The sequence below is a fragment of the Crocodylus siamensis genome, chromosome 6 (assembly GCF_052110815.1).
Source record: "Crocodylus siamensis isolate JL-2025a chromosome 6, ASM5211081v1, whole genome shotgun sequence".
Classification (NCBI taxonomy): domain Eukaryota; kingdom Metazoa; phylum Chordata; order Crocodylia; family Crocodylidae; genus Crocodylus; species Crocodylus siamensis.
Window position 1 is genome coordinate 78,427,467 of NC_143400.1, and position 288,358 is coordinate 78,715,824.

General features: G+C 42.0%; 1 long non-coding RNA gene and 1 pseudogene across 1 annotated transcript; both read left to right on the forward strand.

Moving 5' to 3' along the window:
- Positions 1-15,989: 15,989 nt before the first annotated feature.
- On the forward strand, positions 15,990-16,096 carry LOC149863053 (U5 spliceosomal RNA; annotated as a pseudogene).
- A 31,217-nt stretch (positions 16,097-47,313) lies between these two features.
- LOC149863054 (uncharacterized) lies at positions 47,314-180,820 on the forward strand. Its single transcript, XR_016443294.1, has 3 exons — positions 47,314-47,362; positions 176,494-176,556; positions 179,948-180,820. It is a non-coding gene; the product is annotated as an uncharacterized LOC149863054 (long non-coding RNA).
- Positions 180,821-288,358: the final 107,538 nt, after the last annotated feature.

The window sequence follows — 288,358 nt, forward strand, 5'->3', positions numbered from 1 at the left end:
TGCCTGTGGAACCTGTGCCCATTGCAGGGTCATGCAGGCAGAAGACTGCCTCAGCCCTGGGCCCCAGCCCCACAATGTCAATGCCCCAAGATCATGGGTTATTCCTGGCCCTACCCACCTTTCTCACAACCAGATGGAATGCCCTCCCAGCCTATGGCCCCATCCCAGTTGCCTAGCCACATGCCTTGCCTATGCAGGTCCTGCCACTGGCAGTGTACAAGGTGGTGGACCAGGGTGTCTGGGCAGTGGAGCTGGGGTTGGCAGCTGGAAGGAGCCACTGCCACGGGCTGCTGGAAAATAGAGTCCGGCCACTGCACTGTTCCAGCCCTGCTGCCCACTTAGCGGGACCAGGTGCACGTGCCATGGCTCAGGCTGCCTCTCATGCCTGGGCTGGATGGACCCATAAAACTTGCCATGGAGTGGATAAAATCCATCAGTGGGCCAGATCCAGCCCACGAGCCACACTTTACATCCCTGTTCTAGGATGAATGGAGTCCGGTGGGGGGCAATAAAAATGGTTAGAGGCCTGAGGAACATGACCTATGAGAAGAGTCTAAGGCTGAGTGCATCCTTAGCAAGTTTGCAGATGACACCAATTGGGGGGAGGGGGGCAGGGGAAGGAGTAGTAGATATTGTAGATGGTAGGGCTAGCATTCATAGACACCTAAACAAACTAGAGGACTGGACCAAAAGAAATCTCATGAGGTTCAGAAAGATGAAGTGCAAAGCCCTGAACTTAGGACAGAAAAATCCCATGCACAAGAACAGGCTGGGGACTGACTGGCTAATCAGCAGTTCTACAATAAAGGACCTGGGGTTACAGTGGACCATAAGATGACTAGAAGCCAGCAGTGTTGCAAAGAAGGCTAATGGTATACTGGGCTGCATTGGTAGGAGTGTTGCCAGCAGATTAAGGGAAGTAAATATTCCTCTCTACTCAGCACTGGTGAGGCCATATCTAGAATACTATGTCCAGTTTTAGCCCCTCCCCCCCCGAAAGATGTGGACAAATTGGAGAGTGTCCAGCAGAGGGCAATGAAAATGGTTACGGGGCTGAGGCACATGACTTCTGAAGAGTGACTGTGGGAACTTGGCTTGTTTAGTCTAGACAAGAGAAGACAGGGGGGATTTTATTTCAGTCATCAGCTACCTAAAGGGTGGTTACAAAGAGGATGGAGCTATACTCTTCTTAGCGGTGGCTGATGACAGAAGAAGAAGCAATGGTCTAAAATTGCAGCCAGATAAGTTGTGTTTAGATATTAAGAAAAAAAGGTCTCCATCCTTGGTGGTTTTTAAGAGCTGGCTAGACAAAGCCCAGGCTGGGATAATCTAGTTGGAGATGGTTCTGCTTTGAGCCAGGGGGTTGGACTAGATGACCTCCTGAGGTCCTGTCCTACCCTAATTTTCTATGATTCTGTGATATGATGTCCATGTCTAAATTATCAAAAGTACAGATTTACCAATTCACAATGTTGTCCCAAACAGGCTTAACTACTTTAGATGGTCTCTCAGGTTCCTGGTGGCTTCTCCCTAGTGTATCTTTTAATTCTCCCAAGTTTCTAGGAGTCAGCTTTACCTTTTGTATGCTGGGAGACCAGACTAGTGTCATCAGAGCTAATAGTTTAGGCATTGTCCCTTAACCTTTACAGTTTTAAGTGGAAACTGTAAAGTGCTGCTCATTAGCCATCACTTCCTTCTTTCCAGGAATGTCCCAGCAGTCTCCCAAGTAGAAATAATTGAAACTATTCATACTGAAAACGCAATGCCACTATCAGAGCAAGATATAGTGTTAACAGATTCATGAGTACAGCCTGTGCTTGTTACAGTTATATACAGCAAAAATCATCCACCTTTTCCCTTACCCATTGTCTATCACTGCCTTTTGTTGTTTAATGCAGAATTTGGGTTATAAGATCATTTACACAAGCCATCCTTTTCATTGCCTACATGGTACCATACACACATGAGCAGGTATATTACTAAATAATATCACCAATAAACAACGTAATCAAGCCATAATTAAAACAAGACATTTCTGTAAAGCCTCCATGGAAGACATTAGGGAAAAAAAATCAATGCTTGTCAAATGGAAAAACAACACTATTGGCTAGAAAATAAATACTATGAGTTGACTTCTAAGAGAGTATAACAAATAGGTTAAAGTAAAAAATTTAAAACAATAAACATATACTTGACAGAATCTTGTTACTCTAATCAGTATTACATTTTATTACTGACTGTTGGCTCCAAAAAACTTCCATAATTTTTATTTTGCTTAAGCCCTAAACTCTCTAAATTAAATGCAATTCAAAAATCAGTTTGCTTGCTTTGCTTTTTTACTTTTGCTATCTCAGCATTATTTGAGCTTTATTTGAGTTTTTCAGTTACAGGGGTTTTCTTTTTCTTTACTATTCGCTAGGGTAAAGATGCAAAAGTTCTTTTTCTTAAGCCAAACATTAATTTCACATCTGTTCTCTTTGTACATTCACTCTTTGTTGTAGGCTCACTGGTTATCAACCAGCACCAAAATTCTTTACAAAAATGACTTCCCAGTGACAGAGAATGATACTCTGGTTTCTTTTTCGCAAAGCTACTAGTTTTCATGTTATTAAAACTGAAATGTTATATTAAGTAACAAATTACAATAAAAACTATATTGAGATTCATGTGATGAACTACACTTTTTGTCATTTAAAGAAAAGAATCGAAACTTGTCACAAAACTGGCTTTGAGGGAAGTTTCTCAAAGGAAAGACGTTTTACATTTAAAATTTACTCTGTAGCATTGGGTTTGTGTTATTAGGTCAAGGGTTTTCAACCTTTTTTGTACCTCCACCGACCAATCAAGAAGCAGGGAGTGTCCCGGCCAGTCAAAGAGTGTGTGTGGGGGGCGTCCCCCTGCCAAAACCAAAACTGCTGACAGTGAAATCTGAAATGCTGCTGGCAAAACAGAAGTGCCCCTGCTTCTCTGTGCCACTGCTGCATACCCCCTGGGGTCTTCCCAAGTAGATTCCATAGACATTTGGGCTGGAAGGGAACCCAGAGGATCATCGAGTCCAGGGGAAGCAAGTAAGCAGGGATCATAGGATCCCAGCAAGACAAGCATCCAAATGTGTCTTGAAGGTGTTCAAAGTGGGTGCTTGAACTGCCCCCGGTGTCAGTCTATTCCAAACCTTGGGGACTCGGACAGTAAAGAAGTTCTTCCTGGCTTTCAGCCTCTCATCATAAGGTCTGTTTTCCTGACCTCTGATAATGTATGTGGCTCTCCTCTGCATTCTCTCAAGCTTCTCCACATCCTTTCAGACTTAGAGAGGAGTTTTACCATCTGAAACTCGCTCTCTCCCCCATAGCTCATGAACTAGGAACAGCCTGCCTCCAGAGGGAATCTCCAACAGCCTCTGGATGATGCTTGTGAGTAAGCTACTCGAGATCTGGTTAGCTATATAGCTGGCAGTAACTCAGATGCATGATCAAAAGGCTACCTCGGCCAGACTGTTTTGCTCTATGGGACTTCTATGATATTGCTCTATCTTGTACCCTATTTTCACCCTATGCCTGTAATCAATAAAGTTCTCCTTTGTGACTGGTGTAGGATACTTATTGAGGGGTGGGTTTAAATTATGCCTAAGAGGCCCCTTAGGTCTGCAGACTAAGGGAGACTTGCTTTTTTGGCCTCCGATTTGGGGAAATGCCCCAAGTGCCTGTACTGGGTCGAGTACCCATAGGACTATTAGGCCTGTGTTTTCCCAAGGACACAGGGCTGAGAGAGTCCTTTCTTGGGATGGTGGCAGTTTATGTTACCCCCAGGCTAGCGAGTGTGCTCCAGGAAGGGATACAACCAGACGTGAGGCGCCCCCAGGGAGGCACTCGGAGCCTGGAAGGTGGCTGGGCGCAGGGAGGTGGGTGGCTCAATGCAGGAGCGCCCCCTACTGGCCCTCCACACCTGCAACAAACCCATGCTGGGTATCCCTCAGGATATTGCTATCAGCTAGTCTGTTAAGGATGGCCTCTTTGATAGTCTTTTCCAAGATCTTCCCCAGGATAGAGGTTAGGCTGATGGGCCTGTAGTTTCCTAGATCCACTTTCCTCCCTTTCTTGAAGACAGGCATGACATTAGCGAAGTATCCCCAGGTATACGTGTACCCCTGGTTGACAACTCTTGTATTAGGTCATTCAGAATCTGTAGCAAACAGTTAATTCAGCAGAAGTTTTGAACCTAAATATATGCAGTTAAGAAAAAAAGGTTTGTGAAAAAAAGGAAATGATGCTAATTTATAATCATCTCCATTTCTTCTCCTTTTCTTCAGCCATAATGTTCTTCCTGGCTAGGAATATTACATTAAATATTTTAAATATTATGAAGTAACAACAATAGTCTTTCAATTATCTCTGAATATGCAGGGAACTGGTTAAAAAGAGCTCTGCATGTTTATATTCAGAGTCAAAATATCTTCAGAATCAATATTCTGCGGGGTAATTTAGCCACAGATCTATGCTGGGGAACTGTAAATGAATTTTGAATGAAATGATTCTATAGCCCATAACATTAGTTCCAATTAATACATATCTTCAGGAAGAGAAAACACTCTTTATACAATCAGAACACTAAGTGAATTCCAAAACATGGGAACAAGCCAAATATGAACACTGATAAGGAAGCTTTCCTGAAAAAAGGGAAAACAAATGTGGATGCTCCACACCTCTCAGTCTGTTTCCAGAGGCTGAGTGTTGAAAAACCAGATCTTCCCTCCTTATACTCAGAGACATTTTATAGGAAATCTTAGTCCTGATAGTGCAGTCCTGCACTCATACAATTACCTGCAGAGTGCTCTAATTCTGGTTAATATACTGATAAAAATAATAAATAAAGTCACAGGACTAGCATTTCATTTGCCTTTTCATCCATTTGTCCCAATCTCCAGTTAGTTACCTTGGGTTTCCTTTTCGTGCTCCATCTGGCTTAATAATAGGTAAATAGACCATGATTCATATAATTTTATTCATAATTTAACATTTAAATTTGGAAGTCTTCACGGTAGGGGCTCTGGGTAAAAACTGGTCCACTGAAGCTAGTGGTAAAAATCATACTGGTTTCAGTGAGATAAATATTTGCCTTGTCCATCTGTCTTTCTGTATGTTACTGCAGTAAATAGCCTAGTAGACTTCTTGTCCTTGCCTATTGCTGCAGTTGCATTGTAAAAATATGAATAACAATAAGTAATAATAAGAAATAAGTCACATCTCTGCATTTTCATTATATTTCTTATAAATCACAGCAACACCACCAAAATCAGGGAGAACAGTTTTGGATTTGTAACAGGGTGACAATATCCCTAAGAAAATGCAGCCAGCCCTGTTAAGGATGTTCAGTTGTGGGGGATTCTGCTAATGACCCAGTGTCCCACTGGGAGCTTAAAACACCAGAAGATAGAACAGAAAGAAGCAAGCTGTGAGAGAACAACTTGCCAGGAGAAGCCAGGCTGCTGTCCTTGTCAAAAGCCAGCATGGAAAGTGGCTCTTCTCCCATTGTCTGGAGAGGATGGAGGATTTTGGTTTGTTCCGTTTGTCTTGTTAGACACTGAAGTTTGTTTGGGAATTGAACTGCCTGAGGAACTAATAGCAGAGCTAACTGGCCTGCACAAGGGAGCAGAAGAAGGATGCACTTACAGATTTGTACTGGCATCTGAATCTGGATCATAAAGAGCTCTTAGAGTTTTCATTATCTGATAAGGTTCGCATTTGTAAAAACTTGCTCTGACTTAACAACCTCAGCTGATCCTAAATTTGGAAAGGTTCAATTAAATTGCTCAACAGACAAGCTGCATTTAACTGGGATTCTTCTCTTGTAGAAATTTATCCCTGCTACTAAATACAGGCTTTGTCTTCAGACTGAAATACTTCTGATCTCAGTTAGATAATGCATATTGCATTCAGTCACATGATGGGAAATCACTACTGCTAACATCAGGAGAGAAACTTAATATGGATTCCCCCACTGTGGAACTCCAATAAGGATTTCCAGGTACCTTCCTAGGACTTTCCTGACTGGTGGATACTTTGTTCAGGTTGTTGAACAGCAGAAGTAATGTGCTAAGTATGATTAAGGCACTTCCTATCCTTCCATTTCATAGGAAAGGATCTAACCATCCTAGCTAATGCTAGGAAAAGCTGCCCTGATTCAATAGACTGAAGTCATGGTGCTTTTTCATGGTGCTATTTACTGGTGCTTTTTCAAACTCCTTTTGGGTATCAAATTATAAGAACTTACTTTCTCTACAGGAGAGGGGAGCTGGGGAGGAGAAACCCAAATGTACTAGTTACTAAAGCTCCAACACTGACTTCAGTATTTCCTACTTCTTCTTTTCTGTTTTATTAACTGTTTGCCAAATAAGGGTCTCTATATATTGTTATTGTGCTATTTTGATCATTGATATGTTACCAGCCATCTCACCATGCTAACATGCAACGAGAACATTAAAATGCTATTTTCATTGTGGATGAGTATATCTTAGAATGAATCTTATGGAATGGGAAGCAGCTACAATGAAATTTTCATAGATAGAAGTGACATAGTCTTCATCTTACAGTATTATATTTGGAATAGACTGGTTCAAGCTTTTTCACAGAACCTAGCACAGCCACTTTTTTGTTGATTGAAGTCAATGGGACTAAGACTTTGTTTAATACTGAGCAAGTGCTCAAGGGCTTTGCTGGGTTCATACCTAACATTACAAGTCTTTAGTCACTGAGTTCTTCCTACACTGGAATCAATTAAAACTGTGCCAAAGGATAGCTAAGCAGTCAGTCACCCTCATTGGAAGGATAACACTGGAAATCCAGGTGATGACATTACCTGGAATGGACCCATTCAGTGCTAGAAATGAATATTTATTAACATGGATTGTTTCGTTTAAAAAAGAAAAAGAAAAAAAGAGACTATTTTTGACTGCTACAAAGTATTGTACACAGTAATGAGGATGCTTGGGCTGAGAATTAGTCCCTTGGGGCATTTTGACTAATTCAGAGTGAAAACTCCAGGCATTGTTTCAAAGAGTTAAGCAAGCATTCACTTCCCTAGCACATACTCTCTCTTCCTGGCCCTGAAAATGTCCTGTGCTTCTACTGGTGATACCTATCCCTTCTCCTTGTACTTCAGACATGCAAATAGCAGGACTGCAGCTATTCCTTGCACACTTTCCTTCTTCTTATACATAAAATTAGGACTTGCAGAATGCCATGTAGTCCCAAGCAATTTAGAAAATGCCTTTTATTTTTTGCTTCTCGGGAAAGAAACTGTGGGTGGCTTGAAACAGGATGACTGAATACTTTTCATTTCTAGATTCAACTATAGAAGAGGGTATAGTTATAATAGTCCTTTTTATTATTATTAAGGTTACAAGCAACTGAAGGACTCTCATTTTTTTCCTGCACTTTTAGTTATCATAAGTTAATTTTCTTCCAAACATTTTGCTTACTAAAGTTCTTATCATCATGATTTCTGAGCTTGATATTTAAGCATTCAATCCTTGGTTTATCTAGCTATATCCATTTAATTATACAATAGTTCCCATATTAATAAATGGAGTGAAGAAAGCCAAGCCACATGCAGGTTCTGAGAAGGCATTAAAAAAAAAAGAGATTAGCATCATTTGACTGTTGCCTTTTTCAGTTCATTATGGGTAGATAAATTGCAGAAATGCTGAGTAATGGCAGAATACGCTGAGTTCAGTAATTCTCTGTTTACGAAAAAGTTTTAAGTATGAAAACATCCATTTTGCTTTGCCAATTGCTACTTATTTCTTTTGTTGTCATTAAATGATGATTCTTCAAAATGCTGATCCAAAGCATTTGAGGGCATGCTGTGGGGCTTGGTTGACAGCTCTCCCATCCTGCTAGTGTGACAGTAGTCTGGTGAAGTCCTTCATGGAGTCCACCATGGTTTTCAGGGTGTCAGGTTGAGAGGGGTTCATCAACTGGGCCAGGGTATCAAGTCACGGGAACCCCTGGGACTCCCTGCAACCCAGCAGGTTGACTGCCTTGCCCCATAGCTCCCAGGGAGCTGCAGAGCAAGATACTTGACACATTCCAGCAATGCGAACGTTGGGATTGGGGAAAGGTTTCCTGATCTTGGAGTACCTGTGCACTGTGACCCTTAAAAATAGTGTGTGCAGCTTGGTTGCACATGTGGTTTTCTGACATAGCTGGCACGTGGGACCCTAGGATCAGAGAGCCTCCTCTAGATCCTGGGGCTGCAGCACACTGGGATCTTGAAAAACTGTGTGTGCAGAGGTTTTCTGATATGCACAGGGCTCTGGGACTGGCCCTAGTGAGTTCCCTGATTGTTGGTCCTAGCTCTGGTACTGCACTGACTCATGTGGGGCTGTGAGCAGCTAGCTTTCAACTTGGTGAGCCCAGGATCATGATCTCCAATAATAGCATGATTGGGATCTGATCTCCAATCCTAAAATCGTATGTCCTGTCATGTACTTAGGGCATAGCAGGAGGCTTAATTGTTGGGACTGGGGAACAGTTCTCATTGTGCCATGAAATGAATGTGTAGTAGGGGCCTAGCTTAAAGAGGACACCACAATGTATGAGTAGTTTATGTGAAGAATCTTTTTTTAGGCAAATACTGCATTTACTAAGATGAGGTTTTCCCCCTAATTAGAATGGGGTCGGGGAGGGGATCTCATCTTGGATTTGAGCACCAGCCCAGGGAAGGTGGTATCTTGGGTCTGGCATTGGGCCCTCAACCCTGGGCTGAAGCCAGCACTTGCCCTGTGCTGGAATAGTATGTCTGGCAGTGGAGGGGCCCCTTGGATGAGGGGAACATGGCAAGGTGGGATGAAACCTGCAGTCTGTCCCCACTCTGACCCCTGTGCCTGTGCCTGCCCTTCCACCCCCTCCTTCCTCAGCTGCCACCTGCCCCTGACCCCTTGCTCTGACTCTGGTCCCTCTAGCCCTGCTGCTGTCTGGCCAGGAGCTTCTGCCATTTGTCCCTGGCCAAGCTAGGGTTGGGCTGGAGCTGCCACTGCTGCTGACTTCCCTGGAGCTAGAGAAGAGCTGCAGCAAAGGGGAATGGGAAGGGGGCAGGGGGCAGGGGAAGCAGACACAACAAGGGGTGGAGAGGCAGGCTGCAGGAAGGAGCACAGGATTGGGGAGGCTGGGGCAGAGCTGGGCTGGAGCTGCTGCTGCTGACTGCCATAGAGTAACCAAGCTTCAGCAGAAGGTTAGGGCAGGGGCAGGGAGTTGTGGGGACAGGCACAGGCTGGGGATACAAGAGGGGCCATGCATAGGGGACAAGGGGCAGGGGGTGGTGATAGGCCATGGAGGCAGGCATAGGCATGGAGGGGCAAGTGGCACAGTGACAGTGCAGGCCAGACCCTCGGCCGCCTGCTGCTGCGTTCCCTGCCACAGCAGTGGTGGGGAGAGCAAATTTAAGATGGCCTCTCAGTAATTAGATTCTATACATGGAAAATTATAAGGAACGTATAGTTTTCCATGTATAGAATCTAATTATTTTGGGGGGGTCATTTTAACCTCAAAATTTTCTTGGATTCGGGTAAATATGATATATAGTTCCTTTAACTTAAAAGGTCAGTTTTCTAAGCAAGATAAGTCATATATGCAATGAAGTCTTTTCCCCTTATCTGAGTCTGCTAGGACCTCTTGCAGCTATTAAAAAAAATCATAGAAGAAAATCACAACCTATAACCAGTGTTAGTATAGTGACAAAACTAGAATAGACCTTGAAGTTACTGGTTTTATTTAAAATCAAATAACTTTTTATATGCCAAATAGTAGGTTATCCAGTGGGCATAGTTGGTAGGTGTTAAGCCGGTCCTTCTAGGTTAGGGACAGACATTAAAAAAGATGGAGCTTGAATTGATTCAATCTTTGCAGGTTAGTCTTACCTGTGTAGATTGAACCAATTTCCAAGTGAATAGATGTTCACTTTTGACTCGGGAAATGCAGGTACATGCCTACAGTGGCTCAGGCCAGAAGCCGGGGTGTGCTAGAGCATGGCCTTGGCTGCAGAGAAGTTATGCTGAGTGGGGGGAGGAGGGGCATGGCCAGCCCTGGCAGTAGCCTCAAGCAAACTGGCTAGGGAGGGGGTTTAATTCCCCCCATCCCTGTCCCAGTGGCATGAACACAAACTGGGGCCTACCTGCTCCTTCCTCCCTCCTTCACCTAAGGGGGCCATACTACCTGGCTTGTAGCCATACCCCCACCCCTGCTATGGGAATGGTGAGGGGAGAGGGACCCTTCCATACTAGGGGATTTGGGGAGCTATGGCTACCCCTCCAAGCCCCGGTGCCATTGCTCACTCTTTGCTGTCTGCAGCAGCTCTGCCCACCCCGCTTCCAAGTGCAGCACAGCCACCATGCTGGGAAGAGGCTTACACTCCTGGGACACCATCACAGGGGCTACTGCCCCATCAGGGTCCCTCCCCCTTGCTGCTCCAGCAGCAAGGGTGGGGGCATGGCCAGAAGATGGCTGGCATGGCCGCCTTAGCTGAAGGGAGCAAGGAGGGGATTTATTTCTCCCTTCCCTCCAGCATCTGATGAAGGGGGAAGGGACGGGGCATATCCCACCACTTGCCCTGTGCAAGGAGTGATCAGAGGTGGCAATCAGGGCTAGCAGAGCCCATCTATGGTCCCTCAGGGGCAGAGGGGGTAGATGAGAGAATAATCCCCCTTCCTGCCCCTTTTGCCTCAGGCAACCATGCTGCCTGGCATCTGACCAGGCCCTGCCCCTGCCACTGTAGCAGCAAAGGGGGAGCACCAGGCACACCCTGGCTCAGGTCCATGCCAGTGGGAGAGGGAGCGAGGAATTAAACCCCCTCCCTGGCCAGTTCACTTGAGACTACTACAGGAGCTGGCCACACCCTCTGTCATTCCAGTGGAGCTGGGCACGTGTGTGAAATGCCTGAAAGGGGCTGTTCTGCCCTGGGCAGGCAGGACCTGGCTGAGGTACTGGGAAGAGGTGAGGGGAATAAATCCCCTCCCTACACCCTGTCTCATTGGGCCATGCCAGCCAGCAACTGGCCACACCCCTGCCCTTGCAGCAGCAGGGGAGGGAAATCCTGATACAGGCTGCTGCACCCTGGCCAGGCAGTTCCTGGCTGGGAACTGGGCTACTGGGACAGAGGATGAAGAGGGCAATTAAACTCCTGTGTCTGTTCACTTCATGATGCTGTCAAGGCTGGCCATGCCCCCCGCTGCTGAAATAGCCAGCAGAGAAGTGCCTGGCAGGGGCTGTTGTGCATCTGCCTGACAGACCCTGGCTGGGGTCCATGCTGGTGGTGGGGGAGAGGAAGAGGGGCAATAAACCTCTTCCCTGCTCCCTTGACCTTAGGGAGGGCAGCATCTGGCCATGCCTCGGCTCTGGCTAGGTGGGACCACCCCAGCTCTCTGGAAGAGATGGCATAGCTCGGCCTAGGACTTCAGAGAATGCTGGGATGCTGGGGGACTCTGGTTTAACTTAAACCAGGAAGGGGTCTGGGAAGAAGTTCCATACACTGGTTTGACCTCAATCAGTTAAGTCCGATACTACATTCAACCAGGTTTATCTCAGACTGGTTTTGGCCATTTTGAAACTGGTTTATGCGCATTGAGCTTATATTCTATTACAGGTTTAAATCAGTTTCTGCTCACTTAAATGGGTTTACATGTAACTTGTGTCCCCAGCCTTAAGGACATTAGATAGTGGTTGTATGCTCTTTTCAGTTAGGTCATCATAAGGAACTGAAGTCATGAGGAACTGTGAGGAAGAAATGAGGCAAAGAACCCAACTTTTTCCTGACCAGAAAGACTTATGTCTCCATCAGTTTTCTAATATGGGTTGACTCAAAATGAAAGTCAACATGAAGGAAACGTGAATCTAGATCTAGCCTTCGCAGGTAAGATCCACCCGTTGGATGGATTTAAATCATCTATTGCAAGAAAGACTATCAGAACTGGATTTTAACTTAAAAATTTAGACCATCTCCAAATGTGCCTTAACTTGTTGCGGCACCACCAGCTGTTAAATCATTTATTTTCTGGGGATATAACAAAAGGAAGTTATAGTCGTAGGTGATCAATCAGGTTACATAAAAAAAGTATCCTTTTCTTTCCTTGCTTTGTATCACAGGGTTAACATTCAATTTCAATTTATTTATTAAGGATTCTGGCTAAATGCCATGCTCCCTAAAATGACATAAACACACATACACGCATAACGTAAATACGTTTGAACAAAATAACCAAACTACAAATATTATACTAAAAATAGAGCCCACCAACATAAAAACATTATTAATATAACTCTAGTAGTAAATCAAGACATGAATCTATAATAGTGTTGTACATAGATCCACAACGGAGACAATCAAATCAAGTCTAATGTTAAAATGTATCACTCATATCGGTAATAAAGGATATTTAACTTTAACCGCCTCAGCAGTGAAAATTGTGAGATGGTTTATTACATTTGGATCTGTTTGCTGTAAAAGCCAGATTAATTTCTCTGTGTTTGAGAAGTATAAGAAGTATATCAGTTTCTGCAAGTACGGTAATAAATAGTTTCTCCTTGTGTCATTATATAAAAAACATTCTAATACATAGTGGATGGTATCTTCCACAACTCCTAGACAGACTGGGTAACATCTTTTAGCCCTTGGGATAGAAAACCTACGTCCGGCCAGAACAGCTGCAGGCATCTCTTCGGTCCTGAGTCTAGTCAAAGAGGATAGCCGTTTATTATCGAGATCCAACTGTGGATACCTTTCTCCCCGTAAATCTAATTTCCAAAGAGTATATAAAGGGGCAATGCAAGTAGCCCTAGCCACTGAAAAATCATTCTGCTTGGCAATATCTCATATCCTCTGGAAAACCTGAACCTTTTCTATGGAGAGAAATTTTTTAAATTATCTTTGAGATACTATCCCATCCCAGAAAGTGTGAAAGTGTGGGAAAGAAAAGCTAATGAGGATGATTGGAGAGGAGGGGGATTATTAATATCTTCTTTGTAGCATTAAGCGGATGAGATGGTAAAAGGGGCAGGATTTTAAACCAAAATCCCACCATTCTAATAATAATATTAGTTATAATAGAATCCATTGTCATCTCTAGTCTCAGAAGAGATGCAGGAGTTCAGGGAGGAAGAGCCAGAAGAGCCCTAAGAAACTTGTTTTGAGGTATGTCTACATCACTCCTAGCAGGATAACCCCATACTTCAGTGCCATATAAGATCCAAGAGGTAACTTTGGCTTTGTATGCTGATATAGGAGCTTGGACTGATTGCCCTGCTGTGGTTTCATAAAATTTCTTTATAGCCACAGCCAGTTGGGATGCTTTAATTTTAACTGACTGAATACGATGTTTCTATGATGGAGAAGCTGTGAATAAGACACCCAAATATCTATAGGTTTTGACAACTTCAAGTTTGGTTCCCCACCATATTCCATGGATATTTCCTCACATGGCTTCCCCAATACATTATTGTGGATTTATCATAATTTATCATTAAGTTATTTTGCCCACAAAGATGCTCAAAAGTTGTAATTGCTCTCTGTAATCCAACAAGAGTTCTTGACACTATAACAGTATCTTCTAAGTACATTAAAATAGGAATCAGGGTTGCTAATAATTTTTGGGGATGAAAATGTGTATCCTGCATATTTCCAATAATATAATTCAAGGAAAGATTAAATAATAAAACGGCCAAAATACATCCTTGTCTAACTCCTTTTTCTATGTGAAATTTTTTATATAAGTTCATCCTTCAAGCCCCACCTAACTTGGGCCCATGTATCTTTATAATATTTTATCAACAAATGCAAAAGGGAAGGGTCAATACCACAATTTATCAGTTTCTCCCAAAATGTACTTCCATCTATACTATCAAAGGTTCTTGTCAAATCTACAAATGCAATATACAGTGCTGATTTGTGAGGTAGAGAGGAGGTGGAGCCTCGCAGAAGATCATCATCCAGCAGTCCCATGCACGAGAGATGCTGATAGTTTATCCCCACCACTGGGATAAAGATCAAAGTCGTAGCAGGCAAGACTGGGGAGAAACTATCCAGGTCAAAGACACCGACTTGGCGGGACCACAGGAATGGACAGGCGGACAACCCCAAACATCTGGGGATGCGTAGCACGTGACAGGATGTTCGAGTCCAGATGGGTACAGTCACTCAAATACCAGAGGAGATTTTAAAGCATTGCCAGCAAAATTAAAGATCTTCTCCATCCACTCCTCTCAGTACCTCCAACCTCCCATCTTATACAGACATTTAAAGAACAACGTGCTTCCTGGTTCAATAAAGAATATGTAGAACAGAAAAAAAATCATTAAATAGGAAAGCCAGGGAATTAAGGAAAAATGGGTACACTGGAACAACTTTTTGGAGTGAGATTTGGAATTTATGGAAAACATATAAACTGCTTCTCCTTACACCCCACCTTGTTGACTCCTGACGATCTTCGGCCAAGCCCCTCCGATGGCTAAGGTTTCGCACCCTTTTCCTAGTAGGCTATAGGAAAGTCAAGCTAAAGGCCCACTTTGCCCCCTTCCTCCTCACAGCCAACTGGCCCTGCCTGTGGTTACACCCTTTCTGGGCTCCACACCTCACAACCCCTCCAAAAGTGGGCAACAAAAAGAAAACACAAAAGAATATCATCGATGAAGAAATACCAATTACTAAGGGATGGCCTTCATCCCCTTAATGACTACTCCTGCAGACTGCCCTACTCCAACCGGCTGCAGCCCCTAAGACCCTTGACAAGCCTGGACTGGGTCTGGGTCACCCTATTGTCCTCCATGTTCTCCCCTTCATTCTCTATCAAGCCTGTGGGTTCACTGTATCCCCAATGACCCCTCTCGGCGCGTCTCTCCCATGTCTCCTGGTGAGGCAGCTCTATATGGCTATTGCCCGTCTTCCGTCACCCTTCCCGTTGACTGTGCCCTTCAGCCTCTGCTTGGAATACCTTCTTAAGGCTGTCCGAGCCCTCTACGGTCCCACTTGGTCTGATGTTCTGGCTTCTGCCAACTCTTCTGACCCTATGTGGGCAGCTCCGGGTGTCAAACCTCTCCTGTTCTCTTCTGCCTCCGGGTCTCTGCTCAGCACTCTCATCTCTTGCCTCGTTGCTGGCAGTGCTCTCCTCCTGAAGGGTCTTGCTCTCTCTCCCTGGGCTGCAGGATGCAAAGCTCCACACTCCTCCCCTTCACAGGGACTCCAGGAGAGATTCCCTCTCTGGCACTCCAGCTGTTCTTTGCCCCGTCTCCTTCCCTGTGGTTCCTTTTATCTACCTCGGCCGGCTCCCACAGCTGATGTTATCAGCTGGCCGTAACTTTATAAAAACGTAGCTAACGAGCTGCTCGGGTCCTGCCGCCATTTTCGGCTTTGCCGCAGTTCCAGCTAGAGGTAAGAGTTTTTCTGTTTGCTTCTTTTTTTTTTTTCTTTTTCTTCCCCAACCAGTCCTGCTCCCAGGATTCCCCCAGGCTCCTTGGGGTTTTCCACCTGGTTTCTCCCCATGACAGTGACTATTACTGAATTTCTTAAGGTAGTTAAATCATCCACATGGAGTTTATCAGTCACCTTTTCAGCTAAGTGGGTGTCCTATTTCATTTTTTTAAAACAGATATAGGTATACTTCTATCTCTATTAAGGACTGGAATGGTATTAGGCTCTTATTTAAGGTTGAGGACTAAGGGAAGACAATTACTTTCTAAATGAAATGGTATCTCAAAATCAATTATCTCCCACATATGTTCAATCAACATATAATTGTTGGTGCTTCATCCTCTAACAGAGGTATAGGTTAAGTTCTTTGAAGTAATACTAGGGTATGATCCATTAATTGATCTTAAATTCAGGATTAATAATAGCTTCTGTAATCTGTAACTTACGTTATTCGTCCCTGTATCATGAAATGAGGGAAGGGCAATCCCTCAAATCTCATTAATTAATAGATAATCCTCATCTTCCCATTTCAGGCCACTCTGGTTTCTCTTCAGATTGCATAGATCTTTTGCCTTTTACTAAAGATTTCCATTGAGGGCTAACATTATTTCAATATATATTTTGTGTGTGAATTCAAAAATTTGCTATTATACATAATATAGATTAATGATCAGAGATGAGCCACCATTTGATTAGCTGCTAAATTCTAGCAGGCACAGCTGATCCATTTAATGGAGTAAAACAGATGTCACCCATTTTCCCACAGGATTAGGCCACTGCCACTCCTGGAATTTCAGGGACCTGATCCTGTGGGACAACACTTGGGTGTGCCTCTATAAACAGGGAAAGCCAGGGTTTTCCCATTTGCAGAGGTATATCCAGATGGGAGTACACAAGTGATTCTGACTTGGGGAGCACCTCTGCAAACAGGGAAACTCAGGCAGGAACTCTAGGGCTTCAGGTGCCTGATCCTGCCTGCCGTGGGAATTCCAATATCTAGGCTGTCCATGCTTTTTTGTTAGGGGGCCACAAATTTGTAGTATGACACTTTTTTTCTTACATAGGTGCAAAAATAACATTACTTGCAGTTAATTTTTTCCCTGTATTTTTTAAGAAGCTTCAGACATCAATGTGCTTGACTTAAATCTTGTCAGATGTTATGGCAAATAATAATAAAAACTGTATGACACCATTGTGATTTCTGCAATTAGCTCCTGAATCTTTTCTCTCAATTTTTACTGAACATAGGAGTGTTTTTGTGTCCAATTGTTCTAGATACTGAAAGTGTCTTTCTAAAACCTAGTGGAGTTATCTCTGAGGAGCTGCTCTGAGAGAAGTGGGAAAAGACTACCCAGATCCTTTTTAAAGGAAATGATGATTGGGACTGTTGAAGTATAAATATATCAATGCTTATTCATAGATCAGTGGCTGGATACAGTCTGATTTTTAGCTTCTTGTGCATTGCTGAGACTAATAATACTGAAATGCATTATATGCTGTGCTTGCAATACAGGATGCTCACAAGCATTGCCCATTTTAAATAATTGTGATTTATTACTTATATTATAGCATATTCCAAGTAATACAAACAAATATAAAAAAAAATGTTTCTGTTTTCAGCATGAGCAGTCTTCCACTCAGTAAATTGTCCTATCAGGAAATAGATTATGACCTTCAAAGTTACTTTAATTGGCAGCCTGGTGTACTTTAATAAGAAGAAAAAAAGTTAGCTTTCTTGTTATCCCAGGCATAAAGCCAGTTTTTTTATTACTATTGCAAGGGTGAAGGAGGATTACTTTTGGATATAAAGATGCACCAAAATGAGAATTAAAAATATGTTTTCCATATGAAAATTAATCTTTGACATTGTATATTGATGCTACCATCTGGGAGAACTGGATTTAATCCTAGCCCCAGTGTCCCAGCCGCCTGTGGAGGGTTTGGGATTGAGAGTATGGTCGGGGGTAGAAAGGTAAGAAAGGTTTATTGACTTAACAAAAACACAACTAAGCATAGTAACAAGACAAACAATGACAGACAAGAATAATTCACGTTGGCAACTTATCAACAGTCCCTTCTGATGCCTGATGTACGACAAGTTTCTCTTTCCAAAAAGCTCGGCGAAGTCAGGCATCCCCGATCAGCGCTATCCAAGAGGCACTGTGGAGGACCCTGATATTCAGTCCTTGAGCTCCTCGAGATCCATGGGCCCACTGATCCAGGTCAACAGCTAATTAATCCTTTTCACAGAGCTGTATCTTCCTTCTGAATGATTTCCAGATGTTTTAGCCAATTTATAACTTCTGAACTGTGCTGATAACTTATAGCCACTCAGATTCTTTTTACTTCAACTGTCCTTAGACTGACCAATAGCAGTACAAGCCTTGCATTCTTCTGATAAGGTTAATTTTAATTACAGCACAGGGCCTTACTACTTCAAGACTTTGCTAAATATACTAGGCCTTACTTTATACAAGGCCTTACTACATTTTAAACTTTAATTAGGGTCTTAGCAACAACATAGAGCTTAATGTTTAAACAAATGACAGAAAAACACTTGGTCTAATCTTTATAGAGCCTTCAGCAAGCACCTTTATCACACAGACATAATTTTTAGGTGTCACAGCCCAGCATAGACTATAGCCTGGCAGTTAAGGTATTCTTAGGGATGGAAGAGATAGGTTTAAATCCTGAGAAGCACAGCGGAAAATTTAAACTTTGTCTCTCACATCCTGAGTGAAATACATTCAGTCACTGACCTATTGTATACAATGGAGCAGAAGCACTCTTTCCTATGGTTCTCTTTCAGAAGAGAAGAGTAATAAAATTTTTGTTATTGGCAGAAAGGCTGTAAAGGATAAGCCTCTGTTCCCTGGTCTAACAAGCTAAGATACTCCAGCTGTGTTCAAAGATGCTCTTTGTCTTGCAAAGGGTGTTTTAGTCCCTTTTTAAAGGCATTGTCCTACCTCTTGGTGTTTGCAAAGCCATGCACTAGTTTGTGGGCATATAGTTTGTGAGCAGACCCTGATCTCCTAGAAAAGTCCCTTGCTCCTTTTCTGGTTCTTTGCAGTTGTTGCTTGAACCTCAGGCTCTAGATCCTTACTTCCTAGTTCCAAGTTTCAGCCTTCTGACTCTAGTTTCTGAACTTGGCTTTTGTTGTGGCTCTCTGGCTCCTGTTACCTTGACATTACCCATGAAGACTTTTGGCACCCAACTTGGTGCTGGCATATATCTACCTTGGATCTAGTTTCACTCCTATACACTGAAATAACTGAAAAGAAACATTTAAAAGTAGAAATAAGGGTTAAAAGACTTGTGCATGCCTTTGTTTTTTTGGACAAGTTCCCTATTGTTTAGACAATCATCTCTTATCTGAGCTGTAGGTTTTGTCAGCATCTAACTGAGATGCAAGACAAAAGATGAGAAAAGTGGAAAATTTAAGCTATTGCTTCCCCTCAACCCTCTGGGGAAATCCTGTTTTCTTCCTGCACTGTGTTCTAACTAACTCCTCATAAAATTTACCTTTTTGTCTTGCTTGAACATTTGGAGATTAAATAGAGATGGAAATGACTTTTATTTTTTGCATCCTGTGGTCAAAATAAACTTGTCCTAATAGTATATTATCTATTTTTTAAAGGGGATGTATTTTAAAATAATTGAAAAACGGATCTCCCCACTGACATTAGTAGACTTCAGAATAGGACTCTTTTAGTCCCCTAGTTCTTCAAAGCTAAAGACTGATATGTGGTCCTATTGTTGAGCATAGCCATTACTTGAATTTCTGGGGGGCAAAGGGGGACTAGTCAGTCTCTCCCACCCACCCCCAGCCCATGCATCTTCCCCACCACACCCTGCAGCACCACTGCTTCCCAGGCATGGGGGAGGGGGGAAGCTTACATGCAGCAGCTGCTGCCCAGTTCCCTATTCTGCTGCCACTGTACATCCAACTGCACACAATCCCCTCCCCCCCAGCTCTCTTCCTTCCCTCCCAGCTGTTTTCAGGGCCCAGTGGCAACATGCCACTTCTGTGGTCCCCTGTTCCCTCCCCCCACATCCCCATCGGAGCCCAGCAGCAGTGGTGGTGGAACAGCCGGAGTGGTGGGGGGCAGGCCAGCTCTGCACTGCTGGCATCCCATGCTGCCATGGCTTCCAAGCAGAATGTCCAGGGACAGGAACAAGGCCAGCGATGTTGGCCTCATCCTCTGCTCTGTCCATTTCATCACTGCCACCATGGTGGCACTCTGCCATGCTGCCACTACTGTCTCCTTTCTCTTGGAGGACTCTGGTTGTTTCAGACAACCAATCAGAGCATGAATAAAGCATTATGGACAGACAGACAGACAGACAGACTAAGGCTTGTATATACAGAGCATTTGGAAATGGAATTTTCCTGCAAAAAACAAATCCATTTCTATTTATTGGCCCCTTCTATCAAAAATCATTTTGCTGAAAAATTCTCATCCAGCACCAATTAGGAATAGCAGGGATGCCAAGTCTCAATATATGTGCAATCTTGAAATGAAATCTTTTCTACAACAGAAGTACAAAGAGCTTTCTTTTTTTCCCACACAGATTCTTTGCATTGCATACAGGAAAAAATATTTAAAAAGAAAATTGTACAGTTATGTTTTGTCAGAGCTATCTGTTTAAAATTGTAATTTGATGGTCCAGATGAAGATCAGCTATTTGTTCAAGGTTGGGGCAAACTTCTCAGATGCTGTCTATGTGGCAGTGTCATTTATACTATGACAGTATTTCAAAATTTCCAAACTACTCCTGACTTTGAGATGTAGTAGTAAGCCAGAGCACTCTAAGACCAAGTTAACACATCTGAACTTGGGTGTCATTTAGCAGTGCTTATATATACTATAAAAAACTTGCAGATGTGATTTCTGGCCTTTAGGAGCAGGAAGGGGAAAATCGTAAGTCTCTAAATTATAGAATCAGGGAAGACTTAGCATAATCTATCAAAATGAGTTTGCAGTCTGATGTTAAACTTGTAGCCTGCAGGCTAGATCCAGCTTTGAAATATTAATTTGGCCTCCTTTGCAGCAAGATGAATTTTGTGAACTTGTCCCAGTCTCTGTGGTCTACAGAGAGATTTCGTGTGGTGGCCGAAAGGCTTTAACTTAATAACGAGGCTGACCAGAGGTGGCCAAGTTTTCTCTTCCCCTGGGGTGGTTGCCCAGCCTGAATTCTGAATCATGAAAAGGGAAAGGATAAGAACAGGGTAAACAAACAACATAAAATGCACAAAATAAGTTACCAAACATAGTAAGCACACATGAACTGTTGCATAGGATTTTAACAGATGAACAGATGCAAGTCAAATAAATTCAGATGCAAATCCAATAAATAGGTCCAATAGTCAGCAATCCATGTAGTCAAAAGTACTGAAGTCACCAAGGATCAAAAGACTGGGTCTTCTGTGGAGCAGCTCCTTCCTCTCCATGTGGAGAGCACATTCTCCACTCACCATGGTTCCAATTGCGGAGTATAGCTCACATACAGTCACGCTAACCACACAAAGCAAACATCGGTTCACACCACAAGCTCACATACTGGCCAATGCCAAGAGACACAAGAATACATACAAACCAGACTTTTCAAAATAACCCTCTTCTCCCCACACACATACTCAGAGCACCAGTGCAGGTATTTAAAATCAATAGTAGACAATTCCCACTAATCAATCATCTGAGGCAAAGTTATTGTCAATACAAGTCATTCATACAGTGACCAATCACCTATATTCATATCTAATATACTCCTCTCACTCAAAAACTGTCGCTTACCTTTATCTCAAAACCACTCATATTCTCCCACTACTCACACAGACCTTGCTGCATATGCCTAATTTGTTAACTGGGGTAGTGGTTCAAAAGGTCAGGATTTCCAGAGGCTTCTACAGCAACGTATTGGGCGGCATCCATTCCAACTATATACAATGACAACATATTTAACTATTTACAGACTGGCTCAAAGTGAAACTCAAAACTCTTAGACAACACCTTGACATATTTGGATTGTGCAAAGAATAAGATTGGATATGTTTTCAAAGTTATGTTTGCATCTTTTTGGGTTCAAAAGGGAGACATCTGAAAGTTGATTTTACTCTGTGTTACTAAGCTTCCAGGAAGTTAAAATGTTTGCCCAGAGAATGACTTGAGTTCTCTCCTGTTCATATCACTGTGATGCTGACTCTAAAGCCTAACAATGGTAATGTCAATGACACTACTAACTGTCTTGTTGGCTGAAGTATTAGATTGGCGCAGTGAGAGACTAATGTTAACCTGCACCAATCAGTTGAAATTCTTCAGAGTTGTTCTTTTCTCCTTGACTTTCTGCCTTTGATGGAATCTCATCAAAGAAGTAGAGTAATCCTTTACTAGAGGTTTCAGTCCCATCAGAAAAGTCATGGTGCTCATCCTGGAATGGGGGATGATGAAAAATATCTTCTGAGGCTTATAATTTCTAAGGTGGCTGAGATCTGCTCTAAGGTAAGGGTGAGGATATATGTGGTGACTAGGCACTGGACAAATGTGAAGTATGGTGGAAGGAAATTGTGGACCATTAGTGGAAAACCTAGCCGAGGGTGGAAGTAGAGACAGGACCAAACGGGGATCCATAATCATAGAACTTCAGGACATGTCATTAAAAACCAAACCAAACCAGAGTATTATAAAACTTGCAATAATATTGTTAGAATTAGCAATGCACTTCATTAACTCTGGATAAGGTTTCATATCTTCTCTGCGCAGGTTTAAAGATTGCTCAAGGTACCAGATACTGAAAAACCAGTCTAATAATCATTACATCGCTGTTTGTAAGTAACACATCTGCTATAAAGAAACTGCAAAGCTTAATGTGAATAAAATTATGAATTTACAATTTTTAAATGATGGGAAATAAGTATACTGTTACATTTCTCACAAATATGTTACAATTAGCACATGCTAACTCTCAGGAATATTAAGCTGTGTTAAAGATAGCACATGCTGTGAACAGTTGCACATTAAGCATTAATACCTCCCTGCCTTTTCTCTTAAACTCCATGCAGCCTGCGCTATCCCCATACACCCTTGCTGGGCCTTGCAGCTGCCAACGTACTCTCTAGGCCTCCCAGCAACTGCCTGGCAGCTCCAATGGAGGAAGTGGGAGCAGAAGAAGTGGGAGGGGGGTGGGAGAGGGGGAGTTGCATGGGCTGGTGGACAGGCAGCTGCAGGGCCTGGCAGGGGGTGTTGCAGTCCCAATCTGGGTGCACAGGGAGCTAGGGGGCCCACCCATGGCTGCCAAAAAGCTTCTTGCCCACCCCTACTCCCCTTGGAGAACAGCTGGGCAGCCATGGGGCCTGAAGTGGCATAACTTTAAGATGTCTAGAAGGCACTTAGCACTTGCTAATGTGTTTTTGTGTGTGGACAGTCATGTTTTTAGTGCCCTTAATGTGGTCTAATTGTAACATGTGACCTCACCTAATCCTTTCCCATCATGTTAGCACAGAATAGCATTTTGCTGAGGGAATTCCCTATTATTGTTTCAGGGAGCAGGTGGACTGCAATTTTTTTGTGTGTGTCTATAGATTTACATCAATGTAACAGAGAGGAATTTGCCCCACTGTTGGAAGTTCTTTAAAACCCTGTTGAAATACCAAATGTTTGAAACCATTTGTATGGTTTTCATTGCAACCATTGTTACTTACCTTGTTTCTGATCATTACTCAATGTTGAGAATATCAATTAAATAAAAACCTAAAATTTAAAGTTTTTATTATTAAAGAACAGTTTGGGGAAAAATTAATAGAGCAGGAACAGACTTTCAAGGGTTAATAACATCTTTAAGTTTTACATTTTTTTTTTTTATTAAAAGGAATACCACAAGGGCTTAGTTCATTTTCTGTACTATTTTATTTTAAAAAATCAATATCTTCTTGAGTTATAGAGGTACAAAATACATCTAAAACCAATGAACTCCTTTAAGTTAAAAATGCCTCCAAATTTCTTTAATATTTCTTTAAAATTGCTTCGGAGCTGAGAATGTTACAAGATACAGCTGAAGGAAAACTTTATGGGTGAGTTATAACCCTTTGCCCTAAAAATAGGAAGACCATAAAAGTTGGAATTGAAATAATCTAGGAACAAAGAGATTTTAAGGCATAGATAAGAAGATTTCATCAAAGCAAGGTCAAGATAAGGATGAACTCTAGAAATATTCTGGAAATAATGATAATTTATGTTATAAGCTAATTATGAAAATAATTGCACAAATGGTCAATCCTCAGTATAGACAGAGATATGTCTGTATGTGTGCACATTCGTGCCAGATTTCCTTGTTCTTCATTTCTACATTTCTTGGCCAGCAGATGCAGATATAAGGAAATGGGTACAATAGAATAGAACTTGATTCCTGGAAGTTTTAGTGGAAATGTCATATTTTTAATAATTAAACTTAAAAGACTCTTTGTATTTCGTTACAGGTGAGCTTTAGCAAATTTTTGGTTCGGGTTCGTTTCAAATACTAGTGAGCACCCAACTAGTAAGCAGTTGCTCTTTCCACGGCTATCCAAATATCTTGAAACTACAAAATTATGCAAGTAGACTCTGAGAACTGCCTTTCTTACAACATTGTTACAGCACTGCAGTTTCCAGTACTAAAAATATCTGTCATTATGTTATTTTGGCTAATTTTATTTTGATCTGGATTAGAATGTGTAAAGACACATAAAAAAATAATGGCCTCATCCATTGTTTTCAGACCTTAAAAAAGGAGTCGTTCAGAATTAGGTTTAAATAAAGGAAGGCATGAAGATGGAACCTGGAAGTTTCATGGTAGTGACTTAATTCAAGTTTTAATGGCTGTGAAGGTGTTGGCTCTGGATTTAGGACCCAGAAGCCTTGTTCCAGGGGTGACCCACCCTCTGGCTGACCATGACATTTCCATTTGAAAATAGGCAAATGTATTGATACACAGTGATAACAGAAAAGAAACAATACAAACAATCAAGCAGTTCTATATACTATCAATCCTAGGGCTGTCATCAGGGTCAGGGTGCATCTGGCCAGGATTCAGGCTTCTCTCTGAAGCTTTCTCTTGGGTGTCAGATGTCAGCATGTGAGCAATCTGGAGGTGAAATGCCAATGTCCACACCCCCCTCCCCTCCAGTGGGGACCCTTTCTGGGAAGGAGGCATGGGGAGGGAGGGACTCGGGTGGAGGACCCTTTGCTACTCTCAAGTCTTTGCTTTTGTATTCTCCTTCCCTCCTGATGACCCTTGATCTATGGCTATCACTGGTTGTTCTCTCTGTGTTTGTCACATGTCCATGTAGCTCATCACATGCACACATAATAATTTGGTCTTTCTAGGCCTTCTCCTAATTTGGTTTATTCCCCCAAAACTGGGGCTCAGGGCCCCCTGCTGTTGGGCCGTGTTATCTGGTGCTAGCCTTATGTTATGGAACAGTGTGGTACATGCCCCCTCTTTCTCAGAGTGTGTGTGTGTGCCCATTGGCCTTTTTGTGTTAGATAGCTTGTCTGCTTCAAAGCCTGTGTGAAACTGTTCATGTGTGACCCAGGCTCTTAAAAATCAGTTAACCCCTGCTTCCCATCTTGAACCATTCTAATACAGATATAGATTCATAGATGCTAGGGTCAGAAGGGACCTCAACAGATCATTGAGTCTGACCCCCTGCTTAGGCAGGAAAGAGTGCTGGGGTCAGATGACCCCAGCCAGATGTCTATCCAGCCTTCTCTTAAAGAGCCCCAAGGTAGGGGAGAGCACTACCTCCCTTGGAAACCCATTCCAAATTTTGGCCACCCTTACCATGAAGATGTTTTTCCTGATATCTAGCCTAAATCTGCTCTCTGTTGGTTGTGACCATTGTTCCTTGTTACCCCAAGAGGCACCCGGTGAACAGAGCAGCTCCAATCCCTTGCTGTGACCCCTTAATGAATTTGTAAGCAGCCACAAGATCACCTCAGTGTTCTCTTGTGGAGGCTGAAGAGGTCCAGGTCCCTCAGTCTCTTCTCACAGGACTTGTTTTATAACCCTCTAACGATACAAGTGGCCCTCCTCTGGACCCTCTTGAGTCTATCAACATTTTTCTTGCAGTGCTGGATGCAGTACTCCAAAACTGGATGCAGTACTCCAACTGCAGTCTGACCAATGCCACACAGAGAGGAACTATCACCTCTTTGGATCTATTTGTCATGCATCTGCTGATGCAATAAAGTGCGGTTAGCTTTGCTGATGATTTCATGACACTAATGACTCATGTTCATCTTGGAGTCCACTATGACACCGAGATCCGTTTCCGCTTCTGTGCTGCTGAGAGGATCACTTTCCAGCCAGTAGGTATGCTGGATATTTTTGCGCCCTAGGTGCAACACTCTGCACTTGTCCCTGTTGTACTGCATCCTATGGTGTACTGCCCACTTTTCTAACCTGTCCAGGTCTGCCTGCAATTGTTCCTTACCCTCCAGAGTGTGCACTTCATTGCACAATGTAGTATCATGCAGAAACTTGGAAAGCGTACACTTCACACCCACATCCAAATCACTGATGAAGATATTGAAGAACAGGTCCAAGGACTGAACCTTGTGGGACCCCACTACCCACATCCTTCCAGGTCAATACCGACCCATCTATTACCACTCTCTGGGTGCAACTCTTAAGCCAATTTGCCACACACCAGACTGCGTAAACATCTATGTCACAGCTTCTTAATTTATTTATGAGAATAGGATGAGATGCCGTATCAAAGGCCTCACTAAAGTCCAAGAAAATGACATGCACCTCTACTCCTGCATTTAAGTATTTGTGACCCTGTCATAAAATGAAACCAGATTGGTCAGGCATGATCTACCTACAAGTCCATGCTGGTTTCCCTGATGCATTATTTTTGCCACTGGATTCCCAGAAATATCGTCCTTCATAATATTTTCAAAGACCTTTCCAAGAATGGAGATGAGACTGACTGGTGTTTTGTTACTCGGATCCTCCTTCCTCCCCTTCTTGAAAATAGGGACAAAACTGGCTCTTTTCCAGTACTCCAGGACACGACCCAAGTGCCACGAGTGCTCAAACAGCCGTGCCAGTGGTTCTGCTATGACATTGGCCAATTCCTTCAGTACCCACATACAGCTCATCCAGGCCTGCTGACTTGAATACATCCAGTCCATCTAAGTAACTCTGCACCAAGTCAGTGTCAACAGTTGGTAGGCTGGTGTCCCTCTGTTGCCCATCTAAGAACTCATTAGGAGACTTATCTTGAGACCTGTTCAGGAACACAGAGGCAAAAAACTCATTGAATAACTCAGCCTTGTCCCTCCTTTCTGTCATTAATTGCTCCTCCTTGTTCAGTAGGGGTTCTATGGTTGCCCCATGCCTTCCTTTTACTCCCCACATACCTAAAAATACTTTTTATTGTCTTTAATTTGTGTTGCCAGCCTCATCTCTGTAGTTGGTTTGGTCTTTCTAACTGCCTCCCTGGAAGTGAGGGCCAAGTATGTATACTTCTCCTTGGTAGCTTCTCCCTACTTCCACTGCCTATATGCCTTCTTTTTTGCCCTTAGGCTCTCCTGGATTTTCCTGTTTAGTCAAAGTTTTTTGGCTCCTTTCTCCCTTTTCCCTTGTACAGGGATAGTCTCCTTCTTTGCCCAAAGGATTGCTTCCTTTAGGAACAACCACCCTTCCTGGACTCCCATCTTGTTAATTCTCTTCTCCCACAGGGAATCATTGACTAGACTCCTAAGCACACTGGACTTAGGCTTCCTAAAGTCAAGCACTTCCACCCTACTAGTTATCTTACCCACACTATGCCGTATAGTGAATTCGATTGATTGGTAGTCACTGTCCCCAAGGTGACCACGAAGCTACAGCTCCCCTATCAGGTCCTCCCCCATAGCCAATACCAATTCCAGTAAGGCATTCCCCCTAGTGGGACCTCCTGCATTAGGTGAAGGTCCTGCACGCAGGTTAAGAACCTACGTGAATGGTTGGATTTGGCTGACTGCTCCTCCCAGCAGATGTCAGGGTAGTTTTGGTCCCCCATGACAACCACCTCTCTAGACTGTATGGCCTCTGAGAGCTGCCTCAAGAATTCCAAGTCTAGTTTTTCCTCTTAGTGTGGTGGTCTGTAGCAGACCCCCATAACCAAGTCCCTTTCCCCATGACCTCCATGTATCCTAACCCACAATGCCTCAACTTTCTACTCCTCTAATCCCATTTTGATTAGGATAGATGTATAATGCTCCTGTACATAGAAAGCAACTCCCCTGCCCTTTCCTCCCTACTCTGTCCCAGTAGCCCTCAATGTATACCACCCAGTCATGGGTAGGGCCCCACCAGGTTTCTGTTAGCCTCACTAAATCAAAGTTATTATTTGCAAACAGAAGTAAAAGTTTTTCCTGCTTGTAGGTGTGTGTGTGTGTATTATATGTGTGTGTGTGTGTGTATATGTATGTATGTATATGTGTGTGTATGTATACCCCCCACAAGCCAATTCCCAAAAAAGCAAATCTTTAACTACCATTCTTAAGCCAACAAAGGTAGCCTGATAATATTGCCTGTTTTTATGCTCACATTTTAATAAATGACTCTTGTATGTAAATGATATGAGGAAATAATATGCAGAAGATAGCTAATTGGCCTGCAGCATTCGCACAGGGCTTAATTTTGAAGGGTGCTGAGAGCCTTGCTGCTATCAACAAAGTGTATAGACACATACATTGTTCCACTGTTTTCAAAGGAATTTCATATGTGCTTAAATATAGAAGCCTGCTTAAATGCTCTGCTGAACTGGGACTAGAGTATGCAGTATCTTGAAGGATCAAGTTGATAGCCCTTAATTCTTAAAGTATGTATTCATTTGAATACACCTTGAATGAAAATCACCATCTTGTGGAGAAAGAGAGAGAATCTAGAACAGTTGGAAAGTAAAATGATGTTTTTAGTAAAATGATGTTGAGCACAACAAGGCCCAAACCTTTAAAGTTGGACCTCTTCTCTGATCTAAAGTTTTAAGAACTTGGATAAAAACTTGCTGAGTAAAGTAAAATAGGCCTCAGGCAACTTTTAACTTGCATGACCAGCATTTACTGACCTTGGCGGTATTACAAGGGTCACATTTTACTTTTCTCACAGATGAACTGTTGAACGATGTCTGTTATGTATTAGAAATAAAAAGGATTTTCTTCAGCAACCCTTATGAAGGTCATATCTTTTCATCCATTCTTTCTTTTAAAAAATATAGTGAAACAAAGTCTCTTTTTCAAGGTTGAATAAAGAATCTTGTTCTAAATCAATGTCATTTTTTAAAGAAATAGTCCACTACTCATAAAATGTAAGTGTTATAGGGAAGCTGGCAATTTTGGGTGGACTGTTTGCTTCAGTTAAAAAATATTTTTGCAGAATTAATTTATTTCTAGGTAAAATATTGAAATGGTAACCTTGCTTCTTCCCCCTGCATTTGCTAAGTCCCAGCAAACACTTCACTAGGAAATAGGTTATGTTAGACTATGGCATTAGGAGTAAACACTATTGTAATCAATGCAGACATCAATTCATGTTTAACATAACAACAGATTGTGGTAACCCAACAGGAGCCATGGCTGACCAGCTGACACAATGTAGAACACTGTTCCTGTGGATACAGACTGAAAAATCAGAATTACCAACATATTAATTTAACATGACTCCCTGAAGTCATGTTCTATCACAATCTCATTTTCTAATAATGAGCAGCTGTCAGGAAAGATGGCCTGTAGAACAGGTCTTCTCTGGACTGATGGGATAATAGTCATATAGGAACACCTGAAGGGCAAATATCCAAAAGTATGTGCTTTACTCTGTGAAGGCAGCTTGTTTTGGCCAGTTTTACATCTGTGCCTAGTTTTTGGTTAGCTCTTGAATTGAATTAAACTTATATTTTACCTCTCCTTTTACTCTGTCCTTTATGTCTTTATTTTAATTTTGTTTATTTTTTGTTATCAAGAAATACAGGTCCCTAGGTGCATATACAAAGTGAAACAAATTTAGCATTACACTCCCAAAAATGACTGAAGAAGAAACAAGCAAAATTTACAATGACCCTCTGCCATCTAAATTATGTCACATTCTCAGTATGTTATCTGAATAATTCTAAAACCAAATAGCTTTCTTACGTGCCTTGGCTCTAGCAGCCATCTGACTGAATAGCTGGGCTTTGTTTTGTGTTTTCAAGGTCCATGATCCAAGGTCCAGATATTCATATTCATTCCTTGTAAGATCAACTGAAGAAGCTGCACTGCTAGGAAAGGCATCCCTTTATAAGAAAAGCAAGACTATTTGAAGTGTAGAAGACAAGGAACAGCAAAGTGGAATTTTAGTGGAAAGGGAAGTGGGGTTGTAGTTCGAGCTCATCACTTCCAGTGTGAGAAATTGGTACAGGCAGTCCTCGACTTATAATGTCTCAAGTTACAACGTTTTGCACTTACAACATTTATAAATTGATACCCTGTGTCAACTTTCTGGCATCAGGTTTGACTTTACAACACTTGATCCGACACGATGCCACGCCAGCAAACAAGTTTGCTGTGTCAACCATCTCCCTGGAGAACATCTGTCCAAACTTCCTTGGACACTTTCTTTAAGAAAGCAAACAAGACTTCAGAAAAGCCTGCAGCCAAGACTCCTGAAAAGACTCCAGCCAAGAACCTTTCAAAAAGTCCAACCAAGAGCCCAGCAAAGTCATCTCAAAGAAGTCCTTCCAAATCAATATGACTGCTATTTACAATATAAATACATTAATGTAGCTATATTGCTCATCTATAATTAATTGAGTACAAAATTCTGGGTTATTTTTGGTGAAAATAGGGTATTGGGTCTTGGTTCAGGAACCAATCCCCCATTTATAACATTGTTTCCTATGGGAAAATCAGTTCCGAGTTGCAATGTTTTGACTTAAGACGTGGTTTTCAGGAACCAATTGTGTTGTAAGTCTGAGGACTGCCTGTATTGTGTTTTTGCTTGGGACTTTAACTTCCTACTTTAAGTGGGTGAAAGCAGCAGAGAGGAGGAAGTAGCAACTTGAGGTCTCTGCTGCTTATTCTACAGCAGTTCTCAGGAATCTCTGCATTTCTCTCTACTGATCAGCCACTGAGTTGATCAGGTGAGCAGGAATGAGGTGGCTTCCATCTTTTGGCATGAGATACTACACTACTTCTCAGGTATGGTGGAGCCAGCTTAACTCCTTACCTGCCTGCCTCTTTTCCCCAAACTGGTACTAGGAGGAGCCTAGCTGGATAGGTAGAGGCTAAGGGAGAGTAAATTTTCAGCCCTTTTGCTCCAGCTCATCTCCACCTTTCCTCCAGCTGGTTCATATATGTAGAATGAGAGATGGTAGCAACCTCATAAGGAAGCTGAAGGGGTGATTTAGGATCTTAAGGGGCATGTTTAGGAGCATAGGAGCTAGGAGCAGGAACCAGTTTTAGCAGTTATTTGGAGCTGCTGAACTTTACCACTTTTCACTAGCTTTATTTGGAATTGTGAAGGGACTTTGATTTTGAACAACCCCACTGGCTATTGTAGCCTTAGTCTTGACCTAATTGGCTTTGGCAACCATGATCTTAGGGTTTTGAGGTTCCTAGCCCCAGCACACATGCTTGGCAGGTACGGGGTAGGGGACAGATTTTGCTTATGGACCGGTAGGTTTTGGAGAAAATGCACTTTTTTCCTCTTACCTTCTTTGTTAATGTCCCCAGTACCCCTGTTTGAAGGCTGCTTTCTGTGAACAAAACCTAAAGCAGTTTAGTGCAGAACACAGATTTTGGAAGTGTTTGAAAGAGAATATTCAGAAAAAGGGAAAAAGTATACCGTTTAACTAGCAAATTCAGAAGAAGGTGCCATGCATATTTGTTTTTAAGGCCAAGGAAATAAATCTTAATATACAACACCACCTGTATGCTTGGCTACCACAGTGGCCAAAGTGTAGTCTATAGAGTTACACAACGTGGGGTGAGGGAGATGGCAGCGATACAGAGGTGCGGTCTAGGCAGTGCCTTATATTAATGTGATTACTTAGTACTAAAGAGACGGGATGTAAAAATTAGGTGCAGCTCATGGTCTCTTGCCAAGTTGCCAGCATGCCCTTTCAGGGAAAGTTTAGAAGCCTGTGATTTTTCTGTTGGTTCAGTTCATCAATCCTTAAACAACTAAGGGAAGCTGGTCCAGATCCTCTGTTGTACCTTGTTTTACCTCAGCTGGCAATGGGCTTTACCTACTTCTTCTCCCCTTCTGTACCCTGCAATACAATCCAGCCCTGTAGTAGGGACTAAGAAAAAGGAGTGCCTTGGCATGTCGGGAAGCACGATACATTGTGGGGAGTTCCAGGAACCTTTTTTCAAGGTGTTACCAAGAAGAGCTAGAATCTCAGGTGCACTGATCTTGCACACTCATAATTTCTATTGGAGACCAGCATGAGGTGGTACTCTGCTATTATACAGCAGAGATATAGCCTTACTATCTGCTATTTCTTGTTCTATACAAAGAAATCCATATGGTTATAAAATAGATTTTATTAATGCCAATAATCTTGTATGAAGATAGAAACAGGAATTATATGTCCTTTCTAATTAAAAAATAAACACTTTAATGTACTCATGTTCAGAACTGAGCACAAATTTTGTATAACTCAGTAGGCAGGATTCTGCTAACCTTCTGTTTAACCTCTAGCCTTTGATGACTGTAACTGCCTTAACTGCACTGGAGTGACTTACGCTGAACATCAGAATGAATGTGAGCAGAAACAGACTCAATGTGAATAGTTTCAGGAGAAACAAACTGTGAGTTCGCCACATGTAATACTGATATGGCATAGACCACATATGAGACAATTTTTAAAGGAAATCCTAGTCAGTGCAATGCCCTGCCATGAAAGGGCACGTGGATGGATGGACATATGGATGAATATTTTCAGTGGATGCTATACCAGCCACCTGGGATTTTTTGAAAGGCAGCTGATGATTAGCGCACAAAGAGCAATTTGGATGGTAAATAACATTCTGACTTATTGAGGAGGTGTCTTGTTCCAGCCTTGGTCAGTATCTGGACAGCTAAACACAAGTGTTGCCTGAATGAACTCACAGCTAACAGTGCTTTCTTACAGGAATGAAATAAAGGTGGGAGGTAGTGGAAAGGAAGTCATGCTGTTGGTATAAAGACTCTCAGCAGGCTTGAAACATGCACTGCTGTGAGGATGCTTGCAGCAGGGTTTCAAAGTAGCAGGGGGAAACCAGAGCCATTAGACCTTTTAAAGGCATTTTAATCCTTGTATTTTACTATGTTTTAACCTAAATGAGATTTTATTGAAAAAAAACCCTAGGCACAAGCTATGGCATGTGCATTATTTTAGTATCAATCTGCAGAACAACAATATGCGATCAGGTCTGTTGACACTATTAAAAAGCATCAGTACAGATGATGTTTTTCTCTGCTTAATCAAAATGTTCAGGGATTTTGCATTTTGCAAGGATGACTTGCCAAAGGCTTCCTTGAGCTGCACATACTGCTGCTTTGTCTTTTTTTTATGCCTTATTGAATTCCATTAAAAGACAAACAAATCTTTCAGTCATTAGGCACCTTGCTGACAACACCTGTCAGTCTGTCACTCCTAGTCAGAGACAGATACCGTAGTGCTTCATTTGGCAGAATTATAAAGAAAATAGAAAGAAACGTATCTGGGGCACCTGTTCTCAGAAAAGCAATGATAGGATTATTATTGCTCAAAATGAGCTCAATGTGCTTCTTACAGAGTAGGGATAAAAAATAATGTTGTGAGCCAATCATGCTAATCACCAGTGTTCAACATGTCTATTAAATTGTGCTCTCACATTCTTATTAGTTGGAGAGGGGATCAATGTATGCATGTATATGTAAATCATAGCCTTTAAATAATTGATTATTATTATTGTTGCTGGCTAATTTGCACTGTGAACAAATGTCAGTTTATAATACACATAAGTAATATAAGATAAGATGTTCTACTGTTTCCCACACCCTCCCCAGGTAATTAAGTTAATGTCACTGTCAGGTCACAGTGGCAACCAGGTTCATGGTTGCCAAATGTCACTGTCAGGTCACAGGTAATTTACAGTAGAGGGTACCACCAACATCTGCTAATGCTGAGTGTTGGGTAGCAGTTAAATAACTTTTAGGGTTTTGGCTTTGGGCTGAAGAGCATTTTAGAGGAGGTTACTAGTCTTACCCCGGCAGAGGAAATGCCACTGAAAGGTTGTGGAACTGAGGTCCACTACATGATAGGGTAGACTGGGCTCTTCAACCTTGTTTCAGAAGTCAGTCTAGGAATGGACCCCTGATAGACAGACAAATGGATGCTTCCCTTTGTTCCGGCTGCACCCTCAGTCAAACCAGTTCCAAACATGCTGGCACCTGCCTTTCCTTTGAACTAAACCAGTAAGATTGAGAGGGGGACACTACCCAGGCTTTTGTGCCCTGGAGAGGTCACTCCATCTTCACAGACAAGCAGACTGCACCACTGCACCAGATAACAAGAAAAGGAGAAATTCAGTACACATTTCATCATGGAATGTCAGGGCCATGTACCGGCCTGACTGACAGTCTTGTGAATATCTTCAATGCTCTTAAGGCAAGCATGGAGTGGAGGCTTTTGAAGAAGGCAGTAACCCCTGGAAGAACCCTGCACCACATTTGGGACCGTTAGATAGGAGCTTCACATGTGATAACTGCAGGTGACTGTCATTCAAGAACTGGGCTCTACAGTCACACTCACAGATCCTCAAGAAGTGGATACCTCATGCCACGCAAATCTGTTCTCTTGTGAGACAGACATTCGCCTATACTTAAGTTTAGATACATTGCTGCAAAATAGCATTGTAAACCTTAGCAATTTGCAAAATCAAACTTTTTAAAAAGGTTTTTGATATTGGTATCCTATATGTAGAATCATAGAAAATTAGGGTTGGAAGGGACCTGAGAGAGTCATTTAGTCCAACCCTCTGCTCAAGGCAGGGCCATCCCCTACTGTTTCATTCCAGCCATGGTTTTGTCTAGTGAGGTCTTCAAAATGTCCAAGGATGGAGATTCCACAATCTCTCTGGGTAACCTGTTCCAGTGCTTTAGTTTTTAATATCTAACCTAAACTTCCCTTGTTGCAACTTGAGATCATTGCCCCTTGTTCTGTCATCTGCCACCACTGAGAACAGTCCAGCTCTATCCTCTTTGGAACCCCTTCAGGTAGTTGAAGGCTGCTATTAAATCCCGCCTCAGTCTTCTTTTCTTCAGACTAAATAAGCCCAGTTCCCCCAGCCTTTCCTCATAAGGCATGTGCCCCATTTTTGTTGTCCTCCTCTGGACTCTTTCCAATTTTTCTACAACCTTTCACAATACTCCAGATATGGCCTCACTGGTGTAGAATAGAGGGGAAGAACCAAGTCCCTTAATGTGCTGATGACACTCCTACTAATGCAACTGTTGGCCTTTTTTTACAAAAAGAATAGACCGTTAGCTCCTGTTTAGCTTATTGTCCTCTATGGCCCCCAGGTTCTTTTCTGCAGAGCTGCTGCTTATCCAGTTGGTCCCCAGCCTGTACCGGTGCATGGGATTGTTCCGTCTTAAGTGCAGGACTTTGAACTGGTCCTTATTGAACTTCATGGGATTTCTTTTAGTCCCATCCTCCAATCTGTGGAGGTCTCTCTGAATCCTGGCCCTACCTACCAGTGTATCTACTACTCTTGTGACCTTTTGTTATATATTGGACATGTTTTTGTTTTTGTTTTTTTAGGGTGTGATTTTATTATGAGCCACCTAAACCTAAATTGGGAAGGGTGCATGCAGGTATTTGCTGCTGGTGTGAGCGGTGGACAGCACAAGATAAGTAACTCTAAGTGTGGAGAGGGGCTGGTAAGATTGTGGGGTGGAGGATTGTGCAGTTTAAGGGGGCTAGAAATAGCTCAGTCAGGCTCAGGAGGTAGGAACAACACATCTCCAAGGCTGAGATGAGTAGCTGGCCTTTCCCAGGCCCAAGGCTGTGCTTTGAATGTGTACCCATAAATGGGGTTAACCATTTGTAGATTGGGTGAACTCTTTATCAATCTATAGTTAGTTTACTTCCTGAGATGAACTAACTTAGGTTGGGCATGACAGGGTTTGGGTGATTCAAGCCCTGCAAATGCTTGCATAACTAGGCATTTAGACTGACCTAACCTTAATTAAGTTGATCTAAATGTAATGCTTGTACATATACTTATATTATATTTGGGTTTTAATATTTGTCATGTATTGAAATGCATATTCAGTTAAACTTAATGTGAAGGACACATTGCAGTTATCTATCTTAATCACTTGAAAGTACCCTTTGTTTGTAGTTCAGTTTTATTCAACTTCTATTTAAACTGCAATTGGAGAATCTATCATTATGGGCTCAAATCTGTTTTAATCAATTTTATGAATCAGATTTTGAAATGAAATGGGGCATTGAATGAACAAGAATCTATCAATTAGAGTTCACTGTGAATCAGGGCATCCTGATCATTCTGATGCAGCTAAAATTCTGGGACGGCTAAAATAATGCGTTTTATCTGTTGGTTGAAGAAACATCTGTCAGAATCATAAATGGGTGGAATGAAGGAGATCCATAATACACTAATTAAAATTATGAAAAGTAGTGTACAGATCTTAGTATGAAATAGTAATAATGTTCAGGTTAAACAGGAAGCAGACAGATTTTTTAAAAAAAAGTTACTGATTTAACTAGCCCCCAATTTTTCATTGCTATTTTCCCCACCTTCTGTTCAGCTAACTGGAACAAACAAGGTTTCAGGATCACAACACTCTATCTGCTTAGTTTGTGCGGTGGTGCACCTTTGGGTGCTTGCCACTTTAAGGGCCTGAGCAGGCCGTGACGCAGCCAAGTGACTGCAGAGCTGATCAGGTGGTAACATGTCAGCCAAGAGGCTGCCTGATTGGAGCAGGGCAGAGCAGCCTCAGAATAAGAGCAGGCCCAAAGGAGTAGAGACAGCAGCTGAAACTGGGGAGCTGAAGAGCGAAGATCTCCTGGCTGGAGTACTGCTGCTTCCAGAACACCTGGAGGTCAAGGGTAGGAGCTAAGGGGATGGCAGAGATTCCTGGTCCTGGGGAATGAGCTAAACCTACACCCTGCTGGGTTTGGACAGTGTGATGGGGCTGCTTGTGGCATGGCAGCCTCCAGGAAATTCCACACCTGTGACTCCCCACTACCTCATGGGTGACCTTATGGAGGGGAAAGATTAAGTGGGCACACACCCTGAGAGAAAAGCACAGGGCCCAAGCCCAACTGAGTGGAGCTTGAGGCAGGGCCCAGGCACATTGACAGACATCTGAGGCCTGAGTGGGCTGTAGGCCAAGTTGGGGGCCCAGGTATGTCAATAGACTTCTGAGGCCGAAGGGGTGTAAGGCCCAGAAGCCCTAGTGAGGGGGAAGAGTGTGAGCCAGTGGCCGCGTGGAGTAGGGCCTTAAGGACTGCACATGGGCCAGCCAGATTAGCCAAAGTTGAGGCCATAGTGAGGGGGCATGAGGCCCAGGTACCTCGAAGGACACCTGAGGCTAAGTTGGGCCAGAGGCCGAGTGTGGCCCAGTTAAGGGCCCAGGGCAGTGATAGTGGGTAGTGATTTGGATGCCATCGGTGAGGCATTGGGACACAGTAAAGGTGAGGTTGGAGCTGTGTATTATGTCCTTGGCATTAGGGCATTAAATGGGCAGCCTCCCACATTTTTCCCATTGATTTATTTAATAAATCAAGGCATGGCAGGTGAATCAGGGTGGACTTCCTTGGACAGGTGGGCAGGCCAACATTTTGAAGGACCCCTGGGACAGTCCTCTGTCAGTTTGTAAATGGAAAGATCCAGTAAAGATTATACTTAATTAATATTTTCATTTTATAATATAAAAATTATCCTTCAGAATCTTTGTGAAGGTACATCTGCGCACTAAATCAAAGTGGATAGAAACCAAGGTATTTCAATTTGGTAAGTTTTAAGAAACCAAATTCTAATTCTAATCCCAGGAAAGCTATGTTAGTTAGTTTTGCATTCAATAAAACTTAAATATGACTCTGTATTTGTATAGATTTGACAAGGTATCTTAGGGCCCTTGAAGAAAATTGTTCATATGCCATGGCAAGTGTAAGCTAAATTATTTAAAAAATATTATGTAAAGAACTGCATTTTCTTACAAAGGTCTTTCTTTATATTAGATCATTATGCATGAGTTGACTCCATAGATTTGTTCTCTTACATGTAATTTATGCAAACTTAATTCATAGTTACCTTCTATCTCTTGACTCCCAGCCATTTGTTTTTGCTTGGGAAATGATCTCTATGGAAGTTTTCATTACAACAAAAATCTCTTCTGCTAATGTTATTTTTTATGTTGAAAAAGAAATTGGAAATTGATTTCTCTGTTTCTTTCGGGAAGTTGGAGTTTGTGTATCCTCATCATCATGGTTGTCAAACTACAGTTCACCCACAGAACCATGAGATACAGTAGTTGACTCAGTGCATTCTCTTAAGAGAGAAGGAATTATTTGGCAGGCCAGCTGTACTGCTACAATTCAGTTTGAAAACTGCACTATTACTAGTTCTCCAAACAGGGGTTGCATTGGAGTCACCTATCCCTCTTCCATTCTCTAGGTTACAGTTTCCCCATAACCATTCTAATACAGCTAAATCTGGCCCCCCATTACTTTGAATATGGAATAGTTCTAATAACACTGTCATAGCATTGTTAATATATATAGGCCATGGAGCCAGTTTTTGATTTACAACCTGATTTAGATTTAGATTTTTTCTCGGGCTTCAGGCCCAGGATTGGGTTTAGATTAAACAGCACCAAAATCCCACTGCTCACATGAGATTTGGTACTATGTAGCAGAAACCCATGTGCAGTCAGATGTTTTATTGTCTGATTTCAGCTGTTTTTCCGAAAACTCGTATGAGAACATGCAAAAGTCTAAAATTCTTGTTCAGAGATGAGCCATATGAGAACACGTATTCTCATGATGTTTTGTGGGACTGATGGTGTCACCGTTTTTTGGAATGAAAACCAAAGTTTGAGTGGACTCATAGAACTGTTTCATATAATGCAAGAAGTATTCTATAGATTGGCTTCTTTCTGTACTTTGTCCATTATGGATCAATGTTCCAAACAATGGAATTTCTATATTTTTTCAGACTATTCCATGACATTGTAGTTGTGTGCATGTTGTATATGTATTTATAAGGACTGCTCAAAAAGTATTGAGAGTGATGCTAGAGGAAACAAAATATTTTATTTACAGGGGTTTGGGGTTAATCTTCTTCGAAGTATGCTCCTTCTGGAGCTACGCAATTCTCCCAACATTTTTGCCATTGTTGGAAAAACCTCTGATAAGCAATTTGTGGAATTGCTAAAAGCTGCTCGGTCACATTTTGTTTTATAGTTTCCACGTCACAAAATCTTCTTTTCAAGGTTTTCTTCAGTTGAGAGAAGAGGAAAAAGGTTTCATGGGGCCATATCAGGTGAATATAGAGGCTGCAGCACTTGTGGGATACAGTGTTTGGCTAAAATTTGGCTAAAAATTGCTTCACAAGCTTTGCTGAGTGGGCAGGTATGTTGTTGTGGGGAAGCATCCAAGAGTTGGACACCCATTTTTCTGGTTACTTTTCTGGTCATTTCATTCCCAAATCTCTGGTTAAAATTGAATGACATGAACCAACAGAAATTCCAACTTCTTCTACTATCTCTTGGGCAGTCAGTCGCCTATCATGTCAAACCAAACTGCGAACTGCTGCCACATTTTCATCATTTTGTGGTTTTAAAGGACGTCTGGAATGCTCATCACTTTCAACCGATGATTGTCCTTCTTTAAACTGACGATACCATTAAAAAACTCTTGCACAGCTCATAGTGTCATCACCAAATGATATTTTAAGTAATTCAAATATTTCACTTGCTGTTTTCTGGATTTTCATGCAAAATTTAATGCACACAGGCTGTTCTGGACACTCTGACACAATGAAAGGAGACGTAAGACACAAACGAATTTACTTCAACTACTGGCCCCAGAAAAGTGGGGAAACACCATGAGATGCAAACCTGTTCAGAAGAGTCCTAACATGCCCAGACACGTTCAGCAAAGCCATGCCCCACCCAATACCTTGTACCACAAATACCCATTCACTCTCTATACCTTTTGAACAGACCTTGTAAATGCATGTGTATTAATATATGTCAGATGACTGCCACCCTCTATATGAACATTAACCAGCGCACTGTCATCTCTCATAAAGAAATAGCTTTTTGTCCTCTACCATACCATTGGCCACATCACCAGAATCAGCCAGAACTACCCTCTGGCAAAAAGAATGGGAGAAACTAGGCAACAAAGCTGCTGAATGGAGCCAGCAAGGAGTTATTCCAAGTGAGGTGTTAGCATCTGGCTCCAAATACAAATACCACACATAGCAGAGCCTGAATAGATTGAGAGTGGGTCCTGGCAAATGCAACTTTCTCATGAAATCATGGGGCCTCTATGCGACTGACCAATGTGTTTGTCTGGAGAGGCAAACCGTGGATCGCCTCATGAGATGTCCTGTAACACCCCAGTGCACCCACAAGATTTGGCAACACCAACACCAGAAGCAGTAGCCTGTGCAAAATATTGGGAGCAGACCATATAGAAAGGTTAGACTTAGAGACGCAATGACGAAGAAGAATAAGTATGTGTGTATATATATGAATCTTTCTAATATGTGTGGTACAAATCAGTGGAGTGTGGGTTAATTTTATGTTTTAACTGCTTAACTCTAGTATAACATCTGACACATGTATAGAAACATCAAGAGTACATTTCCTAATCTTTAAAAGAGAGCGTGACAGGATTGGCACCTGAGGACTGCTGTGTTATACCCTAGTGGCTGTTCTGATCTTGTCAGGCCCTTGCTCCTTCCTCCCAGGGTCTACCCTGCTTCTTCACCTGTTATACCTTGTTGTTGAAAATAATGAGGGGAGGCTGCCCTTGGAGGCTGGTGAACCTTGATGCTCTCCCTCTCTTTTTTTCAGAATTCACTCCTTCAGGCCCTATGAGCCTTAAGGCCTAAATTCATGGCTTTCCTCCATCCCTACAACCATGCCCATTCCTTTCAGGTGTTAGTCAACCCAGTTCTTTTGTAGAGGTCTCAGCCCTCTGGGTTTTAGCTCCTCTTTTCTCTAGCTGCAGGCTTCCAGTCTTAGCTCACTGATTTGGACCCAGACCTCTTAACCTCAGGGCCTCTCTAATTTTCTGGGCTCTGGGCCCCTCGGCCCTGTCTTGCCCCTATCTCCACCTCTGTTAGCATCTCTGCCTAGGGCAAAGCTGCTCTTGGTTCAACCCAGCCCTCCTTGCTGTCTGTTGCCTGGGGCAAGGCAGTTCTCAGCTCTGCCTCCTCCTACAGCTTTTGGGGTTCAGCCCCTATGCAGCTCACTGAGTCTCAGACTCTGGTATGTTGCATGCCCCTATCGAACCCCTGTGGCCTCCAAACCACCCCTTTCAGCCACACTTGCTCCTCCGGTTATACAACAAACATAAATAAGCACAATTAAAACACATGCATCCTACATTCACAAAGCTCTCCTCTTACAGACTATAACTTCCAGGGCTAAACCTGTCTCACCCCTATAAATTTAGCCTTATTTCCTTGGATAATGCTTCTCCAAGTCAGCTTCCTTGTGTGAGCTCCTTTCCCTGCAGCCTGCAAGGCCTGACTGCCCACTCAGGCTGCAGGATGCTGCTTAGGTGCCTGGGAGCTCCAGCCCCTTTCAGTCACTTGGGTTCTCTTCCTAGCTATGGGTATGGGCGGCCTGGCTACACATAGGAGTTTCTAATCCCCCAATCAAGGATCAGCTGACATTCCTACTGCTTCATCCTCTTAAAGTGGTAGGAGTCCCAGTTCCCTGGTGCTTTCTCTTGTAAAGGGGTATGTAGACTTGCCCATGGTGGTATGGCATATATACTGTTATATTTTTGCCAAGTTGAAATGTGACTGGTAGGCTGCATAAAACTTTCAGTGTCTTTTCTTTAGTAGAAAGGTTCTTTATGTCTGAAAGAAGATATCATGTGTGCCTTTATATGGGATTCCTCATGTTAATATTGTATTATACAAAATAGAATACCTGAGCAGTAGAAGGGAGAAAGATCGTCTTTCTTTGAGTCATAAGCCTATGTTGCTTCAGGGGCCTGGGAAACCCACTGAGACCATGCACCAATTCAAAACTCACTGAAAGCAGTGGAAGTCATTCCATTGACCTCAGAGGGTTTTAACTCATACCGCGTGAAGTGATAAAACGTAATGATGTGTTCTGTGTGTTCATAATATACTGCATGAACTGTAGTTTGCTACATAAAACAAGCAAACTATTGAAGCAATTATATCACCTCATGAGCAACGAAAAGGACTCCGGATGCTTGGACCTGAAATAGAAGTTTTGCACTTGTTTAAAGATGTGATCCAGGACAAAAATAGGCAAGTACTATTTTGGTCTTCTCTTTTCATTTCTGAGGGTGCCTGTAGACATGCGGGATATCTGCTCTGATGCGCTGTAATTACCGCATGTTAGAGTAGACTTGATTAATCATGCTAATTAGCACGCTCAATTAATTGTGCTAATTAGAACACACCAGAAGCCTCGGCATCTCACGTAGTCAATGTCCCCATGCTTTGTCATATGAACTTTAGTTAAAGGGAAGCTGAATATATGTGATGGTGTGGGCTCTTTAATTTAGCCCCCCCACCCCAATCCCTGGAGCATGTGTAAGGATGCCCTGAGACTCCTTGGTCTATACTGACATCACTATATCTATAGTGCATTTTCAGCTCAGCCACTGGGTAATTGTACATTTGCAACAGACTATGGTTCTGTTGTAATATTACAGAGTTATCTGTTCTATTTCTGCTGCGTGTCTCAGCTTCCCTGAATTGCTTGTACCTGGGGAAAGAAAGGGTTAACTGTGTGTGGAAGAAGACTTTTCTAAATTCTTCATTAAGGGAGAGCAGGCCATCAAAGAAATAATGAGCCAAATCCTTGCCTCTGAAAAGACTCTTATGTTTTTGAAGACAGGAAAGCACTTCAGAAGATGATAGTGCTAACACTCCCAAAGGCAGAGATTCCCCAGACAGAGAAGAGAAAGAGAGAGAGCCATGAGGAGAGGAGCCTGAGAGGCTTGAGAGAGAACAGCCAGGGCTGTTTTTTCTGACAGAGACTGCATAGGTTTCAGGGCCCAAGGACTCTGTCTGTTGTATCATTGTGGACTGATTAGAGGCTCCAAGTACTTGGAGGCCCAAGGGAAGAGGGCTGTCACCTGAAATGCATAAAACTTTCCACATGTACATCATTTTAGACACTCCCCCTGGGGAGTTTAAGAAGAGCAGCCTGCCTTGTTGTATGTGATATTGGGTGCACTCCATCCCTTTGAAGAGGTGGAGTCCTCCTCTAGGAGTTAAGCGAGAAGGTAGCTTTTCAGGGTAGGGAAGGGACACAAAAAGTTGGTCTTGGAGTCAATGGGCATTTGTACACATGCTCTGGGAGGTTGGGGTGGGGAGGAAGGTTTTCTTACTTAAAGTGGCTCTCAGAGCGGCTTTAATTAAAGCACCCAGAGCATCACGTGTATCAGTTTCTTTGTACTGAAAAATTGTCGGGATGCTTTAGCTAAAGCTTGCTGAATAAGCTTTAGTTAAAGTGCCCCTGCCATGATTTTTCAAAGGAGCTAGGAGCTCACTCTCCCCACGTCTAGGCTGGCTTCAGAGTTTACTCCAAGAGACTACTTAGGGCTGGGAGGGGGCAACCAAGCGCTCCTCTGGAGAATATGTAATATCATCCATTTTTTACAGTTTTTTTGTATACAGTTTGTGTTGGATAGGTCTAAGCCCGAGGTATCATATTCATCAGGCCCTGCTGTCCAGAAGACTGGTATGGGGAGGGTCTGCAGACCAGCCATGTGCACTGGATTCAGTGTGTGAAGCTGGTCTGTTGTGGGTACCATATGCAGCAGGCGTGCAGGACTAGGGCAGGAGTCAGTGCATACTGCATTGGCATGCCACGTGTAGTTTGTGGGTCCAGTCTGAGACCCACAGGCGGTACCATGGACTAGATCTAACCCATTACCTCTGGCCTAAGCCTTCCTTGCAAAACAGCTGTGAAATTTTAGTAGCTCAGATAAAATATCTCCCCTGTTTCCTTTACTGTGATGGCTGCTGTCAAGGACAAGATTGCTTTTAAAAACATACTCATTCTGTTTAGAGCATATGTGTATAATTTTGCAGTTACTGTAGGTATACTGAACATGGCGTGCCTGTTATACCATAGCAGCTATTCTTGTATGTGTTAAAGGATTTTTCATTCTTCCATGAATCTGAAGTTTTCATTAATAGATTTATATGCTTTAAGACCAAAAGGGGACTACTGTGATCATCTAGTCTGACCTCCTGCTTAGTACAGGCCAAAAAATCTCATACTGTGAACTTGCCCATTAATTTCTACATCGTATTCTTCAGTTATCCACTTCATTTGTACTTCAATTTTGTGTCTGAGCTTTTTTTAATTACAGCAGAAGGAGCTGATGTAAATCTACACACACACTAGAAGCATTATGAACTTTTCAAAATTTGTAAATGCTTAAAATATTCTTAAAGCAGGTATGTGAAAATATTTGCTTCCACAATACATGAAGGTACATGCACACAAATGCCCGGTCTCTGCATATTTAAATGTTATTCCTCCAGCATTGCCTCTGTGCACTGAATTAGTGCTGTGGGATTAGTGAAGTTGTTTTTCACTTGTGTAGTCCTTGTTTGAACTCCTCAGGTTACACTAAGTACCACTAATTTTACTCACAAAGCTGAAGAAAACATGGGAAATAAGATTATTATTATTTTTTATCCTTAGTGCCATATGGATTCTGAATACAACAGAACAACTGGAGTCATTGGCCAGGTACAGGCATTACACTTTTACCTGTATAAATGACTACAAACATTTGACAGAATAGATGTTCGGCGCACATAGACTGGTTTAAAAATGGCAGAACCCAATCCAAGATACACCTGGATCAATGTGCACTGAAACTTAATTGATTTAGGCTAGACCTGTGAATCGAATTTCTATACCACATCCCCTATCAATTCATGTTAGGTTGCTGTCTACTGGCATCCCAAACTCCTTTGTGGCGTCCTGCTTGTCCCACCTTGCAGAGAGGCACACTAGTATTTGCTCCACACTTGGCTGCTCTGGGCAAGGGGTGCAGCAGGCTGCACCCCTGAGCTCTCAGAGATCCAAGTCAGCACTGACCCTTTCTAGCATAGACCCTTTCTGCAGCACCACCTCCTGCCTCCAGCCAGTTACCAGGCACAGGCAGGCAATGTGGAGAGGAAGGGTGGTATCTGTGTCCTAATCCCATCATTAAGCACCCCTGGCACTGAGCCCAGGGGAACCCTTGCAAGAGGGCACAGCACCATGGAGCCTGACTGGGCTGCTGTGCACAAGAGAGCATCCCCTACTCCCCCTGCCATGTCATCTGGGCTGACAGGCACCTGTTAGCTGCACCATGTGAGGAGGGAGGGGAAGGGAGAATGCTTGTGCATGCTCGGCAGCCCTGTTGGGCTCCATGGTGCTGCACCTGCTCATGGCGATTCTCCTGGACTCAGTGCCAGGTCTGTGTGTACATCATGGGGTGCTTTTTGATGGGGTTCATGAAGGGACACAGACACTCCCCTTTTTCCCTTGCACTGCCCGCTGCCAGCTGACAGATGCTTGTGGCTGACAGATGACGTGGCAGGGGGAGAAGGGCATACTCACCCATGTCCAGCAGCTAATCAGGGGTGGCCTGGGTGATCAGCTGTGCTTGGGAGTCTCTGGCAGCCACAGGAGCCCCAAGGGCATGTTGGAGGCATACAGGAGTGCCCCCAATCCACTGGGCTCTGCCACTGCAGGCAGTCTGCATGCCCACCCCCACCAAAGGGTGAACATGTATTCTGTTCACTACTGCTCTAGCCTATGCCACTTACAGAAAACCACATAACTTTGATTGACAACACCTTGGGCTTCTTGAATGTCTGTATTTAGCCATTGATTATACTGGCCCGGATCTACAGCTAGACTCTGGAGCTCAATGGAGCTCTGCCAGTTAATGCTAGCTGAGGATATGGCCCTGGCTGATTAGATTGCTATCTGGAATCAAATAACGTAATTCAATAAATGTGAAAGGACCAGTTTTTGTAACCCGCAGGCCAACAATGGATTGTATCTTTATTGGAATGTGCCATCACTGGCTATTTTATTTAATGCAATAATAACAATGATAGTGTGCATGTTTGCACACGCACGTGTGTATATGGGAGACAGAGGAAAAAAACATTCATTTGAATGGACCACGAAGTAGATTCCAAATTACCAACTTCATCCTACTGTAGTTGATAAAGTTGGTAAGAATTTTGCTATTGAATATAAACAGAATAAGTGTTAGAATACCCACATTAACTATAGCTGTGAGAATAAATGGATATTTTTGGTTTGATATCTCAATTTAAAAATCAAAAAGTCAACCTTAAACAATTTTTTAATGTTTTGTTTTGATGAAACATTCATTGCTATAAAATGAAACTTTAATTCTATTTTAATATTTTACCACTGTTTTTATGTTTTTGCCTTTTGGAAGTATTGAAATAAACATTTCGAGTTTTCTTATAATGGTTGTTTTTTCAGCTATAGTTATTTGCTGTATTTGGCATACATTTATGAAGTGTTTGGTTACCCCCAAACCATGTTTTCCAGCAAATCTATTACCTCCCCCCCAATCTTCCCACTGTGTATCACTTATAATGATGAAATGCAGCTAGCAATGCTGCAGCCAGGATGGCATAACCTACCAGCAATATACATATGTGTGGGACAGTACAGAGGGAATATTTTAGATAAGGGCAACTGGAATAAACCTCTCCTCGTGTCAACATATTATGGAAAGTTTAATAACCCTGAAAAGAAATGACTTAATTTAAGGCCCACTTTATGACCTCATTTACATATCGTTTGTTAAGTGAAATCATTTCAAATAGTGGGCTAGTTGGAAATAATATGGTAGCACCAGCTGGTAGTAATTTATTTGGGACAACTGGTTAAGAGCTCTGTGATAACTAACCTATTTTGTCTACACTTGTTCTGAGTAGCCCTTACTCTCTTAAGGAATCTTATGGAACTACTTGTATGATACTTAGTGTGTGCAGGTGTTACTTAACATGAACAAATGCTTCAAAATTAGACTCAAGGGATTTCAGCCATCTCCTGTGTCTTCAGTATGTATTTTGCATTGATGGTAGAAAGAATCAAACAGCAAGATTCAAGGATTTATTTTCAGGAAACTGGCAGTAAGAAGCACGTGGCTATAGGTACAAAGTGGCATTTAAATATATAATTACTCCAGTATTAAGGTGTTTTTAAATTCTACAAACACACTCATAGTGCATAGGAACAGGTGTACTGATAGAAACAGAGTGGAAAAGCACATTTGAAATTCTCCCTATAAACACAAGATGGCAGTTTATCTTCATAGATAAAACCTTAATGCAAACGGGGAGATTTCCTACATAATTGCAGCACTTTATTTATTTTTTATTGAAAAGCAGGAGAAACCATATACAGATAAGAGGCTAAAAGAAATGCTTTTGTTATGATGTATGGATTGTATTTACCTTTTAATGTATGCTATTTTTGCTCCAGGTTGGTGCACTGATTGTAAGGTTAATGAGCATGCAACTTTAAGTGTTAACACAGTGCTGTTTTTCATAACAAGCAAGGAAATGGCTATCATTTGGAACTTAGAATGTATCTGCTGTAATCAATGTCACCTCTTTTGTCACTGGTAAGATATTTTGTTCTGGATCTAATTAACTTGTTTTCTTTCATTTGGGATTTTATCTATTACTATCAGTCAGACTGCCATGTGCTCCTTCTTTCTCTGTGGTGTAGTCTTTTGATCCTAAGGGAGTCTATTCTTCCTTCATTTATATGCAGTGTAATATTTCTGAATGATTGAGCCCTATTATGGACTTTCTCCATTGTCTGGTGCTAGTTAGGCGGTCTGCTGGTAGAATAGATTTTGTTTTGTTGAGTTTAAGATGCAAAAGCCTTGTCAAAGTCATTCTGCTTTTCTGCCTACCAGACTTTTAGTGAAACTTATTTGCTTTATATTTTGTAGCCTTTGGCCAGTTGTTATTTACTTGAATTATTACAATCATGTGGCCAAGTGCTATATGAACAACCAAGTGACCCATATGTAGGATAATTTTTAATTGGCGTAAGCACTTGCTTGTTTGATATCTCTGACAAACAAACATATTTATCTTGCTCTGGTTCTGCCACCCTACTAAGTGCATTTGTATATGTGGTAGTAGTAACTGGGAAGGCATTTCTTTTTGGCAGAGAAGGTGGAAAACAAACACAGGTTTTTTTTGCATTTTCTATTATGATTATCTGGCCTATACCAGAAGAAGGTGAACAATCCGTTTCCATAATCAATAACTTTAATTACCTACAGGGTCATTCCTGATAGGATACAGAACCTCACCCTGCAGGAGGCTTTGGGATAGTTTTTGGTCCTTGTAAAGAGAGTTAGGGTTCAGTACATGCTTTTCTATTTCTCATTTCCCATTCACATCTCTAGCTAAACTTAGATGCACTCTGTTGTATCGATCCAAAGCCCTATAGTTCAGCCCTTCAGTTCAAGAATTTGAAACTTTTCAGTGCAATGAGCATCTCGCAACCCCTTCAGGCATACAAGGCACAGGCAGAAGTGTGGCTCCTGGGTCTAACTCATGGAGCTTTACAGGAAGTGCCATGAGTTAGACTGATCCTCCCAACCCAACAAACATTAGCTGTTGGGTTGGGAGGGTAGGAGATTGGGCTTCAATTTAGCGCTGATCCAGGGAGAGAGGCTGCATCTCTACAGCCTCTTCCCCTAGCTCTGCCCCACCAGTTCCTGTTCTGTCTCAGGATGGTGGGGGAGAAGGCAGGGGAGGGTCATCTATTCTGGGGTTCCTCCCCCTTAGGCACACTGGTATGCCCCCCACCTGGGAAAGGGCTCCAATCCACCCATCCTGCCCTCCAGCATCAGCTGGGCAACCCCCAGAATGAGCTTCTCCACTCTCTTCCCCCCTCCCATTCTGAAAACAGTGCCAGCTTTGCTCCCAGTGCATGCAGATAGAAATTAATGTAGGTGCTCCATTGTGGAGTACCCTCATCTGAATCCAAATGTAGTGAGGGTTCAGATTGTTGTGGGATCCAGCTCTTTTAAAACACCCTGCAGCTGTGCACTTGTGTTTTGTCATGGCTGTAGAGCACTTTCAGGGGCCAGATAGAGTAAAAATTGTCACTTCTGTCTGCACCTACAGTAGTATAAGGGAAGAGGAAGTTATAGGTTTGTTCCATAATATGTGTGGAGATTAGTGTGTGCTTCTAGAAGAATGCCAGCATCATCTCCTTCCCTTGCTCACTCTCAGCACCTGCAGCATTCAGCATGTGGGGTTTGTCCAAGACCAACAGGCTGGATCATCAGACTCCACAGGCCAGATCCATCTTTGACATCCGTGATCTACAATGTGCACCTTCCTCCTGCTTTCTGTCTGATGTCAGACTATGAACCTCTCTGCTCCTGGAAGACTTCTGTCATTGTTTGGTGCCAGTTTTTTTCAATGGAAGTCTTGGCAACCTGTTTTTTAACATATGGCTGTTGTGTTTGGCTATTAGTAATCTTCCCTCTCACCTAGTCAGGTTTCCTCAGGCTGGCCATCTCTGTCTATAGAAGGACTAGATGAGTTATTACCCTATTAGGGTCCTTGGTTCCACAATTTACCCACAGGAATGACAAGATTGCAATTCAAGGTCTGGAGACAGCACTCCTTCTGTGCCCCTTGTTTTACTAGATGCATGTTTTTATGTAAATGATGACTTGAGAACACAGAGGATTAGACTTGAAAATAATAAATAATTTAAAGCCTTAGTTTTGCTTCATTGTGGCACAATGGGCAATATTCTACACTGGAACTAAAAGGGCAGTGTATTTGGTGGTACAAGAGGTCTCGTGTAGTTCTGTGTTCCTTTAAATAACAAAAACCACAACAATGAATATCTTATGAAATCTGTTGCAATATTAAGTCTGTCTTCTAAGTCTTTCTTAGAAAGCGTAAGAATTCTCACAGTTGGGAAGATTTTGCCAGTTTTGAATCTAGTACAGCTTCCATTTCACTTAGTGGTTTCAGTGGGTGTTGGTTCAGGCGGGTGTTGGCTCATCTTCTCCACCACTATGATTATCCTTTGCAAGATCTGTATTTACCACTCTAAATTGCACCTTTCCTTTACTGGTATTTACAACAATTGAATATTTGAAAATTATTGTTGTCTCGCCTCGTTTTCTCTTCTATATATTTTTAATATTTATATGTAAGGTAGGGTTTTCTCTCTCTCATTTTACTATCCTATGAATCTGCCAGCATAAACTTGTCTCTGCACATTTTAAAAAAATAATAAATTAGTTAAGCAGGGTTTGGTGCGGCAGGCGCTTTATCAGGTTTTGTAGGGAGAAGAGACATTGCAGTGGGGAGCAGTTTGATGGATAGTTGGGGATGTGGCACAGACCAGGTTGGAAGTGGCCTGCCCTTAAAGCAGTCCTCTGCTGAAAAAAGTTTCTGATCCCTGATTTAAGTTCTTACATCTGCTTCTTATTATGTCCTGGTGGACACAATACTGGCCTGGGATCAGTTATGAGAGAACTGGACTGAATGTTGTTGTTCTCGTTGTACTGAATGATTTTGGGGGAGTCACTTTTCCCTCTCTGTGCCTTTGTTTCCAGGTCTGCAAAATGGGGGTAAGGATCTGAACTCCTTTTATAAAGCACTTTGAGAGTTATGGTTGAAAAACCTATGCAAGAGCTAAGTGTTATTTTTATTAATTATGAATGCACATCCCTGACTCTGTGTAGACTTTCAATAATGTTAGTATCTCTAGGCACAGATGCTGGAATAAATAGAAATAGATTTAGGTTTTCTATTTGAAATCTGAAATAGGTATAAATTTTGCTTAAGCAAAAAATAAAAACACTTTTTGTGTCATGTTGTTTGCTATTGTTGTCTACCTTGTTTTAAAATATTCACTGTGGACTGGTATTTTCAGAATAAATTTCATAGAAAGGTCATACACAAGACCCTAGCTTTCTAGTAAACTCGTCTCTTTTGTTACAGATACTGTGGTCATAGATTGAAACTCACATTTTTAAATTTTATAGTTTTTATCATCAACACAGCCATTCATATTACACCCACAAACACTTTCTTACAACAGGGAAAGCATAAACAGACGCACAAGTTTTAAAAGTGCATGTGGGAGCAGTGACCAGTACTGCAGGGGTAGCTACACCCTCTGCTCTCAGCTTCCCCTCCCACTGGGGTGGGCAGACCATGGTGCAGGAATAGCAAGCAAGGACTTTTTAAAGTCCCTGAACCAGGTGAAGAATCACGCCCCCGCCCCTCCCCACCAGCTCTTACCACCCCCTCTCTTCCTTCCCTAGTTCAGTGGCATCTCCTATACATTCCCATGCCACTCTATTTAGTCCTATGCCTGATGAAGGGAAGACCTGCCTGCTGTGCTGCTATCCCCACTCCAGCTGGGTTGCATGGGGAACCAGGCTGGGCCAGGGCAACAGTAGCACATAGGTCTCCCTTCCCTGTGGCTGCTCTTGAGCAGGCAGGGAACACCCAAAGAGACTGGGCAAGAAGCAGGAATCTACCTACTGCCACTGCTGCTGCTCTTGCTGCTGCTGCTACTGCTGCTGGTAACCTCAGCTGAGCCCAGGTTAGCTGGGGACAGCAACAGCAGTGGCAAACATGGTAAAGGGAGGGGAGGTATTGCTGAGCAGAAAGGGGAACTTAAAAATAATCCCTGGTTGCTGTTCCCAGGGAAAATGGAGTTTGATTGTGACACTGCACCTCCTTCCAGATCCACCCTTAAATGAAGGTGATGTACTCAAATGAGTTAATTGTGTCCACTCAAGCACATACCAGTGAAGGGCTGGATTTGTCCCTCCCATTTGTTGAAATCAAGGAACATGAAATAATGCTGTGAGTCATGGGAAAACTGAGAGTTAAAGTGTTTTCAGTTGAGGAGATCAACTCTGGAACAAACTTTCAGTTAGAATATATGAATCAGGAGTTGGACCATTTCTAGGAAGCCTGGAAAAACTAACCTCTTTACCAGGATTCTTCTATCTTGAAAGTATATTTATTGCATTAACACCCCATGTCTACTCCAAAGAAACAAAGGACAATAGAAGAGAACTCCCCACCCCCCCAAAAATCCAATAAACAATACAAATTAATATATGCTTCCCTACACCCCCATCCCCGCCCCCCCAGCCCATATATCAGAAAGAAAGGTTTTATCCTGTAAAGGAAGTGCCAAGTATGACAGATCTCATATGGCCAATGATTTTTAGTGAAAGATGTTCAAATAACATGGTGATGGGTGATAGAATGGAACTCTAAGGTGTGAAACATGTCTTTGTAAATGAAGGATTTTGCTGGGTGCATTGTTCCAGAAATATTATCTAATACAGACTTTGATTGTGTAATTACTTTAAAATAATTAGGAAAACATTTATGCATTATATTATGCATAGCTTAATATTGTGCAGAGCTTTAATATTAAGTCATTATGGAAAGGCAAGAATAAACATATGGCACAGTACTGAGTGCTTCGAAGTTCTCAATATAACAGTAAGTCATGAGTAGCATGCAATTCGATTGGTATATATTTAATAGTATCTTATTTTTCTGCAAAACCTTAGAGGACAGGTATGGCAAACTGCAGATTAACTCTTTTTGTTTTTCTGGCCAGCAACAGAAATGTTGTCCAAGAAATAAATGATTTTGTTCAGATGTTGGTGCCATATCTAATAAATAATCACAACGTCAAGGAGAAGATCCTTAGCTGGTTTAAACTGTCATGGCTCCACTGACAAATGCCAAGATGTCATTAGCTTCAGTGGAACTATAATTATCTATAGCAGATGAGGATCACTTCTCTCTTGTGTATGCTAGAATGCATTAGGCATTCATTTTATTAATTTACACTGAAATAATGCCATTGATATCAAAATTATTCCACATTTACGGCAACATTACAGCAGGACTTCACCCACATTGTAGTTTATGGCTGTTAGTTACCATTCAGAGTCATCTATGATGATTCATTTTTGGGGGGAATATGTACTTCTATGAAGTTTTCTTGTCTACTCCATCTAACTTATGGTCTCTCTCCACTGCTCAAAGTTATTGTATCTGGAAAGAATACTTGCACTTTGCTCTTGCCTTTCAGCAGACACCTGTGACGTGCAATAACTAAAATTCTGGAAGTGCTGATATTGCTATGTCTGTCCATTAGTATTTAAAAATATATGCACTTCTATAAATGAAAACACAGCTACCGTTGCTGTACTTGTATCTGCCTTTACCATTTGCTGTCCAGAGGCTCTGCCTGAAGTCGAATTACTGAGTTGTTCTTAGATCTGTAACTAGATGTGGTGCATGCTGTGAAGTTAGCTATGCATTTTTCCTGTGATCCTGAATTTTCTAGCAATGGGTCTGACTCTTCCAGTTTTCTTTACCTCAGAATCATGCTTTGTAGACTGAACGTTATCACCCAGCGTTTAGCCATCTCAGAACAAAGTGTGCTGTTGGCTAGCAAACTTTTAGTTCAGATCTTATTAGCAATCAAAATCTGTCATGTTGACTGATTTGGGATTCTTCTGCTTTTGCAATAGACAATGTTTTGATTGTTTATTATAGAAGTCAACATTTCAGTATTCATTAAGTTTCCTAATATCTACAGCTGTTCAACCTCTTGTGTTTCTGTCTGCTCCTCCACACTATGCAGGGTCAAGTTGTATCGGGTCTAAAATGGTGGATATCAAAGCAGTAATTCAGTTCTGTAATTATATGAGCAGTTCAGTGAATAGGCAGGTGTTACAAGTCTCCTAAATCAATACTGAGCTAATAGGACTAAAATCTGTGAAATGGAAAGTGGCACTGTACTACTGGCTGTGTTGGACTACTAAAGGAATTTAGATTCTTACACTTTATGGTCCATAAAGCCAGGGCATATCTTTGCAGGCAAATCCCTATTTTAAGCAGGTTTCTAACACATAATTATAACCTGTCCTCCTTAATTCACTCTGTTATTTCAAAACCTTTATTGAACCCCTTTCAGGAATTGTTGCATAACAGGAATGCAAGCAGTGATGTATGTGTATTATTTGTAAAGCACATGACAACCTTTAGGAATGAAAATCTCATTGTCTTTACAAAACCTTTTCATATTCACAAATCCTTTGACTAGATAAGAAAACTGAACTTTACAGAAAAGTAGAAAATTAAAAGATTATTAAGATTTGCTGTCCAGGTCCAAGAAGTTTGCAAAGAAGAGCCTAGCTCATTGATCATCTCCCATGATCCCATCTTCCAGGTATGAACCTATCATCCCTTCTGGACCAATTTACACAGCTGGTTTTAGAAATAATTATTCAAATATTGATAAGCCATTTTATTTCATGTGAATTTTAGAATTCTCTTGCTTTCCCCCCACCCCCCACCTTTTACTTCTTGTTTTGGTGAATTCACATACTTTGTTACACTTCTATTTGTGGATGGATGAATGGGATGCAGGAGACAATTTATTTATCTGGAGATGCGATATATTCAGATTAATCTTCATTTAGGTAAGATTACCTCTGCTGCCATGGCTGTGCATCTGCAATCAAACAACCAAATAGTAAAAAGATAATTTAATTTTAGGCCACTGACAGATGTGAAAAAAACAACCCAATGTTTTACTGTTCAACCTGGAAGTGGTCTAGTTCAACCTGGCTCCCCAGCATCTGTATAGATTGCGTACTTCAGCAGGGCTTTGTGGCACTTTTATCTAAAGTTGAATCAATGAGCTATTAGATAAAGTGCCAAAAAGCCCTGCTGAAGCACGTAGTCTATACAGATGTTGGGCAACCTGGGTCCAACCAAAGTGACGCCTCTTCTGGGCATGTGCTGTGCTCAGTGATGGGGTATGCTGAGCTGAAAGAAAAGCGCATTTTATGGTTTTCTTCCATGTCTGTAAGCAATGTTCATTCATGTTTGGTCTGAGATACTGATACTACAAACCACTGGCTGTGCTTACACAATACAATACTGTGCAGTAGTGTTGGGGGGGCCCTAACCATGATGCATACTTGTTGCTACTGCATAGTAATGCCAGAAAAAAAAAAACATGCGGGGATGCTACTGCACAGTAACACCGGTTACTGAGCAGTCATTTAGTACTGCAGCTCGTGCAGACGTGGCCACTGAGTACCAAGTGTAGTGATGATTTATTTTTATGTAGATACTTTTGCTCTGGGAACTGTACTGCATATACTAAAATCACTCGAGACCAGGATATTTCAGAAGTTTTGGCAGAACTGAGATCTAAAGTTTTGACCTCTAAATTTAATATCTATTAACAAAGTTTTAGAAACAGAGAGGAGCACAGTCATTTAGAAAAATTAAGAAACTAACTGAACTTGTGTCAAAACGTTAGATCAGTCTTAAATGAATAGTTCTGAATTTAATACAAGTTTATGATAGCACTGGGGTGATACTGTAGGCAAGATGATCCAGGAAAAATGTGAGAAACAAAGATTTTTTTTGAATATTTTTTATTGTATCTACTATATAGTTGGGAGGTACAAGTTAGGTTAATTCTTTCCTAGAATTGTTGCTGTTATTGTTCACCTTGGGCTCCTAGAGATGTGCAGCGAGGCTGCTCCAATGTGCTGTAAATCCAGGGTGTCAGAGCAGACTCCATTAATCGAGTCTGCTGGAGCGTGGAAATTAACATGCTCTGGCAGTCTCCAGTTTCACGTGTATCAGCGTTCCCGTGCTGAAAGATGGTGGCATGGTGCTTTGAACCAAAGCTTGTCAAATAAGCTTTAGTTCAAAGTGCCCCACCACCATTTTTTCAGAGCAGGGACATTGACACATGATGCTCAGGTGCTTTTAATTAGCACAGCTTGCTAATTAAAGCACCTCCCTTGCCCTGCCACCCAGAACATATCTATAAATACCCCTTTGGTGCTTTCAGACTGCAGGTGGGTTTATACATGGATTTTTAATAATGGCATTCTGGAAATTTTGCAAGTGAATCTGTTTTCCTAAGACCAAAAGCAGACTTGAAATCTAGTTATGTTTAGTCATATTTTTTCAATGAAAGCTACCAAACTTCTTGGGGTGCTACATCACTAGTTTGTAATAGTAGCCAGTAGCTTAGAAATTCATATGCTCTACTTTCCACCCAACAGCAGAAGAAATTCTGAGGTTCCCCCATGTCAGTGGCATGAGTGATTTTAAAAAGACATGGCAGAACAATGTCACTCTGAAGCAAGGGAACAAATCCCTGTAGCTAGCAGCTCAAGGTATCTGCAGTAACCTAATGGCCTGTCATGCACTCATGATGACAAAAAGAATGAAAGGACATGCGAATTGCAATTTGTTACCTCTCAGTACTTCCAAGTTTGTCAGAAAACAGGCTTTGGGCTTGATTTTATGGGGTATATGTCCTGTGAAATGGCGCACAGGGGGAAAAAAGTTGACTGGATTTGCCTGTCTTTGAAGGTATTGGATTCCTTGGAGGAAAATTAGAACAGCCCTGGGCTACTGCAGCTCTCTTTAACTGTGTCTATTTAAAAGGGGCAATTGGGGAAACAAGGTCCAGTCTATACAAGTACATCTACTGCTGTAGAAATGGGTATGATATTGTCGGGGGGGGGGTGTTATTTGCTGTAAGCAGCATTATCAGCTGCAGGTTCCAGAACTGAAGCAAGGAAAGCATTTTCTGTGTCCTTTGAGGAGCTGCATTCATCCACATATGAGCCTCCATCCTGGAGAGGAAAAGAACTATGGCAGCAGATAGAAATGGCTGGCATTAATGTTCTCAGAAAGGGTTGAAACTTGCACAACAAATAATGCTACAGGGTGGTTTGGAGTGTTAGTTACAATGATTCATCACTCTTCCAGATGAATGCAGATTGTGGCATGTGGCAATAAACATCTGCAATGTGAGCTTTATCCCTATCAAAACACATTGTAAAATGTTTGCATTACCACCTTCCAATACCACAATAACAGTGGCTTGTTTTATTTTATGGTACGTGCAAGTTCAGAATACAAACAACTCTGTTTGAAAAGTGCATGACTACAATGGGAGTTATTGGAATTAATCAATTTTACTGAGTGCTCTGTGAGACAGGCAGCCCCTCAGCCACTGTAAATCAGCATATCTCCATTGACATTGGTAGAATTATTGTCAGTATACACGAGGTGAGGACCGGTCCCTGTTTGCAAGAGACCTCACAGCCCATCAAGATAATAAGCATATACACATGATACACACAAAAATACTTATCTAATAAATTAAAAGCTGTGTGCCAGCCCTATTGTACTGTGGTAGCTGTAGGATATAGTGAGGACATTCAAATCAGGGTTAAATAATGAAATCGTTATGATATTATAATGCAGGGGTTGTCAACCGGGGTATGCGTACCCCTGGGGATACTTAGGAAGGCCCTAGGGGGTACGTGCACGCAGGCAGGGACAGAGTGCTGCCACCCAGGAGCAGGGCTGGGGGGTGGGCGAAGGCTGTGGCACCCCACCACCCTGCACTACCGCCGCTCAAAACCCCTGTTATAATGCATCAGTATAAAATGGAAAACATAAGGACTTCTCTCTGAAACAGCATGGCCACCCATGAGTTATGATTCAGTGTCTAAATAATTTTGTCAGATGATTACCTCATTTTTTTAATTTATTTAGGTCTACATCTTAATTCCGTTAACTTCAATAGCAGCATGTGTCCTTTACATCCTAACCTTGCTGGGTTTTATCAGGGATATTTTCCCTTTTAAATAAAAGTTTGGGGTTGAATTTGTTCTAAGTGTTTGCATCAATAATGAAGAAATGTATTAAGCCTGGCAGCAATTAACTTAATTGCAATTGAAAAAAAACCCTAGTAGGATGATATCTTTTTCCCCGCCTCCACTTATACTTTATTAGAGAAAGATGAGGAACCAAGAACATTAGTTAGAAAAGAGTGTGTGTAGGGGAGGGGTTTGGGTGGGGGATGGTACAGGCGATGTATAAAATGAGAGGGCAAACAAAGAAACTGGCAGAGACTTAGTTTGGTGATGTTATTTTAATCATAATTTCATTTTTTTAATTTGAGTTCAGAGTAGCTGTCAAGAGCAATTCTGATTAGTGAGAGCCTTTAGTGCCATGACAAGGAGCACTAGAGAGTCTGTGAAGAGGTCAAGTTTTGTGTGGCAGAGAAATCATACCGGACAGGCTAGACAAGGGTTTTGGTCCTGGCTGGAAAAATTGTGGCTGCTTTGAACACACAAGGTGAGAGTCTGACATTGTGCCTTTAAGTAGCTGTACCTTTTTCAATTAAACAGAATTATGATGTTCTAAAATAAAAAGTAAAACTCACCAAATATTTATTATGCATGAAGCGAAGCTCCAACCACCAAAGAAAATAATTGCAGAATGATTTGGCCACACACCGACTTTTTCAGAGCCATGTCAGCTCCAATAGAAAAGCAAATAATAGGTTGAATGTTCTAAGTTGCTTGAATTCAGACGTTAATTTAACTCAGTAATTTAGTTGTCATAGATGTCAAAAACACACTATTATATTGTAGTCATACTTAAACAAGTAGTGAGCACATTTTACTTACCAGGCAGATCTGCTTACATAGCCAAATGTATCCACAGATCTCACATCACTTACAAGAGATATGGGAATATCCAGTTGTGTAATAAGCTCTGATGATGACAGAGTCACTCCTAACTCTCTCTACAGACGGGAGAGAAATTTTGAAACAGTAATTTTCCAGGCACTGAGGATAGAAGCTGATGTTGAGCTTCCCCACCATGTTTGTGAAGAATGATCTAAAGCTGATCACATCAGAACATTTAAAATGGGCTTCCAGAGGTTTTGCTGTACACTACAGACAAGGTATTAATCCTGAGAAGTGCTTCTAGCAGCCCTCTCTAGGCAGTCAGTTGCCTCCAGGAAAATGATTCTCAGTCAGAATGATGAGCGATCCTTTTAAGTTTCAGGTAACATGCAAATGTTAGCTCTAGTAGGTGTACAAAGACCTACATATGATCTATGACATAAACCTGGTGATTCTGAATAAGAATCCATACTATCAACAATATTCTGAGTGGTTGTGGTCTTGGAGTTCTTTGCAACAGAAAAACTGTTCTCTAATTTTTCCATTGTCAAGGAGGGGTGCTTTGAGCGTAATAAGCCTGTGACCCATTGTTCTAGGGAAATCCACGCCAGTCTTCCTTAGTTATCCTTAGTTAGAATGGGAAGGCTGCAACATCATAAGTTTGAGGTGGTTTGAGAGCAAATCCCTCAAAAAATATTTTTGGCAAAAGGGCATAAAATGCAAAATTCACAAGGTGAATTTAAGTACTGTTGACTTCACCATGAGCTGAAAATTCAGTTTCAGTTGTTGTAAGTTGTGAACCCCTATTAAGTAAACACTTTTGAAAATGTTGGGCTAAATAATGGTACATAATGGCAAACAATAATTTCTCTGTGTGCTTTAGCAGAGTTACGAGATGTTACATGAAGACATGGAAAGTTAATGATGTGCAAAGTTGCTGCCACTAATGAACAGCTCAGATGATTTTTCTCAGTGTTCTCAAAGTAAGATAAAGATAACATCCCAAAACATTTTAATGGAGCAGAAGAAATGAAAGGGCAAAAGGCTTAGTCACTGCACCAGGTTAGATTGGCTGCATTCTTAGTACATCTGGTCACAATATGTTTCAATCAACAAGAGCCAGATCTGAAGCTGTTGTAAATCATCATAAATCCATTGCTTTTAATAGGATAACATCAACTTATACCTGTGGATGCTCTGATGGACTCAGGGCTAGAGTTTGTAAATAAACCTACAAAATATGTTCCCCTTTAATATCTGCAAATATCAGTAAAGACTGCAAATAGCAGCAAAGTCAGCTCATGCTTATGCATATTAGTAAATGTTGTGTATGTAATTATGAGTAATCTCTCTAACTTCCCTATAACAGGAGTATGTATGAAATGAGAATATAGACGTGGTTATTTTCACATCAGTCTCAGTAGAATTAATTCAAATTTAGGGGGTGAGTCCTGACATATTTAAAAAAAACAACTCTGTCAACTGGCTCCCTCTACCAGGATCAAAACCTGGCTTTAAATTTGCTCTTGGCTTTGGTGCAGAGTTGAAATGAAAGGTGAAGGTGAGGGGGTTTTCCAAACGAAAATGCCACAAGATGAAGAGTTCTTATGAAATGCATCTATCGTTTGGATCCAAAATCTTTTAAACATGTCTCATGAGGCTTAAGGTTTGAAAGCCATCAGTGGTTCCTGTAAGTCTTTCTAGGTTTAAACGGGGTGACCAGAATGCAGGTCTGATCACCTGAGTTAGGCTAGATCAGGTGTGAACATCCTCATAGAAAAGCCTGCTAACATCACCAGTGTTTATTATTTCTGCATGTACTTGTGTGTATATGGGGACATGTCCCATGGTTCTTTGTGATAATATGCTCTAGGAGTCTTTCACAGATTATTTGTATCAATTGTGGAGAATTTTTTTGTCTTTTCAGGGAATTGCAGGAAGGACATAAGGCAACTAAGAATGACTTTGCCAATGTCTTTGCAAAGTTGGAAGATCCAGTCTGAGTGGAACCAAAGCCTGGGTTTTAATTTATAATCCCAGCCCAGAATCTACTCTAGGTTTGAAACACATCTCTAGGTATTTGGGGTAGAACCTCAGCAAAAGCAAATGTTATGTATAACTTGAAAACTAGGGCTATGCAAAATTTCACTGGCTGTTTCATTTTGATGCTGTTTTGACTCATTTTGAGCTTGAAACAGCAAAATCAAAATGAAATGATTTTGCAGATGATCCTCATAGTGAGGGAACTTTAGAGTCGAATGGAGAGCTTCCAAGGGATTAATATTCCTGGCTGGGACAAGCCACTGTCACCAGACATGCAGGCACTGGTGTGGCGGCTGAAGGAGAGCATCAGGAAATGTCTTGATCCCTTGTGGTCCAGTACGGTCCATGTGCTGGCTGCCACATGTGATCTGAGGGTGAAGGGCAGTGTATGCAGCAACCAAAGCCTGGATCAGTGGACAGAGGTGCTGGTAAAGAGAGTCAGGGAGGCAGAATGGCAGAGGTGGGGGGGACATGAAAGATGGGGATCCACTGTCCCATGCTAGCATGCCATCCACCAGCCAGTCTCCTCCTCCACCACAGGTTCTGCCAATGTGGGCCAAGGGCATGGCTTCCATGGTGGGGTCCAGAAGCACCAGACCCTACCATCTGGCAGGTAGCACTCAGGCCTTGGTGACTGCCTATCTCACCGAGGACATGGAGCCACTGCTGTGTGACCCCTTGGCCTGCTGGGCAAGCTGCAGCCAGATGTGGCTGGATCTGGCCACCATTGCCTGGGAACACCTGTCCTGTCTGCTGAACAGTGTTTTGAGTGAGAGGTTGTTCAACATTGCTAAAGATGTAGTGACATCCCACCACACCTATTTCCTTTTTTCATTTTTTAAAAACCATTATAATAGCCCGCTCTCAGAGCTGGAGGGGGAACTCACTGCATCACCAGGCAGCAGGGGAAGAACATGTGCTGAGCTCGTTCCCCTGCCAAGACGAACTTGGAGGTATAGGATGGGACTACGGGGAAGAAGGAGGCCCCAGGTCCTGGGCATGGCCACTAAAACTGCACCCTGCCAGGGTAGGGAGGCCTGGTGGGACTGCTGGCAGCACAGTAGCCCTGTAAATGCCAGGACCAATGATCCCCTGGTGAAAGGTGGGTAGGAGGCACCATAACCTCCAGCTAACTCATGCACACAGTCCTGGCTGGGGAAAGCCCAGACCCATCATGTCTTTGAAAGCCTAAGGCTTGCTGGTTGCAGTGGAGATGTGAGGCAGATGAGCTCAGCTTAGCTGCCCAGGAAGGCAGCTTTTAGGTTGAAAAACCCTTTGTCATGCTGATGAAACATCTGTGGTTGGTGTGTGTATGCTGTTCCTGAATGGAAGGAATAGTAAAGAAGCCAGGGGATGGCATGCAATGCAGGCAAGAAAGCCAGTTAGTGAAAATGGAAATGGAGGCATCAGAGGGTGAGGGACAGGCTGGGGTGGGGGGGTGGCAAATGGGATGTAGCATCACAAGTAAAAATGGACAGGTACCTGGGGAGTCAGATGTCCGGCAGGTTGTGCTGTATCAGAATTCCAATGTCTATATTGAGTCCATGAGTTTCTGCACCTAGGGAGTTGATGAAATGCGGTTGATGAGGCTCGTCTTCTAGTCTACTGTACATATCAATAATCAGGATTCAGAAACCTGAATCTGGTCCTGGAGTTAGAATTCTGCACAAATTCTTTTACACTATACACTCCTACAAAGATAGGGACATTTATGGTGCCTCCACCACCTTTTCCCCAATAGATTAATGATAAGAACACGTCAAGTTATAGAATCAGCTAGATTAATTCCTTTCTTTTTCTTAGGAGATTTGGACTGGCAGCTCTCACCACTACGGTAAATGCTCTACTCACCAGTATATTCTTGAGTGGAATTCTCTTAATTCATTCTATTGAAGATGTTCAGTGTTGCAAGGAATACTTAAATATAGTCTAGAGGCTTACCATCCAGCTTTTACTCAGTAATTTAGTGGGTACAACTCTCACCTGGGATTTCAGACACTCCAACCCAAATCCTTCCTCTGCCTTAGCGGGATTCATAGAATCATAGACTCACAGAAGTAGGGTCGGAAGGGACCTTGTAGATCTTCAAGTCCAACCCCCTGCCTGGGCAGGAGAAACAAAAACGGGGCTCAAATGATCCCAGCTAGGTAGGCATCAAGACTCCTCTTAAAGACCCCCAGGGTAGGAGCCAGAACCACTACCCTTGGAAGTTGGTTCCAGATCCTAGCCACCCTGACCGTGAAGTAGTTCTTACAGAACAACATTTTTAGATAGTAGACATTAACTGGAGCTGGAACCAAACCCAGACCTACCATTGTTCAGACTGCTCTAACCATTAAGGCTAGAGACAGACATTTAGAAGCCTAAGTCTGAATTGATTCAATCTTTTTACATTAGTCAAACCTGCAGAGATTGAACTGATTTGCAAGCAGATAGACATTCACTTTTGATTCAGGAAATACAGGCACATGCCTGCAGTGGCAAAAGCTAGAACCTGAGAGGTGCTAAAGCAAGCCCTCCCGTCTCTTCCACACTGCTGAGCTGAGGGGGAGGAGAGTGTAAGACCAGTCTCTGGCAGGATGCTATGACTAGGGATTGCACAATCCGCAACTGGGGTGTGGCAGCCCTTACCAAGCCTCCCCCCCACCCCCCACCTCCACTCACTGCTCAAGGTGCAGGGGGGTTGTCAGAACCCCAACCCTGCCTAGCACTCTGAGGCAAAGGTGGGGGTGGAAAGGAGGATTGCTTGTGTGGAGTGCATGTATCTGTTAATGATCCTGAGCTTTTCAATCTCCCTCACCCTGCTTCTTCATACTTTCTGCAGCAAACTGATGCTGCTCATTGCAAACATGCATTGCAAACCAAGTCACTTCTCACATGTTTCTCTGTCCTGTCTTGAGCGCTGTTAGATTGAGGCTTTTGAAGCAAGTTGGCAGGGAGTGTATGAGAACACAAAAATTATGAGTCCATCAAAAAAACAAACCCCCCAGCTTTTCCTAAGGCATTGTAAGGAAGAATGTAGGGACATTACCAGCTGACCCACTGATTAATTACGAAAAGCCCTAAGTGGATACTGTTCTGTCTGCCTTTGTTCCAGTGATATTGGAGAGACATACACATAGACACCTCTCAGCAGTAGCTAGCATGGGGGTGTTATGACCATCTGGGGTCTGTGCCACTGGGGTCTGTGCTGTGGGAGGGGGGTAGAGGGGATCCCTGCTTGAGCAGTGTGTGGGGGGGGAGGGGATTCAGGGGAAGCCAGGCAGACACTGCAGTGCCTTCAGTCAGTCAGGGCTCCAGCTAGGGAGGAGAGAGGCAGGGCCAGCACTGCTCTCTGGAGCAGACAGCCCAGTCCAACCCAGCCCAGGGCTGAAAAGCATGATGGGATGCTGGGGGACTCTAATTTAACTTAAACCAGGAAGGGATTTGGGACGCAAGTTGCATAAACAAGTTTGACTCAAATCAGTTAAATCTGATACTACATTCAACCAGGTTTATCTTAAGCCAGTTTTGACCATTTTGAAACTGGTTTATATGCACTGAACTTATGTTCTGTTACAAGTTTACACCAGTTTCTGATCACTTAAAACAGTTTATGTGTAATTTCTGTCCCTAGCCTAAGACAATGTCATTCTTTCCTGTTCCCTCTCTCTTTGGCTTAATGAATATTGAGTTTTTCCATGCAATGCCAAGCAACTTCAACAAAGCAGCCTCCACTCCAGAATACCACTTAAACTTCCAAAAAAGTTAATTCACTCATTTGGGACGTGGGATATGTATGTTAAATTACTCTCAGGCATCTGTGGTTGATGTAGAAAAGGTAATGTAGAACTTTCCCAACCAGGGTCAATGCTACATCCAATAGGATATTGAGTAAAACCGGAATTGTAGCACTATCTCCCTTCGCTTTTTTTGTTGTAGTTTCGACTGTAATAGTCGGAGTCAAAACTCACAGATCAATTCCCAGAGGCAAAGCAGGATGTAACATTGTTTTTTAAATCCTGCTGGGTGTCAGGCCAAGTTGCTCAAGACTGTCAAGATTCAGGAAATTCTGTTCATGCCCAGAAAAAGAAATGTAGATGTGTAAGGGAGATTGGGTACCTAGGAACCTTACACCCTCCAGGGCTAGGTGGACATTTTGCGGATCTAAATTTTGGACTTGTGACCTAAAGTGGCTAACTTCCTTCTGGATTCTAGATCTTAGTGTCTTGCTTTGTTTTTCCTTGAGTTTCTCAGGTTGCTTCCTGTGAATTACTGAAATGTGTGCTAACATGTGCAAAGCCACAGCTAATTATGATGTACTGATTAATTTCCGTAGACAAGTGTGGCAGTTCTAATGAATACTAATTTTTCTTCCTAGGATGGGAGCTGTTAGCCAAAGATATAAGTTTTCTGCATTGGTAACAGGAGTGGAGGACTACTACAACATCAAGCCACACATTGCTGAGGCTGCACTGACTTGTGTTAGGAAACAAAAATTCTAAACAGCCGCAAATTAGATATTTATTTTTTTGTTAATTAAAATCTCCTTTTCAGTTATGTTCACATTGACATTATAACAAAAACAACAGAAATGAAGCAGATTTTATTGCCAGCATTTCTCTTTGATGTTATACTAGGTAAAATATTAGAAATAACATACTTTTTTACTGAAAGTTAACTGATAATATTTGCAATTAAACCAATTTCCAAGAGCAACAGATTTATATAGTAATATGGAACTCGTCACATATGTCATCCTCCCAAATGCAGATACTTTGGTTTCTTTGCTAAAATTTAAGTCTGGAGTTAGAATAAACATATCCAACAGATGAAATTGAGGGAAATTTTACTGTAGCCTTAAGTCATGATTTTTTACTTTATGTAATTCTGGTCCAGACTGTCAGAGAACAAAAAAACCCCTCCTGTGAACGTGTACGTACACACACACACACACACACACACACACCCCCAACCCTCCTCAGCCCTCAACTACAACTACAGATGCTGTTTCATCCATGGTTATGTGCTATACAATATCATGCTTTAATCAAATGCAATGATATTAATACAGAAAGTCTTCTCACAAATGACGGGTCAATTTCCAATAAAAAAGAACCTAAAATGAGGGAGGATGTGAGAATTTAAAACTGAAATTTCAAGGATTTTAAGATTCATTTTGTATGTAAAGAAGAGATGCATATCTCATGGTTACAGAGTACCCCTTTGATAACTTTTGGCAGTGACAGCACTCTAGGAGAAAATATTTAAATCTGCTAAAAGTCAGCAAAACTCCTCATCTCAAAGAGAGTCATAGTGCTGTCCTGACTCAAAGAAGTATGTTTGGGGCCAGTTTTCTGGAAAGGTAAGAAATAGGCTGTCTTTTAAACTGGGTAATTAAAGATCAGCAGAACTCCCTTGAGGAAAATCTATTACAAGAGAATCTAACAGTATAAAAAGAAGGAACAAAGGCAGTGAAAGTGCTATGCTGCTTTGTTGGGTGTTTTATTTAAGGAGGTGTCTGTAGTGGGTGAATCTTTTTCTGTTGGTTGTGGCATGATTGAATAAGTGAAGGTCATGTTAATGGAGTATGAAAACTTGTCTTTTTCTCACTTTTTTTTCTGCTTGGCATTGTACCTGTGCACACTAAATCTATTTTTTTTTCTGTTTCTTTTTTATACTTCCTTTTGGGAATCAAATGAGCTCTAGAGTCCTGACACCTGGGCATGCAGTGCTGTGCAGAAATATCTGACCTAGCCAAATGAGCTAGCTCAAAGCATTATAGCTGGCTTAGCTCAAGGTGCAAAACCTTGCCTTGAATCGGGGTATAGTAGCTTGAGATGATCTCTGTGCTAATGCATCTGTGATGCTTCCAGTAACTGATTGATTATCTCAGTGCTGCACTGCATTGTGTAATATAGATATATTCAGTTAGTTTGCCTTAATAACCACTGGCCATAAAAGATGGGGAAAATTGCCATAGCTCTGAATGGCTAAATAAAGCTTGTTGAGAAAAGTCGTACTGTGGAGCCAATCCAGACCAGATTTCGGGTTTCCTGGAAAGTCTCAGCCTTCTGTGTGTGAATATTGGAGGGTGAAGAGAACCCTGGAGAAATTTTGACTTTTTTTGTTTTGTTTTTGGAATATTTCCCTGATGGTGTTTTTCCAGCTTGAGGGAGGACTAATGCAAGTAATATTTCACTTTTGAGAGGGAGAGACAACTGTGACTTTCTTATTTTTTTTGTTTTTATGAAAGGTAAACTTGCTGCTAAAGACATTCCCGTGATGAATAGAAGTGGTAAGATGGAGAAGGGATAGTTCTTAGAGAATATGATGTGGAGAAGGAGACCTGGGAAAGAGGAACATGAAGTAATATACAGAAAATGTAAGATAGAAGTGAGAGAGTTAAGAGAAGAGACCACAAGCTCTTAAGGGCTAGAAATGAGAGAGAGAGAAAGAGGAAAAATAAAGAGAAAGAACAAGAGAGAAACGTAGTCTTTTTAGCACTGAATGATGGATACAGGAGATAGACAGATAGCAATTACCTTAGAAAGAGAAGCAGGGGTAAAAGAAACAACAATTACTAGCCTTAGGGCTAGAGTCCGCAATAAATCTTTGTGGCTGAACAGGATGGGATTCCTGCTGACTTCAAAGGGAGGAATAATTTAGCTTTCTCTTATATTTACAATTTGTCCACTTTGTTCTGTACAGTTAATGTAGCCTATTATATTCTATATTGAGATGAATTAGTAGAATGTATATTCAGGTCTGACCTCTGTCCATGGGGTGTTCTCATTATGATTCAAGTGGCTTTGTACCCTCTGTACCTTTTTTTCATATTGGCATGGCATCTGTATGAAATCATAAACTGGTTCAGGTCTACTTGAAGGTTGGTGGACTGGTTCAATTGCTCCTTCTAAAATAAAATAATAAATGTGTCCAGATTCAGTTCTGAAAAATTTACATTTTTCTCAGTGTCTTTGAGGCAGAGGGAGGTTTTAATATATGATAAATTAATTTGTGGTGTAGTGTAGCTAAAAGCTGGCTTTGGTATTCTTGGAAATTTCGTATTCCTAACATATGGTGGATTCTTAGTCATTCTCAATCTAATATCCTTGAAGGACACTTAAGAAGTAACCCAAGACCTTTTGCATTATTTGCCCATAGGCTTTTCATTTTTATTTCTATTTATTGAACTTTTAAAAAATTTAACCACATATTAAAGGTAAGAGAGTTTATATCTGTGACTAAGGCTTTCTTCTGAACTCAGATACATAAGGGTTTTCTTTGTGACAAAATTACATTGAACATTTTAGTAAAGTGTACACCTATGAATGTCCCACTGGAGTTGTCAGGAGGTGTGAATGCACACTTAAAGGGTGAATTCAGTCCACAGGTAATATAATAGAAAATAGTGCCAACTTAATAGACTGAAATGTCATCATTGACTTTATCTCAACCTACAACTTCTGACTCATGTGAGTAGTCCCTAATTAGAGAAAGTAACCTGAGTAAAAAAGTGTTTCAAGACTAGGTCTCTATTCTTTTCTCAATGTGGAATTTTTTTTGTGTTTATTGATAGTATTCCATTGAATTCAATGGAGCTATGCTAATTTAGATGAGAATTAGTCCAACATTACATTTAAAGTGTCTGTCCTCGTAGATGACTGCTATATGCTAAAGAAAAAAATGTTAATATTCTTCACAAAAGTTCTTTTTTCCCTAGAAAAAATGATACAATGTTAGAGAACATTGAATTAAAACATCAAAGAACCCAAATAAAATTAGAATCAGACATCTATAAGTTCACTCTTTGTAATTGTCTATAAATCTCCTCGGTAGGCTATTTTATAATTCCTCAAAGAAAAAATTAAAAAAAAAAAGAAAAGAAAGATAAAATAGGCAAAGTATTATCTTTTTACTTAGAGAAAATCTGATCATGAATATGGAGATTTCATTAACTTTGCTTAATAGTCTACCTTGACATATGAGGATTCCTACAAAGTGATAAAATTTACAAAATGTGTGTGTGGGGGGGTGGGAATTAAACCTGATTTTTGCAGTTTATATGATACGTATCATGCTCCACAGATTATATTACCTTTTACAACAGAGAAATAGAGATGACATTAATGATACTGGTATGTTACCTGAGGGATATAATTATTTTTCCCGAATATCATTTCTTGGATATAAATCAGTTGCTGTTACAGTAATTGCCACAACTAAAGTTTGGTGAGTTCTGTTAGTTGAAAGTCAGCCATGGAATTGAAATAAATATTAAGCGTTGCATAGTTGCTAGTCTTTAGAAAAATAGTCGGCTCCATTAAATGAATAAAAAGGTATTTCAGAAGTTTACAAGCAGAATCCTACATCTAGAAAATGTGCTGTTTTTCAGCGTGATGGTATGACATAACATAAAAGAACAATTTGATTGACTTTTCTTATCTCCTGCGGATTTTTTCCCCCATTTTAGCTGTACTGGAACTTCCAGCAAGAACCAGTAGTGTAGCTGGGGGTGGAGGGGGAGGGGATGAACAGGACACCAGGCCCAGGCATCAGAATTTCCTCCTGGGAGTCTTTGGTATTGCAGGGGCAGCCCTGAGCTGCCCAGCCATAGGAGTCGGGTAGTGCAGCCCCACACCTATTAGCATATCTGGAGAGTGGTGTGAGTGGAATAGTGCTTCCCACTGGAGAGTTTTTATCACAGTAGGCTACAGCAGCAGCAGTAGTGGCAGTATCAACTACCTTCAATGTGCAGAGAACTTGGGCAGGTAAGACATCACTTTTCCTCCCCACGTCTACTGTGGTCGGCATACACTCCCTGCCCCACCAACCAAGGAGCTGAATGCACTTGCTACGCCCCCTCTAAGAACACACTCATGAGTGTTTTATTCTGGTCTAGGAAACCACAGTCCCTAGATTAAAGGGTTAATACAATGGCATTTAGCACAATTTTCTTGTCTGAAAAGTGCAATGTGTTTTTATGCATAACAAATGTTAACAATTGGTGTTATGTACACAGAGTAAGGAGTACAGACCCCTGTGTGCCTCTATATGAACAATATATAGTGAGAAAAATAGTCTGTGTTCTTTTGCAGGCTTCATTTATTTAATTTATATGTCAGACAATACTGTTCTCTGCAAAATATCAGCCTACAAAAACATGCAGAATGTTTCTAAAATATTACCAATAACGAGTGCAAACAATCTGACTATCAAATATTTAATTTAGAAAAAAGCATTTTACTTCAAAGCTTCAGTGTACTTTTGACAAACACAGTTTTTAAAAATGTGCATATTATCATTACCTTTCCTGGAGAATACACATAATTAGCATCGCAGAGGCAGCTTATAGTGTCCTCTACTTCTTTTTCAGCATGTTAGCAGAAAGTATTTGGAGGGTGTTCATGCATGTAAGCAAACCATTCTAAATTTTATACTTCAGCCCTGAAAATATTGTTATGAGTTGGGCTAAACCTCATTGAAAGTAGTGGATTTAATGGCAGCCCTTTGGTACTGATAAATGTAAGAAGCAATTAAACTTCTTTATGGAAGCAGAAAGGTGAAACAGTAACAGCTTCTTTCCAAACAGTCACAGGCCACTACCCAAAACACAGGCACATGAGAGGTGTGTGTGGAGAGGTGTGTCTGAGAGAAACAGAAAAAACCTGCAGAGAAGAGGAGAGAAAAGTAGCAGAAAGCCAAGGACAGAACAAGCAGGAGGAAAGGAAGGCCTGGAGATACAACTTGTGGATTAAGCACTGGCTGGAAAGGACTAGGAACTGTGAGCAAAGAGACTGTTCTTCATTCCTTGTTCAGGCAAACAGGACTTCATACTTTCTTTGTTAATAAATGAGATTGCAACAAAGAGATACCAAACTACCACATCTATTCTTCCTCCTAACTCATATTTTGGTTCACTAAATGGGTCCAGAAACTTTTAAAAGACTGCATTTTTCAACCCCCCCCCGATTAATTTACAGTCAAAAGGATACCATTTTCTCTATTTTACTCTAACACCCAACTCCTTTTAATTGCATGAAAATCTGAGATGTGCACAAGTAAGGGGAAGATGTTTCTTTAAATCCTTCTCACTTTACTCTTAAAGAAATTTTTATAATCTGTTCTGATAGCTAGGAATGAAACGGGTACATCTGAATTTAATGAAAATGGCATTACTTGATAGAATGACTTGAAATAAAAAAATGCCCAGCAAATCCTTGAGTTATGTTCTTTATATTTTTCTTGTTTCTTATCATTAGCCAGAGGGAAGGTCTGAAATGAAATACATTCTCATCAGTCTCACTCTGACAGACCACTTTTATCAATTGCATGCTACACTTGTATGCAATAGATCAGTATGTGTGAACTTGACACTTTCATCACATTAGCTATGACTCCTGTTGAAATGGTGTCTACCCTAGACACAAAACTATATACTAAAATTACAGTGTGAGCACTGATTCTTGGAGTTCACTGAGGAGATAATTGAATAATATTCTGTTCTTTACCTTCAAAAGGAAATTCCATCACCATTTGGAAAGTAGGATAGCAAACAATAAGCATACGCCTTTGTTTATTTGGCATGCTGATAAGGATGATAAATTACTACTTTTTGTTTCTTTTTAGCTTAGAAGAATTAAAATAGCAAAGATGACATCATCCCTCTTCTATGAAATGACTCACATACAAGCAGGAACTTTTTCCCTCTCTGATTAAACTACTTTCAGGAAGATTTTCCTTCCTATGGAATGTTTTTGGGTCTTTCATTTTTATTGGGGTTTTTGCACAACCCAGGTATTAACTCAGGGGACAACTCTAACTTGGGGGCTGCTATTTTTTTTTCATTGTATCTTTTTCTGCTAGCTCCATTCTGAGATGGTGGCAAAAGCCACTCCAGTTAATATCAAGAAAACCGTGATTTTGGATTGATGCAGGTGGCTGAAATTATCTCAGAAAGCCAAGTGTTTGATTCAGTTTCTGTGAATGTCTCAAAGGCAGTTTTCCTTTTGGCTTAAACTGACTTACATTTCCAGTAACTCTAGGTGTTTTCTGTGTGTGATGTAGGACCTATTCCTTCAATGAATTATTCAGTGGTACAAGAGTTCACCACTAAAGAACTCCATACAGGAAGGAAGAGCTATGGTTTTCACCACTCTTACTCCTAACAATTCTAAATTAGGCTAATTCAGTGAAAGTCTCCAGTATTGTGCTGAATTATTTTTGGCACTATTCAGAAATTCTTTTGTTTTAGTCAGGCAAAGTTCCTGCTGGAAACAATGGAAAATTTATGAGTAAGGAATACTAAATACATAAACCAAAGCAACTTTTCATTCCAGGATGCAGCCATGTACAACTGAGATTATCAGAAATACAGAGGGGCTTATTCAAATTAAATGTCTGATAAATGAAGACTAGTTCAAATAAATAAATGCCACTAAAGCTACTTACCTTATTCTCTGCTATATTAGCTGCAGCAATGGCTTTGAAACATAGGCAACACATAGGGGAGGCATGGGGACCCCTCTGAGATTGGCCGCCACTGAAGCTGCTGCTGGCTTCTGTGGGTGGTCATCACTTCCCCCCCCCCCGCTGCCAATGTCACTGCTGACATCTGCGGGTGGTCCCTGCTCACCCCCCCCCGCCACCACCACAGACGCTATTGTCCATGGAAAGTCCCCACTCGCTGCTCGCCACACCCATGACACACACAGCAGCCGTAAGTCACACTTACCTTGAGTACCCAGCTGCCTCATATCTATTGAACACTTTTCTGCTTATCCCCAGTGGGACAGTGGAAAAATAGAATTCCCAGTTTAAAACAAGATAATAAAAATGACCAGATAAAGGGGCCGGCCTTAATCAGGAAGATATTTTCAGGTTCTTAATGACACGTCATTTTATATTAAAGTAATTATTTGATAAAACAGAGTGTATGTTTGTGTAAAGCAAGTGCATCAGTCACAACTGTAGAACCCAGGCTAGCAACCTGTCCATAACAACCTTATAACACAAAGTGCATGAATGTGTGTCATTTGCATAACAAGAGTGAAATATTTGACAGGAAGCCAAAATAGTATATTTTGCATGGTGAAACTTTCATTCTGGGTTGTGTCATTTCTAATGTTATTACTAAGGATTTATTGAAATACGTTGACAGTTTGGCATATTTCATTGACATTAATGTAGCGTGTATAAAGCAAAAGCAGTGTAGTATAGTCTACCAGTGTTTTTATTCAATAAGCCTAACTTTATTGAACAAAGTCCATCAAAGTTAGAAAAAAATTGACTCCATTTAACAGCTTCTCGGAAATATGTGGTTAATTGACAGCAAAGAAAATACAAGTGGGATGAAACCATAAAAGCTCAGAGGAAGCCAATACAGCATAGGCATTCACTTAAAACACTCTGCTCTTAAAATAAAGAGTATTTGCTATACCATGGAGCACTTGCCTGCTATGGTAGTGTGGAAGTGGACTGTTTGTACTACTGCCTGATTGAAGAAACAATGGATATCCCAGTAAATGTCAAATGTGTGCATGCTGAGTAGGTGGCATAATTAAAGGGGCAAAGAGTTTTGAAATGACCTCTTGATAAATGTCACACTTAATCACTAAGATTTTCAAAAGTTAGGCTCTTACCTCTGTACTCTGTCATATAAATAAGTTGTCTAAGAGCTATTGAGTACCTGGCATTTTTTATAATCATTCCTCATTTAGGTGCCTGTATATTAGAGCTGTTTGTGAATTTGCCATCACAATGATTTTTCAACACTAAATGTAGTTTCTGCAAACTTGGAAAACTGTCTGGGATTTTCCTACAGGAAAATCAAAACATAATAAATTTCAGCCTTGTTCAAATGGAAACATGTCATTTTGCCAAACTGAACCACAGCATTTTGTTTGAACCCAGTCAGGCATTCAGCTATGTCTGCTTGAAGTGCCATCATCCCTCACTGAAGCTGTAGTGTTTGTGTGTCATAACCCTGCTTTTGCTTATAGACAAAAGTATTTTCCTGGACTCTCTCCTGATGAGCTAGTCTCCTATCTCATTGGATGGCTTTTGTTATGTAACCATTTTTATTTTTCTCATGCTTTAGGCTAGGGAGAGACATTACACATAAACTGGATTAAGTGATCAGAAACTGTTTTAAACCTGTAGCAGAACATAAGTTCAGTGTACATAAACCAGTTTCAAAATGGCTGAAACTGGTTTAAGATAAACCTGATTGAATGTAGTATCAGACTTAGTTGATTTGGGTCAGGCTGGTTTATGCAATGTCTGTCCCAGACCCCTTCCTGGTTTAAGTTAAACCAGAGGCCCCAGATTCCAGATGTTTTGCAGCCCTGGGCTGTGCTTTCTGCTCCAGAGAACAGGACAGGAGCCACCCCTCTGCTCCCTAGCCAGACCTTCATCAGAGACTGCAGGCACAGCAAGGTTTGTCTGGTTTCCCCCTGCCTCACTCTTCTCTTGTAGCTTGCTGCTCAAGCAGAGATTCCCCCCTCCCTCCCTCCCTCCCTCCCTCCCATCTTCCACAGCATGGACCCCAGCCCCATAGACCCTAGGCATGTGGTATGCTAGCTAATGCTGAGAGATGTTTGTGTGTGTCCCCAATTTCACTGGGACAGGCAGACAGAACAACGCCCACTTAGGGCTTTTTGGAGCTAATCAACAGGACAGCTGGTAGTATCCCTGTGTTCCTTCCTGGGAAAAAGCTGTTTTAAGAAGAGCTTGAATTAATGAGAGAGGGTTTTGTTTTGTTGATGAGCTGATAAACATTGTATTATCAGTCCCCTGCTGGCTGCCTCCCCGTCAGGTTTGCAGACAGTATGAAGAAGCACAGAAAGGGAGATTATCATCAACAGATGCATGCACTGCACACCTGCCCTTTGCCTCAAAGTGCTAGCCCAGGATTGGGGTCTGGCAATACTCCTGCCCCTTGAGTAGCAAGTGGGGAAAAGCCTGGGACTGTGCAGGCCAGGGTGGGGCTTTACAACCCTCCCTAATCAGAGCGTCCTACCAGAGCCTGGCCATCCTCCCACTCCTCAGCTCAGTACTGTGCAATGGGAGGGAGGGCTGCTCCAGCACTTCATGACTTCTAACCTGAACCATTCAGTCCAGAGGGAATGTCTGTTCAGTTGCAAACTGTTTCAACCTAGGCAGGTTAGACTAACCTGCAAAGATTGAGTCAATTCAGGCTCAGGTTTTTTGACCGTCTGTCCCTAGCTCCTAAGAGTAAGTGACATTGCTTAAGAAATTACTTTGCTAATCCTGAGTTCCTTGCTTTCTGCCCATATTGTCCATGAAGGGATTAAATTAAAATTCTAAGTATCCATAGCTGGTAAATGACTAGGGTCTCATAAGGCCTGAAACATTGACTTTAGGGTTTGAAGTGGCTGGCAAGTGGAGTTCAACGTCTCATTGAAGTGCTAAGAAATGGGGAGATCTTAGTCTGGAAGCATTTGAAGACCCAAAGCTATGAACTAAATTAAGCTCAGACTCATTTGGCTTAGACAAGTATTGCTGTATTATAAAATACAGGTCCTGTAAACAAATAAAATATAGAGATGGATGAGACTAAATCAAACAATACAATAACACTAACCTTTCATTCTATGCCTCTGTTGTTCTTGTTTGTGACGGGGAACAGCGGCCCCAAGGTCACAGTGGGCTGAGGGTGGTATCAGAAACGAACAGGCGGGATTAGTGGTGAGGAGTTCTGAGTGGTACGCGGATTCATGCGTTTTCAAAGGACGGATTTTTATTTTCTTACGCTTCTGGAGCGTAGGCAGAGAAGCTTGCTTCGGTTACAGTTAGATAATGAACAACAAAGGGGTCTGTTGGCCCACGGGGTTCTCAAGCTGAGCCCTTGCTTTCTAGCTGGAGCTAGGTGTGGCTGCCCAACTCTATAGTCCCAGGGCTGGTCAACAGCTCATTAATCGGGAGACAAACGACGAACTGTAACGTGAAGAACAGTGTGACGCCAGTCCAAGGTGAACGAAACGGGTGGTCGTTAAGATGCTGAAGTCGATGTGGAGGTCGGAGTTACAATGTCATAGCCAGTGGTCGAGATGTGGGATCGTGGTCAAGTCGAAGCCAGAAATTAGTTCGTTAGCCAGAGATCGATATGGAATAATCAGATCAAGACGAATCGAATAAATCACAAAATGGTAGCTGTGAGGAGACCAGTGGGCCCAAAGTCCTCCTGAGGAGCAGTCCCTGCAGCCACAGCCTCTGCTCTCAGGATCGGGTCGATCTCTCCCTGTGAGACAGTCTCTGCTAAGGCAGTATCTGCTGAACAGGTCAAGCGTGGTCTCCCCCATGAGGAGCAGTCCCTGCGAATAGCAGCCTCTGCTCTCAGGGTTCGGACAGGAGACCAGTGGGCTTAAAGCCCTCCTGAGAAGCAGTCCCTGTCAGGCCAGCCTCTGCTCTCAGGATGAATCTTCCCTGTCAGCACCGCTGTCAGAACCAAAAACTCTCTCTCATTCTCTCTTTCACTAACTAACCAAAAAAAAACCCCTTGGGAGGGCCCCCAAGTCTTTTATGACAACCGGGTAGCCAATCAGGTTGTCTTCTCTAAAGAAATTTCTAGTCCGATTACATCATGCAGTCTGTAGACTGAGCATGCGTCTGGTCAGATTACTTCAGCTGCTGAGCAGAACTGAGCATGTGTGTTGTTACAAAACTAGGTCAGTTGTGACTGACAAGCCAAGGGTCGCACAGGGGGCACATGCTGGGCACTGTGGAATTTTCCATAGGCCTTGTCTGCTTGTCTGTGCATGATCAAACTTAACTCTTGTGTTACCAGCATGCATCCAAAATTTGGTCCGGACAGTTTGTATCATAATATCAACTGTTTTTATATTCTTGTTTATTGGTTAAGGCAACTCATGCACAAATAAACCCATTCAGGATGAACTGTGTGGGCCAAACCCATCCAGAAATAGCTCTGACATTTGTATTCCACTGGGTGTGCACGTGGGTTGAGATACTCGCTGTTTGTCTAGTGGTAGTTTATGAATTATACATCAGCTAACACCTAAATTTTAGAGAGCACTGCACGTATAGTAAGTCTAAATGAGGAAATGTCTATGTGACATGAGTCAATTAGAGGATTTTTAGGGATAAGCATTAAATTAATTATGACTGAGAAGTCAAATTTGAAGTAGAATATTTAATTTATTTCATAATTCAGAACACTTATTGTCATGTTTGAAATAGGGAAATGTAGATTATCCTAATCTGTAATTATATTAAGTGGAGTTAGACAAAAATTTTATGCATTAGAAACTTTATATCTTTTATCAGTTTTTAAAAGGTGGAAATACATCACTTTCTTCCATTAATATTTTAAAGACTTTGTATTTGGTTCTTTTAATGTTAAATAAGGCTGCCATCTGCCTTAAGACACTGACTCTAGAAATAGGGGCAGAGAAAGTAATGTCATTTAGTATCGCCTTAAAAGGGATTTACAAATATAGACTTGTTGCAGGGCTCTTAGGTGTCCTGCGACTGAGAGGAGAAAAGGCTCAGGAGAGGCCCCTAGCGGCGGGAAAGGGGAAGCACAACTTCCAGTCTCTAAGACTGTGCCAGTGCAGGTTGCTAGGGCGACCGGGGAAGCCTGGAGCCAGGAAGGGGTGGAGCTTAGCCCTTCTTAAGCCCAGGCAGAAGGCCAGGAGTTCAGTTCCCCTCTGGCAGCCACAGGAGCAGGAGCTCTGTGGGCAAGCTGAGCTGCCCGGGGCAATAGCCAAAACCTGACTACCCGGATGGGCTGCAATGATGCAGGGGTAAGGGAACTCTGACGGAGGTAAGGTAGAGCTCACGTGGAGTGGAGCAGGGTTTATGAGCTTGGGTTATAAGCCAGTAGGCTTTTGGGTTATGTTGTAGCCAGCAGGCTGATTCCTTTGTTTGCTTATGGTTATACCGGAGGACCAGGTTAGGCTGTAGGGGTATGAGGAGGCCTCACGGGAGCTCCCCAGGATTCTGGGGGTTCCTGGTGCCCAGAGGGCACAGCCAATGGTGCTGGAGAGGGCACAGCTTTGTTTGAGGGGCACGTTGGCCCAGCCCCTGAGTTAGGGGGCAGCGGAGAGCCCTGACTAGGGGGCGTGAGGAAACCTGGAGTTAGGGGGCCATGAAGAGCCCTGAAGAGGGGGTGTGAGGAGCCCCTGAATTGAGAGGCAGTGAAGAGCCCGGCGCTGAGGGGCAGTGAGGAGCCCCTGAGTTAGGGGGCAGCGAAGAGCCCGGGCAGTGAGAAGCAGAGTGAGGGGGCAGTGAGGGACCCTGGGAGTGAGAAGGGGCATCAAAGAGCCCTGAGAGCAAGCAAAGGGCTGGGACCTAGTACCATGGCCCTAGTAAGAGCATTCCAGTACCATCTGCGAGGCTTGGGCTGCGGTGCAGGGGAGGAAAAGGAGCCACAGACAGCACCCCCTGCCATCAGGATGCATACAGATGGGCAGCTTCTCGCTAAGTTTCATCATTCTTCACTTATAAACAAGATCAAGATGTGGCAGGCGAGAATAGGCGGGCTGTGGGCCCATTGCAGGAGTCCGGTGTTACACGCTCGGAGAGACTCCAAAAACAGGACTCCTGTCACAAGGCTCAATCCTGGGATATAGCAAGGGATTTAATAAACTTTGTGTGGGGGGGGGGCTTAGCCTCTATGGAATCGTAAGTGTTGGGTAGGTTAAAGTATCTCCCAAGTGCTGAACAACACCTTGTAGGATTGTATCATCTGTGTAGCTTTCTCAACCCATGAGGATATATTCTTATATTTAGGGCAAAATGTATTTCAGGTACCAGGAAGAGCTGCTTATTTTGTATTACCAAGAAGAGCAGAACAACTACAGTTTAAACCAGGGGTGGGCAATTATTTCAGTTAGCAGGCCACTTAATGAGTTTTGGTGAGCTGTCTAGTGTTGTACACAAAATCTTTCAGAAGAGATCATTTTAGCAAATTACAGATAACCCCCCTGCAAATCATATACTAAAAATCGAACATCTACTATAACATTTTAATTTTATTTCAGTATATATATTTTGCCCTGATTTATGTTTTTTTGAGTAGTGTATATAGAGGCAACTGCATAATAACTCAAAATAAAGTCTTCTGCATTTTGTGTGGGGGGGAGTGGGTGTGTGTCAGGGGGGTAGGTGTTTGTGTGTGATGGGTGGGTGTGAGGGGAGATGAATGTGTGCATATACGTGGTGGGGACTGCCCATGCAGTAGGCCCAAGGGGCTGGCCAGGGGTTGGAGGAGGGAGGGAGTGGTCTTCTACAACAGAGCTCACCTGGGCAGTGTAGTGCAGCTGCATTCTGCTGCCCCATATCTAACCCACACAGTGGAAGTGTGATGCAGACTGTCCCAGGCAGGAGTGGGTGGGGCTTAGTTCCATCAGGAGCTCTACAGGGGCAGCCACAGGCCAGATGCAATCAATTGGCAGATTGGAATTGGTCTGTGAGCCATATTTTGCCCACTCTTGGTTTAAAGTTACAGAAGCAATAGTAACAGCAAAGGTAAAATTCCTTTACACTTTTTCTAAGATAACAGTGGACACCACTGGAGTTGAATAGTTGTGGCAGGGACACTTTCAGCCATAAGTCACTGGTAAAACTTACACTATTTAGTAACTGATAATTCCATTTTAGACTTTTTCAAGGAACAGAAATCTCAATAATTTAACCGGGTGGCATAGGTGGTGGAAGGCTGGGACTAACAGAGTTCAGCCCCCACAAATGCGGGGCAGTAGGTAAGGCCATAGGGCAGCCCAGCCACAGGCTCCAAGGGCTGCAGCAGGGGTAGGAAGGGACATGCATGCAGCCAGGATCGCATCCTGGTGTGTGGATCAGTGGATTCCCAGCACAGGAGGCAAGTACCAGTTAATTCTGTGAAGGGGAAGGTGCTGGGGGGAGTGCAGATTGAGGCCCCCATGGTGAGGGAGGGACTGCAGCACAGGCAGGAGCAGGGGCTAGGGTGAGTGGGGCCCTAGCCAGGCCAGGTGGTGGGAAAATCAGAGCTCAGGTGGCTCATCCAGAAGCACAGGGCGGCAGGGCTTCTACCTCTGTACCCACCTCAGTGGAGGCCTGGAGGCCACATGCCCCCCACCAGTCTGTGTGCAGGGTGGAGGTAGCTGCTGCTGCACACTGGGCATTACTCCCTGCTGTAGCTGCTCCAGGAGAGGTATGACACCACATGCCTGCTACTGCTGGGCTGCACTGCACTCTCTGTCTACCTGGTGGTGGGATGAACATGGCAGTGGACTTTTCCTAGGGCAGCTGCTGCAGGGAGCAAAGCCCAGCATGTAGCGGCAGCCGCCTCTGCCCTATACACAGATTTCAGGGGCACATGGCCCCTAGGCCTCTACCCGAGTGCACGCAGTGACCAGAGCACCCCGTGCCCCTGGACAAGCCACTCAGGCTTCAATTATCCCACCACCTGGTCCAGCCAGAGCCCCATTCATCCCAGCCCCTGCTCCTGCCTGTGCCCCAGTCCCTTCTTCACTGTGGAGGCCTCAATTTGCCCACCCCTTTCCCCTCCCCCTGTCCCTTCCCCCACAGACCTCCGTGCTGGGGTGGGAGGGGGGGCATGTACACATGCATGAGCATATATACTCAGCCCCTCCAAATAATTTTTTCTCCCTCTGCTTATGGACACAGGACAACTAACCTTGGAGACAGAATAATCTGAATCATATTATATCTGAAGTTGGAATATGTAAATGAGGGTATGAGACACTTTTCCATGAAAAACAACCAGTGCTTTCACAAAACCGAGGATACAAAGGCAGGCTAGTGGTGGTGATGTTATTTAACTTATTTAGGTAACTAGCATTTAGGTTTGCATGCTAATTGACAGGTTAGTTGCAATTAACATTGTTTCAGATAACATGAGTGTTTATAACATATGGCTTTTAATTAGACCTATTCCACTTCACAATAAATGATTAATGACAAATTATTTAGGAAAAAATTCCAGGTATCTCTATTCCTGGCTATCAGCTGAATCTCACCTGATGTGCTGGCTGAAAATTGTTATTATGTTTTAGCCGTAGCTGGGTGGCTTTTTATCATTATTTGTTTTCTCTCTGCATTTTGTTTTGAAAGAAAACACTGGTTAGTGTTTTTTCTTATTCCTTGCCCTTGTAACAATGTTTTAGTTTCCAAGTAAGTGGACAATACAAGCTGCATTTTTCATTTGGCTAGAATAAAATACTTAATGATAGGCCAAAAACAGTTTGGGGAAAATCTATATCAAAGGAGTCATATTTGTTCCAAATACAACTCCATTTTCACGTCAAAACCATATAAGAGGTGAATATTTCTATTCACCTCTACATTCCTTGCCTGTATTATAAAAGTCAAGCCTACAAAGCAGTGGAGATGTGACAGCTCTAAATCCTTTCCCCTAAAATACTTGGCAGAAAGTGTGTATTGGAATATCTAATGTTGGCTCTGTCACCTCTCTAGCTCATAAAGGCTCCATCTGAACCAGAAGGATGAGTTTTTTCCAAAGTGTTCACTATTGTCTTAACTCTGCCCTTACTTAATGACATGGTAGCAAAAGACAGGCCAATGCTAGCTGCTTTTGAAAATCACAGTCCTTGAACAATGTTTAAAACCACTTGAAGCCTTAGAAGTTTTAAAATGAGAACCCCATAACAAAGGAAAAATTCTGGGTGAAGGCCTCAGCCCCAGTCCAGGAGGGAATTTTCCTGTCCCATAAGACTTCAACTGAGCTGATTTTAAATATTTAATGAATCCTCATCTGTTGTTTTATAACCACCTCTAAAAGATGTGTTTGTAATAGAAACACTGATGGCCCGTAAGTTATATATGTGCTACTACAAGTTACTACTATAATAAATGAGATCAGCTGGGATGAGATAAGCTCTATACATCCTTTTGGAAATATGGCAAGCTTAATGATGATTAATCACATTCTCTGCTGTTATATATATTCACTTCTGAAAAAAAATCCTGTTACTTTTACTGTAAAATGCCAACTGGCATCTTGTTTTCACAAGTGTTTCCTAGAATGCATTTATATTTAGATATGCAAACAGAGTAAGGCATAAATGTACAATGCCAAGAAATGATGTTTCCCAGTTGTAAGTCCTTTAGAAGGAATGCCAGCTCATGCCACAACAAGATTCATATGTTCAGGATATTTGGCTTCCTTTTCCACACTAAAACTTAAACATGTGTTTGAATTCAAATAATTTTAGCATGCGTATCTGAATAAGTGTATGAGACTTATGGTTTTATTTGATTAATGGTTTATTTTCCCTCCCTGTAATTCTTTCCAATCTCTTTTTAAAATAAACATTGATATTTAGACGGGAATATTTTCATCATGATTCAACTATTTGACTATATGCCCGGGCGGGCACTATTCAGCTATCTAGATTATATAGATAATTAGCTATTACTCAATAAACATTGAACACTCATTAAGAGTTATTTTATCCAATTGGAAATAATACCAATTTTAATGTTAAATTAAGTGAAGTTACTGTAGATATATACCAATGTGTAAACACAGAGTTTAGTTCTCAGGGTGCAAGCTCAAATGTCCTTTGTACTTATGTATAATCAAGCAGGTTTACTTAAAAGTGCTGAGAACTAATAATTAAATAACACTAATTTGTATAAATACACCAGAAGAGAGAGAGCAAATTATTTTATTCTCCATTTATTTTGCAATAAGTATGAAGAACTGACCAAGTAGATTTATTGCTGTTACAAAAACTGTTGGTGGAGGACACCTAGACAACTCATAATCCTTCGATGGGTTTATGATCGTTACCCTAGCTTAAAAATGAAAGCAAAACACAAGCACTGTGGTAATATAGGCCATCCCCTTGCAGACATATGGTTATTGAGTTTTATACTCTTTTGCACTAGGTGTGTGAGGCCCCTGGCAGATATTAAAAAAATGGCACTGTTGGGATTGGAGGGATTTTTATATTGCATGCCAAACATTGCACCTCTGTCCCATACCCAAGGCTGCCCCAGCTCCCCAGAGGTTCCAGACCTGGGGCTTGTCAGGTGATTGTTGAACCTGGCCCCAAGGGATTCAGGTCTTGAGCTCCCCTGACACCTGGGACAATTGTTTCAAGCCCTGGGGCTGCTGGGGCGAGTCTAATAATTAGCATTTGTTGGATCTGGCCCTGACAGTCTCAGTTAGATTTGAGATCCAGGACTGTTGGGGTCAGTTAATTGTCAGATCCAACCCCTTGATTGGTTTGAGACCTGGAGCTGTCAGGACCAGGTCTGACAAACAGATGATTTTTTGGTCCACGTCCTGGGACAGCCCAAGTGTGTGCATGGCTTTTAGAAGTCTCTAGGCACCAGGACCGTGGGCCTGGGGAGCCTCTCTGGTTTGAGGGGGACAGAAACATATGCAGTCGCATTGTGGGTTGTGATCTGGCTCCCCTCCAGCCACTGCTTGACCTTTATTACAGTCTCCCTAGTACAGTCTGTCTAGCAGGTGTGGAGGACCAGGAGTCTGTGATTACTCCGAAGTCGGTTTCCCATCCTGTTGTCTCTGTGCCCTCAGACATCTAAAAAGCACAGCCCTTTTCCCTGCACATTTTTAAATGCCTTGCAACTGTGGGGGTTGTCGGTCAAGGCAGGAAAGGTTGCTGGGCTTGGGGGTTGCCAGGTTCTTGCCAAGGGGATGGCTCCCCCAGCCAAGGAATCTTGCATCCCACTCTCCCAACAGCTGCTGTTTGGTATTGAGATCAGGACTGTCCTAGTTTCAGTTCTTAGCCCTTGTCCCCAGACTGATGATGATGACAAGGCACAAAAATGTTTCACATTTTTTGTGAACTAAATTTTTGGCTGGTTTCTGGTGTCATAAATCAACTGAAAATATAACAGTATTAGTATTTATGGTATGATTAACACATTAATTGAACCATAACTACAATATGTACCTGGGTCCTCAATCTTGCTGATTCTTCTGGCTTTTCTTTGCTAGTAAAATATTGGTTCCCATTGTATTCATGTTATATTACATTTTGACTTGAAGGTCTGCTTTTAACTGGAGAAACTAAGAAATACTTTCTTGTACTTTCCATGCTGTTGAGAACGTGTTGTTGCCTTTCTTCCCAGCCATATTAATTATACAATAAGTAATATATGATGGTAGCAACTAGATATACACCAAGAATAAATACCTCAGCTCTAATTATAATTCCTCCGCTGACATGCTAGGTGATTTTGGCAAATCACTTAATCTTCTAATGCCTCTGTGTCTCCATTTAAACAGAGTAGCAATTCTTAGTTTACAGAGGTGTTATGAGGATAAATTATTTAATTAATATGCCTATAGACATGTAACATGCTTCATAAAGAATAATTTTTTAGCAAATAAATTAGATCAGATTTAGAAATTTTATTTTTGGGTTGTCATAATCAAATATCCTGTTTCTTATCCCACAGTTAATATTTAATTTTTTTTTTCATTGGTTAGGAAGCTCTCTCTATGGAAAGATCTAAAATGATACAGCCAATGTTATTTCTTTACTTGGAACTAAGGTGAACTCAAACAGCTTATGTCTTGATTTGTGTCTGGATTCAGATACATGAGCATTTGAAGATGTGCTGGGATATTTGGTTTAGTTTTTCTAAAAAAGTTTTGAAATTTGCATTGTGTTCCAGGTTTGCGTATCTTAATTTTTAGCTTATAGCAGCAACTGGGGAGCAATGACAAGTATCCAATGCATGAGACCTTTAGTTCCACTGGAGGCAGTGGGGGAACCAATTTATGCTTCTATAAAACAGTGGAGAATCAGATCCAAAGATCTTATGCAGCTGACATAAAGCTTTCAGGCCTGGTTCTGATCTTACACTAACCCAGCAATCATTACCATATATTCTGATGTATAAGACAAACATTTTTTCCCTGAAAAAGGAGGTGAAATTAAGTTGTATATTATACATCAAAACTACATAACAAATAATTGCAATTATTGCAATATATATTGATTAAAATTAATCAAAATTATTTTAAAAACTTTCCCCCTCAGTAGAATCCTTTTAAGGGGTGTGCCATATATACAGAAGCATCTTAAACAGCAGAAAATATAGTATGTAAGTGTCATTTCATTGAAGTCAGTGGCTAGTTAATTTGAAGTACATCTTAATTTCTAGTCTTAATTTGAAGTACATCTACGAAGTAAGTTGAGCTAAACTTGTGTAAGTTATGTTTGAATTATTCCTTATGGCATTAAAAAAACACTCTATCTGGAATCCTGTCCCCACTGAAGTTATTAGGGGTTTTACTACTGACTTCCAATGTCCTGTTTGTGGACAGGATTTCATCCTTTATGTTTAGCACTGTGCTGTCACTAACTTGTACCAGTTGACATAAACTTTCAGGCAGAGTCATGAACTCCTGTTCCTTGTTTTGCAGCTTCAAATTAAATTACTGCAAAGGATCACCGATATATATCAAAAACAAGAATGCCATTTTCAATTCATTGCTCTGCAGTCACTGAAAAATGAGTCCTGTTTTGGCTGTCTGTTGTTTGGAAGTAAGAAAATATAATGCTGAAGCAGGTCACATATCTTCCAGTTTCCTAAGGGCCTTATAGAAGCTAAGCCATGTTGTGAGCACATGGTTGATGATATTCAGTGGCTCAGTTTCAGGAATCGAGAAGTTCTTTAGCAGTTGCTGTCCCTTGTCTCTGGGAGTTGGCGGGAGAGTGGCAGTAGGTATCAAATAGCCACTGCTCAACCAAAGTTGACAATGCTTTTCAGAGATCTGTCAGGTGGCAAAGGCAGCTTCCCATATCACATTTTGGATTCATTGCTTTAAGCATTGACAAAACATCTTCTTACCGGCACTGCAGCAGCCATTGTCTGAACTAAAGGATGCAGAGTTGTTGACCTATCAAACTATTTCAGTGTGCTGTCACAGACTGATTTTCCTAGTTCTAAACAATCACTGTGGCATGTCCAGAAACTGAACAAGCAGAGGGACTTGTTATTCACAATAAAAACGCAACCTATAATCCTATCTCCAAGGTCAATAGTTGGTTCACATGCATGGAAGAAAACAGTTTTTGTTTTCATTAGAACCGTTTAAAATAAAGTCCAGAATTGATTGGGTGAGTCTTGTCTGGCCTACTTTTGCATCTCATTGAGCACATCTACAGCAGCCTCTGTGGCACTGTTTTGGAAGTACTAAATGACAGTGCAGTAACAGCTCATACTGAGTTGTGCTGGTGGCGCAGTTATTTTAGCCATAATGTCACCATAGCTACGCGCTATAGTGAGTTGCTATGGTGACATAGCTGCGGCGTCACAGTTTGTGCCCTCCAATGCTATGTCACCATAATCTGTTGCTACAGCAATGTTGCATCTTGCGTAGACACACCCATTATGACTATGAAACCTAAACTAGCCAAAAGTTTGTTCAACTTCATTTGCCATTTCTGTAGAAATCAGTGAAATCCTATTATCCTGCTCCCACTCAAGAGGACTTCAAGGGCAGACCAAGTAGTTCTTGCATTTCTTACTTCTCTTTGGGAAAATCAGATTAGGTGGTCAGTGGAAAATCTGCTTTCTCTCATTTTCTTGCCTTCAAGGGAAGGGGAAGTCTTTAGTGGATAAATATCTTCATGGATATGGATAAATATCTTCACTGGACCTTAGATTGATATAAAACCTGAAGGCAACAGTAGAAGAATCTGCGGGGGTCCTGCCATTGGAGAATGTGGAGATGCAGCCTTCTGTTCCCTGAAAAAAAGCTTTACCGTCTGAACTATTTAATGTAAAGACAGACGATAAGGAATAATTAAATTTCCTCCTAAAGATGAGAGGTGGCATCTCCCCTTCCTGAAGGTGGGAGAAGCGGGGAAAGAAGGCCATGAAGCTTCTCCACATAGTACATATCAAGGTAACAGAGCTTACTGGCTGGGTAGAGTTATTTCCTCAAGCATTACATAAACAAAAGGCATCATTCTTTTCTGGTTGAATTCTAATTTCCAATTGTTCTGAAACAATGTTCTTTTGATCATCATCCTTTTAGTTAGTAGTTTCTTCCTCTCATTATTTCCTTCAAGTTTAACATTTTGAAAATCCTCATTGGTTCCTGCTTCAAATGGAAATAGACTAAAGTGAATAAAAATGGAATACATTCGAAAAGCTACATTGTCAGGGACTTCAACAAGCTTCACTACATCTTTTCACTCCATGAACAAAGGGAAAGCCACAGTATTCATTTCTATGCACATTTTTGTGAAGAGCCTACAGAGCATGTACAAAGGAAAGGTTAAAATGCAAATTACTGCAAGCCTGTAAAATATAATGGAAAAATTGAAAATATTACCTGAATCTTGGTCTAATCTGAAACCATAAAAAAGGCTGCATTGCTAGCTAGTTTTCTTTGTAAGTGGTAAGTGAAATACTTCAGGTACTGAAACTGAAGTTGCAGCTGACAAGATCCTTCCTACTTTGATGCTTAAATTCATAGCTTCACTGCACCTTCAATCAGTGCAATACATTGTATTTACTGTATTTGTGGCCTTCTCGCTGGCCACAGTCTGGAATTTAATTGGTTTGTAAAGGTGGGAAAAATCCATGTTGATTTCCACAGGCATTCTCCCTGATTTAAGAACAGCAGAAGGCAGGATAGCGGTGCACCAACTGAAGCAGAGCTACTTAACTTCTATGAGCAACAGCTAACTTAATCAAAAATCTTATGCATCTCTGATTTAGTTAGTCTACAAGATAAAAATCTACTCTGCCTTCCGCCTGACTTCAGACTACCACAGCTAACCACTACTCTCTGATTTAGGAATGTTATACAGAAATGCTGAAGGGACAAATACAATAAGCTTGGATTTCTTGAATAAGAAAGTAGAAAAGTCCCTGTCCCTTTTCTAACAGTTTAAATGCAAATGGTAGTTTCCTAAAATCCCAGGAATGTAGAGTCATCAAGAAGATATTTCCAAAACCAGGTGGTGGTGATAAAGATATAACCCCGAGGACTATATTCTCAATTCAAGTTCTCCTAATACAAAACATTTCCTGGCTCTGTTCTGTTGTACTAACATCTTTTTTATTGAAATACAATGCACACAAATAAGAATTAATAATGTATAAATCTCATACTGCAGCACGGCTGTAACAGAGCAATGATAAAGAACTAATATAAACTGAAAGATTTCTGCATCATAAATTCCACAGGTATAATGCTTTATGATGGATATTCTATTTCTTAAAATAAATGACTTAAATAGGTAAGCTTAATGAAATAACAACAACGATGTCCTTTAGGCATTTGTATTTTGAAAACCATGATTTGGAACATTTTTTTTCATTAAAAGTAACAAATGGCTGTTGCATGTGTCTTATCTTTCCCTGCCAGGTTGCTGTGTGCTAATTGTATAGACATCTGTAAATGTTCAGCAAATAAAAAATACATGTGTGAGATGCACTTTCTAGAACATATCGTCTGAAAATGAACACAGCCTGTAATGTCTTCCATCCATCAGAAGAAAATGCAACACTCTTTTTCTTATCTCCCAACATTTTCTCCATGTCATTTTTGCCTCACTCTGCTGCCCTTTTTCCAATATCCCTGTTTGTATCCTGTTGTCACGGAATTTCCTGTATTTTATTTTCTTTAGTATCAGCAGTAACTAGCTCCTGTAATAAGGAACATAATTCAGCCCTTGGTTTTAAATAATATCTATAACCCACAGATACGGATTTATGTGTTTCAAAAATGCCTGTAATCTTTTTCTTAACTTTCTTATTATAATTGTAAAAACTTTCTGTCATGCTAGGGCTTAACCAGCCAATACCTGGCCTTCCCCAACAGCAGTGGCTGGTCTTTGAATTGCCTAGTATGTTTCAGCAGCAGCTTTTTCTCAGAAATACTGGTCTGGGGAAGTTCTGTGCATTTCCTAAGACGCGCCTTGAGGGGCTGCTCCCAGGTCTGAAAGGTATCAGTGTTTCAGTAGTGGCCATCCATTCACATAGCAAATCATAGAGGAGGATGCAGGTGCATCAGATGTGCACAAGCCCCCCAGACCGCTCAGCATGTCCTACCATCTGCCACTCATGTTGGGATCTGGCAAGACATGCCAGGCAGCCTGAGAGGCCCATGCAATGGTAGCGGAGCCTGATCCTACCCTCTGTGGAGCACTTCCACTCTCCCACAGCCCAACGCAAGCCCCTAAGGCCGACTGGCACTTTCCACCAGACCCCAGCACCAGAAGCAAATGGAAAGACATGCTGAACAGACTGAGGGGCTCATATTGGGTGGTGGGTCCTGATCCTTCATTCTATGGAGCCCGCCTAGCTGTGCACAGATGGTGGAAAATCCTGCTCCCTAGTACAGGGCTTCCTCCAGCTGGGCAGACTGCAGCTTAGGTGGGGGGAGGGGAGAGAGTTTGTTCCCCTTTCCTCCCTGTGGATCAGAGGCAGAGATTCACAGGGTGCACATCTGTGCAGCTGGCCTGGCCAGGCAAGCATGGCAAAATCCCCCCAAGGTACAAGGCTTCCCCCAGCTTGGTGGGGGCTGGGACTGGGGTAGGGGAAACTATGCTCCCATGGAGGGGGATAGCAGAGCATTGGTGGAGTGTGCCAGGTAGCCAATGAGGGATGGCCCCTGCTTGGCTGCTTTCTGGTGCCCCCAGTAATGTCTGGCATGCTGGGAGGTGTGTGAGAGCATCCTCCACATCCTCCTCCTTTTGGCCTTAGCCAGTGCAGGCATCAGCCTGTCTTCCCCAACCAAAGAGCTGTGTTCATGATTTCCATTCATTAACAGTCCAATTTACTTAGCTTAGAGAAACTGCAAAGATTGGATTGATTCCCCCTTGGGTTTTTTGACTATCTATACTTAGCCAGAAAGACAAGGGAAAGTGAGCTCTACAAGAGCAAGGGAATGATGCTATGTAGGTTCCTCATTATTCAGAAAGAAGTTTAATTCAATGGGCTTCATAGTAACAAAAGCATGCACTTGACAGTGATGTGAATGGCTTCCACATTGCTATATTCTGGGAAGGAAATCAGCTTCTGTTAAAATGCTTCTTAAAGTAGAATTGACTGGAATATTTAACTCAAATCTCAAAGTATAAACACTAACATTTACTTGCTTTGATTTCTCAAACTAGTCAGCCCTGTTAAATTAAAAGTAAAAACAAACACAAAAGTAACCCCACTTCCCCAACAAAATACAAAAACAACACAAGGAGCACTATAATGTTTCAGGGCCTGTCCATGTAATAAACCCCAGCATATCAAGGAAACCTGTCAGGGAATAGGGTCCGTGTTTTAGCTTGGTTCTTGAAAAAGTCCAAACTCCTGTTACAGTACATTACAATCTATACATTATACTATATTGCAATCTTCCTTTAACTAGACTTCTTAACTTATCTATATTTATCTGTGTTCAGGACCCTCTATTGTCCTGTTAACCATTGGGGTTTGACCTTCATGTAACACCTGTTCTAATTGTTAGCCCTTCTTCAGCCTTAACAATTGCCCCGTAATAACATTTGCAATTGAGTTTCCATTATAAACTGCACTTTGCCCTCCTTAACTTCATTGCTAAAACCCAGACGTGGCTTAAAAATGATAGGTTAGTCCTAGGACCACCTTGGTAAAACTTTTTTCTGGCAGAAAATTGTACCTTCAAAACCCACACATTCAGAGTCCTCTTCTAACATTATTTGTCACTTTGTCGGAACAAAATGGCAAGTAAGGGAAAAACAAAACCTATTTGTTGGGTTTGCTTCATTAAGGTCACAGTACTTGGTCAAATATTGTTGATTAAAACTTATTTTATAGATAAAATCTGTAAAAGCTATTAACTGCAGCAGAAAGTAGGTGGTTTAAGCGAGCTGTTATTGGCTCATTGGAAACTAAATTGCTCAGACTGTGCAGATGGCCAGGAATGCAGCTGTGCAGCTTGGAGAGCAGGATCTGGCTGGTAAGTCTGTAGGAGAAAGGGGTGTGGGGGAGGGAAGGTGTGTGGGGTCTCAGATCAAGGCCTCCATGGTGAGAGAGGGAATGGAGCAGGGGCAGGGGCTGCCCAGCCTGGGCTTGAATATGACCCCAGGGCTGGGAATGGGATAGAGCTGCAGGCTGTTCATCCAGGAAGGGCTGCTCATCCATAAGGTCCCTGATGTTCAGTGCTACTGTCCTATGATCCTACTATATTGGCTGATGGTGAGCAAGATCTTCAAGGTAAGTCTGCTATAGGATGCGTGTTTTAACAAAGGCCTAAAGAAAACAATTTCCTATAGAATTTCTTCCTTTTATTAAGAAGGCTGTGAGAACCTCTAGTTTGGACTGTCTCATGTTTCATAATCAGAAATATTAAGCAAAAGTTGAAAAAGTAGCACCATGTTGCCATTCTAATGAATAATGATCAGATTCTGATCTCAGATCACTAGGGGAAATTTATAGTAATTCCACAGCTATCACTGAAATTACTCCTGTTTTACAACAGTGCATCAGAAGGCAGAATTTAACTGTTAGTTCAAATTAATCTTGTACCAGTGCTGCTGACTACAGCTTAATGTGATAATTTAGACAAATAAAGATACAATTCATTATTAGTCAATTAACATTAATGCAAGTATAACTGCTAATTAATTTAGGAACAGAAAGGATCTGTGTTTTATTTGCTTTCTATTTTGACCTAATTACATTTCTTTAATGCACTCAGAAATTAAGGGGTAGACTAATAATACCATAGTGATAATACAACCGTTAAGAAAAACTGAAAGTTGATGTGAAAGGCAGAAATGGATCAAATACCAAACTCAATGATTTCATCTTCAGCTACAAAATAGTATTTGCATTTGAAAAATGATAGCAAAATGTTAGCGATACGAAGAGTGCAGGGTTCATTTCACATAGTATAAATAGAATATTTTTGTAAAGTACAAGAAGGAAAGTTGTAATAATCTTCCAGTGCTCCCTGAATAAAATGCGACTGACTTTATTAATGGAATTATTTTACAAGTAGCTTGTCAAAAAATGTTACAGTGATGTTGAATAAAAAGCAACATGTTCTCCTAATTTTAATAAAATGATATAGTTATATTGATTATTTTAATTTTACTAGATTGCTTTAGCTGCTACAATTAGGTAAATTGCCCTTATTCCAAAAAAAATATCCAGCATGAAGATTTGACAAGACTATAAAATAGCAAGAATCCCGGTATTAGCAGCTTGAATTCAATTATTCTATTCAACTGGAAATAGAACACTTCAAGTTTGCAGAAGTCTGTGGAAAGGCTCCTTCCAGGATTGGCCTCTATTTTGGATATCACTTAAAGAAAATATTTAGATTGGTTGTAGAGTTAAAAAAGTAAAGTTTATACATTTTTATCAGGCAGGCTTTTGCTGGAATTACAGGGTGTTTTATGTGTGAACTGAGTACAGTTAATCATCTGCAACCCACTGTCTCTAATTAAAATGCAATTACAAAACAATTTTTAATGCTAATTTTAACTTTTGAATTCAATTATCAACCTTTACAGATGAACCAGTGTGGGAAATGAACCAGCAAATGTCTCTTCGTTTTGCTAGATATCAATAATACTTTCTGCGTCATTACCGTACGTAGTATTGTGGTTTCAGTGCACGTTCATTATACCTATTATAATAAAAAAATGCCAGAAATTCAGATAATATTCAGAAGGCTCATGCTTCAGAAGCATGCCATAAATAAAAGTTTAGGTAATTAGGTTTGAACTTAGAATTAAGTGCAGTAGAGTTGTTTGGGTTTTATTGGTAATTATCACCATGAATCAGATGTTTTATAATGGAGAATATTTGTCATTTTGTCAAAGGTTAGCAGCATGCTGGGAGATTCTTCTGAACTTGGATCTAGTGTTCCATGAACATTTCAGTAATGCTTCAGTACCAGCTCCGTCTGACTGGTTTAGGCCCCAGTCCTGTAATGCTCTGCCTGAGAAGCCCCTCATTCAAAGTCCTACTGATTTCGAGGATTGACCTACATTGCCCTGATAGCAGAATCATGGGTATTAAAAGGGACACTTTATTTCTGCTAATCACTGCCATGATTTATCTGTGCAGTGTGGTTTAGCTGAGGCACAAGCTGCTCTCTGAATCAGTGGTGTGTAAGCTTTTTATTCCCACGTGTTGCAGAGTAGGGCTGTGTGATGCTTTGGTTGCTGATTAGATTTGGAGGAGATTCGGCGCAATTTGGTGGCTGAATCTCTGAATCCAAATCAAATCAAGATACCAATTAAAAAGTCTGAATTGATTCAAAGCAAATCAATTGGGAAAAGATTCAGAAAAGATTCAGAGATTCAGGCAGTCCCTGCTCACCACTGCAGGGAGCTAGACCTGGTCTCTGTGCTGTTAAGTAGGGCAAGGGGGTGAGGGCTGAAGAAGGGGGGTGGGGACCATGTGGGGGCTCCCACCTGGCCCCATCCCTTGCCTTCTCTCCCAGCCTCCAATCCCCACACTCTCTCCCAGCCCCATCAATGGCTGCTTCTCCTGGCCCCAGTGTCCCAGCACTTAAAACAAAAGTCCTACACTCACCGGTTGCTGCAGTGCCTCTTGGGGCCTCTGGGGACCCATGGCAGAGCCCCATCCACACAGTGCAGGGCAGTGGGGAGCAGCAGGGATCACCCCCCTGCCTGGCAGAAGCTAGTGAGTGTGGGTTTTTTTTGTTTTTTTTTCAAGTGCTGGGATGCCATTGACAGGGCTGGGAGAGTGGGTGAGGGATGGGGCTTGTTCAATTCAGAGATTTGGCCAATTTAGTGGTGGCCAAATCTCCAAATCGGATTCGGCTGATTCGATTCAGGACAATGATTCGAATCACTGCTCCTCGCCCCCCCCCGAATTGGCCAAATCTGAATTTGAAGCAAATACTAGCCGCTTCTCATAGGCTTAGTGCAGAGTTCCTTTGTCATGATGGTGCAGCTACTCTCTATCTGAGCAGTGATTCTTACTGGTAGCTGCAATTTGCTTCAACACGTGGGGAGAGGAACAAACTGCATTGGGATGGTCACCAGCAGTACTCCGGTTATAAGAAAAGGAATTCATTTTTATCTCATCTCCCCTAAAAATGACCTGAGAGGAAAAAAAGGTATTGTTTTTGGTTTCTTATGATATGTAATATGTGAGCAGTTTTAATGGAAAAGAGGCTTTGTTATGCTTGTTTTCCAAACTAGAAATTCAGGTCTCCTTTCCTTTTTTATTGTAGGACTAGAACAGGGACAATGGAGATTTATATCTTAATCCTGTGGTTTCCTGTACACATGTGGTATAGATGAATCTCTGAGTCTACCAGAGCTTTCCATCAGGGCTTTCATGGAGGACTCTAGGGGTGGAGATTGGACCAGGACTCAGGATTCTATTCTTGACTTTGCTGTGGTCTTGGACAAGTCACTTCACCTCTGTTTCTCTTCATATCTCCTCTTCATATCCCAGATTCTCTGTTTGTCAAATGACCCATTTTGTAAAGCTGATGGAGAATTCCTAGGCAGTATTAATTTCTCATTAGTATTCTTATTATTCATATAGGACTAGGGATTTGCCTTAATGTCCTAATTTATTAAGATATTATGCAATTGTTATTTTTTTCCTCACATAACAAAGAACTGTAGTTGTACCACAAAAGGAGTGAGATTGAGGTTAGCTAGGACAGCAGCTCACAAAAGGATCTTACTTCAGAAGTAAGGCAATTTAAAAGGCAGGATTGGAGCGAGTTGAAGGGTAAGATGACCTTCCACATTTTCTGTTTAGCTTGTTGCACAGCAAAGATGTGATACTTGGTGGCTTCGGTTTTCAGAAATTTCCATAAACCTTTACTTTGAAGAGAGAGGTACAGGGCATTGTTTATAGCACTTCTGCATTGTTTTACTTTGGGTTGCTTGACTATAATCTTGATATTTCACATTGAGTTTTGGTGTTTGAAAAACTCATTTAAAACTATGATCACCATTTTATACAAATCTCTACCCCAAATGGCTCTGGAATTTCAGTTTTTTTCTTCCAAAGTCTCAATGTGATAAACTCAGAAAAGAGACAAAATGCCTTTATTGAGGTGCATACTGTCCTCTGCTGGGAGAAAGAGCTAGATCAGAGAAGTAACTTAGGCACCTAAAGTAAGTATAATTTGTAGTTAGCTCCAAACACTTGCTTAGATACTAGCTAACACAGAAGGAGCCCAAACTTGAACACCTCACAGTTTGATATTAAATAACTGGAATTCTGCTTCGGAGAGTACCTTAAACTAATCCAGACTAAGCATCTTGGCACTGTCTCTCAGTAAAGCTTGATAAGGGTTCAGAAATGAGGCATTTTACTGCCTAAGGCCCTTCAGGACCACTCATCTGTTAGTCACTCTAGAAGAAAGGCTAATGTGCACATCAGTAGGACGGGCTCCCTAGACAATCCTGTTGTAGCTACGTTTTTTTTTTTACAGTGCAGCTACCAGAAGGTGCTGGTGATGATGCCTTCCACTATTTATATAAACCATCCAGCAAATAAGAGTCATCACTCAAGAAGTGGAAGACCCAAATGTAAAAGTCTAGTTGCCTAATATGCAAACAAAGTAAATATTAAGTTAGATCCAATAATGGACCTACATGTGTGCAAGTTAGGGCCCCTCTAGATGTTCAGGTCAAGACCTGGTAGGATCTGATGCATGATCCACACAAGCATGCCTCCAGTCATGCCATGTACATCATAGGAGGTGTGATTGTGGGATCCAGCTGCAGCAACTCAAGGTGTGTATGTATGTGTGTGGAGGGGACGAAATTACCTTGCTACATGTGCAAATTAAAGCGTTATAGAAACCAGCTATAAAGTCATTACACATTTTTTAGCTCTTTCTTTACACCTGGATGGACCTTTTAATGGCATGATAGTTACTTTGCACATGTAGCTGATCTAAATTAATTACACAAATAAGTAGTTAATTGTGTGATACATATAGTGTGTAGAGGGGGCAGACACCACTACACTTAACTTTCTGGCACCTTACCCTGAGTACAATCCAGAATACTCTGTGAGATACTTAGCCTCCCTTCACAATGTATGGGGAAAGGGAATGCAGAATCCAAACCTGCCAGCTTAGTAATCAGGCAGCTACTTAGAGTTACTCAATGGGTAATACTGAGCACAGAGACCATCCAAAATTGTTCTCTTCTCTGGAGATGCATTTTGGGAAGCTGATCCTTTAAATTTGACAGGGACAGGCCATTTTGTAAATGATTACTGTTTGTTTTAGGTCCCTGGCTCTCAGTGAGCGTGTGCTTGCATTTCCTGTTATATTCCTCCTATATATTTCCTGTTCCTGTCCATAACATTTAGTGGTTTCTCTAACATTAGTCTACTCTTAGCTCTCAAGGATATGTTTGCAGAATTTTTATTTTGTTTTATGGGTTGTTTTCTTTGCTAAATCTAGTTCTTGTTGGAGCTAATTTTCCCAGTTGTTGAATAAGGATTACAAAGTTTATTATTCCCAAATCAGCCACAAGGTCACTTTTGGATGAGAAAAGCCAACAAGTAAGATACTATCTGTTGAATAAGTTTTGCCTGCCATTCAAGTTATTGTGCATTATATTATAACATTATATTATTAATATAGAACTGCTGTAGAAGTTTGGGTTGCTTCTTTCACATATTTGGTTACAGGATTTAGAATTTTTTTGGCCATTAATTCATTTTATAGCTCTGTCCCTTTTTCTGGAGCTGTGTTTCTTTTTGAATGGTGGATTAAATTATCATTAAATTATCATTTTTGGATAGAGAGCAGTTGATTGTATATGTTTTGCTAAATGGTACTTGTATAGAAAAGTTGAGTCTGCTTTATTGCTATTTGAAATGACATTATCACTTTAAAACAAAGCATGGTTTTCAAAACACATTTGGTCATGTATCACAACTTTGCTTTTGCTAACCCAGCTGGGATGACATTATTTTGGCACAAAAGGTTTATAGCAGGAATGACTTTCCAAGGTTGGAATTAAATTAAATAATATGTTATAATTTATTAATGTTGCTAGAGTAAAATGTTATTTTTAATCTGTTCAGATACCGTTTTATTTTCTTATTCCTTTAGAGAGTATACACAATTTTTATATGTTGTACTTTTCAAAGCTATTTCATATTTTTATACTTTTGATGGTGCATTACTTTCTGTTCTTCTGTATGTGTTTCTGTGATACAGACTAATACATTTTTATGGTAGCTAATATTAAGGTCCTGTCTTAACAGCAACTTTATAGTGTATTGTAATAGTAACTTGGATAGAAGAACCTAGGAAGTATTTTTTCTCCTACCTTGTTCCTTACTACATTTTCTTGAGTACCTCAGTAGTATAACTAGTAGGCCTTACGAAGATGCTGCTACAATAGTACTAGCTACTAGCATTTTCAGTGTTTTCAAATTGCTAATAGGAGGCAAATACTGTTACATAACTTCTTCTAAGTTAAGAACCACTTTTCATATGTGATTTTCTAAAATGTGAGATTAGGTAAGTTGATTTGCTTACTGACTGCTAAACATATGGAATAAGTAAAGCCAAGTCAAAAAGTTTGAGGCTGAATCTATTCAGTTTTCTCAGGTTAGTCTAATCTGTGTTGAATGAACCAATAAGCAAGTGAACGGCCATTCACTTGATTCTGGAAATGCAGCCACATGCCTGCAGTGGCCTAGACCAGGAGCTAATGGGTACTGGAGCATGCCTCTGTGCTTGGTTGAAGCAGGCAGCTTTGGCCAAAGCTAGCCTGCCTACCCTGAAAGGTGTGGGGTTGTGGAGGAGATGCACAGTTTCCTGGGATGCTAGGGGACTGGAGTAGATCTGGGACAGAAGTTTAGGCTGGAGGGGATCTTGGACAGTTCAATAAGCCGATTTAACTTAAATAAGTTAAGTCTACGGCATCCATCCAGGTTTATCTTAAAAGGTTTCAGTCATTTTGAAAGCACTTTATGTGCACTGAAATTCTATTGTGTTACAGATTTAAACTGTTTGCTGATCATTTACACTGGTTTATGTGTAATATCTGTCCCTAGCCATGATGTTCATAGTGAAAGGCAAATTATCTGCAGATGAAGTAAAGTAGCCTGCATATGCATCATTTCTACTCCCATTCTTAAAAGCATCATCCTTATGTTCTTATGCTCTTATGTAACCTGATATGTATATTAGGTTGCACCAACCTATTTTCCAAATCTTGGTAAGATTCAGCCTGGTGGGATATATATGCCACCTTGAATGAGAATGTTGAAGAATGAATTATTTTTAAAAAGCTGTTGGCTGCTTTGTGAAGTAGAAAAACAGTGTCATGAATTCCACTACGGGCTGGGGGCTGCATGGGATGTCATACAGATTTTCTTGTATTTATTCAACTTGTAAGGCACGTGTAGTCTTGTTGGAAAGCCAATGTTATGCTGTATCCATTTATGTTTCTTTTATCGCTATATTGTTTATGCTATGCTATCTAAGTTTATCCTTATGATTTTGGACACTGCTTAGCAAAGGAAGTAAGGGATGCATACTTAAGGGAAATTGCCACTCCCAGACACAGGCAAAGGAAACGTTATTGGGTTGGGTACCCTTTGTCTGCTTGTATTAGGGAAATGCAAAGGCATCTGAGAGAAATGACCCATCAGCCAGAGGAATGCCAGATGTTCCAGGGAGAGAAGTTTCTAGGATGTTTTTGTGACTCATGAGAATGGTCACAATGCTGATGGGAACAGAGGCTTTCTTAGAGTTATTTAGGAGGGTATCTGTGTGATGTGCCTGGCCTTTGGATATTTTTCTTGGGCTGGAGAAGGATCCAAGGCCCCAGAAACCAGGGAGGTACTGGTAAGAGACTTACCAAAGTAGGGGTGTAGCCAGATAAAAGGGTAAGGAACTTTACATATTTTTTTTATTCTGTCTTCAAATTTATGGTCAGTTTTTCTTGTATAATTCATTTGTCCTATATAATAAATCATTTTCTTGTTTTGTCTCCTGATTGGTTGTCTGTGGTAGGAAGTGATATTCAGGCTTACCTGTTCTATGGAAAGGGGGACCTAAAATTTCTTTCACAACCCAAAAGGGAAGCCATCAAAGGTTGGCAGAGACTCCCCTGATGCAGCTGTGAGGTCTGGTATAAGGGCAGTGGAGCTGAAGCTTATAAGGATAAGGAGTTATCCCAGGGCAAACCTCAGTCTGTTCCATGGGACAAGCAGTGAGATGGGGAAAAACGTGGGGTTTCAGGGGTACTCTGTGGATGGTTTTATGGTAGATCCCAAGTACAAAGCTTTTCTGAATGATTATTGTATGGTTTAAGGTAGGAATGGTTCTGTCCAAAGGTTTTCTTAGATGCACATCTTAAGTAACTGTGAAGACTAGTGAGGACTGTTTGGGTGATAAATAACCTACAAGTGATCAAAAAATCCTTAATATCCAGTGATGTAAACTGAGGGAACAGCTCCTTCCCCATCCCTAAGCCAAGTAGCAGTTGTGTCCCCCTGCTCCCTGGGTTGATTAGGAGCAATTTACTCCCATGTCAACATCTACATGTGTTCAGGTACATTGATGGAAAGTGCCATTGTGTAGTGCATGTATCTGTTGGTACTAGCTAATGGTGCTGTACATTAATTTGCTGCACAGTAATTGCTGTGCATGTGTAGGTGGTGATGCTTTACTGCACATCACATGAGTCTAATGAGCAGTAAAGTGCACGTGTGGACATGGACACTGAGAGCTATGTTAGTAGAAATAATGGATAGCACAAAAGTTTGAGAACTGCGCAACGACTAGTGTCCTTGCACATGGAATGTTTTCAGGCAAAACAGGACCAAAAGAGATGGCAAAACTGTACACCATAAAGAATAAGCCAGAAGTGGCAGGGGCAGATCAGAGGTGATCAATTTTAGAGGAAAACTACCTCATCTGTTCTAGATAGATATTGAAAAAGACAGAATTTGCAAAGATCTATTGTCAGTTGTATAATTTGCCTTAGACAAGAGCTGCAACTGGCAAGGATAGGAAAGAATTAAGGTTCACTTTAATCTTGTACCAGTCACTTTTTTTTTTTTTTAAGAAAATTGCTTCCTTTCAAACCCATGCTGTTAGGTGGTTGACAAAACGTTCAGGTAAACGGAGCTATCTTCCACCTCTATTGTAAGAAAGGCTTCCATAGTAGGTCAATAGAAATGAGGAATGAACACCTTCTTGAACAATTTCAAATAAAAAAAATCAGCAATCACTTCTCCAAACCCTAGCACGAATTATCTTAGGGCAGAGAACAGATCAATTTTTGTCATAGCTTGCAACTCTGTCACACAAGAACCATATGTAGGAAGCCTAACATTTTGGAAATCCAGATGACAGTGTAGATAGAATATAAAATCAAAGTTTCATATTCACTATTACTTCCCTTTGTTAAAGAACACATCTATCTTCAGTGAAAAGAAGACTGAGAAAATATTATTTTTATAGTACTACTTAGCATTGAAGAAGTGTTGGGGAAATAGTTTTATTGTTTCCTCCAAGGTTATGTCCTGCTACAGGATTATCTTGCCTTATCTCTGTGATGTGAGAAAAAATACATATTTTGAAAATAGTGCATTTACTGCCTTAGTATGACAGTGTTCAGACACTGGATAGAATACAGAACTCAAATGATAGAACTAAGGGATTCATAAAGTGCACAGCACAAAATAATCACTTCGGGACACGTTAGCAAGTAGATACTAAACACCAGGATATAATGATTTAGCTTGCACATTTGAGAGGTGGTGCAATAAACTTGTATTTTCCCAAGAAATGATTGCTCCTTGTCACCATTTCAGCCACTCTAGCAGGTCCATGTAGGTACTTTGCAAGTTTTTTATGTAATACCCTACAGGTATGAATTCTGCTGTGACATGAGGTTAGGGTCACTTATTTTGTAACAAGTACAAGTAGTAAATCTGGCCAACTGGGAAAAAGCTATTTCTGTGAAAGATATGGAAGAAACACAATAACTGCATTCAAAGTCTTAAGAACATATGCAATGTAGCCTCAAAGTAGGGCTGGCAGGAAAATGTTGTTTTTTCCCCCCTTTCCATGGAAAGCTTCAAAATTTCAGAAGTTTGAAGTTCTACATTTGTGTGAGAGAATTTTCTTAAATTTCAAAGTGGAAACCAATATTTTTTCATTTTAAAAAGAAGAAAAGGGACTGTTTAAATAGCTTGATTATTTTTTCAAGACAAGAAATGAATCACAACCATACATCCCTCATAAAAAGATTTGGATGCAATTATGGGCATTTTTATATGAAAAATCATTTAACTGACAATTGGTGACCAGCTCTACCTGAAAATAACTTGCTCTTATAATGATTATATGCGAACCAGTAATGTTTTCAGTTTGTTCTCAGCAACCCCGGTGAAGGGATCTGTATGAAAACATAAGTATGTGGTCTACTGTAAGAAATACCTCTGAGATGTTACTGATAGTATCAGAATTCAGCAGCATAAGATTTCAAGGAGCAGATGCAGGTAGAGAAGCCTTTAGCTGTGTACTTAAGGTCATTTGATCTATAAGCTTCTGCATTAAAGAAGGGCATTTGGAAAGTAATAATAAAAATGCATTTTCCTTTGCGTCTTTATTATAGTAGGCAAAGTGATATCTTGGTATAATTAAGATCCATAATTTTCCATGTTTTATTTTCTTTACCACTGAAAAGAGATTCCTTTGGGTAGACAATATACTTGTTTCTCTGTACCTTTACCTATTACTGTATTTTAAAATGATTGTGTGTATGTATTTTGGGGTTTTTGATTTTTTTGTGGGTAAGATCTGACTATTCTGTGTAGGGGTGAAGAAAAAGTCACTGAAGTTAGGGAAGTTTGTAGTGAAACACTAACTATGTTTCCCCAGTTAGTAATATGCTCCCCAGATAACTCATAATGAGATATCTGAATCCTTGAAATTAATAAATGTTCTTGAAAGAACCGTTATGTAATGATAAAGATAGCTCTCCAGATATTGGAGAAAGTGCAAGATTGATGGGCTGTGCAGATGCTCATGCCATTAGAAAGACCTTAAAAAAGTAACAGCTAGAATTGCTTGAAGTGGGTTGTTTTAAATTAATGCTTGACTTTGGAAAAAAAAAATTGATGCCCCCTAAGATAATTGAAAGAGAAAACTAATCAAGAAAAAACAAACTAAGATTCCCTCAGGGAGAATACCCCAGTCTAAAGGAATTCTTTATATTCTGTTTCATTGAGACCCTTCGCTTAATAGGGGGCTGATCCCGCTTTTACAGTTTATGAAGTGTTTTGCCTTTCACATGAATAGGATTCTCATTAGTCCTGTAAAATTAAAATGAGAACAACATGCTGGAGTAAAAGACTTACATTTGGTTCTGAAAAAAAATATAGTGCAGTGATTGTAAACCAGGGTGCCATGACTTTCTGGGGTGCCATGAGATCCTTTTAAAGGTAGCACTGGCTTCTGCACAGTATTAGCACTTTTATGTGCAAACACCTATGTGTGATCACAAGATAAACCCAGAGATTTCCAATAAGAATCCATAGTGGCAAAACCATTTTGACCTACTGTGGTTTTCCTGAGTTCTTTGCAACAGGAGAAATGCTCTATTACTTTTCCATAGTCAAGAAAGGAGTGAGAATTAAGAGCTGGCATTTTCCATGGGGCACCTTGAGTCTAAAAATGTTGAGAAGTATTGGTGTGATGAATTACTATTGGGGAACAGACTGTTTCTTGTTAGATGTATTGACAAGGTCCAGCACATTGGATCTCCATCATGCTACTGTCTTGTAAATAACAAAAATATCAGTATCCAGGGGAAAAGTAACAAAATGTTAATACATTCAAGTGGAATGTATTTTTTTTTCATTTCCCTAGTACTTTCAATATTTTGACAGCATCTTCCCGGGGACATATATCCCAGTACAAACATTCCTGGATTATTTAACTTCCAGTAGAATCAATATGCTTGCTTGCATAAAAGTTTAATCTCTGCATATGTCCATTGACAGCACTTGTCAATTAACCTGTCCCCTTTTGAACTTCTCACGGTCCCTGATTTTTTTTTTTTTTTGAGGCTGAAATATTAAGGTATAATTTGCAATCAAGAAAATACGGCATCAGGCTCTAAATAGAGGAAAGGTTGTGAAGAAATGTAAAGGCACAGGTACTCTTGAGAAGCTGAACTGAGTTCTGCAGCAATAGGGTTAAGGTAGTTAAATTGGGTAGTCTCTTCTTTGGCTGCCTCCCCAAAATCTAAGGGCAATCTTAATTTGTATTCATTTCCCTTTAGATTAAGTTCTGGCAGTGACAGTTGAATTTAGTCAGGTCCCCACACTCCTACTAGCTTCGGTATCTCCATCTATTTTCTTCATGGTCAGTTTTCCCTAATCCAGAGTGGTACTGAGGGAAAACCATCATGATCATATCCTACCAGTTTAGTTTTAATTGTACCTTCAATTTAAGTCCTTCCTTTTTATTCTTTGTTTTTCTTTGTTCTCTTTCCTCTCTCCCCACCATGTTAATTAATCATTTGATTGGGCAATTTTCTACTAAGAGCATGCAATGGTGCCACAATGGATACCATTAAAAATTAGCATTTGCCAAATTCATCACTCAGTACTATCTGAAATCATAGGCTAAGTGTAGGCACTCAAGAAGGCTGAGGTGGAAACACTCTTTCGAGCTGTACTCTAAGCACCCGAGGTTAGGTCAGGAGCAGGCAAAACACCTTAGCCCTTGTCAGGTGTGCCTCAGTTTAAAATGCTGTGGTTGTGCAACTTTAACTGTATTTAATAAAGAAAGCCTGTTGAACATTTCCTGTTTCTCAGTTTGGTCCCTCCTCCAAAGGGGCAACAGAATCTGCAAGGAGATTTGGAGTCAGGGGGAAAGCTGATGATCCCAGAACTTAATGAACATGAAATGTTGGCGGGAAGGCATGGGGGAAGGGGCTTTTGACCTGGTAATATACTTTCAGAGGTCCAGAGTCAAGACCAGGAACTTCTTTATTTAGGAGCTGGACAGTTGTGTGATCTGAGTCACAATGTCTGTCTGAAAGCACTTCAGGCCAGGGGGCAACTTCTGGACTGGCCTGCAGCAGGCACTGAAGACTGCTGGCCCTCTCCTGCAGTACCCCCTACCCGTTAGCTTCCATGGTCATGGCCCTCCTTCAGGGACCATGTACCCATGGCCCTTGCCAATGCCAGGCTAAGCCAGGAGGCTACCTATACCTGCCAAGGCTGTGCCACTCCTTTGAAGATAGACCAAGGTCAGGAGTGGGGCCACACAGAGCGGAAGAGCCCCTTGGGCCTCCTGGCAGCAAGGTGGATGAGCTGGGGCCACCAGGCTCAGCCACCAGAAGCAGCCTCAACAACAGTGGGCTAGTGGGATACTTTTCCCCACCCATTCTAAGTGTTCTTGCATGCCTTCAGGACTAGTCGGAACTGTTTTTGGGGCCGGGATATATGGGGTGACTGTCAGTGGTCCAGGACCATGTGTGCTAACTCCCTATGCTGCAGTGATAGCCCACACAGAGAGTGACCTTGAAAACCTCATCAGTTGCTTTGATCGAGTAAAGGTGAAGAGTTTGATCTTACAATCACCATAAAAAGGCCACCATATGGTCCAGAAAAGTGATTTACCACCAGAGATCATGATAAGTGAAAATGTATTGCAAGTTGTAATTAAGCATAGGTACCTTGGCTCCATTGTTACCATCAACGTCTTACTTGAGCCTGAACTGAATACTTGTATTGGAAAAGCATGCTGAGCAAATGAGTGTGGATCAACATCAAACTGACACTTAAGACCAAGGTCAAAATATATCATGCTTGCATCATTAACACTCTTTGGTATGGCAGCAGATCCTGGACTACATACTCTACTCAAGAAAAGTGCCTCAACAGCTTTCTCTTATGTTGCCTTTACCACATTCTAGGAGTTTCCTGGTGGGAAAATGCTTATATTGAGGTCCTGGAACACACCAACATTCTGAGCATTAGGACTGTGTGAAATGGCTATGTCTCATTTAAATTTTGGATGTGTCCATTTTGGAGCACAGTGATTCTTTTCAGTGTTTCGGATCACTGCTCTGTTTCGATTCGGCCAAATCTGTTCCAGAGTTTCAACGCTGTTTCAGAGTTTTGGATCAGCCGGGGAGAGGCAGGCACAGCTGGGCAGCTGGAGGTTCTCCCACAGCTCCTTCAACTGTGCCTGCCTTTGCCCTGGTGTGGGGAGCTGCAGGAGAAGCCCCATCCCCCATCAGCCAGCCCCAGCCTAGTCCTGACACTTAAAAAAAAAGAAAAAAGCCCCACACTCACTGGCTCTGGCAGCAGCAATCAGGGCCTCTGAGGGCTCATGCCAGAGCCCCCCCATACACTGCAGGGTGGGGGGGCAGCAGGGATTGCCCCCCCGATTGGCAACCATGCGGTAGCTGCCCTAAGGCATGGGTGCAGCGTGGCTTGGCAGGGTGCTGCGCCTTGTCTGGGAGCTGGGGTGGGGTCAATTGGAGCCCAGCACTGCTCAGCCCCAGTGACCCTAGCTCCCACACAGTGTGGCCATGCTGAGCCCCACTATTCCCATACCTATACACTGCCCTGTGCTGCATGGGGGGGCTCTTCCCTCAGGGAGCCTGATCCTCTGCCACAGCCGGTGAGTATGGGGCTTTTTTTTGTTTTTTAAAGTGCCGGGAGGCTGTGCCAGGCAGGGGATGGGGTCAGGCAGGGCACCCACGGGGGCTTCTCCTGAGGCTTTCCTGGCTATGCTCAGCATGGGCTGTGCCAAGCAGACTCGGGTGCTGGCACTGGCCCCAGCCAGCAGCAGCAGAAGCATGCTGCCATCCCATGTGCAGATCTGGGGGCCTGTATCCCCTGGGAGGGCTGCAGGGCTATGCTGGATTCTTCCCAGGGTGCATGGGCTGCTGGATCTGCATGCAGGGTGACAATAGACTGCTGTCCCTCCCCCAGAGCACTGGGATTGGAAGGTACCTCAGGGACAGATCACAGACACTGGCCAGTTACAGATGCCAGTATCAGAGCAGTCCTTTGGCCCCTCTTTCCCCTCCCTCTTCTTAGTTTCTGTTTCCCTGCAAGCCCAAGTCTGAAACATCTGAAACATTTTTGAACTGTTTTGGATGGTGTCATTTCATTTCTCTTCAACCATGTTTTGGAGTCTTCCATTTCATTTTGGATTCGGTGTTTCGGGCACCAAAGTGGGCTGAAACACCTCCAATATGAAATGGTTGCTGAAATTTCACACAGCTCGACTGAGCATCCATTCTCTTTTCATTGACTTTGATGGCTTGGTGTGACAGGGCACTGGAGTGCATCTGTCCCTTTAAAAAGGCAAGCAGCCTGAGAGGCAGCTTGCAGGTGGGGAAGGAGGCTGATTAAAGGCTCACCTGACCCAGAAGAGGGCTGGGCTTGAGACATATAAGCCCAGAGCCCTGGAAGCCATAAAGTTAGGAGCTCCTAGCAGGGGAGCGTAATGGCTCCTGAACAGAGAGTGCAACAGGGTTAGAAACTTTGCTGGCCTGGTAACAGGGGAAGTTGCCTGGGCAGGTATAGGCTCTTAATGCAGGCAAATGGTCTTGGTTTTATGTTAAACCCAGAAGGTTTGGGGTGCATGCCAGAGAGCGAAGATTATTTTTATTTAAGTTGCACCAGTGGTTTAGCTTTGGATACTGCTAAGGGCAGGCTTAAGGCATCCTCAGGGAGCCAGTAGCCCAGGACCTCAGCAGTGGTCTGCCTAGAAAGACCCTGAGGGTCCATGAGCTCAGAAGGGAGCTGCCTGGGGACACCCTGGGAGTCTAGGGCTTAGAGAGTACCACAGCCAGAGACTGCCAGGGCAGGCGAGCCTGGTGACCCCAAATGGCCCATGAGTAGGACCAGGATGCAGGAGGGGCCAAAGATCAAAGAGGGGCCACTGCTAGACACTGATAGGGTCTGGGGCCCAGAATCCAGGCCTAGAACAGTGGGTCTTGCATAAGGGACCAGCCAGAGTAGAGGGCGTTGGCAGAGGGACCAGTGGAAGCCAAGAAGGCAGAAACCCCAACAAGGGAAGGAAGGCCTAAGGTGGCTGGAGACATAGGCAAAAGTGGTGGTTTAAATCACTTGAGTGATTTAAACCACCCATGAGGCATGGGATATGGTGTAGGGAAGGTTCAGAGCCCTCTAATTAAGCTCTTAGGGCTGCAGGTGCCCTGGGTACATGGACAGGGTGAAAGTACCCATTTTGCTTAACAGCAGACTTGAGGACAGCAGGATTCAGGAGGGGCCTGCTGGTAGCTGGAAGTGACAAGGGCTCACTCTAAGACCCATGGGCAGCCTCTCTTCCTTAAATATCTTAAGAACAAGACATAGCAGGTGAGGAATATAGGGAGGGTATCTTAGAGTCAGAGCTGGGTAGGAGCCATATAGCCATCAGTGGGCTTGATGGCTGCCTCTGGGGGCATGGTCTTGTTACACTTGGTCATATTAAGAAAATAGACAATGGCTGTATGCCCAAGGGCCTCTTGTATAGATAACTGCTTACAGGAGGAAGGCCACACAGGTGTCCTTATCTCTCTTTCAGAGATGTTTGCAAGAGTGATCTCAAGGCAGTGAACATTGAGCTGTATGACTAGGAGAAGACTGTCAAGGATCAAAACACTTGGAAGCATGGAATGAAGGCTTTCCAGGAAAGAAAAGCCCAACATGCAAAAGAGAAAAGAAACTTTAGGAAGAATCTCACACCATAATCTGGACTGTTAGCTATGAACTTCAGATGTGATAAGTATGGAAGGGACTGTTGCTCAATGATTTGGCTTTAAAGCCATACTTACAGATGTTTACTGAGCTGATAACTCTTTTGGTGCAAATCTATTGTCTTGCAAGACAGAGATGCCTATATAAAAAAAGAGAAGAAAAATTTAATCTGATTTCAGAAACACACCATAAAAATTTCATCTTTTCCCTTCTATTAATCCCAATATCTGTTGTTTGAATAAAACTCACATTGCTGAAAGGCATTGAGGCTTCATGTAAGGAAATCAAGAGATTGAGTATGTACTATTTCCCTTGAGTTTGCTCTAATGTTTAATAACTCTCACTGCTAAAAATGTGGGTCTTATTACCAAACTGAATTAATCTGGTGGTAACTTCTAGTAATTGTTTTTTGTTGTGCCTTTCTCTGCAAGGTTAAGGGGCCTTTTAGTACCTGCTACTTTCTCCTTTTGAAGAAGAAAGTCAAGCTATCTCAAACTTATTTTTGCTAACATAAATATATGCTGCCCTTTAAGTTTTTCATTGCCGGGCATTTTCTTCTGTCTTGAATTATTTTCACATCTGTTCCTAGCAGTTTTTAAGTCTCTTTCTGAGAGCTTATGATGACAAGCACAGTATAAGAGTTAGTAGTATTAGAAAAATGTTGACACCAGAACTGTAAGCAGTATTCCAGCATTGCTCTCACCTATGCCATTTACAGTACAGAAGTAAAATTACTTCTTACTATATTACATCCAGTAATACATATTACTGTTTTGCTATACTGCTGTGCTACTTCTCCAAGGACCATTTTAGACTTCTTTTGCTCATGCATTGTATTGAGAGCTCATATTGAGATAATGAGCTCTGTCTAGGAAACCCTTTTCAGGAGGAATTCTAATTCTGGAATATAGTCCCCTGTTATATAGGTAGGTATGGCCAGCAGTCTGTATCCCTAAATGTATGACTGTGCATTTTCATGTATTAAAATAGATTTTGTTAGAACAAGCATAGCTTATCCTATTGATGTAGACTGTATGCATGCTTACCCCACACTCATCATGATTTAATACCTCACCAATCCTTATCATTCATAGCTGTTATCATAAATAATTTTACAATTACATCCAGATCATTGATAGCAATTTGAATAATTCTGTGTGAAAACTGATTACTATGAAGGTTCACCCCAAATGCCCTCAATTTTAATGATGATTCTCTATTAAAGTAACATTGTGAGGTCAGTCAGTCAGCTCTTAGCTTGTGCTTTATTGAATATTGTTCTTTTTTTTTTCTTAGAATATTATAAGGCATAAACTGGAAATCCTTACCATATTCTAAAGATATTGTACCTAATGAGCTATCATTAAGGAACTGTGAATAGCCAATCAGGATTCTTCATTTTTCATTTAAAGCATAGAGGCATTGTTCAGTAAAGTTTCTCTGATGTTTCAGTTTGGAAACAGAAGATGTCAGTGTTTCGTAGATTTTCATAATGGAATCCAGAGATCAGTTTAATATGAAAAATAACATTATTTTGACCAAACAAAATGCCTTATGTTGTTTTGGAGTTTTATAACCTTTCTGTTTAACCTTGTTTTGTAAAATTTAGGGTTTTTTAAAGCCATTTCAGAATGGAAAGTTGAAATGTAGTTTACAAATGTTTTGAAGTTTCTGAAGCAAAACATTTTTATTTTGTTAATATTGGAAATACATATTTTGACATTTAAACAAATCTTTCATGGTTTTGACTGAAATGTTTCATGGTATTCACCCTAATGTCATGAATACTAATGGTCCTTTTGAAAAAATACTTTTTGGCCAATTAATGTTTTTACTGGAAAAAAATTCACCTGCCTCAAAAGATGATAGCTAGTCCTTATGAAAGTGTTTTTTAAGGAAAAAAGAATCTCCTGAAAAGCAAGGGACATTGTGAATTAAGAAGTCTCCCACACAGCAATGAAAATTTTTTACATGATTCTTGAACACTGAATGAAGAGATGAATATGTGTATTTTAAGGGATTTGTAGGTTAAATACCATGATTAAAACATACCTACACAGGAGGATTCTTTGGTGAGGTATAAGCAATGCAATCCCACACTTATGATGGAAGTCACACACACACATGCACACACCAATACACACACAAATACAGACTCTATAGAATGACAGAATAGTTTTTAGTACTGCAGAAAAAGCCCTGAGTGAACCATACAATGAATACAAGCCAATAGTGTGCTTTTGTGCAACCCCTGCCCCTTCCAAAAGTAAAAAATAGGCCTGTGCGAATAGGGACGTATTCGATTTAGATTTGACCAATTCAGAGGACAGTGATTCAATTTGGAGATTCAGATCACTGTCCCAAATCAATTTCACCAAATCAGCTTTGGAAGATTTGGCACAGATTTGGAGAGATTCAGTGATTCGGCCATAGACTATAATAGGGAATTACTGAACTACCTATAACTTTGTCATTTTTTGGTAGATTTGGATGAAAACAGCAGAGGTGGTAGCCTCTTCTGAGGGCATGAGGCCTGCCATGTTTCAAGGGGATAGGTGCAGGGGTTTCTGGGAAACTGCACCTCAGGTTGCTGACAAGCAAAACTCATGACACATGACTTTTTGTGTGTGTTAAGCCACAGTGGGATGAAAACTACAGGCATGGTAGCCCCTCTTCTCACCCTCACAACTCCACTGCAACCAGTAAGCCTCAGGCCTCTCAAGGATCTTACAGGCCTGAGCTATCCCCAACCAGGACTGTGCAGTGGCTGGAGGTTATCAGTGTTTCCTACCTGCCTTTCACCAAGGAGATTTCTGGTCCTGGCATTTCCTGGGACTGCCATGCCACCAACAGTCCCACCCAGGCCTCACTACCCTGGCAGGGTGAAGGTTTAGGTCATGCCCAGGATGATATGGAGCCTCCCCATATAGCCCCAGCGCTTATACCTCCAAGTTCTTCCTGGCACAGGAGCTCAGCAGGAAGATGTTCTTCTACTGCTGGCTGGTGAGAAACTAAACTCCAACTTCCAGCTCTGACACAGGGCATTAAATGGTTAAAAAACCCAACAAACAAAAATAGGTATGGATGGAGTGAGAAGGGCGGCACTCACTCTGTACCTGGTGCTCGGGGGAACCCCAGCAGTGGGAGGTTCACGTTCATGAACACCAGCTGCTCCACCAAACCAGGATCTAAGGAGGTGCAATGGGGTGTCACAACATCCCCAGCAATGCTGAACACCCTCTCACTTGGAACACTGGTTGGTGGACAGGACAGGTGTTCCCAGGAAACTAGCCAGATCCTGCTACATCTGGCTGCAGTTTGCCCAGTAGGTCAAGGGGTTGGACAGCAGTGCCTCCACATCCTCAGTGAGATAGGTAGCCACTAAAGCCTCAGCACTACCTACCCAAGACTGAGGTCTGGTGCGTCTGGACCCCAACATTGAAGCCATGCCCAGGCCCACATTGGCAGCAGCTGGCATGGAGGAGACTGGCTGGTGCTGGGAGTGCTGGCACAGGAAAGTGGATCCCCCTCTTCCATGTCCCCTCACCTCTGCCCTTCTGCCCTGCCCAGTGAGTCACCCCTGCACCATGTGATTCATGGCTACCATGATCTCCTTTGGTGTGTGGGATTCATCCATCACCTTGGCTTGAAGGAGAGCTCACCGATGGCCTGACTGATGGCAACAGTGCCCAGTGAGGGAGAGGTAGGCATGATCTCCACCCTGGCTGCACCAGATGTCTGAGGTGAAGTGCAAGGCTACCTGTGGCCCTGCCTTGTGCTGCTTCTTCCTCACGTATTCCTTGAATGCCTCATATAGGGAGGGCACCACCGTTCTGCTGAAGGTGGTGCATGTAGGCACTTGGTAGGATGGGGCCATGAGTGCCATGAACCGCCTGAGCCCTGGCCACTTAACAAAGGAGAAGGGCTGGCCATCCACAGCAAGCATTTCCCCAGTGCTCTGGGTGACCTCGCTCGCCTTTGGAACGTGCCCCACTTTTTCTGTGGCTTTCTCCCACTGCTCCAGGCTGGCCTGTCTCTGCTTTATGGAGATGGGGGCTTTGGAATAAGAGGGAGACTTCCCTTTGGGCATGCTCCTACTGATGCCAGGCTGAGGAGGAGCAAGGGCAAGGGGGTGCTGCCTCCTGAAATACAGCAGCATCACCATTGTGGTGAAATGTTTCACTTTGTCCTGGCTGATCTGCTTTCAGCAGTGCTGGCAGATAGCATACTTGGGATCATCTGCCACCTCAAAATGATCCCACACTACACTATGCCCTAGCTTCTGGGTTGAGGGTAGGAATCCTGCCTTATCTCCCTCCTCAGCAAGCTGAGGCACAGTAACAGCAGGAGCTGACTCAGCTGAGCCACTTGTCTGCACAGCCTCAACCTCAAACTCAGCCTCCTCCGAGGTGCTTTCCAGAGAAGGAGACCTAGCTCTAGAGGAACTTTGAGGGGTGTGGAACACAAGCACAGATTGCCCCTCTTTCACCAGAATTTCTTTTTCTAGGGTGTTCAGGTCTCCTTCTTCCATATCCAGCTCCTCATCTGGCACTGGGAGGCTTATGTTGAGAAATGAAATTTGGATGGAGGAGACTGTCATTCTAATGCTGGTAGCTATTTCTTTGTGTTAGGGGAGTGGTGCAGGGACAGGTACTGCTCCCACTGGTGGCAGAAGACTCATCACTGCCAGGAAAGAGGATGCATCTATGTCTGGGGGGGAATGTAGGAGGGTGACTTGCAGCTCTCCCTCTCCCTGTCCCTCTCCTGTCAGAAGACCTAGCACCTGCCATTCCACCAAGCTTCATATTCAGTTTTTTTGTGCTGGAAAATGTGCCTGCTTGTGTAGTAGGGGTGTGCAAAGTGGGCCATATTCAGTTAGGATTTGGATTTGGCCCAAATCAGGGATGGTAATTCCATTTGTTGATTCGGATTACTGTCCCCAATTTGATTCAGTCAATTCCAAATCTGAAGATTCAATGCTGATTCAGAGAATGAGCAATTTGGACATAGACACAGATTTAAATGTTTTTTCTATATACCTTGAGGTACCAGTGTGGCTTGTGAATACTATGATGCTGGGGTGCATGGAGTTTCCCGCAGAAGTGCAGTTCGTGTGCAGAAGTACTTCCAGTCCACTTCCAGGTCCACCATGGAGCATTCAGGGGAACTGCCCTGTTCCCCCTGGCTCAGCTATTGTCCATGGGGTGGACCCCAGGTGTCCTCCCAGACCCAGGAAGCACCAGTCACCAAGCTGGGAGGATGCTGGGGGGCCTCCCAGAACATTCCCTGGCAAACCCAGAAGTGGACTGGAAGTGTTTCTGGTCCACTTCTAGGTCTGCTGCCAGCACTCCGGGGAGCATCCCACAGGAGCACCCCTGTGGGATGCTCCATGTGCCCCAGCATCATTACATTCACCATCCACCTGCTACCTAGAGGTATGTAGAAACAACATTTAAAGCTGTGTCTATGTCTGAATCGCCAAATCTTTCCAAATCAGTCTGAATCAATTTGGAGGGTTCTGATTTGATTCAGAGAGATTCAGGGGTCCTATGATTCAATCGGGATTCAGAGATATGGCTAACAAATTGGGCTGAATCTCCACAGAAACAAATCAGGGACTGAAGCTTCACACAGCTCTAGTATGTAGCTACAATATCTCTTCTTCTCTCTGTGTGTGTAACTAACTAATATCTCTTCTTCTCTGACTACTTTGTGTCTGACTACGATCTCTTCTTCTCTGTTATATTTATTGTATATGTGTGTAATTAATGATATTAATATCTCTTTTCCTCTGTGTACTGTATGTGTGTGTAACTAATACCTCTTCTTTTTCTCTGTTTACTATATGTTTGTGAGTTTGTATAATATATGTACTTTCCTGCACAGTGATGGATCAAACTGCCAGGGGAAAAAAAAGCTTTCTTTTAAAGTGTGGGGGGATAAAAATAACAAGAACAAATAAGAGGTTTTTGGGGGAAGAATAAGTTGAAAGAAATGAATTGGAAAGGGGTAAGTAGAGGGATTCTAGGCAAGGGTAATTAGTAAGATGTATACAATCCTTTCCAAAAAGACAGACTAGCAGGAGACTGACTAGGGGGCCAAGCCAGTTCAGTATTACATTCAGATGCTTTTGGTCAGGCAGAAACATCTCACAAAAGGGAAAGAAAAGCCGCTGACAGAGGCTTATATGTTGTTTCTATGTCCCTTCCCAAGAGCACTGTGGTTGGAAGGGAACTCAGGGAAATATCACAGTCACTGGCCAACTACAGATGTCAATCTTTCCCTCTCTGTTTTCCCTCCCTCATCTCAGTTTCTATTCCCCTGAAAGACTGCCTTCTGAATTTCCTAATCTTTTCCTGAATCGTTTCCAAATTGATTTGGAGGCTCTGAATCTATCCAGAGGGTTTTTTTTCCCTCCCAATTCAATTCAGATTCAGTGATTCAGCCTCCAAATTGGGCTGAAAACTCATTGCCACAAGTGGCAACACTATGTTTCAGGTAGAGGTGGTTTACCTGTGTCAGAAAAATCATATTGCCAATCTGGCCAGTAGTACCTATAGCTGCCATATTGGAAGCCAAGATGGCTGCCAGGAATTCACAGTTTGGTCAGTATTTCATCTCCCACCAGGGTTATAAAATTAATTTCAGTGACTAAACCAACATTGTATGAACTGAGGAGATCAATCATAATATTTCTATTGTAGTAGCCATAGTGGATCCCAAGATGGCTGCTGCAAATTTACAGTTTTGTTCATTATTAGTTACCCACAAGTTTTGCAAAATTGGTACATCAACTCTGTTATGTTTCAGATTACATCAACATGAAAACCTCCAGTGGAAATTGTTGACAAGAGACTCTATTACCTTTAAGGAAACATTACAATGGAGCTGATAGCATCACTGAGTCCAGCAAAACATAGGAGGTATGAGTCAACATCTACAAGATGCATCATATGTCTCTAAGTAGGTTCACAGTTAATGATTAGGCAAACTACACCTGTTGGAATTGCATGAATAAACAAGGTACTCATTCAACATAGGACAGCTGCTGAATTCAACACTTGACTTTCATGTTGTGTTGATCTTGAACTGCAACATTCTAAAAGCCTCAATTGGCAGCATCCTTGCTGCAGTTCTTTTACACACAAAGGATATATTGAGGGAAAGTCATGCAAGGTAGAAGATGAAAGGGAAACCCTACCAACACCATGAAATGAACATCAAGCAGAACATCTACTCCATTAATTCACTAGAAGGTGTGCATATTCTGCCAGAAATGTTCTAATAAGAAGAGACTGCACAGTCTGAAAGATATACTCAAAAGATACTTTGATTTTAGTAGAAGATGAAGGCAGCGAATGTCCTCTGACCACACTGAAAGCAAATGAAGCAAGAACTTCAAATCTTCCACTCCTTGTCTTCTGAACCATGACAACTGGTAAAGTCATACAGGCAGTTGTGGCTTTTCATATAAATGTTGGGAAAGCCTGCAGTTTAGAGAAGAGTTTTCAGACACATGAAACTTATACTATGTTGCTGTCAAGATCCATGTAGATTTGAAAGTTATAGCTGGCATGAAGGGATACAGCAACTTGAATGAAGATCAATATGTTTTTACATATCGATCCACTTGATTTTTGTAAGATGTTGATGATGATTTAGATATTGAAGTCATGCGCAAGATTCAACCCAAGACAGATGTACTGAATATATGCTAAGATTTGGTTTACCTGCAATCAAGGGGCAAAACACTAATGCGAAAACATGTTGGGTTAGGTTTTGCTACTACATCTTGGACTCCAATAGATCTAAGAAGCTGGTACAAAGTCTCCACACTACTGGGTGCAGCATACTTATGACACAGTTTGTCACATCAAGACCACCATTGCTGAGAAAAACATGAAGTAGAATCAGGAAGATATTGTTATTTCAAGGAATTTCATTCCTGGTCATTTTTTTTCAGTTTTCATTGGACAACATCAACATCTTGGAGGAGATATTGGATGGAAAACAAATGTTTCATGCAAAACAAATTGTAGCATTTCAAAGAGGACCACCAAAACTAATTGAGACTGAAGAAAGCACCAATGTAATAGGAAGGAAAAGAACTTTGAAAAATATACTACCTGAATTTTAACAAAGTAATTCCAGAGTTGATGACCTATAACAAGTCATTGAAATTACCCCCCATTGTATGGGTAGTAACATGAATGAAAAAGCTCAACAACACAGCTGCTCAAGAGATGTCAGCAGAGCTCCCATGGATACTGGGTAGACTATCATCCAACAACCAAGACAATGTTGCCATACCAGAGTAGACAGCGTTTAACCAGTTTCTTTCTGGTGATATTTTACCACTATTGATTGTTGGATTTTGTCCCATACTGCCTGCACTAGCACCTAAGCATGATACCATTTGGACTTCTAACATGCAATGTAAAACAATTGCAGGAAGCTGGGGTCAACAGCAAACAATCATAATGTTTGATCAGGCATTGTATTGCAAAGTGAATGAACTTGTGTAGATTCAGCCAGAAGAGACTGAAGGAGTAATCATTTGACTGAGAGGCTTTCATATCATCATGGCCTAACTAACAGCAATTGGCTAGTATTTTGCCGCCTCAGGACTTGAAGATTGTTGGATCAAAAGCAGATTCTTTTTAGAAAATCCTGCCAGCAACATAATGAAAAGAAAATTGTACAACCATGCTATCAGAGCACACAATATGACATCAACGCAGTATGGAATATTTGATAAATTCATTGTGTGGTTGTCCAGTTCAAGCAAAGGATTAGATTATTATGTCATTGACCAACTTTCCAGTAGCATTGCATTTTGAAACAATGACTGCAAAGCAGGAAGGAATGTAGTGAAAGAACTATTAGTGCATCTGCCAATGATTGTCACTCTAATTCAAGAATTTGGGGTAGAACACTCCCATCAAGGTACGCTCACATACTGGATGAACTGTCTGAAAGTACTCAATACTTTATGGTTCTTCATCAGGGCTGAATGTGAGGAAAACCGGCATAAGCATTTATGTGCCTTTGGAAAAAATGCTTAAAAAATGCTCATAGCTGTGTATGATCATACCAGTCGCATGAGATGGGGTCCAGTATATCTTGAATTTATGAAGGATTTAGGTACTTTACTCCTACAGTATGTGCTGAGTTTGTGGGAGGAGGATTTGGGGTCAAGACAACTAATCTGCCATTTGTAAACATTTCAACTAATGAGGCAATAGAGCACTTTGACAAGGTTTGCAAAATTGCCAGTGGCATAGTAAGGATAACATACAGTGAATCAGCTAGACAATGATAGGCACTGAACTGCAATGAAAGAGGTCGCCTAACCAAGATGGTAAATCAAATGTTTGGAATCAAGGCAAAAACATCTTTCAACCTTAACAGAAGACAAAGGATGCAACTGAACTGAGATTACAATGATGTCAAGCTGCTACAAGAGCAGTTTGAAAGGTTCCACTTCCTTAAGGTTTCCAATGATGAGCTGCTATGTATTTCTACAGGAGATGTGCTGAAAGATATGGCATTAGACACTATGAATGCATGTGACAAAGGAAGAAAAATCATGACACCATTATCCAGAAATGTCTTATTGCAACCGTTATTGAGCGGTTCTATGTAAACATTCCCAAATCATAACTGAAAACCTTCAAGGATGTAAAGTCAATTATGGGGGAAGACAGCAAAATGAAATGGATACAGGATGCAAAGGAGATCCAAAAAAGTCTACTCACAGTGGTTGCAGCATGTAGAGGGTTCAAAGTGCACCCTTTCCTACAGTACAAACTGTCTGGATACCCTCCATCACTTTTTAAACCTGACAAATTGCTCAATATGGCTGACATGCTCAATGTGGCCTTGTCATGGATCTTAACTGGAGATAAAGCAATAACTGTTCTCCCAGATGCTACTTCTGACAAATTAGCTGTTATTATTGATGACATGTGCAACAAGTATTCCAACATGTGTGATTGAGTTGTTGTTGTCGTTGTCTTCAATTGATATCACCATCCATAAAGGCAGATACAAGAATATTATGGACTCAAACTACTAGGCTGATCCACAGAATCATTAGCAGCAGATCTTTTCCATTACCAGCATCATGGAGTAGTTTCATATCCTTAGCAGCAAACAAAAAAAATCTAGTTAATTTTCTAAGTGAGAAGCTTCTTAAGGAGTCACACTGATGTTTCTGAAGTGAATGAGTGCTCATTGTTGGTGTTTTTGTTTGTGGAAAAACAGAGCAGTTTGGCTCATGTGACTTTTTGCCATAGAAGAAGGACCAGTATGTCTGTGTCATCACACAAGAATACTAGAGAGGAACATCCCTGACTGACTGCATGTTTGCCATGTAAGAGGTCTAAAATACTGCAATTACCCATTGTATTAATGTTATATATACCATTGTATTACCACTGAATTAGACTATTACATTTTCCAATAACCTCAAGTCGAACCTATGTCTGCGTGTTTCATTGAGTAATGTATTATTAATATCTGACTTATCCACATTTTTAAACAAAATAAATGTATAGTCTTATTCAATATATCTCAAACAAGTAGGCTAGCCTGAATTATAATGTTTTCAGTACTGTAGGCCTGCAATGAAAGTTTTAGTTGTAGAATTTGTGAGGTTTTTAGTATTATTTTTACTCAGGTTTGTTTTTTTTTAAAATTACATTGAGTAAACCCATACATGCTAATGCGTCAGCCACCTTGGAATCCAATATGGCTATCATGATGGAAATGTTATGATTGATCTCCTTGGTTCATGAAACTTTGGTTTCATCACCATCACAGGAATACATTTTTTAATGCTAGTGAGAACTGAAATATTGACCAAAATGTAAATTTGTGGCAGCTGTCTTGGATTTGTTTATGGTGGCTACATGTGCTACTTGCCAGATTGGCCACATGACTTTTTTCTGGCATGGGTAGACCACCTCTACCTGAAACACAGTGTTGCTGCTTGTGGCAATGAGTTGCCTATGATAAAAAAATCTAGAGACCCCACTGATCAATTTGTATCCTACTGGTTGTAGGATTTTTTCTTGGAAGTCAGGGAACTGGTTCTGCTGCTCTATTCTTCTGACATCTCACCTGGAATATTTTGTCCAGGTTTGGGCACCACATTTCGAGTCAGATATGGCCAGATTGGAAAAACTCCAATAGAAAGCAACAAAACAAATTAGAAGTCTGTGAAACACTATTTACATGGAACAGGTTAGAAGAACTGGGTTTATTTAGACTGGAGAAGAGCTACTAAGTGGTAGTTTGATAACAGATTTAGTTATTACTTTTCCCATTGACAATATATTTGATGTAAGTGATAGTAAGTCTGGAAAACAAATGTCATAAATGACAATCTAGCCATTGAAAACAATGGCATTCATTATATTTTGACTCTCTTAAAAATGGTCTCATTCCAACGACAGTGAATCCTTTGTTTTAACCTGGAAACTTATGGAGAGATATGAAAAAAACTTGTATTTCAAAGTTCCAAATTTAGGGCCAGATTCTGATCTCCTTCTACTGAAATGGAGCTTGGTCCCTAGGTCAATTATATTGAAATCCATGAGCTAACTATTATGGAATTTTCTACTAAACAAATTAAACACATCTAAATTAACTGACTCTTTAAAATACTAAACACCTCCCAGCACAACAGAAAACTTTCTTCATTCATTTCAATGTAAATTTTGACAGCATTCATAAGTATCAAAATGTAACCCAACACTTTTGGGGGTTATCAGTGACTACTATTGCTAGGGAGAAAGGAGTATCCTCTTTTTTTTTTTTAATTCCACAATACTATCAGATGAAGATACCTTATTTTTTATACATAACCCAGCCATCAGAAATCATAAAGCCCTTGTGTATTCTATAGATTTTATGTCAGAAGAGATAATTTACCATATCAGGAATATTTCTCTAAGGTGTAGCTGGGAGTTTGATGAAAGCATTACACTCAGGAGGTTTAAGGTAATATCTTGAGATATGTGGCAAGGGATCTGTAATGAGATCTGCTGAGTAATGTGCACAATAATGGTATGAACTATTTGTGTACTTATTTTTAAATGCATTTCTAATATCAACCTCAAATACCTTCAGGGAATAATTTCATTTCCTATTTAATTTCAGATATTGCAGATGCCTTAAGGTTGTTATAAATTATGTATAGAACTAAAAGTTACAGTTTCTATTCTTTTAAATAAAGCATGCTGTAGATACACAGCTCACCAGAACAAAAACCTTGTTTCATTGCCCAGTTCCTGTCTTGATGTCTGCAATCAACAGCTTTAAAAAATGTAAAATGTTTTATGTTTCATTGCTGAGTAATCTACATCTTAAGCAGTTTGTTGTGAAGTTCTATTCATTAGGGAGAAGTACAGAAAGCTTAAAAGTATGTGGGTACAAAGTAAAAGCGCTAGAAATCTGTTTTAATGTCAACATTTTCATATGAGTCATTTACTTCCCTTTTGTAGCTATTGCTATTTGGACCTGTTTTCTAGTTACAGCAAAAGGCCTGATTCTGAACTTGTCAAGGTTTTAGGCTGACTCCTGAGACTCAAGTTGCAACATTCCTCATTTACACTAGTGCAATTAAAATCTGAACTGGGTTTATTCAGAAAAGTTTGGATGACACTATTGTGTGTTGCAAAGCTGATTTTTTTTTATTATCTAGTTTTCTTTCTTTCTTTTTCCATGAGTAAAATTTTACAAAATAAGTTCTTTTTAGAGCAATAGTAGGAAAGTTTACATTTTTGGGCCATATTTCCATATATAGTTTGATATTTGAACTCATGCTATTACTTGGGTAACCAAATGTGCTATCTTGATCTTACACTGTGCTTTCATAATAAAATGAAAGTTACACTGAGGTCTAAGGGCACGTCCACATAAGCTTAATATGCATTTCCCTGGGGACAAATAGCAGTGGCATGTATTTGCACTGCTGGTACTTGTCCCTGGGGAACACGCTCTGGCACACAACTAGTTGCCCTGGGTGGGGTAGGGGAGGCTGGAGCAGCACTTGGGCAGGCCTCAGCAGCCTTACCTAGGGTCCTGGGGGTCTCCTGGTTTGGGGCAATTCATGCTACAGCCATGTACACTGCCCCACATTTTTCTGGCAAAAAAACCCTGCCACACTGCAAATTAGCAGTGTGGCGAACACTATGTGCAGCACATGCATTTTGCAGCACTGCAAACTGCACATGCATGCTCTTCTGGACACACCTATGAGGTGTTGGACCGGTGCTAGAAAATTTAGTTCTGGTTTATAGCGACTTGTTTAAAACCAGAGAAGATGGCAGCTGACTTCTGAAAGCCATAGGTACTGAAAACTTGCTGGACTAATTTGTTCATCTTTAAAACCAGAAAAGTTTAATGTAGGCAAATAGATATGGGCTTGAGCCACAGCTTCATTTGGATCTAGACCTGAATATCTTTAAAATCAGGGATATTTATTGCTTTAATTCATGCTTATCCCTATGATTTGATATTATGAGATATTGACAAGTTGAATTATTTGTTATGATGGGCAATAGAAATCAAGAAAATATTAAGTAATCTTAAAATAATAACCAATATATTAAATAGACAATGAATTTTCAGACTGCAGACTGGAACTATCTTCCTTTAGGAACTTCAGTAAATAAGTGAAGTTCCCTAGATCAAGAAAGATTCCTTTTTGGGGGGGGGGGGAGGGCAGTATTTTTTTTTTCTTTACCCCTGTTTATTATTTGGATGAGACTCAAGCAAGCTGAACTACTGGAAATCCTGTTTTAGTGAGCCTTTGTTAAAAATTATATGGTAATTATAGTGTGAGTAATCATCATTAGAAATGGTTGTGCTGGTGTCTCATGTTTACCTACTTTGAGTTTTTAATATCTCTGATTCCCGTCACAGTTGTAGCAAGAAAAGTCGATGCCATTTAATAATAAACAATATGACTGGCTTACTGATATTATGGGAGCTGAAGCATTTAGCAGCTACAGTATATAATCTAAATAGGCTTACTGTAGGTAGGCTTTAGTAGTTTGACTAATTAGAAACAGGTGGACTATTTGAACACAGGGCAATAAGAGATATGCTGTTTCAGGATTTGGCAGTTAATGATCATAAGAAGATCATTTGCAGCAGCTGGTAATTAAAGATACTATCTACATAAGCAGAAAATAATGTGTTTAGGGGATGGAAAATGGCTTTTATTTATAACCATTGTAAAACATCTTGTCAATCACAGAATTACATTTTCATTTAAAACAGGTTTGATAACAGAAATATATCTATTTATTTAGAAACTCTACCTGACAATTAACCTTATCTGGCTACTACAAATTGTTATGGGTCTGTAAGGTTCATAAAGTTTGACTTTAAATATAGAACCTCTCTCCTCTAGGTTGTAAGTTCAAATCTATCCTAGCGCAGCAGTAGCAGAAAATTACTGCAGTAGCTGATGGTATTTCTGACTGGACTGTAATATGAACATATTTTGTCACAGTTTTCAGGAAATTCCTATTCAAAGTCTTGAAACAGACCAAAAAAATAAACTTATCTACAAAGAATCTGCTATGAAACTAAATCACAATAGTAAGTTGCTGGAATCTGTTCTTAAACAGAACATTCCCCTGTGGTTTATTGCCCATCTGTATCTGACATTTGACTTCATTTAAAATAAGGCTTCTAGTTTCTGATTCAGGACAGCACTTAAATCCATGCTTAAATCCAATTATTGCCTTATGGTGAGGAGATGTTTTACAACAGGACCAAGTACATGCTTAAATGCTGGTTTGACGGGAGGCCAAATGTGCTAGATCATAATACATTTTAGGAAGTGAAAATACTAGATGCCATCACCTTAGGTTTTTCTTCCTTTAGACAAATATAGATATTTTTTTCATCAGGTAGGAGGACCCTGTTCTGCGGTTGGATCTATGTGAGCGGATCCACTGGCCACAGGGTGCCCTATTCACTTCATTTACAGCAAAAGTCTGCTAGTGCATTTTGGAATACCCAAGCAATACTATTTTACTATGTATTAGAGCATCACATAAAAAACCATGACATTACACTAATGCACAGTAAAATAGTCTACTGTGCATTAAGCATCACTAAAGAAATGCGAATGTGCTACTGTGCATTAGTACAGTAAAATGCACATTCATTCTATGACCAGGTCATAAAATCCTTAGACGCAGGGGTAGCAGTGGACGCAGTCCTTCTGAACTTTAGGAAGGCCTTTCACTGTCTCTTACCCCATCCTCATTAAAAAACTAGGGGACGATGGCATTGATAGGCCCTTCCTATCATACCATAGATAGTTCCTGGCCAAGGTCTTCAACTATCTTTTTAATCAACCATGCAAAAATGTATTTTCTTGTTCATTGATCTGAACTTTAAAATTTTGAAAGAATTTTTTGTTGAAATTTTAGGATGGTTTGGGACGAAGAAACATCTGAGTTTCATTAAGAAGAAAGTGGCAGTGTCTAAAACTTAGCACAATGAGGTTGGGATATTGGTTGACTAATGTACTACAAATTGTAAGTTGTTATTTGTCATATAACAAGTCAACATATATACTGTGTTGATATACAATAAGCTAAGGAAATATACACTAGATGAAAGTATTTTAAGGATTATATGTAACTGGTTAAATCAGCGTACTCAATGTGTAGTCATCAGTGGTAAAGTTTAGTTGACGGAGGCATCAACTGGGGTCTGTCCTGGGTCTCGTGTTGTTGATATCTTCATTAACAATTTTCGCAATGGGACTAAGTGCACAGTGGAGTTTCAGATACTATAGAAAGTTGGGCTAGGATCCAGAATGACCTGGAATGACTGGAGAAATGGAATATCATCCAACTGATGGTAGATAAAAAGGACACGTGTAAAATCCTGCACTTGGGGTGGAATAGTTGCATGCACAAATATAGACTAGGGAATGAATGGCTAAGCTGCAGTACTGCAGAGAAAGAACTGAGGGCTACAGTGGACCATAAGCTGAATATGAGTCAACAATATGATCTTGTTGCAACTCCTTGCCCCCACCCCCCCCAACTGCATAGTGAGTTGTATTAGCAGGACCATTTTTTACAAAACAAGGGAAATGATTCTTTCATTCAGTTCAGCACTGGTGGGGCCTCACTTGAAGTATTGTGTCCAGTTTTGAGCCCTGTGCTTCAAGTACGATGTGAAGAATTCGGAAAGTCTAGCTCAGGGCAACAAAAATGATTAGGGCCCGGAAGGCAAGATTTATGAAGCAAGGTTAAAAGAACAAGGGTTACTTAGTTTAGAGAAGAGAAGTCTGAAATGGGGGCTGGAGATTTGATAACAGTCTCCTGAAGGATGATTATAGAGAGGATGGAAATGGGGCTTTTCACTACTGCTGTAGGAGACAGGACTTGGATATCGATAACTTATGGAATCTAACCTACAGTGAATAAAGCTAAAATACAAATGAACAAAGCTGAATCACAGTGTTCTGTGCCTTAGAAATGTTATACTGGGAAGATTTATTGAATCAATATTTAAGATTCTGAACTGCATGTAAAGATTTTTAAATGAATAATACTGATATTTGTAAAAATTACATGAACTTTTCTGTCGTATGGGATGGTATGGAAGAGGAGCTATGTGGGTACGAATGAGCCTCCTTAAGGGTAAAGTTACATGTTATACATGGACCATGCCAAATCTGTGGAATGTTAAGTGGTTTTAATATTAATATTAATATGCTGTGACCATTTATATGTTAAGGGTTAGTGCCATTTCTTGCCTGCATATCTCTGACTTGGCATGAGACGGCTGGTGATCAGGAGCAGGCTTTAGGTAGGGGTGGAGGTGGGGCTGGGATCCGTGAATCTTAGGGTTCTGGAGGACTGCAAGTTGCTTATTTTATTTCCGTGGAACAGACTGAAGTCACTCTAATAAGAACTAGGTAGTGTGGCACAGAGTTAACCCTCACCTGAAGTGGCATAAATTAGATGCATAATGGGCACCTAGTGTGAGTTAATGGGATTTAATGTGGAAATCTTAATAGTTTCATAGTTGGTAGGGTTGGAAGGGACCTGAGCAGATCATCAAGTCTGACCCCCTGCCATGACAGGAAAGAGTACTGGGGTCCAATGACCCCAGCAAGGTGTTCATCCTTTTGAAGACCCCCAGGGTAGGAGCCAGCACTACTTCTCTTGGAAGTTGGTTCCAGATCCTAGCTGCCCTGACAGTGAAGTAGTGTCTCCTGACATCTAGTCTGAATCTACCCTCTGCCAGCTTGTGACTGTTATTTCTTGTCACTCCTGGCAGTGCTTGGGGGAACAGAGACTCTCCCAGTGCTTGCTAGTGCTCTCTAACTAGTTTGTAAATGACCACTAGGTCCCTGCTCAGCCTTCTCTTGTGGAGGCTGAATGGGTTCCGGTCCCTTCGTAGGGCCTGCCCTGCTGCCCCCTGATCATGCGAGTGGCCCTCCTCTGGACCCTCTCCATGTTGTCCACATCCCCCCTGAAGTGCAGCACCCAGAACTGGATGCAGTACTCCAACTGTGGCCTGACCAGTGTCACATAGAGGGGGAGGATCACCTCCTTGGACCTGCTTGAGATGCATCTGTGGATGCATGACAAGGTACAGTTGGCCTTCCTGATCGTGTCCACACACTGTCGGCCCATGTTCATTTTGGTATCGATAATGACTCCAAGATCCTTTTCTGCCTCTGCACTGATGAGAAGGGAGTTCCCCAGCCTGTAGGTCTGCTGCTTTTTATGTATAAAAAATAAGGTATCTTCATCTGTAGATATCAGTATTGTGGGATTAAAAAAAAAAAAAAGAGGATAATCCTTTCTCCCTAGCAATAGTAGTCACCTATAACCCCCAAAAGTTTTGCTGTTGGTTCTTCCTCCCCAGGTGCATCACCTTGCACTTGTCAGTGTTGAAACTCACCTTGTTCTCATCCACCCACCCCTGTAACCTGTCCAGGTCTGATTGCAGCCTATTCCTCCCTTCTAGCGTGCCCACTTCCCCCCACATCTTAGTGTTATCTGCGAATGAACAGGGTGATTTTTACCCCCTCGTCCAAGTTGCTGATGAAGATGTTGAACAGTACGGGCCCGAGGACCAAGCCCTGTGGAACTGCATTGCCCACATCCCTCCAGGTTGAATAAGACCCATCCACCACCACTCTCTGGGTATAGCCCTCCAGCCAGTTAGTGACCCATTTAACTGTGTAAGTGTCAACACCACAGTCCCCTAGTTTTTTAATGGGGTGAGAAACAGTGTCGAAGGCCTTCCTAAAGTCCAGAAAGACTATGTCCACTGCTACCCCTGCGTCTGAGGATTTTGTGACCTGGTCATAGAATGAATGTGCATTTTACTGTACTAATGCACAGCAGCACATTCACAATTTTTTAGTGGTGCTTAATGCACAGTAGACTATTTTACTTTGCATTAATGTAATGTTATGGGTTTTTATGTGATGCTCTAATACATAGTAAAATAGTCTACTGCACATTAAAGCACATGTGTAGACATGCCCATGACATTTATTTATACTCTTAAGCAGCAAATTCCAGTAGCTATTTCACATGTTTTATAGCTAGTGTGACTTCAAAAGTCTGTTAATACCAAAAGGAGCCAGCCCACATAAGAATTGAAATTCTGTTTCTCATAACACATCTTTTTTTGTATATACTGTACAAATCTGGAGGTTTTCAGTAAAAGCATATGATATTTTAGGGGTGCTTTTTTTTAAAAAAAAATCTGACAGTGTGAATACTGATAGTGTAAGCAGGATGTTGTAGCTAGCTATGATGGCTCAGAAATTATGCAAGAAACAAGGATTTTGTAGTGTGGTATGTTTTATTGGAACAACTATGTAGTTGGGATAAATTTAGACAAGTTTTCGAATACAAGATATTCTTCATCAGGTCTCTGATGAAGCAGAGGGGAGAAGGCAAGAAAAATTCCCAGGGACTTCCCAGCAGAAGAAAAGAAGCTGATTGCTGGGAGATCAAGCTCTATCAAAAGGGAACAGGGGCCATTCTTACCTTTCCTGTATGGAACGAGTTCAGAAGTTAGGTAAAATAAAATGTGCTTTAACATTTATATCAATGTTTAGTCCTTGGTTATTAGTGTCCAGCCAGCTTATGCATTTTGTTCCTAAGTTCACCTTTTAAAGGTGTTAGGTAGATTTTCCTTGAGTGTGAGGATACTGAGGTCAGAGAGGGAGTGGCTGTTCTATAAGTAACAGCTTTCATACTTGCTACAGTTACAGCCCCTTGGAAACTGGGCTGCCTATGGAAAGTACTGACAAACCATTAAATACAGTTGTACTCTGAAGAGTTCCTTTAATAAATTAAAGCGATATCCATACTATTCCTGAAGCTTGTAAAAAGAACTCCATGTATTCACTTCAACCATGAAGTCATTATATAGTTTGCATCTGGGTTCACATTTGGGTTTATGGAAAATGACAGGCTTAGTCATGTATCCTCCTGAAACAAAACCTGTTTAATAATAAACCTCAAATAACTTGTATTAGCCTTCTGATTAACAAATTGAAAACCATCTTGATTCATTTCTTCTCTGGTCTGCTTTAGACAAGAATAACTGTTAAAGCAAAGGCTTTAGAAAATGATACTTACTCCATTCTTATAGAAAGCTCTCTGAAACTTTAAGTATTTTGGTCTTTTTAGATAAAGAAGGAGTTTAATTATGCCTTGAACTACAGGTTTATGCTTTGCTGCATGAAGGAAAGGGAAGAACAGCATTTGGCCTTCAGTATCTTGCTAGTAGTTTGCTAAAAGATTTGTATTATTTAGATAAATGATAATCCTGTTTACTGGAAAATCTGGGGAATATTAGGCTTTGGACCCTTGTTACTTTTGTAAGGCTACAAAAAAAGAGCGTTAGGGGCATGCACATGTGCAAAGCCTCGTGGCTGGAGCACTACAGAGTTCCTTCAAAGGTGCATCTTCCATTCTGAAGGCAATGGGGAGGAGGTGCTTCTTAGTCCTCCACCCTCCTACCACTTCCAGGGGTGCTTATGAGTGAATTGGACAGGCTTGATGACAAGCTTGCCTGATCATCTGTTGCCACTGTGCAGACAATTTGATGCAATGGCTCAGCTTCTAAAGAAGCACTGAAGAGGGGCCTGGATAGTGCCTAATATGTGGTAGTTGATAAACAATTGTGCTGAAAAGGTAGAGCAGTGCAGGTTCAGATCCTCTCTGGGTAATGAGGGAGTCTCAGGATTTCTTAGCAAGTACCCTAACCAGTCAACTATTAGGACTAAAACAGTAGTGACCAAACTTTTTGGCAGGTAAGCTACTAGTTAAGCCTCATTCTCCCTTCCCAACTGTCACTTTGATCCCCTTCCCCTGCCAGATCTGTCATTTTGCTTCCAAGTGAAATCGAATTTTGTCCTAATGGCTCTGTAGAGCCATCTTGAGGCTCTACATCAACTGAGGATCTCATCCTTAACAAGTACTCCTACAGTTTTTCTCAAGCAGTGAGATCACATTAAGTTTAAAAATTACATATCTAGAAAATAGCAGAAGATTTGAAGAACTGGTGATTCTCATCATCTATAAATACTGAATGATAAAATAGGAACAACTGAAAAGTCATTTTTGCCACTGTCTTGGCAGCATTTCTGACCAATGACAATCCAGGTCCTCCTATTAATATTATTATGGTATACATTTTTAATGAATGTGTCATTTTACATCAGTTGAATAAAAGTGTACTGTCTGCTAACATGGCAAAGTGCATTTTTGAGCTGCATGTGATTGAAAAAACTTTTTTTCCAATGGAATAGTTATTTCAAACATGTCTGTGAGGTGAAAAAATGCATGGCAATACATACTAACAAGGGGAGCAGCTCCAGTGGAGCAAATAAAGGAAACATAGTTAGCATTTAGTGATTTATTAATGGTTCATACATATATGAATTATATTAATATAAACAGTTCTTGGCAGTTAAAGACAGAATTGTTATCTCTGCATTGCCAATAATAATTAAAAGTCCAACACTCCTCACTCCTCAGCATTCACTGATCAGCACCAGAAGGGAGCAAAATGTCAGCACAAAGTTGGGAGACATCTTTGTTCTCCCTGACTAAGTACAGACCATCAAAAAACTGGAGGCTGAATTGATTCAATCTTCTCAGGTTAGGTTAAATCAGAGGTTCCCAAACTGTGTCATGACACCAAATGGGTATGCAACATCAGCGGATGGGGTCATGGTGTGGTGCTCACTCCCACACCTGGTCCCACCCATTGGGCTGCAGATGCCCAGGGGAAGGGCAGCAGGGTGGGGAGACCCAAGCCAGAACTGGGCAGCCTGCATCCACTCCCCCACACAGGCTCCACTCTGTCTGTGCCACCTGCAGGGGAGGGGATGGGCAATAGAATGGGGAACCGGGTTCCGGGCTCTGGCCTCAGCTGCTACTGCTTCCTACAGGCAGAAGTTGGGGCTCAGATACTGCTGAGGTGGGTGGACAGAGGAGTACAGGCCCTGGCCTTGGAGCACTGGGGAGAGTAGGGGGCTACAGACTGGGAATGAGGTTCATTGGAAGTGCCACAAGACTGGATTGGGAATGAAGTGCACTTAGGGGGCTGGGGGCGCTGTGAGTTGGGAGTGAGGGGTCAAGCTAAGGAAAGGGTATCATGCTGAGAAAAAGGGGTCATAAATGGGGTCATGCTAAGGAAAAATTTGGGAAGCACTGGTTTAAGCTGTGTAGATTGAAATGATAGGCAAGACATTCACTTTTGATTCCAGAAATGCAGCCACATGCCTGCCAAGGCCAGAAGCTGTGTGGGGGGGGTTGGGGTGAGAGGCGGGCTAGAATATGTCTCCTTGCTCAGCTGGAGCACACAGCTTGGGTCAGGGCTAGCTCATCCACCTTGTAAGGGAGGTGCAAAGCATCCTGGGGGACTGTATGTTAACTTGAATCTAGAGGGAATCTGGGACAGAAGTTCAATAACTGATTTAGGTTAAATCAGTTTAGGCCTGATACTACATCCATTCAGGTTTTTCTTAAACTGGTTTTGACCATTTTGATAGCGGTTTATGTGCACTGAACTTCTCGGCTACTGACAGAATTTACACATACGCTGGTTTAAATGATCATAAACTAGTTTAATCCTGTAGCAGAACAGAAGTTCAGCGCACTTAAATCACTTTCAAAATGGCCAAAACCAATTTAAGGTAAACCTGGTTGGATGTAGTATTAGACGTAACAGATTTAGGTCAAACAGGTTTATGGAATTCGTGTCCAAGACCCCTTCCAAGTTCAACTCAACTCACAGTTCCCCAGCATCCCAGCATGCTTTGCATACCTGGGCTGTGCTGTTTGCTCCAGCAAAGCAGGATTGGCCTAACCCATTTGCTCTGTGGCTGGAGCACTACCAGTGCTGATTGAGAAGAGAGTGGGGGTGGGAACCTGGCTCTAAACCCCAGCCAGAGTCTGCCTGGCTGGGGTTTAGAGCCCACTGAGGTGGGAGGGGCGGGGGTTTAAACCCTCTTCACCACAAAGGACCACAGCCAGGGTCTGCCAGGCAAGGGTGAAACAGCCCCTTCGTGGGTGTTCCCCTGATCCCCACTCAAGCAGAGGGGTGAGGGGGTGTGTGGCCAGATGCCAGCCAGGATGGCATGCTGAGGCAGAAGATGGGAAGGGGGGTTTAACCCCTGGTCTCCACCCTCTGGCTCAGTGTGCCAGCCTCTCCAGCATCTGGCCATGACCCCTGTTCCTCTGCTCCAGCAGGGACCAGGAGAAAAGCTGGGCAGGAGCTGCTTCACTCCTGCCAGGCAGACTCTGGCTGCAGTCCCGTGGAGGGGGAGGGGTAAACCCCCTCCCTAGTTCCAGACCTCATCTGAGTTTGCCCTAGAGTGGGGGGAGGTCCCTGCCCCTAGCAATCTTTCCTGCTTCCTGCTTTCCACTCAAGGAGTGGGGGAGGCAAAATCTTAGCAGCACCTACCCCCCCCCCGGGGGAAGGGGGGGGACAGAAGCCTAGCAGGGGATACCCCACCCCAGCAGAGCAGGGCTGGTTATGTGCAGGCCTACCTAGGAGGGGATTTAAACCCCTCTCCCTCCTCCTCAGAGTGCCAGTCCCAGGGTCTGGCCAGGTATCCTGCTCTCTTCTCAAGCCTGGCAGTGGCTGTCCCGCATCAGACCCTGGCTAGTGTCCTGTGCAGGCCTAGGAAGGGGTTTAAACCGCCTTCTCCCTGCCTCAGTTGGTGAGCCCGGGGCTGGAATGTGGCCATGCCCCTCACTCGACACTCAAGGCGGGGGGGAGGGGCGAAAGCCTGGCAGGGACTGCTGTCCCAGCAAGGAGCAGGGGTGAGGAAAGGCTGGTAGGGGCTGCTCCATCCCTCGCCCTCCAAACCAGGCAGACCTCAGCTGGGGTGCCCTGCATGTCAGGGATAGAGTCTAAGTCCCCTCTCATCTTCTTAGTACGGTGGCCTGGGCTAGGAGTGAGGAGTGGGGGATAAGCCTGGCAGGAGTGCTCCCCTGTCCAGACAAACCCAGGGATTGCCTTCCTTCAGCAGAGATAAGAGATAACAGTTTTCTCTTTTTTGTAGGGTAATTTCATAGCAACGGAGTTTCTTCTAAGACCCACTGAATAGTATGAAAAACAACTTTTATGTGTTTAATTAAAAAAACAGTAAGTATTTTTAAAAGATGCCCATGATGACACAGAAAACTATCTTTGGGCATGAAATGACCTTGAAATATGTGTGTATCACCATCATGATATTCCAAATAAATTAACTCTCTGCACTACCAGCTAGAGCAACTAAGAGAATCTTTGGTAATCTGAGAACTGAATAAAATATTAAATGATAATTGCTCTATAAGCTCAAATCCCAGTGTTTTATGATGTACAGGCCACTGACCTATAGGGTAATGCAACTTAAGATGACTCAGTATCTCAGTCACTGCACATTGGACCCATTTACTTTGTGGAAGGTAGCCAATGCATTTAATTCCACATTACACACCCATTTTTTTTAATGAATTTATCAATTCTGCCTCTCTCCTCTCCTCCCCATCACAGCCCCTTGCCCCCATCCCCTCAATGAAAGGATTTAAACCCTGATGCTGCAGTAATATGTATGCTGCTAGTATAGAGCCCAATAAAGTTAATGCTATTGTGCCAAGTGCCTGTTTGAATAAATCTAGTTGCAGTGTCTGGACTTTAAATAGTTAAAGCTATTAAAAGGACATGGCTAGTTAAAAAGAAGTTTTACAGTGTGAACTTTGTGCATTATCATAATGATTCTTCTGGGTATATTTTTACCTGGAAAATGTGTATGTTTCACTACATTAGCAGTTTAAATTTAATTTGCTGGCAGGGTTAAACATAGTATATGAGGAACATAGGACTGAAAGGGACCACTGGGCTCATCAAGTCCTGTCCCATGCAGTTGCAAGCAGCCATGTTGTATACTACTTAATGCATTTGAAGTTCTATTCAGCATGTATTCTAAACACGTTTTATTCCCAAGTAACCCATATGCAAGATGCAAATACAGCTAATCAGATGTAAAGGGGGTAGAAAGAAAGAGGGATGGAGGTTTGGGCAGGTGAATCATTTAACAATTATTATGGGTGGTTCTGAACATTTTTAGTTGAAAGCCTCCAAACAAAACTTGAATGTCATGACAATTTCTAAGGTCCATGTGGAAAACACAATTTTCTGCAGTTCATTGACTGCAATGCTAGCAGAGAGCAGCCAGATCTGAAGTTGCCAACCACAGCTCTCGTGTCAGCAACACTTTCTGAACAATTTGTACAGTTAATCTGCTGATGTTGTTATTCCCTTTAGCACATAACAGAAATACAGATGGAGCCAAACTGAACTGCACTGTGCACATTCTAGGATCTCTGGTGCTACGATTTGAAGTTGGTTACTCCATATAGTGTAAGAGAAATAGGAATAAACCATATAGTTGTTATCTGGGTTTGTGGTTAATCAGTACATTATTATGATATATCACTACATAGCTATATTGTAGTATATATTTTCTAATTTAAAATGTATGGCATCCAAGTTTTGGCTGCATTACTATTAAAGCTATAACCATTAATTAAAAATTATTATAACTTATGAGTATGGTACCGTGGCATCAATTGCTATAGAAAAAAATACAAGCCATTTTAATTTGATCTCCTAGTATTTGGTTGCTTATAATATTCTGAAATGTACAGCTTTTGGGAGTAACCTGTCCCAGGCTTGATCTTTTTTCAAAGGTGAATATTTTAAATTGGGGTAAAAAGGGGAGCAGTAGGTGCCTCTCATTCTCAGGCCCACATCTCATCTATTTTATTCAAATATCACACAGCTAGTTTTAACCTGTATTTACAAAAACATGCGCACACAACCCTTTTTGAACATTGTTATGTCTGAAGCTTTGGAAAATGATGGTGTATTGGCAAATACCTTCTTGTATGCTCCCTGATCATCGGAGTCATGGTTGGCTAGAAGATGGGAACAAGTCAGTACACAATTCTGTGTGATGGGTTCTCCAGTTCATTTTAGAATCCACAATATGATCCAGCAGTACAAACAAATACTCTTAGCACTTATTCTATAGCAGCCATGCAAATTCATCATGAGACCAGACTGCATAATTAAGATAACATTAGAAGGGGCATTAGGAGATATTTTATAGTATTGGATATTGGATAACATTAAAAAGTGCTATGAGATAAATGAATGTTATCTTAGCTCTGCAGAGCCATTTCCATCCTGAAAAGGCAGCACTGCACTGTGGTTAAAGTATCATCATAATTGTCAACTAAGTTACAGATGCAAACCTGCATAGCTAGGGTGAAGAATAAAGACAGTTTGATTTTTAAGATGCTACATGTGATTGAAAGAATTTCAGGTGGCTTATCTAAGTATGAGCACATGAAGTGAGAGAATAAATAGGAAGCTTTTGTATCAGTTAGAGGGGATTATGCTTCAGCATATAACAATATTATAAGGTATAAATTGCAGATTGTCACTGTATTGTAAGAAAATTCCCAGTAAGATTGCTCTGCCCCCCCTTTAGAGAGTTGGTAAATGAGTTGTAAATGAAAAAAAGAATAGGATCTGGATAAAAGATGTCTTACTCAACTTATATACTGAGAGAATGAACAAGTTGGACCAATTTATCCTTATTGTAATTTCACAGAAATCAATGAAATTACAAGAAAGATTAATCTGCCCCCCAGACATTTGCTAAAAAATTCACCAAAGTTTCTTTAATTTTTTTTTCATTGAAATTCTTGGCAGGGAAGAAGTCCCATTTTGGGCCAGCTTTATAGTTCCCATGAAACGTGTATAACATTAGGTCTTCTGAGAAGTTGCAGTAACATCTTTCTTGCCACATAAGGACCAAGTTGATATCAAACATTTTGACTTTAATGGTAGCTACATCTAGCCCTAGTTTACTTTTAGCTATCAGTAGAAGGGTGGGGCTATATCTTCAGCTACAAATATGAGGATAACAAATATTTGGCAGTCCCCTCCCTACCCCATCCCACTTTGGAGCAGTGGTGCCAGCTAAGCTTGCATTTGAAGGAAGTGAATTCATTAAAGTTGTAGTATCATTTCAGGGAAGTTTGCAAGCAGTTCTCTGGAAGCAAGGGGAGGAAAGGGAAGAGGAGGAGGAGCCAGGCACCAGATTCTGCTCTGAGAAGGTAAATAAGCCAGGGCTTCCTGAGTGCTTGTTTGGTGGGCTGTGTTTGGGTATGTGCTCTCTGAGCAGCTGGGAGTGCTGCTATCTGGGTGATTGCTTCCAGTGTCTGACAAAAGCCCTAACAAGGGAGGATGGGGGGCAATCCAGGCACAGGAGGGTATAAAAGGAGACTCCCCAAGTGACCAGGGAGCATGTGAATGGGGCAGCAAACTGATCTACAAACTGCTTGCAAACTTCCCTGTTTGCTGCCTCCCCTCTTTGCAGGGGAGACTTTAAGGTAAGGTTTTGGGTTTTTTTTGTTAAATTAAGAGTAACTAACCTACATAGTTTTAATGTACGTAGCTAAAACTCAGCAGTTTTACCAATATTTAAGCCCCATTTTTACTACAGTCCAGAGTGAGTGGGAGTTTGCTAGGGATTTTGTCTAGAAACTGTCTCACCTTCCCTCATTGTAAGTTTGGTGGGAGGAAGCCAAACAGACAGGCCAAAGCTACCATGGAGCTGAGGATGGCAACCCAAGTAAAAGACAATAAGAAATTGTTTTTTAGATATATAGGGAGTAAAAGGAAGGCCCAGGGAGGAATAGGACCCCTGCTAAATGGGCAGAAACAATTGGTGACGGACAGAGGGGACAAGGCTGAACTCCTCAACGAGTTCTTCGCCTCAGTGTTCCTAAGTGAGAGGCATGACAAGTCTCTCACTGGGAGTGTAGGGAGGCAGCAGCAAGGCACCAGACTTCCATGCGTGGACCCTGAGGTGGTGCAGGGTCACTTGGAGGAACTGGATGCCTTTAAGTCGGCAGGCCCGGATGAGCTCCATCCGAGGGTACTGAAGGCACTGGCCGACATCATTGCAGAGCCACTGGCGGGAATATTTGAACGCTCGTGGCGCACGGGTCAAGTCCCGGAGGACTGGAAAAGGGCCAATGTGGTTCCCATTTTCAAGAAGGGGAGGAAGGAGGACCCGGGTAACTATAGGCCAGTCAGTCTCACCTCCATCCTTGGCAAAATCTTTGAGAAAATCATCAAGGCTCACATTTGTGAGAGCCTGGCAGGACAAATTATGCTGAGGGGAAACCAGCACGGGTTCGTGGCAGGTAGATCGTGCCTGACCAATCTAGTCTCTTTTTATGACCAGGTCACAAAACGCCTCGACGCAGGAGGAGGGGTGGATGTCGTATACTTGGACTTCAGGAAGGCCTTTGACACGGTATCCCACCCCATACTGGTGAACAAGTTAAGGGGCTGTGACTTGGATGACTGCACAGTCCGGTGGGTGGAGAATTGGCTGGAGGGTCGCACCCAGAGAGTTGTGGTGGATGGGTCGGTTTCAACCTGGAAGAGTGTGGGCAGTGGGGTCCCGCAGGGCTCGGTGCTTGGACCGATACTCTTTAATGTCTTCATCAGCGACTTGGACGAGGGGGTGAAATGTACTCTGTCCAAGTTTGCAGATGACACTAAGCTATGGGGCGAAGTGGACACGCCGGAGGGCAGGGAACAGCTGCAAGCAGACCTGGACAGGTTAGACAAGTGGGCAGAAAACAACAGAATGCAGTTCAACAAGGAGAAATGCAAAGTGCTGCATCTAGGGAGGAAAAATGTCCAGCACACCTACAGCCTAGGAAATGACCTGCTGGGTGGCACAGAAGTGGAAAGGGATCTTGGAGTCCTAGTAGACTCCAAGATGAACATGAGTCGGCAGTGTGATGAAACCATCAGAAAAGCCAATGGCACTTTATCGTGCATCAGCAGATGCATGACAAATAAGTCCAAGGAGGTGATACTTCCCCTCTATCGGGCGCTGGTCAGACCGCAGCTGGAGTACTGCGTGCAATTCTGGGCGCCGCACTTCAAGAAAGATGCGGATAACCTGGAGAGGGTCCAGAGAAGGGCCACTCGTATGGTTAAGGGCCTGCAGGCCAAGCCCTATGAGGAGAGATTAGAGAAACTGGACCTTTTCAGCCTCCGCAAGAGAAGGTTGAGAGGCGACCTGGTGGCTGCCTATAAGTTCGTCAGGGGGGCACAGAAGGGAATTGGTGAGTATTTATTCACCAAGGCGCCCCCGGGGGTTACAAGAAATAATGGCCACAAGCTGGAGGAGAGCAGATTTAGATTAGATATTAGGAGGAACTTCTTCACAGTTCGAGTGGCCAAGCTCTGGAACGGGCTCCCAAGGGAGGTGGTGCTCTCCCCTACCCTGGGGGTATTCAAGAGAAGGTTGGATGTGTATCTAGCTGGGGTAATGTAGGCCCAGCACTCTTTCCTGCTTATGCAGGGGGTCGGACTCGATGATCTATTGAGGTCCCTTCCGACCCTAGCATCTATGAATCTATGAAGCAAGTTAGCAGGGAAAAAGGAACCTTTCAGGACCAAGGATCAGCAAACAGGCAGGCTTACAAAGGAGTTTGCTAGGGAAGGTGTAGTTGGAAACAGGAGCCGGAAGACAGAGATGGCAAATTAAGAGACACAGAGAAATGGGTGAGGATGTTACAATGCCAGAGCCACTTCCATTGTCAGCTCTTCCTCTGCTTCCACCTGTGCGGTATCTGTCTTGGCAGGACTGCTTACTGTGAAGACTTCCACCCAGGTCCTGGTTTGGTGCTATGGAGACTGCGGCTTGAAGGTTCCTGCCGGTAACAGCCATGTGAGGGAGTGCCTATGATGTGAGTAGTGCCTCCTGTTGGTGTCCTTCAGAGAGCAGACATGAGAGCTACAGGAGATAGCAAGGCTCTGAAGCATCCTCCACCAGGGACTTCCTCAATGTGATGCTGGAGGAGACCTTTAGAAAGAGGATGTGGGCTTCTAGAAAGGTGGAAGCTGAAAGGTTATGACTTCTGGTAGCAAGCAGAGGTCTTCATCTACACCTGCAGCAATTTGTCAGTGAACAGATATGGAGCCGTAGCAACAGAGGAGGTGCAGCATGTTCCATTGGTGGAAAGAGGGGCTGGGCATTCCAAAGGTTGGGAGAATCAAGACCACCACCACCAAGAGAAAGCGATGGGTAGTGGTGATTGAGGACTCCCTTCTGTGAAGGACAGAGGCATCCATCTGCTGGCCTGACCTGTTGTCTTGGAAGGTCTGCTGCTTGCTCAGAGCCCAGATCTGGAATGTCATGGAGGGATTATCAAGACTCATCCAGCTCTCTGACTAACACTCCATGCAGCTCATCCATGTGGGCGCCAGGGATACTTCCAGGGGTAACCCTGAGTGACTTCAGGGGTCTGGACGCAAGGGTAAAGGATACAGGGGTTCAGCTGATGTTCTCCTTGATCCTTCCAGTGAAAGGGAAGGGTCCAGGCAGGAGTGCATCCTGCAGATCAATGTATTGCTGTGCGATGATGTCACCAGCAGAGCTGTGGCTTCTTCGACCATGGGAAGTTCTTCCAAGAAGGTTGACTAGGAAGAGACAGGATCCACCTGATGAAGAAAGGGATCTGGGGCAGAAGTTCAATAAACCAATTTAACCTAAATCAGTTAAGCCTGAGACTACATTCATCCAGGTTTATCTTAAACAGGTTTTGGCCATTTTCTAAGTGGTTTATGGGCATGGAACTTCTGTTGTGTACATATTTGAATGGGTTTCTAATCACTTATACCGGTTTACATGTAATTTGTGTCCCTAGCCAAGGAGGGTAGTAAAGCACTGGAAAAGCCTACCCAGAGAGGTTATGGAATCTCTCTCTCTGAAAGGTTTTAAAACCTGGCTAGACAAAGCCTTTGCTTTAGTATTATAGTTGGGAATGGTCCAAATTTGAGCAGGGAGTTGGACTGTATGTCCCTTCCAACTCTAATTTTATATGATTCTATGATAATGTGACATGACAGAATCAGCTCGACTTAATACACCATAGCATGATGCCTCTTGGGAATCTGTAAGAGATGTGTAGTTCTTTGTTCTCTGAAAGCCTAGTTTATAATACACTATTTTGAGAAAAAATGGAAGGGCAGGGTGGGGCAGGGAAAAAAGAGAAATCTGGGAATCTGTTTTTTTTAAATTAATGTTAAAAGAACACGACTTGCAGATTAAAATACTGCTCAATATTTTGGCACCCATTGATTTCAAGGATAGGCTCATTCTAGTGCAAGATGGGTTTACTTAAACTCACAATGAACTGAGCATGTGTAACTGTCCTTGGCTAGCTACCTTTTCATTTCTATTGAGCCACCTTTTTTATCTTTCATTCTAAGAGGCGAGACCTGAAATTGGTACAGGCAGAACTGTTGTCTGTTTACATACTCAAGATATTTTCTGGTAAAAGAAGCATAAGAAGATTAAAAGAGATCTGGGAAATAATCTTTGATAGAAAGATATAGGAAAGTTTGGGGAGCTGTTCTAAAGTGTAGTCTATAGCAGCTGCAGCATGTATTGTCTGAGGCTGTATGTTTATTCTTGTTTCTATGAACCATTTCATTGCTTTTCTACTGGATGCAAGAAGGCACCACTGGAACACTAATGTTGAGGAAAGTAGCATTAGAGAGATTACAGTGGTCTTGATATAGGATTGTAATGGAGGGGTTAACTTTTCTTGTCCTGTTTAAAAAAAAAAAAAGAGTAGATGAGTCTGATTGCCCTCCACTTACACCACTCTTACTTTGGAACTGTTTTATTGATTTCAGTAGAGTTCAACAGACATAAAAACCATGCAACTGAAAGGAGAATCAGATCTATGGTCCCCAAACAGAGTTATTAGGCCTGTTTTCACAGTGCCTAGTGGCTCATGTAGTCATTTACAACTGTGCCGAATAACTGTAAATTCATATCAACCAGAATTCTCCATTGATTCACACCACTTCCACTCACCTTACACAAGCAAAAAAGACTGCATTAAGTGCAAATGAGGGAAAAATCAGATTCTTTGAAGCCAGATCTAGAGAAAAGATGGTATCAGAGAGAGAAATAATGGAGGAAAGAAGAGCCATTTGAATCTTGCCTGCTGTCTACTCCTAAAATTGCCAGTAGTTAAACACTAGTAGCCAAGCACAGTATTTTAATGGGACTATTCATGTCAGTTAAAATTTGCAGGATAGTAAGACAGAATCCTTTGGATCTGATCTAAGTGGATGGAAAGATTAACTGATTTCACCCACCCTGTGCACCTCTTTCAGGTTTCAGATTTATCTTTATCTGCAAGCATTGAAGTTAATCAGAAATCTAGCTCAGTAAAAATCTTAGGCCAAATGATACATACACATCAAGATCCATAATGATTTGAAAAACTCTATAGCTATGTTTTGTTTTGGTTTTTGGGTGGGGCTTGAGTTGGAGCAGTCCATCATCCAATTAAGCATCTTCCTATTTTTTTGTATTCTGGGTCTTTCACATCATTGTGTTCAAAAGCTTTATTTATTTATTTTTTGCAAAGTTTTCACAGGTCACTTACTTTCAGGGTCAAAGAATGGGTGAGTAATATTTTTCCAAGTTTATATTAGTGCCATTTTGTTCAGAGGCAACTACAGGATGCATAGTCAGTCCTCACTTTCTTGGATCCCAAAGGTGTATTTCCCCTGGGATATGCAAGATGCAAATATTCATACATATATAGAATAATATACATTCTCATTTCTTTTAAAAGGATCGAAGGAGTAGACCTGTTTGACGTGAGAATTACCTGGACTCATCTAAATGTGGTTGTATTTATTTTTTATATACATACTTGCTCTCTTCATAGGTCTGATTTGGTATAGAATGGTAAATTAGGTCCATTTTAATCTATCTGTATTGTGCATATATAACGCGTATGTAACACAGACAGATTAACCCACTAAATGCATTAAAGTGCATCCACAAACTAGTAACTGTAATTCCTTTTCATATTTCATATTTACATTTTATTTTTTCTTTGGGATACAGTGTAGCTTATTGTTTAGAGACAAAGGGTGTGATAGCTATTCCTTTGTCATGTTCAGTGCGTATGTTTTGTTTTTTTTTTTTGTTTTTAATTTGTGCATTTACACATGAATGGGCCATTGGTTCTAAATGGCATGACGATCACAGTGAATTATACTCACTTTAGTGATTTGGTGACAAACTCAATATACTATAAAACTCTGTATCCTTTCAAACATAGGAGACCATTTAAATTTGTGCCGATAGCAGCTGAACCTTCCCTTTCATCACGTCACTGAACGCATGAATGGATGTTGTTGGGCACTTGATGAACAGAACCCACCAGATGTTTCTGGTACCCATATGGTTTATCAATTTATACAGAAGTGATTCTCACAACTTAGCACCCCAAAAAGGGGGAGAAAACTAGTAAGTTTGCTTTCCAGGTAAATAATAAGAAAAGTTATTGTCCAAAACTGCTACTAGGTAATAAGTAGTCACATTTAGTAACTTCTGACATGGCATGTACTAGCAAGTTGGCACCTGTAATTCACCACTGGTATGACTCAATTCAGGGCTGTTCACCTGGCAGTCCAGGGGCTGCATGTATCCCCCCTAGGGGTTAATTGATGCCCCCAGGCTGTCACCCAACCACCACTCCCTCCATCACACTGGCTACAGCAGCAGCTAGGGCCACCGAGCTCTCTCTCCCTGCTCTGGATTTCACTTTCTGTCCCTACCCCCGGGGACTGTGCAGTGCAGCATGGCACAGACAGAAGCCTGGGTCTCTTGCATAGCACAGTGAAGTGGCAGAGCCCACAGCTGGGGATCTGAGGGTGAGGCCAGGATGCTCATACAGTGTGTAGCTCAGGGGTCCTGTAGGTTGCATTGGTGCGGCCTGTGCAGCATGCATCCCCTGCTGGTGTGAGGGGGATGCTTAGAAGGTGGATAGCTCTGATTCCTTTTGTTCTTTTTAGTATTAATCATTAGAGATGTGCAAAATGGAAACATATTCGATTCAGATTCAGCCCGAATTGGGGACAGTGACTAGATTCGTTGGTTCAGATCACTGTCCTGATTCGATTTGGCCGAATCTGAAGATTCAATGCTGATTTGGAAAATTAGTGATTCAGCCATGGACACAGCTTTAAATGTTTTTTCTACATATCTCAAGGTACCAGGCGTGGCTTGTGAACACTGTGATGGTGAGGCAGATGGAGCATTCCACAGACCACAGGGTGGGGGGGCATTCTCCCCAGTGGACCTGGAAGTGGACCAGAAGTGCTTCTGGTCCATTTCTGGGTCTGCTGCCAAGTGTGCTGGGGACCCCCCTCCCCCCATGCTTCTGTGGCATGCTTCTTCCACCCCACCATCTCAGCATTCACGAGCTGCCTGGTACCTTGAAATATGTAGAAAAAACATTTAAAGCTGTGTTTATGACTGAATCGTTTAATCTTTCTGAATCTATTTGGATGGTTCCAATTTGATTCAGAGACATTAAAGTGCCTCCTGATTTGATTTGGAGATCTGGCTACCAAATTGGGCTGCATCTCCTCCAAACTGAATTGACTGAAGCTTTCCACAGCCCTATTAGCCATGAAGGTCATGACTGAGATTGATACCTTATTAGTTCTGTGTACCGTACATATTTAGTGAGAGATGATCCCTGCCTTACAAGTTTTTTCATAAGGCCTTACTCCATCTAAAGCATGCATGCATGCATGCATGTATGTGCTTAATTTAAGTGCATGCATTGTCCCACTGAAATCAAGGAACTGACTACGTGCTTTAAACATGTTTATGCACATTGTTAGAATAAAATTGGTATAGACAACACAGGCAAGGGTAGAAGCAATAGCAGGAAGTTGTAATGTAGACTTGACTGACTTTTGTTTTTTTTCGTCAGCGTGTCCTCTAACTTGGTCATATGTTGGTAAAACCTGACAAACCTCAAACCTGGATCACCAGTAGCAATGAAACTGTACCAATGGGTGCTAGTGATGAACTCCAAGGTCTAGCTTTGGAAGTGGAGATTCAGTCCTAAGTATGGAGAGAGAAAAATAAAGCTTTCCTACCCTTCTTATGCAAGATTTTTTCTTAATATCTAACCTTACCATCCCTTGCTGCAACTTGAGACCATTGCTCCTTGTTTGGTCATCTGCCACCACTGAGAACAGTTTAGCTCCTCTTTGGAACCCCACTTCAGATAGTTGAAGGCTGCTATTAAATCCCCTCTCATTCTTCTCTTCTGCAAACTAAATAACCCCAGTTCTCTCAATGTCTCCTCAGAAAGGTGGTGGGTGGTGGTGGTGGCCACTGCATGAAAGCTTTTCCCCACCCCCCCTCCACACACACAGACACACACACACACACACACACACAGACACACACACACACACACACACGTGTGTGTGTGTGTGTATACCAGGCATGGCTGGTGAACCCAGACTTGTGCAGCCAGCCAGCAGTGTGTGTGAGGGGGTGCAGGTAGCTGGGAGGAAGTGAGGGGGTTTGCAGTCTCCCCAGAGTGGCTGGCTCATTGCAAACCCCCTCCCCTCAACACTCCTGGCCAGCTGCAAACCCCACCCTGCAACCAGCTGGCTGCAAGCCCCACCCTATCCCCCACTCCTGTGGGATGCTCCACCTACCCCACCAGTCTGAGTTCACTAGATGCACCAATCTCTGATAAAGATTTTATTTATCACGGAGACTGGGGTGTCTGTAAAGCTCACCACATACATGCCCGTGGCAACGGCTCCATGGAGGAGCCACAAGATGAGGTCCCCAGTGGCTCATGGAATGAGGGTCGAGTACAGACTCAGGAACTGGGGTGCCCCAGCCATGCCCTCACTGAGCAGGTCCTGCCACTTGGTGTCTGAGCAGGACGTGAGGGCGGCCTGATGGATTGTGCAGCACAATTTCTTTACTGTCCGATTGTGCAGTAAGAATTTCTTTACCCTCCAAGCCCCCAAAGTCTGGAATAGCTTGCCATCAGAGGTGGTTCAAGCACCTACTTTGAATGCCTTCAAGAGAAAATTGGATGCTTATTTTGCTAGGATCCTATGACCCCAGCTGACCTCCTGCCCCTTGGGGCAGGAGGCTGGACTCAATGTTTTTCCAAGGTCCCTTCCAGTCCTAATGTCCATGAAATATGAAGCACAGGAGTGTGTAGAGGTCACGGCAATGGATGCTGGAAAAGCAGACCTGTCCAGCTGAGTTAGGTGGTGAAGTGGGGAGTGGGAAGCACTGCAAGGCTGGGCCCTCACATAGGTGAAGGCAGAGGGGTTGGTCAGATGACAGGCATGCCAGACATCCACCAGGGAGTAGTCTGTCAGAATCTCCCCGAGGACACCCACTGCAGCCTGGTTCTGCTCCCTGCCTGACTGGTCCCTCGCATCTAGGGTGATATTAAAGTCCCCGCCAAGGAACAGGGGCCAGGATTTTATACACAGACATAGACACAGCTTTAAATGTTTTTTCTACATACCTCTAAGTAGCAGGTGGCTTGTGAATGCTGCGATGCTGGAGTACATGCAGCATCCTACAGGAGTGTGGGAAGCTCCCCAGCATGCTCAGCAGACCCAGAAGTGGATGAAAAGCACTTCCAGTCCACTTCCAGGTCCACCGGGGAGAGTGCAGGGGCCTCCTCTCACTCCCCCAGCTAGGGGACTGGTCCTCCTGCAGCCAATCATTGAGCCAGGAGGATGCGGGGGTGGGGGGCAACACACTCCCTGGTAGACCCGGAAGTGGACCAGAAGTCTCCTGTGGGGCACTCCATTTGCCCCAGTATTGCAGCATTCACAAACTGCGCTGGTACCTCGAGGTATGCAGAAAAAACATTTAAAGCTGTGTCTGTGGCTGAATCGCTGATTCTCTGAATCAGCATTGAATCTTCGGATTCAGATTCAGCCCTATCGAATTGGGGACAGTGCTATGAATCAATGAATCGCATCACTGTTCCTGATTTGGGCTGAATCTGAATCCAAATTGAATAGGGCCTGTTTCGCACTTCACTAGTAAATATAAGTACTAAACTAACTGTGTTGTAGATACTGTGCAGGAACTCTCATGTAGACATTAACTGGGAACAAATTTCCTCCTGGTCAGCCTAGACAGCAAGGGGCCACAGGAGACAGGTTGCTCTCTGTCCCCAGTCCTGGCATTCAGATCCCCAGCTCCCCACAGGAACTGGGAGCCAATCGTCAGGACTGGGAAGCCCCTGTCCCAGCTCCTGGCATAGAGCTGTCAGCTTCAGAGGGCGAGCGGAGCCTGGGAACCCAGCCCTTTCCTCTTCCTCAGAGCAGTGCTCTGTGGCATAGAGCTGGCTGCTCCAGCAAGCATGCAGGAGCTGCGAATCCAGCCCTCACTTTTTCCCTGGAGCTGCCAACTCTTTCCAGTGGGGAGCTGCTTCATGGGACAGGTGAGGGCTGGATTCCCAGCTCACACCACAGAACAGCTGGCTCCAGCCAAGCAGGATAGCAGCTGGTGAGCCCTGTCTTCCCCAACCTGGACGTAGGTTTGCCTGCAGCTGTCCCAGCATGCCAGGGAAGCTCTGCCCAGCAGGGTCTTGCTGGTAGCTGCTGGCAGAGCTCTCTTGGCCCTGTGCCCACTGGGACTAGCCCCGTGCCCCTTGCCAGCCCTCAGGCTAGTAGCAAGGGGAGCCTGGAGCTCCTCCTGAATGCTGCAGCAGGGCAGAGAAAGGGAGGGGCAACTCCATACTGGGCTGGTCCCATTAGGAAAAAATGTGCTCCCTTTTGGGGAGCATGTGTAGACTTGCTCCTGGAAGGCTTTCTGCTCTGTGTTTTACTGTGCAGTAAGCCTGTTTTGAGTTAATAGCACATATAGAGGGTGTAGCTTGTAGCCGTGTTGGTCTAAGGCCATTTAGGCAGACAAGTTTCTTTGGGTGAATGATATCGGATTCACCCAAAGAACCTCATCTAGCACATGTAGATGCACCCAGTGTCACTCACTGAACTCTGCTCCAGAGGAGAACATATCCCTTTCACAATCCCACATAGTGCTGCTGGGAAACATAGGCTGACTGGTCAGTTTGGGTCAGCCAGTCAGGGATGTCTGGTGCGCTGCTGCCGTCTATCACCAGGCAGACTCAGAAGCTTAAATGAACATGCTGAAATGTGTGACAGGGTCCCCCTGACTGCACAGAGTTTACACTGCAAGTTCTCTGCTCTTCAGGGGCTCAGCATTCAAAGATCTCTTCAGGCATGTCTGGGTAAGACTTCCTACCAGGAAAACAAACCTGAGAGAATTCTTCCAGATTATTTGAATGTGTGTATGCAGCCTAAATCTCCTACAAAGTCTAAGGTTTGCACATCATCCTCATTCCTGTTGCCTTTTTAAATATTGACCAAATGCCAAGTATGAGGGCTTGCTTGTGGGGTAACTTAAAAGGCACATAAGAGATAAATGAAACTAAAATGATCTGAAATGTGAGCTCTGTTTAATTCTTGAACTGATGATTTCTAAGTCGATTTAGAATTTGGCAAATAGCAAATTCTTCCTCTCCTAGATCTGGACATCTTCTTTCTTTTCTGGCAAATAAGCATCAGCTGACCTAATATATCTTATTATAGCATTAATGTAACTTTGCTAGGATCACTAAGTTGTTTGATAGAAACCCTTTCATATGCATTGATCTGCTTTACAGATTAGTAGGGATCACTTTAAAAGCTCTGAAAATATAGCCGCATTTGGGCTGAGAGGCAAACCTGCTACCTGACACAACACTGCAAAAGTCAAGACAGAGTATTCAACTAAAGCAGTAGAGGTAGTTAGGCAGAATGAGGAGTTGGTATAACTCTGAAACAGTTTAATTTGTTATGACAATCCAGCCAATCTGCTGAGAGAAATGGTAAACTAGATATTTCCAAATTGTAATAGGTTGGGTTTAAATGTTAAAATGACTTCATTGTGTTTTGAATGGCTGGGATGCTTAAAATTAGATGCACGCAGTTAACAGAGTAGTGTTGAATAATGAGTGATCAACCTTGGATCTATTTGGCCTGGGCTGTGCCGGAGTCCGCATTCAGCCAGATATCTATTATATGAGTCTCCAGCAGCGGATTCTACAAAACATTCTGGAGCTTGCCAGTTTTGCAAGCCACAGATATGGCATTTAATGTCAGTCTTGGATGAAATTATGTTGCATGTAACTCTGATGCAATGAAAGGTTTACAATGAGAAACAAAGGAAATGAAGCCAAGTCATTTGAAATGAATACAATTACTTGAACCTAGATGAAAGCCTTCTCTTCACTGAAAAAAAATGAAGCTTTCTTTATATTGAATTAATCCCTTAAACATATCAAATTGATCAACTTTGTCATTAGTAAGCTCCATAATAATTTACATCCTATTCTATTCATTTGATAAGACTAAAGGATGATTTCCTTTTATTGAAATCAGGAGGGAAAGTTTACTTACCACTGGCTCGCTTGAAGAATGAGTTGGACCTCAAGTAGCCCACTTTTCCAGGTTCCATTCATGCCATTAATCATTTTGACTGTCTTTAATAAATATTTTAAAGTGAAAAGATTGCAGGATCAGACTACATAAAGAGTTCTGAGACAAAAATTGCCAACATTCCTTTAAAATACGCCATACATATGGGAGCATATTCATATTAGTCAAGTGATCCGGATTTCCCAAATGTTAATTTCTAACTGAAAACTTTCTGAAGGATGATAACTAATTTGCTTGTAGTGTACTTCTATATGTTTTCCTTTATATTTCAATGACTAAATGATTAGAATAATCCTTGTTTGAATCTAATGTGCCATCTGATCCCTTTTCTCTTATTTCATTTAAAAAGAGTGATCTAAACATTGTAAGTAGTAGAGGGAAACCACTGTTTTTCTTTGATATGAAATCAACTCTGTCTTCTTGTATATGTCAAAGATCAAAGTCTTTGATTTCAGATGCCGATGGCAAAAGGTCAGAAGCTAACACAACAAACTCTGTAATTGTAATTTATCCCTCTGTATTATACACACCCCTGTCTGTGCCTCATTTCAAATTATTTGAGCTTCTCATACGAGAGAGAGAAACTGACCTTGACAGCCCAGCACGAAAGATAAAGTACCTATAGTAACGAGATTAGCTGACTTCAGTGAAGTTGTAAAATTAAATAATATACTATGCACGCCATCCTGTGACCAAACAGAACCAGTACCACCCAAGTAAAAATAACCCCCTTTTTTATGAAACCTGAGCAAACAAAGAGAGCACAAGTGCCAACTCATTATTTGATTAGTGTATAGTAATTGGTCACCTTCGCCTAATATAACTTTGAAAGAACTTCCACCCAAAGCAGAGAACAGAGAACTGTGTATACACTCAAGAAGAACAGATCGTGCACGAATGTTATCTCTTCCGCCTACGTATTTTTTTTTCTGGCGTATCCCTGTCTTGCTGGCCTGTCTATCTCTCTATCTCTGGTGTTATCTTTCTTATCAAGAGCTCTCGGTAATCTGCAGACTGCAACGGCTTATGTGAATCGCTCAGAATCTGTGACAAGCCGCTCTCTTACCCACCCTGTAAATGCTGGGTAATATGATATCTGCATGCTGTAACTGAATAAATCAACTCCTCTGCCTATGCTACAAGCCATCAGTAGCGTAAGTAAAATAAACTTTTCTGTGTAACCACTATGCTGTGTTTAAATCATACTGACTCCTGCTCACCGTTATCACCCACCTGCCCGATCATAAATCCCCCTCCTCGCACCAAGCCAGTCGTGCTGACCCAGGCTCGCAGGTCCGGGGTGCACCGGCATTAGGGGCACAACAGTATATAACAATAAAACTAAAAGTATTCATTTGGAGATGTGTGTTAGTTGTCATATCTGTTTTTAATCCTGGGAACATCATCCCTTGTTTTTTCATTTTAGTTTCCAAACTAGGTTTTGATCATCATAGCTCAAAAAATTTTAAGATGCTTATCGCTAAACTTACTATCATACTTTTTTGTAGTAAGAATGATAATTCATCATTAGAATGATCTGTATTATTATTGAGTGATTTGATTCTTTAGTTCAATTGAGTATTTATTTGTGTGTGGAATAGCAATCATGATATTTTTTAAAAATATACATTTTGGTACTTAGCATGCTGTGTTTTAAATTGTGTGAAGAAAAACAATATGCAAAGAGAATACTAACCAAGCCAGAACTTCAAACAAAACTATGAGTATGAAAAGTTTTACAACTTTAGTGTTTTGGTGTTTTTATTGCTTCATAATATATCTACAGGTAAGAATATAGTACACTATTTCTCTTTTCAATACATAACAGTCATTTAGTATGCCCAAGTATTAAATGACCGCATAGTAACCAGTGTAACCATAGTAATTAGTGTACTTTTTGCTACTGTGCACTAGGGCAGCCTAATGCACATTTAGTTAGTACCTCACATTAGAGGTACTAAACTTAATGCACAGTAGCAAAAGTGCATTGATGAACATATGGATGCACCCTTTCAATCCCTTCATAATTCTTTACATCTTAACCTGGTTTCTACCCATAATTTCTCTTCCCCTTTACCTCAGTGCAGGCCATATCTGTACCTATGCTTCCAATGTAGTGGTAATGTCAGGATCAAACAACTTCGGCAGATTTTCTGTTGGGTTTTAACTTTTGCTAATTACATTCTCAAGGTCAGTATACTGCAATAGTCTATGTGTATATAGGCAGTGCCTCTCTTGACTCATCTCCCTACTTCCCTGAAGAATTCAAAAGAGACAAGAAAACGATTGCATATTCTGAATGTGTGACTAATATTCAAGCATTCTGTAAACACTGGGTTGTTCACTAGCTTTTGGGTATGTGCCAGTTGTTTCTGATTTCTGGGGACTCTAATTTTGACACATCTGGATTCACATGACTTCTATTGTTTAGTGGGACGGTGTGGTTAGGGAAGCAAATGATCATCAGCAACAAGGAAAAATGGAAACAGATCTACCAGTGCATGTGTAACAGGGTGCTTTGGGTACCTGTTACTCAAAAAGGAGGAAAGGCTACCAAGAAAGCTCAGGCAGCAGTCGGGAGTCACCTGACCAGCGAGGGGCTGGGCTTAGGGTGTATATAAGCCCAAGTCCTGAGTTAGGCAAGCAGTCTGGCCCTGGAGGCTGTTGTGAGAGGGACTCCTTAGCAGGCGAGATTAAGACTAGGGCCAAGGACCCATGGAACTGATTCACAATAATTGTTTGATCTGTGAGACATAGACATAGCTAAAATGGGAGACAAGGAAGTCACAAAATAAGTCTTCAAGTCAATGAGTGATTACAGCCTAGCTCTTGAGCAGATGAGAGCTAGCTCAGGGATCCCTGGGGCAACCTCCCATTTCTAAATAAATATTAACATCATGGCATAGCAGGTAAGAAGAAGGGAAGGATACTTAAAAGTCAGGGTGAAACACATATTAAGTTTTACCCACCAAGGGGGCAACACAGTCACCCCTCAGGCTGACCTGTGTTATACATGTCACTGTATCTCAGGTCATAGGTCTAATCAGGAGTGTCAGACAAAGAAGATTGAGTGGAGGTAGACGGTAATAGAGCCACAGAAGCTTCACTTTTAAAGACAATGACAACAGGTGTCTTTGATGCTGAGGACACTGTAGATAAGTGATTCTCAACCAGGGTACTGCAGCATGCTGGGCTGCCTTGAGATCCATTCGGGGTGCTGTGGGATGCCATGCAATGTTAGCACAGTTAGGTATTTCGAATAAAAACCCATCATGCTAAAGAAGACATTCTGACCATCGTGGTCTTTCTGAATTCATGACAGTAAAAAAATTACTGTTACTTTCTCATAATCAAAAAAAGAATGAAAATGAAGAGGTAGCATTTTCCAAAGGGTGCCTTGAGACTAACAAGGGATGCCTTGATTCTAGGAAGGTTGTTAACCACTGCTGTAGATGCTCCTGCAGATGAAATGGATAGCTTGAGTCATGTTGCAACAAGAAAGTAAGGACAATTAGTGCACCCCATACACACTTAAACATGTCTTAAGGCCAGATTTGTATTACAGTTCAATTGAACTCTGTTAATGTTGACAGGACATGTTTTCAGTGCAACCACTCATTAAACTAACAGGGATTATGAAGAAGGATAATGAACAGAGTTTAAAAGCAAAGCCCTAGGTGAAAAAATGAGATGCATTATATATCAATTGCATTTAATCTAAAAATGTCAGCCATTTAATTGCTTCAAAATATGGACGTTTAACATTATTTGGATGGAGCCATATGTTTCTTCATGGGACCTGACGATCAATGGGTTCATTCATGTGCTTCATTGTAGAAAATGAAGTAAACAGTTCTGCTTGTTATTTATTCATTAGACTATTTTATAGAAGATTTGATCAATCTCTTTTTTTGTTGTTGGATGAGCCCTAATCTCACTTTTTAAAAATAAAATCCTGCTTTCTATTTCCACTGAACAGTTCAATACACATTAGATGAACTGCTGTATATGTGGTTCTCTAGGCAGCTTCTCCTCAGAATATCTCAATGAATTTTTCATTTGCCTTTTAAGTTTCTTAAGACCTTACAGGCATGGAGAAAGTTTCTTTTTACTTTGAGACAGCACAGATAGAGGTTCAAATATTTTATGGAAAGGCAAAGAGAACTTTAGGTGTAAATATGCTCAAGAACAAGAGGAAACTTCCTTAAGGAGAGCACCTGAATAAATTTAATTGGCATTTGTGATGGAGCACCAAGTCTGCCTCATCACAGAACTTTGGGGGAGTGAAGGGAAGCAGAAAACTTACCTTAGCAAACAGTCCCAGGAGAAAAGGGGCAGGGCTACCCGGATGGGGGAGAGAGAGACTCGGATGAAAACAGACACAAAGAGAGCAGCACCTGCGAAGGGAGAGGGGGAGAGTAGACAGCAGATGGCTGGAAGGATTTAAAGGGGAAGTAACCCAGATTTAGGTGGAAAAAGAGAAGAAAGCAACCCAGGAGAAACAGGGAGACACTACAAGAAAGAGAAAAGGGAATGTAATAAGTGTCCTGGAGAGAGATTTACCTGGGAAGATGAAGTGAGTTAACAAAGGGGGACTTTGAATGGGTGAGTCTGATACCTGAAGACATGGAGTAACATCCCAGAGACTTAAAATTAAGAGAAAGGAATGAGAGTGGATGAAAACTAATGAAGAGAAGAGAACCCCACAATTTTGATACCAGTAGTAAATACAAGTTGACCTAGGATTGCTATTTGCTTGGGACCCACGTGGAAGAGAACGGGACAAGCGACCAAGAAATTGAGAGTTCTCAAAGAGAGAGGGAACTAAATACGTATAAGATATTATCTATCTAAGAGAGACATAATGGTTGAGCAGAAAAGTTATTTTTGTTGAACTACAGACATGATATCTTCCTCATCTCTCAGGACTGTGTTTATTTCTGTATCTTATTCCATCAAAGTCGGGTGAGAAATAAAGGAAATTAACCAGTTCATATTAAAACAAGAGATGGTGATTTTATTTTGTGGGCATAGCTTAACTCTCACAGTATTGAGGGAAAAGGTGAAAGAGAGAGAGAGAAATTTCTTGGAAACAGAGCTTTAAAAAACTTATGAATATTCATTCTCTCTCAATATGTGTCAGCCTTTCTCACCAGATGGAAGAAGAATTTGTGTCATTTGTAAAATGATAATGTTACTTGAAATAAATTTACTTAAATAAAAATTCATTTTTCCCCCAGAAAAATGGCTCTCTTCAGACCTGGTGCAGTTTCTGCAGGCAAGAAGTGCTGAGAAGTGCAGTGGAGAAAGGAGAAATTAGCAGAGAGAGACTTTTCATATGGTATTCCAAGTGTAGTGAGTCCAGAGTATGAATCCTGCCTCTGAAAGGCTCGGGCAGTATATGTATTCATGCTTTTAGTGCTTCAAAGTTCCATGTTTAACTGCTAGTTATAAGCATAGTGGATGTATGTATTCTGGGACTGAGTATATTACAAAATATATTCCAGATAGGAATTGAATTCTTGTGAGCTTGGATACTTGAGATTGACCTGCCTAGCCAAGGTAAATTGTAAGAGTACATAAAAACATAAGAAGTGCCATACTGGGTCAGGCCATCATTCCACCTAGCTCATCTCCAACAGTGGTAGAAGTGGTTGCTTTAGAGGGAGAACATGGTTCAGAGGGAGAACAAAGTACAGATATTTGAAAAGCCTGAGGCAGAAAATTAAACCAGCTTATGCAGGTTTCTCTAAACAGATTAGGTTAATTCATTAGTGAACTGAATAGAAGTTCTCACACTGGTAGAGAGTGTCCAGGCTGCTTGGACTGGCCAAGACCAGCAGATTGGGGGTGCTTCTGCATTGCTGAACACAGCCTAGAAGCCAGGCCACCCCTGTTTGGCTGCCAGGTACATGCCCCACTCTCCCTGCTGGTCCTCTGTCAGCTATGGGCATCTGTCAGCTATAGACAAACAGCAGAGGCAGCTATGTGATCTGTTCTCTGGGCCTGTGCCTCCAAGTGGGGCTGTGGGGGTCCCTGGGTGGGCTCCCACCCAAAAAACCCTATGTTCCCCCATGAGCGGGCACAGACTCAAGGAGCATGTGCTGGCTGCGGGGGACAGGCAAACACTAGGCCTGTGTGAAGCAGCAAGTATTTGCTTTGGATTCAGCTGATTTGGAGGGACAGTGATTTGAATCACTATCCCAATTCACTTTGGCTGACTCAGATTTGGAGTTTCAGCACCAACTTGGAGATTTGGCCATAGACTATACAGGCAGTCCTCGATGACGCAAGACACAGATGCTTCCAGCTGGTAAGTCTGTTGTGGTGAGCGGAGGGAGGAGGGAAGAGGCATGGTGGGGCAGATGAACGCCCCCACAGTGAGGGAGGGATTGGGGCTGGGGTTGGAACAAGCTGCACAGCTGGAGAGAAGGGGCACCACTGGTCTTGGAGCTGCTCTTCTAGTGGCTTTTTCAGCAGCTATCACCACCGATCCAGGAGGGCATGGGAATGGGCGTGTGCCCCCAGATCTGCACAGGGTGGCCCAGGCCAGGCTGCACTTCAAGAGGCTAGCCCCAGCTACCTGCCACCAGCCTGTGCTCTGCGGGGCGGGCAGAGCCAGGGCTGCACTCTGGGCTGTGCCTGGAGCTAGCCACCCAGAGTGCAGCCCTGGCTCTGCCCACCTGGCAGAGGACAGCCTGGCAGTAGGTCCTTGTCACCTGATGCACAGCCCTGGCTCAACCTGCCCCACGGAGTGCAGCCTGGTGGTGGGCAACTGGGGCTAGCCTCCCAGAGTGCAGCCTGCCCGGCCCACCCCACACAGATCCAGGGGCACATGCCTACTCCCATGCCTTTCTGGACTAGTGGTGAGAGCCTCCAGAGGAGCCAGCAGAAGAGCACTTCCTAGACTGGCAGCACACAGCAGCGCACAGTGGTGGGAGCCCCGCTCCTTGAGTTCTGCGCCCTTCCCCCTGCCCTGGCTGGGCAGCTTGTCCCAGCCCCAGCCCGAATCTCTCCCTTGTTGTGGGGGCATTTGATCTGCTCCCTCCCACATCCCTTCCCTCCCCGCTCCACTTACCACAATAAACTTCCCAGCCGGAGGCAGCTATGCCCAGCCTCATCAAGGACTGCCTGCATAGTCTATGGCCGAATCTCCGAATTGGTGCTGAACATCTCTGAATTGATTCAGAGGCTTCTGATTCGTTTTGGACCGAATTGAGCTGAATCTCCTCCAAATCAAATCAGTCACTGAAGCTTCACACAGGCCTAGCAAGCAGCCCTACTCTCTCTCCCTTCATCATCAGGCACAGGAGTGCCAGCTGCAGACAAGCAGTGGAGGCAGCAGCCTGCTCTTGCTTCCCAGGTCTGTCTGCTCACGGGGCAGGGCTGGGAGGCACGGGGTTCCCTGGGTGGGCTTCTGCACATTCACCCGGGGTAAAGAGCCTGGGATGCCATAAGACAGTGAACTAACTTGATTTGATAGGGGATCTGGTACAGAAGTTAGATGTTCCAGACTAAATGAATTTGAATCAGTTTGAGTGCACATTGATTGAGGGCTATCTTAGATTGGTTTCCACCATTTTTAGTCTGGACTGTGTATCCCAAACGTCTGCAGGGTTATGGGTTTGGTTTGAATTCCGATCACTTGGTGCAGACTATATGTAACATCTGTACCTATCCCATATGAACAGGGTATATCAAGCATAGTCTGCCCCCTGGCATCCACCATCACTGCTTTAGAGATGTCAGAGAATATATCCCTGAATGTAATGGAGATGTTTATCCATTAAGTTTTGCCTAGTTTCTTTTTGAGCCTGGCTATACAGTCTGACTTTACAAGCTTCCCTGTACCTTTTCTAGTTGGCTACATCCTTCTGAGATGCAGAGTCCAGAATTGTACACAGTATTGAAAATGTGGGCTTACCATAGATTTCATGATGGTCTTGTTTTGTTGTCAATTCTTTTCTTAATGATGCCCATTTTATTAATATTTTTGATTGCCCCTGTATGTTGAGCTTATGTTTTTTGAAAACTATCTACAATGACTCCAAGGACTCTCTTTTCTGAGTCATAACAGGTGGTTCTGAGCCCAGCATTGTGTATGTACAATTGAAATTATTTTTCCCCATGTGAATTACTTCACATTTTTCACCACTGAAATATTAATTAATATGCATTTCATCTGGGTATACAGGGCTAGGAGAAGAATTGTCACAAAGAGATTTAGATGGAGAATAGGTTAGAGACTGCCCCTCTGCATGGTCTGGATTATTTTTCATCACTCAGATGATCACATTAAGTAGTCCCTGTCACTTACTAATAACTGAGGTTTATGTGGTAGGTACTTGTGTATCCGCTGATGTTTGCTCCCTGGTGACAACTGTTGTCTCTGTCTGTATATGCTCATGGTTTATTCCTCATAGATTCTCAACGTTTCTGCCAAGTAAACTAAAACTATTTAAACCTATTTCAAAATGCAGCGATTATACAAAAGATATCAATAAATTATGCAAGAGAATAAGTATATTAAATTAAGCAACTTTAGATAAACCAGGCCCATTCACGATATGGGTGCTTTTTAGCAATGCAATTCTATGAACACTGATAACATTTGAGATCCCCATCCATAACAAACAATGCAATCTGTTACATTTTAAGGCAGTGGATTTACATTCATTTGTTTATCATTTTTCTGTTGACAAATCAACCTCATTTTCTGATGTTTAAACAAGTTCATGGTACAATACATAAACACTGCAAAATTTAATCGGATAATGTTAGATTCTCCCAAGCAAACAAATATCAGTCATAATCACAGGATATTATGGATTTCCTATCATTTTTATCATCTGAATTTAGTTTAATTTTGTGGAGCTCATTATGATGAAGTGGATAGTGATTTACTTTTATCAGATGGTTCTCCCAAATTAGGACATATCTACTGTATATTGTAGATGGTGTATGGCTAGAAAAATACAAGAAACTGAACATAATAATTACTATGGGCAGTCTTATTTGTTTAAATGAGCGTGTACCTGTCAGACAAGCCAAGCTCTAGACTCTATTTTTGTATTGATCCTGGTTGATCAGTGAGAAGATTATGGTGGTCCACTTTACAGAACTCTGGCAATGTGCTAGTGGATTTGTATATTCAAATATACACGTAAAAATATTTTCACTATAAAAATAATGAGTAATTATAATAAAATTAAGTTAATAATGAAAAAGAGGGGATGGAGGTAAGACCCAGTCCTTCATTCTTTGTTTTCCTAGGCTAAATATTCAGACCAATTCACTATACCAGCTCTGGGAAGGGGAAACAGTTTTGGGCAAATAAGGAATTTAGTTGATTAAAGTCTGAGCAAAACCTGAACAACTTTTTAAACTAGCTCACCGACTTTAATTGGATTAATTGCTTGAATAAGGCCCAATCCAGTAACCCCTTAATTACTTGACTAGTTACTGGGTTAACTAGTCTTGCTGAAGCATGCAAAGCCAAGTCTAGATGCATGGGAAGAAATGACAAAAAGGTCACTCACCTTTATGCTCTTTCTTTATTTCTCACTCTTTTTCTCTCTCTCTCTCTCTCTCGGCCAGGAGTTGGTCTTATGTCTGATGTGAATTTAGGCAGATGCTGCTGCTCCAGCTGTCCTAGAAGCAGGGTATTGATAGAGTATAGGAACACCAGGCCCATCTCCTGATGCCAGGAGTGCATAGGAGCTGACTGCTGTCTGTATATCACCTGGGATTCACCAGAAAAGTACAAGTCCCCGGTGTCAAGATCCACCAGCTTTATATACATGCTTTGTTCTAACAGCAGAGAACAAAGCAGCAGAAGAGGCGGAGCACAATCTTGCTCTAAATTAAATATGCTCTTGATAGCAGGTAATTTGAAGGCAGTTTTATGATTCATACTTGATACTGTATATTTTATAGTATTCATCACAGTACAGCTGCACAGAAGGCACTTGGATTAAATACTAAATAATCAGCAAAAGCTGTGTGATCTGCATATGGTATTTGCACACATGTAAGTAGATGACTGAGCAAAGAGAAAAAATGTCATTCGCTAAGAAGGAACATACTGGTGTGCTTGTTCTTATACAAAACTGCATGCATAAGCAAAAAACCCAAAGCTATGAGCTGTGAAAAAAAGAGCGACCTTCAAAGGAATCACTCGGGAAGAAGAAAGGTAAAAGGGTAATGTTCTGCTGGGGTGAAGGGAAGGGTGACCTCTATGTGCTTTGTATTCTAATTTATTTTTTGAACCTTGCAATAACCATTCTTTACAAAATCATTGTGAAAACCAATGTGTTCCTCAAAATGGTTGTAATAAGTGTCATAGAATCATTGAATAGTAGGACTGGAAGGGACCTTTGTAGGTCATCTTGTTCACCTTCTTGCTCAAGGCAGGATCATTCCTGACAAAAGACCAAGTGTTTGTCTAACCCACTCTTCAAAACTGCCAAGGATGGAGAGGCCACAACCTCTTTGGAAGCCTACTCTAAAGTTGACTGTCACAGAGTCCCCCAAAGAGAGTGCTTGCTCAGGACCACCACAGCCTTGTCTGGTCTCTGAGAGCATTCTTTGAAGCCAACCTGGTCCTCATCAAAAAGCTGGGAGACTGTGGTGTCGATGCCCACACGGTCAAATGGGTCGCCAACTGGTTGGAGGGCCGCACCCAGAGGGTGGTAGTGGATGGGTTCTTCTCGACCTGGAAGGACGTGGGCAGTGGGGTTCCGCAGGGCTCGGTCCTCGGGCCCGCACTGTTCAACATCTTCATCAGTGACTTGGATGACGGGGTAGAAAGCACCCTGTTCAAGTTTGCTGATGACACTAAGATGTGGGGGGATGTGGGTGCACTAGAAGGGTGCAATAGGCTACAAGCTGACCTTGACAGGTTGCAACGGTGGGCGGATGAGAATAGGATGGGGTTTAACACTGATAAGTGATCCTCAGGGGGGATCAGCAGGTATTGGGGGAGTCCCTGTTCCCCCGTGCGCTGCCAGGAGTGACCAGGAATAACGGTCACAAGCTGGCGGAGGGTAAGTTTAGATTAGATATTAGGAGGCGCTACTTCACAGTCAGGGCGGCTAGGGCCTGGAACCAGCTTCCAGGGGAAGTGGTGCAGGCTCCTAGCCTGGGGATTTTTAAAAGGAAGTTAGATGAGCACCTTGCCGGGGTCATCTGACCCCGGTGCTCTTTCCTGCCAAGGCAGGGGGTCGGACTAGATGATCTACCTAGGTCCCTTCCGACTCTAGCTACTATGAAACTATGAAACTATGAAGGCGGCAGCGCAGGCTCCTTCCCACTTTGAGACCCTGGCCTTTCAATTCCTCATCCTTCCTGGTTCTCCATGGCTTTGACTCAAGGAGCTAGCATCAAGTTCTACTCTTGGGAGAGGGACCCTACCTCTTGTTGGGACAGGTACAACTGAAGTTCCAAGAAAAGACCTCTCTACTTCAATAAAGGTATTTATTAGGGCAAAGGCCACCCAGGAAGAAATTCTCTTCTCCCGCTTCAAATGGCCGCCCAGGAAATTCCTCCGTCTCCAAAGCCAAGCAAGAGTAACCCCAGCTGTTTCCTTATCAGCTGAAAACTCAGCTGTTTTCTTACCAGTTTCCTCAGCTCCTGGGACCTAAAGCACCTGTGCTCATCTCTCTCTATACCCTTTGCTTCAGTCAGACACCCTTCTTGTTCACATTCTCCTGTCCATTCTATCGTCATGCTCATCCTCTTCAGCTTTCCCCCAGCCTCCTGCATGCCAGTCATCTACTTTTGTTGGGTCAAAAAAGCTAGTCAAGTCTTTATGGATGCTCAAAGCCCTTTTTGTCTTGTCCTATACCAAGGTAGATCTCTTGTTTCACTGTCTCTTTTTAAACCATTTTCCCCTATGTACTAATTTTATGTGAAAATAAGGCATACAAAAGTATTACAATATGGGCACAGTTAACACAGAAATATTATAATAAACCCCATAGTCTCTCATGCACTTATGGTGAGAGAGCTCTTCCTAATCTTCATCCTAACTTTGCCCTTGTACTGTCCCCTGCAGCCACAGAGAACAGTTTATCTTTATTCTCTTTATAACTTCACTGTAGATATTTGAAGACTATTATCATGTCCCCCTCAGTCTTCTCTTCTACAGACTAAATAGTCATAATCCTTTCAATCTGTCCTCATAAATCATGTTTTATTTTTGATGTATGCTGCTGAACTCTCTAATTTGTCCACATCTTTCTTGAAACATAAGGCCTAAAACTTCACACACTACTCCAGATGCGGCTACATCAGTGATGAATAGAGTGGGAGAATTCCTAAGCGATGCTTCCATTAAGTGATGCTTCTATTAATCCAGCCCAATATACTATTGTCCTTTTTTGCAACAAGGGCATATTGTTAGATCATATTCAGCCAGTCATCCCCAGTCTGCATCTGTGCATGTTCTGTCTCAAGTACAGGACTTCACTGTTATCCATGTTGATTTTAAATGGACTGACTTATTTATTTAATGTATTTATTTATTTCAGTCCATTTGTCTTTTTTTTTCCAGACCTTTTTTATAGTTTATAAAGATCATTCTGAATCTTGACTGTACCATACAGTGTCTGCTTTTCCACCCAATTTGGTGTGGTTTGTAAATCTGCTACGCGTATACTAAATCTCATCCTCCAAATCATCGGTGAACATATTAAACAATACCAGGGCATGAATAGGCTCATAAAAAATCTACTTAATAACTTTTCAGCTAGATATTGAACCATTGATGACTGCTTATTGAGCATGCTAATCCAGTTTACAATACTTTCACACTACAGTTTGTGTTTCTTTAGCTTAATAATGAGAATATCCCGGGAGATGGTGTCAAAAGCCAAGTCCAGGTATATCACAGCTGCTGTGCTGCCCCTATCCATACAGTGGAGGGCCCTTCCCCTACTGGTGCTGCTACTGCAGGCCTCTGCCCCAGGGGGAAGGTTGAATGGACCTAGCCAGGCTGGCATGGGGTGGCACAGGCCTGCTTCTTCTCCCTGCTCCTCACCTTGCCTCCCCCAGGCAATGGCCAGAGTGGAGCCAAGCAGGCTGACAGCAGATGTGGGCTGCCTGCTGTGTGCTCGGGGCTTTCCACTCTTCTGCCTTTGCCCTGGGAGCCCCATGCCAGCCGTACGTCCCCTGCCGGCCTAGCAGCAGGAGACACAACTCACCACCCCCACTACTGGCAGGCAGGTAGGGAACGTGTGGCCAGAACAAGGCTCCCAAGGGAAAGGCAACAGAGTGGAGAGCCCTGAGCTCACAGTGAGCAGCCCACATCTGCCCCATGTACAAATATGGGGGGTACGTGCCCCCCCCATGCCTCCTTTGGGGGATGCACACAGTGGCAGGGAGCTTCCCCCACTCCTATGCCCTCTGGATGAACCATCCATGGCTACATCCCCCTCCCCACCATGGCCCTGGGTTTCTTGCAGCACTGTGGCTGGCCAGCACCCCTAGCCCCTCCCTCCCTCATGGTGGGGGCCTTGATCTTCCCCCAATGTTTCCCTTCCCCTCCATAGGCTTACCTGCAGGAGTTGCTCTCCATGCTGCCTGGCTGTATTCCTCACTATGTGCATGCCGGCAGTCATGCACATACATATGGTGCACCCTGCATTTTGCTCCCAGCAGCCTCATGTAGGAGCCCTGGCAGGCTATAATGCTGCCCACCTGCAAGTGGAAACCTGCTGTTTCCCAAGGGAATCCAGGCACCCAGGGGGGGCCCTGATTGGCAGGAACTCCTGGGCCTGGGCCTGGACCTGGGCTCCATGGATGTGTTAATCTACCTCTGATTTTGTTATAGAAGGGAGTCAGGTTAGTCAGGCATGCCTTGCTTTTGATGAATCCCTGTTGGCTGTTCCTGAACAAATTGTTTTCCTTTAGGTGATTAGAAATACACTCCTTGATGACCTGCTGTATAAATTCTCTTGGTACTGAGGTTAGACTGACAGGTCTGTAATTGCCTGAATACTACTCTTTCCCTTCCCTTATGGACACTTTTTTTTCAGACAACCACAACCAACCCTACTTATTAAAGTTAATTGCTTTATGCTCTTTATGCACACTAGTTCATTGGAAATGTAGGACAAACCATGATTAGGTGATAATCCCTGCCATTTTCCCATTGCCTCTTCTGCAACCCAGTTAGGCAGTGGGGGTGGGGACTACAAAGCCCTGTTGCCAGGGCCAGAAATAGGAGGTGGGGGAATTCTATGCTCTAGTTCAATGCCTCATGGGCTATGCAGTTGCACAGTCCACTAGCTAGAGGTTAGGAACACATATATGTTCCAACTCCAAGGCTATTTTTCTATTGAAATTTCTCTGAAATCCTTACTGGTAGAAATTAATGCCTGTACACAGCCTAATTCTAGGGTGATTATGGTGTCTGGTTGTTGGGCAGTCTATAGCGACATTTACCTCATATTGTGGTATACTTTCATAGATTTCATAGACATTAGGGCTGGAAGGGACCTTGGGAGATCATCGAGTCCAGCCCCCTGCCCAAAGGACAGGAAGTCAGATGGGTTCATAGGATCCCAGCAAGATAAGCATCCAATTTACTCTTGAAGGTGTTCAATGTAGGTGCTTGAACCACCTCCACTGGCAGACTGTTCCAGACCTTGGGGGCTCGGACAGTAAAGAAATTCTTCCTTATGTCCAGCCTGAAACGGTCTTGCAGGAGTTTGTGACCGTTCGACCCCGTCATCCCTTGGGGCGCTCTGGTGAACAGACGTTCCCCCAGATCCTGGTGGTCACCCCTGATAAACTTATAGGTGGCCATCAGATCACCCCTGAGCCTACGCTTTTCCAGGCTAAAGAGTCCCATGGCTCTCAGCCTGTCATCGTAAGATCTGTTTTCCTGACCTCTGATCATGCGCGTGGCTCTCCTCTGGACTCTCTCAAGCTTCTCCACATCCTTTTTGAATTGTGGAGCCCAAAACTGGACGCAGTACTCCAGCTGTGGCCTCACCAAGGCCGAGTACAAGGGGAGAATGACGTCCCGGGATTTGCTCGAGAAGCATCTATGGATGCACGCCAGCATTTTGGTCGCTTTACTAGCCGCAGCATCGCATTGCAGGCTCATGTTCATCTTGTGATCAATGATGACCCCCAAGTCTCTTTCTTCTGTAGTGCTAACCAACGTAGCACTGCCGAGCCTATAAGGGTGCTGCAGGTTTTTCCTCCCAAGGTGGAGAACCTTGCATTTATCGGTGTTAAACACCATGAGGTTCTCGTCTGCCCATTTGCTGAGCTTGTCCAGGTCAGCCTGGATCACCCGCCTATCTTCTGGCGTGGACGCTTTTCCCCAAAGTTTGGTGTCATCGGGGAACTTGGCCAGTCCACTCCTGACTCCAATGTCCACATCGTTAATGAAGATGTTGAACAGTATGGGTCCCAGGACAGAGCCTTGAGGAAGCCCACTGGTCACAGGGCACCATGATGAGTGACTGCCATCAATCACAACCCTCTGGGTCCGACCACAAAGCCAATTTCCCAGCCAGCGGATCGTGGTGGAGCCAAGGCCACAACTGGGCAGTTTGGCCAAGAGGTGATCATGGGATACCAGATCAAAAGCTTTTTTGAAGTCAAGATATATGACATCAATCTCTTGTATCTACCCTATTGTGATCATAGTATCATAGTGCTTAGGGTCAGAAGGGACCTAAACAGAACATCAGGTCCGACCCCCTGCCCTGGGCAGGAACAAGTGCTGGGGTCATAATTCCCCAGGCAAATATTTATCCAGACTCCTCTTGAAGACCCCCATGGTAGGAGAGAGCACCACCTCCCTTCAGAGTCCATTCCAGAGTCTGGCAGCCCTAACTGTAAAGTAATGCCTGAACCTTCTTTCTAACAATTTGTGGCCATTATTTCTAGTAACCAGTGGTGCCCAGGGGAAAAAAGTCTCACCCAATTTCTGCTGCCCCCTGACTGGTGAATTTGTAAATGGCCACCAGGTCCCCTCTCAGCCTTTTGCAGAGGCTGAATAGGTTCAGGCCCTTTAGCCTCTCTTTGTAGGGCCTGATCTGCTGCCCTGTGACCATGTGAGTGGCCCTCCTCTGGGCCCTCTCTATGCTAGCCACATTCCTCTTGATGTGATGATAGATGGTTCACAAATTGATGGATGTGTTCTAGGAAGATGAAGAGTTAACGTAGGCAAACAAATTCTACTTGAATGTTGTACATCTCAGAATGAAAATGAATATTCAAATTAATATTTTGTAACATCCATAAGGGAATGTACAGTTTGTCATAAGTGCTGTGAAGAAGAAAATCCAAGTGATCCTACTACACACGCTGAAACACTATCAGAATGTCATTTGACTGGTTAAAAACTGGTTTTGAAAGGAATATTTCACTTGGCTCCATTTTGAAAGAAGAATTGGGAATGAAGTAAAAAGGACAAAACTAAAATAGAAATGGAAAGATATAGTTTATACCTTGACATGAACATTCATTAACCATTTCTGAAATCCTCCCGAAAAAGCTTCACAGATCAAGAAAAAACTTTGCAGTTCAAGACACTAAGCACAAACAGTTTTGTAGCCTTGGGATATGGACCTAGTAAACAACTTACTACAGGAATAAAGGATTCAAGCTTAACTGTGCATCATCTGCCCTGTGGTAACTGCCTGTATACACACTTTTATCTATGAATGGAAGTTAAACCCTGGTAGTGTAGTTCACTTTCAATGAGGGCTGGACAAGTGCAGTTTAATCTCCACTTGCCATGGGGAAAGAATGTATACATACAAGTATTATTAGAGAGCAGCTGATGCATAGTTGAATCCTCCTATCTTTTTCTTTGTGGTAAATTCACAAGTCCATACCCTTAGCTTCAATTCTGCTCTAGCAACATTGGTAGTAATAACACGTATAGCCTGCCAGCTGGATCTAACCCATGGAGACCTGTTATCTGGCTCCCAGTATGACTCCTGGGTTTGAAATGACCACAATTGGCCCCATAAGCAAGGCTTTGGATGTGTGCTTCACATGGTGCTCTATCCAGCTGCTTTGGGAACAAAGCTGCACACAGTGTCTGCCCTAGGATCTCCAGGATATATGCCACCCTTACTGCCTGCTCCAGCTGGTCCAGGTATAGTGCTACACATGATGCCTACAGGTGCTGTGTGCAGTGTGGGTCCCAGACTGGCTGGAGTCCTGGGCTAGCCACTGGGGGCATTGCATTTAGCACACCACCTGATCTAGCTGGTCCAGGATCCATGCTACATATGGATCCAGCTGGTCTGGAATCTGTGCTGCATGCAGCGCCTACCCTAGTCACTCTGGAGCACATGGTGAATGTGCCATGGATTCAGGAGCAGCCAACGTTGGCCATGGGTGCTGCATCTGGCATGGGGGATGTAGAGGATCTAGGGTTTGTGGGCCTATTGGCTTGATCTAGCCTATGGACTTGCCCCAGGTCTGGCTCATGGAGTCAGATGAGTTTGACATCCCTAAAGTACAGCTTTCACTCAAAATTAACATTGTGGTTAATGGGAAGTGATCCCATGGAAATGTTTGGAGCTAGTCAGGATTTAAACTTGAATGCAAATGCAGAATGTAACTAGATTAGTCTTCCTTATCATTCAAAAAATTACATTTTTGGTTTTTTTTGTTGCCATTCCCACATTCCTAGTGACTTATTTCAAATTGTTTTTGCCCCCCAATATGGGCAAAAAGATTCCATTGAATTAGACCTCTAAATATTTGCCCCTTGTTAAAGGTAATTATAAAGTAAAAAATAACAGTTGAAGTGGTTTATTTGCAGCCTGTCTGGTAAATAACATGATTATGAATTAGGATTGCAACCACAGAGATGTAATTCTATAACATATTTGCTTGGTGTGTAAGTTAAAAGGCGCTTTGTACCTGCTAGACTTGAAAACCGCACATTTGGCTTCCAGAAGCTTTCTGTCTCATCCAAAATATTCTTCATATATTACCAGTGTTTAAACTCAACACTCTTATTTGTTGGGCCTTGTACAACACTTCATAAACATAGAAATTTGAGGTTGGTAAGGGTGAGGGAGAGGGGAATCCAGATATAAGATGATTAATCAATCCTCCAAATTATAGCAAGTAGCTAAATATAAAGCTTTGGGCACACAAAAAATATAAGGTTCTGGGTATCATGATATGCATAGGAAGTAACCTTACAGTATGAGCGAGACCCTGGATTATCTGCTTGTGTATGTCCTCTTACTTCATGGTAAATGTGAGTTAGTTAAGGTACCGTAATTAATGCCCTCATTTACCTTTCATTTACTTGTTTTCTTTCCAATACCACAAAATTACATAAATGGGAAAAAAGTGTGGGCATCTTATTTGCAGCGATTTGGAAATGAAAGCCTGATCATGTGGCAATGTTTTAAATCCAGCAGCATGATATTCTTCCCCATATAATGTCTTTTCATCAGAAGATGGCAGCACAATCTCATGAACCATAATGATTCTTACTTTGAATCATATGAGTTGTGATTTGATAGAAACCACATAATGGGGTGGGATAAGTGTTCTGTTGGAATGAAGTTACCCAGTAGAGTGTCAGTTAAAACTTTATTGCATAGACCTTGTCATCTTCATGGGTTTTTTAACAGAATATTTTTTATAAATGTGTTTTACAAGGTGACGAGTCAAACTGAACTTCGTTAGTAACATTAGTTCAATTTTTTTCAGGGTCCAGAAGGGTAATAAAAATAAAATTGGAGCAAATATAAAAATGTTCAAATACCTTAGGGCTTTCTAGGTCTGCTGTTTTAGATGCCAAAAACTATATTTAAGCAGTCTTTAACCACGTAAATCCAAAACTGTGATCCAGCAAACCCATCCATCTTCTTTGTATCCCTAGAGGTGCCTAAATTTCATGGACCTCTCTGCTTTTCCTTGCAGTTGCACAGGGGTTTGCAGTCTAACCTACCAGGCATGAGCAGAATTGTTGCTGTGTGAGCAGTTACATACCTACCCACAGCTAAGCCTCACTGGGATCCAGAAACCAGAAATGGTATCTAAGTCTCCGGGGGCACCTGATCTAGTAGGCATATTCAGAGCATGCTAAATGCACACACAGAGGATCTGTCCCCCCAAAAATATAGGTGTAGTTATTCTCTTTTTAAAATGTGCCTATGGAAGGAGGAGGTGGTGGTTGCCATGGTGTTGATAGAGCCTGCTTTTTGATTAGTAGCTTAATTATAAAAGCACTTCTCTAGGAAGGGGATTTAAAATATTAAAACATAACCTGGTGCCATGTATATAAAGTGTACATCACTTTGTGCAACACACTGTTAGGATTTCTGTGTGCTCAGTCCTCTGAATGCAGTTTAACATGTTTAATGGAACTCAGTTGCAAATCATTCAATCACTTTGAATTAGCAGGCTTCCTGTTTCCTTTGAAGCAGGGGAGGGCAGGTATTTGGGTTAACAAGAACCTAAAAACATTGTGAAACTTGATAGAGGAAGCACTCACTGTTCTCTAATAAATGCTGGATAGTTCTGACTTATGGCAATAAAACCTGAAACAAGTGAGTTTTACTTCTCTTTTCTGGGCAAACCATTTTCACAAAGCTAGATACCAGAAGTGTCTAAGAGTCCAGTAAAGAAACCACAGTAACTTAAAATTGCCCAGAGTTCTATTAAATCAGTTTCTCCATATTGGTTTTTAACATGTTTTAGATATAGTACATGAGATTTTAGCGGAATTCACTTACTGCTGAAGGTACAGAAATAGGGATAACAATTTTTTCCGTTTGTGGAGGCTTATGGACAATGAAAATAAAGGTAATTTATTGTGAGATACACTGCAAGCAGAATGGCTTTTGACTAGATTCTAATCTCTGATGAGTTGAAGGCATCCCAGCATAGCTAGGAACATCCCCCTGCTGTGCCGTGTTATGTGAAAACATAGCAGCAGACTTTGAGATGAGCACCAATACGTGCAATGCATTTGAGATTTAAATCTGGTCCTTTGGTTTTTATGAAGCTAATTCACATGGGGAAAGCTTGTTTACTACTGCTTGAGGGGGAAAAAACTGTAGGTTATACAGAGGCTTGACTGAGATCACACATTGGTTTTATCCCCAGGAAACTATTGACCTAATGGAGTTATTCCATATTTACAATGGCATGAGAATTCTGAGTCAAGCTCAGAATCTCAGTAGCTTTTTGCCCTCTGTGCTCCGGTTTTCTCCTTTTGGAACATTACTTTCACAAAATATGGCACACATGAAAGCTTATAAGAGATTTGATTTTAGAATCATAGAAAATTAGGGTTGGGAGGGTCCTCAGGAGATCATGTAGTCCAATTACCTGCTCAAAGCAGGACCATCTCCAACTAGATCATCTCAGCCAAGGCTTTGTCATCAGGGTTATTAAAAACCTTCAAGGATGGAGAGTTCACAACTTCTCTGAGTAGCCTGTTCCAATGTTTTACTACCCTCCAAGTGAGAAAATTCTTCCTAATATCTAACCTAAACTTCCCTTGCTGCAACTTGAGACCATTGCTCTTTGTTCTGTCATCTGCCACCACTGAGAACAGTCTAGCTACATCCTCTTTCAGACCTCCCTGCAGGTAACTGAAGGTTGCTATTAAATCTTCTATTAGTCTTCTCTTCTCTAAACTAAATAATCCCAGTTCCCTCCACCTCCCCTCAGAAGTCATTTGTCCCAGCCTCCTCACCATTTTCATTGTTGTTCACTGGACTCCCTCCAATTTGTCCACATCCTTTCTGTAGTGGGGGCCTCACCAGCATTGAGTAGAAGGGAATAATCACTTCTCTTGACCTACTGGCAACACACGTACCAATGCAGCCCAGGATACTGGTAGCCTTCTTGGCAACAAGGGCACACTGCTAGCTCATATTCATCTTATTGTCTACAGTTGTTGCCCTGTGGGGTCAGGCGAAGTCTCAGGATCTCAATATTGCGCTGTTAGACAGGAGGATGTAACATATTTGCACATATACAAACACACAAACCCCTATTAGACATACACACTCACACTACCAGCTCAGGCACATACACTATAACCCCAAAAGTTAGATACAGATCACTAATTTGTATATCATGCACACAATGCTGTGTGCTCTCTCACACTAGCAACTCAGATACATGCACATTCAAAATAATTAGTCTAGGTTCACACACACTACACACACCAAATTTAGACAGAACCAGTTACCAACACCTGCACATTCAATACATAGATGCAGATTACTAATTCATATACCACACACACACACAATATCTATATATATGTGTATTCACTAATTTACACACATACCACCCACCTACACATACACACAAGTGAGTTCCTAAGTTGGGTATTGTGGTATGTATGTATGTATGTGCTTGGCATACTTGGAGAAAGGTGAAGGTGAGAAAGTAGAAGTGTAGGGGGTTAAAGTTACCAGGACCATGAATAGAACCGGTAGACTACAGGGGCCTGGGCTGAAGAACTGAGGCTTGGGAGTAACTTTAGGTTTATTGATCTTAATTGATTGAAAGACAATGCCCAAAGCCTGCAGAACAGGGAAGCATGCAGGCACAGAGTCAGGGACTGGAGCCAGAGCTATGGGGGAGCTGAAAAGGTAGATGGGGAGGCGAAAAATGGGACTAAGGGAAAGTGTGGGTGTTAAAGCGGGGCTCTTGGTGGGGAGCCAGAGGATGGCTCCAGGGCAGCTAGAGAAGTTGCAGAGAGCAGCAGTAGGTGCTGGAAGCTGGAGAGAACTGCAGGACAGCTAATAGGAGCTGGGAAGCTGCAGGTTGGGGGGGAGGTGGGAGTGGAGCCTGAAAACAGAGAGATGGGCAGCAGAAAAATCACAGGAAAAGCAGCAGGCCATAGGGACAGCAGGAAAGCAAGGAGAGGCTGAGAGGTGGCAGAAAAGGAGAGATGGAATTGGGAGGAGATTGGGAAACTAGCAGAGGGGGTGGGAACTGGAACTCAGAGAGAGAGAATGAGGCTGGAATTTAAGATAGGGAAGGGTCTGGAATTCAGTAAAACATGACCCAACTCCGGGTTGCAAGTGACAGTGGTTTTATTGAACAGAGGAGATGGTGACACAATGCCAAATTGGTTCCCTTGCACCCCCCTCCACACACAATGGCAGCAGGGGTTAGAGAGGCTTGGTGCAGGTGCTGAAGTCCAGGAGGAGAGAGAGAGAGAGAGTCCAAATTGTAGGAGGAGGTATGCAGGTAATATCTACCTATCTGGGTTGGAAAGGGGTCCTTGATTAGTAGATGTTGTCCGGAGGGGGGTCACTGGTAAAGCCTCTGGGCGGATATGGTGTGGCATGGTGCTGGTCCAGATGGAGAGGGAATCCCCTGGGTCTGTTTTCATTGCCCCTTTTTATAAGGGCAGACCTTGTGTGACCCTAGTGACAGGAGGCATGCCCAGGCAAGGGTTAGCCCCTGGCGTACTGAGCATGTGTGCTCCATGCAGGGATGTGCAGTTTCAGGTGTCTGTAATGATAGAGTTGCTGGTTATGCAGGGTCTTTTGTTTTTCAAATGCTGGTCTTGTCTCTGTTCCTGGGTGAGGTCTGTGGTTCCTGAATGAATCAATGCGAGGTGATGGCTCAGTTGTTACAGGCCATTCAGTAGAGGCCTGCTACCATTGTATTTCAATCATGCCCAATTATTCTCATTCATCAGGGAACCAGATTACATGGGAGGGGTACAATGAATCATACTGTTGCAACATGGGATGCCCAGGCAGAGGACAGAAGATGGAGGCTTGACATATAAAATGGAAACTTGACATGACTTTGGTTCACTTACAAACACAGGCCTAAACCATACAATATCCATATGAAACAATAAAAATCAATACAAAAATGATAACAATACAATATACAACAGAAAAATTAATACAAACCTAATAATTATACAATATAAAACAGTGGATATCCAAAACCAAAAATTTGCTACCAAAATAAAAATGTTTAAAGCTTATTCTAAGTTTGAGCTCACTTATACTTATCTATAGGGAATACAGAGGGAGAGGAAAAGTCAGAAAAGGTTGGGGAAGGGGAGCGAATGCAATAAAAAGAGAAAAGAAAAAGAAACTGGGGGTTTTGCTACACAGTAACCCCCAGGTCTTTTTCTTCAGAGCTGCTGCCCAGCCAGTGAGCCCCCAGCATCCAGCCTGCTGCATGGGATTGTTCTGTCTTAAGTGCAGGACTTTGCACTTGTCCTTGTTAAATTTCATGACATTCATTTTGGCCCAATCTTCCAATTTGTCTAGGTCACTCTAAATCCTAGCCCTGCCCTTCAGTGTATCTATTACTCCCCTCAGCTTGGTGTCATCTTCAGACTTGCTGCAGGTGCACTCTATGCCATCTTCTAGGTCATTGATCAAGACATTGAACAAAACTGGCCCCAGGACTGGCCCCTGGGGAACTCCACTTGATACCAGCTGCCAGCTAGACATCGAGCCATTGACTACTATCCTTTGAGCCCGATGCTCCAGCCAGTTTTCTATCCACCTAACAGTCCATTCTTCTAGCCCATACTTCCTTAGCTTGCCTGAAAGAATGTTGTGGGAGACAGTATCAAAAGCTTTGCTAAAACCAAGGTACACCACATCTACTGATCTTCCTGTATCCACAGAGCCAGTCATGTCATCATGGAAGGCAATCAGGTCAGTCAATCATGACTTGCCCTTTGTGGGTGCATCCAGATGAGCATGCATGTGCCTCTTGCCCCACATCAAACCCCTTTGAGGTGAGGCAATAGGCACATATGGGAACGAAAAAATATTCCCTGCGGTGCAAACTTGAAAATAAAAAAAAAACAAGTCTAAAAAAGCGGATGCCAGAGCATCTCTATGGTTTGCCCCTCACCCTGGTGCTGAAACAGAAGGTCTCCCAGGCCCCGTGTTCAGCACCAGGGCTCCAGTGTCGGTGAGTAAGGGGTCAGGGGGCTGGAGGAGGAGGGAGGGGACCATGGGGGGCCCCTGACCCCTGCCCTGGCTGGTCCCTCCCTCCACCAGCCCCCCAAGCCCTCCAACCCCTGCTGCAGCCAGCTCTTCCCCCCGCCAGCCCTCCTGAGCCCCCAACCTCTGCCACAGCTGGCTCCTCCCCCTGCCAGCCCCCCTCTTGTTGGCTACAAAGGATCAACTCATGGGATCATAATAAATTCTAGTTTATTGGATGGGATGTGGAGTTACCAATAAAATCATAAATGTAGAGTTTGAGTTATGGATGTTACTGGTCACCTTAGCATGTGCGTGCGCGCACACACACACACACACACACACACTCACTCACTCATTCAGTATAGTGTGTAGTGGTTGCTGTAGTGATTGTGGGAGCACTGGTGTCAGTATATCTACCTATGCAACCCTGGAGTCTGCTGTTGATGGTCAGCTTCCTTCAAGGTGATGTCTTCTCCAGAAGGGGTCACCTGCTTGTCCTTCTGTCTTGGTAGGTCAGGTGCTGGATGAGAGGGCGCCACTGAGGGTCACACTTCACTGCCTTTTATCCCTTTCTGGAAGACTTGTGTAATCCCCCAGCATCATCTTGGCTACCCAATCCAGAGGTCGCTGTCCCACATGGGTCTTGAGTAGTACCTGACAGCTGTTAGTCAAAGGGGTCTCTACCTGCTGGTACCTGAAGTTTTGGGAGTCCACCCTTGACTTTTTGACTTAATGGCTGTATTGTCATGGGTTATAGGAATAGTCCATAGGGTGAGTGCTCAGTTCCAGGAATCAGTTCTTTAGCTTGATTAGCTTAAAATGGAGTTCCTTTGGCTAGGCTATTGTCTACTGATGATCATCATTCACTCACATTCACTCAACAGATTTTATCACTTTACAATTACAATTTCAATGCAGTTTTAACAATGGTCCAGGGTGTAACTTCATTCTACAGGGAGTACATTCCTTAAGATTTTATAAAATATAAAATACAAAATGCCATGGTAAAGATGAGACAGATGAAATATGAAAATGCACTGTGAGAAATACATAAAAATGCAATGTGAGGTAGTGAGGATCAAAGGCTACTGGGGACAGTAAGTGAGTTAGGTTAGCACAGGATATATTTACAGTCTTTGCAGTGGATATTTTAGTTCTTTTGTTTTCTTTAGTGACACTGAGCTTAACTGATATGTAGATGTAGTTTCTAGGTTTCTCCTACAAAAAGCCACTTCAGCTTTCTGGCTTGCTCTGAGTTTTGCCACACCCATGCAATAAGTGTGCTAGGTCTCTGCCAATACAGAGAAGGAAAAGAAATACACAAAATGGGTTGGGGGGTGGGGAGGGGGGTGTAGGGTGCAGGCAAGAAGGAGCTTCTGTTATATCCATGTCCAAAAGGGAAACAAATGTACAAAGGGGGCTTTCTGCTACACTATTTAATGTTTTTTCCAACAGTACTTTTTAATATAAATAATTACTGAGGCCACCATAGGAATAATATGTGGAAACTGAAACCATTCAGCAACCTAGAAATCATATTATAACCCATCCCAAAGGTCAGGGATGACAAATCATTTATCCTCAAAGAGTTGATAAATACGAAGACTTTGAGGCCCTGTTTTGGTCCTCAGCAAGAACTGATGAATTTGTTTTTCAGCTGCTGCACTGGAGCTTCAATCCCAGTTCTCCTATTCAGCAACTTAAATGCTATCAATTAATACAGCTGGCATCAATCACTTTGATTCTAAACAGCCACAGGAATTAAGATTTGTGAAAATAAATTCCATTGAAATGTAAATGAACAGACAAAATATTGTTAGTTTATCTTTTACTTTAGATAAATAATCATCTCCTATATTCCCCAAATAATATCAAAGAACCAGAGATGAGAAATTGGCAGGTATTTCAACAAAGTGTTTGACTATTCAAGTTCACTTGTGTATTTGTTTTTATTTTCCTCTGTGCTAATTTTTTGCTATATTTACATTAGCCTCATCTCCATACTTCTCACTAACCTTTCTAATGAATGTCAAAATCCTACTCACTTAAGAATCACAACATAAGGGCAGAAAGATATTATTGTATAAATGGAACAGTGTTATTGTTTCCTTTGGTAAATTACATATTATTGTAATTAGCTAAGAATAAAGTGTTTATTTTAATAGCAACATATGGTAATTACTACTGAAAATGCTTTTGAAGATATACTTCTGACTTGTTTATATCAACTCTGTGTTATAAAAACAATGTTAAATCCTATTGAAATCGAACCGTTTGTTTTTTTCTGCTGTTTAATTTCATGCAGCCTAAATGAACTATTAAATTAATCATGCCATGTTTAAAGGGCAGAATTTGCATTGGTATGGCCAGTGAATCATAACCAACAATTTACTTTTTTTTATAGTTTAAAGGATAAGAGAACATGCAGTATTAGTAAATGGTCCATAAACTATAATTGTACATGAATGAAATCTGTACATTTAGATCTTCTGTTTAGGATTATAAAAATAGCCCATTTTGCTAGCACCTACTAGAAAAGTCATGACTCATGTTTATGATAAGCAATGATAACTTTTAAAAAATGGTACTCCAGTTACTTTTCTGGTGATAGATCATAAATCTTGTGTCTAGAAGAACTGCAATGTGGAATTCATGTTCTTTGACATATCTTGCAAGAAAAATCAGTTTAGTTGCCTGTTGACATTAACTTAACTACATTTTGAATTTTAACATTAAATATCAGCTTTTCTAAAAATGATTCTTTTTACATTTTAATAAAATTCTCAGTTGACTCATAAGAACACAGAGTAACAATAACTGATTTACAGGTAGATGATCTAATAGGGCTATGCAAAATTTCGCTGGGTGTCTTGTTTCAAAGCTGGTTCAAGAATGTTTTGAGGTCAAAACAGTGAAATCAAAAAGAAACAAAAGGCTTTGAAACAGCTTTGAAATGAAACGAGGGCACTGAAAACTTTTTGAAAGTTTTGAAACATTTCAAGTTTCGAAGCCAGGCTTGCTTGGCTTCAGCGCTTGGTCCCAGCTGGCAGCAGCAGATTCCTGTCATCCTGTGCAGAGATCCAGGGGCCCGCACCCCTGGGAGGAGTCCAGCACAGCCCTAAAGCCCTCCCAGGGGTGTGGGCCCCCAGATCTGTGCATGGGATGACAGGAAGCTACCACTGCTGCCAGCAAGTGATTAGAGTTTTCCTTTCAACTGTTTGAGATTCAGTTTCCTAGAAACCTCATGACCTATCTCCTTGAAACGTGGCTGGCTTCATGCCCTCAGAAAGGGCTACCAGGCCTCAAATTTTCATCTAAATCAGGCAAGAAATGACAATTGTTTAGGCATTTTCATGATTCCCCATTATAGCCTATGGGCAAAATGTCGAAACACAGTGAAACAGTTTTGATGAAACAAAATGGAACAGTGCTTTGAAATGAAATAAAATGACAAAACAAAACACTGTCCCTTCAAAAAGGTGAAATGGAAGTTGAAACGAAACAGTGCTGTTTCACACAGCCCTAATGTCTAATATAACTGACTCAAATGGCCACCGTCCGACACTTTAACATGAACTCAAAGACCATAATTAATTATTCTTTTAATATTGTAAATTGGCAATGGCTCTAACATAAACAATGCATTGTTCCTTGCTGTTCCAAGGACTCACTTTCTGGCCTTGAGACAGTCAGTGGCTAGGGACAGAAGTTACCCATAAACTGTTATAAGTGACTGAAAACCAGTTCAAATCTGTAGCACAACAGAAGTTCAGTGCACACAAACCACTTTCAAAATGGCTAAAACTGGTTTAAGCTAAACCTAGATGGATGTAGTATCAGACTTTGCTGATTTAGGTTAAATCTGTTTATTGAACTTCTGTCCCAGATACCCTCCAGATTCAAGTTAATTCACAGTCCTCCAGCACCCTAAGATGCTTTGCACTTCCCCTGCAAACCCCCTTTCACAGGGTGGGTGGGCTAGTTTTGGCCCAAGCTGTCTGTGACCCCCAGTTTCTGGCCTGGGCCACTGCAGGCATGTGGCTGCATTTCTGGAATCAAAAGTGAATGTCTATTCACTCGCTTATCGTTTAACCTACACAGTTTAAATTAACCTGTGAAGATTTAATCAATTCAGCCTCGGTCTTTTTGACTGCCTGTGCTTAACCAGTTTATCTGTATTCTATCGGTATATCTGATTGAGCTGCTGCTGGGCTTAATGAATTAGTGCCTATGAAGTGCTTTGGGGTCCTAAGATGAAAGCTCCTCTCTGCCATTCTGTTTCTGTTTTTGCTAATGAAAACAAGAATTTGCTAGCATTTATACTTTTTCTCCTTAAGTCAATCTCTCTTCATTCTTGGTATTTATAGGACTTGGAGTTCTGGCTCCTTGTTCCCTTCTTTGGGGAGCACCTCTCTATGATAGGGCAATTTGGAAGAAACTCCAAGCCATGTCCACATGAGCATGGATGTTTGGTTTCCTAGGGACAACTGGTAGTCATGCATCTTGTGCCACCACTAGTTGTCCCTGGAAAATGCCTGTGCCATGTGCCCTCTGGTGTGTGGCAAGTTACTTCAGGTGGGTTAAGGGAGGCTGAGGCCAGCCCAGTGCTGGCCCCATCACTTTGCCTAGGGTCCTGGGGGCCTCCCAGGGCTGCTGCAGCAGCAATCTTTCCAGTTGGAGCCTGGCTAACAGCTGGAGCGTGGCTCCAGATAGCTTGGCTCTGCTTTTGCGCAGTGTGTGCTGCCCCCACATGTGCCACTCTGCTTTTTTTCCCCCTATAGGATTGTTTAACACCCGGATATCCAGGAGTCAAATTCCTCCCCCCTACTCCCTCCTCACAGCACAGAGAGCACCTGGACCTGTAATATGTACCACCACAGATGTGTCTGTAGTGTCACATACTGCATGGTCTTGCTCATCTGCATGTGGCCCAAGAGGGGAAATCCTGAATATTCATTCCCATTGGTCTTTTCTGCCTGAGGTAGTGATTCAGGCTGCTATTATAATTTTATTTTCTAAGGTCCTACCGTATAGAATAAACTGAAAAAGGAACAGAGTTTATCATCTAAATAAATCATAAATAGGACATTTTGGCAAACTGAGAAGGTGGTCCTAATTTAAGGTCATCAAAAACTCGACAGGTGCAATTTGCAGCTTTATAAGGATTGTTGATGAAGAGCAACAGACTGGTCATTCCCTTTCACAGGGGATTCTGACTAAGATATATGAGGGTTATGAGAGGATGTTAAATTTAGGGAGAGAGAGAGAACCACATAATCTGTATGATGGCCAGGGCTTAACAAGCAGTTGCAAGATCTGGTGGAAGGTTGACAAGTATGCCAAAGAGAGGTTTAGCTGTGCAGAGCCATTAATCCTTTCAGTCCTGCTTGATTGCCCTTGGCAGAAAATAAAACCAAATACACTTCAGATAAATCATGCAGTTTACTGTCATGTGGCTGACTACTTTAGTAGCTACATAGAGCCAACAAAACCATTACTGAGGTGATGTCCACCTGCCATGGCATTCCAAACCATATGATATCAGACTAGTAGAATACAGTTAGCACACTTTTCCTAGACATCATGAAGATTTGTGGTATTGCTGCTCATTTTCAGTCCCTGAAAATTAATGGGGAAGCTGAATGTTTGGTAAAATGACTAAGATCTTTTTAAAACTGATTACGACTCTCCCTTTGTGATTGTCTGAACCTAACAGCCAACCCAAAATGGCTACAACACTAAGGCTAAGTACAGACATTTGGGGATGTTAAGGGGAGGTTTAATCAATTCAGAATGGCTGCCCAATATCAGGTAAGTCAGGATGAGGGGGCTAGCCATGGAGTGGGGCATCCAGCAGGCTGGAGGGGATTAGGAGTCTGCTGGGGGATGGAGGGAGGGGCAACCCATGGGTGGGGTAGGTGGCCAGGCACACCCTGTGGGTGGGGTGGGGGAGGTGTGACCTGTGGGTGGAGTAGGGGAGGCAGGCGAAACCTGTAGATGGAGCCGGGGGGGGGGGGTAGATACAACCTATATGTGGTAGGGGGGGCAGGTGCATCCATGAGTGAGGTGGGGGGCAGGCATGACCTGCAGGTGGGGTACAGGGGGCAGGTGCAACCTATGGGTGTGGTGGGGCCCAACAGTGAAACTATTCCCACATCCCTTTCCTCTCTCTCCCTACTGGGACTTATTTGAATTCTGATAAAAGCAGCTGCACCCAGAGTGGCTTGTAAGATGGGGCTGGCTGGTGGAGGAGGAGTGACAAAAATAGACCAGTGTCGGGGGAGTGAAAAGAGCAGCCCCAGGGCTGGGGCCGGTGGCTGGGTTTTCCAAGCCCTGGGACTGCACATGGGTAGTGGACAGAAGTTCTGTGCTCTGGTTTGACCTAAATCAAATAAGTCTGATACTACACAGATCCAGGTTTGTCTTAAACTGGGCTCTACAATTTTAAGACCAGTTTTTATGCATGGATCTTCTGTACTTTTACAGGTTTAGACTGATTGCCAGTCACTGAGACCAGGTGTCTAAGTGGAGGGTCGGCACCGGGTCAAGGTAAGTTTAAACTGGGTGGTCATTTTTTAACCCTATTTAACCTGCCTAACTGTCTGTATTTAGCCCAGCTGATGGGGTAGAAACTTTTGCCAGTACTTCTATCTCAGATGGATCTTGAAGTTTCAGCTTTCCTTGAGAAGGGTAGTCAATAAAGAAACAACAAGGTAAGAGTTTCATCACTGCTCCTTAAATAAAGAGACTTGAAAGAGCTCACTCCCTTATGAATAGTGAATCCTGGGGGTTGTCTAGGTCAACATTTCTCAACCCATAGGTTGCAATCCAAAAGTGGGTCACGAGAATATATTAAAGGGTTGTGAACAAACTTTAAAAATGGATCAACAAACTTTAAAAATGGAGTCTCCATTAAAGGAGAAAAATGTGGGAAGCAGTGGCTTTTCCCTTGCAGGCTGTCAGAGTTACAGTCTGCAAGGGCCTGATTGGGGCCCCCCATTCCCTACACATACCCTGCCTCCACCCCACACACTGGTCAGGGGACAGAGGGTCAGAAGTGGTCAGGGCACAGAGGGTCAGAAGTGAGAGGCACTGTGTCTAAACTAGCTATCAATGTTTACAAATGGGTCCTGGTACAAAAAAAGGTTGAGATACACTAGTCTAGGCGATTCTTGAGGTCCCTTTCGACTCTATGAAAGAGGAAAGAGAAAGGCATGACACTTAATGGCAGGGGCAGTGGAGAGAAGGCTTTATACACAATTTACTTGGAGAGTGCATAGCCATGACTCATATCATCCAATGCTCAAGAATTGGCATTTTGTTCAGGAATAAAACTGGTAGCTAACAGGGGTTCCTTCTACGTGTTCTGTACTGTTGCTCCAGCATGAATGCAGAGATGTTTAAAAGGAACACTGTAAAAGATTCAAATGTACAGTTTTATGAATTCTAATATTTTACATTCTTCCATTGTTTTACTAGAGGTAGCTATTTTAATTAATCAATCAAATGTTTTATTTACCAATAGCACACATTAACCATGATGAATTCCATAATTATTTTGTTTGTGACGTATTACCGAAATAGGTACTTGCTTTTCAGAAGAGGAGGAGACTATAAAAATAAGTTCACAGACTGTTTAGATGACTTGTAATACACCTGTTTAAACTTCTAAACATGTTCAGACTGCAAATACAGTATAAGGTCCATTCTGGGAGAAATTAATGTGGTCACTGGTCAGCCTATTTAAATGTCCCATAATTTGTGTGACCAAAGTAGCTCACACTTGAAACCTACATGTCATCATGATAGGGGAAGCGTAGAATAAATAAGGCAGTTGGGACAAAGACAGGGCTTAGTACCCAGTCTGAATAGTTGGCTGTTGGATAGGGGTAGAGGAGGTTTCTCTTGGTGAGTTTTAGCTGTGGAGTCAACTTGGTGCACACACCATTTCCTTAGAAATGTGCCTGCATTATAATAGGCCTCATTATTTCCCCCCAGATTTGTATAATTCCCTGTACCAAAGTATCATAAAGGTTTTGTATTCACTGGGCGTTACACGTGCGTTTACCTGACTAAACGTAATGTGCATTAAGCGATTTTTGGCAGGTGTCTACATATGCAGGGACTTGGCACTAAAGTTTGTGCCAAGTCCCTGCAGCCCTGCTATATGCCCCTAGTGGCTGGGCAGACCCGGCAATGCCTACACATTTCTTAAAGTGCTCTAACTAATCGCACTTAAGTTTGATACCCACATTTGTGCATTAAAGGCACGCACATGTAGATGTGCACCTGTAATGCAAACTAAATTAGGCTAATGCTCATTAACATGTCTCATGTAGATGCACCCAAAGTGTACCTTTAGAGCTAAGCAGTGCTACTATACCTCAGTTCTGCACCCCCATTTTACAGATAGAGGCAAAAGCCATATTTTTAAAGAATTTAGCTGCTTCAGTGTTCAGGTAAGTGCTAAGATTTACACATGCACCACACAGCCTTATTCCCATTGGAGTTTTATTCTTAGTTGATTCACATTCAGGTTTTTTGTGTGTAAGTGTGGGTTGCAAACACTTCATGGAAATAGTTGGTATTTATTTATTTCTTTGGGTTCTTTATAAGTAGGTTTTTTATTCGGATTTAAAAGTATATTCACTTGAATATTCATTAAGATTTCATACCAAATGAGCACTTTATATGATTGCTCATAAATAAATATATAGATGGAGGGATGAAATATGTACTTTTTTTTTTCCATTAACAGCCTCCCCTATATTTTTATGTAAGTTTTACCTGGCAAAGTCCCTTTAAACTTTGTGAAGCTTTTCTGGCACTATGTGCTTTTTAATTATGCTCAAAACTCTTGAACTGTATCAGCAAAAAGTGGCCTTTAGTGTTTGCCTTCATTGTGGAACTGGTAAATTGCCAAATTCTGTCAGTTTCATTTTATAAGTAAAGGTTTTGGCACGGCTTAAGTCTGAATACTGAGACTATTGAATAACTGACATTCTTAGGTATAAGTGGAGATTTTTCATCAATATGATGCAGCTGTTCCTTGGGACACTGATACAATTTTTGTAATAGGCAGTAATGAGCAATTTTTTTTAGGACTTTCAGAAGCAGGCAGATATGAGGACCAAGCCTAGACATTACACTTTTACCGGTATAAGTGACCAGAAACTGCTCTATACCTCTAACAGAGCAGAAGTTTGGCAAACAGAACTGGCCTACATACATAACAGAACAGACAGTCTGCATACATAGACTGGTATAGAAATGGTGGAACCCAATGTAAGATTCCTCCTTCCCCCAACACTCCACACCAAAGACCAAATATATGTTGTGTTTGCTACCAATCTAAACTATACAGTTTACAGAAAATTGTGTAGCTTAGATAAATTTGCCTCAGGCTTTTTGAGTATCTGTACCTAGCCAAGTTGGGCAGGGTTTACACTTATTTACCTTGGCAGTTCGGTAAATGTCCTGAAGAAGGTAAAGGACAAAGTGGTATAAAGGTTGTGTAAAACAAGTCTTGAATTACAGAAGCTGTATATGGTGTAAATACCCAGCTTGCATCCTGTATCTGTTGTTATGCATCAGATAATTCTAAATAATTACCCAGAATATTGGCTTAATACAACAAACTTAAAGCACAAGTACCTTTCTTGAGCATTAGATTTAGACTACTTTAGGCTCAGTAGACAGCATCAAGATGGAAGTCAAAATGGGCTAAGGAAAGAAACAAAGAAAAAGAAACAATAGGACGGAGGAGAACTAGAACCAGGGGGAAAGGAAGATATTTTCTTTTTAAAGATGAAATATTTACATATAGTGTGTGTATAAAATATATATACAGGCAGTCCTCAACTTACAACATTCTGAGTTGCAATGTTTTGCACTTATAATGTTTATAAATTGACACCGTGTTTCAACTTTCTGACGTTAGTTTCAACTTTACAACGCTTGATCCAATGTGATGCCACACCAGTGAACAAGTTCGCTGTGTCACCCATCTTCCTGAAGAACATCTGTCCAAACTTCCTTGGACACTTTCTTTAGGAAAGCAGACAGGACTCCAGAAAAGCCTGCAGCCAAGACTCCTGAGAAGACTCCAGCCAAGAATCCTTCAAAAAGTCCAGAAAAGTCACCTCAAAGAAGTCCTTCCAAATCAATATGATTGCTATTTACAATATAAATGCATTGATGTAGCTATATTACTCATCTATAATTGATCAAGCACAAAATTCTGGGGTATCTTTGGTGAAAATAGGGTATTGGGACTTTGTTCAGGAACCAATCACCCATTTATAACATTGTTTCTTATGAGAAAATTAGTTCCAAGTTGCAACGTTTTGACTTAAGATGCAGTTTTCAGGAATCAATTGTGTCATAAATCCGAGGACTGCCTGTAATTATAAACTGTAATTTCCAGTTATAACAATTCCAGTGGTAGGTCACTGAAGCATTTGTTTCATGCCCCTAGCTTGTGGAAGTGGGCATTAATGCCCAGACAAGAAGGTAATCATTTTTCATCAAAAATCTGAATGCAGGAAGACTAGGGGTTTGGATGACTTAAATTTGGTCCACCTCTTACTTTCAAGTAATTCATCTGGATTCTGAATCCACATCTCCTTTTCTTGGCAAGTCCAGTATGCTGTGTGAATCTGGCCATTAGTATTACAGATGGTTGCCTGGGATTTTGACACTCATATCTAAAAATGTATTTTATTTTTTCAGATATTAATTAAACATAATCTACTCTTGACTAGAAGAGTAGGATTTGGCAGCAGATTTGCAAACTGTATTTTCTAGTTTGGGATGTTATGGCTCTTTTAGTTGGCATTCATAGGCATTAGCTGAATAATGAATAAAAACATTCTTTAATTTTCTGCTAGACTATTAACTGTTTTGCTACATGTTTTTCTTACTTATCTTAAAATAGTTTTTAAGAAATACCTGCAGTGGATTGTCTCACTGCTAACTTTTGCCTTTCAAATAGAACTGTATTATTATTGAGCCTTTTTCATGTTTCCATCATTGCTTTTGACATATACTAACAGGGTTACATTGATTTACCTTGGAATTGATGCCCAAGGTTAATCTATATTCAGTAAAAAATACTACATGTTAAAATGTGAGCATGGTGACATGAATCAAAAAGAGTCCAGAAATGCAAAAGTGAAAGGTGACACTGTATCCAACTTGTTTTACTGTAAGAAGAAGTAAAAGAAACACATTCTTACCTACAAGTGACCTTTGTAAGCTTTTAAAGGGGCACAGTTATTCCAGTGACCTTAAAAAAGAAAAAGAAAAAAGCCTGTAAAATATTTCATGCCATACCTGTCACCTGCTGGTTGTGGCTTTATAGTTAAATGTTCCCTATGTTTCATTTTGTCTCCCTGCTGTTTTATCAGAAACTCACAAAAGAGATTCCTGCCATCTAATACCCCTCACTCCCACATGTCAGGACCATCTCTTGTTCCTTTCAAGATTCTCTACCAGTGTCTTCACCAGACCAGTGTCCTTACTAAAAGATTCTCAGATACATCATGTCTCTGAAGGTGTTTGCTGGCTTGACTGAAGAGCAAATATCAACTTTTAAAATTAAGTAGCGATCCAAAGAAGGACAGTATTGTAACATCTTGTTGGTCCTGGCCCCTTTTTTTGGTACCACAGTCCTGTGACTTCTTAAACAATTTTTTCAATACCTGAAAATCTAAATGAATGAAATGGGGGTTGGGGGGGTGGGTTAAGGAACAAACTCTTTAAGGACCAGAATGAATAACACACATCAAACACAAAAATTGATGGGTTTCTTTGAAAAACGGAAGGTGAGCAGGTTTCAGCTATTAACCTGGGGTCAATTGAGAGAATATATGTATATAGCTGTAAGAGAAAAGCAGATCCAGGTTTTTTCAAATGACTATCTGTAGTACGGTGATCTGGAGCAGACTTGAAAAGAAATAGTATTGGCCATGAGGAATAGCAAGAAATGATGATGGCTGCTTGATGGCTGTTTGCAGACGTTAAAAAACCTAAAAAAACCAAAAAAACGAAATCTGCTTTACCAGAAGAAGCAGTGTGTTACTTTGATTTGGCTATGCAGTATCTGTATAGATTGGGTGCTTCAGCAGGGCTTTTTGGTGCTTTTATCTAATTGCTTATTAGAATCAGCTATCAGATAAAAGTGCCCAAAAAGCCCCACTAGTGCCCAATCAATACGACATTGGGTAAGATGGGTTCAATACACTCTAATATATATGAATGAGAATAACTAAACAATAAACTTTATTTATGAAACAGGAGGCAACCTGAGCAAACTCCTTCTTTCTATCCAGTCTCCCTAACTGAGGGACCATCTTCCAGTTCCCACTTTTGTAGTGTTCTAAGTAAGGGAGTGTTTCTAAAATACAACTTTTATCCCTATATCCTGAGTGGCAGAAGACACAGTCATCTGCAGAGACTTGAATAGCTTTGTTAACACTTTAACCAAGGTGGAAATTACACATAAATCTCAGGAAGCTGGAGAAAGCTGAAGGAGATAAGCATGGATAAAGGGAGCATGAACAAGGAGGGTGTCTGGCTGTGGCTGGGAGTCTAAGAAAGAAGACCCAACAGAGGAGCTTGGGAGTTCAAGAGCTGGAAAAAACTGGAATAAGAATAGTAGAGCATTCTTTGTGGTCACTCTGAGTTGTGTGGGCTAAACTGGGACACAAGAATTGTTTAACCCTTTAAAATAGGGATAGATTTGGTTTGGTGGCTATAGCAGGAGGTTTGGTGCTCCTGCTACTTTAAGAGAAGGCAGGTGGCATGAGATGCAGCCAGAAGATGTGTCAGGGGCCAGTTAGAGAGCACCTGACCAGAAGCGGGGTAGGATAGAAGCATAAAAGCCCAGGGCCTGAGTTGCTGAGGCAGGCTAGTGTTGAGAGCCACACAGAGGAGCTGCTGAGCAACATCTAATATGGGGTAAGGAGACAGCTGAGTTAAGGTTTGAAACAAGGGGAGGCAGGGTGGTCTCAAATGGCCTGGAAGCTGGGCCAGGACCCATAAAATAGTGGTCAAGGCTGAAGAGCAGTGCCACAGCTGAATGGTCATGAAAGCAAGGAGAATCAGGGACCCATAGCCCACAAGGGGCAGGAGGAGGGGCAGGGACTTGTTGCTCAGGAGGAGGGTGCAGGGCCACCAAACCCAGAAGTGTCAACTGGACTAGGAGCAGGGCCAGGGCTGAGGAGGGGCCAAAATTCAAGTCAAAGAGGAGTCACAGTCAGAAACTACTGGAGCCTGGGAGCTCAGATTTCAACTGACCTATGAGTGGGGCCAGGGTCAAGGGAAAGGGACTGAAGGCTGGGAAGGCCACAGCCAGAGAGTGACAGGATCAGGAAGCTTTAGCCCAAAGAAGGGCAGAGTCAGGGCCAGGGGCCCAGTGCCGCAGGAGAGGTAGGATCAGGGTCAGGGAACCGGGGCCACCCACAAGAGTAGTCAGGATGACTGAAGTATCCACTTGTGGGAAAAGAGAGGCAGCTTGATAGTGATTGGTGACATCTGGGAGGCATGGGAGTGGTGTAAGGGGCAGTGGGAGCCCCATAATAAGTCCTTAAGGTACTGAGTAATGAGACCTAAGCCCAGGAGTAGATGAGATCTCATTCAGGGATCCCAAGGGAAGCCTTCCTTTTCTAAGTATTTGCTTGTTATAGTGGCCTTTGTCCCAGTAAATATCTTTATGGAAGTGGAGCTGTCTGTTTGCCGCTGAGAACCTCAGGTTGTACTTGGTATCCCCACAAAGTGGTAAAGTTTCAGGAGCAGAGTGAGCATGGTGCTTGCTCCTTGAGTCAGGTCTACAGAGGACTAGGGAGGGTGGAGCCCAAAAGGCCAGGGTCTCAGAATAGGAAGAAGCCATGGATTCCCCTGCTCTAGAAGCTACGTTGGGGTGGGGGGAGGGAGGATTCTTAGAGACCAGATGAGGCTGTGGTGGTCCCAAGCACCTCCCCTAGGTGGGACTCTGACCGAGACTGCAAAATTTGAAGTTAATTTTGAGGAGTGCCCTCTCTGACAGCCTTTTTGGTATCTTTGAAAAAGTCTTCTGCTTCCTGCAACTAGCCCTCTAACTCCAGACTGGTATTTGCAGGACTGGATCTACTGCCATTCCTCAGCCTGTGAGACAGACTTTATTTATATGCACTCCCCTTATGCTTACTCATAAGTGTGTATATGCATATAGCCATATGTATTTGTAAAGCTGAAGGGGAAAGGAGAATCTTGAGAAGGTGCTGGCAGCACTGTAATTGGTTGCAGGATATAATTATTAGCTAGTAATGGTTCTGTGCTGTGTGTTTGCATGCAGTTGTATAAAGTGCAATACATTCAATTAAACATAAGACTATGCCTATCATTATCTTAATTGTACACTAACCGCATGCATCCTTTATTACTGATACCATTCATGGAAACTTTAAAACAGTCAAGGAAGAAACTCAGGTCATTCATTTGCTCAAACTGTCAAATGAAGTTTGGAGAGCTTTATGTCAATTGACCATCAATTCATTTTTCTCTGGACCAATCCTGCCCTTACTGTAACTGATGAGAATGCTGTTATTCATTGGGAAAGAGTGCATTCAGTCACTGAAGAAACCAATCAATCTTGTCTGACAACCTTTATGATTCTTGAGAGATGCTTTCATAATAGAGATATTCTTCCTATAAACAAGATACAGTTTAAGTAAAATTATTTACCAGGTAAAGAAAAGATCCATTGATGGCACTAATCTTAATTCCACTTTAAATGAGCTGAAAACTTTTGCAGGTTTTAAAGGTGGTTTTTTTTGTTTTTGTTTTTTTTTAAACTAATAACAGAGCTGTGCTGGACCTGACAGTAAAAAATGATAAGAGGCATGTCTTGAAAAGACATCAAAGTTTCTGAAGGAGCTCCTGTCTGTATTTTACAGCAGGTGTATCTTAGTGGATTTATGCTATCTTGAGCATATTTATTTGTAATTATTTATTGAGAAAATTATCTTGCAGACACAGGAGAGGAATTACACACACAATAAAAGAAGACTCCAAAGAAAAATGGATGGTTTGGATTTAAAAAAAGTAGGAGCCCAGGCCAATTTATTTTCTGTTTGTAGGGTTTTTGTTTGTTTTCTATATCATGCATTTTGTGGTGATTAGGTGCCTGATGCTGCCATCTTTACTACAGTTGATTAGCACATTATTTCATGAGCACTTGTACTCATGTGCTGAGTAAGGGATTCTTTCACCTTGAATATAGGAGGCAGAACCGGCTCTTAGAAACTTTCTGTAGTTTAATGTACTTTAATTGTCTACGATCCAGGGTGGCATGGTGTCAAGATAGGCTAGAAAAATGCTTTATAAATAGGTAATTTTTCTAATGTCAAGAGTTCCAAAACATTAATTTAATATCCCTTTTATTAACATGGGGTCCCATTGGTGTCACTGAATTTTAAGGAGCTCTGAATTTTATGTGTTTATAATAATACAGTTAATGAGCTGAAGTTATTTTAGGCAATATTGCCTTTGGAGGGTCATTTCAGTCTTTAAGTAGGGCTTTTTGTTGAAATCACTGGAGAATTTTGCTTAAAAATTTAGGCACAGCATGGCCCAAACTTTATGAAGTCTTGGCTGGATTTAATTTATGTAGTTTATATCATTATTATCATGTAATTCAGGCAGGCTGTATCACATACTAAAACTACTGATATTAAAGAAAGGTTAAAATTCCATAGAAACTCTACCAAATTAGCTATTTCCAAGTTGTAACCTAGGTACAGAGATCTCATAGATACAATTTTTTTTCTGGACTTAATGTTTGGAAGTTAGTCAGATAAAATAAGTAAAGTTGAAACCTAGAGCACCTAGAATCCTGTGATTATATGCGCTCGTTTTGAAATGCTAATGGAGGCTTATAGGAAGAGAAGTTGTAAGAGAATAAATTATGTCTGATTCTCTTTTCCTTAAAAAAAAATAATCAAAGAATATATATTCTTTAAAAACCCAGAAGTTTTAACAAAATATTTTTCCAGGGCAGGAGCTGGGTAGGACCCCTTAGGCTGCAAGCAGCCTGTATGCCACCAGTTGCACAGCTCTGCTATAGAATTGAGTATTTGAATCTTAAGAATTGTTGTCTGTAGTTTTTTAAGAGAGGTAACATAAATGCAGTGAAGGCATCTCTATATACATTAATGCACATTTGCTACTGTGCATTTAAGTTTAGTACCTCTAATATGAGGTATTACATAAGTGCACAGCAGCTGGCACTACTGTGTAGTAACAAAGGTGCATGGTCTTTCTGTGATGCTTAATGTGCGGTAGACTAATTCTACTGTGCATTAGCACATTTTTTGCTGTGACACACTAATGCACAGTAGAATTTAATCTACTGTGCATTAAGCATCTTAAGTAGACACGCTCAGAGATGGTGAACAAGGTTACAGAGCAACAAATGTCTTTCTGTGACTTAACCACAAATTCATTTCTTAGTCCTTACTAAATCCCTCCAATCCAGAATCCACAAAGATATCCCTCCCCAACCCTCCACTCCCATCAGGGTTTCTGATCAGTTATGCCTAGCTGGGCCAAACCCGTGAGCCTTCACACCTGCCCTTATCCAAGGGTAATGATATTGCCCTAGTTTTCAGTGGAGGCAAGCAACGAGATTTGCTCACCCCTTTTAAGCACACCTGCAGCCTCAAGATGGAGGCATGCCTTGAGGCATCTCAGTCCATTCTGGCAATCCTCATGTTTATGGCTCCTTTTTATCTCTTGGCTTCTGACTTGGCTTTGGCTTTTCCTGACTCTTGACCTTGGATCTCCCCTGGAATTGGACACCTGCTCTCTGACCCCTGGTTTCTGATCTTGGCTCACTTCTCAGATTATGCCTTTTGGATTTCACCTTTCAATCCTCCTAGAACTTGGTCCTCATGTTCTCAGCCCCCTCCCCCCCGATGTATACCTTGGTCCTACCTTGCTGACTCCTTATCTGCACCTACCTGCAGGCTGCCTACATCCCAGCTAAACCCTTATACTCCTGCCCCCTGAAATGCCACAAAGCCTTATAATAAGTTGTACTGGGTGTTCTCCCTTGCAAATCCAGCTTGCATTTTATATTTGGATGCATAATACTTTTATGGTACCATCTGACTTCTAACAAGGGGAGTCAAGGTATTACAGATTTATCAGCCCACCACAGTAACTGTTTAGCTGCAGCATTACTCCCTAATGGAGAGACAATCTCTTATCAGCCTGAGTAAATTTGCAGTCAGCATTTCAAAACCAAAAAGGCATCATAATATGAATGATATATACTAGGAAGCATCTCACTCTGCAGTGAAACTTCAAAATGAAACTAACACACACCCAAGAGCTTTTCTCTTTAATTAGTCTTACTCAGCCTTTTTCACTCAAATACAGTTGGAAGGTAAAAACAAATTTCAAAATGTGCAAATAATCCTAAAAGCTTCTAAAAGTAGTTTGTCTTAGAGTCCCTAGAGTCTCAATCTAACAATTTATATTGGATGCCAAAAGCTGGGAACAATTTGTAGTTGTATTTAACCTACCAGTCTTAAAATAACATCTAAGTAACAGGGATGTTATTGGTAGCAGGCATATTTTTGGTAGCTTATATCGCTGTACTAAAGGAGGCGAGGAAGTATCCTTCTAAAGTATGCTCTGAATCCTTCAGCTAACTTTTATTGCCTTGGAAAAAGTAGATGAATATCTATGCTAATTAATGTATTTGTCACTAGTTTAAGCTGTTATTTAAAAGGTTTGTCTTTAGCACTTACAGCACTAGCTTGGAGAGAAACAACCACAACATTTAGTAATTTACATATATTAGAATCAACTAGTCTATTTCCACCACAGAAGTTAGCGTGTAGTGAAACTGTAGAGTTTGGAGCTATATTAATGGTTACATTTTTCTCCTTTTGTAAATGGGCCAGTACTTTAAGATTTCCACTTCATCCACATAGTATATGAGAGATTTATTTACTTCAGGGGTGCCAATCATCCAGCCTACTGGTGGGATCTGGGGATCAGCTCTCACTCACTCCACCGTTACCAACATCTGATGTTGGCTGGAGGCCACTGCCCCAGGACCTGCTGCAGCTGCCTCTGTCCCAATTGTCCAAATTCAGCCTGGGGTAAGTTTAAGACCCCTGATTTAATTCGTAAAATAAACTTAGGCCCCTGCCACGTTACACTTAAGACACGATTAGCCAGTTAATCTCATCTTAAGTTGTAAACTGGCCACATTTTAAAGCAACTAATAGTGTCATAAAACAAGGCAAAAGTCACACAGTTACTTTACAAATAACATGGAATAATTTTGTGGCTGGTCTCTATCATACCATTAGTTGTATTTGTGGCCAGGTTCACCCCTGTGGCTGGGAGCGCTGAAACCTGATGGGACCCCAGGCCACAGAAGCTTGTTACTTGCTGGTGCAAAAGGAGCCCAAGCTTGTGATCTTGGCCTCTTTCTGCATCAGTAATAAGGCATGTTTGGATCTGATGCTCGATTCCCACAATCATGCTTCCTGCCATGTACATATGGCATTGCAGGAAGCATGATTGTGTGACTTGTGCATCAGATCCCATCATGCATGGGAGAGGTGTTGGAGGTGGTGGTGAGCCAGAAGCATGAGGAGGAAGGAGACAGAAGTTAGAGTGGTGAGGAGCTGAGATTGGAGCAGGGCCGAACCGTAGTAAAGCAAAACCCAACTCGGGGGTCCAAATAACAGTTTTATTAAATGAACACTGTACTGTACAACTTGGTTCCTACACTTACTCACACAAGCGCTCTCAAACATACTCACACAATGGTAGCAGGAGAAAAAGACTCAGTGGAAGGGCTGGAGTCCAGGTGGGGAAGATAAACAGTGTCCAAGTCGTTGACGAAAGAGAGGGTGGGGGTGATAGCTACCTATCTGGGCCAGTCGGATAGGGGTCTTTCTCCAGCAGGTGTGGTCCAGAGGGGGGTCGTCAGCAGGGCCTCTGGGTTGATAGGCAGTGACATGAAGCAGGTCTGGTCCAGGTGAAGATGGTATCCCAAGGAGTCAGTCTTCACTACCCCTTTTTATGGGGCAGACTACCTATGATCTCCTATGGGGAGGGCATGTCCAGGAAAGGTCAGTCCTGTTCCAGAGGGTTCCAGATGTTCTTACTGAGCATGTGCAGCCTTGGCACAATGGCAGGCTTTTGTTTCTTGAATGCTGAGGGTGGTTCCAATGGCTGGGTTGTTGGTCCAGGTACTGGTTTTGATGTTGGGGTGATTTAGTAGGGGGTCCTGCCATCATTGTGTTTCACTCACCCATTTACTCTTTTCTTTCAGGCATTCAAGGAAAATCAATTTACCTGGGAGAGGTTACAGAATTGCAACATACTTATACAACAGGGCATGAGCAAAAGATGGGAACAAGATAAGAATGGGTACTTGACATCACTTTACAGACACAGGCCTAAACCATACAATATTAATATGAAACAATAAAAAATCATTGCACAAATGATAGGAATACAATATAATACAATATAAAACATTAAAAATCAATACAAACATAACAGAACACTATTTACAATATATAAAAAGGGGCTTATTACAATAATAATAGTATATAAGAACTTAGCTCAGCTTACCTACTACTACTTGTAATCACTTAGAAGGGATAGAGAGGGCAGAGAGAAAGTCAGAAATGGTTGGAGAAGGGGAGGGAATGTATTTTTAAATAATGCCCCCCCCCAAAACCAAAAAAACCCCAAACCTGGGGGTTTTGCTACATATGCACGCATGCTCACACATCTTTTGCAATTAAAAATGAAGGTAAGACTACTGATCCGAATGTATATATTCACAAAGACTGATTGGAAAACAAAGCAAAACCAAGTGTTTGAAACAGGCGTGATCGTTGTTGAGTCCTGTGTTTCCACAGGCTTTCAGTAAAATGGTGCATCTGAGTTCTGTGATTCTCAGCCAGAGTGCCAGGGTACCATGAAATTCTTTTAAGGGTTCTGCATGGTATTAACAGTGTTAGACACACAAATGTATTTCACAAGATAAACCCAGAGATTTCAAATAGGAATCCATAATCTCCAAAACTTTTTGACCATTGTGGTCTCCTGGAGTTCTTTGCAGAACAAGAATTGGTCTATTATTTTTCCATAGTGAAAAACCCCAAAATAATGAAAGGTTGCCTTAGATGGTGTGCCATGAGCCTAAAAGGGTTGAGAACCACTTGGATAGTTGGTGATCCTGGTGATTATTCTATAATTTTGTTTTGGAAGAAAACTGGAAGAAGCTTTGACTATGTTAGAAACTTTCTGCTTCTGTGTTTTCAGAATGAAGTGTTTGAATATCTTTTTTTGAAATGACTGTTCTGAATTTTTAAAATTTTGATTATACAGTGCATGTGTGTGCACACGCATGCACATATGTGTATGTACATGCATGTGCACACCCTCCCCCTCTGAAATTAAAAAACCTTCAGAGGCAAGAATACTGATATAGAGGTATATATTCACTAAAACTGTTTGGAAAACAAAAAATATTAAGATTTGCAATCCATCCACATAGGTATATGAGATACTTATCTACTTTATGAGTGTGAAACATCCAGACTGCAGGTGGGATCTAGGTGAACAGCTCTTGTTCACTCCAGTGTCACCCAACCCCTGACACTAGCTGCATGACATTGCCACTGGCAGCGTTCCCGCTAAGCTGTGCAGCGTGTGCAGCCACACAGGTGCGCTCATGCCGTGCTGCCAGGTGAGCCTGAGCAGCCATGCAGCTTAGAGGGAACACTGGCCACTGGAGCTGCCACATTGGCAGATAGGTAGGTAGGTAGATAGATTTGTAAATAAAATATTTTGATTGACCAAACCGTTTAAAAAATTTCCTTCAGGGAGAATTTTGATATATTGGTACTTTGCTCTGAAAATAAATGAAGCAAATTTGGAAAGTTAGAAATCTTTTGTAAAAATTGCAGCTTTCCCCTGTAGAGTTCTGCTCATAGCTTCTTATATTCTAGTACTCAGCAGTTTAGTTGTGAGTAGGATTTATGATAAGCAGATATCAGTAAAAAGTCAGGCTTTAGCTTCATCGGAGTTGTGTCTTTTTTTTTTCCTTCTAAAAAAATATTTCATTTTGGGGGTTAATTTTTCTGTATGCAGGCCCACCATCCTTACTAGGATGGGCATGTTCACCATAAGAAGAAATCTGTAATCCAGTAGAAGCAGCTAGGTTAAGCTAAGCTGTCAATGAACCAAAACAACTCCAGTGGGCAAAATTTTGCAGATGCTACCGTGACAACAAAGAACATTTTCTTCTTGTCTAATACAGATCCAACATATAGTCTTAGAAATAAATCAATCTCAGTGGCTCAGACCATCTATAGCAAGGGTTCTCAAACTAGGGTACATGTACCCCTGGGGGTACTTGGAAAGGGGATAGGGGGTACTCGTAGATGGGTGGGGATGGAGTGCTGCCACCCACCACCCGGCGCCACCACCGCCCAGGAGCAGGCCTGGTGGGGGGGCAGTGGCTCTCCTCCGTGGGCTGCACAGTGCCGGGGTGGGGGGGAAACTCACACAGCGGCTGCTGCTGCCATCATCCACCCTGTGCCACCACTGCTGTGTGCAAGCCCCTCCCACCCACTCCAGGTCTGGCCACTGCCATCCCCCACCACCGCTCCTTGTCCGGCTGCCACCCCCTCCCCCCCACTCCTCAACAAATGTACCCAGAAGAGGTACACTTCTTAAAAAAGGTTGAAAATCCCTGGTCTATAGGGTATATAGTTATACACGCTGGGTGTATCTACACGTGCAGCTAACATGACGTGATAAATTCTGGAATTGTTTGTGCCGGAGTCAGCTGCTCCTGGGTGCAGTGTTTGCACGTGTACCTGGGATAGGTGTAGTTTGAACCAGGCCAGAGCAGCCCTGAAGTGGCAGCAGGCTCAGGGGGGCTCAGCCCTGGACTCTGGGTGATGGCATCAGGCAGTGGAGGGGCTAACTGGGGCAGGAGTGTGCTAAACTACAGAGCTGTGTGGCTGCCAGCTCCCACGCTTTAGCACCCTTGTGCCCCAGCCAGTCCGTGTCACCATCTACTGCATTTTGGCAGAGTAAGTAGCTGCACTGTAAGATAGTACTCTCCCTGGCAGTTCTATCTTATGGCAGAGTTAATTCATTTACTGCACCCTAATACTGGCACACAACTCCTCAGTAAAGTGCACGTGTAGATGCACCCACTATGTCTACATAGGGTTTTGTACTGTTAAGCTTTACCAGAGCATCTTCTTCATAAAAACTGAATAAAAAATATCAATAACAAGTTCCTTAGTCAACTTCATAATGCACATTTACCTTTTGAGGCTAATGACGAAAATATGAAAGAGTGAGTGGAAGGCATCATGAGAGTGAGTGGACTGACAGAGAGGACATTTATTAGCTAGTATAATGAACCAACTCCCAAGAGTTCATGAAATAGTTACTTGGTAAAGCAGTAGTCCCCTAGAGCTTCCAGGAAGCTCACTTGTTCAGTTAACCCTGAGATCAGACCATCAGAACAGATCAGAGAAACTGAGGGAAAGAAAAATTTAGTTTCCTGGAAAGGTGTAATATTCACTCTTCAACCTCCCATTACACTAAATAGAGTCATTAGCGAAGTATAACCCTGCTGTAGCTTTAAAGGTTGTAAAAAAGTCTCAATTTATTGAGAAGAATTGAATCTATGTAGATATAGTAGTCATAAGCTCTATTAGTCTAGGCATCACCAAAATGAGGAACCCGTTCAGTCCAGGTTAGGAATCTGCGTGTGTCACTACGAACACTGCCTTTTCCTTATGCTTTCCATGCCCTTTTATGGTGAACACAATTATTCCAACTCTGATATGAGTAATTTCCTACATATTAAGATGAGAAGCAAAATGGAGAACAGCCGCTTCTCTTTGATATCTCTTTTTTAAAATTCTGTTTCTTTCTGAGAGGATCTCTGGATGCATCTCCTCATTTTGCAGTTGTAGCACACTTCAGTTCATTCTTGCTCTTCTTTGCTGATTCCACTTTGTAATACTCTTTAGCACGAAAACCTTTTAATTGCATGTTTCCTGTAAAAGATATACCTTAATGATTCCTATTCACATCTGTTCAGTAGTTCTGTAGTGTTTGTGGTGGCTGTGTTCATTGCACCCACATACTATACCACTTTAGTAAATGGTTGCTTTCTGACAATTATGCCTTCTGCACATTCTTAGGCTGCAAAAATGTGTTTGTCAAATATCCTCAAAACACATCAAGAAATTTTAATGTTTTGATCAGTTCTTTAGTCTTGCTGTACGCATTGTTCTCCTTGTCCTGTCAGTCATTCTAGTGAAGTCTGAATCTCTCTACTTTTTCCAAAGAATTTGATAAAATATCCACCGTGCTTTTAAAAAATGTACCAGCCAACTTTTATGGCACAGCTAGGCACTAAGAGATATACTAAACATGTTGCCTTTTTTAACTAAGCAGAACATATCCTTTATTCTTAGCAATACAGAAAGGGACTTTTTCAGGGAGATCTGTATGAAACTTTCCAATTCCAATTCACACAGTATTTTATCTTGTGTTCCCATCAAATTATACATAATTTCTCATCTTATGTTTTATATTCATGCAGTAGCAGGCTACTATAGTGAAAGTTAACTGCAAAACCTACACTCTTATGATGCATTTTCAGTGTGGTAGGCATCCAAAACTGCCTTCTCCTATGTTTACCAAACTATTATAAAATAACTCCCAGTAGTCCTAATGTAAGTTGACCTTTTTTGTTGAATGAATGAAGGATTTACCTCCATCTGTACATTGGCTTTTAGGAATAATGAGCCAAAGAACACAAAGGGAAACTCTTTCCCACACTCTTTATATTATCAGATTCTTGTGAGAGCAGATCATAGTTACAAAGTTCATTGCACTGACTCTCTAAAGATCATGCTAAGTAAATAGCTCCTACAGTTATGATTAATTCAGGTGATGATTTTAACTATGCAATACTGTGAGATCACCACCTTCCTGGCTGCAAGTTGTGTACAGGTTCAGTAATGTCACAGCAGGGCTTCAGAATATCTCCTATTTTGTAGAAGTATGAGATTAAGGCATACTCTTAAACACCATGTACAGCATTTGCCATTCAAGTCTGTGACATAGGCTCCCTCTGCACATCCAGGTAAGGGCATGTAGCAGGGCACTAAGGCGCCTGCTACTGACAGCAGTAAAATGGGCTCAGCTGCCAGTCACCAGGGCAGCACAGGTGTGGGTTGCCAGGACAACCAGTCTGGTCAGCTGACCGGAAGGGGGCAGGGCCTGGCCTTTATAAACAAGCTAGGTTGAGGCCAGAGGTCAGTTCCTCTTTGGCAGCTGAAGAAGCTGGAGCTCTGTTGGAGCAACCAGAGCAGAACATAACAGAGAAGCATGGTGGTCTGAGCATTGTCTGCCCAATGATACTGGGTGGAGGAAGACCCTGGTAGGGATATGAATGGAGCTATGGCTAGCCAGTCAGCTTGGAATTTATGTTATAACACAGGAGTCTGAGGTTTTGTTTTGTGGTCGTTATAAGACCGGAGGACCAGGCGAGGCTGTAGGGGTTGGAGGAGGCCTCATAGGAGCTTCCCCAGCAGTGGGGGGGGGGGTTCCTAGGGTCGGAGAGTGCTGCTGTGTTTTGGGGTGTCCCGACCCCAGCCCCAGTGTGGGCAGTATTGGGAGGAGCTCAGTGTGGGTGCACGCAAGAAGCCCCAGTGGGGCATAAGACCCAAGAAGGCGGGTCCAGGGCCAGGTAAGGCTGAGGCTGCCTGAGCCCTGTTGTGAGGAGCCCAGTGGGCATAAGACCCAAGGAGGGGGTCTGGGGGCCAGGTAAGGCCAAGGCTGCCTGAGCCCCAACTTGCAGGGAGCGCGAGCAAGGCCCCAGTGCAGGCAGGAAGCGCGAGGCACAGGCCCCGGTTGGGGGAGAGAGCGAGAGCGCGGGGAGCGCGAGGCACAGGCCCCTGTGAGGGCCGCGGGGTGAGACAGGCCCCGGTGCAGATGACATAAGCTGCAACGCCCGGTGCAGGGCGGTGGTGCAGAGGCAGGGTGGGTGAGAGCACGCACAACAGGCCCTGTGCAGCAAGGGCCACGAGGGGGCACCTGTGAGGGCGAGACAGGCGGGCACGTGGATGAGTCCGAGGACCCGTAAGGGCACGGGCAATGGTGGGACTCCCGTGCAGCCCCAAAGGTCAGAGTGCACCGGGCGGTTAGACCGAGCCAGGATACATCCAGGCACCGTGCCAAAGAGGGTAGAAAGGCAGCCTCCCTTTAACATATTAACATCAAAGACGTGGTGGGCAAGATAAAGAGGGTGCATTTAAACCAGATTTGGCACGGTAGGTAGGGGTGCTAGGGGAGGTCACGGCACCCCAGAGGTCATCCTGCCACGGCACAATGGGAGTTGATGTGCAATCCACATAAGTGCACCTCCTGCCATGCCACATGTGCATGGCAGGCAATGTGATTATAGGATTGTGCATTAGACCCCCTCTTGCCTTACTGCCAGTGTAAGTTGCCTCTTGCCAACTCCAGTGACAAGAAGCAAGCTCCCTTTGCTGGGAGCCCCATGCACCCCAGTCAAGGTGATCCACCTGCCCTAGGAGTGTCTGAAACCCCCAGAGTGGGAGGATCACTGCTGTGGTGATCTCCACACCCCAGGCATGTGTGAAACCTTTGGGGAAAGAGATTGCTGCAGTGGTGATCCTTCTGCTCCAGGGGTCCATGCAATGCCCAGGGCAGGAGGATCACTGTTGCAGCAATCTCCCCACCCCAGGGGTGCATGAAAGCCCCAAGGCAGGGAGATTGCTCCTGTGATGATCTTATAGCCCTGGAGTCTTCTAGCCCCATGCACCCCTGGAGTGGGTGGGCGGGAATCACTGAGAGGCATGGTGTGTACCTCTGGGTCCTGGCAGCTGCAGGGTGTTGCTAGAATCCAGAGTATGCAGCTGCTGGGTCTGAGAGTCCCCAGCAACTATGGGACTTACAGTCCTAGTTGGGCAAGGTGCACCCCAGTGGCTGGGAGCCCAGAGCTCCCAGCTGCGGAGAGACTCTGCTAGGCATGCAAACTGAAGGTTGATAGCAACCAGCTGTAAAGCTAGTACACATTTTTAGGTCTAACTTTGTAGCCCATTGCAGCTTCTTATCATGTGATAAGTGCTTTGCATGTGTAGCTGGTCTCAAGGTAACTGCACAATAAACCAGTTAATTGCATGATACCAGTAATATGTAGAGGAGGATATCCTGAGGATCTGTTCGCTCATAGCTGTTCTTTTCATAACTGAGTACATTTTAGTCCTACTGAAAACTTAAGTAAGGGCTACTTCTTAGTCGGATTAACAACAAAAGGGAACTATGTTCTCAGTTTCAATTCACTATGTTGAAGTACCACAGTAAGTCAAGTTCATGAAAGCTGCACGAGTCAAATGTTAATGACAGGCAAAGACTGTCCTGATATATATTATTGCTCCAGTGTTATTAGGTTTGTTACGCCATCTGCGGCACTTTGGCTGTGCCTGCGAAGCCCAAAGTCTGTGAGATAACTAATAAGCAAACAAAGTCAGCTCTCTGCAAACAGACAAAGAAAAGAGATGCATCAGAAACTCATACAAACCTACAACGTGCGAGTCTGCTTAAATCTGCAGCAACATGTTAATTTGCTGTAATATGGTACATTGCTTTCTTGACTGGCTTTTCTGCATGCTTCAGTTACATTAGTTTATCAATAGGGTTGACTTTCCAAGAGCCTGAGACCACATAGCTTGAGATCTTTTACTGAATCTGGTTATATGGGCTAACTGATTTAATTTATTTTGCTTCCTGGCATCATATTGTGCTTTGGGTCTTCCAAGCCTGGGAGCATAGCTGCCTTTTACTTCAGCTAGCTGGCCTTTGAAAACCAGCTGGCATTCTCATTTCATTATGATCCAGGCCTCCCAAGCCCAGGGTGCAGCTACCTTTTAGAGCCAGGCAGCTTTAGGAAGTCATCATCTATGGTATTTTTAAAGTGCCTACCACCATAATCTCTACGTTGAGCTATATGCCTTCACTGTACTTCAGTAGTCATGGAATTCAGTCACTTTCTTCAGAGCCCGCTTGCCAACCTCCTTGTCTATCAAGTCAGGGAAGCAGGCCCAAAGGCTTTAAAGTTTGTGCTACAAATTTTCAGGACACCTCAAAGCCTGCTAGGCCCCTACTTTCTAGGATTTTTATCAAAATCTAGCTTCTCTTTGTGAAGTGAGGGCAGCATTATGTTTTATAGAAGATGAAAAGATGCCAATTTGCATATTTCTTTTGATTTAAAATTAGCACAAAATTCTGCTTTTGCTGTAGATAATTTATTTTATGGTTATTTTAAATGCAAAAATATTAAAAAACCCCATGATTTGATTCTCACTGATTTATAATTTGCTTATAATACTGTGGCATTACTGGAAGAAGAAAGGTCAAGAGGTCTAGTTTTATTTTATTTAGATTGCATTGATCAGTGCTGTGCATAGTTAGAAAGGGGGAAAATCAATATATTTTGTTCCACGTGACTGAAGCTGTAGAACAGACATCTATTCATGTACAAGGAAGTGAAGCAAAAGCAGTCTTTTGTAATACAAGTCCATTCAGAGTAGTAATTCAAAAACAATTTGGGGAGATAGTATTGTTTAGATTCTCATTAATTGAAGCTGATTGAGTTTCCAAAATAAAACTTGATTTTTCAGCAATGGTGGATGAATTGCTTATTTAAAGGCTTGCTCCAAAATCTATCGACTGTAGTAGACATTGGGTCAAGAGCTACAGGTCAAAGTGTGGATGCCAGAGGACTGGATTCAATGTCTGAGAAAAGTCCATAAAATTACTTCATAGAGAAAGGGCATTAGGAAATGAGAGAGGCCCCTTCTCTTGTGTCTTTCAGTATTCCTACTCGTCTGTCTTTGACTGAAAAGGGCAACAGCGTTAAGTCCCCCAGCCCAGTGGTCTTGTTTGGAGCTTGATTTTTAACATTATCATTTAAATGCCCTGGAACCAAATTCTCTTCTGACTGATATCCCACACCGACCCATAGAGGTGCCTGTCACACAATTTCATAGAGACTTTAGAAGCATGCCATTTTTACAACAGTGTGAGGAAAAGACTGTTAAAAGGTTAAGGCAATTGTAAACCAAGAGTTTCATCATAAATCAGTGAAGGTGAATGAAAACGGTCTCTGCAGGAAAACCGGAGACATGCTGGAATTAACTAGACTGAAATAGACAAGCTAGGAAGAGAGAGAAATGTTAAAAAAAGAAACAAAAAAACTAACTACCAAAGCTCTTTTTGTTTTAAAATTTTAGTGCCGAGGCCTAGGTAACAAAATGCAATAGCTTTAAAAAACACCAACAAAAGAGTAACTATCATTAATATAAAGAGAATTTTACATGACATTTGAAACCCCAGGAAGAACATACGATTTATTTTCCACTTACTTTTACATTACAGAGTCTATAATTAGACTCCTCAGTGACCCTTCCTCTCCAAAGAAATGTTAACATAATGAAAAATAGTCATGATTCAGCTCATCAAAGAATGTTTTTTTCTTGCCATGTTATTAAAACAAAATAAAGGAAGGGCAAAATAGAAATGGGTGGATAGTGAACCAATGTTAGGTTTTCAAAACAAACTGGAGTGTAATTAATTTGGATTGTCCCATGAAGACAAATGTCTTTTTTTTTTTTTTAAATAATAACCCAGTGCACTGGAACTCAAACAAAAGCGTCTTGTTTACTTTCCTAGAGATAGAAGATTAAAACAGACAAATAAACAAAAACAATAAAAAATATGTGAAAGAAATACAAACTTGAACAAAGTTTCTGAAACATTATGTAGTAAATTAAGCACTGATCCAAGGGCTTTTAAGATAGTGGAAAGTGGGAGTAGGGCACAATCTTTATCAAGGAAAACTTTCTTAGTAGCATTCTGTAAATTGTGTCTTAAAATACAACAAGAACACCTACTCAAGAAACAGACCTATTCAAGTAACCATTGAAACAAGAACAGCAAGCCTTTCCTATCATATTCAGGTCTGCCATGCGCTATTCAAGTTATTTCAAATAAAGGAAAGGCCTTTGCTATTGTATTCCATCTGTTAGAGAACTCATTGAAAATTATTTGATGAAACATATTACTGTTGGGAAATCTGTTGATTTCAATTAAAATATTGATAAAACAATGAAATGAAGTTTCATAGTTTCTAGGGTCAGAAGGGACCTGAGTAGATCATCTAGTCTGACCCCCTGCCATGGCAGGAAGGAGTACTGGGGTCAAATGACCCCAGCAAGGTGTTCATCCAACCTCCTCTTAAACACCCCCAGGGTAGGAGCCAGTACCACTTCTCTTGGAAGTTGGTTTCAGATCCTAACCACCCTGCCCGTGAAGTAGCGCCTCCTGATATCTAGCCTAAATCTATCCTCTGCCAGCTTGTGACCGTTATTCCTGGTCACTCCTGGTAGTGCTTGGGGGAACAGGGACTTCCCCAGGGCCTGCTGATCCCGCATGACTAGTTTGTAACAGGCCACTAGATCCCCCCTCAGCCTTCTCTTGTGGAGGCTGAACAGGTTCAGGTCCCGTAGCCTCTCCTCATAGGGCCTGCCCTGCTGCCCCCTGATCATGCAAGTGGCCTTCCTCTGGACCCTCTCCATATGGTCCACATCCCTTTTGAAGTGTGGCATCCAGAACTGAACACAGTACTCCAGCTGTGGCCTGACCAGTGCTGCATAGAGGGGGAGGATCACCTCCTTGGACCTGCTCGAGATGCATCTGTGGATGCATGACAAGGCCTCCCTGACTGCTGTTGCATTAGGTTGAAAATGCCCAGTTGTGGCCAGGTCGGTGGGCTGATCCCAATGAGGATGCAGTTTATGATTAATATGCAATATTTATTCGGCTTTAACCTATAAAATATTGAGAAATCAAGCAAATGATTTCCCATATAATACTAATCTATGACAACACACAATAATCAAACAAAGCTAGGGAGCAATGTCCGTTGGGTCACGAGGTTCAAATCAAGGCCCCTTGCTTTCAAAAGCACGAGTAGTTTTGGTATGGCTGGCCAGGGCCCTAGTCTCAGACCTGGTCAATGGCTCATATTTCTTGAAAGGTCATTTAACAGTTAAAACATAATCAATCAAAATAATTACAAACAGCTAAACAGAAAATTACATCCATTGAGTCATGGGGTTCAGGTCAAGGCCCCTTGCTTTCAAGATCGTGGATGACCTCGGTGTGGCTAGCCAAGACCCTAAACCCAGACTTGGTCAACGGCTTATGTCTCTTACAGGAAAGACAGACAAATACAAACATAAATAGCCACAGTCATACGTGCACGCTTGCCACTACAGCAAACAAAAGGAGCGGCTTCATGGCTGAGAACGCTAATCTCTTTGCGGAAGCCTCAAAAACAACCCAGGGGGGGCGGGGGGGCGACCCTGGCAGGTGATCAGTCCGCGGGCCCTTTGACGCTTGAAGTTACAGTTCAAACATCTCCCATCAGGGCCTCGTGGATCTACCCTTTTATACCCTCACTCTTTTTCACTTATTTTTACTGGCCAATTGTGTTACCTTTCTGCCAGCATTCTGTTTCCACTCGTCAATAGCCCTTTCCCCACCGCAGTCCCCTCATTGTTTTCTGCTTAGCCAGTTATGTTGCAATTTCCTTCCTGCTTCATTGGCAGTTCGATGTGGTTGATTTCCCTGCCTCGTAAGCGTGACAGGGTTCACCCATCCAGAGGCCTGTGTTATGGTCTAGCATTCTGCCATTTTGCTGCAGCTTGGCCATTCATCTGGGGAGATGCCCGTGACAACTGCATCCCCACACTGATGGCCCATGTTTATCTTGGAGTCAATGATGACTCCAAGATCCTTTTCTGCCTCTGCACTGACAAGAAGGGAGTTCCCCAGCCTGTAGGTATGGTGCTGGTTATTCCTTCCCAGGTGCATCACTTTGCAGTTGTCGGTGTTGACAAGTTATTTCAAGATTAGATTGTTTTTTTCATTTTACTATTATTGGAAATGTTATGTTTAGATGTTCTTGTCCTGAAAATAACTTTTAATTGATTTCAAAATTGGTATTTTAACATTTTATAAAGCTAAAATCAGAATGAAATATTTTGACTGACCTGAAGCCAAATTTTGAGATTTTGATCACGCTTATTTTTCTTTGGCTTTTTAAGGAATTGTCCACATGAGGGAAAAATGCTCCAGAAATGAGTGGTATTAACTGGAGAGGAGCCTGATTTGAAATTATAGGTGCATGTTGGAGCTGCCTAGAAAATGGAAATTCTGTCACGTAGAAACCTGAACTTCCACAAGAATGGGAGGGAAGAAAAGTTTGAGGTGGATTTCTTTGTGGAACAGAAATCCCCAAAATTTCTATTTTAAGTGAACCAAAATACATTACTTTTCTATCCACTTTCTGCACACTAGGGAAATGATAACTTTGATAAGAGATTTCCAGGCTGGGACCCAAGATATTGTGATTTTAATTTTCCTGATAGATTTTTTTTGGCAGAATAAAAAATTATTTTCTGGAGATTTTGTTTTAATGAAAACAAATTTTATATAGGTCAGTTACTCTGATGGAAACTTCCCAACCAACCAGCATAGGTGGAAATCCACCCAAATATAAGTCATTCAGATCTAGTTATGAAATTTTCTCCTTTTCCAGTATTTCTGGGTCTGAATTTTTTCAGTGCAGACCACTCAGAAGTGAAATGTGCAAGTCCATGATTCTAATCTCAGTAGTTTTTCTTCAGCATGACTTCAGGGAACCCAGTGTAGTTTAGTTTAGTTAGTGTAAGGTCTAGAAAGTGGTCTATTCATCCAGACACAGATGTTACTAATATAATGTATGGTTTTCATTTTGGATTCAGTCTGAATGGAAAAAAAAAAAGTCTCTCCACTTTAGGTGCAAAAGAGTAAGACAAGTTGTCTCAGCAAATTTGGCCATGTGGACAAGTGGACTAGCTTTGGGAGTTCCCTGCAGTGATGACCAAGACCTAGAAAGTCCATTTAAACTGTTTTACTGAATTATTGTGCTGACTTATGGCATCATCCTAATACAGTTAATTGAAAATGGAGGTTTTCTTGTTGTTAATGGACACCTCTTTCTGATCCAAGCTTTCCAGATGTTAATATTTATAATAGCATCTTCATACTCTGAAACGATTTAGTTTAATTTTCAATACATTTTTTGTACTTACACCTGGCCCAGAAGGAATGGTACTGAAATCTGAAAAGGTCAATACACATACCTTTTTCTTGAATGCAGATAAGTGTTTGATACAACAGGTAATGTAATTTAAGGCAGGCCAGTTAAACTGGGTTTGCTCACATTTAACTTATTTGGTGAACCACAATTAATTGAATAGACAGAAAAATGTGTGTTCAGCTCTAAGTGCATGCATGAACTCGAAACAACTCAGTGTACTTTTTCTAAAAAAAAAAATGCTCATCTGAAAATGCATTTGAAAAATCCAGGCAAAGTAACTCACACATGGAAAAACCAAAACAACCCTCCATGCTGCCCCCACCCCCGAAACCCCCTCCCAGACACACACACCAACCACCTTGTTTCTCCTATATAACAGTCTTCTCGTTAAAGCCCTCTGGAGGGACTTGAAGAAATTTATTGGGACCCAATAAGATGTTGGAAAATTTACTACCAAAATGTTAGAATCAGTAATAATTTATCTGACAATACTTAAATTCAGTTTAGAAATCAGCTGTGTCATTTAAAAATACTTCTGCTTCTTCAAAAATGCTTAGAGAAGGTCCTTTGAAGCTATGTCAAAGCTTCAGGTGAATCAGGAGAAAGTTTAAAGTTGCAAGTCTAAACAGCCTCAGTGTGCTATATAAAATTGTTCTGAGGATTGAGCCTCCTACTGTGGTACCCTGGAGCAGCCAGTCATTCTCAATAAATTTCCTTTAATAATTTCTCACTCTTCCTTGTTATTTCTGAAAGCGAGAGCATCTCAAGGCAATATCAAAATAGAAGGTTTAGGATGGATGCAGGAGCAGGGCTTATTTTAAAGTTATCAAGGTAAAACAATGCAAATATGAACTTACTGGAGAACCTTTTCTCATGTGAAGTTACAGATATGTTGTTCACCAGTTTGAAACTTCGTCAAGTAGGTCACTACATCTTTGACTCCAAACAGTTATGCTGTAAAGTCTGATGGTGGTGATGGGGAAAAGAGGGGGGAGAGGGTTGAACATGCTCGCCATCCCTTCAAGGAGGTCTGAAGGAGGTTCTGGAGGTCTGTTTTCTCTTTACCAATACATTTCTATTATTTTCTATTATTTCTTTATCTCTGGTGGGGGGGTAGGCTTATGTTGGGAGTATGCACCATTAAATAATTTTTTGTATGACGTAAAACTATGGCTAGCTTTAACTTTGACACCATGTATCCAGGTTTTTTAAGGTTTACATTAAAGAAAATATTATTGTATATTTTGGAAAAGAGCCTTTTATGTGATTTCTGTTAATTCTTACCCTTACACTTTGTTACTTCATTTCCCTGTTGCATACTGTGCGCATAATGTGATAAAAAATCAGGTTTGGGAATACTTATCTGTCTTCGGTTAGATGCAAAATTTGTTCTCCATAATTTTTCCAATGAATGTATTCAAATATTGATATTGCTCTGGCTCATAATTCCTTCCATTATAATTATCTTAGTAAATAAATATAAATTCCCTTTATAAAGTGAATGGGATCAAAGCAGCAGGTTCACTAAAGAATCTTTCAGCCTCTGTAATTATTTCTCAGCAAATGTACACACAGGTGCTATTAATCCATTTGAGCATGCAGGTCATTAGCCTTCCTGCAACACTTTTTACAAAATTAAAAAAGTTATATGAATTAATAGTAAAGAAAATCCAAACCCATATGTAAGGTTTGAAATCTAAAAAATTCACTGGGTTCAGTGAAAACAAAGTTAGGCCAATGCTAAGTGTTTTTGAAGTTCCCACCTAATGATTTTTCATGGACTCACATGACCCTTAAAAAAAAAATCACATATACTCTGTCTTTATGTAAATATTCTATTCCCTATAGAAATTCTTTTTCATGAGCCAGCCTTCAATGAAAGGCCTTAGTTGACTTAACTTGCTGCCTCCTTTTTCAACATGATTTGCCTAAATACAGTGTTATTAGATTGAAGTTTTCCAGACAAGACTTGAAGGAAGCAAGGCCTTTGAAAAAACTTTGCACAGTAAGGAGGGATTTTAGTCATTCCGAATACCATACAACTACTGAATATGTGTTGGTGCCTCAGATTTTCTCACATTGGAAGCCAATAACAGAACCATGCTGTTCTTCAGGAGATGATGTTTTGTTGAGCTGTACCCTGGTGACACCAGATGAGGAAGAAACAAATCAGAATCAAATCATTCACCAACGATAGCTTTCTTCTTTGACTGTTTTTGTTCATGATACAAAAGCTAAGACTATGGGGAAGCAGGACTCTCATACAAAGCTATGTGAGAATTAACTTTTCCTTTTGTGAATATTCTCTTTTTATACACAAAACTGAGCTTTGTTCTAGTTTCCAGCTATCTGGTATCCTGTGACAGCAGGTTGATTAGATTCAAGTTATATGGAACATTTGACAACTGCAATGACAGTTTTAGCTTGGCAGCTGGCAGAATTATCAAAGAAGGTTTACACATGCCAGCCTTGAAATTACAGGGCTAGGTTTGAAAGTGATGTGGTCCAAAATTCAAATTATTCAGTATGAGACTAAGGCCCTGGGACACATTACAATTATGCAATTGTATTAATTGCCCCATAAAATAGTGCTACATGTTCAGCCAATCTGTGGTGACATAAGGTGGCAAACTAGCCACAGAAGTATTCAACATAGAATATGGAACATGGAGAACAGAGAATATGGAGAGAAACCCCAGCCAAGCCTAGGCGCATGCTCCAAGGTGGCTAGGAAACACCTCCTCAAGACCAGGTGGGTGCAGCAGGATTATATAAGGGTCAGCTCTGCAGAGGTGTGCTAGGTATTGAAGGAATTTTATGCCCCATTCCTAACCATGCATCCTGCCATGCTGGGTGTGCGTAGCAGGATGTACAATGCTTGGGGACATAACTATGAAATGTAATAGAATGCTTGTGACCAGATTAAAAAATAAGAGGATGTTGTTCTGATAGAGAGAGAGAATTTTCTTTCATAGCCATTGAAAATATAATAGGATGAAAAGAACCTGGCTAGAGGCATGGCTTTAAAAACATTCCCAGTATAAATAATGTTAGTAATTACTGGTTAGTGTGGATAAACAGGGGAAATACTCTCATTTATCATTGTGATTATAATTACTGGAGTGCATTGATATAAAAAATTATGGCTAGCAAGGCATGTATGTGGGAAGCAGGGCACACTGTATGCCCACGATGGGCTTTTAATCAGACAAAAGCAGATTATATTGCACTTCGCTTTTCTGTTAACTTTTCTCATTTGGACTCAGATGTTACCTTTCACATAAGAGGACTAAATGGATAAGACTTGGCTCTGAAACAGTTGTGGATTAAATATGCTTTGTCTCCAAGTTCTACTTGGTGGGAAGAGATAGAGTCCACAGTGAACATGCGGTACAAAATGCAAAAGTGTAGAATAATATTCTGAAATACAAGTTCTGGTTGGCTACATGACAAAGTCTATCTATGTGATAGTATGACCAAGTCACTAGCCATTGCCAATAGTAGCCCTTTATTTCTATCTGTGATCCACTAAGGAAGAATCAAAGTGCACCGGGGAATTGATACTACTTTGTGTTCATTACTTTGGTTTCATATTTTTGACAGGGATTTAAAAATGTTGGTAAAGGCATAAATATGTTTTGTCTGCAGGACTTCTGGAATAGTGGAATTCATTAAAGTAATGAGGCTTCTCCTCCTGCTCCTGCTACACTACTCTGGGCAGGTGGTGGGGGAGGCTTCAGCAGTGGAGCTCCTCCTCCAGTGTGTGGGGCTCTGGTTCCAGCTTGTAGCCGTCTTCCACCCACTCTGCTCACCCACATGTAGCTGCTCATTGCACTGGGTGTGTGGAGTGGGTGGAAGGCAGCTGGGAGCTGGAGCCCTGCATGCTGAGGCAGCAGCCGCTTGGATGAAGCTGCCCCCCAGTTCAGAATGGTGCTGCAGGGGCAGGAACAGGGGCAGGAGCAGGAGCTGCACTTAGTTTCTGGTGGGGCTGTTCCTAGTGCAACTGCAGTTGGCTGGGTGTTTCTCTGCTCCCCTTGCCCCCAGTGATGGCTCCCCTCTTGCTTTTGCTTCTGCTGTGCCACTCTGGGTGGGCAGGCAGGGGGGAAGTTTCAGCCAGGTGCCTCCCACTAGAGGTGAGAGGAGTAGAGCGGCACTGGGAACAGCCCTGCCAGAAGCTGTGTGGGGTAGTCAGAGCTCTGGCTGGTGGGCATGGGCAGAAGCAGTGTGGGTTGTCCTAGCGGGAGTGAGTAGCACTCAGCCCCACGCGAAGCACTGCAGGAGCAGCTGTGGGCCAAATCTAGTCAGTTGGTGGGCTGAATCTAGCCGGCAGGCCATGTTTCACCCATCCCTGGTATTTTACATTTATCCTGCTGATCTGGAATTTCCAGGGTGAGGAAACTTTTTTATTATAGCTATGAGAAAGTTACCAACTTTGTACAATTCTGTCCAAGGGATCTGTCATGTTCCTCAATCATTTTTATGCCTACAGAAGTAGCTCCCAAAAATGACTTGTCCTTTTGAAGCTGAAGTGGGCTAGCCACTAAATAGAGATAAAGAACTATGCTGTGCTAGCAGAGGTTATAAGAGCATAGGATCAAAAAACACTAATTCACTGGCTGATTCAGGGTACATTCTCTTTTATACTTCAACTGAAGCTGCTATATAAACTTATAGTAGCAGAAGTCAGTGAAACCGCCTATCTATTGAAAGAGTAAAATTTGGTCCAGTGTACTTACTAAGTTCTGGAAAGGATAATGTACATCAGAACTATGTTACATCTTCCCCATCTGTTGATTCTGAAGTGGAAGTAAGGATGAGGCTTTTTGAATTATGAGGACCTGTCTCACAATAAGAAGAGAAGGGATGGGATGTTGTCAAAAATGTTTAAAACAAGTTCAGAAGTCATAGCATGGGTCTTGTTTAGGCTAAACACAACTCTATGGAACCATGGCAAGAGAGCTTGATGTGTGAATTAATTAAAACATTTTATCTATGGTAATTATTTCCAATTAGTACTAATGAAATGAAGATGGTACAAACAAGCAGTATAATCTGGTGATAGGAGTTTTTTAATTAATTTCAGTGGCATGGCCAGTACCAATTGATTAATAGTTTGGCAGTATATATATATTTTCCCTCTCCCCACTTTTTTTTTTCTGTTTGAAGAAGCTTGTTGTGGAAAGAAGCAAAGCCTCTGTTTTTTATTCTGATGCAAAATATTTGACTGCCTGTGATTAAAACTTACCACAATTCCCTTTTAGATTAGACAAGACTAGACTAGACTAGACATGACTAGACATGTCCCATCAATTAACCAATAAATTCAATGACTGTTTCCCATTACATTCTGCTAATTGCAGATGTATTCTATACATGACTTTCCAATGATGTTCCTTACCAAAATGATGGATTCTATTTTCCTGTGGACAGTTAGCTAAATTCTTGTCTTGAAGAACAAGCATAGTTCCTACTAGTGTGAAGGAAAGCAGAAACTGAGCTTTTTTTAATAGAAAAAATTAAAAACCTTGTGTTTCTCCTAGAAAAAGCTCAGGTATCAAAGAAACAAAATAATTTTCAAATGTAATGATTAGTGGCAGATTCATTTTCAATATTTATGATTTTTCCAAGAAAGGACAGTAATAGAAAAAGTGTATTTATGATAGTTTATTCTTCCATTACAGTTTCTTCTTCCATGTATTGCACTACCATTCACAGTCTGCTGGCTTTGCACCAAAATGGAAAGAGGAAGGAAAGATTAGGTTTGGCTCTTCTATGAGATACAGACTTCAGCTGTGAGTTTAGATTTAAACTTAGTCAGTAGTTTCATGCCTGTTATCTCTGTCCATAACACAAATATAATTATAAATTTCATTATAAACTGTAAAAATGTATTGCTTCTCTCATGCATATAGAAAACTTTCAATAAACAGGCCACAGGAATTTTGCTGGTTTTTTGTGGACACTATTTGTTCTGATGCATCCATTACACAAATTTAAATACTTTGATTAGATTCATTCTGCAACCTTCTGGGAGAATCACTACTGAAATGAGTTGCCATTCAAACTCTGGCTAATGATCTTTTCAATAAGAGCAGTAGGAGCATTTGGGCTAGGGACAGACTTTACACATAAACTGATCATTAAGTGATCAGAAACTGGTTTAAAGCCTGTAACAGAACAGAAATTTAGTGCACATAAACCAGTTTCAAAGTGGCCAAAGCCAGTTTGAGAAAAACCTGGTTGAATGTAGTATCAGACTTAACTGATTTGGCTCAAACCAATTTATGCAATGCCTGTCCCAGACCCCGTCCTGGTTTAAGTTAAACTAGAGTCCCCCAGCATCCCAGAATGCTCTCAAGGCTGGACTGTGCTCTCTGATCCAGAGAAGGACTGGCCCCACCCCTTTTCTCTCTAGCCCAAGCAGGGACAGGCCATAGGAAGACACTGGCTGGCCTGGCCTTGTTAAGGCAAAATGGGCAGGGAGGGAATTGAGTCTTTCCTCCTTCCCCTCCTCCCCCACCATAGCTGGGATCTACCTGTCTGCCAGGGTGGTGGGGGGGGAATATGGCCATGGCCCCTGGGACTGGTAGACCTCAGCTGCAGAGCAGAAGGGACAGAGGGAGGAATTAACCCTTCTCCCTGATGCCTTCACCTTAATGGGGCCCTGATGGGGCTCTATTCTGGGCTTGGGGGGACCTCTCTCCCCTCCTCCTCCTCTCCCCAAGGTGGGGAGGGGGATTCCTCCGCCTGGCTGCTGCCATGGGATTCAGAGGGGGGCTCTATGTGGGGCTGCCAAACCCCAGAGGGAGACTCTTCCTTCTGCTTCCCCTCCCATTGGGTGGGGGGGGAACTCTATTAAGTGCTGGGGGGGTACTATTCTCCCTCCTCCTCCTCCCCACATCTCCCACCACCACAGGGTAGGAAGGACTGGGGGTCTGTGTGGTGCTTCCTGGCCTGGCCCAGCCAGGGTATGGGAAATGGCTATAACTGAACTGCAGCTGCTAGGGGTGGCCTTGCCCCTGTGGCCCAGACTGGCCTCTTTCAGCCCCAGCCAAGGCAGCTGCATGGTCTGGCCAGGCCAGGCCATGGGGGAAGGGCCACCCCCAGCAGGTTCAGCTCAGTAACAGGGATGCTTACCACAGTCAGTGAGCACAGCCTGGCCCAGTGCACACGGCCAGGGGCTGACTGGGCAGCGGGCTACCTGGGCCAGCTCAGAGGCACCCTGCAGCAGGTGGCTGCTGGGCTCCAGGCCCACCAATGCCTCTGAGCCAGCCCAGCTATCTTGCTTCCTGGCTAGCTGCCAGAAATGCATAGCAGGCTGAGTTGTATTTACTGATAGACCTCAGCATTTCCATCACTGAGCTGCACCTGCTGGGGGTGGTCCCACCCCTGGGGCCCAGCCTCGCCAGATCATGCGGCTGCCCCAGCTGAGGCTCAGCAAGGCTGGGTAGTGCTTCATAGAGCCCCACATCCCTGCTCCATGGCAGCAGGGAGAGGGGAGGAGAAGGAAGAGAGGGAAGAGTACCCCTCCAGCACTGAACAGAACCACCCCACCTGAAGAGTCTCCCTCTGGGGCTGGGCAGCCCTGCATAGAGATCCTTCCTTGCCCCATGGTATGGGAGGAGAAGCAGAGGGAAGAATATTCCAGGGCCGGGCAGCCTCGCAGAGCCCCCCTCCCCACCCCATGGCGATGGAGGGGAGAAGAGGCGGATGAGTCCCCCACTAGCACAGCACAGAGCTCCTCCTCCCTTCCCTGCTGTGGTGGTGAGAGGAAAAGGAGGGGGAAGAGCCCCCCTCCCTGCCCCGTGGCAGTGACGGACAGGGAGGAGGAGGAAGAGTTCTTCTCTGGTGCCGGGCAGCCGTGTGTGCTGGGATTGATCCTGGTAGTCAGTGAGCTGCTGGGGTGGGCAGAGCTCTCCCCGCCTCCTCTTCCACCCCCACTACAGCAGTGTGGCCACACCCCCTCTTACCCCACCTTCTAAACCCTGCAGGCCAATGTTAGTCTTAGGTCTGCCCAGATCTGGCCATGCCCCTCCCCCCCCTCAACTTAGCTTCCCTGTGGAAAGAAGGGCTGCTCTATTGCCCCCAGGGTTCTGGCCTGAGCCACTGCAGGCATGTGCCTGTGTTTCCAGAATGAAAAGTGAATATGTATCCACTTGCAAACCAGTTCAATCTCTGCACGTTAGATTAACCTGCAAAGATTAAATCAATTCAGGCTCGGGCTTTTTGCATGTCTGTCCCGAGCCTTGAAGCCTAGTAATATTAATGTTAATAATAATAATAATAATAAAATCCTGCTAGCTAAAAGTACATACTTCCTTCAGATAGACATGATTATGTACTTGCATATGCTATTTAAACATAAACATGAACACCTTTTAAATTGTAATTTTAAATTCCCTGACATGTTAATGCATTATGAGAAAAAATTCTTTGATTTGATATGTTCTCCTTCTGGGACCAAAGCTGGAGGTTCCTGACTATAGGGTCTTGCTCCACCACTCAGGGTCAAACCAGTCACTATATTTGTTTGGGGTCAGGAAGGAATTTTACCCATGGTCAGCTTGGTAAGGACTGTTTGGGGTTTTGCCTTGCTCTGTAGTTGTGGGGGGAGGTCAGGGAACTTGGATCTCTAAGTTCTCTTCAGCATATAATGACAGCATTTCATAGAAGCAGGACATTGGCTGCCATGGTTTCCCTGCTTTACCTGTGGCAAGCTTGAGTGTTAGGTCTGCATTATGCCAGGGTTGACAGTAGTGTTATGCAGAGTTTAGATTATTTTTTGTATAGGATGGTTTGTATAGAGATGGGCAAAGGGGTTAGAGCAGATGACCTCTGCTGGTCCCTTCCAGCCCTAAGATGGCATATGGCATATATCATCATGATTCACTTCTGTATGATACCCATTCCCAGAGATATAGCCATTGACCTTACTGATATAACTCAGAGAGGAATTTGATTTTATTAATAACATAATATATGCAATTAGAAATATATGTAATATCTACATTTGCTATTTGGAAATGAGCCTGCTCACTCATTCCTTTTCCAGAAGTGCCAAAAAAATATGTAATGCAGCTGTTGTTTGACATATGTCTAGCACGATCCAGGTGTGTGGCTCAGTTCTGGACATGCTTTGTGCTCAGCTCTACTCTAATTGTGCTATTTTATTTTTATTTTTTATTTTTATCTCTGCATGTGATGCAGGAATGAAATGGGTGGAGCAGGTTTTAATGGCAGGGTCTCTAGCATTGTAGGTATATGCAAAATCTAAAAACATGAAACTTATCAGACCCTGAGCTAGGACATTCTGAATCAATGGCAGCTAGCCTGCATCTATTAACATAAGCTAAAATGAACATATTGACAAAGGACCATTTAATTGCATACAGAGCTCATGGTTGAAAAATAAAATTCCCTGTAGGGAGTGCCTGACAGATTGTGTGAGATCAGGCAGGAAAATCAAGGGAATCTGCAATACAATAGATTGCCTTTTTCCAAACAGTGGCTTTGCCAAGCCTGAAGAATCTGATTGATTTCCATCATAAATTCAATAACCATCACCCCTCCATGAGACTCTCTCTTCAATACTCTAGCACCAATATTTCATTCTTAGACATGATGATCAATATTCAGAATGGTAAAATACAATCTACCATATGCAAGAAACCAACAGGCCAACATACATATCTACACAGAACCAGCAATTACCCTAAACACACCATGAAAGCTGTAATATACAGCCAAACCCTCCAATACCACTGAATTTGCACTGAGGAGAACACCCACAATTGTCACCTTGTAAACCTCAAAAGGGCTTTCACCCAAGAACAACACTCCTACAGAGAGATAGATCAGACTTTTGAAAGAGACATCCAGGTACCACATGAAGAATTGCTGCAGTATAAAAAGAAACCCCCCACAAATTGCACACCATTAGTTATGTCATACCATCCTTCCCTGGAACCTATAAGGAAAGTCCTCAAACAATTGCAACCCAGACTAGAAAAAGACCCAGTCTTTAAAGATATCTTTCCAGAACCACCCAACCTAGCTTTTAATCAAGCACCAAGCCTCACCAACCTTATAACCAGGATAAAGCTTCCTATGGCCCAAAACACACGAAATGGATCCAAAATATGCTGGAATACGAAATGTAAAAACTGCCAAAATATCTCTACCACTCCCACAATAACTACACCCCACAACAGAACCATCACCATTCCTGGATCTTATACCTGCGCCTCCAGAAATGTACTACGTCTCATCCAGGGCATTAAATGATCTGATGGAAAATATGTAGGAGAAACCAAACAATAACTGCACACCAGAATGACTGACCACTGAAAATTTATCAAAGAAAAAAATACCCAATTACCTGTGGGTGTACAATTTTCACAAGACAGCCACTCTCCCTCCAGTCTCTCAGTTCTAATCCTCAAGGGAATTTACAAATTACATTTTTGTAGAAAAGCCTACGAACTTCATTTCATAAATCTACTGGATACAAAAAATCATGGACTAAATATAGGTATTGGATTTATGCCACATTATAATCTGTCTGCCATCTGATAACCCCAGGTAACCTGTTTGGATTTTATCGGCTACATTCTTCTATCACCAGTTCAACATTCCCCCTCCCCCCACCTACCTATTGTCTCCCATTCCCTCTGAACCTCCCTGCCATGCATTTGACTTTCCACAGACATGCATTTTGACTTCTATTCTACCCAGAAGAGCACAGAAAACACCAGCAGACTCTTCCTATACTGGAAGAAGGCTGTTTGTGCCTGAAAGCCTGCCAAGAAAAGTTTTTCCAACTATTTAGTTTATCTAATAAAAGTTATCACATCTACCCAAAGAACCTCATCTGCCTATGTCCAAAGTCCAACATGGATACAACCAACAATCATAAAACACTGAATTTTTGAGTAGTTGGTTAGGATACTATATTACAGCCATACATTTGAAATTATATATGCATAAAATAAACCATAAATTGGAAATACCATGTTGGCAAACCATGACAAGATCATACCTATTTTTAGAAGAAAACACCAAATTACTCATTGAGAATAGTTTCTTCTGCTCTTGTCCTGGGAAGCAGAACAGTAAAAGGGACTCACCTGCAGCTCCCGACGAGAGGCACACGAGGCGGAGGGAGGAGCCCACGTGGCTCGTTAGCTGCCTTTTTATCAAATTATGCCCAGCCAGTGATGTCACAGAGGGACGCCGGCTGGCAGAGATAAAAAGTGGTGGTTGCAGCTGCGGAGGGGGCAGATAGCCCTGGCGAGGAGCGACCATCAACTCCGGCGGCAAGGGAACCAGCGGCGACAATGACGGCAGGCAGCGCGGCATCAGGAGGGCTGGTGGAGACTCTGATGGAGCGAAAATGGATCCCTCAGCTGGAGACTGCTCTGGACGATGAGGGAGCGGAAGGCACGGCTCCGGAGGATGCGGCGGGTCGAGAGCCAGAGAGCAGCATGACCCACAGGTTGGGTGCTGGGACCACGGTACTCAGAAGCAGCCACACCGGGGAGGATAGACCCCAGGAGAGCCCCAAGGGGGTGCAGTTGGGGCGGGCATTGCCGCCAAGTCACTATGGTATTGAGCAGGAGGAGGGACCGAGGGAAACAAGGAGCCAGGGACGGGCCAGATGGGCACCGAGAAGGGTTTGGAGCAGGCTGCTTAGCAAGTAGTGAGAAGCTAAGTGGTTAGCATTTCTTTTGGGGTTTGTTTTGGTTGATTAACCCTGGCTGAAGGAGAAAGAGCTAGGGCAGTGTGCCTACAGAGTGAGTCTGAAGGGGGCCTCAGGGAGGTCAGAGTCTTTGTTGGAAGTCCCGTCCTTTGAAGGGAAGGGAGTAGGCGAGGTAGGCGAGGTGGGCCATGGGCTGATCTTGCTGGCAGGCACCACAACAGGGGTCTTGGCCACTTAGGGGTACACCTGTTGGTGTCATTCCATGGCTGGAGAACAAGACCAGTAGAGGAAGGACGCACCAAAGGTGGCGTGAGGCCGGAGTGCAGGGGTGGTGGAGCCCCATGAAGTGACCACCGAGGGATCCTGGATCATGGAGTATCCTGAGAACCGACCCCTTACACTGAGGAACATCAAGTCGTGGTGGGCAAGAATGGGGTCAGGGACATGGGGAAAAGAGAGCTACTTTGACACCAACAAGATCCCAACAGGTGTGTGACAGCTACTTGCATGGCTAGAACCACCCGAGAGTGGGTAATCGAAGCCCGGCAGTCACAGCTCTTATTCTTACTTAATACATATCTGCATAATATTACAAGCCTACCAAAGAACTAGCACTTAGTGGGTCCATCTACACTTGCAGTAGCGTGCCCGAATAAACTGGTGCAATTTGCGCCAGAGTTTATTGCTCCTAGGTGCAGCATTTACAAGTGCACCTGGGACTGCAGCATGTTAAGCTGGGGTGGCACAGCCCTGGTTGGCAGGAGGTCTACGGAGTTAGACTGCCAACCCAGAGCTACTCCACCCTGGCTCAGTGTGTTGTGGAGGTGTTGGTTGGGGTACAAGTGTGCTACTGTGCAGGGCTAGCTGGCAAGCAGCACTGCACTGCAGCACCCTAGGGCCTCAGCCAGTCCCCGTCACCATCTACACGTGTGTTGCAACACACTAAATAACTCCATTATAGGATAGTGCTTGTGTCAGTCAGTACTATCTTATGATGGAATTAATTAGTTTACTGCAGCCTAATATCACTGCACATGTAGATGGGGATGCTTTACTGAGGAGCAAATTGGTCAACTCCACAATAAAGTACATGTATAGAAGCTCTCAGTGACTATGGAAGTTATTGTAATTATTGGTGCTTAAGCACAGTATTCACATTCACATCATCTCTTTGGTACAAACACAGAAGGAAAATCCTTCACTACTGTACTGGAACTTCACTAATCTGTCTGAAGCAGATTATGAGGAGTGCATTTTCACTGTGGTCTGATTAATCCCTCTTGAGCAATAAAAATGTAATTTCTGTATATCAATCTACAGGACTGATTCTGAGAGATGTGATTTCTGCTGTTTTACAATGGAAGGCCTCAGTCCGCATCTTAATAGCTGGCCATGGACAGGACATCATACATCTTTTCATTACTAAAATGACTTATTTTTAAAACACGTTAGGTGTTAGCACTTAGAAATGAAGAAAAAAATTAAATCATAATAATGAGTAATATTTATTTTCTATCCACATTGTCAGGTGAGCAGCATGTAGTCGTTGTCATAATAAACCATGATAGATGCTATCCTCTGAGTCTTAATGCATGAATATGGAATAAGAGGACCTTCATGCAATTCAAGGAGCTTTAACAAGCTGAATGAACTACAAGAGAACTGCAATTTTGTTAAACTGCACACATTTCTAAGATAGATTATACAGTTAGCTAGCAAATTGGTCAGCCTATAAATAAAACATGTACAAGGCAGTAGAAGACCAGCTATCCACTGATAATGTATCTGTACTGGTAAGTATGTTTTTTAAGTAGTTGGGTAAAGTCTGCCTCTTCCAGTCATTCAGGCATCCATTTGAAATTATGGAATGACACCCTAGTACTAACTCTCATTGTGTTTGGAGCTATCAAGGTTATATTGTATCAGATGATGTACTGCAATAAATTTATTCACACCTTTCTCTGTTTCATATCTCTAGGGGCCTATTTTCCTGTTGGTAGAGATAACTATCTAAAAGTCTCCATTGCACTAACAGATTTTTTTACAGCTCACAAAAGACCCAACATGTAAGAGTATGTGCTCCCACTCTGCACATTGCTGAGAGTATTTCACTTTCCAGGTCTTTCTCAGACACTGATTTACATAGACAAAATATGACTAGAATTAAAATAAGGCACATTAGTATTGAAACAGTTTTTCTATTTTAAATATATATATTTTATATATATATATATATATATATATATATTAAGGCTTGCAATATTTTATCCAGGTTTCCTTCTATATCTGGGGTGGGCAATTATTTGGGCCTGGGAGCCACATAGGGAGTTTTGATGAGGCGTCATGAGCTGGGTCAGACCCCTACTTCTTCCCCGCCACAACCCACCAAAACTCCCTTTGTTAAATGGGGCCGCAGGTGAGTGGGGAGCAATATTCAGGAGTGGGATGGGCAGGCAAGGCTGAGATCATGGGGCAGGGTCACAGAGTGGTGACCAGGGCCTGGGGTAGGGTTACAATCTGCTTCCTGCATACCCCTAACCTGTGGGGTGTGTGTGGGTGGAGATGTGGGGGGATGTGTGCACGCGTGTGTGGGGGACAGGGGGAGCTGCCTGGGCACTGGGTCCTGGGAGCTAGCCAGGGATGAGGAGGGGGCAGGGGCCACATGCAGAAGAGTTCACCCAGGTGATGCAATCCATGGCTGCCCCACAGTGCTCCTCATGGGGCTGAGCCCTGCCCACTGCCACCCAGGGCAGCCTGCACCTGCTGGTCTGGCCTCAGCCAGCATGCAAAGCTTACTGGTGGGGCTGCCTCTGGTATGGCTGCAGCTGCTCAGGTGCTGCTCAGTTCTCCTTGCCTCCTCCAGCAGCAGCTCCTCTTTCTGCTCATGCTGCACTGCTCCAAGTGGCCAGGAAGCTTCATCCAGGCAACAACTGTCCCAGCACATGGGGCTTTTGCTCCAGCTCCTAGCAGCTTCCCACCTGCTTGGCCACCCATGGCAGGCAGGCAGAGGAGGTGGAAGACAGCCAGGAGCTGGAGTCATAGCTCCATGAGCTGGGGCAGGAGCCACCTGGGTGAAACCTCCTGCCCACCAAGAGCAGTGCAGCAGGAGGAGGGGGGGCTACTACTAGAAGCAAGGGGAGATGAGCAGTACCTGGATGGCTGCAGCCATACCAGGAGAAGCCCCACTGGTAAGCTGTGCACTGTGCCCTGGACTGGGGCTACTGGACATGGGCAGGAGTGTGGCTTTTGTTGCACTATGGAGATAGCTGCAGGCTGGATCTGGCCCACCAATTGAATGGATCCATCGTGTAGGCCATATTTGGCCTATACCTATTCTTCATTGTACTGGGAAGGGCACACAAACAATGGTGAAAATCAGACATTAGGATGCCAGTAGATGTTCCTGATTTATCTAGTGTTACATAGTTCTAGGCTCATTACTGGGATTGTTTTTGTATCCAAAATTAATAAGGATAATTGCATGGTAGGGGAATGGAGTATTAATATTTAGCTATTGATTTCCTCAGACCGCAGGTGTCCCCTGTATAATTTTGGGCAGGTGATTCTACCTGTCTCTCTTGGCTAAGGACAGACATTCAGGAAGTTAAATTGGTTTCAGAATGGTGTCCCAATTTACGCTTAGCTCATCCTGATGTTGAACTTGCACTTGCAGATCCCGTCTCAGCAACGAGCAATCCATGTAAACCTATAACTGAACAGAGGTTCTATGCATACAGGCTGATCTCAAAATTGCAGAACCCAGTTTAAGATAAATCTGGATCTGTGTAATATCAGACTCATTTGATTTACGTCAAACCAGTGCATGGAACTTCTGTCCACTTCCTCTGCACAGTCCCAGGGCTGGGAAAACCCAGGCACTGGTTCCAGACCTGGGGATGCTCTTTTCACTCTTCCCTTCCCCCACATTGGTCTAGTTTCTGCCTCCCCTAGGCCTTTGCTCTTCCAGCTAGCCACCTCAGCCCCCGTCCTACAAGCCTTTCCAGGTGCAGTTGCTGTTATTGAATTGACTGCTGTCAGAGCTGAGCAAATAGGTCCTGGTAGAAGGGAGGGAGGGAGGGATGGAGGGGCCCACCCCAAATAATCTATACCCCCATCCCTCCCACCACATCCATGGGTTGCACCTCCTCCCTATCCCTGCTGGGTCATGTGGCCCCTCCCCTCATAGGTCATGTTTGCCAGCCCCACACAGGTTGTGTCTTCCCTTCCACCCACCGTGGGTCATGCCTGACCCCCTACCCTTTGCTGATCAGACCTACTCCACCTACATCTTGTGGGTCATGCTTGCCCCCCATCCCACCTGTGGATCACACCTGCCCCCCTGCCCCACCTGTGGGTCACACCATACCCCCATTCCCCAGCAGGCACCTGATACCCTCCAGCCTGCTGGATCCCCAAACCCCTGGCTAGCCCCCCATCCTGACTTACCTGATATTGGGCAGCCATTTGAATCAACTTAACTTCCACCTAATGCCCCCGAATGTCTGTACTTAGCCCTTCTGTTTAACTTATACTCTTTATTCAGAACTTGAAAAATCAGGGGTTTCATGTCAGGTTGATGTTCACAATGCTTGTATAGAACATGCTTTTGTTATTCATACTGTAGGACTCTTAATTCCATTTTCCCTTGAATATTATACTTATATACATACATAAGTGAAAGTAATTTCCCCCAAAAACCCCAGAAAAAATGTGTTGTTCTTGTTACTATTGCTACTTTTCCCACTGAGATTAATTATTTAGAGAAATTGTTTAATCTCTATCACTGGACCATTTTTTAGAACAGGTTAGATAAAATATCTTTCAAAAATTGTTTCAGGGTAGTTGCCTTTGCCCGTGGGAAGGGAATGTACTAGATGGCATCTTAGGGCATTTTTACATGTGTTCCTGACATGGTGCTGGATACTTTTAATTAGCAAGCCATGCTAATTAACAGTGTCCTCACATCACATGTATCAGTGATGCAGCGCACCTCTGCACTGAGAAAATAGTGGTGGTGCACTTTGAACTAAAGTATATTTGATGTGCTTTAGTTCAAAATGCACCACCACCCTTTTCTAAGCATCGAGGTATGCTGTGCTACTGATACACTTTACACATGAGGTTGCTAGAGCATGTCAAATTACGTGCTCCAGCAGACTCCATTAATCAAGTCTGCTCCAATGCACATGATTTCCAGTGTGTCAGAGCAGGCTCCTGGCATGTGTGTAAGTGCCCTTAGACCTCTTTCAGGCCTACTGTCTATTATTCCATTTGAAAATGCTAATTGCCCTAAAGCTTGTGTTTTTCATAAAATTTCATTTATGAAACCAACAGCCTTAATCAGACCACAGCCTTAATCAGATTGTAACAATCAGGTCAAAATTTCCATTTTAATTTGACTGAAATGGGATATTTCAATTTCCTGATTTTGGGTTTTGCTTCACCTCAAGTAAAACACATAGTCTGAGGCAGAGCGGAGTAAAAACTGTTTTTTTTTCTGATATCTTCTATGATTTGGGGACCTAATCCAGTATTTGTTAAAGTTAATGGTCTTCTAATTAGGACTAGAGTTGAATTTAAAAAATCCAAACACACCTAACTGTCTTAGTCAAGAAAACTCCTTAACAAGAATCAGCCTCTCTTCAGGCTTTTACATTAAATTCTGGTTTCATTGAAATCAATGGTAAAGCATCAGTGTATTGAATGTGGTCCCCTTCTTCAGGAAGGGTTAATTAGGGTCCTTGTCTCTCTTCAGCAAAGCCTGATTTTGAAAATCACTGAAGCTGAGCTTTGTTTACTGTCTATGCCCTAAAGCTGCAATGCAGGGAAAGGAACAATGGCAATAGAGTCGGAAAAAAAGTGAAAGCTGGGAGAGCTTAGGTAAAGTGACCTTTTTAATAGAAGCTGTTCCAAGCTCAGAGAACCTGCCATCAGAGGGACACTGATACATTTCAGTTAATTAAATTCAAGGAGCTGAAGGCAATCACAAAATGCAAGAACACAGGTAGCTTTAATAATTATAAAACAAAAGTCTTTTAGAGTAAAATAGTGTTTTAAAAATCTCTGCCAGGACCTGGATTTAGGTCCATAAATATATGCAATGTTTCCCCACAACAGTTGAAAACTTACTTACTGGAAACACTTAGAGACAGCCTGATGTTCCCCTATATCTTGTTAACTTCAACAGCACTGTCTGTCTACATATATTCTACCATCACTACAGTCAGTATCTGAGTACTTCAAGGTATTTATGGATTTATCCTCGTTTAGCCTTGAGAACTGAGACAGGAAAGCTTAAACCCCACTGCACAGATTGATGTGAAAGGATGGAGAGGTAGGAGCCTAAATATCTTTGAAGAGCTGGGCCCAAGTGACCTGCCCATGGTCATGCACTTGAACTCTATGACGAAGTCCAGAACTGTACCTGCACAAAGCCTCAGTTTCATAATATTGGTCCAATATTGTATACGACGCCTATATTCCTGCTGTTACTGTTACATTTTGTAAGCGTGCTCAGGAAAATATCCTTAGACAAAGGGTGGAATGAAGCATTTCCAAAGCTTTTAGGTACAGTAACATTTGAACACAATAATTTAAGGGCCTGGGCCTCTCAGTCCATAAATTAAAACTGGGCTAACTGATCTGATAGGATGAGATTTTTCTACCAGTTTATATTATTATTTGCATCTTTATAAAGATGCTAAGAAAACAATAACTATTTTATTTTTGTTTTACACAAATCCAAAGCCCTTTGCTTTCAAATGCTCTATGCATTTCTTTAAAGGATTTCTCGTCCATCCCTAAGTAAAAGACTCTCCATGGTTAACAAGCTTGTTGGGCAAACAGAGTACCAGTAGTGTAGTTTAGCTCGTATCTGGCACCCAGGGGTTTAATTTTTCACTTGCTCGCTAGCCAGGAGCAGCAGCCACATTTTGGGGGCTGATCAAAACCTCATGGTTGAACACACATGCACAGAGAAAGTGTTTCACTGGCCCTCATCTATTGCAGCAGAATCAGTGTTTGAGCCAGAGCATCTGGTACCCTCTCCGACTTTGAGACATTATTGAATTCATTCCTCTATGCATCATCATTGCTATTCCCTAAATCTCTGTGCTATATGTTAACAGACAGTTAAATGTGAGTGCTAAGAATGTTACATAGTAGCATTAAAATAGATTCGGAAGTATAAAACCTGCTTGTGGTGCTAGGAATTAAGACAGTTGCTAAAAGGAAAATCTGGCAACTAACTATATGCCTCAAATTTCCATAGAAAACCATTATTAGAGGAAAACAACTGAGTATTTCAATACTGACTGCATTGCCCAGTTCATTAATGTGCCTTACATTCAGATTGGTTTTACTTTTATGGACATATCCTACTGAATTAAATAGGAATGAAACCCTATACTCTGTGGTTAGAAATTACTCTGAGATTCTACAGAATTTGATGGAGACTTACACCCATTCTATAAAGATGCTCAGCCATTCCACACAAATGCATAGCAAGAATATAATTGTTTGTTAACTCCTATGTAATGAAAAGCAGTCTACACAAAGCTTACCATTTAATAGTACTTTTTCAGGCTTTCCGTTAGGAGCCCTAGTTAAACAAATTGTGCCCTACCTCATTTGCCAAAAAATTAAAAAATTAAAAAATCCCTAAACAAACAAACCTAATGAATGACTGAAAAAATCCAAATCCACTGCTTTGGTTATATTTCGGTGCTCTCCTAAGAGGCTTCAGTGCCCCTGGATGTCTCCAGGAACACCACTTTAACATGCTTGGATCTCTCTATTTTAGCTCAACACAATTTCTCTAATCCTAGTTCACCACAAATACGACTTAAAAGAATTCCACCATTTTTCTTTAGCGCTATTCTACAGGCTTTTTATGTGGCATTTATTTATTTATTTATTTAAAATGAAAATGCTAATTATTGAAATCTGAAACCATTTACAAGAATATTTCAGTTTTGAAGACGTTTTCAGTCGCAATGTAGGACACACTTCCTGCACTCCTTGACCAGAGCCTGGCAGTCAGGACACTTGTCAGCATTTTCTTTTTCCAGGTAAGTTTTGTCATGTTGGAGCTGCTGGCTATCCCGAGGTAGATCCCCTCTGCCATCCTTTCTTCCCCCAACTGATTTTTGAAGGGCTTTTTTTTAATGGAAAACCCTTTTTTTCCTGAAGCTAGGAAATCCTGATTTATAAGTTTTTTGAAGGGTTAACATTATAGCTTTGACCCTGAAGAGTGAACTCTGTCCCTGCCTTCCCTGAGGCTGGCAGGGGGACAGCCATAGCAGTCATTTTACAGTGTCTCCATGTTTCCAGTCCAGCATAGAAAATCAACTTCCTTGCTTAAGACTTTTAAAACCAATCTTGTAGGGTTGATTTGGGGGAAAATCTGTATGTGGTCTTTAACTTTTCAAAGGTACCACATAGAACTCTTTTTTCCTGTTTAACACTTGTATTGCTTATAAGGACCATAGATTCCCAAATGTTTATTGTTATTTGTGCCTCTTGCATACGGATTGCTTGTGTTTTTAATAGTTTTGAAAAATGTTTGCACCTTTGCTTTGTTCTTTTTAAGCAAACCTAGTATTTAATATAAAACAATTAGTTGATATCCAGTGGATTTCCTATTGGAGTTCGTGGAAAGGTTTTTATTGTACCCCTGAGCACCTTGCAAATTGAAAAAGTGCAAGTTACCACTAGCCTCAATATTTTTATTTTCATCTAAACGGGTTTCTATCAAAAAAGCCAGCATTTGTCAAAAAAATGCTATGAATTAGTGTCTGAGATACTATGGTTTTGCAGGATAGGAGATGGCTTCTTGTCATACCTGTGTGGTTATTTATGGACTAATATTGACCTTTCATGGTGATTTTTGCATATTACCTGTCTGAAAAAAAGCCTATCAAAGTGATGGAAATATATAAATAACAATATATCATCTTCACTTCTTATTCATCAGGGAATAATCTTACCTTACCTTTGCCATATTGACATTCTTCAACTACTAGATTACCTGTGGTATTTTCCTAATCTATTTACCAAATGTATTTTAAGGGCTTTGATCTCTAAAATACTTAAACGGCAGCCAGAGAAACTGTAATGTAAAATGCACGTTCATTTTCTCTTTATCTGTTTTTCATTGTTTCCTTTCTGCTTTGGATAGCTAAAGGCAAAAAAAACCCCCCGTTTAAACAGGAGTTTTTCTCCTTTACACATCCATTTTGTTATCTTTTGTAATCCTGCAGTGAATGAATTATCCTGACTATATGACCACATTAATCATTTCCATGGAAACAGGTTGGGGTGGCATAACACAGGATTTTGATTTCCCTGAATGATTAGAAAAAAAGGGAAAAGATGTGAAAATAGAGAGCTGGCTTGAGATATGACCCCAATTCAAACTTGGCTTAGGTCAAAAGTTGTTACTATCTGTTTGCGGGTGTATATGTAAGGAGTGTGCGGTCTTGTTCCAACTTCCCTGATGATAAATGTTGACAACAAACCCACAGGCATAGGATGGCACTAATTGGAATTCTCTTAGCAAGAAAAGGTACCGATGATATGAGCACAGATACTGCGCTTGCCACCTTTGTGACCTTGTCCAGGCTAGGATGAAAAATATATTTTAAAATGAACTAGTTAAGAAAGATACCAGTAGGATATGTAGTCGGCTGTAGTGGCAAGTGAGGGCAACAGCCAAAGAAATTTAACTGATCACAGAAAAAATATCTCTAAATGAAGCTGAATGGAAGTGAAGATCAATAAAACTGGGGTTAGATTTTGGTGCAGCAAAGAGAAATCACATATTAGATAGATGAACATCTTGCTGGGGTTGTTTGACACCAGTCTTGTTTCCTGCCATGGTGGGGGGTCGGACTAGATGATCTGCTCAGGTCCCTTCTGACCCTAGAAACTATGAAACTATGAAACTATAAAGGAAGGTTATTTGGATATATGTTACTTGTGCAAAGAAGGGGAAAATAAGTTAATAGGTTAAGCCAATGTTTTCCCTTCATCAGTGCTGTCAGAAGGGGAGACCCTTCCTCTAAAGGCAGTGTGGGCCCTTTAATATAAATTGCTTGAATGTGAGTTAGCTGAAAATAACCTAATACGTGCTTTAGGATTCTGTAGCTGCATACAGCATCCTGAGTACATTCCCTAGATGGGTCCAGAGGAAAGGAAAGTACCCGTCATAACCGGGCTGTCCAGCTGCCTGACTGCAGGCTCTGTGGACCATGTTGCTTGTGGGGGGCATGGGTCGGGGCAGGAAGGCTAGCCTGGAGACTGGCAATAGCAAAAGATCCAGCTTAGGGGAAGATGGGAGGAAGCAGAAGCACATGGGCCACAAATAGGACAACTTTACTTTAGGACTCGGGTGCATTTTCACAGATGTTGTGTTTTTGTGACCCAGAGAATCAGCAAATGTCTTTCAGGACGCAGTCCTGAAGGCTGCTGAGTCTTCTGTTGACTTCGCTTAGCATCTGGAAGGATTTAGCCCATATGTATCTAAAAGGAGGATTAAGTTTCTTTAGAGTGAGAAACTATCCAAGTACTTGAAATACTTAATACTAGAAAAAGACCCACAAACCATTCAAGAAAGGGATCAGAAACAAATAAGGACACTAAATTATAAAGAAATTGATATAATGAATTCAGCTTGAAAGGGAAAACCTGCTGTGAAATGCTCTAGAAAGATTATTAAAAGAGTAAAAACCAACTGGCAACTACCTTTTAAAAATTAATGTTATGACAGCCTGTGAATTGTAAAATTTCAAAGAATGAAAAAGAAGCAAGGAATATAATGATTATGGTACACTTATATCAAAGAAACAAATACAAATGGAATTTTTTAGGGTATTTGGGTATGGGAGCCAGGCAGGATATTTATTGAACCTTAACTTTACAGGTTATATTGTCAGCTGGATGACACATGCAAACTAAAAAAATATGGAAAGCAAATTAGATAGATGAGATACTGTATCAGGACAAAAGTACAAGGCCGTTTATCTAGACAATAGCAGATTCTAGGAACATCAGACGTTTAAATAATATATAATGAAGATATATAAAATCTTGAGAGCTATTACATTTGCTGTTTGAGCATTCTACTTTATTGATTTTTTCCGATAAACAGGGTTAGATTATTTTTCAGATTTCTTTTAAGAACTTGTATATGTTCATTTTTGTTAAGATATGTTATTCTCCGTCTCTCTAAATAAATAAACACCCTTCACCCCCTTTCCATGGACCTTCTACCCAGTATGTTAAAGGAATAAATATTTTTGTATTTCTTTCAGTGACCCAGAAGAATATGATGGAAAAAATCAGATAACTATTATCTAATAATTCTGTTTTCTATGGATACCTATTTATTTCCCTTCTTTAAGTCATATTAATTTCCCTCTTGGAGCCTGTCAGCAAAACCACCTCAGGTGCCCATACACCGAAGGATAACCTGGCTTGCGTCATGGGCACTAGCCGTGATAATATTAGTCAAGAGACATGAGAGTGCCAGCAATAATTTTTTTATTACTCCTGCAGAAGGGTAGACTCCCACTTTATGGGCGGAGAGCTACCCCGAGAGGGGTTTGACCTTCCATATTTATATGTTTGCTTTACATATGGTATAGTTAGTTGCGTGCACAATCAGGTTAGTTATTGTTACATAATATTTCTGTTGGTTAAAATTATCTCTCGGGGTCGTGGTCATCATGAGGGCGCCTTCCTCTTTCCAGTTGAGTCAACTCGGCCCAGACTCTGGGGAGGTCGTGACTGTCGTGAGGGCGTCTTCCTCTTTCCTGATGGGTCAACTTGCCCCGAAATAGACTTCTTCTGCTTACCCAAGATTAGTATTATACATAACAATTTTTTTTATTCTTAAAACTTATGACATATTAAGCAAATAATAAGCACGCTAACTTATGCTTTTATATCAAGCCCTGGCTACCTTTGAATTGTAGGGATTGTAGGTTTTAGTCACCAGTTCAGAAACTATAACCTTAAATTCTTTAATGAACTGCAAGGAAGGAAGTAATCTTTAAGTAGGAAAGTTGTTGAAAGATGATTATTTCTTTTTAAATACAACACACTCTCTTTAGTACATGGACTTTACTGGAAGTTCTCAGGGAATCCTGTTTGATGCAGTACAAATTATGTGCCTGTTTAAATGACCCTAAAAGTATCATAATGAAATATTATAATTAGGGAGTTAATCCCAAAACCAGGAACATGAACATTTTGTTTTCTTTAGAAATGGGGTTAATTAACCTCTGTATGTTTCAGTGTCATTATCTGTAAAATGGGTATGAGTATATTCCAGACATAACAGTTAATGTCTGTTAAGTCTTGTAAAAATGTCTGTAACTATGGAAAATATTGCCAAGTATAACCTGTCCCTCTAACTTTTATCTCAGTGGTTGAGCTTAGACAGAGGTGCAATTATGCTTGTTTTTTAAAATTATTATATGAAACATCCTGTCTCCTTTCCCTTTGGATTTTTCCAAAATCAAATAAAAGGAGGCAAAACAGAACAAAAGAAAACAAAACTCTTCCATCTACTATCAAGCTGCTACCCACCGCCCAGTTACATGCTTGCTGCTGTTGCTACACATGCATAGACTCCGGTATCTGCAGTAGTTATGGTGTCTTTATTTTATTTACAGTCGCTGCTAACTTCAGCAGAGCTATGGCAATTTATATCAGCTGAGGACTTGCCCCTTTGTTCTTCAACCTCAAATGATTGTTCTGAGGCAGTAAATAACTGTCTCACATTGTTAGAATGCCAGGCACATTGGGTTATTTTATTCCCTGAATTTGCCTTGAAATTCCTTTTGGTGGGGGCACCTCTAGTCATATAACCATAGCTGGAGTTTCTTAATCTAGGTAGTGATACCACAGGTTGTTCTGTTATGATGATAATCACCCTCTTTATTGACCTAGATGTGCAAACTAAGGTGCTAACATTATTTAAACTATAAATCAAATCCTTCTTTAATGAATATTTTATTAGAGAGGGTGCACAAATCATAAGTGGTATTGCATGTGTTCTTAAAAATTGCATTTGGATTTACTAGGGCTAGTTACAGGATTTGACCTGCTAGTTGAAACAGAAAATCACTGACTTGAACTTTTGCCTAACCTTAAACTAATACTCTGAAGCCTGAAATAAGTTGTGTTCTTCTACTTGTGCCTCTGTCAGCACATATTGAGCCAGTTTTTTAACTAGTAGAAGTTGGTGATGCTCTGTGGAAATCAATGGAATTTATATGTAGCACCTGTGAATCAGAAGCTGGGTATTTCCAATTTTAAGCACCTGGCCCTTGGAGAAGACTGTCTTCAGTATTTCTGCTGTTAGGTGCTACTCATAATGGAGATAGTATTTTGAAGCCCATTCCTAATTCTACATAAGCATGTTGAGCAAGGAGCTGCCTAGAGCTAATCAACAGGGAAATACTGAAGACCAGAATAAGTTTTGGGTCCTGTGCTACAGGCTTCTTGCTGAGAGCTGCAGAGAGATTCTTTGTTCACTCAGGATACACAGCCCTGTCCTGATGGTAGGTAGCTCTGGTCTTTTTTTCAAAATGGAACAGGGTTTTTTTTCTTCTTTTCTGTGTTTAGACCATTTGTCCTGAAAGAGAAGGACTGGGATTTAATTCTTTTCTCTGCCTGCGTGTTCTCACAGTTATGGATACAGCTTTTGGCCTTTGTCGCTGAAGTTAAGCATGCAAAATTAAATGAGGGTCTGAAGACTTAGGATTTTACTCATCTATACCTTTTGTCTTTCAGCTGTACTCTAATAAGTCTCTTATGACCCTCACTTCTTAACATATAGCATTTGTGGTACGTGGGCTTTGCTGCTGCTGCTACTGTTTGTTTGTTAAAAAACCCACATGCACAGCACTCATCCACCCCTCACCCCCTACCCCCATGATCCCTGAAAGATCCTAGAGATGATTATTTAGTTTTTTGCGAGGGTAAGGTTGAGCCAATTCTTCATAAATGTGTTCTTTAACATACAATTCAGAAGATGAGGAAGCCAGTTCTGACCTTATTACAGTTCTTAATCTGGTTTAACTCATGGATTTGGTACTCCTTGGGTGCATCTACATGTGCTGCTCTGGCACCATTGTTACTGTACCATCATGTAATACTTCCTTTTGGAAGTACTAAATGATGGTGGAGTAATGGCCTGTACTGTGCTGTGTGCGCCGTGCAGTTATTTTTTGGCACTACATCACTGTAGCAGAGCACTATAATGAGGAAGCGTATTCTTACAGTGGTGAAGCTGCTGGATAGACGCTTCTTGTCTATAGCCTTCTTTTTAGGACATCTTTAAATCATCCGTCTTTGTGCACCATCTCCTTGCAGCTCTGTTCAGCTTTGTTGTGACAAAAAGGTTGTGATTTCTTTGCCTGGACACCAAGATATCTTTCCCCAAAGGGCAAAGTAGTCCTGGACCTCAGCACCGGTTCAGCTGGAAGTGCACAGAAACATCATGATGCAGGTGTAGCTGGTAAAATAGCATGGACGCTATGTCACTATTGTGCATTGCTATGATGGCATAGGGTCCTGTGTAAATGTGCCCCTTTTCTCTGAAGTGAGAGAGACCATAGATTAACATCTTTTACAAGCAATATAAGATCAAATATTTTTACTCTGTTTTTGGATAGGTATTTACTTCAATCGGATTTTAACAATGGCTGCTTGATTTACTCTTGGGACTTGGGGAGAGGTAGGTGACTCTGGAGCTTCTCCCTGTGCCTCCGGGTAGGTAGTAAAATCTACTGGATTTTGGAGGTGGTCCCTTCTCTTGGTGGAAGAAGGCTAAGGAAAACCTGCAAGAGAAACAATGCATCATACAAGTTCCCAAGGCAGAAGTCTGGAAATAGCTAGTGAAGGGCCTAATTACCTCCCACAACTGTGATAAGGAGATGGGAAAGAACAGTTGTTTGCTATATTACATAAGGTCATAGGGTTAGAGCACAGGGGAGGATGGGCCTGGATTCCTCTCTCGCCCCTTCCCAGAAGTGGCTTTGCTGGAGGTTATAGGATTAAGACCCACCAAATGGTGCAAGGGGAGCAAACAACTGTGCTTTCCTATCTCCTTATCACTTCCCTCACTTCTTTCCTACCTTCCCAGTACTGCTCGCTCTCTGTCCCTGTTGCTCTTCAATTATTTTCCTGTCACCCTGAACCACTGACAGTTCTCTCGCCCTTTTAGATTTTGAGGTCTGACTCTGAATTTTCCTGGAGACTGAGTCCATAAGTTAAACAGAAAGAAGGGGTCAAAGGGTGGCAAAAAGATGGTTATGCCAGGCCTGGGTATATCGTCACAAACTGGGGGCTCCATTTGACAGATTGTCATAATATTTTATCTCACTTTTTTTAATATTTATTTTATTTTTATCTCTTTCATGTATTTCCCCCCTAGATGTTGTCTGAAATAGCAGACCTATTTGTTACCTCCACAGGATTGTGGGGTTAGGCCCATCAGGTAAACTATTAGTCCCCCTTAAACAGGGAGGCTACTGAGGAGGCAACAAGTGATTCACCCTTGATCTTTTAATCATGTGCGCCAAGGAGAGCAATAGTCAAAGGTTAATAGCTAGTGTGCCAAGAGGAGACACTAAGCAGAGCACACTGGACAGTGCCCCCTGGCCCTTAAACAAATGTCTGAAATACTAGGGAGCTGAACTTGATAGCTTGGGAGGCCCCTTCCCATTTATGTTTCTATGACTTCACAATGTGGTCATTAATCATGTGGAGGTGGACTGAATTAAAAATTCTGCTGCTACAGGTTTCAGTAAAACACCCTATTCTGAGTAATGATTTTTTCCAGTAATAAGCTTATTGATAATTGATCATATATTTGCTAGTAAAATATCTTACCTGAAAACAATTGCCTAAGAAAGGGAAAAACAGTGTGGTGGTGTTATTTGGCATCATTAAAGGCAAATACTGTAACAGATGCATCATGCAGCACATGAAAGGAAATCACCTGTACATAAGCTGATCCTTTCCCTTGGCCATACATACTGGCTTGTTGTTTGATCTCTTTTCTAGAAAAGTCACCTTGTTCAAGCAAATGCCAATATTTTTCTCTTTCCTTTGCATGCTCAGAGTTTTTGTCCTGCTCTATGACTGTGTTTGGAATCGTTTCAACAAGATTAGGGTGGGGAAAAATATTATCAATTAAAAACTATTTCATATCCTTGAAATACTTGCTGAATTTTTTTTTTAATTTTTTTTTTAATGTTTTCTACCCAAGTTCCTAACAAAACTTGGCATCAAACTCTTTGAATTCTGTTTTTCAGACAAAGTCTTAGTCTCACTACGTGGCAAGACAGAGCTAGGAAAGTACTAAAATAAATGTGGTTTTCACAATTTCTTGGGGAACTGTTTGAAGCACCTGCCCCCCCGCCCCTCCCCATCTGTTTTTGGGAAATGGAATGTCAAGGTCACCTCCAAATGTTGCAAGATGGATTTGGGAGAGATGAACTGTTTTTTTTCTTAGGGGTAACTTTCTTTCTCCACTAAGCATAAAGTATTGAATATTGTTGGTGATTTTATTTAAAAAAACCCAAACAAACAAACCTGGGGTTTATTTCAGGTTTGTAGTTTTGTCCAACCTGTTCTTCAGTGAGAGCTGAACTAATCATTTTGGAGCAGTGGGTCAAAGGTAAAGAGTTGGTGATTTGACTGCAGCGTATATCTCTCTGGCTTCTGAGGTTGAACAGTAGTTTGAATTTTGCTTTTGATTGTAATGTTCATAGAGCAAAGACTATTCTTTAGCTCTGTGTTAGCTATAAAATTTAGTACACGTTTTCGAGGTCTAACTTTTTATAGCTGTTTGGAGCTGTTTGATTGATACTTTGCATGTGTAACTGGTCTCAAGATTATTGTGTAATTAACCAGTTAATTGTGTGATACCTGTAACATGCAGAGTGGGCTTTTGAAATATTAATTGTTCACTTTGACTCTGAATGAGGATTTCCCCTCTTTTTAGTTTGAGTTTTTTGCCAAACAAAACACTTGAGGGCGAGTCATTCCCATTAAAATAATTTGGACTTATGTAATAGATTTAAGTGGAGCTGTTGTTTGACCTGTGGTCACTGAGCCCAGATAAATGTTCTGATTGAATACATAATATTCAGTTCCCTTGGCCTAATAGGTAGAGTCATGGGGAAAAGAGATGTATGCAAGACCAATCATCAAACCATTTTTAGCTTCTTTTTAGGGTAGGAGAGACTTTAGGGTCTTTCTATGCAAATGGATTATATTTTCATAGAAATATAATCAATCTGAGGTTTATTAATAATAACAATATTTTTAAACATGCAAATTTTGCTGCTTGGGACAATCCCAAGAAAGTCCATCCCTCCCATGTGAATTCTGCATGTTTACCCTCACTGATATCTTTTCTCCTAAGCTACTTGTTTTACTGCCTACCTGCTTTTCCCATTATCCTGCTTAAACTTTTAGTGCAAAGAAAGGAAGCTCTGAAGTTAAGCAGTAGCATTTATGAAGTCAGATAAAGGTTCCTGTTAACCTTAAGAAGAAAAATGTGGTAATATCTACATCTCAGCAACCACAATGAAGCTGAGTATATGAGTATATTTATGTCCAATATGCAGTTGCACAGTAATCATCATAGTCTTGGTCACTTATTGTCAAAAGTAGCCACAGACTAACAAATGTGCTGTTGTAATATTCCTGACTCCTGGATTAGCAAAATATACTACTAAAGGGATTTAAATGGGCCACATTTGTGTTTTGATGCATACAGTGGCAGCTTTTTGAAAAGAAGATTTAAAAAAAGTATGAGAGGTGTACAGCTGTTTCCTGTTGGCTATCCAGTTTTCTTCTGTAAGCTGTCAACCAGCATTTATAGCCTGATGGATCTGGCCCTTATTTTGCTGCAAGATATAGCCCAGTGATAATGGACAGTGCAGTAACAGCAGAAATCATTGCACTAGTCTGCCAACAGTTTGGTTGATGAACCAGAAGTTCCTACAAGAACCTGCCCTGGAAAACTGGGACTAACAAAAGTGCCTGTGGCCAACATTTTCTTTGTGCTGTTTTTTATATTTGACACTTCGGAGGCTGAGCTTTGTAACAGACCATTAGCTTTTGGCTCGGGGCTGCTGAGATGAGACTTCACCAAGATGTAGAACAAACACAAAACTTGTGTGAGAGAGAACTTGGAATGACAGGGTTGTTGAATTAGCATTAGCTCCTGTTGCATGCTGAGCTGGCTTCTTATTATGGAGGAAAATGAAATCTGAAGAAGACAATGCTCAGCATGCCCTACATGCAGAAAGTTATTCCAAAAAAAATGTTCTTTAGTTTTCTTTCTCACTTAGTATGGATTAAATTGTTCTTGCCTTACTCATTTGACTATTCTTATTGATTTCAACAAGGTTACTCAATGGATTACACAAATAAAATAAAAAAAATAAGCAACCTTATCAATAAAAGAATAAATAACTTTTTCATTATGTTACTTCTTAGCATTGACCAGTACTATTAACTACCTGAAGGGCTACACTCTAAGATGGTACAGAAATTGAAAGGATCGCAGTTCTGTCATAAATGTTTTGTGAATTTTAGTGATTTTTGCAGAGCTGCTATTGTAAGCAATAGATAATGTATAAGTATTTTCTTAAAAATGGGGGTGTAGGCAATGCTGGCTACTGTGAAACTTTCTCATCCTCTGGCTTAGACTAAACATGGCCAGATATGATCAACAAACAGGGAACTCGGAGAAAGGGAGAGAAATAATAGCAATTCATCACCTCACTGCTTTAATTCAGCACAGCAAAGCATTAATGTTTTGCCCATTTTTACCAGGTACCTTACAAAGAATGAGTGGAGCTGCTATTGTTTGTGTTGTCACAAAATTGTTCACTTGCCTCCATGTTTTTCAGTAGCTCTGGTGGATAATCAATCATTTAAAACAGTGTATGATGGCTGGCAGCTGACAGCACCCTATGCCAGCTGCCAGATTTTTTTTAATTTATTTTTTTAAGCAGGTGTTTTTTAAGACTTAAAAATACGCGTGACTGAATGTTACCTAACATTTGTACTTTTCATAGTAACTTTTGTTTGTTTTAAACCAAACGCTTATCAAGGGGCATGCAAAACTGGTATTCAGCCTTTTTTCTAGGGTTGCACTGGAAGTTTCTAAATGTAGTCTCCTGTTCTGGAATATCGATGCGAAAGGCACGTGTTCTGTTGGTGGCATGGCAGCATTCCCCTCTGAGTTTTGAATGAGATTGGATAGAGAGCTTTATAAACTAAAATGAAAAATATTGACCATGTCACAATCAACACTTAGCATGGCATGTTTTAAGTATTGTCATATGGCTGTCAGCGGAGTGACTAATATTACTTAATCATAGAACCGATAGACTTCAGATAATCTGGAATTCCTTGCCTCATTGTCTTTATCAGTGCTATGGCAAATTATTTTTCTACTGCATATCTACCAAGAATGTCTGCCCTTGACAAAACAGCATCTATGGTGCAGATTTTTATGTGCCACCTCTAATATTTCCATATATAGTGCTGTAGCTACATGTTTTATGATGTTCTGTTTTGGTGATGTGACCGGGGGGAGGGGGTATTTGACTGGAAATTGCTTTCCCTTGCTGGTATATATTCCATCATTTGGCCAATATTTTATGGAACTGATGCAAACAGAATACTTTCATGTTTCTGCAGGGTCACTTGCAATTTTCTTTTCTCTCTTTTTTACCCCTTTTCAGCTTTGTGTTGAAATTTATAGAGAACTGAATGCAAGAAGGTCCATATGACTACTAGACCATAGCAAAAGCTAGTTTTCTTCTGGAATGTTGGAAGGATAAATTGGATGGCCACAGCTGTAATTCTCTCATGAATGCAGCAGTCAACTACTGATGTTAGGCAAAAAGGTGACTTATTGAGCAGGGAGGGGATTTTTTTTTCACAAAAACATACACTTAGAACACAAAAATATAAACCCAAGCCAGATAACACATTGTTATAATGTGTATCCTTATCCACACTCGGTATAAGATCAATTTTCATATTGATGTCCAGCTATACTGATGTTTTGCCACACTTTAAAATCATGAGTGGTGTTGATTTTGCATGGACTGAAGTTAGTTGTCATTTTCATTTAGGCGTAAAGTCTATTGCCATATTTTTTCATATGCAACACCACCCCCCAAATATAATACATATCTTGTTTTTTGGAAAGCAGAATGAGGGAAAAAAACAAAACAAAAAACCTTTATTGTTTTTCTCAAGGTATGGCTGCATAGAGAAGGGACAGTATGTAATCTTCAGCTGACTCTCCCTCTCGCTTCCCCCTTAAATAAAAGTTGGAACCCCAGATGTTGCTGAAGAGTAGTCTCTGAGGGTAGTTTGTGATTTGAAGCAAACCAAACAGTTTCCAAGGGTGTTTAAATGAGAGAGAGAGAAGAGGAGCAGTTAGCAGGCAGCAACATTGCCCTAAGAAAGGTTAGCTTGATTAGTAGACTATCAAGGCCATTGAAAAGAGGAGATGTTTATTAGCACTTCTGGCATGAAGAACAAGAAACCATTATATCAGTGAACTCTCTCACATTACTATTCAGGCATCTAACAGCTGCTATGCTGTGAAGCAGAATGTGTTGGATACAGTGGATCAAGTTATGCAGACTTTCCTTATGTTAATCTCCTATTGATCACAAACTTGATTAAGCTCACATGTCCTTCAGCTAGGAAGTGAGTTGTTCTAAGAGAGAAAAGCGCCAGAAATAGTTTCCTATCTTGGTTCTATATACCACACTTTGAGTTCATATTGTGCTATATACCACAGTAACACTTCATCTCCCTCAGTCTGGAGGATATTAAATATTGGCCTGGAATAAATTGTAATGATAACTACAGATGACAAAGTTAATGGCTGTAGCAACAATTCCTAGACCTATAGCACTCCCATGTCTCTTGCAGCTTCTGGAACATCACTCATACCTCAATAATAGATTCATAAGATTCTGTGTTTCCTTTTCTACTGCTCACTTACCACCAAGAAATTTCTTTTCAAAAGAACATTTCTTAAATGAAAGCATGTCTGGATTACTTATTCTTAATGCTGAGGATAGTTCATATCTAACATCTGCTTCTTTCCGTGGTTCTCAACAAACTAAAGGAGGCCTCCAGACAATGCAGGCTTAGCATCTCGGAAGGAGACCATAATATTGCCTGCCAAACAGCATTCTTTGTCCAGTGCACAATTTGACTGCTCCCCATAACTGTGCATATCCCATTACTGATCCCCTGAAAGAATGTGATGTGTGTATTTATTAAGGAACCAGTTCAAAGTGTATTAGTTTTCCATTCCTTTCTCTCGGTGTTTTCCCTACCATAATGATTCCATTTCTTATTTTTTTTCTCCCTAAATTAGTGACTTTGGGATATTATGACCAGGCAGGTTTCCTCAAAGCACTTGAAGTCCTTGTGGCTGTAGTCCCTTAGCTGGTAAATCACTTCTATACACTGATACAGTGATGGACCTCTAGCAATTTTACCCTGCTTTGTTTGGTCATAGTTCGGGGGCTTCCTTTTGCAGGCATCTGCTATATTGATGGGATTGTGTGCACTTCAGGGGGTGACTGTACTACTTCAAGCAATAATTATAACATGTTGGTATCTTTTCCAAGAGACATTCCTCTTTTTCCTTACTATGTTTAACTTCAACTATTTCCCTGAATTTTATAGTGGTGTGTGCTATTTGCTTACCCAGGCAAACAATCTTTTACGTGCAGTGGCACACTGGACATATTTGTCCTTTAATATACAAGATCTATCCTTTTTTCAGTACGTTGACAGTGGTTTTTAAACTTACTGCTTATTTTGCCACATGAAACAATATATTCTACCATAAGACATTTTGAGCTTACATCATACAGATGAATTTTAAAGGTTTGTAATGAGCCATATATCTTGTTACTGTTTCATTTGATTGGCATTGACAAGTTTACTGGAAGACATGATGTTTACTCCAAGGTGCACAGTTAAAGACGCAATCATGCAGCTAGCTCCACGTGGGTGGACTGTGCCTATGCAGAGCTTCGTTGACCTGATTTGTTAACATAGATCAGCTTGAAGAAGGAAGACTTCCCTTCATTGATACTATTCATGCGAGTTGTGGTATTTGAGTAATGAAAGAAAATGGGACATAATGGTTAACCTACAGGGAACTGTATAAGGGAGTAGGAGAAAGGAAGAAAGGTTTTGGTAAGATGTGTTTTATTAGTGTAGTGAACAGGCTGAAGCCTATATACTCATAAACCAGAGAAAAAGAATAGTGCCCACTGTTATGGCCAGTACTGAATAATGAACTTGGCATGTCCAGAACATATATTCTTAGAGTTTGAAATGCAGGAAAAGTCCAAAGCTGATGAAAGTCTCACATTTTCAGTGGGTCTGGTACAGATGGCAATATATCAGTCATTGACCAAAAGGTGACATAAGTAAGCGCTGAGTTTGAAAAGAGTCTGGAAAATGAGAAGCCTGAATATTCTTGGAAATCACAAAAGTATTTGGAGTGCCCTTTATAGCTAAGCAAATGAATGACATCCACTCAAGGCCATAGATGTGAAGGATTTTTACTTTTTTAACTTTTTCTTTTTGTTTGCACGCTTGCTTTTAATATGCTAATATATATAATGATTCATTTCAAACATTATAGTATTCACTTCGTAAAAAGTCAAAAAACTGACACCTCCTGTAGCTTTATATTATCACTTTTAGTCACCTCTCAAAACCCAGAAATTACTAAAGTGAAGCAATTGTTATCTGACTGTATACCAGCTAACTACTTTAATCCAGTGAATATAATATGATCTGAAATGAGACCTTCTTCTGCCATAGATTTTTTTTTTTGAATAATTACTGTCATATTGTAAGCCAACAAGAGTTATTCTCTGTTAACCACTTGAAAATAATATGCTGTACTTGCTGAAAAAATAAATCTGATTATCCCCAAAAGCTCAATATTCTTTCTACAGCTGTACTTCAATATAACATTTGCTAGTAACCTGAGCAATTATTAATGGGTCGTCTTTTGTACCCAGCTTAGGAAATATCACCTAGCCTCAAATACCTGTCAGTATTTAATGTGCTCTTCACTGGCTTTGTCTCTGGTTCAGAACAGCCTACGCAGACCTTGAGTCGTATGTCACTCTTAGTTTCTTGCATAAAAATGCAGAATAATGAAAGTGAAGTAAAAGTAGTTCCTTATGTCCCTTGATTTTTTTTTTCTCACTCTTCTTTCACACTTCAGAATGTATAGATTTGCTTTTCCTTATCTTCAATATCTTTGTGTCTGCTCTTCACCCCCATACAGCCCATTATTAACAGATGACTTGATTTGATAGATGGGAATACTTGACACGAAGATAGAGGGAAGGCAAAATAACTTTGTCACTAGAGTTGGAATGGTCACAAGATGAGACAAGGGATGTATCTGTGACACATGGCAGATCCATGCTGCACTAGCTTTGTGCATACTAGTCTTGAACTAGAAGTTGTATATGTGCATATTGGGCACTTACAGATGGAATAAAAACCCCAGCGGTTTACTTTCAGTTCAGTGTGCCCCCACATCAAATGCAGAACATGCCCAGACAAGTTATCACATTAGCTTGAACCAGCTTGCCCAACATCTGCATAAATCGGATGCTTCAGTGGGGCTTTTTGGCACTTTTGTCTAATAGCTCATTGAATCGGCTATTAGATAAAAGCACCAAAAGGCCCTGTGAAAGCACCTGATTTATACAGATTCTGGGGAGTTGGGTTGAACTAATGTGCTGCTGCTTCCAGTAAAGTGCCAGTTTTGGGTGTGTTCCCCCCCCTCCCCCCAGTCAGTGCCTTATCATACTAAGCATGGGTCAATAAGGTCTGATGAAGGAACTAACATGGATATTATTTCTAATTCACTAACCAGTTAGAAGAGAAAGTCTTCGAATGGCTTTGACTTGCACCTGACCAACATTCATTCAAAGGGGGCCAATGAGTAGCAGTTGACTTCGAGTGAGTGAAGGGCTCTTAAATGGGGGACTGTTAAAGAAGTCCAACTTTGACTATAGCTGCTGACTATACCATACCCATGTTGTCTATAGCACCGGCACAGATGGTAGCAACCTATCACTTCCTGATGAATAGGTTGTTAAAGCAAGCATACAGTTTGTTTAGGGACCAGAAGAAATGTGAATATTCTTGAGCCTTAGAAGTGTGGTTTGAATCTCCGCTCTAGTTAAGAACACTGATATTGTGGAAGTCACGCTCTGGTAGTTACTTGTAGACCATATGGTCTGTGCATCAAGAGAAATAGAGCAGGGAGGTAGGTATTTGGTCAATTTGCACAGAATCCTTCCACATTTCTCAACCCTGGGGGCATTGAACATTAATGTAGTCCCCTTCCCCTTCTCCCCCCCCACCTTTTGTGCTGTGAAAATCTTTTTAGGGTGTCTAAGGAACAATAGCCAACTGAGCTGTTACCTGGTGACAAAAGGAATTTGATCTCTACAGGCCCAGGCTTTTTTTTTTTTTTTTTTTTTTTAACTGGGAGCTAAATGCAGAAACCTATAATTGATGATACATCTCGAGTATTTTGTACATTAAGTTAACTGTGGGTTATGAGCACTAATGCAAAGTGCTCATAACTCACAAACCCACTTGGAATTACAGGCTGTGTGCAGGCAAAACCAGAGGCATGTATTCATGACACTTTTTAAAATGGGCTAAATGCTTTTGCACCACTTAAATGGTGTTGGTGTTTCCAGGCCTTGGTGGCATACTGTGCATTTAATTCTAGTGTTACCTGTCAGCTCTGTCTTCCTGAGGGGAGGCCTGGCACCCAATTTGCTGGACTTGCAAAGGACTTTTTTTATTTTTCCTACCCCCCCCCCCCCCAATGCACACACCTCATTTAACCAGGACTAAGCAGAAGAAAAGTTCACTAGGCATCTTGGGCCGTACATTTCCTGATCCCACTATGGGAGGCCTGTTTAAACTTGATTGACTAAAACTCGGTTGCCACTTTAGGGAATGCTGAGGCAAGAAACTGATTTAAAGAGGGTATGGGTGACATTTGAACAATGGTTAAGGGTTCATTACAGCATCCAGGCCATTGGAGCCCTCACCACAAATGTGGTCATACTTTTCCTGGGATGACTGGTGAAAGTCCTCCCCACAAAGTTTATGAACACTCCAATAATCCCCTTAAGTCTGTTAAAAGACTATAATAAAATCTGAGAGTTGTGCTAAACTGAGACTTGTCAACAACAGGCAAAATACAAAACCCCGATGCTGCAAGCATAGCTAAGGCATCTGAGAAGAAACAATGCAGTATCCCATCCAGTATATTTTTTATTCATAATAACTTCAAGCTGGCTCCTAAGTGTCTGGTTACTCCTTAACTTAATGCTTTTCCTAGTTGTTAATCAGTTTCTTGATGTTCCAGATCAGATAACCCCTTCTCACTGAAAAAGGTAATTAATTTAAATTTAAACTCTTTATATAACAGGATTTTCCCTGTCAATTATGGCTTGGGACCTCTTGATTTACACAGTTAAAAGAATGCTTTGAAGAGGCTAGACTCTTCAAAAAGCTGTAAAAGCAGCAAACAATGTGCTTCAAGAGAGAAATCTCTGACACCATCCACTGTTGTTCTTGAGAAGCTGGGAAAAACAGATGGTCTCCCTTCAAGGACTGTGCTGAAAACTTTATCTGTCAGCAAACAACCCAAGTGCCTTGGACTGGTGAGATCCCAGCTCGCGCGCTCTCTCTGTCTCCGTCGATTTTTCTGAACCCGAATTGTGTTAGTTAAGCTTAAGCTAGGTTTCTCCAAATACTCAATTAAACCAGGGTAATATTGTAATTGTTTTGTTTGTTTTCCCTTGCATACCTAGTACTACTAGTACCATCATAAATTTCATATACTTAGCAATAAATAACTTGTTTAGTCAAACTGGTGGTAACCAGGTGTATTTTTCCTTCTCTACTTCCCCTTCTCCCACTTACTCTGCAGCAACGCTTCTTTTACCTAAGCCAAAGATTCCTGTGAAGCCCAAAATGCTGTAGGGTCTGCTCTTCAAGAGCCTACCATTACTAGGACAGTTAGGGCAAAAGATTGAGATGTGCTGAGTTTGAGACACATAAGGGGAATCAGCTTGTACAGGCTGACTGACCCAGTTTGGCTCAGACATGCCGTAATGAACTGAATGCTGGCCCATGAGGGTGTCAGCTAGACACCCAGCTGGATTCAGAGGTATTCCATTCATCTGTGTGCTTGTCTGGCTGCATTTATTCACCTTAATGAACTGATTCCTGGCATATGAGGGTGTCAGCCTGTTCATGCTGATCAACCCAGCTGAGCTAGGTGTGTCACGTTAATCTGTGTGTGTGTGTGTGTGTGTGTGTATTTCACTGATTTTGGTGGCTGAAGGTACCCAGCCCCATTGAAACCGAGTCCTGCAAGATAGCTCCATTGGGGGCGAGGACTTGCAGAAGGGAGAACTACAGTTCCACCTAGAAATAAGTAGCACATTGATAGAATTACAATGACCTTAGAAACATATCCCCAATAAATGAGTGCACCCCAAAGTGATGGGCAGATCTGGTAACACCAGCTGCTGCAGGAAATCTGGTGGTGTAATGTGCCTTAAATGACGGGGAGGGGGCTATGAAATAAAACTTGTCCTCCCCTCCCTGCTGGAGAGGCAGGCACGTCAGTGGGGTGTGTATATGACATGGGGGTTTAATTCATCCCTAAATTTTAAAACCCACTGCTTCAATTTAGGGCCCCTGTTTCATCAACACCATGCACTGTAAAAACTAAGACTATTTTATGTCTTATTTAATTTTTTATCTCTCTTTGTTCTCTCTCTTATGGTCTTACTGATTTGTAAACAGAAGTCACTGTGATAGTCTGTCATGCTACAGAAGAATCAAAAAAATATAGGGTGTGGAGAGATGTGATGTTTCTAACACTCTAAATACATGTTAAACCCCAAGAGCCTAGATGTACAGGCCGCTTTAGAAAGGTTTAATCTTCCTGAAAATTTCTAAAAGTACACGGGGGAAAATCAAGTACTATTCTGTGCTGATTCTCCTTGAACTTCACTGTTATGGATCCTAATTTGCTGTGTGTGTGTGTGTGTGTGTGTGTGTGTGGTGGTGGGGGCGGGGGGGAGTCTTCCTAGCTTCTTGCTGGTGATGGGTAGGTGGTTGTACCTGTAATAGTAAATGCCAATCAGTTGCTGGGTGAGGTGGGGGAAAGCAGTCACTGCACAATGGACATTTAATAAAAAAGAATGGCTCTCAATTCCATGCTCCTTGTGAAGTAAATTTAGCCATTAAATGTTAATTGTTCATTACCTTTTGGACTGTAGTCTTGCAACCAGCTTTGTCAGGCAGGTCCCACCCTGAATGCATGTCTCTGCAATTGCAGACGATGTGAAGGACTTGAGTGGTTGGAGAAGCTGGGGAGTTCTTAAAGCGGGTGTCGGAGCCCTCAGCCTCCTGGGAACTGTAAGAAGTAGTCCACACAGCTTCCCAGCACCTGGCTGTACCACCACTCCAGGCCCTGCCCTGCCCCAAGTGTGTCTTCCTCCTTATTTAAGGGAATCCTGGAGTCTTCTGGGCACTGAGCCCTGGTAAGCATGATAGTCTGGGTACTTCAGTTTCAGTGACAATACATTCCCTGAAGGATGAAATTTCTACTTAAAACTCTTAGCAGTGTATGTGGGAACTTCTGTACAGGGACAATTGTGAGCTGGTTCACAATCTGAGACTTTTTTTTTGGAATGGTTCAGGTGTTTGTATCTGTCTTCACCCATGAAGGCTCAGGTTGCTATAAGTTATAGGATGTCTTGAACATTCAAATCTGAAAACTACCACTAAACAATGCTATATATATAATCTCTTGGTAGTTTGCAAGATGAATTATGGCATTTTAGCCAAATAAAACCACTCTTTCTGCCATGTGTATTGTCCCTGGTATGAAAAGTTCTATGAGTCAGATTGGCCCACGTGACACTTCTGCTGACAGTGCACAGGCATAGAGGTAGCTGAAAGAAAGTTAGAAAAAGGGTTTGGCTTCAGAAGCATAAGCTAGAAAAAAATATAGACTCTTCTCCTGGTTGTTTGCTTTTCAAAACTAATGGGCATTAAAGTTTGTTTTGTTTTTTTTTGTCATCACAGGCAGCAGCCCTAATTTTTAATATGTTCAAGATCTTATTAAGGCTGAATAAGAAATTACTAGTCCACCTAGTTACTTTTCAGGATGGCTCTATACTGTTAAACGCTGATCCCTCAAGTTCTTAATGAGAAAATTACTGACATAAAAGAGATTCATACTCAAAATATACATTTGAAAAATGGATTAACTGCTGGCCTATGGCGGTGCGGGGAGCGGTGCACAGTCAGAACAGGTGCCATTCCATTTACGTTAGGAAACTTGCATGTATTAATACCAGGGGTGACCTGGCTCTTTGGGTATATTGCCATCACTCATGGAACTGTATTTTTCTACAACTTCAGATTTGTTGCCAGTGCCTTATCAGAACTATTGAATGTATTAGCAGTTTTTAAAAACTGCCTTTTATAATTTACATATTCAGTAAGTTGTCTTGATGCAGAGTAACGGGCTTAAAAATCAAACATTTTTCAAGGTTTACATTATAAATCAGAGCAAATCGGTATAAAGGGCTCTTTTGCATATGCCTTAATTACTGCCATCTCTGTGTGAAGATAATTAGGTAAAACAGATTTAAAAATACAACATGGTATAGCAAAATGAATGGCGGACACTAATATTTTACCAAAATGTGCGTTTAGCTGCAGCACTTAATCATCATTAATAATCATGTGTTAACAGTCTTTTTGTAAAGGTTCCAGAATTGAATCTCTAGTGTTCTTTATGGGTCACCATTGAAAAGAGATAAAAAATGATGATGTTAAAAAGTGATCCAAGGGTTTCATTAAGTTTTACAGTTCTGGCTGCAGAGAGGCGAGAACTTTTCAATAAGTGTATGAATATGGGCTTGCACATTTGAAAACCACATGAGTGGAATGATAAAACAAAACATTAAAGACTGAGTAAAGTAGTGAATATGAATGCTGTTGTATGCCTCCTTTTGCTCCCTATAGTATGCCAATCTTGTGAATTATTTACACTCTCAACATTATTCTTTCTGGTGGGATTAAATGATGATTCTTTCATGAATTTATGGTTGTTTTTTTTTCCTGGAAAGACAATTTTCCACAGTTCCTAAATTGTGATGCTGACTACAGATATTCCCTCAACTTTTTATTTGATAAAAACTGAAAGCTTTTTCTGTAGACCCTGAGTGGTACTGTGGCTTTCCTTTTCTGAAGGGCCATGTCACAAGTAATACAACTTTGAGCAAAATGCTTGCTACCATTTAAAATTCAGTTCAAATTGTAAAACAAATAATCAATGGGGGAGGAGAGGGGAAGGATTTTTGCCATTTTTGTTTGTATGTCTTTCCATAGTATCAAAGAAGAATGATGGACTCAGAAGCAAATGAATATTTTATACTGTCCTTTTCTTGGATTATCTGATTTGGGTACCTCGCTGTTGGATACTTTGTCTTATCCAAGGATAAGACGGTGTTGCTTTAAGTCCAGGTCCTGGACTATTTTACCCTATGTTCTAACAAATCTTTCTTATTCATTTTTTCTAGTTTAACCCTTATCAAATACCTGTTGTTCTTCCTCTACTAATCATAATTTAGAGTGATGATCAGACAGCTTTCTAAAATCAAAGTAGTGTTAGCTTTGTCAATAAGAATAAAGCACTTGGAGAAACACAATTTTCAAACAACGAATAGTCTGCATGTTACTATCAGGACGGTAAACCAACATAGGTGGGCTGAACTTCAGACATCTCTACAGGGTTTCTGCTCTGCAGCCTGGTTCCTCCCACTTTTTCAACAGTAAACCTTTTGAAAGATGCCAATGTTGTGTTGTGTTGTTCTGTTTTATGTATTAGCCAGCTGCTGCTTGTCCTAATATTATCTTAACGACCTTCAAATGAAGCTTTATGAAAAGGTGGCTTATCTGGATCCTTCCTTCCCTCTTTTGCTTGTTTCTCTTCTGCTTGTTCCTCCCCCTCCCAACAGGCTCCCATTATACTAAACCAACACTATTAATAAATGACCACAAATCAGCTCCAAAATTGTTACAGACAATTTTTTAAATGAGTAGACAGCATGGCTTGTAAAATACTGGTTTGTTTGTTTGTTTGTTTGTTTGTTTTTTTGCTTAAGTAGAATTTTTTTTCTCTCCCTAGAACAGGTTATATCCATATGTAGGAAGTATAAATAATTGGCATTTTCATTCCAAAACATCCATCATTTCCCCCAGTATACTGCATGCTCTCCCTAAAGTGCTTCAATTTTAACTGTGAGCCACAGGTCACTGTATGTAATGAAGCCCCCCTGCATTTGATTCACAGAGGATACAGGCCGATTATAGCCTTTAATTAGGGAACTTGACTCTAGCTCTAGTTGTTTAGATGCTCAGATTGTCCTCAGTAAATCACTGTCAAGATGGCAGCCCTTAAATTGAACACGATTCAAGCAAAATTTATGTAAAAACCTGAGACTTAGCAATCATGTTGTTGGTAACAGCTGCTATTTTGTCTTTTTTTAATTCATATACAGGTCAGATTAGCTCTTTCTACCTCTCACTTGTAGTGAACTGAAGTAGAGCATAACAAAAAAAAAAAATCAAAAGGTTTAAAACCTCAAACAACAAGTATTTAATAAGCATACATACATACAACCAGTGTTGTATATTCATGCCAAGAATGTGGATTGGCAAAATAGCACATGGCTCTGCATTTTTGAAGGGACTGATTGGGATGGATGGCAATGGCACACTGTCACCAGTTCAAATGGTTCTTTTACTGTTTCACCATGCACCGTAAATCCTGACGTGGCCTGCCTGTTTCACTTTGGGAATTCCTTTGCACAGTAGCCAGCCTGGCGAAAAGCCCCACATCGGTGTGGAGCTCACTTGCAAATTTCTTCACCAAAAGTAACATTTGTACCTTCAGATTAGGTTTTTGAAATCTTTTAAAATTTGTTTGGGTAGGGTAAATGATGAGCATTCGCCAGTTTTGAGTGAGTCTTGAGATGCTACCAGACATGCTTGAGGCGTAGGCATCTCTGTAGGGTTTAGAAAAGAGGATAGAAAAAAGGGAAGGATTGGCTTGTGGTAGAACTATTTTTCTAGGGAGACATGAAATGCACAAAACTTTCCTTTCTCCCCATCCCCCTTTCAACATCTTTGCGTAAACTGTAATATGTAGCTTTAGGAGTCTTTGCAAAGACATAGCAGAGTGGGCCAGGGTGACACTGTAATGGTCCTTAACCCTAAGCAGCAGGGATAGTGCTAGTGATGCAGCAGAGCAGAGCTGTCCCATATATTCAGTTCTCTACAAGTGCATCTACACATGCAATCAATGTGACATAGCAAACTGCTCTGGAGTTTATCCTGGAGTACACTGCTCCTGGGTCCAGCCCCAGGCTGGCAGCAGGATCAGGGGGTCAGCCCTGGGCTCCAGGTGGTGACATCATGTGGTGGCGGGGGGGCTAGCTGGCACACAAGAGTGAGGAAACTGTGAAGCAGTGTTGCTGCCCCCTGAGCCTGCTGCCAGCCTGAGGATGCTTCATTCCGGCTCAAAGTGCTGCTGTGTTGGTCACTATCCATAGGTGCATTGCAGCACAGTGACTCTGCCGTAACATATTACTGTCTCCAACAAAAGTATCTTACAGTACAGTTAATGAATTTACTGCACCCTTCTTCTTTCATAATGCTTTAGAAGCAAGAGCTATTGTCACGGTTCTAATTCCAAATTCCTTAACCAGACCAATGCCGTACTGCAAAGCGAATGCAACTCCAGGATGTCTCACACAAGCTTGTATCTGGGGCAGGATGTTATGTGCTCCATGGTTTGGTCAGGATTTCCGCAGGCACAGCCAGGTGAGGTTTTTAGGGGCCACTTGTACATCAGGTGGTCACACTGACCAGGTCCTGTGTGTATCCTATTAAGAGTTGTCCACATGCTCCATGGAAGGCTGGTGCCTGGTTGTTGCATTGTCGGGGCAGAGACGAGGTGTTTCTCTGGGAAAGCATTTTCTGCCCAAGCTTCCCTCCAAGTTTCTTTAGTGTTCTGGTATAGGAGGTGCTCAGTTCATGTCCAGAAAGGTTTTTGTGAAATCATGTGACAGATTAGGAGATCTTGAAGGTCTCTATGGATAGGAAGGTCTGGATTTCTATTGATTACTACTGATATGGATTATTTCTTTGTATGTTGCTGCATCGCATCAAATAGAGGAAGGAGTAACGTTTGAAAGTACTGGTAGCCACTGCACTGGAGCTGATATCAAAGTTCCAGCGATAGCCTTTATTACTGAATAGAGTTGTGTGCACCCTAATACTGTTGCACATGTAGACAGTGATGCTTTACTGTGGAACTAATTAGTCAACTGCAGGAAAGCGTGTGTAGATGCACTCTATGATAAACATGATCACAACATTTTGTTTAATGTTGCAACTTTATTCAGCATAAGTACTGATACTCAGTACTTAAACTACTTTTGGGAACAGTATTGTTCAAAGTCTGGTTCCATGACAGTGACCAGATGTACCGAGTGAATAATCTCATTTGGATTTTATTACTTTTAGTGCTTAAGTTTAAAAAAAAAAACAAAAAAAAAATGCAGAGACAGCTGAATATGCGCAGAGCTACTTTATGAATCCCAACCACACCCACACATGACCTCTCTTAGCTTTTTTAAGATGCAGAATTTTCGATGTTTTTGCAAGAAAAGGAAACTTCAACATTTATCTTAAAAAGGGTGTACAAAATGTTGTCATTACACAATTTATCTCATTGCAGAAGTGGTATAATCTTCACTGTAAACAGTGCCACAAAATGCTGTTCAGAACAGAAAAATGTGTCAATGTAAGATTACAGCTACACTTCAGGCATAAAATAGGTTGTATTCCATACCTGACAATTATGAGCAGAAAGACAAGTAAAGAAAACAAATTGTCAAATGACTGCAAGTTTCATATGTACTTGTGTTATGATACTCTGCAGTAATCACTGATTTAAAAAAGTGTGGAAGCTGTTTGAAGGGCTATGGGCATGCGTGCAATTTTTTGTTTTTGTTTTTAATATATACACACACTATGTACATATATGCTCTTTAAGAATGATGGTACCATTAACAAGTTATTCTTTTATCTTACAGTAATTAGAAAATATTTCTCCTTTAATTACAGTCACATAAGGGTAGAATACTATAATACTGTGTAAACTAGGGGACTTTAAAGTTGTTAGTGAATTTTAAACTTACCTCAAGGACATGATCTTGATCTGAATTTTGATTATCAGCTAGTGTTGGACATTATTCAACCATGTCTGTGCCTTCCAGGACAGGTGGATTTTTCACTTACTTCAAGGATCTTCTTGAAAATTATTCATTTTAAGAGTTATACTGGAGTGGGAGCAAGGGTCCATTGCCACTACTGGTACACCCATCTGGACCTAGACAGGTTACAGGGGTGGGCTGGCTCCCACCCTGGGGGTCTTTAAGACAAGGCTAGACAAACACTTTGCTGGGGTTGTTTGACCCCAGTACTCTTTCCTGCTATAGCAGGGGGTCGGACTTGATGATGAGTCTACTACAGACCTCCCAACCAGGGAGAAGAGCTTGACCAGGAATTCTTGGGTCAGCTCACAGAGGTAGTGAAGGCTAAGGATGTGGTAGTCATGAGGGACCTGAATTTCCCGGACATCTGCTGGGAAGAGCAGTCAGCCAGGTCTGAATGCTCACGTAGGTTCTTGGCCAGAGTGCAGGACCTCCATCTAACCCAGGAGGTGCACAGCCCCACCAGGGGGGACGCCTTGTTGGACCTAGTGCTGGCCATGGGCGATGACCTGGTGAGGGGGCTGCGGGTGCTCGACTACCTGGGCAACAGCAATCATCGCCTGCTGGAATTCACCATCCAGCGCAAGGTGGCAAAGGCATGCAGTAAGGCAGCGGCCCTAGATTTTTAGGAGGGCAGACTTCAACAAGCTAAGGAGGATAGCTGGAGAAGTGCTGAGGTCCCAGAGGGGAGGGGAGCCAGGTGTCCAAGGAGAGTGGTCGCTTCTTAAGGAGATGATCCTCCAAGCCCAAAGGAAGGTAATCCCGATGAGGATCAAAGGGAGCAGGAGAGCACACAAGCCTCCGTGGCTCACCAAAACCATCCGGGAATGTCTCCTTGCTAAAAAGGAGGCTTACACCCAATGGAAAGAAGGGGTCATCTCCAGGGAGGACTGTTCTGCAGTTGCTCAGGGATGTAGGGGGGTAATTAGGAAGGCCAAGGCAGAGATGGAACTGGGACTAACTTTCCAGATTAATTACAATAAGAAGTCCTTTTTTAAATACGTAGGGGGTAAAAAGAAGGTCCTGGGTAATGTGGGGCCCTTGCAGGACGCGATGGGAAACTTGGTCGTCACACCAGACGGCAAAGCTAACATGTTTAACGATTTCTTTGCCTCCATCTTCCTAAGTAGGGACCAGAACAGCCACCTCCCTGCTGGGCCCCCCTTGGGGCCCTGGGTTAGCAAGGATTTAGTTAGGGAGCTTCTGGAGGGGTTGGACGTATTCAAGTCAGCCGGCCCGGATGATCTCCACCCTAGAGTTCTAAAGGAATAGGCCGAGGTCATTGCAAGTCCCCTGGCACAACTTTACGAGCACTCGTGGTGCTCTGGTGAGGTACCGGAGGACTGGAAGAGGGCCAACGTGGTCTCCATCTTCAAAAAAGGCAGGAAGGAGGACCCAGGAAACTATAGGCCGGTTAGTCTTACCTCGGTCCTAGGCAAGCTGTTAGAGAAAATTATTCTGGCACACATCCAGGAGGGGCCAGCAGGGGACTGCATGCTTAGGGGCAACCAACATGGGTTCATCAGTGGCAGGTCCTGTCAGACCAAACTGGTGACCTTTTACGATCAGATCACCAGATCATTAGATGCAGGGGTAGCAGTGAACATAGTCTTTCTGGACTTCTGGAAGGCTTTTGACACTGGCTCTCACCCTGTTCTCATTAAGAAACTGGGGGGCTGTGGTGTAGACACCCACACAGTCAAATGGGTCGCCAACTGGCTGGAGGGCAGCACCCAGAGGGTGGTGGTGGATGGGTACTTCTCAACCTGGAAGGACGTGGGCAGTGGGGTTCCACAGGGCTCGGGCCTCGGGCCTGCACTGTTCAACATCTTCATCAGCGATTTGGATGAGGGGGTAAAAAGCACCCTGTTCAGATTTGCTGATGACACTAAGATGTGGGGGGACATGGGCACACTGGAAGGATGCAACAGGCTAGTCGGACCTAGACGGGTTACAAGGGTGGGCAGAGGAGAATAGGATGGGATTCAACACAGACAAGTGCAAGGTGATGCACCTCAGGAAGAACAACCGGCACCATACCTACAGGTTAGGGAACTCCCCTCTTGTTAGCACGGAGGCAGAAAAGGATCTGGGGGTCATCATTGACTCCAAGATGAACATGGGCCGGCAGTGTGGGGAGGCAGCCAGGAAGGCCAACTGCACCTTGTCATGCATCCACAGATGCATCTCGAGCAGGTCCAAAGAGGTGATCCTCCTCCCCCTCTATGCGACACTGGTCAGACCGCAGCTGGAGTATTGCGTCCAGTTCTGGGTGCCACACTTCAAGAGGGATGTCGACAACATGGAGAGGGTCCAGAGGAGGGCCACTCGTATGAGCAGGGGACAACAGGGCAGGCCCTATGAGGAGAGGCTACGGGACCTGAACCTGTTCAGCCTCCACAAGAGAAGGCTGAGGGGGGATCTTGTGGCCCGTTATAAACTAGTCAGCGGGGATCAGCAGGCATTGGGGGAGTCCCTGTTCCCCCGAGCACTGCCAGGAGTGACCAGGAATAACAGTCACAAGCTGTCAGAGGGTAGGTTTAGGTTGGATATCAGGAGGCACTACTTCACGGTCAGGGCGGCTAGGGTCTGGAACCAACTTCCAAGAGAAGTGGTGCTGGCTCGTACCCTGGGGGTGTTTAAGAGGAGGCTAGATGCACATCTTGCTGGGGTCATTTGACCCCAGTACTCTTTCCTGCCATGGCAGGGGGTAGGACTAGATGATCTGCTCAGGTCCCTTCCGACCCTAGAAACTATGAAACTATGATCTGCTCAGGTCTTTTCCAACCCTACCAACTATGAAACTATGAAAAAGCCGCTAGAGCTTTCTGTCTCTTTCTTTATTCATTAGACATTCCAATATGATATGTTGGCCTAATTTTAGGAATGTTCTTTTTAGAAGCAATCTATATTTCTAGGTGTTCAATAACTCATATCGCTACCATAATTTGCATGGTCACTTTGGTAGTGAGTGAGGCCATAGAGCCAGGGTGGGTATCTCTCTGGGTTCTTGTAATCCCAGTAGTAGTTCAAGTGAACATGAATAGTTACACACTCAAGACATGTTGTCAGCACTGCACCTAGACTCCTAGTAGCCCTAGGCAAACTTCTAGTATTGCCCCCCCCCTCGCCAAACATGATGATAATAATTAAAATTGCCATTTTGGGGCCTCCTTTCTGTCTGGGCCCCAGGCAGCCGCCCAGTTGGCCCATGCCTGTGTCCAGTCCTGCATACAATCTAGAAGCAGAAATGAACTTCTTTATGTGATTCTGTAAGCTAAGGCTTCTCCTTGTGCATCCACAGGACCTACAGGGTTGAATGTCTTCAGCTTTTGCAGGCTTCATCTCCTCTCCCCAGATAGTCCATTACAGTGCTCAGAAGTTGTGCTGGGTTAACTTCATTATGCTTCCTGATCTTTATGAAACCCTTTTTAAGGGTTTCTTCATGGGTAGAGAACTCATTCCTGTTGTTCTTAAGTGTGAATGTATTCATATAAAGAAAGAGTAGGACTGTGTGATACCATAGAACTTTGGATTTTGTACATTAAAGTTTCAGTTAACAACCTAGTATGAAAAAGTCAGCTGATTTTTTTGTTAGAGAGATTCCTAATGCATTCTGCAGTTCTGTTGAGATGACAACTTAAAACTCAAATCACTTAGGCTAATATCATGATTCATATGAAGTGAATGAGAATGTTGCCATTGACTTTCACTTTTACTATTTTTACTTTTGTACCACATGCCCCCTAATAAGGTTTGCACCTTGTTTTGAGAAGGCAGAATAAACAAGCAAAGACTTTTCCAGTCATAGTTTCATAGCTGGTAGGTTCAGAAGTGACCCAAGTAGATGATCAAGTCTGACACCCTGGCATAGGCAGGAAAGAATGCTGGAGTCAAATGATCCCAGCAAAGTGATTATCCGGCTTCCTTTTGAAGACCCCCATGGTAGAAGTGAGCACCACTTCCCTTGGAAGTTGGTTCCAGATCCTAGCCACCCTGACTGTGAAGTAGTGCCTCCTGATGTCTACCCTGAATCTACTCTCGGTCAACTTATGGCCGTTATTCCTGGTAGTGCTTGGGGGGAGCAGGGACTCTCCCATTGCCTGCTGGTCCCTCTTGGCCAGTTTATAGATGGCCACCAGATCCCCTGTCAGCCTTCTCTTGTGGAGGCTGAACAGGTTCAGGTCCCATAGCCTCTGCTCGTAGGGCGTGCCCTGCTGCCCCCTGATCATGCAACTGGCCCTCCTCTGGACCCTCTCAACGCTGGCCAAAGTAGATTCAGGCTAGATATCAGAAGGCACTACTTCATAGTTGGGGCAGCTAGGATCTGGAACCAACTTCCAGGGGAAGTGGTGCTTGCTCCTACCCTGGGGGTCTTTAAGAGGAAGCTAGATATTTGCCTAGCCAGGGTCATTTGACCCCAGTTTCTGCCCTGGCTGAAGACAGGGGATCCTAGCTACAGCAGCTATGGCTGTGAAAGGATTAACACTGTGGCTTTGATTCAGGAGGAGACTAAAGTTTACTCTTCTATCCTGATGCTGACAGAGGAAAAACACAATGACAATTTTGTTTCATTGTCTCTCGACTTCTGTTTCAGTGATTGGAAAAAATCATCTTCCCTGCTTAAGACACCCACCCTGGTTTGGACAGCTTTTTAAATTTTTTTTTTTGAGGGAAGAGCGAGTGTAGTATGCATGGAAATATGGTATGTTAAGAATTTATTTCCCTCCGTGCTTCTTTCTCTATATGAGAGAAATCTTCATAACCTACTTCAATTTGAGATTGCTTCCAATGAGATTTGAGGTAATCAAGTTGTTTTAAATGAAAGTGAATCAAGGGAGAGAAACAACTGGCCTGGGGGAGGGGACACACTCTGATACTTTCTGCATTTAAATAACTCAAGCTGACCTGTTTTGCAGAACTGACTAACAATGATGCAATTTATGCCCTCATATTAAACTTTGCTAGTGCTTACTTGATGCATTCACTTAATCCTTGCTCTCCAAACAGCCCATTGCCATGATGAAATCTATTTTGTCAATGACTATAGGAGATTTCAACTTTGTATGTATATCTGTTGGAAAAGTGCTAATTTTTTTGGCAAGTAAAGAATAGAGCATCTGCCAGTCTTTCTTTTCTAAAAAAATGAAGGGAAACAGCTTTTCTATGCTATTCAGATGTCGGTGTCACTGTGTATTAATTCAGCATGGGATATATAATATATCATAGCTGCCTAGGTGGTGAATGGTCAGCTTGATAAGCAGAAGAAATCTTTTTTTATCAATCAAAATTAAATATGATTTACCAGCATTATTTATTTTTTTTCTAAAGTGTGCTGTTTAAGGACAAACACCAATAATGATGACTATGAATAAGTGCATCTTCTTGAGCCATAACTCTTCCAAAAATCCAGTAGTGGTTTTTGAAGTTATGAAATGATATATATTTTTAACACAGCCAATATGCTATTCATACTAGTCATTACCTTGCAGAACATCTGGTGTATTTGGGAAATTAAGGTAGACAGAGCTGTTTGGGAGGGAGAGGTGTCGGAAGGGGGGGTGCTTTTCTGAGAACAACACCCAGCTGTCTTGCAAGCTTGGATGTAATCACGTTTCATTATAATGTGCATAATGTGGTATGAGGCATTGAGAGAGATTATAAATGCAAATGAAATGGTATGAGGTAGCTTTTATAGTTCTGTTAAAGAACAATGGAAAGCATTTTATATTCCTTGTTGAAGGAAAAAAATCTGTTAAAATATGGACTTTATTTTTATGTTTAAGCTAATAGCACATTGAAACAAACGGACCATGGGAAAATGGCATGCTCTGAAGACAGCAGTCCTCTTTGTTTCATATCTAACCTTCAAAATGTGGAAAATAGTACACGGCCTACTTGACAAAAAAGGCTGTGCAATTCCCATTGTGAATGTGGTTGTGTGGCAATTATTTATGGTAGATTACCTGGTACGCTTTCAGTTTTATTTTCCCTTTGGGCATGATTGTTATATCTTTCCTTATTGGTGAGCACTTGTTATATTTCTACCTGTGTTAATTCTTCACATGGAAAATGACTTGCCAGTATGAGTAAGACATACACAGTTGGCCCAATAGGACTGAATTTTCAGTAACATTCAAAGTTGACCTAACTCTGGTCCCATTTAGTTTATGGTCCCATTAATGTAATTCTTCTTTTACTGAAACCAATGCTGAGTCCTTTTTAAACTCCTGACCTTAACATTGATTTGATGGGTTGACTAAAAAAAAATGCCGTGAAGCTTATTTAAAACTAATAACATCTCTTGATTCTTATAGTGGTAATGTCTATTGATTATAATCATTCAGTAGCATGTAATATAATGGGATAATGATAAAGTTGACAGAGCAGGATCATATTCTAATGACAAACACTTGATAAAATTAAAATGTCTTTATATTGTGAAGTACATTAAGGATACAGTCCTTAATCAGCTTATAACAGCTCTACCTTTCTGTGCGTCTGATGGGTGCTTTTTTTTTTTCGCCTGACAGTGGGAAGCCTTCAGAGTTAACAAGATGAGTGTATGTAGCTTGAAGTGAAGATTCAGTGCCTTCTAAGGCAAAAATTTGGGACAGTCTTTTTTTTACATATAAAGAGAATTGCTGAGGAAGAGTATTTTTTTGCACTTAAAAAGGGGGAAAATGTAACTTCTTACATAAAATGCTACTGCTTCTTAGAGTAGCTAGATGTGATCTAGCAAACTCACATTTTTGGCTCTAATGTGGTGTGATGTTTCCATGGCCAAGACAATAAATCTCATTTGAAAGTGACCTGGCTACAGGAAATACCCATTTCAGCAATATCCATCAATAGAAACAATGGTCTGGCAAAGCAAAGGCCTTTTCTTGAGAATTTGCTTTTCTTCCTAGATGCTTCTTTGTATGCATCCCTGGAACTGATATTGGGCAAAACACTTCATATTTCTTAGGTGTGGTGGCACAGTCTGAATCGTAGTGATGTACATGCATCGTCCTTTACTGTAGATGAAAGAATAGAATGAGAAGTATACCTGTGTGGGCAGATCTCTAATGTCTTTGAGATTTTTCTTTGCTGGTGCTTGTATTATGAGCAGCATCAGTCCAAATAGTGGCATTGTGCATAGTAACACCAGCAAAAACAATAAACTCACTTCAGTATAATTTCTGAAACTGTTAGCTGCTAGATGGGAAGATTATCATGAGCTTTTCATCTGATCCTCCCCTTGCATGCCTTCATGTGTTTTGGATTCCATGACTGTTCCTCTGACTAAGCTTACTTAGACAAAAATGGCTAATTAAATGCATAATATTCCAGTTGATTTGGAAGCCTGACTATATGACTTAGCAGTTCCATTTCATGGAGTATAAACAGGAAGTCAAAATCCCTGTTAGTGTAATCCCATTCACTCCAAGACGGCCAGCTTAGAATGGCCAGTAAATATGACTGGATAATCAGAATGAACCAGCATAAGTTAAATTTTTACATATGGAATAAGTAGAAACAAAGTGCTTTTAGACTAAATTGTTTGCAGGTATGTGCTGCTAAGCACTGTATAAATCTGTAGTTCCTGTCACATGGGGCTAGACCACCTTTAAGATTTTTCTGGTATTTTTATAATTAAAAACAATGATAAGTTGTTACATTGGTTGTACAAATAGCTTATCTGAATACTGTGTAATAATGAAGTTGCAATGTTACGATGCCAATTCTGCCTCTTTACCCCCTTCCTACCAGAAACAAGCTATGGAGAACATTTTTCATAACTCCCCATAGATGAGGAGCTAGAGAAGAAAGTATTTGGGACTGGTGGTACCTGTATGTCTGCACCATGTTTTTGTTCCAAGCACAAATCATCTATGCAATAGTTTTATGGATAGGCTTCATAGATTCATAGGTTGTTAGGGGCTGAAAGGGACCTTGCAGATCATCGGGTCCAGCCCCCTGTGCTCTAGGCAGAAAGACAACTGGGGTCAAGTGACCCCAGCGAGGTGACTGTCCAGCCTCCCCTTGAAAACCTCCAGGGTAGGTGACTGCACCACCTCTGGAGAGAGTTTTATTCCACAGTCTGGTCACCCTGACTAGGAAGCAGTTTTTCCCTGGTACTAAGCCTGAAGCAGCCTTCCTGGAGCTTGTATCCATTGGTCCTAGTTTTCCCCAGGGGTGCCTGAGTGAACAGTTGCTCACCAGGCTCCTGATGCACTCCTGTGATATAGAGGTAAGCTGCTATCAAGTCCCCCCTCAACCTTCTCTTCTTTAGGCTAAAAAGGCCAAGGTCCCTCAGCCTTTCCTCATCTGGCTTGCATTGCCAAGTCCCAGGTCATACGGGGCACCCAGAAGTGGATGCAGTACTCCAGCTGCAGTCTCACCAGTGCTGAGTACAGCAGGAGTATCACTTCTTTAGTTTTACATGAGACGCATTGGTTGAGGCATGTCAGCAAGTTGTTTGCGCTGTTGGTTCATGTTCATGCTGCGGTCAGTCATTACCCCTAGGTCCCTTCCAGCTGTGGTGCAGGTCAGGCTGTCACCTTTGAGCCTGTATGTATGTCGAGGTGCTCCCCCAGATGGAGCACCTTATATTTGAAAGTGTTAAACTTCGTCTGGTTCTGGTCTGCCCAACTCTTAAGCCTGTCACGCTAGTGCATGTTATCATTTTAATAGTATACACCTTTTCCCACGTGATGACCAATCCATGCATGTTTACAATATGGCTCATAAAATACCCACCACATATACAAAGAAACAGTAGAGGATATATTTCTGTGAGCTACTCTTCAGTGTTTATCAATAGGATAATACACAATTAGATGTACAGATATTCACAAATGGGAATAAAAATAATGTCCTATATTCTGGGGAGCATGTGTGTTTTATATTAAATCTCTCTGTACAGAATCTAATGTATATCCTAGGGTAGTAGGACAGTTTAGAGCCAAACCCTTAACTCCTATATAGAGTTGATTCTGCTGGACTGCCTCAATATGCGACTACTAGGACTTGATTGTTTCTGAAATACCGTCATATTTGAGAGTGACAAATGTTGGTCAGTCTGTCTAACTTTGAAAAGAATGCAAAACAATTTGCTTCCTTGTTGAGGTTTTTACGTGCCAGACTTTATCAACTTAGAAGAGAGCTTAATGGACCAGTTGTAAGCCCTTGGAAAAGAGATTTATAATTGAAATGGTAACAGGAAAGGTACTAAAGCAATCCGAGTGGTGAGTGGCCTCACTGTTTTATAAATTAGAGGATTATTAAAACCAGTTCAAAAGCAGATCAGTTCAATCATTTAAACACCATTTAAATGTTTTTATACTTTTATACTTTTTCTAAGAGAATTATGTCCTGTTTCAATATTTTTAAGAAGATGAAAAATTGATGAAGTACGTATTTCAATAGGACATAGATTCATCAATGCAATTTATATTTTGTCTTTTAAAATACAAATACATATGAATGGGGGAAAAAGTCTTTATACTCTTCCCTTCAGAATAGGTTCTCAGGTACTTTTCAATCATGAAATGAAGAAATTGAAATGCAGTAGCAATCAATCTAGTATGTAGTTGTTTAATACATTCTGGTCACTGATTATTTTGTCCCCTGCCACTTCCCACAACTTTTATTTTTTTGGGTTGAATTTAGAGTTTGCTAAAGCTACTGGCTCTCAAAACATGGAGAGTAAAGTGCTTTCTTTAGGTAGAAGTGTGTGTGTGTTGTAGAAGTAGTAGTAGTAGAGCAATGGTATAAGCAAAATAAGACCACCAAAGTCTGCCTACTTAAAGAAATTTCTGTGGCATGCTGTATTCAGGCCCAGCACTTGTATCTATTTTCATTTGCCCTAGGCCCAGTAGGCTGGGGAAACACTGGTGTTATACAAAATCTTTCTTTTTTTTTTTTTTTTTTTTGAAAGGAAAGATTTTGAGCCAGCTCTCAAGACTTTGTGCAAACCCATTTTGGGTGTGCCAAAAGCAGCTATGGTATAAAACAGTCAGAAGTAGATCCCAGAAGTAGAATTTGCTAAGGGGAATGTTGAAAACTGGCACTTGCAGGGGTGGCTGCAACCCCTGCTCCCAGCTTCCAGGTGGTCAGACTGTGCAATTGGAGCAGCAGTCAAGGACTTTTTTTAAGTCCCCAAGCTGGGTAAGCATTACCCCCTGCTACCGCCTCCTCCCAAATTCATATTAAGCCAGATTTCAGTGCCCCCCTTCCCCCAGCAAATATCATGGCCAATAGAAAAGTGTGATATGGTGTGGATGCTATAGCAGCTACTCAGTGATCTAGCTCAGTGGTTCTTAAACTTTTTTTTTTCTTCGTGGACCACTTGAAAATTGTTGAGGGTCTCGGCAAATCACTTTTTTTGTTGTTCTACAAATCACAGCGCACAACTCGTAGTTTAATATCAGTAACTTTGTCTTGCAAGTACAGATATTCTCGATCTGTTCTGCAATCTTTTTGTGGACCATGTGAATGGAGCTTGCAGACCTGTGGTGGTCTATGGACCACAGCTTGAGAACCTCTGATCTAGCCCATTCATTGCTCACTAAAGAAACTTCAAGAGGAGCCTAAATTAGGAGGTGCAAGCACTCCTTGGGGAGGGAGGGAAAAATATATAATCAAGAAAAAGCTATAAGTGTAAGAAGTTTGGGCAGTGTTTTCCATTGATTTTATTTATTAATTTAAAAGATTTATACAAAGACAAGCAGCAACTCTCTGGCAATCAGGGTGCATTTGGTAGTTGTTTCAAACTTGTAATAAATCAACATATTCAATGAAAAAAATTAAACTTGAGATCCTATAATGACAATAATCGTCATGGGTAAAATAAAAAATGTTTTCCATTTTTCCTGTATGTTACTGTTGAAGCTTTTACTTTCTCCAAGCCCAGGCTCTTTTTCCTACCTGCAGTACCAGATCTTTTTAGCCCCATCTTTGCTTTAGGCCCCTGTATACATCAAACTCATTATGATTCTGTTCTCCTATATAAAAATATGGTTTCATCCCTGTTTTTGTGGAGCTGGAATGCTTACAATGGATTCCTGCAACTAAGTACCATGTAGATGGGTGAATACATGAGATTTAAATAAATATCATAACCTTTTTCTGTCTTCTTAAGCTGCAAATTATGCCTTGCGAACAGAATACAATTGCTCTGAGACTTTCAGACCACTGTATTCCAGTGCATTCAGTACTTCCCTTAGTTTAATCACTGTGTATGATAACAGTTGGCCGAACTGTTGACAAAATGAGGGGGTTTTTTTGTTTTTCTTTTATGGACAATAAAGGCCTGGTCCAGAGCACATTGAAGTCGGGAACTGAGAGAGAGGAGAGACAATTCAGGTTATGTGTTTTATATTTTTATTACATATACCACAATTTATAAAAGTTATTTTAAAGTGCTTTAAGAGCTCTTAATTACTAAAAACATTCATGCGAATAGCTGTTGTTTAGGAAATAATAATGTAGTTTTTTTCTCTCCGTCTCCCTTCACAGAAGTAATGATTTTAGATATTTGGTGAATGTCTGCAAAGGTGTTGAGGAAAAAATGAATGCAAAAGAAAAGCAGTCAATGCACTTGATTTTTTGTTTGTTTGTTTGTTTGTTTGGTTTTTTTTGTTTGTTTTTTAAAAAGGCAACCACTTTATTCCCAGAGTAATCTGGACCTGTCTAGTTGAATTAAACTTCTTTGAGCTGACATGTCTCAATTTGTTAATTATTGAAGCATGAACATTAATGTCCCTAGAGGTGTGATGGTTGTGGTTTTGGGTTGCTTTTTGTTTTGTTTTTCATTTTGTGGACACTAAACTTTGACCCCACAGAATGTAAGTAAGGTTTAGAATATAGCAGAACTAATGGAGTGGATTCTTCTAGGAAAATTTTCGTATTTTAATGACTTGTAATGTTAGGATTCCAACATTACAAGTTAAGTGAATTAATTTGGTTTCTTAAAATAACTTTAATGAGTTAGAGAGAGAATAAAGGCCTATACTACAACCTGACTTTGCTTTTTTTGTTTTTGTTTTAAGTATTTGCAGAAATCCCTTTAATGTTACAAATATATCCTGCAGTGTCTGGTAAGATGTTTCATGGTAGATGCAGACTTGTGACTGATGTTTCAATTTAGCTGCTTTAATTGTGAGTTTCTTTATAATTTCAGTAGGGTAAGTACTGAAGAAAATCAACTTGAGCTCATCTTTGTTAAGTGAGAAAATATATTTAAAGCCTGTGGTTTTTTTTTTAACAATTAATTTAGACAGGAATTGCATCCACACTGGATCCTGCTAATTTTCAGTGAGGCTCTGTATTGAGACCAATTAATGCATAATCACAATTTCAGGGTCATGGCTTCAAAAAAATCAAATATTAAGAGAGGACTTCAAGCTTTAATACTCTTGGGTACAAAAATGATGCTTTTGTAAATTTTACAGGTTAGCTTCTGGAGACCCAGTTAAAATCAGGCACTTCTAGTAAAGTTTTACCACATAAATAGAGCCTAAGTCTAGCCTATGCTGATTTAAACTACAGCAAAAAGCACTGTGATTTTTATTTAATTTTTAAAAATTTTATATATATATATATTTTTTTGTGTGTGTGAATGAAACACAAGCTATAGTACTTTCAAATTTGACTTCAATAGGATCAGATTCTTGCCTCTAACATTTTATCCTGTTATTTACCTGAATATTAACATTTTTATGGACATATTTAAGAAAGGGGCAAAAGGAGGATCCAGGGAACTACAGACCAGTCAGCCTTAAGTCAGTCCCTGGAAAAATCATGGAGCAGATCCTCAAGGAGTCAATCTCAAAGCACTTGGGGTAGGGACAGACTTAAACTGGTTTGTGTGTAATGTAATCAGAAACTGGTTTAAACCTATTATAAACCAGTTTCAAAATGGCTGAAACAGGTTTGAGGTAAGTCTAACAGTACATTCAGTCAGGTCTAACTGATTTGTCCTAAACCAATTTATATAGTGTCTGTCCCAGATCTCTTTCTGGTTTAACTTAAGCTAGAGCCCCCCCAGCATCTGGGCATGTTATCTGGGCTGGGCTCCTTGCTCCAGCCCAGCAGGGCTGGCCCTACCCCTCTGCTCTTGTGAGAGGCAGGGGCAGGGTTCTGGCCAGAGAAGGGTTTAATTCCCCACACCTTGGCTTGGGTCGCTGCCGGTGGGATGGGAATCTGCCAGGTGCTCCCTCCTCACTGTTGCAGTGGCAGGCCGGCATGGCCCTTGAGGCAGAGGGGGCATTATTTCCCCCTTCTATCCCCACTGCTCCTGGGGGACTGCAGCCAGGTCTGCCTGCCATGACTGCTGCTGCCACTGCTTGCTCCTTACTTGGGGCAAGTGGCAGAATAAGCCTTCTCTGATGTCCAGCAGAGGGAAAGAGAATAACCCCTGTCCTTGGGCCCTCTCCCCCCCCATCCCCCCCCCCACCAAAAAAAAGAACCTGCTGGGCGGCACCTCAGCACACACCTGCCCGGCCACTATAATGGCAAGGGGGCACGGCCCTTGATGGGGGCATGAGCCCTTTCCCAGCAGGGGCCACTGCTGTGGGGAGGACAGCTGCTATGGACTGTGCAGCACTGGGGCCCAAAGGGGTCTAGAGCCCTCCAAATCTCCTCCCACACACACACCTGAGCACCACGGGTCACAGCCTCCCGCCAGGAAGAGGCTTTTCCTTGCTATTTAGTTGGCAGCCAGTATCAAGTGAGTGGTCCAGGGGTTGGTCAAAAAGAAATCTCATGAGGTTCAACAAGGACAAATGCAAAGTCCTGTACTTAAGATGGTACAATCCCATATACTGATACAGGCTGAGGGCTGACTGGCAGGGCAGCAGCTCTGCACAAAAGGATCTCTGGGTTATAGCTGAATAGGATCCAACAGTATGCCCTTGTTGTAAAGAAGGTTGATGACTTACTGGGCTGTATTGGTAGGAGTGTTGCCAATAGGACAGGGGAAATAGTTTTTCCCCTCTTTTCAGCACTGGTGAGGCCATATTTGAGGTGCTGTTGTCAGTTTTGGGCCCCCCATTACAGAAAGAATGTGGACAAATTGGAGAGAGTCAGTGGAGGGCAACAAAAATGGTGAGGGGGCTGGGGGACATGATTTATGAGGAAAGACTGAGGAAACTGGGCTTATTTAGTCTAGAGAAGAGGAGACTGAGAGGGGATTTAATTGAAGCCTTCAAATGCCTGAAGGTGGGGTTTGAAAGTGGATGGAGCTAGACTGTTCTCAGTGGTGGCAGATACAAGGAGCAATGGTCTCAAGTTGCAGTAAGGGAAGTTTAGGTTAGATAGTAGGAAGAGTTTTCTGCCTAGGTGAGGTACAAAACACTGGAACAGGTCACCCAGAGAGGTGGTGTAATCTCCATCCTTGGGGGTTTTTAAGACCTAGCTAGACAAACCTTGGGTTGGATAATCTAGTTTGGGACGGTCCTGCCTTGAGCAAGGGGTTGGTTTAGATGACCTCCTGCGGTCCCTTCCAACTCTAGTTTTCTGGGACTTGCTTGTACACACAAATTAGAAGCTCCTTTAAAACATGTGGGTTTTTTTTCCTTTTATTTTTTTTTCTGTCATTATGATGAATTACAGAATCCTACATAAAAGGCATCATATTAAAGCATGCTGTTCCAATATGTATAGTCTTCATACTTTTGTTTCTGTGTTGTTATCATTGTACTTGTAAAGCTAACTCAGAATCTTTTAAATATTTGTTTGCAGCTAAATCCTAGAAATTGCTTCTGATATATTTTGTGTAAAGTGATTTATAATGGTGGTTATTGTGTAACTAGCAGCACTGTTAAATGTTAATAATATCCTAATGAATAATGTTGACTTCCTTTTTTTTAAATGATTTTGCCTGGAACATCTATGGAGTGATTTCCTATATATTATTTGTATTGAGTTGTTATATTTCAGGAGTCTGATCATCTGCATCTAAACTTCGGAGGATCCCAGGACTCAAGACCTGGTTCCAGTCATGAGTGGGAGTTAATTAACACATGGATCCTTTGTGGCAGGCATCTGGAGTTCACCCCTGTATTGAGCAGTGCTAAGCTGTGGGGTCACCATGGCTTGCAAAGTTGTTGGTTCTGCTGGGGTCCAGCCAATAGACTATGTTAAATCATGAACCTTTTGGTTTTAGAATAATATTGTGCATACTGTAATTTGGAGATACTATGATCTTCTTGCACTTGAATGACTGACACTGAATGACACTGAAGGCCTGTCCCTTGAACTGTGGGCAGGCTGACCCCTGCAAGAGTCTACAAATGCTTCCAAATGTGAGGATCTCAACACAACTTATGGTGATGGTGGTTTGCCCTCAGGCTTTCCCTCTATTTTGCCCCTTCAGCCTTTTGACTAGAGGCAAACAAGACTAGGAGACAACTGAACTCCAAGGCTTCCTGGCTTGGGGCTTGCAAGTAAGAAGCCTGCCATAGACTTGGGAGTACCTGAAGCCCCTGACTGAAGAGTCTGGGAGGTAGGATACTTACTGGTGGTAGTACCATACAGACTTACTGAGCTCTGCACAGCCAGAATTTGGAACTGTTTTTTTGCCTTGCAATTGAAATTAAAAAAGAAAAGAAAAACAAGGGAACTGTTGTATTTTTATGTCCAAACATATTGCTTAAAAGTGTGTTTACAGAGTTGCCTCTACTAAAACTTGCAGCAGTTTCAAAAAAAGGTAAAATGAATCAATTCTGGGCATGGATATCTGTAGCCATTTTTTCTATGTGGCAAATTCTGTCTATTTCAAGGTCAGTGCTTACTTCCATGTGCTCGGGGAGAGCATGGTCTGATGGTAAGGAAAGGGGAGAAGGCACTGGAAAGTATAGGAAGGGGTTGGGAGGGGGGGTGTTCAAAAAGGAAGTGGGCTACTTGACTCCCCTGCGGATTTGTTTTTCCTGCTGTAGTTGTCGGATAGGGGCAAATTCAAGGCAAACCTCCAATAATTAGATTCTATACTTGGAAAATTTATAACAAATTTATAAAATTTCCATAAAGAGAGTCTAATTATTGGGGGTTGTCTTGTATTCAGGTATGTATGGTAATTCTGAAACCTTAGTTATCTAAAGGTCTGACAAGTGACAGAATTCCTACACAGTTATATACTCTGGATTTACTCCATAGTAAACTCACTCTCGTGTAAGGAGTAGATACGTGATCAGGTCTCTCAAGCAGTTTGCTTAAAGTGTTATGCAGAGTTTGTTATCTATCTGCTGGGGGAGCCTCCAGGGAGGAACTTGCTGGGATCAATACAGCAGTATAATTTACACTGATAGTAATTAAAAAAAAAAAAAAAAAAAAATCATTTTCCTGGAGTGGAGTGAATTATGCTGGTGTAAGGTTCTGCATTGTGTCCACTTTATATTTACTACACAGCAAAATAAATTTACTTTGTAGTATGTGTGTTACATATGTACAACCTAAGACAGATAAGAAATTTGAACATATCAGATATAAGTTCAGTGAAAATATAACAAGTCCAATCACTAACAGCACTAACAATAACAACAAATAGGAAGCTTAAGACGGAACAGTATATACAGTATTTACAAGTAACAGCCAAACTGTAGGCCTGTACGAAGTGACAAGTATTAGTTTCAGATTTGGATTTGGCCGTTTTGTTTTTTTTAAAATTTTTTTTGGAGGGTCAGCAACTTGATTTGGAAATTTGAATCACTGTCCTAATTTGATTTAGCATTCCTTGGGAGATTTGGCCATAGACTAAAAAGGCACCAGTCCTTGCCCCATTGGACAGAGCTGCCTCCAGCTGGTAAGTCTGTGGTGGGAAGAGGAAGGAGTGTGGGGGAGGGAGGGATTGGGGCTGGGGCTGGGGCTGGGGCTGGGGCAGGCTGCTAAGCAAATTTAGTATCTTTAGCAATAGCCAAGGGGGTTCAAGCCTCACTTTATCACAGCTCAACTGCATCTGAACATCCTATCTAAGTGTTGTCCCCACTAATAATAAAGGGTAGGGCTTCAGTTTGCAGGATTTTAGCTAGGAAGAGGGCTGAATATAGGGCAGGTTTGGTCCAGAGTTGATAATTTCACTGATGTTAGCTGATAACACTTTGCTTTATAGGATAAAACTGCTCCTATTTGCTCAAGATCCCTCTATTTTAACTTCTGAACAAATCCTTTTTGTATTAACAGTTGTATTAAGTTGGGTGAAGTAAACGTATACTAAGTTTGATCTTTTTCTGAATTTACCTTATTTAACAGTACGGTTATCTGCTTTTCTATCTCAGATTGCTCTGTTAGGATTGTTTATATTTAAATAGTTTTGGCTCAGCTGCTTTGTCATATGCCAGTAAGGCTGGGAATAATACCAGATCATTAGAGAGTAACATGGAGTAACCTGTTTTAATTAAGTCCTAGGTGGCTATGTACACTTCCTTGATGCATGCATATTAGAAATGACAACATTATCTTGTTGACAAAAAATGACAAAAACCTCTTACTTGGTTTTTATTTTCCTAAGATGACAATTTAGGGTAGCATGCTGATATATTGGTATATTATCTATGTTCCCTACACACTTCCAGATTTAATATAATTTACTTTTTTTCCATTATTAGCTTTTTTCCCTGATTCCTTCCCTCGCATGTCCATTGGCTTGCTTACAACAGTAACATTTTAGGACCAGTAAATTCCTCTGTATTTTTGAGAAACATTTGTTCCCTGTTTCATTTATTAACATACCCACAGTACTTTAATGGGTCTAATTCAATTCCTAAATATGGAAAGAATAAGACTTGACTCTCCTTCACATACGTTTCCGTGCAACTCCACTGGCATCTGTAGAATTACCTCTGATTTCTGTTCCTGGAATAGAGGTCAGACGCAAAGAAACTTGAAAGAGCTTCATTTCTCAGCATGAAACACTAATAGCCTCTAAGAACACCTAAGGTGAGATTTTTATTTTCTTTTTTCTCCAAAGGGGCTTCATAGCACCTGCATTCTGCTGACTTTCAGGGGGATTTAAAATCCCAGCAGCCTTGGGTTCTTTTGAAAACTAGCTCAAGTCCATATCACATGTGACTTAAGCAGGGAGCAGCACTTTTTACATTCCACAACATATCATGGGTTCTAAAGATTGATTTGAAGATAAGTACGGGATTCATGTTTTTGGGGACACTGGTGGCAGGGGGGAAGCCTAAGGAAAAAACAGAGCTGACTTCTATAATAAAGATCTGTAAGCCATTCCAATTGAATTGGCAAATAGATCTTCTCATGTGACTCATTTCACAGATTCTGTCATAGTAAACCAATATATGGGACCTTCTATTTAAATTCTAGGATATTGAATTAGATTGTTCAAATGGAGTCAACTCGTATGAATTGATTCCACACTCTACGAAGAGGTGGTGCTATATAAGTTTATCTTAAACTATAAAATAGATGAATAATGGCAACGTTATCTCCTTCCCCTTAGAATCCATTTCTTTCCCCAAGGCAAATTCCTGCATTTTTTTAAAATTTTTTTAGTGCTAATAGTACTTTGCCATTGACTTTTAAAAAGGAATTAGGCTAGGGTTTTAGTTTGTCATATATTATGTTTCAAGGATGATAATTGTATATTCAACTATCTTCCAAGAGGTGTTCATTGAGATTCTCCTTTCACAACCAATTTAAAACATACTCTACCTTTGTGAAAAATTGTTCCAACCTAGTGAATGATGAGAATCTTAATACATTGAAACATATGGTATCATCTCCAGTAATTATAATCTTGGAACCATTATTTCATCTGAAAGTTGCATAGAATCAAAACGATTATGGGGAAATCAAAAGTTTTGGTCCCCCAGCCCACTTTTTTTTTTTTTTTTTTTTTTTAATTGAGACAATGCAGATAATTTTCTGTTTCAGCTCAAACCTTAGGTTTCTTTGCAAAAGCTGAGGTTCAGTTGTTGGTGGATTTGCTTAATGTATTTCTGTCTGGTTGATAAATATATCACTCTAAAGTCTACACCCAGGCATTTTGAGGACATGGTCTGCTAGACAGCAAATATTTGGGTGGGGACCTGGGAGAAAGAGGGGCTGTATACTTTATTAGTAGCTAACTTATAAAGAAAACTTGAATGTCAGGTACCTGCAGGTTAATTGTTATAAATAGAACTCGTGCTTGATGAGAGTTCTTATTGATGCAAAGGCAGATCCTATTACATTAAAATAGCCTTGAAATAGGAGGTAAAGAGTGGCTTTCTTTTTTGTGCACAAGGTATCAGTAAAAAACATTGTTTTGGATAAACTTGAAATGTGCTCAGAATATTGCTCTTCAGCTTTGTATTACTTTGAAGAATAAAAGACTCTGAACTGGTTGTTCCAAAATTATTAAATGTACAGACAAATATTTCACTTTGGTTTTGGTAACTCTGACAGCTTATAACTTGTTTTGTTTCTTTTGGCAATTAAAATGTGTACTGTGTAAACTGGATAAGTACCTTGGATTACTGACAAAAGACTGGGAAACGTGTCCCCCAGGTTGTTTTATGTGTTGGCATTCTTTCTAATGATCTGCTGTATTGTGGATAGCTCTTTAATAGTAAGTTTGTCTTCAAGGGTTTGCATTTGGTAGCAGTATTAATTATATAACACGCTGTTGCTGGGTGCCCTGCGCCTGAAAGCAGAAATGGCTCGGGAGAGACCCCTAGTGGTGAGAAGGGGGAGGCTCAACTGCCAGTCACCAGGGCAGGACAGGTGCTGGTTGCTAGGGCAACCAAGGGAACCAGCTGACAGGAAGGGGCAGGGCTTGGCCCTTCTTAAGCCCAGGCATGAGGCCAGGAGGACAGTTCCCCTCTGGTGGCCAAGGAGGGGGGAACTCCACCAGTGCAGAAGGAAAGGAGAAGATCGACTGCATGAGCATCCCCTGGCTGCTGCCATGAGTTGGAATATTTTCCCAGTAGGGATATAATGTTGTTTTTGACTGGATGGTTTAGTCTTATGTTATAGCTCAGGGGCTTTGTGTTTTTGTGCTTACTGTTTCAACCGGAGGGCCGGGTGAGGCTATTGGGGGTTGGAGGAGGCCTTATAGGGGTTCTATGGTAGCGTGGGGCCCTGGCACCAGAGAGGTTGCAGTGTTTGGGGGGGGCAGCGAGGAGCCCCAGAGTGTGTGTGTTGGGGGGGGGCAAGGCATATCAGGGCCCAGGTCAAACCACATCAAGTATCATCTGTGAGGCTTGGGCTGCAGTGTAGGGGAGGAAAAGGAGCTTCAGAAAGCGCCCTCTGGCACTGGGCGTATAAAGTGGGCAGCCTTCAGCTAATTACATCACTCAATTAAGATCAAGGCATGGCAGGCGAGTAAGCAGGCAGTTAGCCTAGGACAGGAGAACAGAGCCACCAACAGAAAGGCTCCAGCAGAGATACTCCTGTCACACACGCATATAAAAGAATCTCAAAGTATTTTATAAACAGTTGTGAATACGATTTTAATTTTTTTTTTAATCCATGGTCCTCGCATTATGAAATGCATATCTCACACTACCCATAAACAAATGCAAGTCAGTAGCAACAGAAAGAACATCCAGTCAGAATCTAGGTTATTCTTCCTTCTAAAACTCAAGTCATATGAGACTAATGGCCAGATTTTTTTGTGCATACTATGAACAGGTTTCTGCTAACTGCTTGGATACTACTGTCCTACAAAATCCAGGCTGTACCTTTTGGAATAGTCATAGTAACATGCAGGATTTAGATAAACAGTTGTTAAATCATCATTATTTAGCTACAAATAGTGCCCAAGCTTTCTCTGGAGAATACTTTTTGTTATATACCAAGGCCTTGAAGGAATTCTCTTATGGCATATGTCACTGATAGTGCATTATAGTGTACAGTGACAGACTGTAGGGTAAAACATTGCAAAAAAGTATCTTCAATCTCACCTGACAGTAAAGAGATGCCCTGTATCCACCAAGATATCATCTGAATTTTTATGAGATCACTTAGGTTGAATATCTGCTAAAAAAGCAAGTGATATGAATTATCCAGGAAAGATTTGAAGCCACTGACAATTCATTGCTTCCATATCTTTTGCTTCAAACAAAGATGGCAATCGCTGCTGTTCAGAAATGTTTCATCATGGCAGGCAGCCACAAAAGATAAAGAACCATTACACCTATGAAAGTATGGAATGTCAACAGTCTGAGAAATGCCAACATAAAACAGAAGTAGACTCTGGCACTAAGCAAGTCTCACATTTTAAATTCTGAAATGTTTAAAAGGCCCAAGGTGATACTTTTATGAAACTTGTTTAATGCATTTAAAATATTTATAAGAAGGGCCTACTGAGATGTTACAATTAGAAAGAAAAGTCTGATTTATATGGATGATCTTTTGATTAGACATATGCTGAACTCTCTGAAAAGAGGCTGGTGAACAGGGCATTGCTAACAAGCTTTTCATGTCTGAAGCTTTTGATCTAAAAGGATGCAAGTCTTGTAGGAGTGTGTGGTAGGTGAAGTGCATTTCTTTTCAATGATGGTTTTTCTTAGGCTTCCTGCCAAAAAAAGGTCAAGTTACAACAGATCTGACTTGTGACACTTAAACTATGTTGTCATTCAAACTTCTGTTTCAGCAATATATCTGAAATTCACCAGGTGGAGCAAGAATTTATCATGGGACCAGACATATCACATACCCCTTTATCATACCAGGACTGGAGCCAGAATACCAAAATGGGTGCCTGTAGATGTGTGGGATGCCTGCTCCAACGTTCTGTAATAACGTGTCAGAGCAGACTTGATTAATTGAGTCTGCTGGAGCATGTGAATTGGTACGCTGAATGAGCTTTAGTTAAAGTGCTCCCACTGCCATTTTGAAGTGCAGGATGCTGAGTACATGAGATGCTTCAGGCACTTTAATTAGAATGGTTCCAAGAGCTGCTCTAATTAAAGCCCCTCCCTGACCCCTGGAGCACATGTTCTTTTTGTTTGTTTGTTTAAAAATAACAACAACAAAACCCCCAAATGCCCAACGTGTCCAATTGTCTTTTCATAGCACAGGCCAGTGGATTTCCATTATTCTCCTATTAAATTTACTGCTTCCATGTTATCCCCTATCGTTGGTCTTGTTACTCAACATTGTTGTTAAAACTTAATTGTTTCAGCTAATATAATGAGACATTGTGTTTTGATTCTTTTCTGATGCATTTTTAGGCATGAATTGTAAGTAACTCTGTTGAAGTAGTGCAATTATACTCCAGTTGAAATTCCTGCAAGTGAAAAAAATCATCAGGCCTGTCTTTTCCAAACTTGCTCTAGAGAAAGCATTCTGAAGATTGCACATGTGTATTGGTCTGGACTGGAAGAAGGGGTCCCTAGGGAAAATTAAAGAACTTTTCACTTGCGTAAATGGTAGGGATAGCAAGCAGAGTTCCTCTATCATTGGTTAGTTTGAAAATCTGGGACTGTCCTGGGCAAACTGGGATGATGGTCATCCTATTTCTAAGCTGTTGCCGGTTTGTTGGCAAAAATTAAAATGAGTCCTGCAGTTGCAGGGGTGCAGTGCATATCCTGGCAGAGTGGCATGGCATGTACCAGGCAGCTATACCTCTGTGCCAGACTGTGCTGATGCCCCCGCCTTCTGGCCTCTGCTGCTGCCTACCGCTGTGCTGCCGACTTGGGGTGGGGCAAAGGAGGAGGGCAGTGTCTCAGATTGTTCCAGGTTTCCTTATGGTCATTCTAGTTAGAAAATAAACGATATATTAAGTGTCACTCTGGTCTTGGAAAATGTGAAAAATGTCAGAATAATGTGTTGTCAAGTTGGATCTGTTGAAATCAGAATTCTGTAGCAAGACAATGAATGCATCAAATTGAACAAAAGTAAAAGGGACACTTTTACTGGCCAAGTGTCCAGTATTAATAGTGCATTAAATTTCCCTTGTGGGATTTCTATGGTTATATATAAAGCAGCATATCTTTTCTTTGTTTCAGGGAGGAAGGGTTTCTTTTTTAGTGTGCCACTATAAATTGATGCAAGGAAAAAGAAGGGTCACTATCTGTGTATTAGTGGATGTACTGTAATATCAAGTTGGGATACAGCACAATATCTTAACATTTGAACACAGCATAACTTTTTGTTGTGGTGTGACTGCAAGCTGTGCTTTTGCAGTCTGTCATAATCTAGTGTTACAGTGGCTATGTTTGGGTGTTGTATTTCTATTGGGAGACTTGCTCTCCCAGTAGAAATTAGAAGCATAAAAGGGTTAACTCTCTCAGGGGAAGCATGCCCCCTTTGGGGGGGTGGGAAAGATCTTCCAGGTGTCTGCTTAGAAACTTTCTCTTGTAAGTGTGGATACTTGTATGCTTCCAGTGCTAGTGTAAATTGGACTTGAAGTTAGGAGTCATAATCTAGTCTCCAGCTCAATATATCACTTGCTCCATGCCTTTCCTGCCAAAGCCAGTGAAAAGCTAGCATAGCTAGCTTGTATCTTTCCTCCTCCCTAGCCCCCCATGTCTATATTCTGTAATATCATGAACTGCACTACTATTTTGATGATAAAATTTCCTAAAGCTGGTTAGGATACTTGCCTAGTCCCTGACCTCTTGCCCTGTAAGTAAACACAAATATGTGAGAGACTTGAAAACACTAGAAGTAGAATCAAATATTTCAGGTTGTAGTCCTGTAAGGAGGACTCACTTCCCAGAAATGTGAACTTTCCAAAGTTCTTTGTGTTGGTCTTAATTAATGTACAATTCCTGTTCTCCATCATGGAGAGACAACAGGAAGTCTTGCCCTTGAAGACGTTATATCATTCTCAATATATTTTTTGTAATTTCATCTATCCAGTGCTGTATATATTATACATAGATCATAAAGAGTATAATTTACATTATATTGCCACATAAAACTTTATTCAGTCATAGTGTTATTATTGAACTATTAAGCAATGAAAATTGTTGCACAGGATGTATTTCTCTGAAGGCTACATGTGGTATTTTAACTGGGTAAAATTATAATACCAAAGCAACTTGAATTATTTTTTGTACTTTTCTACAGACTGTAATGAAAAACTCAGTGATTATTCTGGCACAGTTCATATTCTAATGGCAAATGGACATTGTGCATGAATAGCTACAGGTTAGAGAAGTGCCTGTGAAGGCTGGATGGTATTAGTCTGAGTACATTCTCTAACATCTCTTTTTGTGGTCTGTCATTCAGTAAAGCCATTAGTTCTGGCATTAAGGTATCATTCACATTATAATTTGAGGATGACGATATTCAAAGCAATACAAATGAGACATATAAAATTTAATAATGCCATAGGACAGTTTCAAGGTTAGCATGACCCACTTTGACATACAACCTCTAAGAACCCCTTTCTATTTTTCATGAGTGACAAAAATTCCATCAAAACCCTCCAAAAAAATGACAAGCAAATCTCTATGGCGGAAGAGGAGAAAGAAAGAATCGATTTAAAAGAGGGAATCTATGAGAACTTTTCACAGGAACTGGTGGTTTGACCTGGGGAAGTTAATATTACTGTTTCAACTTCTAAGTGCCGATTTGAGGTAGCAGTTGGTACAATGGTTCAACTCTTTTAAAAAAAAAAAAAAAAAAAGTGGCAGGGGGTGCAGGGTGAAAGAAGCACAAAGTTAAACCTATATATAAAGCTTGGTGTGCTATCACTACCTGGGAATGTAAGAAATTCTTTCTTCCCTCTAAAATGGGGAGATAGACACCTATTTGGATCACATTTCCAAGAGCTGATGGGATACATAAAAGCATGCTACAGGCTTACATCATTACGCTGAGTATTTAATGTGCCAAAAGAGAGGCTTGTACTAATTTTAGCAAATCTGCAGAGCTGTCTGAATGAAGAAAAAAGGAATAGTGGTTGCTCCATTCATCACTTGTCCTATCATTTCAAGAGCCTTTAAAAATCCCGTTATGTTCTGCAAACTGAAACAAGTCAAAATTACAGTTCCAGATTCTTAGACTCTTTTTTTTTTTTTTTTTCCCCCAGGGCTTGTTGCACGTTTGTAATAAGTGAATTGTTTCTAATACTGATAGTGTCAGTAATCCAAAGTTTCCTATCCCAAGTATTGTAAACATGCTTTCAAATTAATTTTCTTCAATTCACTTTTTCTATTAGGCCAAGTTATTCTGATCCTCAAATTGCTTTTCATATATATCCTTCAGGCAGTACTTCTGCTGTTCCATTTATACTACCTTTACCCTTTTGACTTGTCTGTATCTTAAGTTTCTTTTCTCACTCATGCCTCTATCAGAGAGCACTAATTCCCAGCTCAGTATCTTTTGCCTGTCAGTGGGTGCATCTACATGTGCTATTTAGCATGGAAAAATAAACTCTGGCGTATATCACACTGGAGTTTATTGCTCTCAGGTGCCACGTTTAAACATGCACACAGGACTGCAGCACATGGAGACGGGTTAGAGCAGCTCTGGCTGGCAAGGGCCTGGGAGGTCAGCCTATCAGCTCAGGGCTGCTCTGACCCAGCTCAACAAGCTGTGGAGGGGCTGGCTGGGGCATCAGGGTGCTCCAATACTGGGTTAGCTGGCGCACGATCCAGGCCCATCATTGTCTAAACATGTATTACTGTGCTGTAGGATAATACTTGTATTTGCAGGTACTAACCTGTGGTGGAGTTTATTAGTTTCTTACAACCCAATAAAGCCAAATGTGTAGCCGTAGGGACTTTACTGCAGAGCTAATTAGGCAGCTCCACAATAAATATCTCATGTAGATGTGCCCACTTTGACTTCTTCTATTTGGGCAACATATTTGATTTCCTTTCCTCAGGTTTAGGAAGAGACTTGGTGGTGGCACCATTCCCTTGGTATGAGAATGATCATCTTCCAGTAAATAGGGAAGTCATTGATAAGTCCAGAGATGACTGAAGAGGTCAATCTGAGATCACATCTTGGCTGCACATGAAGACCTTTAAAACCCAGGGGGCTGTCTATTGATAGCCTGCATCTTCCCTGGCAGGGAAGAGGTCCAGGTATGAAGAAGTGGGCAAGGGTGACCCAGGGAGCAGTCTCTAATGCCACCTGACTGAAGAACTCTAAAAGAGTTCAGCCTCCAGAAGAGAAGGCTGAGGGGGGATCTAGTGGTATGTTATAAACTAGTCAGGGGGGATCAGCAGGCATTGGGGGAGTCCCTGTTCCCCCGAGCACTGCCAAGAGTGACCAGGAATAATGGTCACAAGCTGGCAGAGGGTAGGTTTAGGCTGGATATCAGGAAGTGCTACTTCATGGTCAGGGCAGCTAGGATCTGGAACCAACTTTCAAGAGAAGTGGTGCTGGATCCTACCCTGGGGGGTTTTAAGAGGAGGTTGGATGAACAGCTTGCTGAGGTCGTTTTGACCCCAGTATTATTTCCTGCCATGGCAGGGGGTCGGACTAGATGATCTACTCGGGTCTCTTCCAACCCTAGAAACTATGAAACTCGCCTGCGTAGCATTCTAGGCATGTAAGCTCCAGCTTCTGGAGAACTCGTACAATCTTTTTTCCTATGCCTGAAGAAGGGTAATTGTGCCCAATAGCTTGTAATTTATAATTTTTTTTTTCTTTGCAAAAATCTAGTTGGCCTAGTAAAAAATATCAGCTTTACCATGAATTCTGGTTCCTTTTGCCTCTAGACCAATACAGCTACAACCTGGATACCTGCCAGCTTCTGGGCTACTTTTATCTGAAATTCTTACCAATAGAACTAAATATCTGTTTGCAGCTTTAGACTGCATGAGTTTTTATGCTGGGGTCAATGAAGTAGCTCTGCCTGCTTTTTCCTTCCTTGTCTTCAGCTGTAGATTTTCTGTTTTGAGTTTTTGGGGCCAATGTCTGCCTTGGTGCTGGTATTATAAAGGACAGTAGAGGTGCTGACAAAATGCAAAGTGCTCTATGATCAGGATTCTGTACGGGTGGCTGGCTATTGTATACCAATGTGCATTGCTCTTTTTCTACAACTGAGCAGGGAAAACTTCATGTTAACATCGTGCCAGCTGGCACTTGGTATTCACAACAGAATACATGCTAGTTAACTTGGGGTTTAAATAAACCCTTCTTCCCTTTGAGAAAATCATGTACTTAGTACTTTTTTGTGAAGCACAAATATTCTGCATGCTAGCTCATGCATTAAAGAGATAATGTGGAGAATCTTCTTCCTAAATGGACAAAATTATATAAGGCCTTAATGATTCTGTCTTTGAAATGACCAAAAAACGTACCTTGTTTGAACAGAGTGTGACCCTATAAAGGCAACTTTTTGGATTTTTTTTTTTCTCCATACAAGGGCCTTGTTGCATATTAATTTTAGGGGGTTTCTGGAGGTTTTAACCCTCAATGTCCACATATTAATACCTAAAACTAGTTCTAACCACAGTGTAGGTGCCTTTAAAGTTACTCCACTTCAGGATAAGTTTTTTTTTATTTTGATCCAGGTTACCCAGCTCATGTTCCATTAATGTGTATCCACTCCCCACAGATGAGACACCCAGGTTAGTCTTTTAGCATCCCAAGATTATGTCCCCTCCTGCACTCTCCTGTTCTATGTGGACAAACTGTCCACCCCTGAACTCTACTGCCCAGGGGGCAGCTGTGGAACCAAGCCAGCTCTCCCTCCTTCCCCTGAGGGTGTGACCTTCCCACCCCTGAAGTGCAAGCCTGTACAAACGGCCTGCAGAGCACATGCCAGCGAGCCAGGTTGCAGTGTAAGGTACACGGTGCTTCCCCATTCCCTGGCCTACCTTATCCAAAGGTGATGGTATAATGCTAAAAGCTCAAGTCCTGCACATGTGCAGTAGGTCAAGGTTCTGCAGTGAATTTTTTACTTCTCAGGAGAGGCTGACCTAAATACGTATATTAGCATGCACAGTAGGTGCCAAAAGTGGAGACCACTATTCCCTGAGAGAGTAGATGATGATTGGTTAGAATTGTGAAAGATAAGAAGTTTGTTTCAACATGTTGCTTGATGAATGCGCCAATTGGATAAGTGTTTTGAGTGACGGATACATTAGAGAGATGATTGGTTTGTGATTGTGGGGCAATTTTGATGTCTGTGGTCCACTGGGGGAGAGGGGGAGTGTCAGGAATGGTGTGTGTCTTGAGGCCTGTATCTGAAGAGACTGCTTAGGTCTAGTGAATCTGAGACCTGATGAATTAAGGGTGTTTGGTGAGTGTCTGGAGAAATTGGAGATGTGTGTATCCCACATAGCAAGGCCCTAATTCTGGAATGGCTTTTCATATTTCTGGAATTATGCATGTAGCCTGCCTTGAAAATTAATGCATTTCCATGCTCAGTATTGATGCAGCTTTAATCTATTCACTTAAAACCCTCATCCTCCTTGATGATGATTTAATATTCAAGTACGTTTGTTATCTGTCCTTTAGGCCTTGAAAACAACTGCATTTTCATTAAAAATAAATGTAAACATGCCATTTTGTGGCATTTTTTGTTTAAGCACAATAAATCCAGTTTTAAACTGAAGGTGTAGTAGTGCAAGAAATAATTGTATCAGTACAAAGGAGGGATACATTGATGGTATGACTGGAAAATATAGATGTATTCTGTGATTTATAAAAATCTAATACTAAAATTTGGTGGAAGAAATTCCTCTGTGTATTAAACCAAATGGTACAATGTGTTTTAATGATGTAGAGAGTTTGATCAAGATATAAACTCCTAACAAAAGAACTTTTTTAAATATGGTAGTGGAAGTTCACTGGCAGTACACTTGGAGTAGTGATCTAACCACGTATACAGAATACAACCATGAATAACCATGTGGCTCACTTACATAAGTTTTTTAAATAGTTTGTTGCTTGTCAGAGAAGAAAATATGGTCTTTGCAGGCAGGCTACAAATACAGGTGGAACTGGCAAGTTGGGCAAGTCAGAACCAGATGAAGTTCAACATTGAGAAATGGAAAGTGCTCCACTTGGGGATGAACACCTACAGGCTTGGTGGTGCCAAAATGACCAGCACCATGAACAAAAGGGACTTGGGGGTAATAATAGATCACTGTCTGAATATGAGCTAGCAGTGTGATGCTGTTGCCAGCAGGACAAATAATACCCTGGCATGCATCGATCGGTACGTCTCCAGCAAAACCAAGTGATACTTCCACTCTACTCGACATTGTTGAGTCCCCCCCCCCCCCCAACTAGAGTACTGCATCCAGTTCTGGGTGCTGCACTTCAGCAAGGATGTGGTAAATCTTGAGAGAGTCCAGAGAGGAGCCACCTGCATGAACAGAGGCTTGCACAGCAAGCCATATGAGGGAATGCTGAAGGACCTGGGACTCTTCAGCCTGAAAGAGAAAGCTGAGAGGGGATTTTGTGGTGGTAAACTGCTACCTCAGGGGTGTACATCAAGGACTTGGTGAACACCCAAGGGTGTTCACTAGGGCACCCTGGGGTGGGGGGGGAACCAGGAGTAATAGCCAGAAGTTCTTGGAAGATTGATTCAGGCTCAACATTAGGAAAAACTTCTTCACAGTTGAACTCTCCAGACTCTGGAATAAGTTTCCTCCAGAGGTGGTGCAATCGCCTACCTGCAAATCTTCAAGAGGAGACTGGACAGCCAGCTTGCTGGGGTCACCTGACCCTCAGGTATTTTTCCTGCTTGGTGCAGGGGGCTGTACCTGATGATCTTCCAAGGTCCCTTCCCATCTTGCAATCTATGCATTTTGCCTTTAGTTGATTTAGGTTACTTAGATGATTTTATAGGTGTGTTAGTAGAAATGATAAATTCATTATTTTTTTCAGTAATGTTATAATCGTGCTGTACTTTGTACAGAGTTAGTATTTGGTTTCTACAGCATTGGAATGAATGAATGAATAAAATACATATTTTTCTCACCTAAAACACTCCCTCTCCCATCCCTCAAATCTCCCAATGTTCCCAAGTTGGGTGCAAGTTATAACCAGGGAAACTGTTTTCTTTGCTGGAAAAGAAGCATGCCTAGAGATATGGCACATGCCATGCAGCTGCCCAGATAATTGCCATTTGTGTCCAACTTCAGACACTGACCCTTCAGCTTCCTATTTTATTTTTTCTTGGGTATAGCTATTTGCTGAGCACTGTAGCTTGTGCCTGAAGTAAACAATGACCTGCTAGTAGTACCTTGATGAAGCTTGTGATTTTTTTGATCAACAGTTTTGACTTCATAGATTTCATAGACATTAGGCCTGGAAGGAACCTCAGGAGATCATCAAGTCCAGCCCCCTGCCCAAAGGGCAGGAAGTCAGCTGGGGTCATAGGATCCCAGCAAGATAAGCATCCAATTTACTCTTGAAGGTGTTCAATGTAGGTGCTTGAACCACCTCCGCTGGCAGACTGTTCCAGACCTTGGGGGCTCAGACAGTAAAGAAATTCTTCCTTATGTCCAGCCTGAAACCGGTCTTGCAGGAGTTTGTGACCGTTCGACCTAGTCATCCCTTGGGGCGCTCTGGTGAACAGATGTTCCCCCAGATCCTGGTGGTCACCCTTGATAAACTTATAGGTGGCCATCAGATCACCCCTGAGCCTGCGCTTTTCCAGGCTAAAGAGTCCCGTGGCTCTCAGCCTGTCATCGTAAGATCTGTTTTCCTGACCTCTGATCATGCACGTGGCTCTCCTCTGGACTCTCTCAAGCTTCTCCACATCCTTTTTGAATTGTGGAGCCCAAAACTGGGTGCAGTACTCCAGCTGTGCCTAACCAAGGCCGAGTGCAAGGGGAGAATGACGTCCCGATTTGCTCGAGAAGCATCTATGGATGCACGCCAGCATTTTGGTCGCTTTACTAGCCGCAGCATCGCATTGCAGGCTCATGTTCATCTTGTGGTCAATGATGACCCCCAAGTCTCTTTCTTCTGTAGTGCTATCCAACGTAGCACTGCTGAGCCTATAAGGGTGCTGCAGGTTTTTCCTCCCAAGGTGGAGAACCTTGCATTTTTTGGTGTTAAACACCATGAGGTTCTCATCTGCCCATTTGCTGAGCTTGTCCAGGTCAGCCTGGATCACCAGCCTATCTTCTGGCGTGGATGCTTTGCCCCAAAGTTTGGTGTCATCGGCGAACTTGGCCAGTCCACTCCTGACTCCAATGTCCACATCATTAATGAAGATGTTGAACAGTATGGGTCCTAGGACAGAGCCTTGAGGGACCCCACTGGTCACAGGGCACCACGATGACTGACTGCCATCAATCACAACCCTCTGGGTCCGACCACGAAGCCAATTTCCCAGCCAGCGGATCGTGGTGGAGCCAAAGCCACAACTGGGCAGTTTGGCCAAGAGGTGATCATGGGATACCAGATCAAAAGCTTTTTTGAAGTCAAGATATATGACATCAATCTCTTCTCCCTTGTCCAGGTGATAGGTCACCTGGTCATAGAAGGAAATGAGACTGGTCAAACAAGACCTACCTGCAACAAACCCATGCTGGCTGTCCCTTAGAATGTTAGCCTGGGCCAGTCCCTCAAGGATGGCCTCCTTAATAAACTTTTCTAAGATCTTCCCCAGGATAGAAGTCAGGCTAATGGGCCTGTAGTTAGCTGGATCCACTCTCCTCCCTTTCTTGAAGATCGGCACCACATTGGCCTTCTTCCAGTCTTCGGGCACTACACCAGAGCGCCAGGAGTTTTCAAAGATCCGTGCCAGGGGCTGGGCTATGACGCTCGCCAGCTCCTTGAGTACCCTGGGGTGCAGGTTGTCAGGGCCAGCTGACTTGAAGGTATCCAGCTTCTCAAGGTGTTCCTTCACGAGGTCAGCATTGATGGAGGGTAGGGGATTCCCCTCACCCAGATTTCCCTGTCCCATAGCAGGCATGGGCATCCCGTGTGACTGATGAAAGACTGATGCAAAGTACCTATTTAATAGGTTGGCTTTTTCCTGGGCGTCAGTTGTCAGTTGCCCCATCTGGTTTAGCAGGGGTCCAACGTTGCCCTTGCTTTTCCTCTGGCTCCCCACATATCTGAAAAAGGACTTTTTGTTGTCCTTGATGCCTGAAGCTAGTTGGAGTTCAGTTGCAGCCTTGGCTTTCCTGGTTTGCTCCCTGCAGGACCAGACCAGCACGGAATAATCCTCCTTGGAGGTGAATCCCATCCTCCATCCTTTGTAGGCTTTCCTTTTTAGCCACAGTAGGTCTGCTAGGTCCCTGGAGAGCCAGGAGGGCTGCTGTGCCTTCTTGCTGCCTTTCCTCCGTGTTGGAATAGATTTAGCTTACAGGAACTTATTTAAAGAACTGCATACAGTACAGAATTAAGTCTTGCTGTTGTCCCTGTAGAGGTCTGGGGCCTAACCTTGTGCAACACAGAGTGGGCCTTAAGGGGGAGTGGGGATGGCCAGAGCAGGGGGCCGCGGGGTGGTCTAGTGGGGAGAGGGACTGGCCAGGGGAGTTTGGGGGGATTGGTGGAGGGAAGGGGCTGGCCAGGGCAGGGGTTGGGGGGGCTTCAGGGGGGTCTGGTGGGGGGGGAGGGGCTGGCCAGGGAAGGTGTTTGGGGGGATGGTGGGGAGAGGGGACAGCCAGGGCAGACATCGGGGGGCTGGGGGAGTAGGTGGGGCTGTCAGGGGTCACCTCCTGACCCCTTACTTGCTGGTACTGGAGCCCTGGCGCTAAAATGCGTGGCCTGGCTGGCCATGTTTCAGCACCAGGGTGAGGGGCCAACCACAGATGCCCTGACAGCCAGAGTGTCTCCATGGAGAACCCAGCCTCTGGTTGCCTCGGGGCATGGTCTGGGACTGTGCCCTACCCCACTTTTTTTTAAACTTTCTGTTTTTGTGTTTTGGGTCTTTTTTAAAAGACTCCTGGATAGCCAGGCATCTAATTTTCTGCCCACACTGCAAACTTGCAGTGCTGGGAACATTTTTTTTTGGTTCCCACACATGCCTGTTGCCCTGCCTCAAAGGGGTTTGAGATGAGGCAAGGAGGCACGTGTGTGCTCATCTAGATGTGCGCACTGTGTTCTTAGGGGGACTTACTCATCACAAAGTTGGTCATAACTCTGGAAAAATCTTTTTTTAACTCTTTGCCTTCAAAAAAACGAGGTGCATATTTTATGTGGGGGTGAACTGAATGCGAGACAAATAGATGTGCTCTGAAAACCTGTAGAGTTAACAATAATTGACATGTCTTGTTATAGTTTACTAAAATTTCAAATGAGTGGATGGATGGATAAACTCTAGGGGTGTGCAAAGCAGGCCCTATCTGATTCTGATTGAGCCTGAATTGGGGACAGTGATTCGATTTGTTGATTTTGGATTGCTGTCCCTGATTTGATTCAGCTGAATCTGAAGATTTGCTGATTCAGAGAATGAGCGGTTTGGACATAGACACAGATTTAAATGTTTTTTTTCTATATACCTTGAGGTACCAGTGTGGCTTTTGAATGCTGTGATGCTGGGGTACATGGAGAATCTCACAGGAGTGCGGGGTGGGGGGGCTCCACATGGTTGGAAGTGGACCGGAAGTACTTCTGGATCTGCCAGGGAGAATGCAAGAGGACCACCCCACACCCCTCTGGCTTGGGGATCAGCAGCAGGAGGACCCTGGGGTGTCCCCCTCAGACTCAGGAGACACCAGTTGCCGAGCTGGGGGGGTGTACTGGGGAGGCCTACCAGCATACTCCATGGCAAACGCAGAAGTGAACCAGAAGCGCTTCTGGTCCACTTCCAGATCTGCTGCTGAGCATGATGGGGAGCCTCCTGCACTCCTGTGGGATGCTCCATGCACCCCAGCATCACAGCATTCATGAGCTGCCTGCCACCTAGAGGTATGTAGAAAAAACTCTTATAAGCCGTGTCTAAATCCGAGTCACCAAGTCTCTCTGAATCAATTTAGAGAGTTCTGATTCAATTCAGAGAGATTCAAAGGTCCTCTGATTCATTTCAAATTCTGAGATTTAGCCATCAAGTTGGACTGAATTTCCACCAAATGAAATTGGGGGACTGAAGCTTTGCACAGCCCTAATAAACTCCACTATTTCCCTTTTTGTTCCTTAATTTTGATGCAATAATTTAAAAAGCTGATTGGACATTCAGTGTACAGTAAAAGAATACAGTGCTCTTGGCTCCTCCAGCAGTCAGCTTTTTTATTTAATCCACCTTTCTTCTCCTGCCAAGACCCTCTGTGGAAAAGAACTCTCAGGAGTGAAAATATCTCTAATATTTATAGATGGTCATAGTGGTCTGTTATGGCATGGCATTCTAATCTATTCACTATCACAGTATCTAAATGCTACAAAATCATTAATGTATTTATTTTCTCAATACTCCTGTGATGTAGCTAAACACCAGTATTTCGTTTTCACAGATGATTTGCTCAAGATTATTCAGTTAGACTGTAGTCAAGCATGGACTTGGGAAGGAAGGTAAGTCCTGACCAGATCATTCTTCCTCTTTCTTTGAAAAGAGCTTGGAAATGAATTTATAAAATTTTACTATCAGATTAAGAAGGAGAGAAATGTCATCACAAAGAGGTGTTGTGGGTCCACAACAACCCTAGCATAATCTAGATGCAAGCAAGAAAATCTTGAGGCACTGAAATGGCAAAATTTTCTTCATTTTCACTGTAAGATTCTTCTGATTCCTGGCAATGTGTCTTATCAGAACTTATTATAGTTATTTAACATAATTTATGGCATTATAAAGTTTCTCCTAGGAGAGTTGTTGCTCTCCCAGCTGAAACTACAAGTGTAAGATGTTCTGTTTTTTTGTTTGTTTGTTTGTTTGTTTCCCCCCCCCAGAGTAAAAATGGGTGCCCTAGGAGAAACATAATTTGGTAACAAGCAGGGTTAAATCACTCCCAGGAGAGTTGCTTCTGGGAGAACAAGTATTCATATATTCCAAATGTATATGATTGTGCCTAAAAACTAATTAAACATTTGAGTAGCTTAGCTTGTTAGATATCTAGATAGGAATACTTAAATTCTCATGACCAAAAGGTTCAGTTACAGGCAGAATCAATTTAGCTCTCCTTCCTTATGAGTTGGAGGATCCCTGTGCATTTCAGTGTGTAAGACTTTTTTTCAGATCTCATAACAAAGGTGAAATTACAGCATGATCCGTGTGAATTCTGAAGATGCCAAGTTGCTTCATCTTGCTCTCCTGTCCTGATTCTGCATTCCTGTAGCTTTCTCTGAAGTGGGTATATTGCCCCAGAAAAATTGGTTTGACTTCATAAGGCCTTTCAGGATAAAATGTGCAAGAAAAATAAAGATGATTGTGCATTTATCCTGGTTAATTTATAATTTTTAAATTGTAGGATAATTCTACATAACGAAAATGTAATGAAAGAATTAAACCATTGTGACATTTCATTTATTTGAAGTTTTCTGTATAGTTTAGCCTCCTACAGCTCTTATTTGTTATTAGCTTAAAAGCAATTGAGCAATATGGCAATTAGGTCAATGACATTTATAGCTGGACAAATTGAAATAAATTTGCTTCAGGTTCCTAACCTGCGTCCTATTGCTTCCTACTGTTGGACTGATTATTTCTTTTGTAATATCTGTTGGACTGAACATTCTTAGATGCTTCCACTATTTTTGGTAGGTGTATTAACTAGCAAAGTTTTACTTGCCAATGTCTGTAATGGTTAATTCACTATTGAATAATAATGTAGTATACTGAAGAATCTTTATTATTTTAGAAGTTGCAGCCACTGAATATGCCTACATTCTTGTCTACTTTTTTTCCTTTTATCCTGTTTAATTCAGAAAAAGATGTATCCTAAGCTGAAGCCTTGAGTTCTAGAAAAGGAAAGGTTATTTGCTACTGGATGCTAACCCATTGGGTCAAATAGTGAGACAGCTCAGAACCACTGGAATTGTTCAAATTGTTTCTTTCACAATGAGAGAATTCGCCTTTATTCTCTCTTACTCTTTGTTATGTTCCAATATAGTTTTAAGGTGCCCTTGCAATTTGTTAGCCCAGGAACTAAAACTACTTCCATACTCCTACACATGAGCCTAAGGAAGGTTGCAAAAAAAGGTGGATGTGTGTGTTTGTTTGTTTTTTGTTTTTATTTTTGCAATTGTTTAGTTGGTCTAATAAAAAGGTATCTCTGAACCAACAATTCTAGAGCTTTGCATTTCATGTTTGTCTCAGACAAACATGACTACCAAATATATCCCTAAAACATGGAAGATGCTGAATTTTAGCTAATTTTGGGTTCAAACTTCATTGCTGAGCAACAACAAAGATTTCTACACCTCCCTGCCTGTCTGCCATTTGACCCCACCAGGGGAAGGAATCCTGCCTGATCTGTGCAACAAAGAGCAACTCACAAAGACACACTCAGGGACCCAGAGGAACAGACTTCCATCTCCAACTTCCTCTGTGCAAAAATGAAGTTTATTTTCTACCTATGGGGACTTTACTATTCTCAATTTTCCCTGTGACTCGGAAAGAGTGTGTGCACCCAAAAGCTTGCAGAAAGCCTTTTTTTTTTTTTTTTAAATTTCTTAGTTGAGTGAATAAAACGTATAGTTTATGAACTAGGTTTTAAAATTTTGCATTTCTTTAAGGGGAAAAAAAATAAATACCAAAAAGTTACTTTCTCCAAGTGGGGCCAATTTAATGAATAATTAGGTTCAAAGATTTTCTTATTCAAATTGCAATCTTATATTGTTTATGGAATTCTATGATTTCGTAGATTTCATAGACGTTGGGGCTGGAAGGGACCTCAGGAGATCGAGTCCAGCCCCCTGCCCAAAGGGCAGGAAGTCAGCTGGGGTCATAGGATCCCAGCAAGATAAGCATCCAATTTACTCCTGAAGGTGTTCAATGTAGGTGCTTGAACCACCTCCACTGGCAGACTGTTCCAGACCTTGGGGGCTCGGACAGTAAAGAAATTCTTCCTTATGTCCAGCCTGAAATGGTCTTGCAGTAGTTTATAACTGTTTGACCTTGTCATTCCTTGGGGTGATCTGAAGAACCTCATAGATCTCAGCCTGTCATCATAAGGTTTGTTTTCCTGACTTCTGATCATGTACGTGGCTCTCCTATGGACTTGCTCAAACTTCATCACATCCCTTTTTGAATTGTGAGGCTCAAAACTGGATGTAGTACTCCAGCTGTGGCCTTACCAAGGCCAAGTACAATGGGAGAATGACGTCCTGGGGTTTGCTTGAGAAGCATCTATCAATGCAAGCCAGTGTTTGGGTCACTTTACTAGCAGCAGCATTGCATTGAAGGCTCATGTTCATCTTGTGGTCAATGATGACCCCCAAGTCTCTTTCTTCCGTAGTGCTAGCCAGCGTAGCACTGCTGAGCCTATAAGGATGCTGCAGGTTTTTCCTCCCAAGGTGGAGAACCTTGCATTTTTCAGTGTTAAACACAATCAGGTTCTCATCTGCCCATTTGAGCCTGTCCAGGTCAGCCTGGATCACCCTCCCATCTTCAGGTGTGGATGCTTTGCCCCAAAGTTTGACGTCATTGGTAAACTTGGCCAGTCTGCTTCTGACTCCAATGTCCACATCATTTAACGAAGATGTTGAACAATATGGGTCCAAGGACAGAGCCCTGAGGGACCCCACTGTTCACAGGGCACTATGACGATTGATTCCATCAATTACTACCCTCTGGATCTGACCACGGAGCCAACTTGCCAGCCAGCAGATCATGGTGGACCCATGGCCGCAATTGGCCAGTTTTGCCGAGAGATGATCATGGGATACCAGATCAAAGGCATTTTTGAAGTCAAGATATGACATCAATCTCTTCTCCCTTGTCCAGGTGATAGGTCACCTGGTCATAAAAGTAAATGAGATTTGGTCAAGCAAGACCTACCCACAACAAACCTGTGCTGGCTGATCCCTCAGGATGTTGGCACTGGGAAGTCCATTTAAGGATGGCCTCTTTAATAAACTTTTCTAAGATCTTTCCTGGGATAGAAGTCAGGCTGATGGGCCTATAGTCTGCCAGATCCACTTTCCTCCTTTTCTTGATGATAGGCACCACATTTGGCCTTCTTCCAGTCTTCGGGCACTACACTAGAGCACCAGGAGTTCTCAAAGATCTGTGCCATGGGCTGAGCTATGGTACTCGCCAGCTCCTTGAGTACCCTGGGGTATAGATTGTCGGGGCCAGCTGACCTGAAAGTATCCAGCTTCTCAAGGTGTTCCTTTTTATGAGGTTCATATTGATGGAGGGCAAGGGATCTAGGAGACCTCTTTCAAATTTGCCTGTGAAAGACTCTTATATAAAAAATTGGTATTTTACACAAGTGCTTCATGAAGCTCTCCTTTGTGTACATGTTGCCACATCTGCCAGTAAAGAACATACTGGACTAATTCAGGAAAACTATTGCAAAACTTGATTCTCAGATGTCATTTCTTGGTTTGTACAAAACTATGGAAGGAGAAGACTTCCAAGAGGGACAGGCAAAAACAAAAAGATAGCTTTTTACTTGTACTACATAAAAAAGAAAGGCATCCAAGAACAAGTCTTTTGACAGAAAGCTTATTTGAATGGGGGAGTATCTGTTTTCCCTTTTAGACTGCTTTTATGAGGCAATGCAGTGAAGAATAGTAATCTTTCTGGCATGCTTAATGCTTAATCCTGATATAGGTGAAATGATGACCACTGGGCAGACTCTAATAGGTCTGCCGGTGACCAAGCTTTATATTGTGTGCCCAGCACATATCGAAGGTGAGGTTTTTTGGGGTTGATGAATATCTAGAAGAGGGATAGAATTTACTGTCAACTCTGAATGAGAGCAGGAATTTCTTCCTACAGAATCCATTGTACAATGTGGGCTTGAATAACCACATTGGCCTCAATGGAGCTTGTCTCTTGCATAACGTTTGTGTATCAATTTTACTGACACTTTACTCACTATATTTAATCTGTAGTTCATCCCTTAATTAGTTGGGGAAAAATGCAGAGTCAATTTTAAAAAACTGACTGAATTTTCCAGATGGCAGGATCTGGTTCTCAAGGGGCACTTTAATTACCATGACTTCTGTTGGAAGAGAAACACAGTAGTGCACAGGTAATCCAGCAAGTTTTTGCAGTGTACTTTAGATTGTTTTCCACCATTTGTACCAAGAAGCTTAGGGGAAATCTAACTTGCAGCTTGCAAACAGAGAGAAATTGGATGAGAATGTGAAAAGCAGACCTTAAACTCAGGGGACCAGTCTGAGATTGATGACAAAGTAGTTAGCAGAACTTAGCAGATTCATGGGAATTTGATGGGGACCATGATGCACAATTCTAGAAAAACTTCTAGTTTCTGATGAGGACACAAGAGGAAGGGGATGCATGGGGAGGGGCACCTGAGATGCAAGTTTGAGAGGCAAAGGAATCTAGGGGAGCTTGGTTGTATTTCAAGGAGACCATTCTAAGGGTGGAGGAGCAAGCTATCCTGATGCAATGACTGTTCTGACTGGACAGCAATCTCTTCAAAGAGTTAAAGCTCAAAAAGGAGTCCTTCAAAAAGTGGAAACTCTGTCATCACTGATGGAAGCATATCAAAGTACCACCTGGGGATTTGAAATGCAACTGTCAAGGGACATAAGGGAATAAAAACCAAATCTACAAGTATGTCAAAAATAGGAGGAAGATGAAATAAACCATAGGTCCTTTTCACAATGCAGGACACAAACTAGTTACAGATGATGCAGAAAAGGCTGAAAGATTTTAATACCTTTTTTAACTTTAGTAGTCACAAATATGAGGTCCTCAATGTTTCTGAACAAAGCTCAAAATGAGTCTCCTAATGGGTTATTAGATGGGCCTCAAAGGAACACCAGCCTACCAACTGTTAATGCTGACTTGGTGCAGAGCCACTTGGATGGATTGGATGTGTTCAAGTCAGCAGGCCTGGATGAGCTGTATCTGAATGTACTGAAGGAACTGGACGGTGTCATAGCAGAAACACTGGCACGGCTGTTTGAGCACTCGTGGCACTTGAGTCAGGTACTGGAGGACTGGAAAAGGGCCAATGTGGTCCCTATTTTCAAGAAGGGGAGGAAGGAGGATCCGAGTAATTATAGGCGAGTCAGTCTCACCTCCATCCTTGGAAAGGTCTCTGAAAATATTATGAAGGATCATATTTGTGGGACTCCAATGGGGAAAAATAATGCAGCAGGGAAACTAGCATGGATTTGTAGTGGGTAGATCATGCCTGACCAATCTGGTTTCATTTTATGACAGGGTCACAAAATGCTTAGATGCAGGAGTAGAGGTGCATGTCACTTTAGCAAGGCCTTCGATACAGTATCTGATCCTATTCTCATAAATCAGTTAAGAGGCTGTGACACATGTTTACACAGTTCTGCAGGTGGCAAATTGGCTTAGCAGTTGCACCCAGAGAGTGGTAGTAGATGGGCTGGTATTGATCTGGAAGGATGTGGGTAGTGGGGTCCCACAGGGTTCAGTGTACGCTACAATATCTTCATCAGTGACTTGGATGTGGGTGTGAAGTGTACTCTGTCCAAGTTTGCAGAGAATACTAAATTGTGGGGTGAAGTGCACACTCTGGAGGGTAGGAAACAATTGCAGGCAGACCTGGACAGGTTAGAAAAATGGACAGTATAGACTAGGATGCAATACAACAAGAACAAGTGCAGAGGGTGCAAAAATATCCAGCATACCTACTGACTGGGAAGTGACCCTCTCAGCAGCACAGAAGCAGAAAGGGATTTCGGAGTCATTGTGGGCTCCAAGATGAACAGTCAGTGTGACTAAATCATTAGCAAAGCTACCCGCACGTTATCATGCATCAGCAGATGCATGACAAATAGATCCAAGGAGGTGATACTTCCCCTCTGTGTGGCATTGGTCAGACAGCAGTTGGAGTACTGCATCCATTTGTTGGCACTGTACTTCAAGAAGAGTGTTGATAGACTGGAGAGGGTCCAGAGGGTCAGTCATATGGTCAGGGGCTTACA